The sequence below is a fragment of the Stegodyphus dumicola genome, chromosome 1 (assembly GCF_044657685.1).
Source record: "Stegodyphus dumicola isolate Sdum_Otavi_A_Nest chromosome 1, ASM4465768v1".
In the NCBI taxonomy this organism is placed as follows: Eukaryota; Metazoa; Arthropoda; class Arachnida; order Araneae; family Eresidae; genus Stegodyphus; species Stegodyphus dumicola.
Window position 1 is genome coordinate 288,617,466 of NC_140768.1, and position 243,793 is coordinate 288,861,258.

At 32.8% G+C, this 243,793-nt stretch overlaps 4 protein-coding genes and 1 long non-coding RNA gene across 9 annotated transcripts; 3 read left to right on the forward strand and 2 right to left on the reverse strand.

Moving 5' to 3' along the window:
- The first annotated feature begins 40,330 nt into the window (after positions 1–40,330).
- Positions 40,331–148,371, forward strand: Acn (apoptotic chromatin condensation inducer acinus). Of its 3 annotated transcripts, none has more exons than XR_004757459.2 (18): positions 40,331–40,572; positions 54,736–54,781; positions 58,182–58,201; positions 58,312–58,417; positions 64,246–64,705; positions 97,155–97,221; positions 101,115–102,025; positions 102,937–102,994; positions 103,144–103,198; positions 118,075–118,208; positions 119,031–119,169; positions 124,554–124,777; positions 127,066–127,173; positions 134,889–135,165; positions 136,651–136,760; positions 143,278–143,406; positions 147,119–147,260; positions 147,729–148,371. XR_004757459.2 is itself a non-coding variant. In XM_035354321.2 (17 exons), exons 1-17 carry the CDS (start codon positions 40,339–40,341, stop codon positions 147,170–147,172), a joined length of 3,132 nt encoding a protein of 1,043 aa, XP_035210212.1. In that variant the 5' UTR covers positions 40,331–40,338; the 3' UTR covers positions 147,173–148,371. The 3 variants fall into 3 exon arrangements, 1 of the variants encoding a protein (XP_035210212.1); XR_004757460.2 differs by having other exon boundaries at positions 147,798–148,371; XM_035354321.2 differs by having other exon boundaries at positions 147,119–148,371.
- LOC146999581 (uncharacterized) lies at positions 88,576–90,010 on the reverse strand. The gene is made up of 2 exons (XR_015038737.1): positions 89,484–90,010; positions 88,576–88,742 (listed from the first exon to the last, which is right to left on the reverse strand). It is a non-coding gene; the product is annotated as an uncharacterized LOC146999581 (long non-coding RNA).
- Positions 148,372–151,856: 3,485 nt separating the features above from the next.
- LOC118184612 (uncharacterized) lies at positions 151,857–211,476 on the reverse strand. Of its 3 annotated transcripts, XM_035354318.2 has the most exons (14): positions 211,234–211,476; positions 200,522–200,667; positions 200,203–200,416; positions 192,586–192,759; positions 189,839–189,936; positions 179,908–179,978; positions 179,619–179,799; positions 178,017–178,080; positions 163,162–163,365; positions 156,055–156,096; positions 155,880–155,969; positions 152,550–152,596; positions 152,347–152,460; positions 151,857–152,245 (listed from the first exon to the last, which is right to left on the reverse strand). In XM_035354318.2, exons 1-14 carry the CDS (start codon positions 211,306–211,308, stop codon positions 152,143–152,145), a joined length of 1,623 nt encoding a protein of 540 aa, XP_035210209.1. In that variant the 5' UTR covers positions 211,309–211,476; the 3' UTR covers positions 151,857–152,142. The 3 variants fall into 3 exon arrangements, with proteins under 3 accessions (XP_035210209.1, XP_035210211.1, XP_035210210.1); XM_035354320.2 differs by lacking the exon at positions 192,586–192,759; XM_035354319.2 differs by lacking the exon at positions 156,055–156,096.
- Positions 211,477–211,715: 239 nt separating this feature from the next.
- Cyt-b5 (Cytochrome b5) lies at positions 211,716–236,075 on the forward strand. The gene is made up of 6 exons (XM_035354317.2): positions 211,716–211,923; positions 212,012–212,048; positions 224,603–224,694; positions 228,407–228,436; positions 228,537–228,574; positions 235,364–236,075. Exons 1-6 carry the CDS (start codon positions 211,807–211,809, stop codon positions 235,446–235,448), a joined length of 399 nt encoding a protein of 132 aa, XP_035210208.1. The 5' UTR covers positions 211,716–211,806; the 3' UTR covers positions 235,449–236,075.
- Positions 236,076–236,224: 149 nt separating this feature from the next.
- On the forward strand, positions 236,225–243,550 carry LOC146999582 (uncharacterized). The gene is made up of 2 exons (XM_085808428.1): positions 236,225–242,566; positions 242,671–243,550. The coding sequence occupies exons 1-2, from the start codon at positions 242,408–242,410 to the stop codon at positions 242,986–242,988; spliced, it is 477 nt and encodes a 158-aa protein (XP_085664554.1). The 5' UTR covers positions 236,225–242,407; the 3' UTR covers positions 242,989–243,550.
- Positions 243,551–243,793: the final 243 nt, after the last annotated feature.

Consider the following 243,793-nt stretch of genomic DNA (forward strand, 5'->3'; position numbering starts at 1 on the left):
GCTGTCTTGAAACACTTGGAGTCTCTTTAGGATGAGTGGAGGGATCTAGGATGTCTGGACCCGGCTGCGATTCTACCTCCATGATTTCTGGACCCGTTGGAACTTGTTTACCCGGCTGAAATTCTACCTCTACGATTTCTGGACCCGTTGGAACTTGTGAACCCGGCTGTGATTCTGCCTCCATGATTTCTGGACCTGTTGGAACTTGTGGACCCGGCTGACATTCTACCTCTACGATGTCGGGACTTTTTGAAGCTTGTGGACCCGTCTGACATTCTACCTCTACGATGTCGGGACAGGTTAGAGAAGAAGAAGAAGAGGATACTGGATGAGGTTCTGTCTGTGAGGAGTCCGAAAGAGGTTGCCTGTTTGAACAAGTCGGGGAAGAAGAAGAAGAAGAAGAAGCTTCTGGGTTCTGAAGCGGATCTTGCACGCCAGGTAGGTTCCGGTAAGTCGACCGTTTTTAAGAGGTAATTTTTTTCTTCCTCCTCATCTTCAACTGTGATGACTTCAATTTCATTCCGTTGCCGGGTCGATTTTGTTTCGGGCCATGACGACGGTTTGGTCCAGCTCCTCTTATCATCTAAGGAAGGGATGGGTAAAGGTGGCGGAGGGTTTTCTTCTTCTTTTTCTTGAAACATCATCGGCGATTGGAAAGAAATCTCCTCTTTCAATTGTTTCCAAAGCGAGTACGAGCACCGATCGACGAGAAAGAGACTCTTCTGGGTCGTGACGATGAGATATTGCGTTTTCGGGGGAACGACATAGTTTTGAAAAGGTCTTAGAATATATTTCTTATATTTCATCCTGTCGCTGACTTTAAAACTTCTTTCCTTCAGATTGGAACGTGTTGATGGCTCGTGACATTCCACCTTTGAATGCACAAATTTTGTTAATGAAACGAGCCAAATATTTTTACACGTCCCACTTTCTAACCGTCTCGCAAATGAATAGGATTATGGATCGTCTTGAGAAGACAAAAGGGATTCTCGTTCGTTTTAGTGAATGGTTGCACAAATGTTTGCACGAACCTCTCTCGATCGAGAAGACTGGGAAGAATACCTATTATATTCTTCTCGAGGACTCTCCTCCTTCGTCTCATCATAGAGAGGCCACGACTTTTGAAAAAATCCTCGAGCAAGAAAAAATAGAATGGTGGAACAACTACCCCATCCCTCTCCCCGAGCATCAAGAGGAGCCTGTTCAGAAGAAAAAGGAAAAAACCTTTCCAAAAGCCTATCCTCATCCTCCTCGATAATGATGGGGATGAGGAGAAGCCTGTTCAGATTCCTCTCCGTTTGTCAAAACCCGTCGAGGATGAAAAACCTCTCCCTTCCTCAAAACCCCTAGAGGAAGAGAGACCCCTCGAGAAGGAGAAATCTCTCCCATTGTCAAACCTCCTCGAAGATGAAAAACCTCTCCCTTTCTCAAGACCACTCGAGAAGCAGGGACCTCTTCCTTTATCAAACCCCCTCGAAGATGAAAAACCTTTCCATTTATCAAGACCCCTCGAAAATGAGGGACCTCTCGATTTGTCAAAACCCCTCGAGGATAAGGGAACCAAAACGTCTCTCTCTTTCGAAGAGGAGGGACCTCTCAATTTGTCAAGACCCCTCAAGAATAAGGGAACCGAAAATCCTCTCCCTTTCTCAAGACTTCTCGAGGAGGAGGAGGAGGAGGAGAGACTGCTTCATGTCTCAAGACAGGACCCCCCTCTATCTCTTGAGGATCCGAGGGAAACGATTCCTATTGAAAAACCATCTATCGACGATCCCCAGAAAAGGTCTTCGGAGGAGATTAGACTTCCATGTAGAAAACGAATCTGCCAAAATCATAATAATAATAATAATAATAATAATAATAATAATAATAATATACCCCCTTCTCAACAACAGAATCCTACAACATTTGCAGATAAATGCATTCAAACCAATCCCTTTATAGTAACCCTTTTGATTGGAGAACCCGTGCATTAGCCTCGAAAAAAAAATGAGATTGTAGACTGTTTCTATGACCAGAATGTTAAGCCAATAGATAGGTCTAGCTCAGAATTTTTCTTTTTAAAAGAAAATAAATAAATAATCCAAAGACTATTCGTAAATATAAATGGTAAAGTCTCGAGTCGGCTGGAAAAAAAATTTCAGAAAAAAAAAAAAAAAATTTTTGTTAATTTTTATCATGTCTTAGACATGATAAAAATTAACGACCCCCTTCCCTTTTCGTCTGGGAATGTTGTCTTACTCTTTTGAAAAACAAATCGTGATTCATTCATGGAATGATTGCCATTAGAGAAAGGATGAGTCATGGTCTATTTTTAGAAAGGGTGAGACATCCTTTCCAGACAAAAAGGGAGGGTCATTAATTTTTATCATGTCTAAGACATGATAAAAATTAACCAAAAGTTTTTTTTTTTTTTTTTTCATTAGAGAATTTTATCTCAGCTCTGAGAAATTTTTTTTTCTCAGCCGATTCGAGACTTTACCATTTTATTAAGAATGATTTCTCCCTGATCTATTATTTCAAAATTCCAAGTGTCGCTTCAGAACCATCTGTGCTGTTGAAGAAGTAACGTGATATATGTATTTTTTTAATGAGTTCTGTCAAGATTGAATTGTGCAGGATCGACCTTGCGAATTTCTTCTCTGTGTCTTTAAATAATAATGATACCGAACCGCTTTTTGTAGAGCGCAATGGAAAAAACCTTTTGTATGGTTAGGACAATTCATGTGTTCGATCCCATTGTATTTGAGAATCTCTTGCGTCGATCCCGAAATGCAATAAATGGATCTTTGCAACCATTTCTCTAAAAACCGCCGTTTCATTTCTCCTCGCACCCAAATCATGGAAAAAGGTTCCGTCAACATCGTTAACACCCATGGAAAATAACTGTACGGAATTTCTCCTTCGTACCACGACAAGCCGTGATAATAATCACTCGCACACACAGCGGTTCGTTTTTCTTTCTCTGTGAGCATTTGCCATGGAAACGGGAGTTTAAAAACAAATACCCCTCGAGAAGTACCGTCCAATGTGACGTAAGCCAATTCTTTCACAATAAAGGCTCCTTGAGAATCGTAGAAACCTTCAAAGTCGAGCACGAGTTCCATGTTTTTTATTTCTTTTTCTTTCCAAGGTGACCTTTATTATTATTATGATGGATGTGTATTGAGATACGCACGATATTATTCAAAAAACAAATATATATACGAATGTGACCTTTCCCAGAATTCATACGACCTGTCACGTGCAACCTTTTCTCTCTCTATATATATAAAAGAGGAGACGGCGAGAGAACGCTATCCATTTTTTCCTTCAGGACACACAGCGAGAGAGAGAGAGAATTTTGTTTTCTTCTTTTCCTCAATTGAAGAAGATGGACATTTTGAGTGCCAAACCTCTCAAAGATTCCTACATTGTTCTGGACATGGAATACTTTCACTGTTATGATCCAAAGACGGGAGATATATGTTTCATCTTGAAAGAACTGGGCTACATCACTTGCGATTTAACCTTATGCGGATCCATGATTTTTCTCCCTCCTGTCCATTACGATGACTTATCGTCCCGCAATCAAGCTGTGGTCAACCAGACTACAAATAACCGACATGGCCTGCAATGGACCGAGGGTCGTCTTTCCTACGAGCATCTTCCTACGATCCTGAAAATGCTGACTGAAAATGTGGAGGTGATCTACGTCAATGGATACGATAAAGCCGAATTTTTCAGCAAGCTCTGCCAGCGATCCGTTTACGAGTTTTACATCCCAGGGAAAACCGAGTGGCGGAACAAGTCGAAATGCACGCGACACCAATATTTCCAAAGGATGATTCATTGTGCCGAGAACAAGGTGAGAAATTTTCGATACCATTTGATGGAGGGTAGTTACGTTTTCCGGAAATTACATTGTTACCCCTCCGAAAGCAAAGCTGTCGAAGACGAAGAGGAGGCGGAAGAATCTCCCCAGGAGAACTCGTGCGACGATGAGGAGGAGGATGAACTTTCTAATAATAATAATAATAATAATAAATGTCTAAGTTGGGATGCTTTACAGACCCAAGAATATTGGTCTCAACCCTTATCTCACCTAGACCTGAAAGAGGATCCTCAAGTGTACTCTTTGTGGTCCTCTTCTAAAATTTGGTCTTGGAGAGAACCCTTGAATGTTCATGAATGAAATGGTATGTAAATCCCTAGAGAAAAAAATAGAAAAAAAAAGTTCCTTTTTTTTGTAATGTGTTGATTTCTTTCCAATCCCATTTCTTTTCCATAACTCCAGCCCAATCGACGAGAAGAAGAAGAATTTTCCAAGTTACACAAGACGAATCTTCCAAGTTACACAAGACGTAGAAAGATTTCACAAGGATTTATAAATCACACGCTCCCACATGATATATGTATAGAGAGAAAAAGACCCTCTGTTCTCTAGCCAATACGTCAAGACTTCCCTAAACTAAGAGAGATCATGAGTACCGAGGAAACCTTAGCAGAGCAAGTGGAAAGACTTTCAAAGAGATTAGAAGAGTTAAGACGGGATAGATTTACAGTTCCGCCGACTAAAGAGGAAATTATCATCGATTTCAACAAACCGCTGTACTTTCATCCCCTACCCCAAAGAATGAGACGAGTGGACTCGCCGTTGAACAGTTCCAATGAGAAACAAAATGTCACTTATTTCAATAGCCAATTTCAACACATGAATATTTCATAAGTATTTTTTTGTTTTTTTCCCTAAAGCGTAGGGAGATCGGATCAGTAGTTTTTCCCTTTTCATCGTCGAAAAAGATTGGGAGGAAAAATCTTTCTGATCTCATTCAGAAAAATTTTTAAGCCTTTAAAAAAAAAAAAAAAAAAAAAAAAAAAAAAAAAAAAAAAAAAAAACTTTTTGTTAATTTTTATCATGTCTTAGACATGATAAAAATTAACTCTACCCCCCTTTTGTCTGGGAATGTTGTCTCACAGTTTTTAAAAATAGATCATCACTCCTCCTTCCCTAAAGAATAGAATTCCAAGAATGGGATCTGGTCTATTTTTAGAAACGGTGAGACCCTATTCCCAGACAAAAGGCGGGTAGAGTTAATTTTTATCATGTCTAAAGTTCAGGGTCCATCCATCTTCTTATGTGAAACGGTGACCCTGACGAGATCGAGATAAACAAGTCCTGTGAGTTGTTTTGTAATCTTGACGCGATCCAAGAAAGACTTTGTATTATTTTTTTTAAATAGGCGGGGTTGGGGGAGAGAAAATGTTCTCACGACCCTCAGATATCTTTTCATAAATATATTTTTTATCAAAGTGTTTCTTTCATTCCGATCCTTTTAAGAGGTTGGAATGACCCTGACATTTAGATGGGGTCGCGATCCCGACAGATGTCGCGCAAGTATAAAAGTGTGTATCCTCCGCGAGATTTCTTCAGAGAACAGAAGAAGACGTGAACTGAGCTGGTAAGTCCCTTTGGTCCTATGAATATGGTTTAATCATAACTTCATTTAAAAAGACCTTTGAAACTTTGAAACTTCTTAACCCTTTGAAAAGAAAAATGTCTCTTTCAAGACGACGACTCTAAAACGTTTTATTGTTTCCCCCCCTTTCTAGATCTTCCCTGTTATACATATATACCTTTTCGATTCTCTTTTTTGCTCCTGTTTGTGGAAGACATCACCGTATTCATCGCCATGGCGTGTTCAGAAAACTTTATCGTGCTCGATCTAGAGGGTTTCCAGTCCTACAACCACAAGAAGGGTGAATTTACCTACGTTTTAAAAGAATTGGGCTATGCGACAAAAGATTTTTTGTTCGTGGGATCGTTGACGTTTGCTCCTCCTCACCCCTTCCACCAACTGAATGAAAAAAACCAAAAGACGAATGCCTGGCTGACGAGAAACCGGCACGGACTTCGTTGGAACGAGGGTCATATTCCCTACAACCATTTAGGACGCATTCTCCAATCGCTCACTCACAGCTTCTCCACGATTTATGTGGTGGGATGCCAGAAAGCTAAATTCTTTGCTAAAGTCTTGGATTATCAAAAACCCGTGACAGAAATTTATGTGCCACATGGAATCATTTGGAAGTATCGGGAAAAATGTGCCCGACATCATCAAAGAAGGAAATATTTCCATTGTGCCGAAAACAAAGTGCGCAACTATCGATGGCATATTACGGAAGGAGATTTTCATATCAATCACGTCTATCCAGACGGAACGGAGAAAGAGGAGAGGATCCAGGAGGAAGCAGACAATCCTCTGCAAGCTTTTGATAAGGCCTACGATCAGTTAGAGAAGGATCCGTCCCCAAAAGCGTACGATAACCTCATCCAGAAATGGGATAATCTGTCCTGTTTCCAAGTGATGGAACATCCGGATGAGCATACGCCTTTAAACTTGATGGGCTCTTCTACTTCTTCTTTGTCGTCAACTTCCTCCAATAACTCGAGGAAGACGGAGGGTTGGGGAGACATACCTGAAAATATTCCCCATTACGATCCAGCAGCCTGTTGGGACGAAACTTCCAAAGAATCCCATGAGACCCCCAAAATATCTTCAGAGGATCCAAAGACAAAATCCACTGAGTGTTGGGACAATGAACGGACGACTCATGCTCCAAAATCCACTGAGACTATATCCACTGAGTGTTGGGACAATGAACGGACGACTCATGCTCCAAAATCTACTGAGACTATGTCCACTGAATGTTGGGACAATGAACGGACGACCCATGCTCCAAAATCGACTGAGACTATGTCCACTGAGTGTTGGGACGATGAAACCGAAAAGACGACAGAGAATTGGGATGACCGTTCTCAAAAGTATTTGAATTGATATATACATAAACTCAGGAGAAAAAAAATAAAGAAAAGATTTTTTAGAAATAAGTAGGGAAAGGTTCTCCGCTTTCCCTATATTTATGGAAATGGACTGAGAAGAGAGAGAGACGAATCAGGAGACCAAAAAAAATGGGTCTTGGAAGGAATGAGTGCAAATGCATTCGATTCCTTCCGAGAGCCATTTTGTTGGGTCCCTCTCTCATCCAATCTTGGAAAAGAACTTTGTCCTATTTTTCTAGGTCCATTCAAAAAGAAATGAATCTATCCATAAATTTTCTTAAAAGAAAAAAAAAAACAAAAAGATCCATTACCTCTTGACGGTCCAAAGTCGAGAATCTTGGAAAAAGTTATCCACTCTCCATCCAGTCAAGCTTCTCTGTAGAAAATCTAGTAGGTGCATCTGCATTCTTGAACACCCGGCAGTTATTATTGGACGCGAAACGTCAAATGCTGAAATAGTTAACAGTGATCCCATTCTTAAAGAAACGGGGATGTTTCATTCATCCAGTCGAGTGCGGAAAAATTTCTGAGAGCCGGAGAAAAATTACTCTAGCTGAAAAAAAAAAAAAAAAAAAAAAAAAAAAATACCCCCCTTTTAGTCTGAAATTGATGTCTTCAATTTTTCGAAAATTGAAGACATCAATTTTCAAATTTTCAGACTAAAAAGGGGGGTAATTTATTTTTCAGAAACTTTTCCCAGCCGACTCGATGTGAATAAAACTTTACTTTTTTTTTAAGAATGTTATTTAATGGATCGATTTCAACCTATCGACTTTCGCTTGAGTTCCGGCCGTGCTGTGGGGCCACCTGGATACAAGTTTTCCCCTTTTGGAATAGAATTTCCGTCAAGGTAGGCTACTTTTCCTCTTTTTGCATTTTTCATGTCATTTCATTTGTATTACAATATACTAAAAACGGGCGTTCGAACTGATTTCTAGGCTATTTCTAAACAAATGGAGCTCGATCCAAGAAAGAAATGATGTCTTTTTTTTATTTTGTGGACTGCCAATTTGTATTGGAATATACTGAAAACGGGTGTTTGAGTCGGTTTTCAGTATATTTCAATACAAATAGAGCTCGACCCAAGAAAGAAATGATGTCTTTTTTTTTATTTTGTGGACTGCCAATTTGTATTGGAATATACTGAAAACGGGTGTTTGAGTCGGTTTTCACTATATTTCAATACAAATGGAGCTCGATCCAAGAAAGAAATGATGTCTTTTTTTTTTATTTTGTGGACTGCCAATTTGTCTTGGAATATACTGAAAACGGGCGTTCACGTCGGTTTTCAGTATATTTCAATACAAATAGAGCTCGATCCAAGAAAGAAATGATGTCTTTTTTTTATTTTGTGGACTGCCAATTTGTATTGGAATATACTGAAAACGGGCGTTCACGTCGGTTTTCAGTATATTTCAATACAAATAGAGCTCGATCCAAGAAAGAAATGATGTCTTTGTTTTTTTATTTTGTGGACTGCCCTATTTGTATTGGAATATACTGAAAACGGGTGTTTGAGTCGGTTTTCAGTATATTCCAATACAAGTGGAGCTCGATCTAAGAAAAAAATGATGTCTTTTTTTTTTATTTTGTGGATTGCCAATTTTGTATTGGAATATTCTGAAAACGGGTGTTCACGTCGGTTTTCAGTATATTCCAATACAAATGGAGCTCGATCTAAGAAAAAAAATGATGTCTTTTTTTTTATTTTGTGGACTGCCAATTTGTATTGGAATATACTGAAAACGGGCGTTCACGTTGGTTTTCAGTATATTTCAATACAAATAGAGCTCGATCCAAGAAAGAAATGATGTCTTTTTTTTATTTTGTGGACTGCCAATTTGTATTGGAATATACTGAAAACGGGCGTTCACGTCGGTTTTCAGTATATTTCAATACAAATACAGCTCGATCCAAGAAAGAAATTATGTCTTTTTTTTTTATTTTGTGGACTGCCATATTTGTATTGGAATATACTGAAAACGGGTGTTTGAGTCGGTTTTCAGTATATTCCAATACAAGTGGAGCTCGATCTAAGAAAAAAATGATGTCTTTTTTTTTATTTTGTGGACTGCCAATTTGTATTGGAATATACTGAAAACGGGTGTTTGAGTCGGTTTTCACTATATTTCAATACAAATGGAGCTCGATCCAAGAAAGAAATGATGTCTTTTTTTTATTTTGTGGACAGCCAATTTGTATTGGAATATACTGAAAACGGGCGTTCACGTTGGTTTACAGTATATTTCAATACAAATAGAGCTCGATCCAAGAAAAAAATGATGTCTTTTTTTTATGTTGTGGACAGCCAATTTTGTATTGGAGTATACTGAAAACGGGCGTTCGAGTCGGTTTTCAGTATATTCTAATACAAATGGAGCTCGATCCAAGAAAGAAATGATGTCTTTTTTTTATTTTGTGGACTGCCAATTTGTATTGGAATATACTGAAAACGGGTGTTTGAGTCGGTTTTCAGTATATTTCAATAAAAATAGAGCTCGATCCAAGAAAGAGATGATGTCTTTTTTTTATTTTGTGGACTGCCAATTTGTATTGGAATATACTGAAAACGGGCGTTCACGTCGGTTTTCAGTATATTTCAATACAAATAGAGCTCGATCCAAGAAAGAAATGATGTCTTTTTTTTTTTTATTTTGTGGACTGCCGTGTTTGTATTGGAATATACTGAAAACGGGTGTTTGAGTCGGTTTTCAGTATATTCCAATACAAGTGGATCTCGATCTAAGAAAAAAATGATGTCTTTTTTTTTTATTTTGTGGATTGCCAATTTTGTATTGGAATATTCTGAAAACGGGTGTTCACGTCGGTTTTCAGTATATTCCAATACAAATGGAGCTCGATCTAAGAAAAAAAATGATGTCTTTTTTTTTATTTTGTGGACAGCCAATTTTGTATTGGAATATACTGAAAACGGGCGTTCGAGTCGGTTTTCAGTATATTCTAATACAAATGGAGCTCGATCCAAGAAAGAAATGATGTCTTTTTTTTATTTTGTGGACAGCCAATTTTGTATTGGAATATACTGAAAACGGGTGTTCACGTCGGTTTTCAGTATATTCCAATACAAATGGAGCTCCATCCAAGAAAAAAATGATGTCTTTTTTTTATTTTGTGGACAGCCAGTTTTGTATTGGAATATACTGAAAACGGGCGTTCGAGTCGGTTTTCAGTATATTTCAATACAAATGGAGCTCCATCCAAGAAAAAAATGATGTCTTTTTTTTATGTTGTGGACTGCCCTATTTTGTATTGGAATATACTGAAAACGGGCGTTCGAGTCCGTTTTCAGTATTTTCCAATACAAATGGAGCTCTATCCAAGAAAAAATGATGTCTTTTTTTATGTTGTGGACAATCAATTTTGTATTGGAATATACTGAAAACGGGCGTTCACGTCGGTTTTCAGTATATTTCAATACAAATAGAGCTCGATCCAAGAAAGAAATGATGTCTTTGTTTTTTTATTTTGTGGACTGCCCTATTTGTATTGGAATATACTGAAAACGGGTGTTTGAGTCGGTTTTCAGTATATTCCAATACAAGTGGAGCTCGATCTAAGAAAAAAATGATGTCTTTTTTTTTTTATTTTGTGGATTGCCAATTTTGTATTGGAATATTCTGAAAACGGGTGTTCACGTCGGTTTTCAGTATATTCCAATACAAATGGAGCTCGATCTAAGAAAAAAAATGATGTCTTTTTTTTTATTTTGTGGACTGCCAATTTGTATTGGAATATACTGAAAACGGGCGTTCACGTTGGTTTTCAGTATATTTCAATACAAATAGAGCTCGATCCAAGAAAGAAATGATGTCTTTTTTTTATTTTGTGGACTGCCAATTTGTATTGGAATATACTGAAAACGGGCGTTCACGTCGGTTTTCAGTATATTTCAATACAAATACAGCTCGATCCAAGAAAGAAATGATGTCTTTTTTTTTTATTTTGTGGACTGCCATATTTGTATTGGAATATACTGAAAACGGGTGTTTGAGTCGGTTTTCAGTATATTCCAATACAAGTGGAGCTCGATCTAAGAAAAAAATGATGTCTTTTTTTTTATTTTGTGGACTGCCAATTTGTATTGGAATATACTGAAAACGGGTGTTTGAGTCGGTTTTCACTATATTTCAATACAAATGGAGCTCGATCCAAGAAAGAAATGATGTCTTTTTTTTATTTTGTGGACAGCCAATTTGTATTGGAATATACTGAAAACGGGCGTTCACGTTGGTTTACAGTATATTTCAATACAAATAGAGCTCGATCCAAGAAAAAAATGATGTCTTTTTTTTATGTTGTGGACAGCCAATTTTGTATTGGAGTATACTGAAAACGGGCGTTCGAGTCGGTTTTCAGTATATTCTAATACAAATGGAGCTCGATCCAAGAAAGAAATGATGTCTTTTTTTTATTTTGTGGACTGCCAATTTGTATTGGAATATACTGAAAACGGGTGTTTGAGTCGGTTTTCAGTATATTTCAATAAAAATAGAGCTCGATCCAAGAAAGAGATGATGTCTTTTTTTTATTTTGTGGACTGCCAATTTGTATTGGAATATACTGAAAACGGGCGTTCACGTCGGTTTTCAGTATATTTCAATACAAATAGAGCCCGATCCAAGAAAGAAATGATGTCTTTTTTTTTATTTTGTGGACTGCCGTGTTTGTATTGGAATATACTGAAAACGGGTGTTTGAGTCGGTTTTCAGTATATTCCAATACAAGTGGAGCTCGATCTAAGAAAAAAATGATGTCTTTTTTTTTTATTTTGTGGATTGCCAATTTTGTATTGGAATATTCTGAAAACGGGTGTTCGCGTCGGTTTTCAGTATATTCCAATACAAATGGAGCTCGATCTAAGAAAAAAAATGATGTCTTTTTTTTTATTTTGTGGACTGCCAATTTGTATTGGAATATACTGAAAACGGGCGTTCACGTTGGTTTTCAGTATATTTCAATACAAATAGAGCTCGATCCAAGAAAGAAATGATGTCTTTTTTTTATTTTGTGGACTGCCAATTTGTATTGGAATATACTGAAAACGGGCGTTCACGTCGGTTTTCAGTATATTTCAATACAAATACAGCTCGATCCAAGAAAGAAATGATGTCTTTTTTTTTATTTTGTGGACTGCCATATTTGTATTGGAATATACTGAAAACGGGTGTTTGAGTCGGTTTTCAGTATATTCCAATACAAGTGGAGCTCGATCTAAGAAAAAAATGATGTCTTTTTTTTTATTTTGTGGACTGCCAATTTGTATTGGAATATACTGAAAACGGGTGTTTGAGTCGGTTTTCACTATATTTCAATACAAATGGAGCTCGATCCAAGAAAGAAATGATGTCTTTTTTTTATTTTGTGGACAGCCAATTTGTATTGGAATATACTGAAAACGGGCGTTCACGTTGGTTTACAGTATATTTCAATACAAATAGAGCTCGATCCAAGAAAAAAATGATGTCTTTTTTTTATGTTGTGGACAGCCAATTTTGTATTGGAGTATACTGAAAACGGGCGTTCGAGTCGGTTTTCAGTATATTCTAATACAAATGGAGCTCGATCCAAGAAAGAAATGATGTCTTTTTTTTATTTTGTGGACTGCCAATTTGTATTGGAATATACTGAAAACGGGTGTTTGAGTCGGTTTTCAGTATATTTCAATAAAAATAGAGCTCGATCCAAGAAAGAGATGATGTCTTTTTTTTATTTTGTGGACTGCCAATTTGTATTGGAATATACTGAAAACGGGCGTTCACGTCGGTTTTCAGTATATTTCAATACAAATAGAGCCCGATCCAAGAAAGAAATGATGTCTTTTTTTTTTATTTTGTGGACTGCCGTGTTTGTATTGGAATATACTGAAAACGGGTGTTTGAGTCGGTTTTCAGTATATTCCAATACAAGTGGAGCTCGATCTAAGAAAAAAATGATGTCTTTTTTTTTTATTTTGTGGATTGCCAATTTTGTATTGGAATATTCTGAAAACGGGTGTTCGCGTCGGTTTTCAGTATATTCCAATACAAATGGAGCTCGATCTAAGAAAAAAAATGATGTCTTTTTTTTATTTTGTGGACAGCCAATTTTGTATTGGAATATACTGAAAACGGGCGTTCGAGTCGGTTTTCAGTATATTCTAATACAAATGGAGCTCGATCCAAGAAAGAAATGATGTCTTTTTTTTATTTTGTGGACAGCCAATTTTGTATTGGAATATACTGAAAACGGGTGTTCACGTCGGTTTTCAGTATATTCCAATACAAATGGAGCTCCATCCAAGAAAAAAATGATGTCTTTTTTTTATTTTGTGGACAGCCAGTTTTGTATTGGAATATACTGAAAACGGGCGTTCGAGTCGGTTTTCAGTATATTTCAATACAAATGGAGCTCCATCCAAGAAAAAAATTATGTCTTTTTTTTATGTTGTGGACTGCCCTATTTTGTATTGGAATATACTGAAAACGGGCGTTCGAGTCCGTTTTCAGTATTTTCCAATACAAATGGAGCTCTATCCAAGAAAAAATGATGTCTTTTTTTATGTTGTGGACAATCAATTTTGTATTGGAATATACTGAAAACGGGCGTTCGAGTCCTTTTTCGGACTATTTCTACACACATTCCACTATATTAAAATGACGTTATGGTTGAGTCCAAACAGAGTCGTCTCCGGACAAAGTCGTCCCCTCTTTTCTTTGAATTCTATTCTTTAAAAGGATGAGTCATGGTCTATTTTTAGAAAGTGGGAGACAACATTCCCAGACAAAAGGGGGGGGTAAGTTAATTTTTATCATGTCTAGAAGACATGATAAAAATTACCAAAAAGTTTTTTTTTTTTTTTTTCTTTTTTAACATCTCATAATTTTTTTTCTGAGCTCTGAGAAATTTTTCCTAGCCGATCCCATTTCGTTTTTCGACTTTCACTTTCAACTCTTCACTTTTCCTATCCACTGTCGTTGGAATTGTGTTCACTGGAGGCTATTTCTTTTTTTGCAATCTCGCTTTTAGTTTTCTCTAAGATTCTTTAGAAATGGCTATACAAATTTCACCATCTATATAGAGATGATGTCCAAACAAAGTCGTCCCCGGACCATCTTGATGACCGAATATGTATAGAAATAGTCTGAAAATGGGCTTGAGGGCCGGTTTCTGGACGATTCCTCTACAAATTCGGCCGCATCCAGAAAAACAAAAATACATAGTTTCTTTTTGGGTGGACAGGAGATGATAAATTTCTTTTCTCTCTCTCTCCCTCCCAATATTGGAGGAGAGAGTGGCCCAAAAAAATGGGTCTCGGAAGGAATCGAATGCATTTTGAAATGCACTCATTTCTTCCAAGACCCATTTTTTTGGTCTCCTGATTCAACTCTCCAGTCTATGGTATAGGGAAAGCGGAGAACGTTTTCCCTTCCTTAAGCGACTGGAGACCATATCGCATCATCATCATCATCATCACCATCATCCTCTTTCTGATACTTTTCAACGAAGGCTTGATGTCTCTGGATGATTTTGGGGAGATGATGGATCCCGAATTGAGTGATGAAAAAGAGAGGACTCTTTTTCCTTTCTTGTTCGTCTTGCACAGTCTCTCGGAGGGTGATATACGTTTCCCCGTCCTCCTCAATTTTCGTCAGAGGTCTCATGAATGTTTTACACATCCAAGGGAAAAGCGACTTGTTATGCAGGGATTTCGAAGCGACGAAGGCCGCTTCATTCGAAGTGAGGACAATCTGGTTCGGTTGACCCCATTCTTTGGAGTAGTTGTCCAAATCGCCTAGTCGAAGAAAATGGTGTCGATTAGGGAAAAAGACTTGGAGAACACTCGTCGTATGCGAGACGTTCGTAGGCAAGAGAGTCAAGATATCTTTGGCATTCCAGTACATGAATCCTAGATCCACATACGCGTGCACGTAATAGTCATCGTTATATTCCAGTTTGAGCAGCATGGCTTTTGTATTTTTTTTTTCGTTCTCAAGGCGAAACACTCGTCTGATATGAACAAGAGCTCGCTGGCGATCCGTTTATATAGACTCCTCAGAGAGAGAGAGAGGGAGAGGGGAGGAGGAACAAGGTTGATGAATTCTAAAATAAAAAAAAATGATAACGAAATGAGATCGGCTGGCAAAATATTTTCAGAGCTCAGAAAAAAATTCTGAGATGTAAAAAAAAAAAAAAAAAAACTTTTTGTTAATTTTTATCATGTCTTCTAGACATGATAAAAATTAACTAATCCCCCTTTTGTCTGGGAATGTTGTCTCACCGTTTCTAAAAATAGACCAGAACCCAGTCTTTTCTTTGAATTCTATTCTTTAAAAGGATGAGTCATGGTCTATTTTTAGAAAGTGGGAGACAACATTCCCAGACAAAAGGGGGGGTGAGTTAATTTTTATCATGTCTAGAAGACATGATAAAAATTAACAAAAAGTTTTTTTTTTTTTTTTTTTTTTTTTTTTTTTTTTTTTTTTTACATCTCAAAATTTTTTTCTGAGCTCTGAGAAATTTTTCCTAGCCGATCCCATTTCGTTTTTCGACTTTCACTTTCAACTCTTCACTTTTCTATAAAAGCATTCCACGTTTCTGTTCAGAACAGTGTCTCTCTCTACCCAAATCTGAAACCCTAGTCACGAGAGAATATGAGACTAGAAAAATAGTTTAGCTTATTGATCTAAAAAATGTCCCATGCTAGAACTCAGAATTATAATCAGAGCGGGGCTTTCCAGTATCCACCAATAAGATTTTAGATTTGCCATGGGTGACATGTTCCCAAATTCATAAATTCTTCAATTATAGTCCCCTTCTTTGACAAATGGCTAAGAAATTCTTAAAGAATATCATGATAAAGATTTAGCTATCTATATATAACATTATGTTTTCTTTTCAAAAAAAAAAATCCAGTCTTGATCGAAATGGACTTTACACACAATTTATTGTATCCCCACCTTTCCAAGATTGGCTTGAAGAAGTGATCAAAAAAAATGGGTCTGGAAGGAAAAGAGTGCATTTCGAGAAAAGAAAAGAGGACCCTCTTTTTCTCGCAATGCACCCGTTTCCTTCCAGACCCATTTCTTTTGCCTCCTCAGAACTCTCTTTCTTTTCTCCTCCCTCTCTCTCTCTTAAGAGGGATTGAAAGAAAGAGGCTAGATGGAAAAGTTTCTTTTTTTTTCTTTCGAAAAGATAAAAAAAAATTTGGAGGAGGAGCAAATTTTTTTTTGGGTGGTGGTGGTTGTTTTTTTAGAAGGTGATGACTTTAGTGACATTTAAAGAGACCACCAGAGGATCCGTTTGAGTCTCGACGACCTTTTCTTGACGGGGGTCTGTCTGGCAATAAGCGCTGGCATATTGTTTAGGGTAAGTAGAAGAGTCCGTCATGCCTGGATGAGGCGGTATGTAGCGCACTCCCAGATTAAAGAGGGTGATGAAGGGAAATCTCTCCCCCGGATAGAGCAGTCGGTAAACGGGTTGATTGGGTACAACTCGAACCAGCGGCTGAGTTAAAATGCTATACACCCAGGCCAGAAGCTGATTATTTTTAGGATTATTTTCGGCCAGATGTAACATTTCTTCGCTGGAGAGGACATATCCCTCTTGAGAACTGCCGAGACTCTCAAGATCTTTTATTTTCCTGAAGACGTGGTGTTCGTCGAAAAACACGGAGAGAATGCCCCAGGTTCTTTTACTGGAAGTATGAATCAGAGGCAAAATGTCCGTAGCGTTCCAAAACAATCTTCCGTCATCCACATAACAGCGAATGCTCACAAACTCATTATATAAGACGCGGATCATCATCTTGAGTAGAAATATGGATACGCACAGCAGTCTCTCTCTCTGGGAAATAGAGTCTGTCTTCCACTCGCCTCTCTATATATACGAGAAGACCACGTGATAGGTGACGTGAAGGTTGACTTCTAGAAAAAAAAATCAACTTTGTCTACCTCTCTCTCTATGACCTTCTATATTTTTTCCTAAAGGACACCCCGTCACCTTTTCAAAGGTCATGGGATTGAGAGGAACGAAAGAAAAAAACAACCATCCTTTGTATACTACCTATGACCTTCTCCTAGAGACCCCTGTCATTTTCTTCTCGAAAGCTACGTGATGAAAGCTTTTTTTTATTCTAGAGTTTATCAACTTTGTAGACACATGACCCCGTCACCTTCTCAAAGGCCATGTCGTATGGAATGGGACCCTTTTGGTTTTTCCTTTTGAGAAAATAAAAAATAAAACAACTTTATAATCATCTCTCTATGACCTTCACAAACACTCATTTCGTTATCATTTTTTTTTATTTTAGAATTCATCAACCTTGTTCCTCCTCCCCTCTCTCTCTGAGGAGTCTATATAAACGGATCGCCAGCGAGCTCTTGTTCATATCAGACGAGTGTTTCGCCTTGAGAACGGAAAAAAAAATACAAAAGCCATGCTGCTCAAACTGGAATATAACGATGACTATTACGTGCACGCGTATGTGGATCTAGGATTCCTGTACTGGAATGCCAAAGATATCTTGACTCTCTTGCCTACGAACGTCTCGCATACGACGAGTGTTCTCCAAGTCTTTTTCCCTAATCGACACCATTTTCTTCGACTAGGCGATTTGGACAACTACTCCAAAGAATGGGGTCAACCGAACCAGATTGTCCTCACTTCGAATGAAGCGGCCTTCGTCGCTTCGAAATCCCTGCATAACAAGTCGCTTTTCCCTTGGATGTGTAAAATATTCATGAGACCTCTGACGAAAATTGAGGAGGACGGGGAAACGTATATCACCCTCCGAGAGACTGTGCAAGACGAACAAGAAAGGAAAAAGAGTCCTCTCTTTTTCATCACTCAATTCGGGATCCATCATCTCCCCAAAATCATCCAGAGACATCAAGCCTTCGTTGAAAAGTATCAGAAAGAGGATGATGGTGATGATGATGATGATGATGCGATATGGTCTCCAGTCGCTTAAGGAAGGGGAAACGTTCTCCGCTTTCCCTATACCATAGACTGGAGAGTTGAATCAGGAGACCAAAAAAATGGGTCTTGGAAGGAATGAGTGCATTTCAAAATGCATTCGATTCCTTCCGAGACCCATTTTTTTTGGGCCACTCTCTCCTCCAATATTGGGAGGGAGAGAGAGAGAAAAGAAATTTATCATCTCCTGTCCACCCAAAAAGAAACTATGTATTTTTGTTTTTCTGGATGCGGCCGAATTTGTAGAGGAATCGTCCAGAAACCGGCCCTCAAGCCCATTTTCAGACTATTTCTATACATATTCGGTCATCAAGATGGTCCGGGGACGACTTTGTTTGGACATCATCTCTATATAGATGGTGAAATTTGTATAGCCATTTCTAAAGAATCTTAGAGAAAACTAAAAGCGAGATTGCAAAAAAAGAAATAGCCTCCAGTGAACACAATTCCAACGACAGTGGATAGGAAAAGTGAAGAGCTGAAAGTGAAAGAAGAAAAACGAAATGGGATCGGCTAGGAAAAATTTCTCAGAGCTCAGAAAAAAAATTATGAGATGTTAAAAAAAAAAAAAAAAAACTTTTTGTTAATTTTTATCATGTCTTCTAGACATGATAAAAATTAACTCACCCCCCCTTTTGTCTGGGAATGTTGTCTCCCACTTTCTAAAAATAGACCATGACTCATCCTTTTAAAGAATAGAATTCAAAGAAAAGAGGGGACGACTTTGTCCGGAGACGACTCTGTCCGAGGACGACTCTGTTTGGACTCAACCATAACGTCATTTTAATATAGTGGAATGTGTGTAGAAATAGTCGGAAAAAGGACTCGAACGCCCGTTTTCAGTATATTCCAATACAAAATTGATTGTCCACAACATAAAAAAAGACATCGTTTTTTTCTTGGATAGAGCTCCATTTGTATTGGAATATACTGAAAACCGACTCGAACGCCCGTTTTCAGTATATTCCAATACAAAATAGGGCAGTCCACAACATAAAAAAAAGACATCATTTTTTTCTTGGATGGAGCTCCATTTGTATTAGAATATACTGAAAACCGACTCGAACGCCCGTTTTCAGTATACTCCAATACAAAATTGGCTGTCCACAACATAAAAAAAAGACATCATTTTTTTCTTGGATGGAGCTCCATTTGTATTGAAATATACTGAAAACCGACTCGAACGCCCGTTTTCAGTATATTCCAATACAAAATTGGCTGTCCACAAAATAAAAAAAAAGACATCATTTTTTTCTTGGATGGAGCTCCATTTGTATTGGAATATACTGAAAACCGACTCGAACGCCCGTTTTCAGTATATTCCAATACAAAATTGGCTGTCCAGAAAATAAAAAAAAAGACATCATTTTTTTCTTAGATCGAGTTCCATTTGTATTGGAATATACTGAAAACCGACGTGAACACCCGTTTTCAGAATATTCCAATACAAAATTGGCAATCCACAAAATAAAAAAAAAGACATCATTTTTTTCTTAGATCGAGCTCCACTTGTATTGGAATATACTGAAAACCGACTCAAACACCCGATTTCAGTATATTCCAATACAAATAGGGCAGTCCACAAAATAAAAAAAAAGACATCATTTCTTTCTTGGATCGAGCTCTATTTGTATTGAAATATACTGAAAACCGACGTGAACGCCCGTTTTCAGTATATTCCAATACAAATTGGCAGTCCACAAAATAAAAAAAAGACATCATTTCTTTCTTGGATCGAGCTCTATTTGTATTGAAATATACTGAAAACCAACGTGAACGCCCGTTTTCAGTATATTCCAATACAAATTGGCTGTCCACAAAATATAAAAAAGACATCATTTCTTTCTTGGATCGAGCTCCATTTGTATTGAAATATAGTGAAAACCGACTCAAACACCCGTTTTCAGTATATTCCAATACAAATTGGCAGTCCACAAAATAAAAAAAAGACATCATTTCTTTCTTGGATCGAGCTCCATTTGTATAGAAATAGCCTAGAAATCAGTTCGAACGCCCGTTTTTAGTATATTGTAATACAAATGAAATGAAATGAAAAATGCAAAAAGAGGAAAAGTAGCCTACCTTGACGGAAATTCTATTCCAAAAGGGGAAAACTTGTATCCAGGTGGGCCCACAGCACGGCCGGAACTCAAGCGAAACTCGATAGGTTGAAATCGATCCATTAAATAACATTCTTAAAAAACAGTAAAGTTTTATTCTATTCCAAAAGGGGAAAACTTGTATCCAGGTGGGCCCACAGCACGGCCGGAACTCAAGCGAAACTCGATAGGTTGAAATCGATCCAATAAATAACATTCTTAAAAAAAAAGTAAAGTTTTATTCACATCGAGTCGGCTGGGAAAAGTTTCTGAAAAATAAATTACCCCCCTTTTTAGTCTGAAAATTTGAAAATTGATGTCTTCAATTTTTGAAAAATTGAAGACATCAATTTTCAGACTAAAAGGGGGGTATTTTTTTTTTTTTTTTTTTTTTTTTTTCAGCTAGAGTAATTTTTCTCCGGCTCTCAGAAATTTTTCCGCACTCGACTGGATGAATAAAACATCCCCGTTTCTTTAAGAATGGGATCACTTGTTAACTATTTCAGCATTCGACGTTTCGCGTCCAATAATAACTGCCGGGTGTTCAAGAATGCAGATGCACCTACTAGATTTTCTACAGAGAAGCTTGACTGGATGGAGAGTGGATAACTTTTTCCAAGATTCTCGACTTTGGACTGTCAAGAGGTAATGGATCTTTTTGTTTTTTTTTTCTTTTAAGAAAATTTATGGATAGATTCATTTCTTTTTGAATGGACCTAGAAAAATAGGACAAAGTTCTTTTCCAAGATTGGATGAGAGAGGGATCCAACAAAATGGCTCTCGGAAGGAATCGAATGCATTTGCACTCATTCCTTCCAAGACCCATTTTTTTTGTTCTCCTGATTCGTCTCTCTCTCTTCTCAGTCCATTTCAATAAATATAGGGAAAGCGGAGAACCTTTCCCTACTTATTTCTAAAAAATCTTTTCTTTATTTTTTTTCTCCTGAGTTTATGTATATATCAATTCAAATACTTTTGAGAACGGTCATCCCAATTCTCTGTCGTCTTTTCGGTTTCAACGTCCCAACACTCAGTGGACATAGTCTCAGTCGATTTTGGAGCATGGGTCGTCCGTTCATTGTCCCAACATTCAGTGGACATAGTCTCAGTAGATTTTGGAGCATGAGTCGTCCGTTCATTGTCCCAACACTCAGTGGATATAGTCTCAGTGGATTTTGGAGCATGAGTCGTCCGTTCATTGTCCCAACACTCAGTGGATTTTGTCTTTGGATCCTCTGAAGATATTTTGGGGGTCTCATGAGATTCTTTGGAAGGTTCGTCCCAACAGGCTGCTGGATCGTAATGGGGAATATTTTCAGGTATGTCTCCCCAACCCTCCGTCTTCCTCGAGTTATTGGAGGAAGTTGACGACAAAGAAGAAGTAGAAGAGCCCATCAAGTTTAAAGGCGTATGCTCATCCGGATGTTCCATCACTTGGAAACAGGACAGATTATCCCATTTCTGGATGAGGTTATCGTACGCTTTTGGGGACGGATCCTTCTCTAACTGATCGTAGGCCTTATCAAAAGCTTGCAGAGGATTGTCTGCTTCCTCCTGGATCCTCTCCTCTTTCTCCGTTCCGTCTGGATAGACGTGATTGATATGAAAATCTCCTTCCGTAATATGCCATCGATAGTTGCGCACTTTGTTTTCGGCACAATGGAAATATTTCCTTCTTTGATGATGTCGGGCACATTTTTCCCGATACTTCCAAATGATTCCATGTGGCACATAAATTTCTGTCACGGGTTTTTGATAATCCAAGACTTTAGCAAAGAATTTAGCTTTCTGGCATCCCACCACATAAATCGTGGAGAAGCTGTGAGTGAGCGATTGGAGAATGCGTCCTAAATGGTTGTAGGGAATATGACCCTCGTTCCAACGAAGTCCGTGCCGGTTTCTCGTCAGCCAGGCATTCGTCTTTTGGTTTTTTTCATTCAGTTGGTGGAAGGGGTGAGGAGGAGCAAACGTCAACGATCCCACGAACAAAAAATCTTTTGTCGCATAGCCCAATTCTTTTAAAACGTAGGTAAATTCACCCTTCTTGTGGTTGTAGGACTGGAAACCCTCTAGATCGAGCACGATAAAGTTTTCTGAACACGCCATGGCGATGAATACGGTGATGTCTTCCACAAACAGGAGCAAAAAAGAGAATCGAAAAGGTATATATGTATAACAGGGAAGATCTAGAAAGGGGCGGAAAAACAATAAAACGTTTTAGAGTCGTCGTCTTGAAAGAGACATTTTTCTTTTCAAAGGGTTAAGAAGTTTCAAAGTTTCAAAGGTCTTTTTAAATGAAGTTATGATTAAACCATATTCATAGGACCAAAGGGACTTACCAGCTCAGTTCACGTCTTCTTCTGTTCTCTGAAGAAATCTCGCGGAGGATACACACTTTTATACTCGCGCGACATCTGTCGGGATCGCGACCCCATCTAAATGTCAGGGTCATTCCAACCTCTTAAAAGGATCGGAATGAAAGAAACACTTTGATAAAAAATATATTTATGAAAAGATATCTGAGGGTCGTGAGAACATTTTCTCTCCCCCACCCCCGCCTATTTCAAAAAAAAAATAATAAAAAGTCTTTCTTGGATCACGTCAAGATTACAAAACAACTCACAGGACTTGTTTATCTCGATCTCGTCAGGGTCACCGTTTCACATAAGAAGATGGATGGACCCTGAACTTTAGACATGATAAAAATTAACTCTACCCGCCTTTTGTCTGGGAATAGGGTCTCACCGTTTCTAAAAATAGACCAGATTCCATTCTTGGAATTCTATTCTTTAGGAAAGGAGGAGTGATGATCTATTTTTAAAAAGTGTGAGACAACATTCCCAGACAAAAGGGGGGTAGAGTTAATTTTTATCATGTCTAAGACATGATAAAAATTAACAAAAAGTTTTTTTTTTTTTTTTTTTTTTAAGGCTTAAAAATTTTTCTGAAAGAGATCAGAAAGATTTTTCCTCCCAATCTTTTTCGACGATGAAAAGGGAAAAACTACTGATCCGATCTCCCTACGCTTTAGGGAAAAAAAACAAAAAAATACTTATGAAATATTCATGTGTTGAAATTGGCTATTGAAATAAGTGACATTTTGTTTCTCATTGGAACTGTTCAACGGCGAGTCCACTCGTCTCATTCTTTGGGGTAGGGGATGAAAGTACAGCGGTTTGTTGAAATCGATGATAATTTCCTCTTTAGTCGGCGGAACTGTAAATCTATCCCGTCTTAACTCTTCTAATCTCTTTGAAAGTCTTTCCACTTGCTCTGCTAAGGTTTCCTCGGTACTCATGATCTCTCTTAGTTTAGGGAAGTCTTGACGTATTGGCTAGAGAACAGAGGGTCTTTTTCTCTCTATACATATATCATGTGGGAGCGTGTGATTTATAAATCCTTGTGAAATCTTTCTACGTCTTGTGTAACTTGGAAGATTCGTCTTGTGTAACTTGGAAAATTCTTCTTCTTCTCGTCGATTGGGCTGGAGTTATGGAAAAGAAATGGGATTGGAAAGAAATCAACACATTACAAAAAAAAGGAACTTTTTTTTTCTATTTTTTTCTCTAGGGATTTACTTACCATTTCATTCATGAACATTCAAGGGTTCTCTCCAAGACCAAATTTTAGAAGAGGACCACAAAGAGTACACTTGAGGATCCTCTTTCAGGTCTAGGTGAGATAAGGGTTGAGACCAATATTCTTGGGTCTGTAAAGCATCCCAACTTAGACATTTATTATTATTATTATTATTATTAGAAAGTTCATCCTCCTCCTCATCGTCGCACGAGTTCTCCTGGGGAGATTCTTCCGCCTCCTCTTCGTCTTCGACAGCTTTGCTTTCGGAGGGGTAACAATGTAATTTCCGGAAAACGTAACTACCCTCCATCAAATGGTATCGAAAATTTCTCACCTTGTTCTCGGCACAATGAATCATCTTTTGGAAATATTGGTGTCGCGTGCATTTCGACTTGTTCCGCCACTCGGTTTTCCCTGGGATGTAAAACTCGTAAACGGATCGCTGGCAGAGCTTGCTGAAAAATTCGGCTTTATCGTATCCATTGACGTAGATCACCTCCACATTTTCGGTCAGCATTTTCAGGATCGTAGGAAGATGCTCGTAGGAAAGACGACCCTCGGTCCATTGCAGGCCATGTCGGTTATTTGTAGTCTGGTTGACCACAGCTTGATTGCGGGACGATAAGTCATCGTAATGGACAGGAGGGAGAAAAATCATGGATCCGCATAAGGTTAAATCGCAAGTGATGTAGCCCAGTTCTTTCAAGATGAAACATATATCTCCCGTCTTTGGATCATAACAGTGAAAGTATTCCATGTCCAGAACAATGTAGGAATCTTTGAGAGGTTTGGCACTCAAAATGTCCATCTTCTTCAATTGAGGAAAAAAAGAAAACAAAATTCTCTCTCTCTCTTGCTGTGTGTCCTGAAGGAAAAAATGGATAGCGTTCTCTCGCCGTCTCCTCTTTTATATATATAGAGAGAGAAAAGGTTGCACGTGACAGGTCGTATGAATTCTGGGAAAGGTCACATTCGTATATATATTTGTTTTTTGAATAATATCGTGCGTATCTCAATACACATCCATCATAATAATAATAAAGGTCACCTTGGAAAGAAAAAGAAATAAAAAACATGGAACTCGTGCTCGACTTTGAAGGTTTCTACGATTCTCAAGGAGCCTTTATTGTGAAAGAATTGGCTTACGTCACATTGGACGGTACTTCTCGAGGGGTATTTGTTTTTAAACTCCCGTTTCCATGGCAAATGCTCACAGAGAAAGAAAAACGAACCGCTGTGTGTGCGAGTGATTATTATCACGGCTTGTCGTGGTACGAAGGAGAAATTCCGTACAGTTATTTTCCATGGGTGTTAACGATGTTGACGGAACCTTTTTCCATGATTTGGGTGCGAGGAGAAATGAAACGGCGGTTTTTAGAGAAATGGTTGCAAAGATCCATTTATTGCATTTCGGGATCGACGCAAGAGATTCTCAAATACAATGGGATCGAACACATGAATTGTCCTAACCATACAAAAGGTTTTTTCCATTGCGCTCTACAAAAAGCGGTTCGGTATCATTATTATTTAAAGACACAGAGAAGAAATTCGCAAGGTCGATCCTGCACAATTCAATCTTGACAGAACTCATTAAAAAAAATACATATATCACGTTACTTCTTCAACAGCACAGATGGTTCTGAAGCGAAACTTGGAATTTTGAAATAATAGATCAGGGAGAAATCATTCTTAATAAAATGGTAAAGTCTCGAATCGGCTGAGAAAAAAAAATTTCTCAGAGCTGAGATAAAATTCTCTAATGAAAAAAAAAAAAAAAAAAAAAAAAAAAAAAAAAAACTTTTGGTTAATTTTTATCATGTCTTAGACATGTCTTAGACATGATAAAAATTAATGACCCTCCCTTTTTGTCTGGGAAGGATGTCTCACCCTTTCTAAAAATAGACCATGACTCATCCTTTCTCTAATGGCAATCATTCCATGAATGAATCACGATTTGTTTTTCAAAAGAGTAAGACAACATTCCCAGACGAAAAGGGAAGGGGGTCGTTAATTTTTATCATGTCTAAGACATGATAAAAATTAACAAAAAGTTTTTTTTTTTTTTTTTTTTTTTTTTTTTTTTTGAGTTGGAAAATTTTTCTCAGCTCTGAAATTTTTTTTCCAGCCGACTCGAGACTTCACCATTTATATTTACGAATAGTCTTTGGATTATTTATTTATTTTCTTTTAAAAAGAAAAATTCTGAGCTAGACCTATCTATTGGCTTAACATTCTGGTCATAGAAACAGTCTACAATCTCATTTTTTTTTCGAGGCTAATGCACGGGTTCTCCAATCAAAAGGGTTACTATAAAGGGATTGGTTTGAATGCATTTATCTGCAAATGTTGTAGGATTCTGTTGTTGAGAAGGGGGTATATTATTATTATTATTATTATTATTATTATTATTATTATTATGATTTTGGCAGATTCGTTTTCTACATGGAAGTCTAATCTCCTCCGAAGACCTTTTCTGGGGATCGTCGATAGATGGTTTTTCAATAGGAATCGTTTCCCTCGGATCCTCAAGAGATAGAGGGGGGTCCTGTCTTGAGACATGAAGCAGTCTCTCCTCCTCCTCCTCCTCCTCGAGAAGTCTTGAGAAAGGGAGAGGATTTTCGGTTCCCTTATTCTTGAGGGGTCTTGACAAATTGAGAGGTCCCTCCTCTTCGAAAGAGAGAGACGTTTTGGTTCCCTTATCCTCGAGGGGTTTTGACAAATCGAGAGGTCCCTCATTTTCGAGGGGTCTTGATAAATGGAAAGGTTTTTCATCTTCGAGGGGGTTTGATAAAGGAAGAGGTCCCTGCTTCTCGAGTGGTCTTGAGAAAGGGAGAGGTTTTTCATCTTCGAGGAGGTTTGACAATGGGAGAGATTTCTCCTTCTCGAGGGGTCTCTCTTCCTCTAGGGGTTTTGAGGAAGGGAGAGGTTTTTCATCCTCGACGGGTTTTGACAAACGGAGAGGAATCTGAACAGGCTTCTCCTCATCCCCATCATTATCGAGGAGGATGAGGATAGGCTTTTGGAAAGGTTTTTTCCTTTTTCTTCTGAACAGGCTCCTCTTGATGCTCGGGGAGAGGGATGGGGTAGTTGTTCCACCATTCTATTTTTTCTTGCTCGAGGATTTTTTCAAAAGTCGTGGCCTCTCTATGATGAGACGAAGGAGGAGAGTCCTCGAGAAGAATATAATAGGTATTCTTCCCAGTCTTCTCGATCGAGAGAGTTTCGTGCAAACATTTGTGCAACCATTCACTAAAATGAACGAGAATCCCTTTTGTCTTCTCAAGACGATCCATAATCCTATTCATTTGCGAGACGGTTAGAAAGTGGGACGTGTAAAAATATTTGGCTCGTTTCATTAACAAAATTTGTGCATCCAAAGGTGGAATGTCACGAGCCATCAACACGTTTTCGTCATACAAAAATTCGTCCCGCATCTTTTGATAACTCCCCACGGTATAATAACCCGCACATTTTGAAAAATCGAAGGCTTTCAGGTAAACGACTCCTTGGATGATATAAAAGGAAAGATCAACATATTTATATTTGAAAGGAATACACGTAGTGAGCCGGGGATGCCTCCTCATGATCCACTTGGACAAAAATACGACTTTGGGGCTCTCCCCTTTTATTTATAGAGAGAAAGAGAGTGTGACCTTCCCTTCCCTCCTCCTCCTCTCTCCCTGCTTCCTCTATCTCTGGACGTCCTTGGATTGGAAAGGGTGACTTTGAAAAAAAAAGAAGGTCATGGTTGGATAATTTTTTTGTTTATTAAATTATTACTTTCACTTCCTCATTCCCACACACATTCATCTTTTAAGAAAAGAAAAAGAGGTCATGGAGATAAGATTTCTTGGAAAGAAGAGAGAGAGAGAAACAAAAAAAAACAAAAAAAACGGACGTCATAGAGCCTCTATGTGTGTCTGTGTTTGTCTATATATATAAAAAGGCGAGAGTACTGGGCGAGATCATTTCTTTTCCATTGGGAGCCATGTCGCTATTAGACGTTTTTCCAACTCAACGGATTTCGAACGGGGAGGATTTGAAGACGCTAAAGCAAATCTCCAACTTGAAAATTTTTTTAGCGTGTCGACATTTATTCCGCATTTACCACCTCATCAAGCGATCGTTTCTTTCAACCAAGATGTCGAATCCTCCAACCTACTCGTTCAGAATATATACAGAAATTTATTCGAATCGCAACAAACGAAAGAGGAATCTCCCTTCTCTTGGAATCGGATGGATCGAGCTTTGAGACGGCCCATTCAAACAGACCGGCGATATACGGATCCGCGCACGAGTTTTCGGTGGAAGAATATTTTTCTCACGAAACGATATTTTACGTTTGGAGTGAGAACGACGGCTGAGGACGAAGTTCATATTGTTGAAACCACAGCCGCTCCTCTCGCCTATTACGAATCATCGTCCCCCAATCTGAAGGAAAGAAGTTTTAAAGTCAGCGACAGGATGAAATATAAGAAATATATTCTAAGACCTTTTCAAAACTATGTCGTTCCCCCGAAAACGCAATATCTCATCGTCACGACCCAGAAGAGTCTCTTTCTCGTCGATCGGTGCTCGTACTCGCTTTGGAAACAATTGAAAGAGGAGATTTCTTTCCAATCGCCGATGATGTTTCAAGAAAAAGAAGAAGAAAACCCTCCGCCACCTTTACCCATCCCTTCCTTAGATGATAAGAGGAGCTGGACCAAACCGTCGTCATGGCCCGAAACAAAATCGACCCGGCAACGGAATGAAATTGAAGTCATCACAGTTGAAGATGAGGAGGAAGAAAAAAATTACCTCTTAAAAACGGTCGACTTACCGGAACCTACCTGGCGTGCAAGATCCGCTTCAGAACCCAGAAGCTTCTTCTTCTTCTTCTTCTTCCCCGACTTGTTCAAACAGGCAACCTCTTTCGGACTCCTCACAGACAGAACCTCTTCCAGTATCCTCTTCTTCTTCTTCTCTAACCTGTCCCGACATCGTAGAGGTAGAATGTCAGACGGGTCCACAAGCTTCAAAAAGTCCCGACATCGTAGAGGTAGAATGTCAGCCGGGTCCACAAGTTCCAACAGGTCCAGAAATCATGGAGGCAGAATCACAGCCGGGTTCACAAGTTCCAACGGGTCCAGAAATCGTAGAGGTAGAATTTCAGCCGGGTAAACAAGTTCCAACGGGTCCAGAAATCATGGAGGTAGAATCGCAGCCGGGTCCAGACATCCTAGATCCCTCCACTCATCCCAAAGAGACTCCAAGTGTTTCAAGACAGCCTTGTGAGGATCCAGCCCTTCCTGTATGGAATGATTATATGGACTTACAAAATTTGGTGCAACAGGAAGGAGAAGAAAATAATCATACGGATGGGTGGGTCAAAGACTGTTTAGATCATTTAACCTCGAATGAAATTGAACTGTTATGGAATTGCATTTCTGAAATCACATCGGAAATGGGATAAAAACCAAAACAAAAAAAAATTTTTTAATAACAAATTGGAGGAGGGTCATGATGTCAATTAAAAAAAATATTATATAGAGTCCAATCTTGGTGGTTCACTTCAGTTTTCCAGCATGAGGTGATCCACGTTTCCCGAAATATGGATCCCATTCCAAGAGAGATTGTGTAGAGCCTTCACTTCAGTTCTTTTTTTTCCTACCAAGAGGAGAGGGTCGCCAAAGGTCTACCCATGTCCAAAGAGAGAAAGTGTAGAGCATTCATTTCAGTTTTTTTTTCAAGTTTAGGGGAGGGAGGTCTCAAAATGACACCCCCCATTTTCAAAGAGAGATGGTGTAGAGCGTTCATTTCTGTTTTTTTCAAAGTTAGGGAGTTTTCAAATGACTACCCATTTCAGAGAGAGAGAGAGAGAAGGTGTAGAGCGTTCATTTCAGTTTTCCAAGGTTAGGATGGTGGTGGAGAATCCTCCAAAATGGCTACTCATCTCAAAGAGAGAGAGAGAGAGAGAGAAAGCGTAGAGCGTCCATTTCAGTTTTCCAACATTAGAAGGTTCCAAAATACCTTCTGAATTCAAAGAGAGATCGTGTAGAGCGTTCATTTCCAGTTCTCCAAGATCAGAAGAAGAGGGTCCGCTTTTCCCAAAATGGCTTTCCGCATTCAGAGACAGCGAAGTGCAGACTTCAGTTTTCTCCCTCCCCAAGAATAGAGGGTCCCAAAATGGCTTTCCATTTCAAAGAGAGAGGGAGAGGCGTTCATTTCCATTCTCCAAGATAGGGTCGTCTGCTTTTTCCCAAAATGGCTTCCCAATTCAGAGAGAGAGAGAGTGAAAGGGTGTGTAGAGCGGTCATGTTCATTCTCCAAGATAGGGTCGTCAGCTTTTTCTCAAAATGGCATCTCCCCATTCAAAAAGAGATCGTGACCAATTTTTTCCAGTTTTTTTCCAAGATAGGGGGGAGAAGAAAACCTAGGATGGAATAACACGACACACAGAGAGAAAGAAAGAAAAACGCCATCTTGTCATTTTCTGATAGGGTACCGGTGTTCGAATACTTTTGTGACCGACTGTACGGCCCAATATGAAGCATATTAAATATTGGGTATCAGCAAAAGGTAAAGGTTGGGTGTAAAGCATATCAAATATTGGGTGAAATCCCGTAAATCTTGCGTAAAATCGAAAACACTCAAACACACTAAAGCAAAACTGGGTACATTCTGTCTTCCTCATGCTCTTTTTTCAGAAATCCACATGGATATTGTTTGCCTGTTACTGCCATCAGAAGTAACATGTACCTTTTGCTAACAGATGGATTCTCCAGTATAAGCCATTCATATATCCGATATGAAAACGGAACTATTTGCAGAGTAATTTTGAACACATGGATATTTCGGTTGGCTGCTCATCGGTCAAAACAACAGACCAGAACAATACGGCCTATTATGCAGTGTCAAATGCTATTATTGAACACTTTTTCGTCAACATTTAAAATCCTCTCTCACGAGACTTGATAACTGGACTGAAATATTCCCAATTCTTTTACTCGGTATTCAGACAGCCATTAAGGAGGATTTGCTGACCTCTTGCACAGACGTTGTGTACGTACCAGCTCTCAGGTTTCCTAATGATATGATAATGACATTTAAGATAGCTCCGTTTGACACTCAATTCATCACTAGTCTTCGGCATAGAATGCAACAACTAAACGCAATAGCGACATCTGCACATTCTCATGATAAGTATTACGCACGTTCTACTTTAAAATCTTGTATACATATGTATCAACCGAGTAAAGCCACCGTTGTACAGCCATATTCAGGTCACCACAAAGTCCAACTCTCCTAGGCACTCCCACAGGTGAATATATGGGAGCGAGCCGTACGGCCAAACAGCATTTGTGAAAGGCTTCCCTATTTCCTTTCGCGAGTGGTTCCTTTCTCGTGTTGTTAACACCACAAGATCATTGATCAAGGAAATATCGAATCTTTTCAAAATTCATGATGTAACCCTTCAAAATTGATTCTGGCCTTTTATTAGATCTCAAAATTACTTTTTTTTTCTCACTGTGGAAGGCAGTTTACTTTTTGTTATTTTAACAATTCGACACTAAATTTCACCTCTTTGCCGAACCCTCTTTCTGATGATAACTATTTAATCTTTGATGACGTGGGGATAAAGGCATTAAGCCTAGGAGCTTCGTAATTGAACCCTTCCTTGATCCTTGGCTTCCCTATTGAAGGGTGTTAAAGCTTACAAGAAAAAAGTATCACCGACTTTTCCTGCTTTCAGTACGTAAAGTTATAAATCACACTTCATCACGAAGTAGCCTTCGCATCATAGATTTAAAAATAGTCTCTATCATTAAACCACTATAATTGCGGTTATTATTTACACAATAGAATCAGCTTCAACGAAAACAAACTTTATTATCGCGAAAGAAACAAAGACGCTCCTCACGTTGTTACATCGTTCTCAAACTTGAATATCTAGTAGCGTTGCCATACACAAATTGCTAAATTCTATTACCAAAATAAGTAATGCATTATTAACAGAAGGGAGCCTTATCTTTCAACAGGGGCGTAGCTAGAGTGTCCAACGCCCGGAGACAACTGAAGAATTTGAGCCCCTTTCTGTGTGCCAAGAATGGAAAACATTTCATTAAAAAATTTCGTAGCATCAATTTGACGCCTCTTTGATGCTGCGCCCGGAGACAGATGTCCCCCCTTGCCCCACCCTAGCTACGCCATTGCCTTTCAATCTATCTCTTTTACAAAAATAATTACTATACGCTATGTAAGGGACCCGAAAATTTTGGTAAAGTACTACTGCATAAATCTGTCACTAAGCTGTCTTTTGAATATGTCATGCTCTTTTTCATTCAAATTAAAAAACAAAGAAGGAGATTTTTTTGCAATTTATTTTTAATTTGCAAGACATTTCATTCATATCCTGCACATTTTTATTATTCGAAATACTTTTGATTGATCATCATGTAGGACAGCTTCATTACATATTGTAGCTTTATTTTCTTCTGTTCTTTCAGAAATTAGTTTTCTTTGTCATTTTAAAACAGACAGACAAAGTAGACAGATGTCTTGTTTTGCACCCGCTAAGTCTTTCTGCACCGATGGGCGAAAAATCAAGCATAGGTGCTAAGGAAAGGTATATAGAAAGGGGGGCAATTTCTTATTTGAGGAGAGCAAAAAGGAACTTCGTACATTTTGCACGAGTTCAAAAGGCCAGAAAGAAAAGATAGGACAAAATAAAATTTAAAATAAATGGCCCAAAAATAATAGAGTGGGGGTAAGGCCCTATATAGAAAGAAAAGGAAAAGAAGTAGAAATTATCCTAAAATACGATTGTGTCCATGAGTGTAGTTAAAAGGAGTTCATTTGCAAAAATTAGTGTCTTTAAGAAGCAAATTTTAGCTAAGTTAAGAAAATAATAATAAAAAAAGAATTCCTACATGCTAATGAGTTATCTTGAGACCTAACAAGAAAAGACATAAATCATCACAGAGATGTACATAATATTGTTACGAATTTGGTATTTAAAAAGCTAATATTAGTTCAATTATAAATTAATTGGTTTTATTTCTCGCGCAGTGCAGCGCGTGACGAATATTAAAAGAAAGCTAAGCCGGAAAATTGAAAATAAAAGAGCGCGTGCATTAAATAAATAAATATCTCTTTTTGATTTCGAGAAAGTACTGGAAAATTCTAGCGCGTGATTTTAAAATCTTATAAAAGGAGGAAAACATCTCAGTTTGTAGTAGTTGCTTAGTTTGTTGTTGTTTAAAAAAAACTACTGTTGTTGATTGTAGCGAATTCGTGGATTAGCGTTCTTTAGCTGTTTTGAATTACGTTCTATTGGACATTTGAGTAGTTAAAAGAAAACTACTGTGAGATATTGTAATACTGCGTGATAATTTGAGAAAATTTAAGCCTTTTTGTTGTGATAATAATAAATTTTTGTTCATTTTTTTTCATCGGACTTGTGCATTCATTTCATAACGAACCCGTACGCACGCAACAATTTTTGGTGTCAGAAGTGGGATTTGAATGCCAATAACAAGAGCGATGGAAGAACAATTCAGGCAAATGATGACTGCATTTGCTGCTTTCCAAGAAAAGATGGAAGGGGCCGTCAAATCCGTTAAGGAAGAAATGAAATTGGGCCAGGAATCCGTTAAGGAAGAAATGAAATTGGGCCAGGAATCCGTTAAGGACGAAATGAAAGCCGTTCAAGCTGGTCAAGAAAAGATTGAAGCATGTCAAGAAGAAATGAAAAGAGAAATTACCTGCATAATAGAAAATAAATTTGAAGCTATGGAAGGCAGAATTGACACAGTTGAAAATAAAGTTGGACAAATTGAAGAAAAAGTTTCTTTCGTAAAAGATCAAATTGAAGAAAGAGTTTCTTCGGTGAAAGAAGAAATAGAAAAAAAAGTTTCTTCTGTAAAAGAACATATAGAAGGGAGAGTTTCGGCTGTGGAGGAACGAATTGAAGGAAGAGTTTGTGCCGTCCAACACCAAGTCGAACAACAAATTGATGAGAGAGTTTCTGCAGTTGCCAAAGAAATGGAAACGTTAAAGAAATTCGTAGCAACGGCAGGGAGCAAGAATGATGATTTTAAATTCTTACCGATGCCTGCTCGTCCATTTCTGAAGCTATCCACATATGATGGGAAGACATCCTGGCAAGTGTACAAGACCCAGTTTTCTATCGTTGCGGATGCGAATGGATGGGATTCCCAAGCTAAGGCCTGTCATCTCGCCGCTTCTTTAAGAGCCGACGCAGCGGATATCCTTCAGACTCTTCCCGAAAACAAAAGGTTAGATTTCGAAGCTCTGTCCGGCGCTTTGGAGCTGCGCTTTGGCGAGAAATGTTTAAAAGACTACAGCAGGCTTCAATTAAAATCCCGTCAACAGAAGCCCACTGAATCACTTCAGGAGCTCGCCACGGATGTTGAAAGGCTGTCACATCACGCCTTTTCGGAGTGCCCGTAGAAACAAGGGAAATCCTGTCCCTGCAATATTTCATCGATGGCATCCGGGATACTGAAATACAAAAAGCTCTACAAATGGCAGATGTAAAAGATTTAAAAAGCGCTCTAGTGTACGCCATGAAATTCGAGGCAGCCCAGCAAGCCACTCGTCGAGACCGCCACCCAGTCAGAGCTGCTCAAGTCCAGGAGCCAGGGGATCAAGTCTAGGCTCGTCTAGACGATTTAACTAGACAACTGAACGCCTTGAGACGGAATATTGGTGAGAAGAAACCGACCGTTAAGTGCTGGAACTGCGGTGCTGAAGGACACATACGACGAAACTGCAGAATACCCCAGGGTACGGATGTTAAGACCGCTTCTAACAAGCAGCAGGGAAACTAATTAGTGGCCATCTCGCGGGGCGGAGGTTGCCAGATAATGAAAAGCCCCAGTTTAAAGCGCTTCAGATTTCTGCAGTGAGAGGCGGCAGTAATGGACTTTTCATAATAGGACATATTAACGGAGTCCCCTGCAATATGACGATAGACACAGGAGCCAACGTTACCATCATCCGAAAAGATTTGGCTCAACAACTGGAAAGCAAACTTATCTGGACGCCGCCCTGCGTTACCCTACAGACTGTGTCCGGTGAGAAGATCGACATCAATGGGAAAGTAAATGTTAACATCACGTTTGGAAGTGCCGCTTACCATCACACGGCATATGTAGCAGAGATCACTGATTCTTGCATACTCGGATTGGACTTTCTAAGGAAATACAATTTTTCCTTGGACTTTAAAAATAACGAATTGCATTCTGCGTCTGAGGACATAACGTTATTTGGAATTAATAATGAAGAAGTTAAATCTGTCCACAGAATCATAGCACAAGACAATATCACAATACCGGCAAGAACAGAAATTTTACTCCCTGGATCTATAGCCGAAAACAGAGATTTCCGCTACGGCATCATACAATATCCCAATAACTGTAATAGCCTGAAAGGAGTACTAGTAGCCTCAACACTCGTCGACCTATCGAGAATGGTTATCCCAGTGAGAGTTGCCAATGTAACTGAGAAGGCGAGAGTTATTAAGAAAGGCGACGTGGTTGCAGCATGTACTCCAGTAACCAGCGTTGAAAGAAAGAGCAATATCCAAGAATCCGTGTCCTCATCAGAGAGCATTATATCGGAGTTATTGCAGAATGCGCAATTGAACGATGAAGAGAAGAATGCTGCCGATCGCGTCATCAAAGATCTTCAAGTTGTTTTCTCCTGCTCGTCTTCTGACGTGGGTCGAACTAGTTTGACACAACATAGAATAGATACCGGCGATCATCCCCCGATCAAGCAACATCCAAGACGTCTACCGTTTGCTAAACAGGAAGAGGTGCGAACACTGTTAAAAGATATGGAAGAAGGCGATGTCATCGAGCCTTCAGCGATGACATCGCCTTCTTCTATATCTTTTAACAGTGTTCGAGCCTTCATGGGCATCTCCCATTGTTCTCGTCAGAAAGAAAGACGGCTCAACAAGATTTTGCGTTGACTATCGCCGGTTGAATGAGGTTACGAAGAAAGACAGTTACCCTCTTCCTAGAATTGACGACATTCTAGACACTCTTTCTGGAAGCAAGTGGTTCTCAGCACTTGATTTAAAGAGTGTATTGGCAGGTAGAAATACAGCCTGAAGACCGAGAAAAGACGGCATTTACTACGGGACAAGGGCTTTGGCAATTCAAGGTGATGCCGTTTGGACTGTGTAATGCGCCGGCAACATTCGAACGTCTTATGGAGACTGTTTTGAAAGGTCTTTCCTACGAAGCCTGCCTGATATACCTGGACGACATCATCATCGTCGGAAAGAGTTTTGAAGAACATTTAGAAAATCTTAGGAAGGTGCTTCAGAAACTGAAAGAAGCCAATCTGAAGCTGAGTCCCGCTAAATGCAAATTGTTCCGAAAGGAAGTGACTTACCTGGGACATGTCATCTCTGCAGAAGGTGTGCGCGCGGATCCTGAAAAGGTATCAGCGGTTAAATCCTGGAAACGTCCTGAAAATGTCCATCAGCTGAGAAGCTTCCTAGGGCTTTGCACCTACTATAGGAGATTCGTGAAGGACTTTTCTTCCATCGCAAGACCCCTTCACAAGCTGACAGAGAGCAAGCAAAGATTCTTGTGGACAAAAGAATGCGAGGATGCATTTAACAACTTAAAGGAGGCTTTAACATCTGCTCCAATCCTGACGTATCCTCAGCTCGACCGACCATTTATTCTTGACACCGACGCGAGCAATGAAAGTGTCGGTGCTGTTTTGTCCCAAGAAATAGACGGCCAAGAACGTGTAGTGGCCTACTGGAGCAAGTGCCTGTCTAAACCGGAGAGGAATTATTGTGTCACCAGGAAAGAGTTGCTCGCCATAGTCAAAGCCGTAGAACAGTTCCATCACTATCTATATGGCAGAAAATTCCTGCTCCGCACCGATCATGCATCATTGACCTGGCTTTTAAATTTCAAGAATCCTGAGGGTCAAATAGCCAGGTGGATACAGAGACTCCAAGAATATAACATCACTATCCGTCATCGTAAGGGATCATCACACGGAAACGCCGACGCCCTGTCTAGAAGATCTTGCCAAGAAAGCTGCCGATATTGTTCCAGGGTGGAAGCGAAATACGAGCTGCTGACTCCGGTCGCAAGACAAATTACAACATCAACATCGGCTGATCGAGAACCGTGGAGTGATGATGAAGTCAGGAAAGACCAGCTGGAAGACCGCGACATTAAACCGATAATTGATTTAATGGAGTCATCAACCAGAAAACCTACCTGGCAGGACATTTCTATCTGTAGTCCTACAACCAAACAGTATTGGGCACTCTGGGATTCACTTCACATTCGAAACGGCGTCTTATACCGGAAATTTGAATCGGATGATGGGAAGACGTTCCGATGGCAGCTGATACTTCCAAGATCCCGCATTCCTGATGTCCTTAAAGAACTACATAACAGCCCTACGGGAGGTCACTTTGGAATAATGAAGACCTTACAGAGAGTTCGTGAGCGCTTTTACTGGAATAATGCAAAGGATGACGTGCAAAAGTGGTGCCGATCCTGCGATGCCTGTGCAGGTCGGAAAGGACCGAAGAGACGCAGCCGAGGCAAGCTGCAACGTTACAACGTAGGGGCGCCTTTGAACGTATCGCCTTTGACATCTTAGGACCTCTGCCACGAACTGCTGATGGCAACAAATACATACTCGTTGTCATTGATTACTTCACCAAGTGGCCTGAAGCGTACCCTGTTCCTGATCAAGATGCTGTCACAGTAGCTGAGGTAATGATACAGCACTGGATTTCCAGGTTCGGAGTGCCTCTTCAGTTACATTCCGATCAGGGAAGGAATTTTACCTCGGCAGTAATCAAAGAACTATGCAAACTACTCGGCATTGACAAAACTCAAACGACGCCATTGCATCCCCAGTCGGACGGCATGGTAGAGAGGTTCAATCGAACCATCCTTAATAACCTCTCATTAGTGGTTTCCAGAAACCAACAGGACTGGGACAAGAAATTACGACTCTTTTTACTGGCTTACCGCAGTGCTGTCCACGAGACTACCGGCTATTCTCCATCACAAATGCTCTTCGGTCGTGATCTTCGTCTGCCTTGTGATCTATTGTTTGGCCGCCCTCCGGATGCTCCTTCATCGTCTGAGGAATATATTCAAGATCTCCAGGCCCGGTTTGAAGTGATGCACAACTTTGCACGAGAGCGAGTCAACTTGGCGACGGAGAAGATGAAGACCCGATACGACACAAGAGCTACTGAACATCAATTCCACGAAGGAGACAAGGTGTGGTTGTGGAATCCGACTCGACGGAAAGGACTTTGTCCGAAATTACAGTCACCTTGGGATGGCCCGTACACAGTCCTAAACAGGCTGAATGACGTCGTGGTTCGGATTCGTAAGTCTTCGAACTCTAAACCTAAAGTCGTTCATTACGACAGGTTAGCACATTACTATGGCCATAGTACATAATGTAAATAATTGTAAATAGTATAAGACCATGGTCCTTTTTGTTTATAAATGTGTATTTGATTTGATTTGTATTTAGTATTTGATTTGCATTTAGTATTTGATTTGTATTTAGTATTTGATTTGTATTTAGTATTTGATTTGTATTTAGTATTTGTTTTGTATTTAGTATTTGATAACATTTGATTTGTTCAAGTTAGTTATTGCATTTATTGTTTATATTGTTTGATATTGTAATGTAATGTTTATGCCTCAGTTGCATTTATGCCACAGTTGTAAATTTAGCTTCCTGTCCAGGGATTGTACTGCCCGGGACGTGCAGTCCTTGGGAAGGGGGCAGTGTTACGAATTTGGTATTTAAAAAGCTAATATTAGTTCAATTATAAATTAATTGGTTTTATTTCTCGCGCAGTGCAGCGCGTGACGAATATTAAAAGAAAGCTAAGCCGGAAAATTGAAAATACAAGAGCGCGTGCATTAAATAAATAAATATCTCTTTTTGATTTCGAGAAAGTACTGGAAAATTCTAGCGCGTGATTTTAAAATCTTATAAAAGGAGGAAAACATCTCAGTTTGTAGTAGTTGCTTAGTTTGTTGTTGTTTAAAAAAACTACTGTTGTTGATTGTAGCGAATTCGTGGATTAGCGTTCTTTAGCTGTTTTGAATTACGTTCTATTGGACATTTGAGTAGTTAAAAGAAAACTACTGTGAGATATTGTAATACTGCGTGATAATTTGAGAAAATTTAAGCATTTTTGTGATAATAATAATAAAAAAAGAATTCCTACATGGTAATGAGTTATCTTGAGACCTAACAAGAAAAGACATAAATCATCACAGAGATGTACATAATATTTTAACTAAAGTAACATTAACTATTACCGTTCCCAAAAAATTCATGTATATTTCAGAAAAACAGTAATTGACAAAATCATAAATCCATACACAGTGTGAGAGCATTTCAGCAAAAATAAATTATACAGTTTTTTTTTCTTAAATATTAGTTAAATATTTAATTAATTTCTTAATTTAACCGTTGTAATTTATTATAGTACAATTTTAACAAATTCCGTCACACTGTATTTATATTTGCTTATAATTCTAAGTTTGAGACCTGTAAAAAGAAAGTAGGAGATCTTAGTTACAAAAATCACAATCTATTGGCGATTGTAATGACCGATAGAGGGCGTTTCAAATTCGTCTGCAACTGCTAATAGACCTGAAGTCTGAGTTGTTTTTTATTGAGTTAGCTGCTGTAGAAGCTCTAGTATTACGATGAATAAAAAACTGCAGATTTCAACAATTTTGGAATTTATACAAGGTACCAGTTCGAGTAATTGTATAAAAGAAGGGGAAGCAATTTTGGCTTCGAAACGACTGATAATGTGCGGTATTAAGGCCCGAAAAGATGAAAAAATCGCGATACAAGCATTATGTCTTCAATCAAGTTCGACTTCTTCACCGCCGCTTGTGGTTAATGGAGTATTCATTGAAAATGAAAGAATATGGAAAATTAAGTCCTTTCATTGCAGCTGCAAAGCTGGAGCAGGAGAATCTTGCAAACATTGTGTTTCTGTTATGTTATTCTGCCATGAAGAATAACATAACAGAAACACAATGTTTGAAATGAAAGTAAGATTTAATAATTTTGAATTAGTCAAATGTGTTATGTTTTTCACTCAGCTATTGCTTTTCGATGGTCAAGAGATCCCCATTTTTCCCTCTCAAGAAATTCCTAAGCACGAAAAGGGGGACCTCCGAAGGGTGTGAATTGCTGATAAGAACGGACTACTGATAAGGAATGTGGCGTCTCTACGGAATAGTTACGAAGAAAAGAACCACATGACTTGCTACTATTACTAACTATTGTATAATGCTAGAATCTTATGAAAATAATAAATAAAGAAATTTAATGGCACTTTAGTGATAGAGAATAAGATGTTGTATAGAGAACAGAATGTTACTTATCTGAATATTCTGTGTCAGGGTTTCTTTTGGATCTCTCGTGTAGTTAGTGAACAGCGAACAAATTTGAAGTTTCGAAGAAGCGAAGTTTCCTTTTTCAATTTGATGAATGAGACATTGCATAGGAAAGGTGCATTAAACTTTTTTAGAGAGTTGAAAACATTTACTGAAACACTTATTTAAAAATTTCGGAGCTATGTTTAGACACTGCCTCCAGCTTTCGCGATCGCAGCGCCGAGCTCGAGATGCGATCTGTTTATCTTTGTCATTTTTAATTAAACACTGCGAAATGCTTGCGAGTGCTGGTGCAGATAAAATACGTATTTGCATTAAAGTTTATTTTATTGGGAGAAAAGTTTAGTAGAATTTACAACAACAAATGGCAACTGTAAACCAACCAATTAAAAACGTCCAAAGTGGGTAACTTATGGTAACGGAAAGCTACATCTTACGTAATATTTGTTTTCATTTTGTTTATTTACATCAAGGTTTTGTTAAGCCTAAATTTGAAGTTTTTATTGCTATGGAAGATGAAGTTTCGGTTTCGTTAGATGGTAAAACTCTTGGTAACCTGCGAGTGGTTGATTTAAAACAAGAATTAGATAAACGGGGTTTATCGAAAAGTGGAAGTAAAAAAGATTTGGTTAAACGTTTAAAACAGGTAAGCCTAAATTTTATGTGTAATTAATGGAATATTAAAAAAAAAATAAAAAGTAATTTATTTATGTAAATAGTGCGCAAGTATGTCATTGAATGTAGTTAAGTACATACTGTTTTAGTAACTTTTTTTAAAAAATTTAATCTTAACTAACTTATTCAAAGTAAAGTTACTTTCACCGTAATGTGATTTAGGGACCGCTGACGTAAATTGTAAGTAAATTTGAAATTCTGTCAAATAAAACCATCTTGACAACAATATTAAATTTATGTATAACCTAACTATTTTACCTTGACTATTCTAAGAAAATAGTAATAGAAATATATATTTAAGGTAAATTTTAAGTAAGCGTAAGCCCAGTTCCCGTTAAGGGAATTGAATTTATTACTATTTTTTGTAATTACGTCCGCGTAGACTCTTTCGAGCATACGACGCTTAGCAGTAATTTGAATTCATAAATATCACGTCCTCCTCCTTCTAATTAAAAGTCTTATCTCTTATCGTACAAAACATGTATAGAGTAAAATGTTAAGCAGCAGTGAATTTATATCAAGAAACGTTTCAGGAGCTTTCAGTGAAAACCTTGAAGGCATTTTGGCATAAGACATTAATGATCTTATTTTAAGTATTTGATTGATATGAGGAATATCTTTTATGTGTATAATTTTTTTTATATATTTGATTATAGAAATCGAAATGTTTTGCAATTAGAATTTTTCAAACACTAGTAAATTTTAATATTTATGTTTAATTTTTTTAATATGTATTGGTAATCATTTCATTCTTATATATGCTTTAAAGCAGTCGATTTAAAATCGGAATCAGCATAATGTTCCTTTTTTTTTTTTTTAAGGATATAGATCTTTCTTTTGACCTGTTTTCTACTGAATTTCATCTTCTTTTGATAGATTTTGAATATTTTGTTTCGCAGATGATATGATAAAAGACTTTACAGAAAACATAATAAAGCCTCATTTGACATGAATGCAGTTGGTAGGCCATCTAATGCAAAATTTATCAAGTTCTCATAACAGGAACAAAATGAAGGAAAAAGTTCAGTTGTATTACATTCTTTTAAAGAAAATGTTAAATTAAATAGTTTAATCCTTTAAATTTTCAGTTTTTATTGTTAAACAGAATAGATTGATGGATAGCATTATATATATATATTATCATTTTAATAATGAAGGGTGTAATGATTTGATTGGTTACCTGTAGTTAGAATTGTCAGTTTAATCCTAGTTTACTGGCGACTTTATGATGAGCACTAAAAGTGACATATACGGTGAGTAGTAAACGGGTCATTTTGGTGTTGGCGATAATTTTAAAAATCGCGCCACGGTTGCACCGTATGCTAGGATTTTACCGAATTGTCTTCCAGCTGAAGATAATTATCAAAGGCTGTGATTCATAATCTTCTTTTTTAATTTTTTTGTGATGTACAATGGCTTCCCAGCTCTGATATTTTCTCAATTTTTCTCTGTTGACTTGTTGACTATGGTGAAATATCTCCCTCCATGTTTCCAAGTTAAAACTAAGCATGTAATAATTTAATAACTTCTCACAGATGCAAAAATGTTCTTGTTAGATTTAAAAAAATATTTTTTAAGTTTTAACACATTGATTTTATCTGTGATATTGATTTGACTGATTAACAAAGTGTAACATGACACTCAACAAATCGACTTCTTATTGATAAAATCAGACTGAACTTCTTATTATTAAGCAGAATGACACCTCAACTTCTTATTGATAAAATCAGAAACTATAAGAAGCAGAAAATGAAAAAAAAATTCCTATACTTCCATAAATGTTGACATTGGTAAAAGGGGAGGGCTTTCCTGTGTCATTTGATTTTCTCCGTCTGGTAATTTTTCTCCTTGTTGTTCTAAAAAGAAAATTTACTTTTGAAAATTTACTCTCAAAAACTGAAAAGTATACTAAAGCACTTTTTTGTGGGATATTTTAAAGAGAATTATGATATGTTCGTGATGAAATAACAGAAGTGCCTTTCATTTTTTTTTTTTTCCAAATTTTCTCAGTATTTTTAAATATTTATTTTCCATAGAGTCTTAAAAGTAATTAGGGCAAATAAAATTGCCCTAATTACTTTTAAGACTAGTCAGTGTATTAGCAAATATATAAAATGTGTTTATTTGTGCCAATAGTATAATTTTTATTTGGAATATTCAGTCCCGGATCTAGCGGGGGGGGGGCAAGCTGTGGTTCTTGCCCCTGGCAGCAACTCTCGTGGGCGGCAAATTCAAATATAACGCTAGATCGTATTTGATGTGTTGTTCACTAAAACAGCTCTTTAATTTTAGTACAATGTAATTAAATACTAAGAACTAATTAAATCCTAAGGAACATGAGTTAAAATAAAGTTAAGTACAGCCAATTACAACTATAAATATAAGATCAGAAAGACGCAAATAGAGGAACTGCAGGTGTCACTGATAGAATCAGACTGACCCTATCAGTAACGTCTGAAGTCCCTCTATCGTTTCCTGTCTGGCCGGGGTGTATTCAAACGAGAAATAGGACAATAGCTTATTGAAGGAGTTGCCTGGTTTCCATAGCAATGTCTGCTGGGGAATGAAGAAGCATTATAACTATTTTCTAAGATCTAATCCCAAAAGACTAAGCTTGGGCCATCTCGGACAAATGAAATAATTCAAATTAATATTCGTCGAGTATAAACAAGACACCATCATTATGTCTTCAAGATGAAGAATGAAGAAAGGCATTTAGATTTCTTTGCAGCCAGTCGGCAACATAGGCTCACCTTTGGTTTGACTCGGAACAGTGGAGCGTGTTTGGGATTTTAAAGCTAGATTTATTATTTTTATGGTTATTTTTTAGTTTTCAGGTCTCTTCTGTTTTTTTTTTTTTTTTTTTAAATATGCTTGCTTTTAATAGCCCGCACTATAATTAGCGAGACGCGACCATTTATTTAGGACTGTTCAGTGTAATTACATGAATTCTTAGTTATTCTTATTCAAGCAATTCATAGTGAATTTCATTTAGATTGAAAGAAACCATTTGCACGCTGAGGGGGAGAAAATTGGAATATAGAAAACAAGCGAAAGATAAGGACAAACAGAGAAAACAAATTTCAGCTAAGATGAAAAAATAACTTTACCGAAGAAGTAAACCATCAGACTCTGCCTCAATTCCAATTATCCTGAGATTCTTCTTATCTATTCTCCTATAGATCTAGAGGGTTATTAATATTTCTTGCAATTTGCACGACCAAACATGACTGCCTATATCATCCCCAAACAATCTACAAGTCAGCATTTGAAAGAACAACCTTCTTCATCGACATCAAACGAATAGCTGGAGAATATGGAACCAAGATTTATAAAGATCTTTTCAATTAGATGGGGGCAGGGAGCAGAAAGACGAAAAACTAAAAATTTTGATTTGTTGGACCCCTGCAGTTAGCTGGTCATAGAAAAAAATAAAAGATCACCAACAATCTTTCTTAAGCAATCAATCAGTATTATTAGCCAGTAAACATTCAGAAAACGTAAACCTCAGTCCCACTGAACGTGATGGCAGACATTTGACATTAGTAAATAATGAAAAGCTTAGGAGATATTGGTTTACATATTCAAAAAACAAGAATGCAATTTTTTGTCCGCTCTGCAAGATTTATCAGAAATATGGTGTTGCCGCTACGCCATACTACAGGATTCATTAATTGGAAAAAATTTTTAGGAAAATTAACTGAGCACGAAGCATCTGAATCTACAGAGATGCATCATTAAGTGGAAAATTCGAGTACAACAAATGAAATCGTGCCAAGGCATCGATCATGACACTGAGCGACTCATTCACACAGAGAAAGAAAAATGGAGATAAATTCTATATATAATCATGGATGCGGTACTGGATCTTTCAACAAACTGTCGTTCTTTTCTTCAGTCTGATAAAATCCCAAGTAGCCTGTTCACAAAGTGTCTTCGACCTAATGAAGGAAATTTTCTGAATTTAAAATCTCTCCGCTTGCCAAATATAATTCAACTCCTAAGTACCAGTCAAAGCACCTAACAAAGGGAAAGGAATCATATTTGTCAAAGGTAATTCAAAATGAAGTTATTAACTTAAAGGCAAAACAGTTTGAAGTAGCATTTTAAACGATATTAAAGAAGCCAAATACTACACAATAATGCTCGATTGCACTCCATATGTTCTCATACAGAAAAAAATGAACCAGGTGATTCACTGCGTAAAAACGTGTGGGATAAAGAAAATGTAGCATGTGAGATAAAGGAAAATTTAATTGATTTCATAGATGTTGTTGGAAAGATAGGAGAATGTATTTCTCAGTGCATTGTAGAAAATTAGTGTCTTAATTGGCACTTGATGGTTTAGATATTGGCCAATGTCGGTGTCAGTCTTAGGACAACGGGTATAATACGTCTGGCATTTCTAAAACAGTACAAGATAGGATTACAGAAATGAATAAGCTGGAGGAATTTGTGGCATGTATGGATCACTCCTTGTATCTTGTCGGTGTGCATTCTGCTTCTTTGTGCCCGGAAGCAGTTAATCTATTTGAAATTACTCAGAAAATACTTCGCTTTTTGGTCGGATGCACTACTCGATGGTATATTATGAAAAAATGTACAAAATACAACTTAAAAGGAAGCAGCCAGAAAAGATGGTCGGCAAAACATGTGGCTGTGAAAGTCTTTCTAATGAATTTACCTGAAATATTAAAATATTTAAAAGAAATTAAAAAAATATTTCTCTTGATGTGGAATCAAAGCACAAGGTAGGACATCTGGTACATGCTGTGAAAAATTTAATTTACTATCAACCTGAAAATTTGAGCTAATATTTTTCCAGAATTCAATCGAGTAAATATAGAAATTCAAAAGGAATTCGTCTTCCACATTCTGTGTAGTTAACGAAAGAACTGACCAAAACTGAGGAATTATAAAAAATGAGAGAAAAATCCTATGGAATATTGGATACAAGAGTCTAAAACAGTAGCCGAAAAAATTGCAGTTGAGTCTATTCTAACGAACAAAAAATTCCACAGCACAAAAAGCAATCTGATGAACTGTTTGAGGACAAATCACGAACACTTCAACCTGTTCAGATCGAAGTTAAAGCAAACTAAAACATATTAAAAAATATCTACGATCATCAGTGAGCCAGGAGCGTTTATCAAGTCTCTCGATTCTGGCAACTGAAAATCAAACCGCAGATCAAATTATTACGATTCCATGCACTTATTTGCAGAACAAAAGGCTTACAGAGTAAAATTTTAGTTTTCGTTACTAATTCCATGATATTTTAATAGCGTTAAGGTAGGTAAGAACTTAAAATTACTTATGAAATAAGTAATTTTAAGTATGAAAAACATATGACAGGAAGCACGAATACTCTGAGTGATAGCCCATATTCTGTATAATCTTTTCAGAATTTTTCCTTTCCGCAATAGCCCACATTTTGTATGCAATTAGTGGCTGAGAAATAAAAGCCGCTGAGCACTAGTAGTTCGGTCCGAGGGTCAAGCATATGTGAATGTGCTGGCTACATGAGCATTTCCGTGATTTTCCCTGTGTGTAACATAGTACATAAGAGCTAGTTTCCCTTACAAATTTTTTTCCATGGGGCATTCCTCCTTTTACATGCAGTGCCTAATGGCGAAACACATAGTAAATAATTAGACAAATGTCCTCAGCAGTGGCCGAGTCATTAACACTGAATACTGGTAGTTCGACCTTGCCTGGGTTCAAACCCAGGCGAACGGGATGGCTGCATGGTTTGTTTTCATGGATTTCCTCATGTGTAACGTGAATACGAGCCAGTTTCCTTTAAAATGTTCCTCCACGAAAGCACCTCTCCTCTAAGCAGATAGCCCAATTGTTTTTGCCATATTCATATAATCTAACCTAACGTAATTTAACCAGTATGCAATAACATGGAATAGTGAGAAGCTTAGGAGATACTCCTTTCCCCCTAGAGCGGAAAAACGAATGGTTTAGAAGACTGGAGGGTTAGAAGCACTTCAGGATTAGAGTTAGGATTAGGATTAAATCCGAAAGTAAGCTCACCAGAAAGGCGGTTCTCCTAGGAGGGGACGATTTTCTAATTATGTAACTTTGGTACGCATTTTTCCTTTATAACAAAACAAAACAAAAGGCACCTAAGGAATTTAGTATAAAATGGAGCTTAGGTTTTTACTTGAAACCCTACCTATTTCTGTATTTATTAAACAAATTAAAACTTGTTAGAGAAACCTAAAGGATGATGGGTGAGAGCAGCAGTTTTAGCTTTTGCCCCACATCAGAAAAATCAAAAATCCGGCACTGGGAATATTAAGTCATTAATATGAAGGGTATTGTAGAAGAAAGCACACTTATCTAACAATATATTAATATTTTGTTATCATTTCAAGAAAAATATGAAATTAAACCATTTATTTGAATCAAAATATATTTTATTCCCTTTGACACAAATGTAAATAATTAAAATGGCAAAAAATAATGGTACTTCAATATTGAATTGGCACCAAATATGTTTTGGCACATTTAAAATTAATATCCCACAATAAGGGAATGTAATAAATGATATTTATTCAACAGTAAGTAACATTTATCTGAAATAATATTTATTTACCTTTGAAGAAATAATATTTATTTAAGTTCAGGAAGGCCATAGTTCGGCAGTTGATGTCATAAAGGAATAAAATATTTTATCTCTTCTTTCATACTGCTCTGGCATAAAATCTCCTAACTGTGAATCCAATTCTTGGTGAGCCATTCCTCTTTGTCTTTTGTTTCGTCATTTTGCCACAGCTTCCATGTAAATAATTTCATTTGGTGACCATTTTGACTTTTTTTTTTAACTGCACAAAATTCCATACTGTACTAAGAAAACCATTACTTCTTATTCAGTTGATCGCAAGTTAAATATGGTTGACATTTTAGAGGAAAATTAACCATGCAGAATTCGAAAAAATGAACACTAACACAAAAAACAGTCAACTGCATAACACAATGAATTTGAAAAGAGAAAAATTGGATTGTAGCACAAACCCTAGGGCATTTTTGTTTTGTGTGATATTAGTATCTAAATTTAATTATAAATGATGCATAAAATGTTAAAGACACTAATATTCATTGAAAACTTCTTTTGAGGTCTATATCCAATATAATTTCCTCCTTTAAGCGTAATTTCATTTAAAAATTCATTTAAAATCTTGGTACTTTTATATTATTCTGTTGACTGTGAAAGTTAGCTGCCATCAAACAGTAAAAGCTGGCAGACATACCATTAACACGTTGAGCACCACGCGTATGTTTTAGGCAATCCTGTTCAGGCCACGTGCTTCGCTTGTAGGGCCAGAGATTCATATCGCGGTAGAAGATAGCAACAAGTTGTGAAAAAGAAGACATTCCATTGAACAAAAATGCTAGAATATATAGAAAACGACAACATAAACTTCCAAGAAAACCGGGAAAAGCCTCTGAAGTGTGAAAATATTGTAAATTATGTTATTATAAAAATGCAACAGAAGCTGGTAGAGTAATGGCTAGAAAAAAGACTAAAAGAGTGTTGTCACATTTTGTAATAGCTGTAATGGAGAACCATTTTTATATTTACCATGTTTCAATGAAATCCAATGAATCAAAATCAAATCATGAATCAAAATTAAGTAAATTTTAAATAAATTTTGTGTAATTTCATAAAACAGTGTAAATGTTATAGTTATATATCATGTTACACGCTGTCAGCCAGCGGCGGTCGACGCGGCCTAAACGAAAAGGTCTAGTTGACGCGACCTAAACGGAAAGTTTAATGCAGCCACAGATGGCTGACGCGGCCTAAATGGAAAATCTAGTGTCAGCCAAGGATAGCTGACGCGGCCTAAACAGAAAATCTAGTGTCAGCCACAGATGTCTGACGCGGCCTAAACTGAAATTCTAGTGTCGGCCACAGATGGCTCACGCGGAAAATCTAGTATCAGCCACAAATGGCTCATGCGGCCTAAATGGAAAATCTAGTGTCAGCCACAGATGGCTGACGCGGCCTAAACGGAAAATCTAGTGTCAGCCACAGATGGCTGACGTGGTGCTCAATGTGTTAAAGTTGCACCAGTTGTTCCTTTGGAATTCTAAAGGAACTGATTCTCCTTTATTTAATAAACAACAGTATTCAACCCCTTTCGTTTTTGCAATTTGTAAAAAAGCTTTTGTTGATTTTTACTATTTTGTTAGGCCCTATGACTTTACAGAAAGCTGTCTTTAGAAAGTAAGATTTTAGTAAAATTTTAGCTGTCTTTATGAATAAACATTTCCCACAGATAATTGTTCCAATCTATTACTGTTTTGTCAGCCATACTCACCTGAACATATTGGGTCCATTATATTCACTTTTTTTTAATCGTGAGATCCTATAACTTTAAAATTAATCCACTGCTTGCTGTTAGGTCTCAAATTTTAATCTCTGCTCCCCCCAGAATGCAAGAAGAAATACAGCAATAACAGTTATTACAGAATTAGTCAGGGTTACATCAAAAGAAAATTCAGATGTTATGTGTATGTTGTTTATATCAATCTTATTGGTGCTAAATTTAAATTGCACTGCTTGGTGACAGTTTTACAGTCAACAGGGTAATACGTAAGTACCAAAATCATTACTGAAATTAAATATAGTGAAATTTATAATTCATTATCGTTGATAGTATCTGAATATACTGTAATAAAATTATCATGTACTTTATTTGAAAAAATAGTCATATTATACACTGTCGGAAAAAGTGGACATTTTAAAAATTTGAACAAATCACTAGCAAAACTATGTGCCATGTCCAAACAAATTTCATAAATATAACAAAACAAATAATTGACATTTTTAAAAACTGACTTGTCCGTTTTTTTGACAGTGTATATGAATGACAAAAGTTTCATAAACTTGCATATTAGTATTCAAAATATTAGAAAATTGAATATTACAAAATATAAGGTAAATGTAAGAAAATTACTAAATAATATTAAAAAATTTTGAAGCTTATGGTGAATTTCAAGACATTGTTCGGAGCAAAACCCTGTGCTGCCAATTTTTCATTCATGATAAGTTAACTTGCATTTTTTCCTTTTAAGGAATGTTTTTTTTGCATACTAAATTATGGCTTCTTGACTCTGTCTCAATATATAAACAAAAACCGAGCATGCAATGAAATACAGCCCTTCGTGCATTTGCTTACATGTTCAAATTACCCTGATAAAAAAAAAAAAAAAAAAAAAAAAGAACTGAAAAGGTATATTGAAAGTCAAAGCTCTAAGGAACATTATTTTAAAATGTAACAGATTTCAGTTGCCATCTAGTGTCGTTAAAAAACTTAAATAAGACATTCCAATTTTAATGCCACTGTGATCAAAGGCCTCAAAACTCAGAAGGGCTGGTCACATATATTATAACGTGAGCCATGAAGAGAGAATTGTGTCATCACGAATATGTGATCATAAAGAAGGTTGTTTCTGAGTATAAACAAGGTTTCTCATTTTCTCAGATATATTGTACTGTCAAATTTTGAGTCTGACATTATCCTTTTAGCTAAATTTATAAACTTATTGACTTCAAAATTATTGAAACTAGTTGTATAGTTTTTGATGTAAATTGATTCTCTCAACTTTTTGACTGTTTTTTTAACTTTCTGTTATTGTGTGGATTCAAACTTACTTAATTTACTAGTCTCCATATCCTACAAAGAAATGTTATGTGGCTACAGAAAGCGAAAGCCTAGCAATTTTATTAGTGGTTAAAAAATTTCAAGTGTATTTTGGGAAAACTGCTGTTAGCATATACACATTTAAATCATGCGACTGTGAGTCATGTGTAATCTGAGAAGAATTTATCGGAAAAACTTATTACATGAACTGTTAAACTTCAAGAATTCAACCTATTCATTAAACATATGCAAAGAAAATGTAATGGCTGATGTGTTATCAAGAATAAAATTAGATGGGGAGAGGAACATACTAAAATGAGCTACGCTTACTGCAGAAATTCTTGATTCTTGTAAACTATCATAGCTGAATTACAAATGGACCTTGAGTTTAAAAGTACAGTACAAAGTCCATAATCTGGACTCCTCGGGACTTTGGCGATTCCGGATTAGGGGTTTTTCCGGATTATAGATCATCAATTTAAATCTGATAAGATGGCTTGCAGAAATTTTACAATTAAAAATATGAAATCGTAATTTATGAAATAAAGAACAAATATGATCTAAAGGGTATCAAATCAAAATTTACAAAAAAAAAAAAAAAAAAAAAAAAAAAAAAAAAAAAAGCTTAATATGTATTTGTTTGCTTTATTAAACATTTCTTTCAATGTAAGTTGTTTAAGATGCTTCCACAAAAAATTCAAAAAGTTCCTTTTTCTTATGTCATATATAGTGGACTTTCCAGTGCCATACTTCTCGCATAATTTTGAGACGGATAGGCCTTTATCCATTTTTTGCAGCAATTCCACTTTTTGTTTAATGGACATCGAAGCATGCTTTCACTTTGTAGATTCTTTGGCAGCTCCAGAATTGGAAACATAATTGAAAGTTCAAGCTTAATTTTTATAAAATTGTTCTAACAGTCTGCAAAAAATAATAAGCCGGATCCAGTTAGAAGATTAAGGAAAGTGCAATCTGCAACATTAACTAAAATGCCTTAAATAATTTTAGACTAGCTTATACCATCCGTTATACATTAAACGTGCATGCGTAAACACATGATGCATTTACGCATGCGCATAAAGTTTGTAGCTCTGAGGTCCGGATTATGGACGTCTGGATTACAGACTTTGTACTGTATTTATGCTTATCTAAAAGAGCTTCAACATTTTAAGAATGAGGACATTACGGCTATTAAGAAGAGCTGCGAATTATGATTTGATAACCTCTTATTTTATGCAATAGCAATTAATGAAAATAACGAATTTGCAAAAAAAAAAAGCTTGATATATATCAGCTATTATTATGCAGTCAAAAGTCTTTAATCCGGACTAGTCGGGACTTCGGCGATTCCGGATTATCGATTTTTCCGGATTATAGATCATCAGTTTAAATCTGGTAAGATGGCATGTAGAAATTATAAAATTAAAAATATGAAATCGTAATTTATGAAATAAAGAGCAATTATGATCTAAAGGGTATCAAAATTTACAAAAAAAAAAGCTTAATATTTATTTGTTTACTTTATTAAACATTTCTTTCAACGCGCACATGCGTAAAGCATACATTACGCACAGTCGAAATTAGAAAATTGCAACCAGAAAACTATTTGATGTGTACTCGTAATATTTATAATGACGAGGAATTTGATTTAAATCATATCAAAGACAGAATACATGGAGATTAAATACTACATTTAGTAAGGAATTATAAGCTGAATAAAATAAAAACATCTGCCCTGAAGATACGGATAGTGCTGACAGATCAAATTCCAGTTCATTGCGCGCCGGGACGTACCCCGCCCCTGCAGAGCAGCATGAAATTGATAAACAGATTTCGGAATGGTTAGAGAAACAAAGGATATGCCTTTATCCATTTTTTGCAGCAATTCCACTTTTTGTTTGATGGACATTGAAACGTACTTTCGCTTTGTAGATCCTTTACATGTTAGTAAATATATATCGGAAATTCTATTTGACATAATTGAAAGTTCAAGCTTAATTTTATAAAATTGCTTTAACAGTCTGCAAAAAATAATAAGCTGGATCCAATTCGAAGATTAAGGAACAATGCAATCATCAACATTAACTGAAGTAGATAATTAGATAATTTTAGCTTATACCGTCCGTTATACATTAAACGCGCATGCGAAAACGTATTCTGCGCTTGCGCACATGCATATGCGCAGTCGTAAAGGTCTTGCGCGCACGCGTAAACGGTGGCGCATGCGCAGAAAGATTCTAGCTTTGAGGTCCGGATTATAGATCATTCCGGATTATGGGTGTCCGAATTAACGACTTTTGACTGTATAACTTTTCCAATGAAATTGTAAAAATATAGAAGGAACTGAATTAAAAGAAACAAAATTCTTTTCATGTGCTGAAGCATCGAACACTGGTTTAATTTTTAGAAGAATCCTTTATTACTGGATGATGCAGTAAATATTGATCAAATTCATGGGAACTTCTATAATAGCTTGTAGAATTGGTAAAAGTATGTTTACGGGAACCCCTTGGCGAAAATTGGTGGTACATGGATACCAAGTTTATGCAATTCTTTGACTTGTTATTTTGGTTTTGTGCAGCATCAATATTAGCACCAAAAATCTCCGCTACACGAAGACAAAATAACTAGTCAAAGAATTACACAAACTCGGTATCCATGTACACATTGACCTATTTTCACTTAAAAAATCACAAGAGTTTCACAAACAGGGCATTGCACACTCCCTTGACTTTATCGATGTATACGTCGACTTATTTTCACTAAAAAAAACATCAGAGAATTGCAAAACTTGGCATTGAGCACTCCCTTTGTCCAGGTACACGTCGCTATATTTTCATTTAAAATGTCAAAGGAGTACCCAGTTCTACAGTAGAGGCAAACAAAAAATAAATTTTAAACCAAACAATAAAATAGCATAAAAAAGGAAAAACCTCTTATAGATCTTAGATCTTTTATATCTATCTTAGATGCATAAGAGGATATTCTCCACCTTATTTAGAAGAACCACCTTCACCTCTCATTTAGAAGAAATTTCTAAATAAGGTTAAAAGCAAATAGCCACTTACCTTATTTAGAAATTTCTTCATCTTCAGTCTGTGGCACACAAAATTTCTTAACAGCATCCAAAAACTTCTTAAAATTATATGAACTCGAATCTGTATATTGGCATCGCCACATAAATTCACAAAAATAAGAGTAAGAAATATCCTCACTTCCGGACTGTCCGGAAAATGGCTACTAAGTAAACCTTCATTCACACACTAGTCAATTAATGCTTTTTTTTTCTCCTTTCATTCCAAATCGTACAGAAACTTCAAATTAATCTTACTACATTCAGCCATTCTATCATCTAAACAACAAAACAAGCAATGTACTTCCTAACCAACAAACACCACACGCCCTTACAAAACATCCCATAATTCAAAATTTACCTGAATCATGGAACTGATTACATCATAATAGGGTTTCCTTAACATTCAACTACTCAGGTTACCATACATAAAACAACAACTTGGCAATAAATGAAAGAACTTCGCGATAATACAAAGGGTACCCTTCAGTTTATTCTAACTGTAAAATCCATTCCTTAAAAACTTGATAATCACTCAAGTAGGTGTTAAAAAGTTTATGAGCAATAATTTATTAACTTGAATACATTAAGTAGCTGTTCAGACAGAAAAATTTGTATTTTCTTGTTACGCATAAATATATATACATCGTAACATTTGTTACAGTTCTTCGCTTGATTACATAGTTCATTTTGTGTTGCTACCTAGTTCTAAACTCAAAACAGAATATCTGTATCAATCATGCACTGTTATTCATCACCCTTTATCTAATCAATTAACAATTTCGTAACAATCAAAATCAAAACATTTTAAAATCAAATTCATTGCAGGTTAAAATCTGGTTTAATATTTAAAAAGCTTTTTTTTTTATAACCTTTCGAGTTTTGCAATTGACCAAGGGGCCTGCCACTGAAGTCCTAAATTAGCTTCTTCTGTAGAAATCCATTCGAACATAAGAGCATTACTTCATGTTTGGAAATGGCTATGTCACTACTAGGAGAGACTTTACTGTGTTTACCTAAGAGAAGATATGTTTTTATAGAGCACCTTTAAATATAAACCGGGCTCACCCTATGTCACATAAAATCTCAGAAACTCTGTTCAGCCAGCCATCTTAGTCACGGTGATAAAACTTTGAATAAATTACTAGTTTTACTTAGTTTTAGCTATTAATAAATTGCTTGACTAAGAACTTTTTATGCTATTACATTAATTCAAAAGGCATTAAATGTTTTTTCCTTCCCTAAACTGGTACACTTTTATGCCTGTTTCCTATGAAATTTTAAATCTCAGGCTATCATTTATTCAAAAACTGTATAATAATTCTACCTTTTGTTCTTCTTAAATCATTATTGTATAAATGTTCAAGCAGTGATTCTTCTCCTCTCTTTCTTTGATTAGCAACTTGAATTTGAGAAGCTGTGTGAAGAAAGAAAGTCAACTAGAGGTAAGATTTCATTTTTATAACTAGAGTAATTGTTAAAAAAGTTCAGTAACACTACAATGTTTGCTCTGCGCTGTCAAGTTTCAGGTAGGCCGCATTCACTATAGCCCTTACCTGATGTTTATTTTTGCAGCCATTGGTTGAAGACATATACTGCCAGTTACAAAAATGTTCCAAATGATGCAAATATTCATCTTTTTATATTTTTTAATTGTGCTAAATATGAAATCTAATTTTTTACACTCCATTACACATTCCTTCACTCATAATTTAGGAAACATTTATACATACTAGTTTTAAAAAATAAAATGCTGTAGATCTGACTCCTGTATGAAAAAAACTGACTGAGGTATTTTATTTAAAAATTTGCAATATTTAATGTCATTTTGAATTTGCTTCAAGGGATCAGTTAATAAATAAGTTGATTTTTACCCCTTAAATGCTATTCAGTGATATTCTTTTATGATTTACTAGTGCCTTTATTTTTTAATTTGATTGTAACTGGTGTTCCAAAAGAATTTTCATGCAAGTAATTTATAAGCTTTTAGTCTAAAAATATATTATTAACACTGTGATGAAGTTTAATTACTTTAAGTTCATAATCTGGTTAATGAATAAAAATGAACTTAATGGATGGTTAATGAATAAAAAGTGTACTTAATGAATAAAAAATTCATTTAAGTACAAATTTTTTAAAATTTTAATTAATGCAGATAAAACTATGAGTTTATTAAGTGACTGTATTGAAGCCTATTAGTGTTTTCTAGCACACAAATTCTATAAGATTCTGGGAAAAATTGTATTCATCAATATTTTTCAAAATAATCTGCAAAGAAATGCAGATTAAGATTTGTGCATATCTGTTAAGAGATTAGGTGAAATTTTTTTAAATAATCTGCATAGAAATGCTCATCACCTAATTTCAGTTCAGACTAAGTGAAAATATTCATATGCAAATTGAAAGCTTCCTAGTTTTGTTTTTCATTAAGCAAAATTGGATTGAAGTTATCGTTAAGAATTCAACAATTGTGTTCAAGGCTGAGATATACTATTTTATCTCGTGTTATGAGAGAAAAATATAATGGTAATAATACCTTTTAAGTATGAAGATAATAAAGTGGTGAGAAAGCTTGTTTTCTATGATTCACATATTAGAATATTTCATAAACTATGAAGTCATATACTTAATTGTTACTTATTATTACAGCCTCCATTTTTTGAAGTGCCGATTTGGTCCCAAGGATTATCACCAATTTCATGTTTACTTTTCACATATACTTTTTGCCCACCATATTTCATATCTGCTTTTAATATGGCATCAGAAGCATTTTTGTGTTCCAAGGACTTTTGTCACATGAATTCTGCAGTGTAAGACTTGTGATGATAGCAAACTCTGCCTTGTTGATTTTTATTCTGCTTAGAACTTATCGAGCACTATAGTCGTTCATAATTTTGTGTATGAGCTGTTATTGTTGGATCGACAAAATCAAATGTATAGCTCATAGTAAAATATCTCTTAACCTGCTTTTTCCAGTTCTTCTATTTTATATGCTTGCCAGCAGTCTGAATAAATCATTGATCCGTCTCATATATGGTCAACAATTTTTGCCAGGGGTGTCCAAATCCCGAGAGAGAAAGAATCCATCATCATTTTCATCATGTAGCATAACCCACCATATATCCAGTATTGTACTAGAATGTTGCTGTCTTTGTTTTTTTCTTTGATGGACAAATCCCATATAAACAGGACTCGTACAAAACAGAGTATCATATGAACAGATTTATGTTCTTAATTTGTTTAGGGCCTCATATTTGCTAATTTAGTTGTCAGTTTAGAAGTAGAGCATACACATCTCTCATAAACTGTTCCAGTTCATAGTTGTATTATCATAAAGGCAGATTTGCTTCTTCATCATTTACTTAAGTGAAATCAATTTCGCTGACTAAGAGTAAATAAATTGCTGTTGCAAACAGTATTCTGAAAGTGCCAGTTGTCAAAACATTTCCTTCTTTTACTTGAAACTCTTCTTCACATTGCACCTTCAAGTACTTTCATTGATGTGTAATTTTATTCAAGTGCCATTTTGGCATATTCAAATGTGAGGTAAAATACATCTTTCTTGAAAGAAAGATATTGCATAATCTTCATTTCTCAATAAACCAAAAAAATTTTAAACACTTTTTTTTTTTGAAAAATGAAAATATGTTAACTATGATTATTCTGAGTTGTTCTTATGGTAAGAGAATTGTGATTTTATATATATATATATAAATGCTAACGTTTATATATATATTTTATCATTTAACGTTTATATTTATATTTTCTCAAATTCAATTGCAAATATATAAAAGTACAATAACACGTGATTTATTATGTTTTGTTTGGTTTATTTGATTATGGCAAAGTACTCAAGGGCTATCTGCCTGAAGGAAGAGATGCCTTCGTGAAGGACTTTTTAAAGGAAACTGACTCATATACACGTTACATATGGGGAAAACACGGAAACTCCCATGTGACCAACCTGTTCGTGGGATTTAAACCTCGGATTGAACTACTAGTATTCAGCGGCGTTATAGGAGTTCTTCTTATTAAGAGCAGTTTATAAATGATTGGCTAAAGTTGTTGACCATTTGATGACTTTTTGCACTGCTGATTTACCAATAATCTTGGCATCATTTACAAAATTATGTTCTTAATAAGAAGTAAACACCATTTAGTCTGTGATCGGAGTAAAATTTTTTATGATTCAGAGAAAATATTATGAATATACACAGACACAAAAAGTTCCATTTATGTTTTCTCTCTATCCTTAAAAAGCCACCATTTATTTTCCATCACAGAATTATGTATCATTTTAAAAGGAAGCATTAAAAATCTAAGTTTAACATATCAGGCATGATGCATTTTGTAGAAGTGGGCAAATCTTATATTTTCTCAAATTCAATTGCAAATCATAAAAGGTTCTGAAGTGTTTCAAACCTTGAATTCTTTGAATAAAAACAGTAATAAAAAGAAGGGGGGAAGAATGTGTTTAAACATTTTTAATTAAAACAAAATTTAAAATATGCATTTAATAGAAAATTAGTTCATAGTTTTAAAAAATGTACTTACATTTCTTAAGCAGATACAAATGAAGTACATAAGGTACTTTCTGATTGCGCACTCTTTCACCATAAAATCACGAAAAGTATTCATGAAACGGATAATTATGTCAAACCTGGCAACCTAGTTATGTACATAGCACATGCCTGTTTTGGGCAGTGCGTGATGGCAAAGTTTTATGTAGATTTCTGAGAAACACTGTATCATCTTATGGAATGCATGAAATTCATATTTATTTATAATGTTAAACTTATGACGCTGTTATTAAGAGGTCTTCTTAAGATTTTTGTTTCTTTACAGATTGTGATCTGAACTTACAAGTATGTATAAAATGCATGTTATGATTGTTATCTCTATTTTTTACAAAATTTTATTATTTATTAAAGAGAAAATATGGAATGGCTGATACTTTTATATATTATTCTTTCAGCTTGATGCTGCTACTGAGCAAAATGAGTTTGTGCAGCAGTATTTAGCTCAACAGCAAAAAATATATGCTGAACAAAAGGAAGTAAAACGCCTTGTTGAACTTGAAGGTATATTTTGCTTATAATAAATTTTAGAATCTCAAAATAACTTTTCTCCCCCTGTTGCAATAATAATGTGAATTTCTGAGTAAAATTAATACAAAATAAGTGCAATTTCATTAGCTGTTAATTTAGTTGCTCAAAAGTGGAAACTGTGTTTCAATATGCTTTATAAAGGGAAATTTTTTTGGGGGAGGCATGTTTTATGTGTGTGGAACACATAACATATGTTTAGAGATGAAAGATGTCTCTAAACATATTAACATATGTTTAGAGATGTATCTGCATACCATCTGTGAAAATTCCTTTTGTTTTTAGCATTAGAATTAAATTTAATTTTCTGCAAATTTTTAATGAATATTAACATATTGCTGTGTAGTGTAGTGGCCGAAACTGCGACGTAAACCCTGGGTTGTAACACAGGGTTGGAATGAACTTCAAACTCACGTTTTAACAATAACATGAATTTTAATAAGATAAAAACCTTAACAGTTGCATATCTTTACAGTATGGGACTTGGATATATTTAGTCCCGTAATTTCAGAATTTTGTTGCAGGACAAATGCTCTTAATGCATTTATACATGAGGAATGATCGATCTTAGGAGGCCAACATACCCATAGCTCTAAACAGGAAAGTTTTCCTCTTCTTAGGAAACCACCTAATATATCTCCTTGTGCTTACTTGCACTGAACTCGGGGGGGGGGGGGGGAGATGATTCTTTCACTCATACATAACAAAGTGTTTATCTCGTCACCCTGATGAAAAGACTTCTTTTATCTTTTTCCACTGGAGCAACCTTCGAGGCTGCAACTGGAATCATTAACAAAGGCACAGGATTTTACCTCCGATATGAAAATTATTGCACTCTGAAATAACTCATCTTAGACAAAGAACCTTTATGCCCCTTATCACAGCTGTTAAACATTGATAATATTTCAGATTTCCTAATAGTTTGTTCTTTTTCCAAAAAATAGAAAGTGTCATCTTCATCTTTAAAAATGTAAATACAGTACAAAGTCCGTAATCCGGACTCGTCGGGTCTTCGGAGATTCTGGATTAGGGTTTTTTTCTGGATTATAGATCATCAATTTAAATCTAGTAAGATGGCATGCAGAAATTATACAATTAAAAATATTAAATCGTACTTTATAAAATAAAGAACAATTATGATCTAAAGGGTATCAAAATTAACCAAAAAAAAGCTTAATATTTATTTGTTGACCTTATTCAACATTTCTTTCAATGTTAGTTGTTTAAAATGCTTCCACAAAAAATTCAAAAAGTTCCTTTTTCTTGTGTAGTGGACTTTCCGATGCCACACTTCTCGCATAATTTTGAGACGGATAGGCCTTTATCCATTTTTTGCAGCAATTCCACTTTTTATTTAATGGACATCAAAACATGCTTTCGCTTTGTAGATCCTTTGAAAGCTCCAGAATTGGAAACTCTGTTTGACATAGTCGAAAGTTCGTTCAAGCTTAATTTTTATAAAATTGTTCTAACAGTCTGCAAAAAATAATAAGCCGGATCCAATTAGAAGTTTAAGGAACAGCGCAATCTGCAACATTAATTGAACGCGCATGCGTAAATGCATTTTGCGCATGCCCCTAAAGTTTGTAGCTTTGAGGCCGGATTACAGACTTTGTACTGTATTTAATTGGAGTTCTTCAATGCATTATGATAATCTACATATATACATTTTCGAGTGCATGTGCTCTAAGTTGTTTTTATTGAAGAAAAGTTATAATTTAAACATAAATGGCATTTAAAGAAAAATTTTCACCTTTCCATTTTATGATACCTTTTCCAATTAATAAAACTTTTTCCTATGATAGAAATAGTATTTTATTACTTTATGATTTAAATAATTTTAAATATTTACATAATGAATTCTCAGTGTTGAAATTGTAGAATCAATAAAATGCTATAGAAATAAATTCTTCAGGGGGAGAAAATATTGCTGTCTGTTACAGTTTTGAAATTTCTTATAAATATGTTTAAAATGCCATGTAGTTTTAAGATGTTTAATATATGAGTTGTAAAAAATGAAAAGATTATAAATACTTATTTTCTATATGAGGATAATTTGAATAATGTACTCTTTTGGTTTTGTTAAATGAGATTTTTTGATAATTGAAGTTCATTAACTCGATCAGTTGTTTTTTACCTGTTGTGGTGAAAAGTATGAATGTAAATGTTATGGTTGGATGATACAGATCCATTAATAAGATTATGCTTTTGCTGACCATTTTCATATCTATAATTAATTAGTTATGGTTCAGTTTTAAGATGAAATATGCTTAGTATTTTCACTAAAAGTTGTATGAAATTACCAAGATATATATTATATTCTTTGGATAAACAAACGAACAAGTATATCATTATATAAAATGTTATGCTTCGATTCTTTGAATACATGCTACAGCAGTTAAATTTTAACTGATTTTTTCCCATGATAACATGATTTTGTTTCATATTTTTCAGCATAAAACAAAAATTTATGTAGTAACAATGTTTTTAGTAAGATAATTATAATTTCTTTAGTAAGATAACTGTTCCAAATTTTTTTAAAACCTTCTTTTCTCTCTTTTAAATTTTTTGAATTAACACATTAAGCACCATTTGTATACAGCTAAAAACTAATTATGGTGTAAAAAACAGGCACAAGCTGGTGGGACACCACAATTTCACTATTGATCATATTGGTATAGTACTGCCACTCTAACTGCACAGTTTGGCCCCAATTTTGAGGGAGAACATCCAGAGGGAGATATGTCTGAGGATCTCCCACTCCTCTTTCCCTACAGTCAACTTCTTAAGTAGACTGGAATTAAACAAATATAAATATAGTATTACATTTTACAAATATATTACATAACGATTGGGAACATTTATAATATGTTAATAAAAAATAATAGAGGTCAAAAAAGTTTTTTTAATGGTTTTGCTTAATGTGTTAGTACTAAGTTATATGTATTGTTGATTGAAAAACTTTATGGGTAATTTGAATTTTCTGTTAGATGCTTATACAGCATTTACTGTTGTAATTAATTAATGAGATAAAATAATGATGGTATCTGAATGATATAGTTTAAATAACTTAATCGATGCCTTAAATGAAAATAATCATTCTTAATTTAACAAAGTATTACATTTTCTCAGTAATGATAATGTATTAGCAGTTTCATCTACATTAAGCATTAGCAGTTTCATCTACAGTAATTTTTGAGACAATTTCATCAGTTTAATCTACCCAGATGCATGAGTAATTCGTTCTAGGACATACTGTGGTTATGTGAAATTTTAGATAATGGTAAACACTATGTAGAATGTGACATCATGTAACATATGTAAATTTGAGGAAGTTTAACTGGTAAACTTGGTACAGTAAGACATTATAAATATTCACTAAGGACAAATTATAGTGTATCACTTTATATATTGTATTGTTAATACAATAATGTAAAATTTACTCTCCAAACTTATTACTTTTTATTTAATGGATGATGCCTTTTCTTAAGTTTAGAGGTGCTGGTAGCATCACTATTCTTAAGCTGTGAAGCTGTAAAGCAAATAAAAAACATACCTGAGTACAAAAGCTACTGTGAAATGTCAGTAATGAGAAAGGCTGATTGTTAAAAGCGGAGCTTACAGAAATGTAATGGGAAAAATATCTTTAAACGTGGGTAAAATAGAGGAGTCTGATGTTTTTATCACTGATAGCCATAGTTATCTGCTGATGTTTTTATAACCTTCATGGTGAGGAGGATTAATTAAGAAAAATTCTGTGGAACCATCTAAACTGAAAACATACATGAGGTTCCAAAGGTGACTATTTTCAATTCCCCCTGTCATTTAGTTATGCATGTTAGGAAAATGTATGCATGAGAAAATACTGTGGGAATATAGCATTACTTTAATAGCTGTGTTTCAAATTTAACTTTAGGTTTTTTTATTACCTGATATACATTCTGAAACTTTAAAGAATCTTCTTCCTCCATTGTGAACAGCAGATATGGGGCTATGACTATGAAATAAATTTTTGTTGTAAAATCTGTTCTTTTGATAGTAATATTTTTAATTTTGTGTAGTCCTGCATTCTCTGATATGTATAACTTCTGTGAAATTTAAGATTTTATATGAATTACTTTTATTTATCTAGGAATTAAATAATAAAAAAATTACATTTAAATAAAAATGAAAAGAAATCATAGCCTTCTGTATATATTATGTGAAACAAAATACCATGTCAGTATTTTTTATATATAAGTAGGGCATTGTCATTGGTATACGAATTATTTTTATCATAAAAGCAGTGTTAGTCTTGTTTGCTAGTTCATGTATAAAAAAGCAAGCAAACAAACAAAAGAGTTATTTCAGGAGAACATAATTTGGTAACATCATCTGTTACAATCTTAATGATCTTTTATATTCAACATGCTAAAAATTTTCACCTGTTTTGGACTGGTCAAAGTCAGCAGTAATTGGATAGTTAAAAGCTGAGTTTTCAGTGTTTCACAAATTTTGTAACTAATTTCAGAATTCTGAAATATTATTTGGAGATATAACAAGGAAAATATAAGGCTATATTTGTAGTAGATGGCAAATAAATTTGATTACCTGTTTCAAAAACACATTAATTGCCTTGATTCAGATAAAGTTAATTACTGATAGTAGAGCTTTCTCAAGAATAATTTACTTTTGGAAGAATGCCTCTATGTAAGATATTCTAAAGCAAAACTATTTTGAAATTAAGTCAGGAAGTTAAGTCTTCAATAAACTGTCATATTTTTTAATTGTAGTTAACTGGCCACTAGTGAACCCCTGCATACTGCAGATATATTTCTATTGCAAATGTAAAATAGCTAGTATTAGATTCTGCTATGCTTTGTTGCTCCTGCAGTGTGTTTCAAAGGGACACTAAATAGGAAAATAGTGTCTTGATTAAAGGTGATATCTCAGGTCAGTGTACTTAACTGTTCACACTGTTGAGAGAAAGCTTGAATTGTCTGAAAGAGAAAGATGAAATCTTGATTCTTTGTATTCATCTTTTTGTGTGTATAGATTGATAAGGCAACGTTTCCAATTTTATTTAAAGTCCATATGTCTTAACCTTAGTTTTCTCAACTATGTGTGTGAAACTCCATTAAAAGTGAGATGCTGCTGCCTTTAATCAGCTAAAATCTCTAAATAATTTCAGAGATTGTTGCAATAACAGGGGTGCTTATGATCTGAAATTGTTAGCAGTATCAAACATTAATATTAATATGAGTTTCCTTTGTTGTATAAAGTGTTATCCTTTCTTTTTATAGGCAATTCCTTTGAATACTTGCCCCCTCCTTCCCAAAGATATAATTCATTCAGCAAATTTTAGTGCAAATAGAATGGTTCAAAACACTTTTCAGAATATATGTAACTTAGAATGCAATGAAAATCTTCACCAAATATCAATCTAATTGCGTATGCATTTTATATGACAGTTTTCCTGCTTATTGCTTAGTTTTTTACTAATTTTTCAAAAAGTTTGTTTAAATTCTCTGACTTCAACAAAATTTCTTTAATGTCATTTCCATTCCAAGCACTGAGATGTATGCTTTTTTTTTTTTTTTTTTTTTTTTTTTGAATCAGAATCTATATGCCAATTTAAGTTTGTTTTTCTGCTTAATTTTAAATAATCTTATAATCTTCAAAATCAGTACTGTCAGAGAAATTTGTTGGGGATTTTGGGTAGGGATAAAAACTGCATAAAACAGAAGCTTTTAATTTTAATGTTCTGTAAGTAATATAATAATAATAATTAATATATGTATTTATGTTGTGAAATTTTATTTAAGAAATCCATAAAAGTAGTGATGAGCAAGAGAGTTGTGAATTTACAAAGGTGGATGATAATCAAGAGACTTTTGAAAATCTAACTGAAAATCCAGAATTAGTCAAATTAACTGATAATGTTAACAAAGAGGATGATAATCAAGAGACTTCTGATGATTCAACTGGAAATTTAGAATTAATCAAAATAACTGAAAATGCTAACAAAGAGGATGATAATCAAGAGGCATCTGAAGATCCAACTGAAAATTCAGAATTAGTCAAAATAACTGAAAATGTTAACAAAGAGGATGATAATCGAGAGATTTCTGAAGAGCCAACTGAAAATCCAAAATTAGTTGAAGAAATTAGAACTGTTACCAAAGAGGATGACAATAGTCTTAAAGACAAAGATGTGAAGAGTCCTACATTAGAATTTAAAGATTCCAAGAGTGCTAGTATGACACACTCTTCTAAATTTTCAAGGTATGTGTTTTTATTTCGCATATTTTTTAGTAAATAAATTCAAACACTAAATTTTGTACCTTAAATTCCTGATATATGAGTTGTTTTGTGCAATTACTTTTTAAATTTCTAAAAATTTATTCAGAATTTAAATTTTAGTTTAGGAAAATCTGGGGTTTCACCTAACCCTTTGCCATACAAATGAAATTCAAAGCAGATACACTTAAAAATATAAATTAAATTGCTATTAGGCTGGTGGTTCGCGACTTTTTTCTTTTTCTATGCACTCCATTCACGAATGCTAGATGTTCATTCCTCCCACCTTTCCAAAACTTAAAAAGGTTCGTATAAATTTATTTAAAGTTAATGTATTAATAAATCTGTGTTTTAATGTGTTGTATAAGCAAAACAAGAAAAATATAGAAATTGGTGATAAATGCCAAAACTTGAATAAAGTTTTTTGACCACATTCTTCCTGAAACTGAAATTTTCTCAAGGGATGGGGGGGGGAATTTTCTCTTGGTTGAGAACCTCTGTGTTAGACTAATTTTTGGCTGTTAGAAATTTTTTTGAATGTTTCAAATGTAATAAAAAGAGAGGAAATTTTACGTGAAACTAATAATAACTTCATTAAGTCTGGGAACCATCAAAATGGGTTTTGACATTATTAATAAGTGACATATCCCAGACATTGTATGTCAGAGGGTTAAAAAAAAATTCAAATACATGTAGGAGTTCTGAAAGTGAAATTTACAATTATCAAAGTTATGAATATTAACCGTTTTGAGTCCGGCGAAGCGCTATCGCACTTCACTTGTCGTATGCCAAAAATACGACGCAGCGCGATAGCGCTTCTCTCGTTTTGTATCGAGAATGCGAAGACGCTACTTTTGGTTAGTATACTTGAAAAAAAAATTACTGAAAATTGAAAAAAAAAATTATTGAATTATTCAATTGGTTTCGCATCAGGAGGAGGGGCATGCTTTGGTCCAGGTACTTCAGAAAAAATATTCGATTCGTTCGAAAAAATTGTATCCACGGGTAAAACTCATCAATAATATCGTAATCGGATGTACTTGCAGTTACTTCATCATCATCACTGCTATCACTAATAACTCGTAATCTATTATAACGAATGATGATGTCACTTCCACTATCACTTTCAAGGTCATTACTATACTCTTCATTATCACTTCTCATAACATAGTCACTTTCAAATGAATTAGAACTTGACATAGGTTATTTCGTAATTATCAGTATAACACTTGGTAAAAAAATGAAAACAATTTCCAATTCCTATAAAACAACTGCTACTGATATCACTACAACCACTCTCAATAATTGTGTAAAGTATACTAACCAACAGCAACGTCTTCGCATTCTTGATACAAAATAAGAGAAGTGCTATCGCGCTGCGCCGTATTTTTGACATACGACAAGTGAAGCGCGATAGCGCTTTGCCGTACTCAAACAGTTAAATCTCAAGTGATTATCTCGAGTAATTTAACTTCTTCGCCATTCTTTCTTATTTGAAATTATTACAAATAAAGATAAAAACTTGTGAACTGTAGGGCAACCGCTCATCAAAATGTCACTAAAAGAGTGCCAATATAAATATGAGAAAAATTTTGGCATGTGTAATCCTACAACTACACAATAATTATTGTAAAATAATTTGTGCTGAGCATAGTGCTGAATAAGGCAACAGACAAATAAGACAGACGTGTAGGGGATGTAATTCAGAAGAACCCAGGTAAAAAAAATTAAAACCAAAAAATAAAATTAAATAAAGCTACTAAAATCTAATTATAAATTATAATAAAACATAATAATATAATAAAAACTAATTATAAATTTAAAAAATATATTTTTAATAAATATTTAGAAATATTTCTGCTATTATTTTTAAATAAAACAAGTAAATGTCATAATAATAAAGTCAAGTAATAAAATCATATTCAGTGCTATATACCTGTATGAGTGCATAGTATGCAGGAACTATATATCCGTCATAACTCCAGATATGCATGTTGTGTTTGCTGTTCACTGCTCATGTATTTGCAATTTCATTTGCTATTCTAAGCATTCCCCCCTACAGTCTATGATTTTATTTTTTATCAAAATTCCAATAAAATGTGTACTATGATGCATTTATTCATCTGTTGGATTTTATTATATATAACATTGGATTATTTTAAATAATGCACAAATAAAGGCTGTATTGATGATTATTAATTAAAAAAGAATTCAAGCATGACTTTTAAAGAAAACATTCTAATTGCGCTAACTATTCTGATTCTTAAAAACTATTTTTATATACTGTTTCATGCATACTGACACTCTTTAATCGTATGTTAAATTCAGATTAATAAATTATATTATGGCAGATGATCTCAAGTATTAAATTATATTCACAAATGAATGAAATTGTAAAGGAACTCTTTTCTAAACCTTCAAAATATTTTTTTGACATCTTATCTCTTTTTTAAATATGCAATTAAAATAATTTTAGTATTTTTGAAAATTATAAAAATTTAATGTTTAAAATGCAGAATTAATAAGAATACCAGAAGCTGGAATAAAAATTACTGGTCTTTAAAAAAAAAAAAAAAAAAGTTTATCTATAAAAGCAAAAAATGAAAAAAAAAATAAGCAAGAATGGTTGATGTAATGTAATAACAGCAAATGGTACTTACATATTACTTCATCAACTGTGAAACTGTATTTACAAGTATTTACAAGCTTCACGACCATATCAAGCACTGGTTTCATATTCAATTGCAAATTTACACAGAGCATCTTTATGTTTAACACAATGTAGAAAAACAACATTGTTCCCGGGAAAGTTTTGATTAAAGAGTCCAAGAAAACCAGATTTTTTTTTTCTGTCATTTTTGTGCTCCATTGGTCATAATATTACGTATATTTGTTACAGGCGCTTTCACAGTTAAAAGCTCTTCCTGAAATTCATGGAAACTATCACATCCCATTATAGTTCCCTTTAAAGAAGGCATGCACACCAGTTCCTCGGTAATTTCAAAGTTCTCACAATACGAATCGAGCAGTATCATTTATATCAGTGCTTTCATCCAGAGCTATATAGCAAAATATAAACTGGCTAGTCTTTGACTCTAATTGTGATGTCAAATTTTTATGGATGTCTTCAATTCTAGAAGTCACTGTTTTTCAAGATAAGCTTACAGTCTCAAAATTATTTTTCTTGTCTGAACATAAAACATCACAAACTTGGAGCATGCATTGTTTATCGAACTCCCCATCACTGAGAGCTTCATTGTTTTTAGCAATATTGTATGCTACAATGTAACATGCATGTGTAGCTGCCTCTTGGATACTGTTTACCTTCGTGAAAAAATGGCCGTTAATTATCGTTAATTATCGTTGGCCTGATAATTTTTTACAAAGATCTTCTGCATTTTGTTTCTTTCGTATTCGGATGTTGCTTCTTAATTGGAATTCTTATGCTTAGATTTGAATTGACAGGAAATGTTATATTCTTTGAAGACTGCTACAGCTAAATTGCAGATGAGACAGACTGGTTTATCTTTTACAATGGTTAAAAAATATTTCCAGGCCCATTCATCAGTAAAAGCATGGCACATTGAATCAACTGTATGTTTTTTTAATAGCCATTACGAATTACCCAAACAAGCACTAGCTGCACTATACTTTTAATAATTTCACCACTATTCACAATGATGCTGCGGATTCCTGCTATTCACAATGATCACAAACATTGTGGATATATATCCACAATATATAATAGATATTTCTTTTAATTTGCCTCGGACCAACAAATTAAAATTCTATCCACGGGCTGGATAGGACTTTCCAGCGGGTCATTGTTTACAATCCTTTGAGAAATGTTTTGCATGAATGTCTACCAAAATAAGGTATCATTTGCTCAGTGATAGAAAGTAACTAATATATTCAAAATATATTTAAAATATTCAAATAGGGATGAACCTTAATCAGTTTATTGGTTTTCTCCAATACATTATTATAAGCTAAATGCAAGTTCTGCTTGATATTAGTAATTGCTTGATATTATTGACATTGTTATGCATACTAATTGACAAGCGACCATTAAAGTCTTTCTTGTCCAGCCAGTAGCCTTGGATATACAAGGGGCAGTCAAAAAGTTCCCAGAATTTCATTGTAACTCTTTATTGCCACAATATAGGTACACATTTACTAAATCACCTGTAAAGTAGGCTCCTTCAGAACACACTCATTTGTTCCAATGCTCCTGCTGTTGCTGGAGACAATGATGGAAGTCCTGCTGTGGTATCTTCTGAAGTTCTGCCATCGAATTGGTTTTGATGTCTTCTACAGCATCAAAACATCGTCCTTTGAGGCCCTTTTTTTAATCTTGGGAAAGAGCCAGGAATCCGATGATGCTAAATCTGGTGAACAGGGAGGCTATTGGAGGACTGGAATGTTCTTCTCTCGAAGCCATGTCTGTACAGTAATTGATGTGTGATAGGAAACATTGTTATGATGCAAAAAGATGCATTGACCATCCTCCTTGCCATTTAGCGAGATGTTTTCTTTGGTTTGCCTCCCTTAGTTTTTACAAAACTTGCATGTAAAAAGGGTCATTAACAGTTTTTCTTGTTGGTACAAATTCATGGTGCAACATACCGTTGCTATCGAAAAATGCAGTGAACATCACTTTTGTTTTCGATTTGATATGAAATGATTTCTTTGGTTGAGGAGAAGACATTGTGTGCCATTCTGATGACTGCATCTTTGTCTCCAGGTCATAAGCGTACAGCCAGGTCATGTCAACAGTAGCAATTGTCTCAAGAAATGCTGGATCCTCTGTGCTTTTTTTCAAAACATACAACCACAGTCAACTGTTGAGTTTCCATTTGATGTGGGTTCAGCAGCCGTAGGACAAACCTTGCACTGACATGTTCCATCTTCAAATCCTCTGACAGGATTATGTGAATGGATCCATAAGAGATCCCCACTTCCTCTGCCAACTCTTCAATGGTCATTCTTCAACCTGATCTGATTAATTGTTTTACTTGCTTGACCATTTCTTCATTTCTGTAGATTGAAGGTCTCCCTCTGTAGCTGTCGTCTTTCAGCAATTTCTGTCCACCCCAAAATCTTGAAAAACCACTTGTAAATGGCTGTTTTCTTTAACTTCCAGCACGCACGCTTGGCAATTTTACATGAGCATACGTGCATCATATTTTTTATGACATCCGTTATTTTACCGTTCTGGGCACGAAAAACGACAGAAATGTGTGAATATTGATAATAAATTTGTTAAGAAATAAAATATTAATCTTATTATTGCAAAATATAAATGATATCACATACAAATATAAGTAAATTATGTTCAAGTTCTTATGTTAGTGAGATGGAAATGCAAAAATGTATTTCATTATAGAAAATTTTAAATTTATTATTTAATAATTATATTTTAAAATCGAAGCTAAGCATCAAAGGCAAGTATAGACAATAAAAAAGGAAAACACCTTGGTAGGAAAAAAGTAAGTTTAGCATCACTTACTTTTGCAAGGAAAGTTACTTCTTACCGGTTACAAAAACGCACTTTAAACTAACTTTAATGTTTTTGTTTATTTCTAAAAAATAGAAATAAAAGAAAATAAGAAATAAAAATCGCTATTATTCTCCCATGCAAAGGTTTCCTTGTCTTCCTTTTCTTCATCAGATAATTCTTGAGGAATCTGAGCAAAATCAGCTGGATGCACATATTTTTTTACGATGAAAACCAATATAAAATTTACAGAGCCAAATGTATTCAAATTAAAATAATACATGACAATTAATAACACAAAATTACAAAATATTTGAAAAAAAAATATTTTCCGAATTTTAAAATACGACCATGCGCATGTCATAACTTTATGGAAAAACTCTCAGGTAGCTAATAAGCCCGGGGGGGGGGGGAATGAAACGACTTCCTGTTGGCACATTCCATGATGGGGGGGGGGTAAAAAGGAGAAATAGAAATGACCTTTTTTGCATATCTCAGCTTCGATATGCAAAAAATGTGCGTTAAAAACTTAATTTGTCATAAATTTTGCGCATAAGCGCGTGCTGGAAGGTTAAAGAATCATCACTGTAAACTATTTATAAGGATAATGAAGTCTCTGAAACAGATTTTGACAATCTACACATGAACTTGATGCTCATCCTTTACTCGAACTTCGACATTGTGCCAACTGATCATCACGCTGCCTGTTATGAATTCTGGTAGTAAATAAATGTAGTGGTAGTAAAAAAATTAATTAATTATTTTTGTTGATGAAGTGTTGAAGCGAAATTCTGGGAATGTTTTGACTGCTAATCATTATATAGTCAGCATAGACAGTGTAAAGCACAAAGCCTCTAACCTCATTTAACATAGGAACAGAAAAAACAAATTTTTATCTATTTTTCTGATTTGCTCATATACTCTTGAGTGATACTCTGACATATACTCTGTTGGGTGATATGTTCCAAAAGATTATGATTGTATGATTGTAGAAATACATCTATGGGATCCAGATCATGAAATTTTTCTAAATTTACTTCCTTTTTTTCTTTGTCAGTGAAATCGTTTTTGGTAGGTATCACTGTATATACAGGAGAACTTGTTTTTCCAAGCAATTTCCCTTTCCTTTTCTGTGCAAATTGATTAGCGCATTGAAAAACCATAAATGGCATTTGAACAACATACGAATGATGAAATCACCAATGTAATACATTTGCAAAGAATAGCACTGTAAGGGATCAATGGCAACACAAGAGAGGAGAGGGGAAAAACTTGTTGAAGTTATAAATTTTCAAGTGCCTGGTTTTGCAGCTGATTATGCATCATGTGTGGGAGATTGTTGACAGCAGTGACGAACATAACATTGCAACAGGAATCTGTATAACTTTACGTTTTATGGTATTTTTCAATTCTGACAAATCTAATGGGTTTGATGCATACACTTTAGAATTCAGATAACACCAAAACCAGAAATCCATTGGAGTGAGTTTGGGGATCGTGGTGGCTACAAAACTCCACAATGCAGTCCAAAGTTATGGAAAGATGACTTTATCTTTAAAGTGCTGTTACAGCACTTCCCAAACTCATGTGGCAATATGTGGAGAAGCACCATCTTGCATCCATATAATGTCATTTATGATATTTCGCTATTGCAATTCTGGAATTATGCAATTCTGCAACATTGTTGTATATGAAGCATTTGTGATGGAGCATATTTTCATGCCTGTGGAAGTAATCTCGTCAAAGAAGTATGCAAATTGCATCAATGCACCTTTCTGTGTTGTCATTAGTTTTTTACAATGTTTTTTTGCAAATGTTTCACTTCAGCAACTTTCGTCATATGTGTATCATTCCAGCGTCATAAAAGATTTTTCAATGTGCTGATCAATTAGGGCAGGAAAAAAAAATGGGTTTTGCCATTCGAAAATTTCAAAATTTCACTGTAACCATAATTGTGTCAGCTCTATTGTTTTAAATTATCATAATCTTGAGTATATACTCTGTGAAATTTCATTTCGTTTGGTTGAGCAGATAGGCTTCTATGGCTTCATATATTGGGGAAGTTTTTATATGACCACCCTGTACATGTTTTCAGAATTTGCTAGCTGTTGGTGCTGCCATTTTTTCTACAAGTTCTACAATGCGTGCATACATACTGATTTTTCACTAAGAATAGAGACTCAAAATGCATTGAATTTAGTGGTACCTACATGAAAAACTAAGTCATTTTGATACTTCTCGTGCAAGTATATTAGATTTGTAACATATTTAATGCTTCTTATATCTTTTAGAGCTGAAATAAGTATCTCACATGTTTATTGCATATTCACTTTGTATGAGCAACAAAGAATTAAACTTTAAGTATACAAGTAAAATTTATCTTAAAACTGATAAGAAAATGTATTAATTAGTTTTAGCTGATTTTTTTTTAAGGATAAAGCTATTTTAAGAATAAAATAATGCTTTTTTAGTTAATACAGCTTATTCTTATAGCAAAAGGAGAATGATTCTGAATGTGTTTCTGTGAAGTGAATGCTTTTATTTTGTTCCCATAGATTTCATAACAGAGTTATTATACATAATGCTCAAATATACCCTTTAAGAACTAGTATTTCTTTTCACAATGCAGTATTTATTATGGTAATGTACTTTAGCATTTATATTTGTATGCATTTCATTTTAGTGAAATATTTATTATTATGATGCATTTTAATATGCCTGTTTCTTATTATAATATGCTTTAGTATTATGTTGTTATGAAAGGCAGATTTTATAATTTATATTAATAGCTATGCAATACTTATTTGCACGGAATTTGGAATACTGTTAAAAGAGGCATAGATTTTATAAATTGCCTGAAGTTTTGTGTAGTTAATTTGCAGTATACAGTCAAAAGTCTTTAATCCGGACTCGTCGGGACTTCGGCGATTCCGGATTATCGGTTTTTCCGGATTATAGATCATCAGTTTAAATCTGGTAAGATGGCATGCAGAAATTATAAAATAAAAAATATGAAACCGTAATTTATGAAATAAAGAGCAATTATGATCTAAAGGGTATCAAAATTAAAAAAAAAAAAAAAAAAAGCTTAATATTTATTTGTTTACTTTATTACTTTATTAAACATTTCTTTTAACGCACGCATGCGTAAAGCATACATTACGCATACATTATAGTCGAAATTAGAAAATTGCAACCAGAAAACTATTTGATGTGTATTCCTGATATTTATAATGACGAGGAATTTGATTTTTATCATATCAAAGACGAAGTACATCGAGATGAAATACTACATATAGTAAGGAATTATAAGCCGAATAAAATAAAAACATCAGCCCTGAAAATAAGGATAGTGCTGACAGATGAACTTCCCAGTTCATTGCACGCCGCGACGCCCCCATTCCCTCGCATAGCAGCGTGAAATTGATAAACAGATTTCGGAATAGTTAGAGAAACAAAGGATATGCCTTTATCTATTTTTTGCATAATTCCACTTTTTGTTTGATGTACATCGAAACATGCTTTTGCTTTGTAGATCCTTTGGCAGCTTCAGAATCGGAAATTCTTTTTGACATAATCGAAAGTTCAAGCTTACTTTTATAAAATTGCTCTAACAGGCTGCAAAAAATAATAAGCTGGATCCAATTAGAAGATTAAGGAACAGCGCAATCTGCAACATTAACTGAAATAGATAATTAGATAATTTTAGCTTAGCTTGTACGGTACGTTATACATTAAATGCGCATGCCTAAATGTATTATGCCCATGCGTAAATGCATTATGCATTTACGCATGCGCAGAAAGTTTGTAGTTTTGAGGTCTGGATTATAGATCATTCCGGATTACAGACGTCCGGTTTAAAGACTTTTCACTGTATAATTATTTGGGCATGTTATACCAGTTCTTTATTTTTGATGGATGATGTGCTAAGTAGTATCCCAAGTATGTGTTATTGCTAACAAGGAGGTTAATTCAGGATACTATACTCAGAAAAATTCTCAAGCTATTTTTACTGATGCGTATAAATCTTGTGATACAGTAACATACTGAAACAACTGCTTTTAATTTAAGTGAGGGTTTGCCAGTGGTCAAGTAGCTAAAGGTACAAAATATTCATAATCTGTTGTGGGCTTTGTTTCCCAGTTAAATAGGAATTTTTATGGATATCCATATGCATAACTTAAGTATAAACCAATTAACCTTGAAAAATATTTCATCATGGTATTGCTTCCATGTTGGGTGAAGTAGATAGCTATTGAATCCTTTGTTACAATTAACTAACTTAATCCAATTCATATGAACAAATTCATGACTTTTACATTTGTAAATAATCCTCAAAGATGCGTATGTAACACTCAGCTGATCAAGAAGGTATTTTCAGATGTATGACTATTAAGTGTGTGGGAGCCAAGTATGCACACATCATAATTTATTATCATGGTCCTAGTCTCTATCTTGTCAGCATGCAATATTTCCTTGCTTCTTCGTATGTTTAATTGTCCATCTTTTAAAAACAATGAAAAATGTTTCAAACTAGTTTGTTTTCACTTATCTTGCATTTATTGCAATGTCTACCAGCCCAAATCAGATGTAGTGTCATGTTTTTAGAGCCAGCCTATACTTTGTAGTAATGGAGAACTCGGTAGAAGCAAGAGAAGCCCTACACTTTCTGAATATTGATATTACTTATGGCCTCAGCATTTAATTTGACTGTTATCTTTGACTTGATTGTTATAATGCAAACAAGATGACATCATCTATTAATATTTCTTTGGGCTTCTGGGCTGGATTGAGATTTTTAGAGGTCTGAAGCACTTAGATTTTGGTGCCCCCACAAATGTTTACGCCAGCTTTTTCTTCATTCCTTGTCTTCCTCTCAGATTTTGTTTAGCTATGTCATGCATTCCATGGTAAAACAGTCGATGGGATATTTTTTGGTGGCCCCTTTCCTGAATACTCAAGGACCTTTTTGTGGTGCCCCCTTTCCTTGATGCCCTAAACATGTGCTTATATTGTTTAATCCAGCCTTGATTAGCTACAACAATACTGCATGTTGAATGTCTTTCATACCATTCTGTAATTGTTGTACACCCTTGAAATGTTTTGTAATGTAAACCCAGATCTTATAATATCCTTTTTTATCTATATAATATTTGCTGAAAATGATTTAATATTTTGAAATATTTAATCTTTAATTTCTTTCCTTTATTTATTAATAATGAATATAGCATTTTCTTCAGCATATTACTTAATCAGTTGCTTACAGGCACAGGAAGGTTTGATAAATTTTTAAACGATTCAAAATATTATATACTCATCACTGATTTTGTGGAAACTTCAAATAAAGCAAAACTGAACATAATCAGTCTCTATTCCTGTAAATACTTTATTCAACAATAATTAGCCTAACATTTTTAGAAATTTCAAATATTACTAAGGATGAAAACAAAATTGCTGATAATTTTTAAAATAATTTTCAAAATAATACATTTAAAAAGAAATATATGATAGAGATTTTTATTATTTTCTCATTGTTATGGAAAACACTGTGTTATAACATTTATGGTATTGCTTAGCAGGCCACTAATATTATGCAAGAACTTGATGATAATCTAAAACAGGATCTGAGATTTAAAAAGGAAAAGGAATATCTATGTTTAAATATTACAAATATGAGCAAGGAAAGCATTTTCGTATCTTCCTGCAGATGTTCATCATATTCAGAAGTATGCATATACAACCAAGTTGGCATTCTCTTATCACGAGAAAATAATGGGAAAAGGAAACATTATCATAAAAGTGTGAAAATAATTTCTTTAAAGTAGGATTAAAGTGCGTCAGTATGTGTGATTCTCATGGTGATGTCATGTCCATGGGAGTCCACAATTGATCACAAAGGAAGATGTGCAGACAAAATGCAGATGGCTATATCAGTGATGTTCCCAGAACAGAGCCGTTGAGGATCAAAAAGATATTCCTGAAGATTGGAAGATCTTATAATTGTGAGACAGTCAAAAATGTGGCCAGAACTTAATGCCATCTGCTCACAGCTATTGCAGAGACAGTAGGATACTGTGCCATCTCTTTCTAGCTTCATACTTCAAAAATGGTGTGTTTTGAACTGAATTATAATGTTTGTGATATTTTGATTTGGATTAATTTCATGTAGTTTTTGATGGTATTCGTCCAAGACGATACCTTGTGATGGCATTTGCACTGCCAAAAGTAATTTAATTATTATTATTACCATTATTGAGATCTCTCGCCTCTTTTATGAGCCGTCTGCGATTTTATTTCCAGGAATACCAACATGAGCAGGCATTCATGCAGATTGCATATCTTATTTAGAGTGTAAGTTCCCCTTAGTTGATGCTAAATATCTTGGACAAGTGTTGATTGACCTTTATGTATTGCCTCTAAGGCAGCTCTGGAATCATAGAAGATAGCCAAACCATTTGCTTTTTCCATGATTTCAAGTAGATAATGTTCATGTAAGACTGTTTATTGCACTTAGCTCACTGGTGAAATATGAGGTGAAGGTGCTTGTGCTAATTTTATAGTTCAGGGCTGTACCATTCGATAGCACTGTCTGTATATGGCAGCCCTGCCTGTTTGGTAGGTTCATCAACTGAGCCATCAGTATGTACATGGACGAGTTTCCTCTCTGATATTGTTTCGATAATCTGCATACCCTTTGCAAAGATAGTTGTTAATTCTTCTTCCTTTTTTTTTTTTTTTTTTTTTTTTTTTTGCATGTTTAAAACAAATTAACGTGATTATTATTAGGTTAGAATAAATTATGGTGTTCTTGGAGATAGCTGTTAAGAGTAAAGATTCTTTGAGAATTGAAAGGATACTGATCATTTGTCGTATAAATCGAACTGTAAAGTATATTAACTTTTAAGTCTAGTTTTCCTGGACCAGTTCTCAAAAGTTTTTTTGTTAGATATAATTGGGATCATAGTTTTTAGTTTTGTTAGTGAAGGTGATGGTTCAGCATTTTCTTCTATTATTAAGAGTTTCTTGGCTACGTTGGCAGAGGAAGCCACACAACTAATGATTTTTACCTCTGTGGTCTGGATGCTCTCTAAGTAATTGAGTGCTATAGTTGAAGCTCAAACCCAGATAGGGTGCCTGAGCTTCAACTACATGTGCCACTTTATGTGTGGTCTAAAGTAGAGTTGTGAAGTTTGTTCAAAGAGTTTTGGGGTTTGCTCCCCAGCTAGTGCCACATAGGATTTTTTGTTTCTTTAAAGTTTTATTTCTGGAATCCTTGATTTGTTATGTGAAGCGCAATTCAAAATAAAGTTGCACTCTAAGGTAATTTTGATTATCTGTCTGTGTTAGAGACCTATTATCCTCATGATGGTGGGTTTCATACGATTTCTGTGCTTATTTTCTGTGCTTCTTTCGATCTCTAATGAAAACTATGAAGAGTGATTTTTGTGGATTAAATTTCAGTTTGAGGTTCTGAGACCAAATAAAAATGTTGTTTAGAGATTGTTTTTTAGAATGTAAGCAGATTTATCAATGACATAGCAAATATGTGAAAGAGGTGGTGGTGAATATTGTTGACATAATCTGTAATGGGCTGATAACAGAGATCTGGGGCACACCCGCCGTAGTATTTTCGCTTTTCGAAAGAACTGCACTGAATCTCACTTTAATTTTCCTTTTTCTCAAGAAGTCTGTGATCCAAATAAGTGCATTAGCTTTAATACCATATTTATGAAGATCTCTATGATTTTTTTCATTCATACTGCGATAAAAGCAAATGAAATGTCATGAAAGAAAACAGTGGTTTTCTTAAGAAGTATTTCCTGAAAGCCATCGGTGATGAATTGACAGACGTAGAACAGCTGATAGTTGAATGTTGTTTTCTATAGGCACCTTAGTAGCATTTTAGTTTTCTTTGTTCTATAAGAACTTCCATGATTCTAGAGGGAATGATGTATTCTGTGATTTTGCATAATATAGTTCATGCAATAGACTTATACTTTTTGGACTCTTTGGCAGTTTTTTCCTGATTTCAAGACTGGGATTATTAGCTTTATTCTCATCAGCAAATGTTATGGAACGATTGATTCTGTTTGTTTTGAAGTGAATTCCTTACAGAGTTATACATCAACATATTGCTATTAAATGAATTATAATGGTGAATATTATTTGATCTCAATAAACTTTGAAAAAAAATGCTCTTCTTTTTTAAATCTTTAATAAAATTTTATTGTAAAAATCTCTCATACTAATAATTACTAATAATGTTATTAATGAAACTAAATATATCAGCTGTATGAACATATTTTACAGTGATGTAACTACCATTGTGTGAACACTGTGTGATGTGTCTAAAATGCAACTCAAACTAATGCAGATATTTATTTTTCCTTAATAAAATTTTTGTCAGTTTGAATATTTATTGTACCGAACATATAGTTTATGGAACTCCTCTTCATAGAAGTCTGCAATCTATGATGATATTTGATTTTTTACAGTCGTTTTCACTTCTCTGCCAGTGTTTCAATGTTTGCCACCCAAGAAATTCTTCAAAGCATAGAAAGAAGGCAGTTACTAGAAATAAGATCTAGACTGCATGACAGATGACTGAATACCTCCTAGTCAAAAAAGTTAATTGCTCAACAAAGTTTTCTTGAGATCTCAGAGTGGGAAGTTGAGTTGATGTTGTTCCTTGTAGCAAAAAATCCATCATCTGGGTCCGTCAAAAAAAAAAAAAAAAAAACGTCATTTCTCTCCCAAAATACAATTACCATAACTTTGCATTTTGAGGAAGTCTGTTTTGCTTTTATTCTGACTGACCATGTGATACATTGATTGTTGTTTTCACTCAGGAGTCACAGGGTACAACCATATCTCATTTCCTGTGACAATAAAACATCAGTATTTTTCTCGCTGTAGAGAATAAAAAATGTTAAAACACTTGCTGATCTTTTGTTTTTTGTGTCCCTCATTCAGCAGTTTAGGAACCCACTGATAGAACAATTTCTTAAAATATAACTTCTCAAACATAATTGTAAACAAAAGTGACCTTGAAATTTGCGGCAATTCTGATGACAGTTCAGAAATAGTGAATCTCAGATTTGTGTGAATATAAGTCTCAAATGCCTGCACCAATCATCAATGATTGCAGATGAACAACCAGAGAACAATTCATCATGGAAACTTTCCCTTCTTTCTTTGAACCGTCTCACCCATTATCAAATTTTAATGTCACTTATTACATTGTCACCATATACTTCATATGTTTTATGATGAGTGTCTAGATCTTTCATGTTTTCTTGCTGTAAAAAACGTAATTAGAGATAATTTTTCATGATCGGTAGAGTGTGTGGAGGTCAAGTTTCTTAAATACTTTAACTACGAAGCATGTGGATTGAATGTCACTTAAGCAAATAGTAATGGATTATGTGCAAAGAATGCTGAAAGTTTACTCACAATCTCATGCACATGAAAAATTTCAGGTGGTGGTTTACAAATGATCTTATTTAAAAAAGTAATAAGTAATCCTAAATTTTATCCCTGCCTGATCTTAAATCTTATTTAAAAAAGTAATAAGTAATCCTAAATTTTATCCCTGATCTTATTTAAAAAAGTAATAAGTAATCCTAAATTTTATCCCTGCCTAATCTTAAATCTTATTTAAAAAAGTAATAAGTAATCCTAAATTTTATCCCTGATCTTATTTAAAAAAGTAATAAGTAATCCTAAATTTTATCCCTGCCTAATCTTAAATCTTATTTAAAAAAGTAATAAGTAATCCTAAATTTTATCCCTGATCTTATTTAAAAAAGTAATAAGTAATCCTAAATTTTATCCCTGCCTAATCCTAAGTAAATCCTAAATTTTATCCCTGCCTAATCTACCTATAATTTAATGTTTGATTCATGAGTAGAAATGTGGCATTAAGTATGTTGAAAAAAAGAATTAAATAATAAAAGTGTTCTATTTAATGTTTTTTGGTAAAAAATAATAATTTTAATATTAATTAGAAGAATTAAATTTGATTTTAAAACTGCAAAAGTGATAGGTGTTTTTTCTGTATTTTTTCTATTTTGTTTAACACTTCAAAAAGAAATGACTGCTGTCCATCAAAAGCCTTCTGAACATATAGCTTTTTCATTTTTATACTATTTATTGGCTGTTGGGAGAAAAATTTATTCTGATTTGCAATTCTTAAATAAGTTTTAATGTATGTTTTGGATTTTAAAATTTATGTTAACTTGCAAGCTTGTCTTAAATGAATTTGTTTAATGCCAAGAAAGATTGTCTAAAATAACAGAATAATTACATGGTATATGTAGTGAATTTACGAACCTTGACTTCATTAATGAACAGTTTTGAATTTTATTATATTTGAGTGTTTTTAAATTTCTTCAAATTCAGCAGCTTTATTACTTAGAATTGATAGGAATGCTGTTCATAACTTTGGTGTTATATATTATTATTTTCCAGAAAATCGTATGTTCATAGTATCAATTAAATACCCTTGTAGAAAAACAGTGAGAGAGAGAAAAAAAGCTCCATTCTGGAAAGCTATAATCTGTGCTTTAATCATTTTTTAAAAAAGGCCTACCATGGGCAAATAGTTTAAAACTGCTGGATGCTGGTAGCTTCAAATCCCAGCAAATGAACTTTGAATCTCGACAAATGAGCTGGATGCAAGGGTCTCTCTCTCTTTTTTTTAATGTTTTCCCTTGTTTATGATGTGAATATGAACCAGTCTTCCTTTTCCCCTAGTATGTCAAATCACATAAGAATTATATATATATATATATATATATATATATATATATATATATATACAAACACACACATATTTCATTTATCAGAAGTTGTATGTTATATATTAGTGAATTTTCATGAAAATTCACTTGCAAATTTGAATTTCATTATCTCTAAATTTTTCAGGGAATTTAGCCTATTTTTGTATCAGATTTTCTTGATGTGAACTTCAAAAATTTCATATAAATTGAAAGTTAAAATTTCTTTTCTTTTTTTTTTTCCATCAAAGAAGAGAACTGATTTTTCTGAAATTTAACAAGAACCCAACTTTATTATTTGTTAATTTTTTAAAAGGGAATTTTAAATTTAACCAGTTTTTTTATTTAGCATGTTTTTCATCATATTTCTTCAATTCCCTGGGCTTCAGAAGTGTCATATAAATGAAATTTTAAATTTTCTTTTTATCGTGTTTGTTAAGAAATCTATTCTTTTGAAATTTTTAAAATTTTATTCAGAAAATACTAAATAATTTATTTCAACAGTAAAAAAGCAAAGTAAAAGTTTAACTGCTCTTTTTTACCCTCTCCCTCTCTAAAAAAAGGCAACATATAATAATCTCAAGTTTGTTTCTTTGAGAATTCCTTTAAATAAAGTGATTAGTTTTTATCAGTTACCCATTATAGTCTTTTTTTAACTGTGGATGGTTCAAGAACATTTCTTTTACAAGAATCTTGTCATGGATTTAATATGATACGTTTACAGGAAACAGTTGTATATATTTTGAACCTGAAGATTCAAAATAGTTAGAGACAATCATGAACAGTAATAATAAATGATTCTAAAACTTCCATTACATGTTTTAAACCAGTGATTTTAGAAATAATCTTGGATGTCTGCAGTGTGAAAATTTCTAATTTATAACATTTTTTATAAATTAATATTTTTATAACTAAGGAACTTTCTCAGGTGGTGAAAATAAAGCAAACCAAAAATTGATCATTAACTAGACTTCAGTGTATAAACCTGGTTCAAACTTTTAAGATTTTATAAATTCATAGTCTGAAATTTTTTAACTTGTAATATACATTATATATGTTTATAAGATTCTAGCTAAATTAAAGTTACTTTGTTGGCTAGATCTTTACTTGAACTGTGAAGCAACCATTCATTAAGATCAAACTGTATCAATGACAAGACATGAGAAGGGTGAAAAGACACTTTTCTTCATTTCAAGAAAGAATTTACAGATGGCACTCATGGTGCTTACAACTTAGACAATATTTTTGGCTGCAACTCAAAATAAACATATAAAATTAAAGCTAAGTTAAATAATCACCGAAGCTGCACAGAGATAATTAACATGAGTTGGCTTATATGCCCTACCACTGACACACACAAACAGGCATGTCCATAAAACATGTAGCGTATTCGGAAACTAAGTACCGTTTCATTCTAACGCTGCTGCAAGGCTGTGGTAGGCGTCCCACGCATACGCACTAGTCTTTCTTGTTCACTGACTTTCAATTGTCGTCATTTTGGTTGCTCTATGTTGTGTTTTCAGTTTGCTGTGCACATTCAAAATGTTTAAGACAATTAGTTCTCCTGCTGACTGTGAGATTTGTGCCGTGATTAAATTTTTGAACACGAGGAATGTTAAACCGGCTGAAATTTATCGTCAAGTGACAGAAGTTTATGGTGAATACGCGATAAGTGATGGAATGGTGAGAAAGTGGGTAAGAATGTTTAATGCAGGTTGAACAAATGTCCACGCCGAGGCTCGGAGTGGTCGGCCTTCTGTTGTCACCGATAATTTGGTAAGGAAAGTTGATGAAGCAATTCATGAGAACAGATGCTTCACAATGACAACTCTTTCATTTGTTTTTTTTTTTTTTTTTTTTTTTTTCATTCAGAGGCATTTCCACAAATTTCACATACTATTTTGTTTGAAATTGTGTCTGACTGCTTGAATTATTGCAAACTGTGTTCCCGATGGGTTCCAAAAATGCTCACTGATGTTCACAAAACAAAGCAACTTGGTAGTGCCCTGACATTTCTCACGTGGTACAGTGATCAGGAAGAAAACTTTTTAAACCAAATTGTGACAGGTGATGAAACTTGGGTGTGTCATTTCACACCAGAATCGAAACAACAATCGATGGAGTGGAGACGCACTCATTCTCCGAAAAAACAAAAGTTCAAAGTGACAATGTCATCACAAAAAATCATGTGCACTGTCTTCTGGGGTAGGAAAGGCATTTTGCTTACTGAATTTCTTCCCAGAGGTGAAACCATTAATGCGGCACGATATTGTGAGACTTTAACAAAACTAAGGCGTGCCATTCAAAACAAACGAAGAGGAATGCTCAGTAAAGGAATTGTGTTGCTCCATGGCAATGCTCGGCCCCATACTGCTGGTGTCACTCGATCGTTAATTCGACAGTTTCATTGGGAGCAGTTCGAGGCGTCGTCCGGCTATCACTTGTTCCTGCACATGAAGCGCGAGCTTGGTGGCAAGCGCTTTGGATCTGATGATGACACAAAAAATGCTGTGGAGTCATAGTTATCGAAACAGGTGGGAAGTTTCTTTGACGATGGTATACAAAAACTGGTCACCCGCTATGACAAGTGTTTGATCGTTGGCGGAAACTATGTTGAAAAATAGTTTAAGACATGTATTTTCATGTAAAAATAAAATTGAATTCGAAAAAATTGTTTTACTATTTTTTTTTTTTTTTTTTTTTTCCAAAACGGTACTTAGTTTCCGAATACGCCTCATAGTAGTTTTAGTTCTGTGAAACAATATGGCCAAACGGCAGAATACAGTCTGTCTGAAGCAACTCAAACCCCATCTCAAATAGTGTTTTTCTACTGTACTTTGCATATCACATGAAACTGAAGTATTATTTTGCCAGGAAATGGAAACAGAGAAGACGGAAAAGATATATAGCTGAACAAAACTGGTTAGTTTAAAATAAAATTTTATTAAGGGAAAAGCAATCCTATTTATACCAAAAGTTGGTGCATTTGCCCGACAACTCTTTTTGGAGGAATTATAGTAATGAAAATTTTAATATTGAATAATGAAATAATAACTATAATAATGAAATCCTAAAACTCAAATTGGCTTTATTCAGGCTGCTCAGAGAGAATCTGATGCTTTGGAATTGAGCCGAGGTTATTTAATTTTACCTCTTCCCCATCATCCTTTGGACTGTATGAATTTGAGTGTAAATCTTGATCTTATACAAAGGCTTGTTAAAAACGAAATGAGCAATTCGCAATTAAAATCCATTGCAATGGAAACTACTGGGATTCGCTATCCTCAAAATGAGTTGTTGCATGTCTATACTGACAGCTCTATGTTGGAAAGAGCGTGCACGGTGCTGGAGTAGGTATCCATAGCGAACATTTTAGTTTCTACTTACTAATGGATTCTCTTATTACTGTCTTTAAGGAGGAAATTGAAATCATTGCTGTGGCTATTCAACAACTGTTCAATCCATAGCCACTCTTTTGTAAAGGCAGTTATATTGCCAGATTCCAAAAGTGCGCTTTAAGCCCTTCTGAATAATAATAAAAAAAAGCTGATACATTGGCTAAGAGAGAAACTTTTATAATGCAAACATGTTAATTGAGCACTTTGTTTTCATGCGACTAAATTGTTTCTTTATCTGACTCTTAAGAACATTCTTAAGCAGGATATGATTCAATGTATAAGAGATGAGGATTCTGATGATGAAGATTCAATGTATAAGAGATGAGGATTCTGGAGAAAAAGAACTTTTATTCCCAGTTTGAATATTTCATTTCAGGAAGAGACGACTTTCATTCCTAGTTTTCAAGAAAGACAGCAGTACCTGTGTTTAAACGTCTGACTAGACGTGACTGCGAGACCACCTGTACGGAATTGGAGTGGTGGATTCCACAGACTTTGTTTTGTGTGACTGCAATAAGCCTATGATATTTGAACATTTAAATAATTGTTAAAATACTGGAGAGCCCATGAACTAATGGCTTAAATGCTTTTGTTTGGCATTTGTAAAATAAAATAAATAAAACTAAAATAACATTTCATACATGTTTTAATCTGCTAGAGAGGGGCAAAGGGGTGATCTGTCTGTGGGTACAGCATCTAGGGGAAGCCAAACTGATGTTACAAAATTTTAGAATTAAATATTTTCCATTCTTAGCAAACATGACTGGGCGTGAAATGTTCAGCTGTCTCCGGGTGCTGAAAACCCTAGCTACAACTCTGGTTTTAATTTGCTTATATCCTTTGAAAGAATGGTGTGACAGAAAAGTTATATGAGGATTATAGAAGATCTTCAAAAAGAAGCTTTTTTAAATCTTTTAAAGTGTACATATTAAAAAAAAAAAAAATAAAGGTTTTGTGCAAAATAATATGACTATAGAAACGTATGGAAAAAATAATCAAATAGTATATGTGACATCTAAATATTAAAATGTCAATCTGTTGCTTTTATTTATATCTTGAAGTATACTGTAGGTGTGTTTACTCTAAAATAATCTATAAATTCCATATGCCATTTAGGCCTGCACAAACCCTTTTGGTTGAGGGCGAAGCTAAGGATTTAGAAAAAGGGGGGGGGAAGAATACAAATAGGCCAGTATTTTTTATGTGGATTGTTATTATAAGGGAAAACGAATTTTAACAACTAACAATTTAATAAAATGGAGAGTTTTTATATCAATATTTACCCTCTTTTCAGTTTTAGATATTAATTTTTCATTGGAGATTCTTAAAACTGTTTTAACCATCAGCAATGCCTAATTGTAAAATGCTTTTATTGTGCTTTTTTGTGATATTTCTGTCATATTTGTTAACATGCATAAGTTAATCAAGAATAATCAATGCTCTTTCAGCAAAATCTTTAATTTTGTCAAATTTGTTTAATTTAAAAGTATTTTAAAGTACAAATTTCTTTATAGCTCAGCAATTATTTCAAATCATTATTATTCTGCTGTTCTAGATACTAAAGTTAAGCACATTTGGTACACTATTTGTTTATATTGAAAATGTAACATGGATTGTTGTCAGACTTAATTTGAAGTTTTGAAAATCACCAAATCTTTGTGAAAAGCCATTAATAAATACTTTGATAGTTTCAGTATATTTTGAAATAAAATTTTTTTGCTATCTTTAAAACTTTATAATTGGAAAGTGGTTTATCTTGTTTGTCAATAAATCTGTTTGGAATAACTAGTTTTAAACTTGAATCCATTCAAACTTTGTATCTTATTATGGACACGTTGAATTTTACCTTACAGAGTTTGCCTTAATATTTGAAGTAAAAGCAAAATCCCAAAACCAGTCATTGTCAGTTAATTCAAGAAATTCCACAATTTATTTTATTTTAAAAAATAAAATGGTATCATTTTTTAAATCCCATACTCACTGGAGAACTTTTTCTAAGCTAATACGGGAACTGAGCCATTGGATTATTTAATACTTTTGTACCTGGATTCAGTATCTCAAAGAAAACTATATAGATATTTATTTGTTTCAAACTCTTTAATCATATTAAATTTACAAGCTTAATATAAAATATATGTTCAACTTTAAGCACATTTTTACATAATGCCTGTTCATATATAACACAGTGAATAGCAATTAAATTTTGATTGAGATAATTTTCACAAATTTTATCCTGATTCTTTTAATGTGGCAACATTTTTCCTTGTTGAACCTGGAGTTCTGTGAGTTATCGCATTTACCATTTTGTTCCATGTTAGATTATATCTTCTGAGGCAATTTTGAACTTTTTCAAATATATCAGCACCTGTTATAGTTCAAGTTAATAACAGGTTAACATAAAGTTAAACCCTTTAAAAATTTCATTAAAAGGACCTTTGCAATAATTTTAAATTTAGGGGCAACTCATGCATAAAAAATAATAGTTGTGCGATGCCTATGTGATCATTACTTTTAATGAGAGCTATTGAGTACCATGCTATGGACTGTAACACTGTTAATAACTGGTCATTTAAATTATATCAATACATTATAACATATTTTTTATCTCTTTCCCGCATGCCTTCATCGTGTAACAGGAAGCTTACTTGACATGTATTCAGGAGGTCTGGAGTTCGAATCCCAGCAAGGGCATTGCACATTTTTCACGTCTCCAGCATCCCCAAACACTAATTGCTCTATAAGTGGTGCTCGAAATAAAAGGTAATAGACTGTGATTTGTCACCACGAGGATTTGCTGACTGTGTCCCTTAATCCCCAGTATCCATTTAAAAAGGGGAGTATATAAGGTATTTTCTCCCTCGTTCCTGCATGCCTTGGTGGTGTAATTAGAAGCATATGCGAAACATATTCAGGAGGTCCGGAGTTCGAATCCCGGTGAGGGCATTGCACATTTTTCACATCTCTATAATGACTCTACAACATTCAGTTTTTACATTGATTTTTCAAGACAAACCTGTGTTCTTAAATTTGTGTTTCAGATCAGCATATAGTTCGACAAGCTTCAGTTATACTTTCTCAATATAATCTTTATTAGAGGGCAGTTTGTTTATTTTTGTAAATATATAAAACAGCAAAACTTGCTTCTACACTAGCTTGTGGCTGTGTAGTTTCTAATGTGAATGCATATTGTTATCTAGGCAAATTTTGAATAGATTCATTAGCTATAGTTAGCTGTTGTGAGGGAAGTTATGTTAGCACCATATTCAGAATCTATTGAACTGTGTCAATACTCATATACTCTCCTGGAAAATTAGGCAAATAGCCGGATTATTTGAACGCTGAATACATGATTTTCCTATTCGGTTTTACATTTTTTTTTTTTAAATGAATGTAAAAATTTAAAAAAATTTTAAAACAATGTAAAAGATATTTTTATTGCAGCTGAGTTTGAGATGTTCGAACTCAAACTCCTGGTTAGCTGTACTAGTGTAACGATCACATGGTGCGAGAAACATGATGGCTTCGGGTATGTAGTTGCTTGCTTGTGTCACCATCTATTAGTACCAATGAGAAGTGAGCAGGGCACGAGTTTCACATGCCCTTGAAGATAGTAATGACTTTGGGACTCGATTCTAAGTATGATTAATGTGAATTGAGTTTTCTACCTCTAGCGCAAAAGAGCTCCCGTGCGCTATGTTCAAGAATTCCTACTCTCAAATTTTCGAGTGTTGAGTTGCTCTCGAGATCGCTACACTAATTTGGAATCAGGGTCATTCTATTGTTATTGGACATTTTCACATCTGTGACATCATTTTTAATCACTTTAGTGCTCACTGCCTTGCTGTGATTTTATGTTCGCTTCAAATTCTACCTTATGTACCTTTAGGCGCCACTTTGTAATGGTAGAAACAAGATTTTTCCTTCCAGTTAGGAATCGTGTTTTCTCTTTTGGAGAATTACTGCCATTTTAGACTGGAAGGTTCATCAGCTAGTATCAGAAGTTAAAATAATTTATTCTTGAACATTCCGAGGGATTAAGCATTAAGGGGTGACAATACAAGCAAGGTCCTCTTAAAGGCGGAGTACTTGTTAATGAAGATGGAACGATGGTTTACGTTCTATGAAATTCTATCTTGATTTCAACAAAACTAGAAGTTACAAAATAGTACACAAGTTGAAAAATTCAATTTTTTTAAAATTTATTTACTTGAAGAGCCATGAAAAGAAAAAGAGAGTAGACTATTTTAAAATATGGTGATTCTTGCTTGAGAGTTGTGCAGAATTGCGCAGTGGGATGTTGTTAACCCAGGCTTGATTTAGAAAGATGGTATCAAAGTTTCTTAAGTATCCTGTAAGAAAGTATTTTTACTCATCATGGATGGTATAACATGCATTTCATAATATAGAATTTCTTCTACAACTTTGAAATATGTAAAAATTCTTAATGTTAAATGTATCTGTCAAAGCAGTTTAAATTCTAAATGTGTTTAGGAACAATTTTTAATGTAAATCTTAATTGTAGCCGAAGCACAATGGAGCCCTAAATACGATACGTTTCGGTGCTACTACTTTTCATGAAACTAAGGAAGCCTCAGTTTCAGCAAAAAATTATTTTGATTTTGTAACATTTTATTTTGTATTATAGGTAAATCTTGGAAATTCTTACTAACTTCTGAACATATACTTTATTTTGAATGGAAAAAGAATCCATAAATGAGAACGTTTAAGGGGAAAATAAAAAAAGCAAGCCCCCTTGAAACCTTATCATTTAAGAATGCGATAAATTGAAGAAATCTTGTAAAGGAACGGGTAAACATCTCATGATCATCCTAGTCGTGTTATCATATCGTCAGTCTCAGTTATCCTTAATTTAGAATAGAACGGTTGAGCGGACTCGGCATTTATGTTTCTAAATGTTCTCCAAGCAGAAACGCCTTAACATAGTGAAATAGTAGTATAAATAACTCGCATATCTAATACTAGAGATTTATCTTAGAAAAAAGCACCTGCAGATCTTACGTACAAAGTAACCAACTTTATGGTCTGAAAATGGTTACTTATACACAATTTTATGTTTACTGTCAACTTACAAACCAACCCTCGGACTCTGTGAGTTGCCTCTTCTTCCAGTATTCGCCTTGACAGCTATAATTCGGGGTCGTGGTCGGGCAATGTTTGGTTCCTCCCTATTTTCATACGTACACTTTTAGTTAAAATTTTCTTTCCATACTGTGAGAGCTTATTGTTGCTTTCTATCTATTTTTATTACAAATTCTTTAGCCCTTTTTAGTCCAAAGGGATTTGAATCCCGAAGGACTATTAGTTTCGTTTCGGCATTTTGCGTCGGACTCATAAATGTCGGTTCACTTTTCAAACTGTTGCCACAAAATGTTAAAGTCCTGCATTATATTTGAAGAAATTAAATAATGAAAAATCTGCATAAATGTATGTATATTTCTCGTATTTTGATAAAACAACGGTACATAGAGTCATCGAATTTTGAATAACGTAATCCTCCAACGAATATGAGCATGTGGAAGACCAAATTTGAAATTTGAAATTTGTTTTATGATCGATTTCCTATTTTTTAAAACTTTGACGAATTTTTGATTAACAAACTCAAGGATTTCAAAGCGAGCAATGGCAACGTTGTGCAGAAAAAACATTTTTTATCTCCAGCGCGTGAGTCTGTATCCGAAATTCTAAAGATGCTCGTTTTAAAACTATTTTGCGATATTGCTGTTGCACTGGATTTTATGGTTTAAGTGCGAGGAACATGATATTTAATAAAGAAAGGTAACACACAAAATGTTAAAAAAACGCCCCTTTGGACGTAATTTAAAATCTGAAACATTTCAGATTTTGTTTTCATTTTTTATTTTATTGGTGTGCTAGGAAAAGAAAGCTTTGTATTTCTACCATATCTTGAAATAGTACTCTATATTTTTAGCAGGAATCCACAAAAACCCGGTTCTTCTTAATTTTGGAATTCTTAACTTCGGAACTTCCTAATTTTTCAGTGAAACTCTAATTTCATCCAGAGCCCTAAGCTTCGAACAGAATAGGATCCAGCATTTTATTTTGTGGGGCTTGTGTTATGCTTCATGTAAAGCAATATTACAATGTATCGGAATTCAGTTGGGAGAAAAACGTAGCCTACTAGGACTGCGGACTATCGCACCTTGCATTTGTTTCTTAAGTTCATCCGGTAAATATTATGATAATTTTCAAAGTATGGATCCAGGATGACCTGCCAAAGCGATGTGCGGGATCACAAAGGGTCCCCACGCACAAAGTATTCGCACGTACGATGCGCGAGTGGTCAGCAGCGCTATGGGCGAAAGTCAAGGCGTCAGTAAGGCGCACATGGCTAGCTTCTTTTGACTCTACAGGACAGCGATCAGTGCCTACAGCAGTGAATCGAACAACGCTTTACACGCATCTGTGGTGTAAGTTTAATATTTCCGACAAATAAAGCTTATGCTTACAGCATCATGATGCTCGTATTCGTGTGTGAAGGTGCCAATGAAATTGAGGGTGTAAACTAGCATCCTTAATCGTCATACCGACTCAGTACAGGCTTAGATTGATGCTAGGAGGTGCACCATTGGATAAACATTAATTCCTTACAGAGCACGTATTTGGTATTTTATCCAGTCGCCGTTACATGTATAGGGTTGTGATTCCTGTGGCTGTGGTCTTTGTTGCCACACCTTTCAACAGAGCAGCACGAAACCGCATGATGCATATGCTGTCACAAGGTTTCTAAGATATCGTATTTTACTGATCTTGCTCTGGCTGACGTTTCCTCAATACATAGGGTGTTTAACTGCTGGTTTGGCTGTTGCCGAGAGGCTAGCATGAAAACATTTGCCAATCATTGCAAAGGAAACTGGCATGGAATTGAAGTCACTTGGACTGCAATATTCCAAAATGCTATCCAGAGTCTGTTCTACTTTATCCTAGCTGTACAGCGGATGTATATAATTAGGATATTTATTTCTGTATGTTCTGTTCCTCAAAATTATTTGAAATTTGATTTCCCATCGTATTGTGTTTCTAAACTAAACATGATTTTGCAACTGTTTTTCTTCATTGTGTAGCAATTTTAATAGCCAGCAGTGTAGTACGTAGGCGTGTTTCCATTTTGAAAATAATACATTAATATAACTTTATATTTGTAAGATTCAGAAGAAATGGTTTGTTTTTAGCCTAGGCTCTATCTTTTCTGATCAGGCATTAAGGCAGTATGCCGTTATTTAAAATTTGTGTTACTATAATTTCATGCATTAAATACTGGTGTGCTAAAGTTGGACTTCAGTCAGTTTTGAGTTCCTATAAAATGGCATTACTATCCAGCGCGAAATCTTCCCGGGAACCGGTTTATCATATTTCAATGTTGGCAGCTATGTTGTCTTCAGGAACCCCAGAACGAATATACGGATAAGTTAGAATCAACACTCCAACAGGTGGACGGCCATGTACGATAACAGTCTCCAACAGCCATGTACGGTATGGATGGAGATACTGAGTGTAATGATACTGAAATTCTGTCTAACTAACTGGAGTATGTTTATGTATCTGGCATCGTAGAAAACAGAAATCTGCGAAGATGGAGGTACATCAAAAAGCTCTTGCTTTCGAGGCTTTTTGATGTACCTCCATGCTCGAAAGCAAGAATAGCTGTGAGAGTAGCTTCAGCTTCTTCCTGTTTCATAGGATACTTTTGTTATGGATCCGAAAATAGTAAAAACAGCCCAAATGAAGATGCAGGTCGCCGTTTAATCGCACTTAAAAAGGATATGTTGATTAAATTCAAAACCATTCTACTAGCAACTCGAAGTGGAATCGATATTGATCGAGTTTTATCGCCAGATTATGCATCTGAACAGTGTTGCGACTCAGCGGTTTTAGCGATTTCACTGTTTTATTTGTGTAACATGATCTAGGTAATAACAGAACATCCGGATGAAGGACTTGTAACAGCCAAGCTACTTCTTACCATCTGTGGCCATTAATAATGCAAAAATTTCCAGACCACAGTAAAACGGGTTGCAAACTGAAAACTGCATTTCCGAAGATAATTCTGCCATTTATCATAAGTCAACGGAAATCGTTGACACCAGTTGCAAGCATTACAGGCCGATTTGATCGAAGTAGGATGTACGGTGTACTCAGTAGTCATAATGGGTGAGTTATATTTCCAAGCCCCGATAAGTTGCGCTATAGATATGTAAAATTGAACTAGCTGTCCAACTAGTCTATATTTAAGATACAATAACAAGCCGAACAAATATTAATTTAGAAGTCAAACAGCAAAAATCAGCGTCAAATTTTCACAGGACTAGTTTCGATGGTGTTACGGAACCATCATCCTCCGCTGCAAAAGCGCAAATGAACGAGATAAGATATAATGATCTCGTTCATAGGCATAGATATAATCTTATCTCGTTCATTTGCGCTTTTTGCAGCGGAGGATGATGCTTCGAAAAAAACCATCGAAACTAGTCCTAAATATAACGCTGTTTTTTGTTGTTTGACTTCTAACTAATAGTCTATATTTATTGTCGAATGCCACAAGGCATCGATACTTGAGAGTTTTTCATGGGAACCGAAACACTCTTGGAATCCTTTCTATTATCCTTATGGTATCACAATACTTCACTGCATTTTTGCGAATATTATGTCCCCCCCCCCACAGTATACCCACAACATTGTAAGGATGTAGGATAAAGCCGAAGAGGCTGAGTATAATGATATAGAAATTCTGTCTAGCTAACTGGAGCATGTTTATGTATCTGTCATCTTATATTGTTTCTCAGTCTATTGTACGTCAGTGTCTATTTTGCGCCGGCTAGTCAGTTATATCTGATTCTGCGAGTATGATACAGGACATAATTTTTTCACCTTTTAACTCCTCTAACCGAAATAATTATCTCAGTGCTGTTGAGTCGCAATAATTTTCTTTCTTTCTCATATGCTTCATATATACGTATTTTCATCATAGATAATTTTTGCTCTATATGTCTTATTTTTTTAGAAGAGTATATATGTGTGCCTAAAATGTTAAAAAATAATTTGCCGCTTTAAATGAATTTAAAAATTTAAATTGAAAAAAATGAATAACAGTAATGGAACAAATTTACGACCCCAAACTAAACGAATAATAATAATAAAAAAAAAAAAAAAATTGGTGTTTGATTGGCGTGACTGTAATTATTTGAATTATAAGACGATAAAAAGCACTGTTATATTGCTTATCACTTATACTGGAGAAATTTATTAGACTAATAACGTTTTAAGAGGTTTCTTTCACCCTTCCCCACGTTAAAGTGAAATTCAAGTATAATGTGATGTGTTTATATTTTGTTTTACTTACATCTGTGTGCAGTAGTAGCTGTAACCGTCTGTTTAACTGCAGGTTGGTAGAGTCGCTGGAAATTGCAGTAATTCAGGTAGATTTTATTTTTTTATACCTAATTTAGATGTTATTATTATCTTATTCATATTTTAGCCTCATTTTCGAATAGAAATGTGTTTATGTATTTTTCATAAGAAATTAATAGTGATAAAAGGATGCATGTCCTGCGATTACCCGGTGTGCCTGGTTCTGAAAGTTAGGAATTATGCATTCAAAGTATGAATCGTTTTGGTCTACTTTATTTTAAAGGCATGCTATTATGTGCAGTTCGATCTTTCGCGTATTGTTTTATGCTGCCCAAAATTAGTCAGAAATCCGAAAAATCAGTTTGAATAACAGTTTTTGATGTTACACGCATTTTAGACAATAGTAGATTAAAAAGATTCACCAAGTCTAAATTACTTTAAATTCGCTTTTGCTCTTTACTGCTGTATGTTAATTCGTTGATATTGTACCTCGTAATTCATTTATACGTGACTGTGCTAGTGATGATGAAGAGGAGGCAGTTCTACAAGAGTATTTTATGATTTTTTTAGTAATGAACGAAATTGATACTTGAGAAATGACTGGAATATTGTAATAAAGAAATAAAAATTTACTATGATTTCATAAGGCTTTTACATACGAAAATTGATGCCTGTTTCTGCAAACACTAAGAGACGTGAACTTTTTAAATGTATAAGTTTAAATTTTTTATTAAAATGTCTTATGGCAAAAATTTCTGGTAACCTTGTTTACTGTAGTTTTTAAATATTTATAGAGAAATTAAAGTGTTTATATGGAGAAATTGATAAAATGTCGTGAGATTGCAAATTTAGATTTTGAGTCATTTGACATGATCACAAAAAATAAAAGCAGTAGTAAATTTGTGTTTGCTGTTATTAGATTGGCAGAGTTAACAGTAAACAGTACTTACATCATTGTTCATTTTTAATTTCAGCTGCGTACGCATTTTTACTTTATATACATCTTCAGCAATATTATATATCTTACATAAAGATATTGACATTTATGCAAATTGTAGGTTTTCTTGCATTGGTACCAAATATGTTAAGAAGATAATTGTGTTGGTATATGCTTCAGCAGTATGCTTTCTTTAAAACTTCAATTTAAAATTTGTTGAAATATCAAATCATCTATTGATATAGTTAAGTTATAGTTAAATTGATATAGTTAGCTTTGAAAATTATAATCCCCTCCAGTAAATGATATTATCAACTTGGATCAATGCAATTCGTTTTATTTGCTCATTTCTGTATTTGTTTTGTTTTATTTCTTATTTGCATTTTACGACTATTTTATATACAGTCAAAAGTCGTTAATGCGGACACCCATAATCTGGAATGATCTATAATCCGGACCTCAAAGCTACAAACTTTCTGCGCATGCGTCAACGCATGATACGTTCACGCGTGTGCGCATGCGCATAATATGTTTACGCATGCGTGTTTAATGTATAACGGACAGTATAAGCTAAGCTAAAATTATCTAATTATCTATTTCAGTTAATGTTGCAGATTGTGTTCTTCCTTAATCTTCAAATTGGATCCGGCTTATTATTTTTTGCAGACTGTTAGAGCAATTTTATAAAAGTAAGCGTGAACTTTCGATTATGTCAAAAAGAATTTCTGATTCTGGAGCTGCCAAAGGATCTACAAAGCGAAAGCATGCTTCGATGTCCATCAAACAAAAAGTGGAATTGCTGCAAAAAATGGATAAAGGTATATCCTTTGTTTCTCTAACTATTCCAAAGTCTGTTTATCAATTTCACGCTGCTCTGCCGGGGGGGGGGGACGTTGCGGCGCGCAATGAACTGGAAGTTGATCTGTCAGCACTATCCTTATCTTCAGGGCTGATGTTTTTATTTTATTCAGCTTATAATTCCTTACTCAATGTAGTATTTCATCTCGATGTATTCTGTCTTTGATATGATTTAAATCTAATTCCTCGTCATTATAAATATCACGACGTCAAATAGTTTTCTGGTTGCAATTTTCTAATTTCGACTATGTGTAATGTATGCTTTACGCATGCGTGCGTTGAAAGAAATGTTTAATAAAGTAAGCAAATAAATATAAAGCTTTTTTTTTTTTTTTTTTTGTAAATTTTGATACCCTTTAGATCATAATTGCTCTTTATTTCGTAAATTATGGTTTCATATTTTTAATTTTATAATTTCTGCATGCCATCTTACCAGATTTAAACTGATTATCGATAATCCGGAATCGCCAAAGTCCCGACAAGTCCGGATTAAAGACTTTTGACTGTACTGTAATAATCAGCTTGCTGTAAAGGCACACACATTATTTAAATTAAAAATGAAAAACTTATTTGTTTTCATATGATTTTTTAAATACAGTCAAAAGTCATTAATCCGGGCTCGTTGGGACTTCGGCGATTCTGGATTATAGATCATCAGTTTAAATCTGGTAAGATGGCATGCAGAAATTAAAAATATGAAACCGTAATTTATGAAATAAAGAGCAATTATGATCTAAAGGGTATCAAAATTTACAAAAAAAAAAAAGCTTAATATTTATTTTTTTACTTTATTAAACATTTCTTTCAACGCGCACATGCCTAAAGCATACATTACGCACAGTCGAAATTAGAAAATTGCAACCAGAAAACTATTTGGTGTGTACTCGTGATATTTATAATGACGAGGAATTTGATTTAAATCATATCAAAGACGGAATACATGGAGATTAAATACTACATTTAGTAAGGAATTATAAGCTGAATAAAATAAAAACATCTGCCCTGAAGATACGGATAGTGCTGACAGATCAACTTCCAGTTCATTGCGCGCCGGGACGTCCCCCGCCCCTGCAGAGCAGCATGAAATTGATAAACAGACTTCGGAATGGTTAGAGAAACAAAGGATATGCCTTTATCCATTTTTTGCAGCAATTCCACTTTTTGTTTGATGGACATTGAAACGTACTTTCGCTTTGTAGATCCTTTACATATTAGTAAATATATATCGGAAATTCTATTTGACATAATCGAAAGTTCAAGCGTACTTTTATAAAATTGCTCTAACAGTCTGCAAAAAATAATAAGCTGGATCCAATTCGAAGATTAAGGAACAACACAATCATCAACATTAACTGAAATAGATAATTAGATAATTTTAGCTTATACCGTCCGTTATACATTAAACGCGCACGCAAAAACGTATTCTGCGCTTGCGCACATGCATATGCGCAGTCGTAAAGGTATTGCGCGCATGCGCAGAAAGATTTCAGCTTTGAGGTCCGAATAAACGACTTTTGACTGTATAATGTATTTTATGTGAATTTTTCATAACTAATAAACAGATTATATATTTTTATAGTGATATTCAAATTTCATGCAATCAAGAATCTTCTTCAAATATGGATTCTACTACTCCAGTACAATCTGTGAGTTCTTTTTTCCTGTTTTACTGATGTTTTTGAGCTCGTTTATGTTTTTTATATGAACATTTAAGAAATATGCATTAAAACTCAATTGTCTCAATTTATACATTAAAAAAAATTGTTAAAAATTTTCTGTTATTTTATCTTTGGTGTGGAAGAGTAATTTATGATTTTTCTCAAGCTGTCGGTTTTATAATTGACTGAAATCCTACTTTTTCTAACTTGGTGAATAGGAGCAAGTGCCTTTACAAGATTTTGTTTTTAATAAGTAGCATGTTTAAATTGTGATGCCGCTCAAGTGGGATAATTGGCAATCTTATTATTCCAACCGGGAAATTATTATTTACTGAGATTTTACTGTTAACACTTATACCAACTGGGGTATTATTATTAACACTTATCCCTTAGTAATTCTGACTGCTGCTGTGCTGAAGGGCATGGAGTAAAAGAAGATATTGCGGGCCAGTTTGATGCGTTTTTGAAAAATCTCCAATTCACCAAATGGGTTACTTTGCGAATTTGAATGAATACTGCAAACATACAAAGAATTCATATCTAAAACAGAAGTTCAAGAAAAACAACAAAAAAGTATTGAAAGTTAATAACTATATATTTTTATGAGATCAACAATATTAAGTCTTTTCATAAAACTATATATCATTTTTAAGACAGTAGCAAAAGGGTGTGAAATATTTTATAAAAAAAATTAAGAAACTGTAATAAGCAATAAATAAGGGGAAAAAATTTATTCATATATGAGCAAAAACTTTTAAAAAAATGCTTTAAGCGAAATGAAGATAAATTCAAAATTTCGATTAACTGAAACATCAGCCATAGTATAATAAAAAACAAAATAGTGGTAAAACAATTTTAACTATGAAATTAATATTTTTACAATAAATTTTTATTTTTAATAAACAGTAAAAAACCACATTTGTTTATGTCTATACTAAATATAATACAGTCAAAAGTCTTTAATCCGGACTCGTCGGGACTTCGGCGATTCCGGATTATAGATCATCAGTTTAAATCTGGTAAGATGGCATGCAGAAATTATAAAATTAAAAATATGAAACCATAATTTATAAAATAATGAGCAATTATGATCTAAAGGGTATTAAAATTTACAAAAAAAGAAGCTTAATATTTATTTGTTTACTTTATTAAACATTTCTTTCAACGCGCGCATGTGTAAAGCATACCTTACGCATAGCCGAAATTAGAAAATTGCAGCCAGAAAACTATTTGATTTGTATTCGTGGTATTTATAATGACGAGGAATTTGATTTAAATCATATCAAAGACGGAGTATATCGAGATTAAATACTACGTTTAGTAAGGAGTTATAAGCCGAATAAAATAAAAACATCTGCCCTGAAGATAACGATAGTGCTGACAGATCAACTTCCAGTTCATTGCCGCCACGACGTCCCCCCCCCCCCGCGCAGAAGAGCGTAAAATTGATAAGCAGATTTCGGAACGGTTAGATAAAGAAAGGATATGGCTTTATCCATTTTTTGTAGCAATTCGTTTTTTGTTTGATGGACATCAAAACATACTTTCGTTTTCTAGATCCTTTGGGAGCTTCAACATCGGAAATTCTATTTGACATAATCGAAAGTTTAAGCGTACTTTTATAAAATTGCTCTTACAGTCTGCAAAAAATAATAAGCCGGATCCAATTCGAAGATTAAGGAACAACGCAATCATCAACATTAACTGAAATAGATAATTAGATAATTTTAGCTTATACCATCCGTCATACATTAAACGCGCACGCGAAAACGTATTCTGCGTCTGCGCAAACGCAGATGCGCAGTCGTAAATGTCTTGCGCGCACGCTTAAAACGCCTATGCGCATGCGTCAACGCGTCGCATGCGCAGAAAGATTTTAGCTTTGAGGTCCGGATTATAGATCATTCCGGATTATGGGTGTCCGAATTAACGACTTTTGACTGTAATACAATGAAGATAAAATTTAAATGGCGCGCTCACTTCAACCATGCACTGAATCACATATAATGTACTTGCATCTAATGAAAATTACTTTTATTGTGATTTATATTTAAATCAAAATCTGTATTAATCAGTTCCCATAATTCAATTCAACTGTATTAATCAATCATCCATAATAAACTGATTCATGCATTTCTAACTCTACAGATATGTTAGGTAAAGGATCAGACTGACAGGTATTCCTCGGAAAACCAAGAGCCCTTTCTCACACTCTTTTTGACATTGTGCTTGGAAGGACTGGATACACACCTCCAATCACACAAATCTGTCGTATCTTAACTTTCAACTAATTTCATGTTATTTTTACACTTGGGGGCATTCGTACACATTCGGAATCAAACTATTAATTCATGCACCATTCTATCGCACATTTTCCACCCTTATTGTATTGTGTAACCAAATTAAATAACCAAAATCTACATACTAATTCAGAAGTCAAATAACAAAAATCAGCGTTATATTTTCAAAATTTCACTGGACTGCTTTCGATGGCTTTACCGAACTACCATCATCAGCTGCAAAAGCGCAAAATTCGCTTATTTTACATCAGCCAAGGTTGGAAATATAATGTTTATAGCTTGGCTTTCGCCACTGCATAGAAAAAAATCTTTTAATTATGCGAATTTACAATTACCAATACAGTCAAAAGTCGTTAATTCGGACACCCATAATCCGGAATGATCTATAATCCGGACCTCAAAGCTAAAATCTTTCTGCGCATGCGCCGCGTTGACGCATGCTCATAGGCGTTTTACGCGTCCGCGCAAGACATTTACGACTGCGCATATGTGTCTGCGCAAGTGCAGAATACGTTTTTGCGTCGGACGGCATAAGCTAAAATTATCTAATTATCTATTTCAGTTAATGTTGATGATTGCGTTGTTCCTTAATCTTCGAATTGCATCCGGCTTATTATTTTTTGCAGACTGTAAGAGCAATTTTATAAAAGTACGCTTGAACTTTCGATTATGTCAAATAGAATTTCCGATGCTGGAGCTCCCAAAGGATCTAGAAAACGAAAGTATGATTCGATGTCCATCAAACAAAAAACGAATTGCTACAAAAAATGGCTAAAGGTATATCCTTTGTTTATCTAACCGTTCCGAAATCTGTTTATCAATTTCACGCTGGTCTGCGTGATGGGGGGGGGATGTCGCGGCGCGCAATGAACTGGAAGTTGATCTGTCACCACTATCGTTATCTTCAGGGCAGATGTTTTTATTTTATTCGGCTTATAATTCCTTATTAAATGTAGTATTTAATCTCGATATACTCCGTCTTTGATATGATTTAAATCAAATTCCTCGTCATTATAAATTTCACGAATACAAATCAAATAGTTTTCTGGTTGCAATTTTCTAATTTCGGCTATGCGTAAGGTACGCATGCGCGCGTTGAAAGAAATGTTTAATAAAGTAAACAAATAAATATTAAGCTTCTTTTTTTGTAAATTTTGATACCCTTTAGATCATAATTGCTCATTATTTTATAAATTACGGTTTCATATTTTTAATTTTATAATTTCTGCATGCCATCTTGCCAGATTTAGACTGATGATCTATAATCCGGAAAAATCGATAATCCGGAATCGCCGAAGTCCCGACGAGTCCGGATAAAGACTTTTGACTGTATTTAATGTTTACTGTAGCTTATTTTATGACTTAGTGTATATATTTTGCTCTTAATATTATCATTATTGAATGACTCAAAAATTTTATTTGATAAATCCTTATAAAGTTTAATATGTTTAGAAATATAAGTGAAAACTTTTATAATATTTTTGAAAATTACTTTGTTTTCCAGTGCTTTCAGTAAAGAACTGCTTGTAAAAATCAATATTTTGTGTATGAATACAGAACAGTTATTCTTTTTTATTTCAGGTGCCTTACTCTTTATCTGATATTCAGTTACCAGAAAGTCCTGGAAGTATTTCTAAATCTGTGTCTCAAATATCATCTGATGTTTCAAGTGCATCCCATGTAACCTCAGAAAAGAATGACATTGAATCAACAGAGAAGAATTCGGAAACTCAGTTGCATTCAAATGGTATTACCTCACCCGGTATAGTTGTTTCCAGTAGTAATAAGAATGCATCTAAGAGACGGAACTCTAATTCCGATTCTGAAGATCCTACCGGTGAATCATGCGATACACCAAATTCTGTAAATTCAGTTAACTGTAGTGATGAAAAACAAAAGATTGGAAATTCTCAAAAGAACAGTTTGAGTGATACATCTCAGGCACTAGAACATAAAACTAAAAAAGATAATGCTGTACGTGAAGAGGAAAAGATAATTCCAAAAGCAGATGTAGAGCCTACAAAAGAGCAATCAAGAGAGTCATCAAAAGAAAAAGAGAGTGCAAGAAGATCTAGGTCTTCTTCAGAAGACAGTGATAATGGGCGAAGTCCTGATTCTGGTAAAGCACATGCTCAAAAGGTAAAATCTGTTAGTGATGGTTCAGACGATGAAATTAAGAAAAGCAAACGAAACAAGAGTAGTTCCAGTGATAGTTCACAGAACAGTGAAAGTAGCCAAGATCGCAATTTCAATAAAAGTAAATCAGTTGGTCACAGAGATTCTAGTGTTAATTCTAATTCTAGTTCTGTGCCTGATACAGAAAAAACTAAGAATAATTCTACGAATAATGCTGAACATATGTTGAAGTATGCAAATGCTGCATCATCCAAGCAGAAGCTTAAAATAAAGCGTGACAATATTTTAATTTCAAAAACTAAGGCAGTACCTAAGGAGACTTCTAAAGAAAGTGGAGCTCTAAAAGATACTCAAAGGTATTAAAGATTTCTTTGTTATATTTTTTATATAAACTTAAAAAATTCGTACATTATTTCTCAATTGGCAGTACAGCAATTTTAGTAACTGCTCGCTTAGTAGTGGCTATTTTTAAACAAAAAAAATTGAAATGGCTATAAAACTTAGAATGTAAATCTTTTTAAATAATGTTTGAAATGAACTGCCCAGATGGGAAAATAGTTAGTGATTCTGCTATACCGAAGGGCTCGGATTTCAATCTCGAAGAAGGCATGGATGTAAATTGTCTGTTTCTTCATCGGAGGCAACGATGGCTGCCTATTAACCCATTTTGTGTGGTCTATCTAACATACGCAACTATGTTGCTTAGCAGTAATATGAATAATAGTAATAACGATTTAATATAAAAACTTCATAAATGCAGTGTTGTCAACTAATGTGTTGAGGGATATGTAGATGTCTTAGCACATAAGAGATATTTATACAAGTTGATTGCAAATAAGTTGACTAAGTTAAAAATCTGTTCTAATAAAAATATACCAATCCATACATTATATGAAAAATTTTTTTCCTTTGTGTCACTTAAAAGTGGTGATTGTAAACGGGTACTAATACCTGCCCCGCTTTTAAATGGCAATCTGTGAAACGGGTACAAATACCCGCTCTCGCTCATAATGTGTTAAGTGCCTTCATAATAAAATGACCACCGCTTCTGGTCTTAGTAGTGGCTAGTGCCTGCCATTTAAAAAAAAAGTTTGAAATGAAATAAAACAGAAAAACAATCCTTGTAGTTAAAGAAAGTAAATAATTAAACTTAACATTTTGTGTTTAAATTTATAACATAAATGAAACTCAGAAATTCATTTATAATGTTTGTAACTTCGATCATTTATAATTTTTTAAAAATTATTTTCAATTATTTCCTTTTTAGTTCAAATGTTCCTGCATCACCATCATCTAATTCTTCAGTTAAAGATGATGTGCCAAAAGTAAGTAATTTTAATTAATAGAATACTTTTCGATAATAAAGCTTTGTCTTCCTTATTTAATTGCAGAAGGGGAAGATGATTTGTAATTAGACATGGCAGCTTACTTTCTTCGCATTGAAATTTAAAAGCAATATTTTATTCATTTCTAGGTTGCCGATGATATACTAAAAGCAACTTATTCTTCTAGGAAAGTCTGCTTATCAGGTAAGCGAATTAAATGTAGTTTCTTGCAGAAAATAAAAGATCATTTAAAATTTGTTTCACCATTCTGTTAAAATGCTGTATTCATTCTGGAAAATACTGCCCTCTTCCCCGCCCCCAGATTTCCTCTGTGTTTGTCATTTTAAAAGATAAAAACTAAAATTATATGATGTATGTGGTTTTTATGGTACATTCTGATTATCCACACCCCTACTAAAAAGGTTATAAACTTTATCTGATACTTAGCCTTAGAGAGCATTTACACATTCATTAGCGAATCCAAGAGAAAATTTGTTGAAAATATAAAGATTTGTCCTGAGAAAACATAACATTATTATTTCAGTATTGTCAAATGTAACAACTATCTTGAGTTAAGTAAGTTCACTTAAAATTAAACTGTGGTGTCACATGGGTTTCGTGGATGAATTCTCACCATTAAAATTTCTAACTTTTAAAACAGACAGACATAGTTTGTTCTATCTTATCACTTGTGAGGGGTTAATAAAATCATTCGCCAGTCGCCTGAATCTGGCTAAAACGTAAGCTTCCTTCAAACTGTTATAAATTCAAACAATTTAACTTATCCTAAGAGGCTATGAGATTGTGAGTGAGATGGAATCTTCTAACCTACCAAATTAACACTATTTTTGTGCTAATGTATTGAGTTTGAGACCTGTATTATGTGTCCTAACAGAAACTTTCCATGGCAGTGCAGTGTTGGCAGGATTACTGAAAACCTCATGTACAACTATGCATGATTCTTCTGACTTCTAAGTAAAACTGCATATTGCTCAAATTTTTCTGACATGAAGGAACATCATGGTAAACTGAGGCAAATAGAAAAGATGTAAATTAAGTAATATTTGCTTAATAAAACTTGAATGCCGCAGCATTTGGGTTTACATCTGTTTCAAGAATGCATCTAGTGCTGTGTATTTTTTTACATTCTTTTTCTGTATGAAATGTGTATTTTAAAGTTTTTAATTGTATTTCTCCCCATGTATGGAGTGATCTGTTTTCACTTAACATCAGTAAATTGCAAACTGTGTTTCTTTTTATGTGCACACAACCTCAGCTCCTAAGTCTTGAAATGAAAAGGAGGCATGGGCAAAAATAGCGTTAAACGGCTTTAAGTGAGCCATATTATGTGCATAGAAAGTTAAGCCCAAGATTTCAATGAACACTGCAGTATGCAGTTCACTGCTATGTTAAAATGCTGAAATTCCCATAGAAGGGTTCATAATCTACATTCATGTCTGCAAAAGTGTCCGTCAATCATGGGTTACCATATAAATTTTTTGGTGTCATCAGGTGGCCACATGAATGTTTTAGCAACATGGCACAGTGCCTCATTAATACATAATGTTCCTGCCGAAGATAGCTCAAACTTATTTAGTGAAACTTAAATTCAGTAAGTGGACTGTAATATTAACAATAACAAATTTATTGTAACAAAAACAACATTATTGAATACTAGCACATGCGTGTGCTTATAGTTACCTATGTAACCTAGCTAAAAGCGAGCAACCATATGCTCTTACATCAAGTCAAAAATCATACATACTAATTAGGCAAAAACGAAATAACTTTAGGGTTACACTAAAGCCAAACTCTGCTTGGCATAAAACTATGCTGCCAAGTAATACTCTTTCAGACACTGAACATCCCACCCGGTGTTGAAATATTAATTTCAATACAATAAGTAAAATTCAAGAAAGTAATAAATGTTCATACAATACAAAATGATATAATGTAAATTAATGCACAAATTATAATACGTGTAATTACAATGTCAAAAGCACAAATATGATAGATTTCAATTCAAACCTTCAAATAAACATAAAAAATTCGTACATTATTTCTCAATTGGCAGTACAGCAATTTTAGTAACTGCTCGTTTATAAATACCATTTTTGGTTTTGACGGAGACAACTCGCACAAGGTTTTCCTTCCCATAAAACACATTCACAAGTCTCCCTAACAACCATTTGCAGGTAGGAAGATTTTCTTCCTTGATCACTACCATATCCCCTATTTTAATATTTTGTTTAGCAATCATCCATTTATTTCTTTGAATCAAAGTGCTCAAGTAATTATTAGTCCAGTTCTTCCATATATTTTGTACCATTTTTGTAGTTTTTTTGCCATAAACTAAGTCTGTTATTATCTACTTCTGTTAAACTGGGTTCAGTTATTGAATTGATCGGTCGATCTATAATGAAATGATCAGGGGTCAAAACATTTAAATCATCAATATTAGAAGTTAACGGTGTAAGAGGGCGAGAATTTAAGATTCCCTCTACTTGAACTGTTACTGTCAAAAATTCTTCGTAGGTTAATACTGAATCGCCTGCTGTTCGTTTAAAATGAAATTAAAAAGATTTTACTCTTGCTTCAGATAGGCCATTAAAATTTGGTGCTCTTGGGGGTATAAACTTCCATAGTACGCCTTCCTCGGCTAGAAAATTAGCTGAAGTTCCATTCTGCTTTAGAAAAATACTCATTAATTTTTTAATTTCTGTATTTCCACTGACAAAGTTTTTTTGCATTGTCACTAAATATTTTTTCTGGTTTACGTCGTTGGGCAAAGAACCTCTTCAGACAAGCAATGAATGCTTCTGCGGTTAAGTCATTGACAATCTCTAGACGGATTGCCTTTGTCACCATACAAACAAAAATACAAACATATACCTTATGATAGTTACTCTTGCGTTGCCCTTTGTACTTTATCAAAAATGGGCTGTAATAATCAATATCACAACAATTAAATGTAAAGTTAATATTAATTCTGTCTTTAGGTAATTCTCCCATTAGTTGTTGAGAAATTATAGGTTTTTCCTTAAAGCAAATTATGCAGTTTTGGACTATCTTTCTAGCTATATTCCTGCCATTAATGGGCCAATAAATTTGCCTAATAGAATTTAGTAATGATTGTGGAATTTAGTAATGATTGTATATTGCAATGTATCTTCTGTGGAACAATAAGAAGGATTTCTTATTGTTCCACAACATACCTAACGTCTTCACAGTTGTATTACTATTACGATCAAATGAAAAATTCTGTAAATCAGAGTTCTGCGAATCAAAACTAGTACACCACTTGTGTAGCTTCATTCCTCCTCTTTGGAGCAATTCTATCAAATCTTTCTGGAGCTTAATGCATTCCTTCAAATTCGAAGATCCAGTAAGATAGTCGTCTACATAGAAATCTTCCAAGACCACTTTCGATGCTATAGGAAACTCCTTTTCTTCATCCTTTGCTAACTGTTGAAGAGTCCTTTGTGCCAAATATGGAGCATATGCTGTGCCATAAATTACTGTTTTGAGTTTGTATATTTCTATAGGCTTATCTTCATCTTCCTTCCAAAGTATTTTTTGATATTTGGTCTGCGATGGCAATATTTCAATTTGTCGACACATCTTCTCAATATCTGCAGTAAATGCATAAATGTGTTTTCTAAACCGTATCATGATGGAAAAAAGTTCCTCTTGAATCATTCCACCTTTACATAATATGTCGTTCAATGAACAACCGTTAGTAGTTTTGGCACTCGTGTCGAACATGACGCGTAACTTTGTTGTTTTACTATCAGGTTTCAGCACACCATGATGAGGAAGAAAATATCCTCCTTCAGTTTCGGAATAGTCTTCCATCTTTTCCAAATGATTTAACGATTCATGTTCCCTTAAAAATGAAACGTAAAGTTCTTTCATTACAAAATCACTTGACAAACATTTCCACAATTGATTCAGTCTTTTTTCAGCGATTTCTTTTGAATCCCCTAATTGTATGTTTTCACCAATATCTGGCTTGAACGGCATTTTAACCACATATCTTCCATCCACATGTCGGTAAAATGAGTTTTCAAAAAGTTCATTGCAGTAATTTAATTCAGAATTAACAGTAGGTTTAGTTTCATTTACTTCTTCAACTTCCCAGAATGATTTTACTAAGTTATTTAACGAATTAATCTCTGTTGACACAAAACAATAATTTAAGTCATAATTTTTTACATGTGGAATTCTAATGCTTTCAGAAACTAAAAAGCCGAAGCAGCTGTTTTGAAGAAGTAACTCATTATCTTCTAAACGTATTTTATCTGTTTTTAAAAATTCAAAAAATAATTCTGCTCCTAATAATAAATCTACCTTTTTTGCCTTGAAAAATTCGTTATCAGCTAACTTTATTCCTTTAGGAATATTTAATTTCGAAATATCAATAGATTTTGATGGTGTCATGTCAGTTATTTTGGGAACAACTAACAACTCTATTTCCCATTCATTTTCCTTTTCTAAGTTCGATAAACGCATCTTTATTTGTGATTTAACATTCAAAGTAGTGTTGCCTTTTCCACTAACTGGAATAAATGCTCGTTCTTTTTTTATTCCTAATGAGTTCATAACACCTACAGTACAAAAATTAGAAGTCGAAGCTGAATCAAGCAGGGCTCTAAAAGAAATTCGTTCATCATAAACATCGGGAAGATAAACAATCGCTGTATTTATTAACACAAATTTAGATTTATTTGCAGCTGCTGTCAAAGTTGTGTGGGGGGAAGAGGTGCAGTCCTCTTTCCCATTCACTGACAAAAGGTTCAAGGTCAATTCATTGTGTTTTTCCTCAGTTTTATGCAAAAGCGTATGATGTGTGTCTTTCTTACAGACATAACAACTGAATTTAGCTTTACACTGTGGTGATAATACCTGTGATGGAGAAAGGCATTTAATGCATAATTTATATTCCTTAACAAAATCATACAGCTCAGAAACAGAAATGCTCTTAAATTTCGAACAATGATAAATTGGGTGCGGTTCTTTACACATAATACACTTTCAAAAAGGGTTTGTTTTAGTTACCAAGGATTTTGAATTTCTAGAATGACTTAATTGATTTGATACTTTAGTACCATAGCTCTGCTTAGGAAAACTAACTTTGTTTATTTCTTCAGGAACGCGAATTCTGTCTTCGAGAAATTCCAAAAATTATCAAGTTTAAGAATTTCATTTGATTTTACATTTAGTTCAAATGCTTTTCAAGATTCTCTATCTAATTTATGCAATAAAATATTTAATATCAAAACATCAGATAAATTATTTCTATCAAATTCTAATACACTTAAAGATCTCAAACATCTTTTAACATTATCTACTAGTGATCTCAACTGAGAAGGTGAGTCATTTATTTTTTTCAAAGTTCAACAAATTATTAATAAAGGTATCAACTACTGCTCTTTTGTTTTCATATCTGCTTTCAAGTGCTGAAAATAGCGACTCAAATGTATCCTGACATGATTCTAACATTTTTGCTTCACCCTTAAGTGATGCTTTCAAATAAAACAGTTTCTCAGTATCATTTAAATCATTATAATTATTAATCATAGACATAAATTGCATTTTAAAATTTTTAAAATCTTCATATTTACCATAAAATTGAGGAAGAGGTAAATCAGGCAGTTTAAAATTTGATTTAGAAACAGTTTTGGTTTCAAATTTATCTTTATTATTTGTTTCACAATTAGAAAGAAAAATTCTAAATCTTACTTTGAACTCTTCGATTCTTTCTTCCAATTCTTGTGTAATGCTTAGATTATCTTCCAAGTCAATTTCCTATGGTAAATTGGTGTACTGTGTCATAGTGGCTATGAGTTGTTTAACCCGAGATTTTAATTCCAACAAAGAATCCAATTTAGTCTTCATAATAACATCATGGTTGAGTTTATTCTCCTCCATTTTATACTCATCAAGGAATTTTATCAAAGCTTCGAGTTTCGTTTTCTCTACACCGCATTGGCAATTCAATGAAACAATATTAGTAGCCATATTCTTCTCCGACTAACTTGACCAAACTGTTCCTGCCGAAGATAGCTCGAACTTATTTAATGAAACTTAACTTCAGTAAGTGGACTGTAATATTAACAATAACAAATTTATTTTAACAAAAACAACATTATTGAATACTAGCACACACATGTGCTTATAGTTACCTATGTAACCTAGCTAAAAGCGAGCAACCATATGCTCTTACATCAAGTCAAAAATCATACATACTAATTAGGCAAAAACGAAATAACTTTAGGGTTACACTAAAGCCAAACTCTGCTTGGCATAAAACTATGCTGCCAAGCAATACTCTTTCAGACACCGAACACGTATGTGCCTTTTTTCACTGTGGAGGGTGGATAATGAAAAAGTGTTGTTTTAATATATCCTGCGAACTTATATACATAAGTAAGGGTGGTAATATTTTCAGTTCAAAAATTTGGTAGTGAGTTTTCAATGAATAAGCATGAATTAGTGTCCCCACAACATATTTTTAGAACAATAACTCTTGGATGAAACTTAAAAAAAGTCCATTTTCCGTGTTCAAACTTTTTACATTCTTATAAAGAGCTGATTAGATTTTGGGTAAAATTGGGCAACTGGAAGCCTGTAAAAGTCATTAATGGATAACCAGATGGGATACTTGAAGCCCATAACTGTTTTTAATGAAAAACTATATTACAAAATAACCCAAACTTTTCAATTATAGTCCTTAAGCTTTTTATATGAATGAGAACAGCATATAAATTTTGGCTAAAATTAATGAAGTAATACTTAACTTGAGGCTTTGAACGGATGCTTTTATTATTAAAAAGAAAAGAAAAGAAACGTCTTAAGTTCTTTATTTAAAATTGGTATGTGATTGAGAACAACATACAGTAATCCGGACTTGTCGGGACTTCGGCGATTCCGGATTAGGGGTTTTTTCAGATTATAGATCATCAATTTAAATCTGGTAAGACGGCGTGCAAAAATTATACAATTAAAAATATGAAACCGTAATTTATGAAATAAAGAGTAATTATGATCTAAGGGGGATCAAATTTTACAAAAACAAAAACAAAAAAAAAAAAAAGGTTAATATTTATTTCTTTACTTTATTAAACATTTCTTTCAATGCGCGCATGCATAAAGTTTGTGTCTTTGAGGTCCGGATTATAGATCATTCCGGACTGTTCTGCCCAGTCTGTTGACGTCTGGATTATGGACTTAGTACTGTATTATGTTTATAAACATTGAATATAGTCTTAAAATTATGTTAAATGCAACAAAAATAAGCTTATCGTGAAGATGAGCTGTGATTACCAAGCAGTTAAATGTATTAGCATCAGTCCTCAATTTTGTGTTCATTTCATATTTGTGCTGATTTTTATAAAAGAAAACTGTTAAATACACTTCCAATTTTTATTTAAAAAGTAATTTTAAATTATTGATACCATGAAAATAGTTTATTTTTCATCAAAAAAAGTAATACAGTACAAAGTCCGCAATCCAAACGTCCATTATCCGAAATGATCTATAATCCGGACCTCAAAGCCACAAACTTTACGCATGTGTGTAAAGAATGCGCGTACATTACATTTGTTGAAAGAAATGTTTAATAAAGTAAACAAATAAATATTAAGCTTTTTGTAAAATTTGATACCCCTTAGATCATAATTGCTCTTTATTTCATAAATTACGATTTCATATTTTTAATTGTATAATTTCTGCATGCCATCTTGCCAGATTTAAATTGATGATCTATAATCTGGAATCGCCGAAGTCCCGACTTGTCCAGATTACAGACCTTGTACTGTAATATAGAAAATATTAATTTCTAATTTAATAAATATGGTAACTCTTAACATTCTGTTTAGAATTCCAAAGATATGCTGCTTTTAAAAATTTTACGAATGTTTAGTCATGGATTTGTGAATCCAAAACATAAACAGAGGATGTACTACAATTTATTCACTATTTTGAAATCAAAGCATCAGAAGGGTTGTGTGAATGAGCACGTATAGTTATCATTGTCCATTGCATGGGAGAATAGAATAATAAAAAATAAGTAGTACATGTGTATATGAAACCATATATATGTATATGAAAGTGCATGTTATCATTAGAACATTAAAGAATAGTTTAAAAAATGTAAATAAAATATTAATAGTATAAATAACATACATAAAATAATACGTAAGTCATGGCAACTATTTTTTTTTCTTGAAGATACCAGTCTGGTTGGAAAATGTGTCATATACAGGCAAAAGAACAAGGGCTTAACTACATGTGTGGACAATGAATAGCACTGAAATATCGTAACACACGAATTTATTACAGTAGTATACAGGGCAGTATGGCCTTTACCGTGCAAAAGAATAATAACACAATACACATAAAGTTGACATGACAAATCTGGGCTTGAAGACCCTCAATGCAGTTCCCTGCTATTGTCACCACACACTGCCAACAATGTGGTAGGCACTGAATACCATCAGCCTCAGCATTTGGCGCACCATGTGTGAATCGGGTCATCTGTTGGCGCACAGCATTATCAATGTCCTCTGATGTTGCAAGCCGCCTACTACGTATTGGATCCTTAATCTTGGGAATGAGATCAAAGTCACAGGGCAAAAGGTCAGGTAAGTACGGTGGGTGCTCCAATTCTTCTCATCCCCAGCGTCAGAGTAGCTGCCGTACATACTCTGCATTATGTGGTCTTGCATTGTTGTGTAAAATTATTGCACTGTCCGCAAAATCCGGACGTTTAACCCGAACACCACGTCGTACCTGTCGCAGCAGGAAGTCCCTGTCGTACTGTGCGGTCACTGTTCTGCCATGAGGAACAAAGTGGCAAACAATGACACCCCTGACATCATACGCGATAATCACCATCAAACCATCAAGGATTCTAACGGACCTTCTGCTGCCTTGGTGATCCAAGGTGTCGTCACTTTGCGGACTGACGTTTCAGTTCTGGTTCGTATGCCCCGGCCCAAAGTTCATCGATGGTGATTATTCGTGACAAGAATTGATCGCTGTCCTGTTGCCAGCGTGCAAAGTGGTCGGAGCATATTGCATAGCCCACTTTTGAACTTCCGTCAGTGCATGCGGTACCCACTGCGAAGTGATTTTGCGTAGCTGTAGCTCATTACGCAATATCCTGTGGACAGTGCATTTCTCGATGCCACTTGCCCTCTCTAACTCCAGTAATGTCCATCGTCTGTCTTCATCCATAAGGTGCTCGATGATGGTACATGCCAAGTTGGTGCGCTCACTCACTGGTTGTCCCCGAACGTTGCTCATCACAGGTTGACACGTCCTTGCTGAAACTTTCCTACCCACCGTGCTACTGTATGATATGGTAGGGCATTATTCCCAAGGGCTTCTACTAATTCACTGTGACATTCTATCGCATTTCTCCCTCGGAGAATGGCTATTTTGATGTAAGCACGCTGCTAAACACGGGTTACTTCCATCTCGCACGACACTCATCAACTGATTGATTTCAGAGCCCTTGCTACCACAGAGCAATCTGTTGTTCTGCATACACACTATGCGTGCAGAACTTCCACACGACGCATATACGTTTTCTGATCCGTTCACATATCTACTAGAAAAAAATAGTTGCCATGACTTTTGCTCCAACCCTCGTATAAATATATGTGATGTGTGTAAGATACGTAGATGTAACTAAAGTGTACATACTGTAAATATGTAACTCTTTTATTCTTATAACAACTTTTCTTTTATAACAAGGTATGTAACTCACCTCTGACAATAGCTTCTCTTTACTTAATCTTTATAAATGTTGATGAACACCTGTGCAGTTGGATGGAGGTGAAGAAGATGAGGATCATTTACTGCACAAGTTCAATAAGAGCTTTACTGCTTCTCAGATGACGCCTCATCGTCAGGTGCTAGGGGCACTAGATTGTCACAGGCAGCTTCAGATAGAGCTGGGGTAGCTGCAGGAGGGGGCGTAGAGGCAACATGAGGAGCTTCTGTAGAACGTTTTCGGCGCACAATGAACATTGTGATGGGGAGTTGTTTCAGAGGGGAGTTGTGATGAGAACACTGTGATGGGGAGTTGTTTTTTCTTCTGAGCAAAGATGCCCTTGTACAGTGCCATTACACTGTCAATATGGTTACCGAATTCCATGACTGACCATGAATTCTTCGTCAGTTAGGGGATTTGAGTGGCACTCGATCAGTGTGTTCACTGTTCCATCATCATGTCGGAGAACCCTTCAGCGGCTACCAGCCGATCCAGCCTCACAGCGTTATCAATGGCGGAGTGGTGAACTTCGTCAGGCATAAATCCCTCATAGTCATGGGTGATATTTTTTGGCCACAATGTCATCTAACTTTCAATCAGTGTCTGCTCTTTCATCTCATTAAGAGGATTCTGAATGTTGACCAGGCACATTGCAATGTTGTATCCCCGGCAATAGTTCTTCAGGCTGAAGGCCACGTTGTCTTCATCGATGAGTCCCTCCATCGTGCACCTCGTGTAGAGGGCCTTGAAGGCTCGAATGACCCCCCCCCCCCGATCCATGGGTTGCATAAGGGAAGTGGTGTTGGGGGCAGGAACTCCACTTGAACCCTGTCATAATGGAGACTGTTTGCATGTCCACCTGCACAGTCTATGAAGAGGCAACTTCTTTTCAGTGAGGTACAGCTTCACCTGCGGTATAAAGCAGTTTACGAACCAGTCGAGTGAGAGGGCTTTTGTTATCCATGCCTTTTTGTTGTGCATCCAGTAGATGAGCAGCAAGGCTTTGTTTTTGTTTTTCAAAGCCGGAGGATTCAGGGACTTGTAAATTATGCTGGGCTTGAGCATGGAGCCTGCAGCATTCCCACACATGAGGAGAGCTACTCGATCTTTGTGGGCCTTGCGCCCTGGCCTCTTCAATTCATCCTTATAAAGGAATGTCCGCCCCTTCCAGAAGAAGCCAGTCTCATCCATGTCAAAGACTTGTTCTGGGATATAACCACCCTCATCAAATTATCTTTGGAAACTCTTCCTTGACATAACGAAGAGCTGCCTAACCACCCTCATCAAATTATCTTCGGAAACTCTTCCTCGACGTAACGAAGAGCTGCCTCTTGATCTGCTGAAGAGGCCTCCCCATACAAAGGGAAGTTGCGAAGGCCAAATCTCCTCTTGACTTTCTCGAACCAGCCCTTGCTTGCAGCATAACCATGTTTTTCTCATGGAGTAGGATCACTCAAGGCACTGGTACTAGACTAAGGTACATTTTCATCGTCGTCATCTTTGTTTGACTCTCCTTCAGGAACGAGGCTATTATACCAGGCTTTGGCTTTAGTCCGAATCATACTGGTATCGAGACTAACCTTTTCCTGACAGTCCAATATCCACACTGATAAGGTATTCTCCATTTTCAAACTTTGCTTATTACGAAAAGTTTCAACTCGCCTAGTGTCCTCAGAAAACAATATTGAGGCAGTTTTATGGATATTCACTTCATCTCTTTTTATATAGTGAAACGTCGATTCTTTTAATCCGCAATGGCATGCAACAGACGCATAGCTATGGCCTGCCTTAAGCATGTCCAATAAATTAACTTTCTCATTCACTGTCATCATTTTTCTCTTCTTCTTGGGTTTACTAGAGGATTTAGAGGGTGGCAGACATTTAAGCTGCGTTCAGATGTGGGCGTAAGGCACATAGAGGCATAGTCATAAGGGCATAAACTACAGGACATCCGTTCACACCTGCGAGACAGGGGTCTAAGCTGTGGCCAATGAGAGAAGCTAAATTTGCGCATGCGTGGATGTGTCTACACCTTTCGCGCGCTGTTTTCTAGCTCAATTGATTTCTCGCGCTTGCTCTGCTCGTTTTCGTTATTTTGTGTCATATCTTTTTCAGCTCACCACAAAGTTTTACTGGTTCAACAGAATGCTCTTTTATCTTCCCTTCTTATAAGCCAAGAGGCAACGGAAGAAGGTAAAAAAAAAAAAGAAAGAAAAATAACGAAATGGTCTAGAGATATTTTTTTGAAAGACCAGTACTTGGTTGGCACATATATTTCTGTGCAAAGCAGTATGGAATATTTCTGCATTGTACTGTAGTACTCTCTATACTATAAACATGCACATGCATATATATATATATATATATATAAAACCTTCTTCAATTTTTATATATAATTTCTCCTAGGAAACATACGATATTCTAAATATGCCTAATGAAAAAAAATCTTGCGGATAACTAACAGATAGCTTGTATATAATATTTTTCCATTTTGCAGGTGTGAAAGCAGTTAAGATAAAAACAGTACTTACCATACATTATTATTTTTTACAATTTTGAATCAAAAGGAACATGTTTCTGTGACAGTGAAACGTGTTCTTAGCACTCCTTATTCACTGTCCCTGTTGATCACTATAGTAGTTTGCTGCGCTACCAGTATCAATTATCACTATTACTAGTATCCCACAACTAGTCACAATGACCAGCAACCACAACTAGTACAATACTAGGAAACATTCACACAACAATGTATTTTATGCCCAATCATTACATACATTTTGCTGTGTTGCCAGCTGTTTGTATACATCTATTTCTAATAATTTGCATGTAAAAGCCGCACCCCTGAATTTAATTTCAACATATGCTGTCATTTCTATTTACGACCAAATCTCAAAAGTAATTTCACATTGACAAATTTTAGATACCCAAGTCTATACATCAAAATTATAAACATTCGTACCTTATCCAGGAATTTGTACCAGAGAAATAGCATGAATTTAATGATCAAAATTCCATTCAAATGATAGTAATAAAGAGTGGATAATAATAACAAATACTATTCATTAAATTATAGTCCATGTTATGAATTATGTGTGCTATTCAGTTTCATTAAAAGTAAATTCCTTTCATGGAGAACATAATTAAAAAACACAACAAAACTTCAACAGGAGACAAAACTATCTAGACTGTTGTTTTAAGGACATTTCACTACATTTTTTCCTTCTTGGAATTCATAAGAGCATTTTCTCAAAAGATGAATCTTTTATTACTTATACAAAGCTTACACTGTTGAATTGACTATTGTGACTATTCTTAAATAAGTGAAAATAATTTTTTCTTTTTTTTAAAAGTAATATTTTTACTGTTTAAAACAAAAATAACAATTCTTGGTGTTGATTTGATGTTTTAGTAAAATTAATTCATGAAGTTTGTTTGGAAAGAAAATCAGCATTTGAAGCAAATAGCAATACAATATTTCCAGCTTTTTCAATAAATTTATTCTTAAATTCAAAAATAATTAAACAGAAAAATATATAGTAATAATTATAATTATAAAAAGATTATAGTAATAATTTTTTAAAAAATTATAGACAGAAAGAAAGTAATAATAATAATTTACACAGAAAAAATAAAATTTTTGCAAGCATGCATTTTTTAAAGAATTTTCATAATAAAATGAAAAATACTGGATGGGATCAATCATCTACAGCAGTGCTCCGCAACCGGTGTGCCATGAGTAGGATATAGGTGTGCCGCAATCAAATACATGTATTTGACATTTTGCAATTTTTTATCATGTATTTAATACACAATGACATTTTTTTCCCCTTAATAATGTCTATTTTAAATGTTTTTATATATTTCACTGTTGTGTGGTTGTGTGTGTGATTGTAAGTGTGTCAGCATTTGAATTTTTTCGGCACTTCCTTGATAACTCGGAACTCTTTGGTGTGCCACGAAATTCCAGAAAGATTTTTTGTGCGTCGCAGGTGAGAAAAGGTTGCGGAGCACTGATCTAAAGGATCATACACAGCGTGCATAATCCTGAGCTTAATTTTCGCTTTACGAGTTTCATCCATATTTTTCAATATAAATTGAAAAAATCATTAAAAAATGCATTAAAAACTCATTAAAAAATGCATGTCATCATCGTAGATTTCTTACGAGATCAACTCTTTATTTCGTTCGGATACGATTACAACTCATTTCGTTCGGATACGATTACAACTCATTCGGATACGATGTGTTCCATATTAAAAAAAAAATGTTGCCTTCGATGTCACAGCGAAATCGTCTAAAGAAAGCCGCTTAGTTTTAGCTTCGCTCTGATTGGTCGATGCTTATCCCAAACTCGGTGTAAAGTTTAAAACTTGGAACCCTATGCCACGAGCCCTAAACCAGATATTCTGTGACGTAGCAGTGACTGGTTGCCTTGGCAACAGAGCTCGGCTTTAACCACTTATGACCTTTACGCCCTCGTCTGAACGGGGCCTTAGGAGCCATTTTCTCAAGGGTGTCACAAGCACTATTTTGCCCAAAAAGACACAAGAGAGCAGCAAAAATTAGCACACCTCGAGAGTAAGTATTACTCAAACGTTGATTTGAATGAGCAGGGTCATCTTCGTTGGGTATGTGAGTTAAGGTGGGGGAAACGCCTAGGCCAATCAGCTTGTGAGATTCCCAAGTCGGGAGGGATTTCGAGTGGCAGGATGCTAGCCAGCCAATCAGAGACATGGATTTTGAATTGTGTGGGCACTCCCTCCCTGCTTTCTGCTGGCGTGCAGGCAACTTTCTCGCCATAATTCCCCAATTTTGAATTTTTTATGAATATTTTTGTACAATCTGCAATGTACTGAGGCTGCAATAAATGAACCGTGAAGTAGCGAGGGATAACTGTATTTATAATTAACCCATTAAAGACTGCACTACCTTTTCGAGCGTGTGTTTAAAAGACATATCTTTATGTTGCATTTGTACATTGCTAAGCAGTAAACATAAGTAATGAACATTGTATGTCTTGCAATTTGTTCATTATACCAGCAAAATTTACTTGCTAATTATGCTGTTATTTTTCTACATTCCCTTTTTTGTTTTTATACAATATTTCCGTTTGACAGAGAAAGAAATTCATAAGAAATTTTCTCATTTTCTCCCGAAATGTTTTTCCAGGACTGTGACATATTTTTAAAAATTATTGAGTAGAGCAATTGATTATAAGTTTGATGTATTTGCCAGCAGAATTATTTTTAATTTGGATATAAATTTAAAACTTTGTTTATTAATTGTAATAATATTGTAGGTCGTAAAATAAATAGAAAATCAACTGAAGAAATCCAATCCGATGCACCTAAAGTTAAAAAGAGTAAATGGAGTAGTTTTGCTACAACTCAGAAAAAATCTCAGTCTATTAACATATCTATGGATTCACTTAAAGTAAGTTAGTGAATTTTATATTTATGTATATGTTTTCATATTAAAAGATTTCCAAGTGTATGTTTCAAAGTAAAATAGAACTCTTTATTCAGGTCACTTGTTCTCCTTTCAATGCCAGTTTATCTTTATCAATTTATTCTTGCATTTTTAATGATTTTGTTGGTATAAATAACACAAAAAATAAAACAGGATGAATATCATGCAAATGTAAGTATTCTTCTTAATCTGAATTGTAACACATTTTTCTGTAGAAAGTTAACTTTATGTTGCCTGATTTTCCCATATGTGCAGTGTATCGGGGACATAACTTCCATACTCGGCAAGAGTTTACTGTATTACAAGTTCATGCATGTGACATGACATTTCCATACTCCTTTGACTAGATGAGTGTAATTTGAAGTTATGAATGGCATTTGAACATATAGATCAGGAGTTCTTAACCCCGTGCCCGCAAAGCTATTTTTGTGCACCTACGACTGTCCACTATATACTATATTAGCAACTATTTTGAACTTTTTGTTCCCTTTTTACTGTAAGATTTTGTTTATAATGTTATGATTGCAATAAAAAAAAGAAATATTAAAAATCGTTATACTCCTTTTTTTTTTTTTTTTTTTTTTTTTTTTTTTACTGCGCCCGCCAGCATTTCCTGTTTGTCAGATGTGCTCAGATATAAGGTTAAGAACCCCTGATATAGACGATAATTTTTGAAATTTTGTTTTATTATTTTTATGCATCTGTATGTCTAAATTTTACTTTCCCCCCCCCCTCTCTCTCTCTCTCTGATTACTTTGACTAAAAGCAAATTTTATTCTTCCTCAGAATTGGTTTCCTGATTTTAAGCTTATTAATGAGCCTGTTCCTGTAAATGAATTGGTTTCTGGTGAAAATTCTCCATCTATTAAAGAAGAAAAAGTTTCAAATCTTTTCCATACAGATTCAACCAGTATGGATGAGCCTAGTAAGCATTAATTTTATTTAGTTTTCTGTACTATATTAAAGCAAAAATTAGAAAAACTAATACTGAAATAAATATAGAAACTTTTAATCAAATAATTACATACTTGATAATTATACATTAGATTCAAGAGCTGAATTGATCAAAATAATTGACATATTTAAATTTTGATAGCTGTGGCTATTATCATGATTATAAGGTATTCACACCTGTGGAACTGGGACCCCAGTAATCAGTTAGGGAAAGTGAAATTGCATGTGTATGAATGTGCAGCTGGCTAAAAAAAATCATTGACCAAATGCCAGTTCGTGTTTGCTTCAATGTGATTGGTTAGTTCCGATGTAAGATTGCCCTACCAGCGGCCTAATATTTAAGACAGCTCGGTATTGGGACTAGACTAGAGTGTTTTGTAGTTTTTCCTATTTATAGTGTGAATACAAGCTAGTTTCCCGTAGAAAGTCCTTTACAAAGGCATATCACATTAAGTAGATAATTCTTGCATGCTTTACCATGTTCAATTAACCTAATCTATCTTATACAGATTGGCAAATAAGTTTTTTTTTTTTTTTTAAACACAGTATGTATAATTGAAAATATCAGTAATTTGAAAGTTAATGGTCTTTAAATCTGCCATTTACAATATTCATCATATTTTAACATGCATCATTTGCTGTTTTCTAAATTTTACTTTTATGAAGTTGGATAAATTTTGAGAAAATAATATGTGCATGCTTTTAGACATTTTGTTTGTGCTGTTTTATTTTTAGCCATTGTAACTTTTTATTGTATATTTTATTTTTAGCCGTTTACTGCTTTCTGGATTTTATTATTTTGAAGTTGGATAAATTCTTTTAGACGTGTTGTTTTATTTTTAGCAATTGTATATTTTCATTTGGGGGGGGGGTATTCCTGAAAACTAATTTGAACGAAAGTTCTGTATTATTAAGATATAATTTGCAATGCTATATTGTTCGATTCCGGATTAGGGTTTTTTCCGGAATATAGATCATCAATTTAAATCTGGTAGGGATGACATGCAGAAATTATACAATTAAAAATATGAAGCCGTAATTTATGAAATAAAGAGCAATTATGATCTAAAGGGTATCAAAATTTACAAAAAAAGCTTGATATTTATTTCTTTATTAAACATTTCTTTCAGTGTACGTTGTTTAAGTTGCTTCGTTTTTTGTGCTAATACTTTCTCTTTAACTCTATAAACAGACATAATTTCTTCTTCAGTTACAAAGTTCCACTGTTCGAGTCCTGTAATTGCTGTGTCGGATATGCCTTTATCCATTTTTTGCAGCAATTCCACTTTTTGTTTGTTGGACGTTGAAACATGCTTTCGCTTTGTAGATCCTTTGGCAGCTCCAGAATTGGAAACTCTTTTTGACATAATCAAAAGTTCAAGCTTAATTTTTAAAAATTGCTGTAACAGTCTGCAAAAAATAATAAGCCGGATATAATTAGAAGATTAAGGAACAGCGCGATCTGCAACATTAACTGAAATGCCTTAGAATCAATAAAGATAATTTTAGCCTAGCTTATACTGTCTGTCTACGAGAATAACAGCTCCCGCCGCAGAGTCTGGCGGGTGGTGGTCTCTATAGCACCAGGCCTAGTATATTTCAAATAGGGGCAAACCAAGGGTTGCTTTAATGTTATTTTGTTTTTGGCGACTGTTTGCTGAGGGGAAATGAGTTTATCATTCGTCATCAAGGCATCCCTACTGAAAATGGGTCAAAACTTGTTTCTACGGCAACAGACAGCTGCAGACTAACTGGTGAGAGCTTTTCGTATGATAGACATGCTGTACCGTCTGTTATACATTAAATGTACATGCCTAAACACATTACATACATGCGTAAAGCATGCAAAAAGAAAGTTTGTGGCTTTGAGGTCTGGATTATAGATTATTCCGGATGATGGACGTCCGGATTACGGACATTGTATTGTAATTAGTTATAAAAAGTGTAAATGTGATATAGTAATTTGTATGTTGAAGACATTTAGATGATGCATATAGTAATAATTTCAACCATGTTCAGTTTTACATTTTTATTTCTTTCTAAGAACATTAGTTTTAGTAAATGAATATTTTTAATGTATCATATATAAATTGCTGCTAAGTGCACCTGTTGTTTAATGAATTTTTACACTTTTAACTATCTGAAGAAGGTTCAGCAGGAAGCAAGTCGACAGCAGAGAAGTGAGAGAGAAAATACAGTGTGTTTAGGATAAAAGTTCAGTTCAGAGTAAATCAGTTTCAGATGAGCATTATTTTAACTGGCTGTTAAGTTTTGGTTCCCCAAATTTAAGTTATTATTGGCTAAAGTGTTATGTAAGAATTGTATGAGAATAATTAATTTTGAAATGATGCAGTTTACAGTGATTAATGTAAGCAGTTACTGTTTTTAGGACGTAAAGGGAATATAACCAAATTTAAAAAGTTATGCGACTATTGGTAATTAATTTTAGTTTTGATTTATATATTTTTTCTTACGCATATATATGAGGCTAAGATGAAAAGTTCTGGACCTGAGCCAAAGATGGTGCTCCAGTCAGCAAAAATTTGTTTTTCCTGCCTGGGTGCAGGTGTCATTAGCTCATATGGCAAGTTTCAGTATTTTCTCTCAAGTAGTTTGTTTACACAAATTTAAGGGGAGTTGGAACCCCCAAATCTTCAAAAAATTATGATTTCGGATTTTTGCATTTTCAAATTCTCTACACTTTTACCTTTCTAAAAATACCGTTCTTTAATCTCTATGAAAATTAGAACTGTAAAAAAATCTAGTTTTAATTTGACATCTACTGCTTTGATTAATGAGGATTTTTACATAAAAATGCGTTTTTCTCCAAACGTGATTTTTTTATACGCGATGTACCTTTTCTCAGGAACTACTGCTAACAGGTATCTAAACTTTTTATGGCATATTTATTAGGTTCCCTAATATTTACTGAAATGAGCTTTTTGTAATAAACTTAGAAAAAAAAAAATTTAATTTTTGTGTGTGAGAAAAGTGCTAAATTTTACTATGCCTAACAAAATATCCTGTAATTTATTCTAAAATTCAAAATGTTTCAAAAGCTCATTTCAGTATAATCAGATAGGTATACTTTAATTACAGAAAAAATTTCAAGCTTGTATCTACAGCAGATTTTGAGAAAAGGTACATCGAAAATGGCCAATTTAACATTGTCGGTATAGGGGTTTCTGATACCCCTTAAGTCGTCTTGCGCGTTATTCGTTAAAATGGATACTCTTGAATATTGTGGGGCCATAAAATTCTTTATTGTGGATGGATTAAGCCTTAAGGAAATTCATCCGAAGTTGAGAAAAGTTTATGGGAGATTCTGCTCTTTCCATGTCAGCTGTTCAAAAGTGGGCAGCTGAATTTAAACGTGGTCTCACATCCCTCGAAGATGACTCACGTAAAGGATGACCCAAAACTACAACCACGCTAGAAACCATTGAAAAAGTGTATGATATCATGTTGGACGATAGGCAAGTGAAGGTGTAATGAGATAGCTGAAGCTGTGGGGGGGATATCAGAAGAAAACATGCAAAACATCTTGCATAAAGAATTAAAGATGCAAAAGCTCTGTGCAAGAGAGGTGCCGCATTTGCTGAATGCCGATCAAAAGCAAATGCTCAAACGATTTTCGCAGCAGTATTTGGATCAATTCAACAGGGATCATACCAATTTTGTGTAGCAATTTGTCACAGTGGATGAGACATGGGTAACTACACGCCAGAGATAAAACAACAGTTCAAGCAGTGGGTGGGAGCCAGTGGTTCAGCACCAAAGAAAGCAAAGTCAAATGCATCTGCCGTGAAGGTCATGCCCAGTGCGCTTTGGGATGTGAAAGGGATCCTGTTAATTGATTACCTTGCAAAAGGGAGGACAATTACAGACGACTATTACTCCAACCTTCTTGACCAGCTAGATACCAAAATTCGTTTGAAAAGATCTGGCTTGAAGAAGGAAAAAATCATCTTTCACAAGGACAATGCACTTGTGCACAAGGGTGTGTTGGCAATGGGAAAACTGCGGGATTTGGAGTACGATTTGCTCAGCCATCTCCCCGTTCTCCTGATTTGGCACCTTCAGACTTTCATGTGTTCCCAAACTTCAAGAAATTTATTTCTGGGAAGCGCTTCATGTCCAGTGAAGAAGTCTTAGAGGGTTGTAGATGTTTATTTTCACAACTTTTCAGACTCTCACTTCCAGGAAGGCATACTGATGTTGGAGAAACTCTGGAACAAGTGTATTGAACTCAAGGGAGATTTTGTAGAAAAATAAAATCGTTTTTTAATAGTAAGTCGCAGTATTTCATTGTCAAGCCAAGAACTTTTCACTTTATACCCTTGTGTGTATATATAGAGAGATAAAAAACATGTAATGAAAATAAAATATGTAAATATATATATATATATATATATATGGTTCTTCAGTTTTTTGTGCTTATATTTATGAAAATTTTATACTTATAAAAAACCAAATATATATATATATATATTTATGAGTAAAACTAATTGATTCAGATGTTTAATTTCAAAATTTGGGATCACTGAGGTCACTTTCATCTTGCCTTGAGGGGCTAGTTAATAAACAGAATAGTTCAGAGTTGATTAATGCTCTTCAATGATATTTGGTGATTAACATTGGTGATTAACATTATTGGTATGCTAGAGGAGTTTCCACGCAAGTAATTTAAAAGTTTTCAAATGCTAAATATCTATTATTAATATTCTCATGAATTTTATTTTAGAATTTTTTAATCTAGTAATCATACAAAAAATTCATTAAATTAAAAATAATTTTAAAATTTATAATTTATGTAAATAATATTGAGGATTAACTATTTGCAAGTTTTGAAGCCTGTCAATGTGTCCAAGGGGACAAATTCTGTGAGATTACTCAAATAAGATCTCCTTTTTAAAAAAAATCTAATTTGATCAATTCTTTTTATGATAATCTGAATAAAATGCTTGTTACTTAATTATTAATACTAGAAAACCTTTTCTAAATAAATATTTTTAACTATGTCGGAAAACAAACATTTCACTTTCTTATTTATGTATGGTCCCTAAATATGATTTTCAACTTTAAAATAAAAGATAAATTTAATTTGTAAATTAAAATTGTGATCTTTATAAAAGGTGTTTTTTTTTTTTTTTTTTTTTTTTCCCTGCTATGTAAATCATCTAAAAAAGTGTTGAATCATCTTACATGAGAAGATGTCTTTTATTATTGTCATTATGGAATGCTAGCATACTGTGATTCTTATTTATTTTATCATGTAATTTTGTTTTTACTTTTATATATTTTCTTCCTTTAAATCATGATTATACCTGCAATTTTTAATTTCCCCCCCCCAAGGCATTAAGCCAAATACAAGTTCTAGAAAACAAGCTGAGCCTGATATGAAATCCGAGTCCATGGATGATAGTCATGAAGTAGAAAATGCATCCAGGATTATTTTTATTCAGAATTTAGTGCGACCATTCACACTACATCAGTTAAAAGAACTGTTGAAACAAAGTGGAAATATAATTGAAGAACATTTTTGGATTGACAAAATAAAATCCAAGTGCTTTGTTATGGTAGGTATTCCATTTTATTTTATTTGTAAAAGTTATAATTGCAGTGGAAAAAAATTTAATGCTCAACCACTTAATATGATATACCCAATTTTTGAGCTTGAATCATATTTTTAAAAGTTTGAAATTTTTATAAATTAACAGAGTAAAATTAATGTCAATCAAAGTTAAATTTTGTCTGCTTTCATGTATTCATTGTTGAGTTCATAGGTGAATTTCCATGACTTGACTGTACCTATAATGTTGTATTGGCAGTTCTGACCAATTAAAACATTAATTTCAGCTCATTGTCCCAATTAGTTAAAGCTTGATTTTAAAAATTTAAAAGCATGTTAACAATCAGTTAGACACTTTTCATGTTAATATTTTCTACTTTCCTTTTATAATAATAGATATATTTAATAATGTTTTCTCAAATAGGCTGTAAATTCTTAGTGCAAGGCAGGGAAAATATCTGGATTTTAAATATAATTGTATTTTATGTAACAAAAGTGTGCATACTAATACCATTCTTAAAAATTATTGCTGAAAGATTGTGCAGAATTACATTTTTAATTATGAATGAGCAGAAGCGGCATCTAATGTAAAAAAAAAAAAAAAATCTCTCATCAGTCCTTTCACACTGTCCCTAGCTTGGTTTGAACTGATTCTTAAAGCTAAAAATGAGCGTCATATTTCATTTACATCCTTTCAAGCATAAATCTCTCATCATCTGATGATGATGAAATGTAGTGAAGAAAAAACTGTGGAAAATTTTTGAACTCATTGCCAAGCCATGTTAGTATCCATATTACCTGGTATAATAAATAGCCTTGCAGTCTCTGGATAAACACATCTGAATGTATGCTAGATATATACAAAAACTAAAAATTAATCTTCCGTGCACGACAAGAGGGGAGGAAAATTCTATATTTCCTTTTTAATTGAATGATTGATGAATTTCAGTTTGTATTTTTCATGTTTTGGAATTTATGATATATTAGATTTTTATGTAGCATTGTTCTAAGATACATATTTTTACAAAAAAATGAAATTTTTCAGACATGATATGCCAGTTTTTCCCCTCCTAGTATGTGTAGTTTTTTTACAGTGGTTACCATGTTATATGTCTGTTTTGAAATATGTCCAACTTGGTATGCATTCTGTTTGGACATGAAAAATTTTATTTGGAATATGACTTAAAGTTCAGTAAGTCATGACTGTGTGCATTACGTTTGTTTATCTCTTTTAAGGCAGTGCTATCATCAGGACTAGGGCTTGAGATAGTGCTACATGTGCGATTGCACTGTGTGCCTGGATTTATAGGTGGCAAAATTTTTAGAATTAAGGCAAGGATTGGGTGACATAATTTGCAAGCCACAGATATTACACTGGACTGTAACATGCCTAGTGCCACCCGAACTACAAGTGCCCATGAGCATCAGTATGCCTGTTGCTACTATACACTAAACTGTTGTTTCTATACAGTAACTGTGCTATAAATTTTCACCCTTTTTTGGGGGGGGGTTATATGTTTCTTGTGAATACATTAATAGTGAGTTTTAAAAAAAGTTAATGGGAAGAGTCGAGCAATAAAGAAAATTGGTGGATCGCCATGGAGGTGAACAAAAAGAGATTGTTAAGAAGTATGAAGATAATATAGTATTTACATGACTTGGCCATAATTGTATGCCAAGAATATAGGTATCTATGGTTGAGAAAAACAAGGACACTTTCAAATTGGCTAACATTTTGTAGGGGAGAAATCGATTTACGAGCAATGATCAGAGACATTGAAGCATGTTGAGAAATTGATTTTGATCTGGTTAACAACAACAACAACAAAAAAAAAAAAGAATATATATATATATATATATACAGTATTTAATTTATGTATGATATATATTTCACTCAGTGCATTTGTATTTTCATATTAAAGAGTTCTAATAATAACGGTAGAATTTTTTAATACAAATCAATTAATTATTTTTGCTATTTGGTACACATCCAAAGATCTGGAGTAAATTAATGACGTATACCAAATTATCTTCTTCTCTCTCTCTCTCTCTCTCTCTCTCTCTTTTTTTTTTTTTTTTTATTTATAAGATTGTGGTTAATTTTCAACTTTGTGCTAAAAATGCTTTTACATGTCAAACTAATTTACTTGAAACTGGGTACTTTTTTCCCTTTCGGTTTACGCACTGTGACTTTTAATAATGATGTACTCAAAGAGTTATGTTTTTGTGCATGTATTTTATGCATTATATGTAAAAAATCAAATTAATTAAATATTCTTCTTTGTATTTATTTAGTATGAAACTAAAGAAGAAGCTATCAAAGCTAGAAATGCTCTAAATGGTACAAGATGGCCAGTGTCAAATCCAAAGATATTATCAGTAGACTTTGCCACTGAAGATGATGTAAGTTAATTTTATATGTGATAGGAAGGTTTCTGGAATAAATGAAAATAAGTGTCTTTGATAACTGTGAAATTTGAAATACAGTGAAAGGCTGGACTGTCTGAAAAGCTTAGGAAATGCCGCATGCTGGATAGGACAAAATTTTAAATATTTGAGTGTACAAAAAAGTCAGATCATGGTAGAAAAGCTAATTAAATGGAAGAACTTTCCAGTTTAAATTTATAAAAACAGCCACTTTATTTTTTTACCAAAAACCTACATTTAAAAGTTTGTAAGATTTAAAGAAAATAAATTTCAGATGTAAAAGCCAGCATATTTTTGTATATCTTAAATGTATAAAAATAAAATATCTTAACCGTTTATGAAAAACTTGCACCTGCCATATTGTTAGAAGTTTGAAGGAATAGACTGCTTTTTACTTGATTGATAAAAGTTACGGATGTAGCAGACAGAAAATTTAAATCACTTATCATAAATTTTCACATAACATTGCCATTGTTTATTCATTTTCAAAAGTCTCATGTCATGCCCATAAACACAATTTTTAGGTACTTTTCCGTTTCGCCGGCGCAAATCTCGCCAAGCAGACTTTATTGGCAACAACATACATTATACACATAAAAAATATTTTAAAAAATGTTAGTTCTAAGAATTTTTTTTGAAGGCATAAACATTTTAATATCCTTTAAAATTTTATAAAAAGCCAATAAATAAAGACAATAAATTTGTAAAAAGACATTAATTTAAGAATTTACTATGGTTCAACATCCTGATTCGCCGGTTCATATCAAGTGACTCCAAGCGATCTCATCTCATGTAATCTACTCTACAAAAATCTAATGCTCTCAGTAATTATCTACATTAATTTCAAGTTAAATCTTAATTTGGAACACAAGTTTAAATGCAAGAAATATTTCAGTTCGTACGAATAGCTTACTCAGAAATTATGCAAACCTGCAGTGCTTTACTTCGCTAATGCATTCTCATTAGAAGCGATGAATTTAACCCTTGACTTTACCTTTTCTATATTTTCGGCTTCGGGTAAGCGCTGTGATTGCATCCTAATTGACTTAATTACCGAAAATGGCCTTAGACATAAAACTGAACTATCTGATAAAAATTCTATGTAATTACAGTCAAAAGTCGTTAATCCGGACTCATCGGGACTTCGGCGATTCCATATTATCGATTTTTCCGGATTATAGATCATCAGTTTAAATCTCATAAGATGGCATGCAGAAATTCTAAAATTAAAAATATGAAACCGTAATTTATGAAATAAAGAACAATTACTATCTAAAGGGTATCAAAATTTAAAAAAAAAAAAAAAAAAAAAAAAAAAAACTTAATATTTATTTGTTTACTTTATTAAACATTTCTTTCAATGTAAGTTGTTTAAGTTGCTTCATTTTATGTGATAATACTTTCTATTTAATTCTATAAAAAGACATAATTTCTTGTTCAGTTACGAAGTTCCGCTGTTCAAGTCTCGTTAATTGCTGTGCTGAGAATACCGACTAACTTGTCAATCAAAATTTTTTCGTTTTCACTAACCTCTCTGTCACATTCTTCATGTCTTTATCCATTTTTTGCAGTAATTCCACTTTTTGTTTGTTGGACATCGAAACATACTTTCGTTTTGTAGATCCTTTGGAAGTTCCAGCATCGGAAATTCTATTTGACATAATCGAAAGTTCAAGTTTACTTTTATAAAATTGCTCTTACAGTCTGCAAAAAATAATAAGCGGGATCCAATTCGAAGATTAAGGAACAATGCAATCATTAACATTAACTGAAATAGATAATTAGATCATTTTAGCTTACGCATTTATACATTAAACGCGCAGGCGAAAACGTATTCTGCACTTGCGCACACGCATATGCGCAGTAGTCAAGGTCTTACGCGCACGCGTAAAACGCCTGTGCGCATGTGCCAATGCGGCACATGCGCAGAAAGTTTTTAGCTTTGAGGTCCGGATTATAGATCATTCCGGATTATGGGTGTCCGAATTAACGACTTTTGACTGTATATGCCAGTGTTGAAAGAAACAATCAATCTGATAAGAAAAAGCAGCGCCTTGTTTTGAAAATGATGCGTAAAAGGTTACCAGCGAGAATATTCCGTTTGGCATCGGTTGTACCATTATTGGCGATTTTATCGCTTGCGCCGGTAAAACGGAAAAGTACCAATTTTTATTACAGCCAGAATCTCACAACTTTGAAAACATTTTTCTGCATGCTGTTCCATAGAAGGCAGTTCTCAAAGTTCAATAATTTTTTCAAAATGCAAGTGAAATACAAATAGTGGTTAACTTACATCCTACAAGCCTTCCTTAAAAATTAAATTCGCTTATCAAGAATTGATCAGTTTTACATAAAACCATTGCAAAAATCTAGCTTGTGATGTATTTTTGCTTACCCAATCCAATATTGCTGCTAAATTACTCTAGCTAGCAACCATTTTTATTTGTCGAAAAGGGAAATACAGTGGTTATAGTTTCATTCTTGTTTATTTTTCATTTTCAGTTTCAGATTTTATACAAACTGAAGTCTCCACTATCTCTAAAAGACAAGTGTTTCCATATCAATACTGGGCATATCCTCTTAACTGACTGGTGTGTAGTTGCTTGAAAAGGCTTTTGTTCTTTGCATAATGTGAACCCCGTTGAGAACTGCATTAAAACCTTCCATAATAATAATAATAAATATCTTTGTTTTTTGTAAATGGTAGCTCTTAGCATTTCATGTCTAAGAGGGTATGAGAGAATTAACTCAAGATAATTTCAAATTTATACTCACCATAATTTCAAATTTATTTTTTTTATACTTTTTATTTATGTAGCCCATAATCAATTTTATAATTATTAAATTTCACAAATCATTAATATTTTATTGGGTGTACAAATTCTTAGCTTTTTTTTTTTTTTTTTTTTTTTTTTTGTGTGTGTGTGGGGGGGGGGTGAAGCTTTATTCAAAGAAATTGGGAACATATATTTTATTCAAAGTATTGTCCATCGTTAGCTATGACTTTTCCACATCAAGTAGCATATGGATTTCACGTTTAAAAATTTCCTCATCTTTTTAGCCTATCCAAGAACTGACCCAATTTTTGGCTTCTTCATATGAAGTCATCGATTAGAACAAGTGGAAGTCGGAAGGAGCAATGTCTGATGAATATGGCGGGCTGGGTAGGACATCTCACTGAAGCGCCTCCAAAGTTTCTTTGATGACTTTTGCAGCATGGGGGCGAGTGTTATGTCTTTTGGCATATTGGAAGCATTTGAACTTCAATGCTCAGCTAAGCTGCATCAACTGTTATTTGTAACATTCTCCCCAGTGATGGTTTTGTAAGGCTGAAGGAGCTCATGCTAGATCACTCCGAGCTGATCCCACGAGATGCACAGCATTAGCTTCTTGCCATGAATATTCGTTTTGGCCAATGGAAGTTTTATGCACGCCGGGCTTACCTCACAATTTTCTGCGCTTTGGGTTGCCGTAGTAGATCCATTTTTCATCTCCCGTCACAATTCAATGCAAAATCCCTTTCAGACTTTTCCTTTGGAGCAGTTGCTCACACATGAAAAAACGGTGTTCGATGTCTCTTGGCTTGCGTTCATATGGAACACAATTTCCTTATTTTTGTACCATATCCATGGCCTTGAGATGCTTTGAAATCGCTTTTTGAAGTCACTCTCAAGGTTTTGGTGAGCTCCTCTTGAGTTTGGCATGAATCTTAGTCCAATAACCTCTCCAACACAGCATTGTCAAACTTTACTGACCGCCCTTTGCGTTCTTTGTCGGTGTCAAAATTATCACTTTTAAACCGCGAGAACCTACTCTCATGTTTTTATTGATGGAGCATGTTCTTCATATGCTTCACACACCAATCGATGTCCATCAGCTTCAATTTTCTTCAAATTAAAACAAAAAAGAAGTGTTTTATGCAAATTTTTTGTTGGTACGAAGGTTGACATGGGTTGAGTACAAAGAAAGTTTGTTTTTTACACTTCAGCAAATGAAACAGACTAATTTTTAGATGGGAATGTTGGTGCTTTAACATAAATATAGTCACAAGACTGTCAAATAGTATTTAACCCCTTGAGGACCAGTGCGGCGGAAATAAAACTCAGTCACGGGACCGAACGCTCTGAAACGGAGCGTCACTACCGGCCCGCGCATTTTAAGCAGTTAAGTCTAAGTTTACAAAAAAATTCGTATAAAATCAGCATTTTAATAAAAAGACTCCAAATTTATAAATTATATATATACTATACTTCTATTTAATATGTATTAAAATAAAAAATATAACGTTAATACAAATGAATGAAATATGCAAAAAACTAAAATTATTACTATGCACATGAAAACAAATACTATACACAATAAAACAAAGCTGCAAATATTACAAACACAAAATAAAAAAAGAGGAAATTAATAATAATAATATATTCTGAATAAAATCGAAATTTAAAAATTCTGCTGTGTGTGATATAGTTCAAAACAAGGATCCACACAGAGTCCAACATTGCATATTTTGCACTCATAATATGATGTTTGTTTTCGATTTTTTTTAGCACATACGACACATCTTCTTCTACTTTTATTTCCTTTCCCATCAATATAAATTTTTGGAAAATGTCTACCAGTTAGACAAAATGGTTAAATGCCCGGTAATTTTTGAGCTCCTTGGTTTAGCAAATTTTTCTATTATTTGATGAATAACTCTGGATCTGAATTCCAAAGCAGATATTTTCTCGCCTTTTACCTTCGAATATATTACATTTGCATTTAGAAGTGCCATATCTAACAAACCAAAAAAAAAAAAAAAAAAAAAAAAAAAAAAACGGCGCCAAAACCGAACATAAATATTTTACTCTTACCCGTTGCTAATTCGCTGAATGTACTCCCCCATATTCTCCTAATGAAAAAAAACAAAGCAATAAACAAGTCACTTGAACTCACACGTGCCCTTTCAAACACCTGTGTTTCCCAGTTTGTTTATATTAACTAGAAGAAATTCTTTCTTCCATTTCACTATTTGATTAATTCATCTATTTCGAAATCTCGCTCTGTCAAACCTCAAAAGACAAACGCAATTCTACTCCAACATTTCAACTAATAAACGTTCCATAAATTTCCGCAATCTGTCAAAATATAAACACAGCGAGCAATAAATCCCAGCCCTTTAAAGAGCTGTGATTCTCACTTTGTTTACATCAATAAATATATCAAATACAGAAGCATAGAACAGAAACCAATGCCCGTTCATGAAGGTCAAATACCATATGAGTCGACCGTTGTGAAAACCGTTGCCGTTTAACGCTATCTAGTAGCATTTAAAAATTCAAATAAAACGTTCCGATTACGCATACGCGACGCTGGTCTCTCCATATCAATCGGAGCTCTTCGCGTGGAAGCGACGCTGGCCTGATAAGAGTGGAATCGCTGCGTTGCGTCCTCGCGACCTTGGTCACGAACGGGTTAATACTATTAATGCCATCTTATGTAAATCCCTCAAAACTTGTTTGTTCACCCAATATATTCATTATAGTAACATTTAATATTTTCTGTGTTAATACACATCTCAGTTTTTATATCTTTTTCTATGCTAATATTCAAATTGATTTCATTCAGTTTAATTCATGATATTTACCTCATTTAAAAATAGTGCAAAATTATAATTGTTCTTCTTCTATGGCCAGACAGCCCAGGATGGGCCCTGGCCTTCCTCAGAATCGAATTCCAAACTCTTCTGTCCCTGGTCATGGACATCCACTTGGTTATTTTTAAAATTCTTAAGTCTGTTTCCAAACAGTTGAGCCACCTAAATTTAGGTCTCCCCCTTTTTCCGGTGCCGAATTGTCTGGCTGAGAAGATCTCTTTAGTTATTCGATTTTCATCCATTCTGCACAGTTGTCTTGCCCATTTAATTTTTTTTAGTCCATTTAGTACTTTTAGCTTTTTCTGTCATTGCCCAGGTCTCAGCAGAGTATGTAAGAATGGGTCTGATTAAGCTTTTTAAATTAAAATATTCATTTTTCTTCTAGTGAAGTTAGACTTCAAGTATTTTTTTAGAACGAAAACACATTGGTTACTATCTGTGACTCTACTACGGATCTCAGGCATTAAATCATTGAGAGTATTAACTTCTGATCCTAAATATTTAAATTTGCTAACAGTTTCAAATTTTTAATCACAATTATAATTAACACATTAAATTTTTATAGCCTCCTTAACTGAAATGTTTGAAAATTTTAAAATTTGTTACTGAATTTATTGAATATAAATATTGATATTTCTAATACCATAAATTTTAATGTGATATTTTCTTAAAAAAACAGTACATATTCAAAGTAATTGTATCAATTAAGTGATTATGTAAAATATTTCTAGCTATTCTAATTAATAAATTACTTCATAGTTATGAAAAATGTTACATTTGCGCTTTTCAGTAAGACTATAAAATTTAATTAATGCCAGAACCCTTAAATGAAAACACAGAATAATTAAATTTTCATTCTTTGAACAATATTTTTTATGTTTTCTGAAAACAAATTGCAAAACTTTTTAAATTTAAATTAATTGCTTTGATTTTTAAATTTTAAGTCCCTAGCGTATTTATTCCTTCTGTATCACTGAAAACTTAAAAGAGAATAAGTTTTGAATTTTCTTTTAATGCCGAACATTGATTATGCATAATTCACCTTAGGGAAAGTGAAAGCAGATGAATAAATCTCAGAATCAATCATGTCTGTTCTTGTAAACACTCTGCTAGGTGCCTTTCATATTTCATATTTGTAGTTTAATGACACACTAGCTTTAAAGCACTTTTAGTAAAATGGTGTTTGATAGATTTTTTTCTTTTCTCCTCGCCTCTTGGACCAATTACATTACAAAACAGCTATAATTACAGTTTTGTAGACAGCTTTCTTGTTGAGGAACAAATCATAAAAATATCTTGTTTTTGTTATAGAAGTGTATGTATGCGTGTATACAGAATTATAGAAGTGTATGTATGTGTGTATACAGAATTATATACCTCTGTAGACAATGAAACTTTTGTATACCCCATCATTGTATTCTTCAATAATAATAAAAAGAAATAATTTAACTAACATCAGTGTACTGCTAATATAACCCAAAAAAATCGAGTATTATATCAAAAATATTATTTAGTTGGAAAGATCTGAAGGAAAGAAATAATATTTCATTCTCTGTATTTAATTGTTAAGCAGTAAGATGCTGTTATGCACTGAAAAATAAAATAGCATATCTAAAATAATGTTAGTAAATTATTACAAATAAATAAAAGTATTTAAGAGGAAATCTATTTTGCTTGTGAAAATCTGCAAAACAAACTTCTTTTAAAACCTTTTTTTTCCCCATCTTGCAGTCTTCAGATTAAATTTTTTCATGTTAAGGTCATAAAAGAAGCATGTACAACACATGCACCAATTTCTTGAAACATTTTAAATATGAAATTTTTTTAATTTACACAAAATATAAAATAAAGAAAATTAAAAATCCAGGTTTCAAAAAGTGAATATGTTCAGGTTTCCACAGTACGACAAACTTGCATATTGAGAGATTTCTTTTTTTAATGATAGGGATGATTCCTATATTTAAAGATCTGTGTATTTTGATATATGTTTAGCTTTTTTCGTGTTGTTTAACTTAGTTAAGATTAATTATTAATGTAATTTCGTTTCTGCCAGATTGAGTCTCACAAAAGAGGAAGTGAGCCTCCTAAAACTGTACCCGAGCCCACAAATCAGAATATTGAGACTTACGAAGTTAGAAATGTGCATCCAGCAGAAGAGCATCGGAAAAAGGAGAGGGATCGAAAGAAAGAAAGAGAGAGATCGAAAACTAGAATGCCTGTGCGGGAGTGGGATAAAGATAAAATTTCACAGGACTCACCAGAGAAAGACACTACTGTTAACAGAGAATCTGATTCAAAAGCCAAAAGTTCAGAGAAAAGAGAGAAGAAAGGTATTCTTTTTTAACTTTAGGGGTTATTAGAATGTAAGTAAATATAGAATGGAATTCTAGGACTAAATTTATAAAAAATGTGAGATTTGAAGAAAATCACTTTTTTATAGCTGCTTTCTGCACAAATTCATTTAAACGCTGTATACATTTCTTCGCATGTTGGCAAAACTTATGGAAGTCTTCTTTTGAAATGTAAAATTATTCCTTTCAAAAAGCCCTAAAAAATGGAGACCCACCAGTGGCCGAGCAGTAAAGCCGCTAAATATTCCAAGTTCGAATCCCACGAATGAGCTGGCTGCATGGGCATTTTTGTGGATTTTGCCATATGTAATGTGTATACAAGCCAGTTTCCCTTAGAAATTCCTCCACAGAGGCAGCCCTCTCCTATATGTGAGATGAAAAGTAGAAGTTTGAAGTTCTAAATTCTGATTCGTCTTATATATAATTTTGGATCAAGTTATTAGTGAATATAATATATATATCATAGCTGCCTACTCTCCCGGTTTTTTAATTTTGAGCTTTTACTAATGATTTTTTTTTTTTCCAGCAATAAAATTAAATTGTGAAAATTTCATTCCCCCATCCTTAGTGACATTCAGCATAATTTTTCTTATTAAATTTTATTTGATGCAAGTTGTTTTAATTATTACATTGGCATTTGTGATACTTAATATGAAGACTCATATTAAGTATCACTAATATGTTTTATCAGTAAATATTTGTATTTGTTTAAATATTTATTGATAAAAATAAAAAAAATTGCTTCCTAAAAACTGCTTAATATTTGTATTTGTTGTTACATTAATATGTAAATTCATTAGGCCCATTTCAGAACAGGAAGCATGAAAAATATGCAATGGAAGTAATTTTATTTTCGTCACATTTAAAAGTACTTTGATAAATTAAAACTTTCCTTTCTTGATAATAATTTTCTTAGTATAAAAGCATGAGAAAAGACAATGAAGTTAGCTAAAGAACATAAAATGTATATGTCATTAAATATTACTGTTTTACACCAGAATCATATTATATAAAAAGTAAAATAACTTGAATCATGTTCTGAAGCAAAAATAAATTAATTTTCAGTTCATTAAAATGGTACTGCCACGTAGTACCACAATCGTCTAGAAACTCCCAGTTTTGGGTGGCTGAACATGGTGGTTTTTTGTATGTCAATGTTGACAGCTGTGAGATATATATATATAGAGAGAGAGAGAGAGAGAACTACAGTAGCATTGATGTTATAGATTTTAAAAGATGATTAGATAAGATTAAAACCTTTATATTTATATAATTTTTAATTTCATTAAAGCATTATTAAAGTCACTTAACACATTACACATCAAAGAGACAATGCTACTAAAGAAAATCAGATGCTATACTAGAAAGCCAAAGGTTGAATCTTTTTAAAAATTGGTTAATTTTTTCCATTTCTTTTTTTGTATTTAAAATGCTGAAATACCTTTTTCCCTCGTTCCTCTGTAGATTCTAAACGAAGGCCAAATGAAGATACTCCAGCAAAGCTACTAGATGATCTGTTTCAGAAAACCAAAGCTTCACCTTGCATTTATTGGTTACCATTGACAGATGAACAGGTAAAAAAGGAATTCGGTATTTAATTTACTACAAATTAACAAGACTTGAATCATATGCTGTAATATGCAAAGTTAATTGTATTTATATCTGATAATATTTTTTGCTTTCTGGAACAAAGGAAGAGGCATATAAAGTGAACACTACGAACCATTTGTGAAAATTAATGCCCAGTTTTGTTATTTTTGGTTTAAAAAACAAGAATGTATAACTGTTGTAAGCAGACTATTTCATGTTAAGTCTAGAACAGTCGTATGATCCATGGAATCTGAAAGTAAAGTAGAAATTAAAAGATTTTACAGTTTAAAAAAAAAAAAAAAATTAAAGAGGATTTATAAAGTTATTTATAATCACTGGCTCATTTTTTGTTTGAAAGTTGTAGTAAATTTACATTCTCCCTGCTAGAGGGAAAAAACAAACTTAATGATGAATTGGTACTGGTAGAGGTATTGAACAACTTGTAATTTTTTTTAATGAATTTCAAATGTGTAATTCTTCTATTGTCAAGTGTGTATTAACTGGATAGCTTCTGTGCTTTTATTAGCTGTGTTTTATTAATAGTTGATAGTAAGAAATATCAAAATGGAGAAAAATAAGCCATAAATATATCTGTGGAAGAAGTTTTTAAAATTCATAATTCTGAAATCTCAATATTGACATTTATTTATTTATTTATTTTTTACCTAAATATTATCTTCCCTAATGATTTTGCCATTTGTTTATGAGTCAGAAAACATCAAACAAAAGTATATCGATATATATGTAAAGAATTTCCATTCATCTGAAAAGTCAAAGAAAATATATATATATATATATATATATATATTGTCAGATAGTCATTTGAAAAAGTACAGATTAGTCCTCTCAAATAATGACATAACTGATGAATAAAATTTCCTGCTTTTCAAATGAAAATCTCCTCCCTTTTTGCAAAAATAGAGCTGCATCCATTTCCCGGTTTTTCGACACATCTCCCAGTTTTGTGTAAATTACGTTATCCTAACCCTAATGATTTTTAGTAAAATGTTTCTAATTAAATTTTATTTTATTTGAATCATCTTAATTTACTGTAGACATTTGCAGAACTTTATATGGAGATATAACCTCAATCAGTAATTATTTGCATATAATATTTTTAAATCAACATATGGTACATTATTAAGTTTATCTACATGAAAGTACATACATTAATTATTTAATTTTAATGATGTTTGAAAGTACAAATTACAGCTTTTCTTCCCTATTCGAGATTTTCTCAATATAAAATTATAAGCAAATTACAAAATGAAATTAACTGAAGAAAATAAAATGTGAAATATCTTTCAATATTCATATATTCTACATCAAAATCATATTATAAATCATTGAATAATCTGCTGCCATGCAACCTGAAAACCATCGTGAAATTAGCAGTTTTTGAAATGATATACATTTTCATATTTTTCAAGGTTGGGAGCTATGAGAAAATAGTTCACTTGCCTGATATCATCTAATATTTTGTTCTTGAATGCTGTTATTTATATAAAATTGAGTAATCTGTTTCTGAACCATAGATGATTGTTTGTTGAAACTTGTACACCAATCCTTTATGCTCACTTTTACTCTAAAATCTGAGAAAATGAAAGTTTAATTTTACCGTAACTGTACAAAAGAGAGTAGACAGCACTAATGGAAAGTGGTGAGGAAGAGAAAGAGAAAATGGTATTGTTTCGACGAGGAGTATGTTTCCATTATAGAAGGGGGAAAAAAACAGGAGCTTCCCTTTGTTTCCCCCTTTGTCTATTGTGCCTTGGCACCCACCAGCAGGCAAGCAGTGAAGTCATTGAACATTGGTAATTAAATCTGGGTTTGATTCCAGGCAAATGGACTGGCTGCATGGGTATTTTCTTGGTTATCCCCATATGTAATATGGATATAAGCCAGTTCTCTCAACTTCCCTTAGGCGAGTAGCCCTCGTGTGCTTTGCTGTAACCAAATAAATCAAACTTTACTGCCTTTCATGTTCTATTATATTTTTACTATTGTTTTTAAATTTGTAGATGTAAATATGTTTACAAAAACAAAATCACAGATTGCACAAAACTTTGATTTTAGTTAATGTGATGGCTGCCTTTGATGCATTGGGGCAAATTTTTTAACATTTGACAGAAAATTGCTTAATCACCTTGTTCAAAAATATTCAACCTGTTTTTTGTGTGCCTTGACTAAAGCCTATTTCTGTTAGGCAAGGTATTTTGGGATATTTCTCTCAGATGACTTTTAAATTCCAAAAGCTTAGTGTACCTATGCATTTTGAATAAGACTTGTTCTTAACCCCTTCGCGCTGGGTAGCACAAACGCGCATTTATCGCGGAGGCCGGCAGTGTCTTACGCAAGCGTCTGTCCAGGGCGGGGGGCTTTTTTGCTGTTAAGCCTAAATCCATGAAATTTCCGAAGTATCAACGCATTGTTTAATAATGCTCTATAGAGTATTTAAACGGCTTATGCTTTATAGATATTTTTATACTATATACTTTAATTACCTTATTTCTTGTTTAAATGCATATTTTACACATTTTATTTTCATTACTCACCATTTTACGACTTTTAACATCTGAAAACTAAATATATTACTTAAAATTCTCTTTTCATATGAAAAATTTGAAAACAGGGATCTACACACAGTCCTGCGTTACATTCCTTGCACTCGTAATAACTCATTTGCCGTTTTGGAGGATTTTTCCGGGAATGTGAACAAACAAAGCATCGTCGTCTGATTTTCTTATCAGTCTCTTCTGAACAAAGTTTTGGAAAATGTCTTTCAGTTAATCTGAGTGGATTTAATGATTCTGCTGATCTTGGTGTGATTGCAACGGTAAAAATAGAAAGAATTCACGTCTAACAAGATCTAATTATTTTCTAAAACAGAAAGAATTCACGTCTAATAAATTTTCTATTAAAAAATATTTATTTGATTTGTCTCTATTAAAAACAGAAACAATTCACAACTAACAAGATCTAATTTAAACCGAAATACCCAACGCTTTAGCGAAAATAAAACTTCTCTACTTACAATAAACAACTACCACGTGCGAATTTAAAGAGACGTCATAAATCACGCCATTCGGAAACATTTATTTCCCCTTTTGTTTATATAATCAAAAACACGTGTATGTGAGTCATGCTCTCATTTCGAGTAGAAGGTATAATGTACATGTATCTGAAACCATATGGACATACAGTGCCATCTTGTGGCAGAAATTATAGTTTTTAAAACGTTCCAGGGCACTGGCACAAATACGTGACAGTCAGGGCTGAATGGGAAAATACTCTGGCACACCTGCGTGTCGGCCAGGAAGTGAGTGTGTTTGTTGCTGGCACGTAGACGTGACAGTCGGTGCGAAGGGGTTAAACCATTAGCCGCTGGTGTTGCGTTGACGCAATGGTCAAAATAAATGCATATATAAATAACCTAAGATATTTTATACCAGCAGATGATTTTGTGTAGGGAATATTATGAAGATTATTTCTGTAAAAAAATATTTGCCTTCAACAATCATTTTGTTTATAATAATTAATCTCATACTTTAAGCAAAATTTTCGACCGGGTATTTTTGCTGAGAATTGCCGTCTTTATAAATGATCTATTTTTAGTCAAGGACACAGTTTATCAGAATATTACATCAGTTGTTTATATTTGTGTTGGGAAGGAATGGAAAACAGGTGTTGAATTGACGCAATGTCAGCAGGAAATGGGTAGTCAATCTCCTTTTTCACTCATTCCTTTCGATGTTCTGGTTGTTTAAAAATGCCTAGAATGAGGTATCTTACATTAGAAGAAGCCCTTCAAAGATTTTTTGATGAAGAAACAGATGATAATAATGTTAATAATGACGAGAATGAAACTGATATTGTTGTTGTTCCCCCAGAAATTGCAAAGGCTAGTTACGAAGAAGAAAGGAATGGCAATGTTTTAAATAATGAAAATGATATTTTACCAAATGATACTGCTGGGTAAGTTTAAATTCACGTAATAAGTTTCAGCCTTCTAAAAGCAGTTATAGTCATACTAAAAAGTTTAAAAAGCAGAAGACTGACATCTTGAAGTGGATAAAAAAGGAACTGTTAGTTATGTCTCAGGAAGAACATGAAGGAAGAGAAATTATAAAAGACAAAACACAAGATAAAACTAGTGCACAGATTTTCTTTTTGGTTTAGACATGTACTCTCTTCTGACACATTACAATTTTCAATGTCTTGGAAACGAACAATAAAATCCTTTCAAATTTTGCAAGCAGTTTATATAACAATTTGCTTTCTTTATATAATTATATATATATTGGTTATGTTGTCTTGTGTTCTTGCATTTTATTTTTTACATTACATTTTTGAATAAAAAATTATATATTTTTATGAAAGTATAAATGGTAGGATCATAATTATGATCAGACTGTCGACTCCATGATCATTGCTGACCCCTTTTGAAATATCATTGACCTTCAAGGGATACTGATCCTGTAGGGGAACCTCTGATCTAGAGCATTTCTTTGGAGGAAAAAATTATCAGTCAAGTAGAAAACAAAAGATAAAAAGAATGATGATAGTGGTTAGCTGTTAAGGCAGAGTGCAAGAGTTTTTAGCAAGGTGTATATTGTATATATCAGCCAACTTTCATGGATTTTTCACAGTTTTTACAAAATTGCTTCGATTTCAAGGTCGTATGCACATATTATTGTACAAATTTTGCAATAGTTTGCAAAGGCATTAAAATTGTGTAAGATACCCATTACAAAATGAAAAATGTGTTAATGCAGAATAGACTTGTTTTTATGTGAGATTATGATGAGTTGCATATATTGTTTGGAGAATTTTTGGAAAAAGAAGTAAAAACAAAAGTTATCCCTAAATTCCCTACAATACTTCCTTATTCTTAAGACTGTTATTTAATTGATACCAAGAGCCCTTATATTAATGGATTATGTCAAATAGCAACATTATTCAATGCTGTTCTCCTGATAGGCAGACCATGGTTAGGATTGCCGGTTCATAATTTGGAAAGAGCTCTAAGTAGGTTTGCTGCTTTAGCATAGTTCATTAACTAAAAGGTAGTTATTTAAGTAAGAGCCCATCTTATTAAAAAAAAAGTACTTGTACTAATTTTGATACTTAAATGATTATCTTAATGCATTTCTGTTTATTTTCTTGTTTCTTTCTTTATTGTTTTGTGGTTTTTAATGTTTAAAAGTACGAGAAATTGCAAAAATGGTTATCTTGTCACATAGACATATATCTATAGAAAAGAATTTCTCTCTATTGGATATTGAAAATTCACAATTTCGAAAAGATTCATTTTTCATATTTAACATATGATATTGTTTCATAAAATTTTTGTGATGCTATTCTCAATATTGAAATTATTAATGAAATAGCATTAATACTTTCTTCTATATTGTTCATTAGAACAATAAAAAATTTTAATTAAATTTGAAAATTCAAAGATGAAAAAATATTTAGATATCGATGGCATATGAGAAAGCTTACAATCCTTTCAATGAATTATGGACATTCATTAAACATATCATTTGATTTATTGCTTTATATAGTTAAACAAGTAAAACATTTTTTCATGGTTATTCTTACTAAAAAATGTTAAAATGGCAGAAAGGTATAAGTTTTTTACTTCAACTGCTAGGGAGGGGGAACCAGCACTACTACATCAACTAATGGCTTTATAAAAAGTATTTTAATATAGAAACTGAGGGACGGGGCTGCAGGTAATTAGAAAATACCAATTTTTTTTAACAGTAGCCATGCAAGTTTTTAAATATAGATTGGATTTTTTACAATAATGCAAAGTACTCAAGGGCTAGATTTCTTTATAATAGAGTGCCTTTTTAAGAAAAATTGTTTTTGATTTGTGCTTCACCTTTGGAAAATAACAAACTCTCATGCAACCAGCCTATTTGTTGGGATTCGATTCTAGAGTTGAACTAACTTTGTTTAGCTGTTTTACCACATGGTTGCTTGTGGTTGTCTTTAAATATGTGTGACTGTTATGAGTGTTTCGAGAAATTTTATTTTTGAATGTTAACTATGAAAATTTTTAGGGAATTGGTTTTATTCAAGCTTCTTTTTTAAATAAACTTGTTTTATGTAAATTATTACATTATTTTAAATAATAATATCCCTGTTTTACTTGTAGAATAGCATCACAAAAGTGAATACAGTTGCACAAATATTTGTTTTAATTTATTCAGTTCTATTTGTTGATCTGTCTTTAATTTCTTTTCTTTGGTGGGCTATAAAAGTGAAGTGCTTAATTTCCATTTAAAGAAATGGGTATAAAAACATGATGATAAATATTAAAATATTCATGTTTTCAGAAATCTCAGAGTGTTAATTGTGTGTCAGCATATCCTTATAGTTACTTTTCATCATTATACTCTGTATCAATTGAAAATCTAATGTTTTTGAAATTTTTATAAGAAAATGTTATTTTTTATCAGGTTTGCTTATTCTTTTTCACCTTTTGTAATTTAGGTTAATGAAAGAGAAGAAGCAAAACGCCTAAGAAGAATTGAGCGTGAAAAGAGAAATCAACAAGCAAGAGAACAGGAAGAGTCTGAGCGCAAAAGCAAGAGAGCACGGTCTGGTCACAGAAGTCGTGAGGTAGGTTTTTTTTTTTTAATAATAATATGGATGGGCATTATACAAAATTAAATAAGATTTTCTAAATTGGGAGCAGTCCTTTTTCAATAATTTTAAGCGTACTTTTCATACACATATGTAATAAAATTTTTGATAATTGTGTCAGTGCGATGCAGGATAATTGTAATAACAAAAAAGCTGAAGTAGATGAATACTGTTGTCTTGTTCTCCTTCCAATAAGTACCCAACTGTGGATCTTCATATAATTTACATATTGAAGCACACTGAGAAGTTCAACAGTTTTTTAGCAAATATTTCATATTTTTATAGTATTTAAGTTCTGATGTGAAATGGAATGTACAGACAACATGTTAACAAAGCAGATGAGAGAAGAGCAAGCAAAGCAGAAGTGAGAAAGAATGAGCATAGATTGAAAGAAATGCTAGATTAAGAATAGTGGTTATTGTTCCAGTTTATTTCTTTTGGTTAATTAAGACTTTAATTTGCAAATTTTATTATGAGCTGACTCTTTACAGTACGTAAATACATCCTTTATGTATCATATAAAAATTATATGACTGAAATCAATTTTGAAATGATGCAGTTCAAATAGATTTATCAAAAGCATTTTTCTGTTTTTAGAATAGAAACAAAAAATAAACTAAAAAGGAGATATATTACAGTTAAAGCTAGAATTGTATTTTATGTATTCTTATATATATGTGTGTATGTGTAAAATATAAAAGAGTCATTAATAAATTTACTAAATTTGTATATAGACGTTTCTTCCTAATTTCAGTCTAAACTTTTTCGCATCTTGCAGTATTCCACATTGCGAAAACTCTTACCCAGTCATCATTCAGGATTAAAACAATGGAGTCAAGCTTATAAATAGTGCTACAACTAACTACGCATTCTCTTTTGCTGCTTGCTATATCCTGAATAACCCATGTATCATCGCGTATTGCATTCATTGTTCTGGGAAAAGTATAGCATTTTGTTCTGTTCAGAATGAAATGTTTTAAAAATTTATTATTTCACATACTTTGAAATATTGTAAAAATATATATATATATATATTCATTTATACTTTACAATGTAATTACAGAATCATTACATCCAATTTTATCAAAACTGATTGATTTTAATGTAATGGTAAGTCTCTTAATGTCTTGGTCACTAAGAGGGATGTGTTACTGCTTCGAGGAAGTGTATAGGAAAAACAAGAAAAGTAGCAGTAATTGATGACCAATATATAACACTGCATGCAAAAAGTGTTTGAAACCAGATAGCGGGCAACATTGCTCAGCAGTGCGCATGATAATCAGACGACAGGTTTAATGCAGCCAGACTTCATAAAGGTGTCTCGTTTGCCCACCACCCTGAATGTTGCATACCATTGACAGCAGCCCATTTACAGTAGTGTACAGAACACGAAAACTAGACACCTCATCAAAGGAGACACGTCCTCTTTAATGATGAGTAGTTTCAGTCTGATAAAATGGTTCCTGGTGCCAGTCAATATGGTGAGGTAGGGACATACTTTCATCCCACTAACATCAGGAAAACAAAGAGACCATTGCAGTCCTGGGGTATGCTTGTATGGGAAACATTATGATGAGTGGACGAACAGAGATCCACATTTTTGACAGAGGTTCACTTACAGGAGATCATTTCTGTGATGAAGTTATCTTCCCACGTCTTTTCGGGATGCCATTGGTCCCGACTTTGTTTTTATGGATGACAGTACATGGCCACACAGGACTCGTGATGTAGAGGAGCTTCTGAAAAGTGAAAATATCCAGAATGCATCGACCAGCATGTTATCCTGATTTAAATCACATTGAACATTCGTAATGTATATAGGAGATGCCTGGCAGTACGATCTTACCCTTCAAAGAACAAAAGTTAGTTGAAGCTCCTTTGAGGGTGAATAAGAAATTCCTATTAAAGGAAGGAGGAAACCTGCTTCAATAGGAATTATTGCCCAAAGAACTGTTAGATAATCTGGTATTGAGTGTTAACAGACAGTATAAAGCAACCACTGCAATTAAGGGAGGTCATATCCCTTCCTCTTGACCTGGAAATTATTTGTACCAACGCTATTATGTTAGACTTATTTTTATTTGTTTCAAATACTGTATGCATAAATTTTTTTTTTTTCCTACTGTACTTCCCTTATCCTTTAAGTACCACATTTTGCCTTTGTGGTACAAATTTCATGTCTCCCAGTTGATTTTTTGTGGAATTGTGGCTATATATATATGTGTATGTAATTACACTGGGAAAGGATAATATACATTTTCCTGTAATTCTGCTTTTTTAAGTCTTAACAAAATTTTATTCACAAAAAAATAAAATACCATATGAAGGATACACATATTTTTGTGACCTATTAAAGGGTGTGAGGGAAAATTTTTATGTGAAAGTGTGTACTAGGGAAGTGAGGATTCAGTTATATTAATAATGTCAAATAAAAAATTTTTTGTCATCTTAGCCTTTAAAACACAGTTTTTCAATTATCTGAATAGTTAAGTAACATTAGAAAATATATTAGTTTTTATGCCTGAATATTTGGATATCTTGTAAGAGGCAGTGGTAACTTGTAATGCCTAAAATTGCTTTTGATCTCTAATGTCTTTGCTAATCACTGAAACATTCATAATGTATTGCATAATTAAGCAGTATTTATACATATAATGAAACCTTGGTTCACAAATGTAATTCATTCTTTGCCATTCATGATTCAAAATGTTCGTAAACAGAATTTATTTTCTTGGGATAGGAGTTGATATAAAATGGGTCAATGCTTTCCTGGACCCCAGGTTATATTACCTTTTAAACTTCACATTATTGCTTCAAGCACAAATTCATAACACGTATGGAATTCCATTAAATCTAAGACGAAAAAGAGGTAAACACAATATTAAAGAGATAAAATAGATGAAAATTTAATTTTACTACGTGTGGAAGGAGAATGGGTAGTAAAAGTAGAAAGTGATGAGGAAGTGCAATGTTATTGTTTGGATAAGCAGTTCTCTTCCTTTAAAAAAAGTAACTGTTTTTGTGGCATTCTTTTCTGTCTCTTGGCACAGCTTGACTTTCATTGAGATTCACTGCTCATCCGTTTCACTCAAAATTTCTGTTTGTTTGCTTTTAAATGAGACAAGGTATTTTCAATGACTTCATTGTTAATTTTCAACCCATCATTTTACCTAGGGATGCAATAGCTTCAGTAACAAGAAATTCTTCAATATTTAAATTTAATTAAGCAACAAAAAATATTAAAATGCTTCCAAAAGTCAGTGTTAATTTTGTGTCAGAGATTACATCAAATTTAAAAATCATTTATTGATCAGAGCATTTATAGCTCAAGATACTGCTTGTTATCCAAGATTTTTTAATTAATTAAATCATTAATTTATTCATGAAAACCGTTCCATGATCTGAGGTTCCATAAATTTCATTATGTTTGTATTGAAATTTCATTAATTCATTAAATCATTAATTTATTCATGAAGACCGTTCCATGATCTGAGGTTCCATAAATTTCATTATGTTTGTATTGAAATTTCATTAAAAGGTATATCACTTTTTTTAACTGTTTTTGTTTGAATTCTCAGTTTATTTCATAAATGTGATGCAGTAAAAGGAGAAAGAATATTAATTAGCATTATGTGTTTGCAGGATCTGTATTACGATTTTATTTACATATATTGTCTTTTATTTGCAGGAATCAAGAAGGAGCTCAACAAGAAGTCGTAGTCCGATTTCGAGGCACCGATGAGTTAAATTGGGTTAAATTTTTATAAATGTAAAAATCCCTGGCCTCCTATACATTGCATCTATGAAAAATCCTACAGCTTCTTAACCAGGTATAGAATATAAAATGGTACCTACAACTTAAATTATTTGTCCCACATTGCATGAAAGGGTACAATGGCTAAGGTAGAAGGGGTCAGTTCTGCATTTATATGTGTGAAACCTTAATTTAAAGAATACTTAAAATATATTAATTTTTAAATGTATATCCCTCATTTTTGTATATGCAAACTATTAATTATTTACATATTCCTTTAGTGCTTCTGTTTGATGTTTGATTGTTCTTAATGGTAATGAAAGGCTATTAGTTATCTCAAATTAATAAAATAATGCAGAACTATTCCTTTTCTATGTTAATGAGCTATGTGAAAATGGGTTTTAAAATTTAGCTAAAATATTTCAAAACAGGAAGGTAAGTACTTCATAAATTTGGCAGAAGTTAATGTATGTGTGGTGATTTTGAATGAGTGTTTTTTTTTTTTTTTTTCCTTCCTTTTATTTAATGTTTTCCCTTTTGCTAGCCACAAATTATAAGGGGGCCAGTGGAAATAACTTTATTTAGTTCGTCATCTACCATAATCCTTTTGCAGATGAAAGCAGCCAATCGAAAATGATTCACCTTTAACGGTGGTCTCCCCCATCTTTCGACCCAGGATATCACACAGGGATAGAAGTTTTAAGGGTGTGCAGTGTAGGAATTGTTTCACAATGAAAAGATGCCTGATTGGAACAAAATGTTTATAGCTACATTTTTAAAACAGCAAAGCAGAGTTTGTAAAATGGACAATTGTTCCATAAATTTTGTCGCGAGTTCTTGGATATGATCTCGGTTCTTCAAAAGTATAAAAATTCATTTCAGAACTGAATTTACTTTTTTATATTTATGAATGGCACCTAGTATATTGAATGACATCACATGGACATAATCACTCATCCTAATTACACTTGTGTAAATCTTTAAGTATGTCATTCATGTTCCATACATTTGGCATGTTATGTTCATTAGGTCTTGTTTATTGAACTTGTATGTTGTAAAGCAAAATAAAATCATTTCATTTGTTGCTTTTATTGATGGTATTAAGACCATGTTTTGCAGTTGTATACCAGCATTACTGTATATGTAGCTGTTGTAAAAGGTGTTTATTAAAATTAAGTTTGATTCCATATTTTGTACTTATTTAACATACAACATCTGCTGCTTATTCTAACTTTCACAGCTCATTTGGGAGTGAGAGATATTAGAAAGAGATCCTAAAGATGGACCTATGTTTGATCACCTTTACAATCAACAGAGTTTAAGCAAATTTTCCACTGCCTGGGTTAAGAATCCTGATTGGGTAGAGGCAATGTGAATGAGTGAGGATTCTTTCACAAATACCAGCTGATAGAAAGTGGAAGTGCAACTTCTGCATTCAAAATTTTCCCTTTGGGTTAGACACATATTTACAGAGTTCTTAAAAAAAAAAAAAAAAAAAAAAAAAAAAAAAAAAAAAAAAAAAATTCATGAAATCCTTTCTAGCATCTGATGAACCTAACCAGCACTTGTTATTTATGAAGTACAAAATTTCAGTTTGGGAACTGAGGCTATTTAGATCGTTATTCAGTTTCAGATGAAAATATTCAAAATTGCTTACCCTGTCTTTTCCTGCCCTAAATGATGGATCATCTCTTTTGGTTCTGCTGTCTTCTTAAGTAAGGATGACTTACGCAGTATTTCCAAGAAATTTATTCACACTAAATATAAGATTAACGTATATCTTCTAGAGCAGCAGTTCCTAACCTTTTTTGCCCCTTTTACCATTGACATATCTTCTTCCTTTCCAAAACTTGAAATGCATTACATCTAATTGGAGGGTTTTTTTTTTTTTTTTTTTTTTTTTTTTTTTTTTTTTTTTTTTTTAATGTGTGTTAAAAAAATTATAGCAAATGTTGAAGCTTGAATAAAAGTGATTTTTTATATCCATAAGCTTAAAAAGTAAATAAAGGGCTGAGTACATTCATTGCCTGGGTTAAGAATCCTGATTGGGTAGAGGCATTGTAAATGAGTGAAGATTCTTTAACAAATAACAGCTGATAGGAAGTGGAAGTGCATTCAGAATTTTCCCTTTGGGTTAGACACATATTTACAGAGAGTTCTAAAAAAAAATTCATGAAATCCTTCCTAGCATCTGATGAACCTTTTTTATATCAAGTCTTTGAATGGAAAGGGAGTGGTAACTGCAAGCTAATGAAAAAGTAAATAAAGCTTTGGTCATACCTATAATCATAAAAGAAGTAGAGAAACTGCATTTCAACTCAAGCATTGCAGTTTACTTAAATAATTGTAATTGCTGAAGAAACAATAAAAAACAGAAATATCTCAAGAAAGCACAAACAAGGATAATTGAGCAACACTGAAACTGCTGCCCTATAACTGGTTTCAAGTTACAAAACTAAAAAATGTTCCTATTTCTAAAGCTGTTTTCACGATAAAAGCTGAGGGATTCACTAATTGTAAGATAGAATTTTGTATCAACTGGCAGATGGCTCATAAGTTGGAAAGAAATAACATTATGCATCAGAAACTGTATGGTGAAAAGGAAGTGGCAAATTGTCATGTCACAGGTAATTGATAACTGTCACAGATGCTTTACCTGAGCCACTAAATGAATACAAGCACAACAGATTTATAATACAGATGAAACAGGAGTGTTTTGTAGAATATATATCAAAACCTCAATCATACCTCAATATATTGAAAGGAGCCAAAAATTTACCTCTAACATAGCAACTTGAGGATAACGGTGTAGTAGTATTTTTACTAAATTTTCTTCTGAATTGGGATATTGAACTGAAAAAATGGCTTTACTAATTAGGCAGCTGTGCAACATACTTACATCTGATCTCTTTTAGGAAAACAGTGACTTTTCCTGAAAACACAACTTTTAAGATTTCAGCAATCAGATCAAGATATTTTTCAACTTACAGAAAAGATGTTTAGATAATGATAAACAGAACTGAATATTGTAAAAATGCAAGCACTTTGGAGGGGATAAGTTAATATTTCTGCTAGAGGTGATGTGTATTATAGTTGACAGGAGGTCAATCTCTTAAAAACTGTTTTAAAAAATGTGACTTTTACAAACGAGATTAAAAGGGTAGCCAATATTTTAAATATCAGGTGAAGGAAGTTATGAACATTCATAGTTAGAATTTGTAAATTGACAATGTTGAGAAAATGTGTAAAAACTGATTATTTAAGAAATGTTAAAAAGGACTGCAGAAATGGGTAGCAAAAGTGATAACTTGCCAACGTCAATTGAATCTAGAAAAATATTGCAAGTTCTAAGAACCTAACCAGCACTTGAACTCTTAAGCTGAAAGGTGCTGATAAAAAAAAAAAAAAAAAAAAAAAAAAAAAACCGACCAGCAGGTTTATGAAATTGAGAATACAGTTGCTGAGTTGTGTTTTCAGGAGCTGGACAGTTGATTGCACTGTATTGATGAACTATACAAAACAAACACAGATAGAAAGAACAATTTTTTAAAAGGAAACTTTCATCAAGTATGTATAATATATAATGTGTAAAACTTTTATTAAAATCAAAAAATAAATTTCAGATTTGCATAAACAGTTTAATTATAGCATTAATTTTAATAACTATTTTTGAATTTGTTATTAGTTCCTATTTTATTAGATAATATAAAACTAATATTGCAATTTACAATACACAGATAAACTCAACTTTTGAATGGAAGTGATTTTAATAAATGGTGGGTACTGCATATTGATAACAAATATGGATAAATTTGGCAGAACATTACAAAAAAATTTAAGCTTTAAATATATCTTTCCCTGTATTTAGGATAAATACAAAGTTGACCAAAAAATTGTATACCTATTTTATCAAATGAAAACTTTGCAATGCATGAAAATACTGAATTTATTCATATATGATGAGATGAACCCAATTTAATTTTAACCTCTGCAATTACAAAAGCTGCTCTGCATGATGAACATAATGTTGCTTTTTGCTGTATTCAGTATACCCTTGCAATTTCTCATACAGGTATGATACAGGATGATTTGTATTGCTAACTTTTGTTTTGTGCATATCGTGGCAGTTTCGTGTGGCATGGAAATTTTACCAACACCATAGCTGACTAAGCATGACAAATTGCTGTGCAAAGTCTGCTGATCTTCTCTGGTACTCATCTCAAACTTATTACAAAAATATGCAGTTTTCAGTTGCACTGCAAGTAGTGTTATAAACTTAACACCTCCATTAACACTGTGTACTCATATTTGAAATATCATTTTAAAATGCTCTTCAAATAACAGAAGTACCAGCAATTTTGATTTGGCTTTATGTCGTGTTTATTTTAGAATCACAGATGAAACAACTTCTGCTGGGACAAAAATACTTTACACACTGCTATCATCAATCAATCCAATTTTTAAAATTTCACAGTTATCATCTCTGAAAAAGTATATATATAGTTTTTTTAGCAGTGTGTATTATATAAGTAACTGCAGTTTGAAGGTAGTTTGAGATACCCTTGATATAATTTTAAATTAATTAGATTACAAACAGCTTTTTATAAACTTATTAAACTTAAAAAAAAAGAAAGGACTTTTGGGAGGGGAATTAATTTTTCAGATTTTCAAATACTGTTATACTATTTTATTAATAAATTTTCAAACTATTTTTACAATAAAAATATAATTTTTACATTATCATACATTTTGATTCAGTTTTAAGTTGCATACAAATAACTGAACATTTTATAATGGAATTTATATATACATTATAATTTTTAATAGAATTTACAAGAATAATGTTAAATGTATAAAAATATTCCAAAAAATATATAGATAAAAATTACAAATAGGAACAAAAGTGTGCATTTGCAGAAGCTTAATTTCTGTCTTTTAGGTATAGAATCTTGAATCTGTTAATATTTTGTAATTGGAAAATGGTTATTTACTTGCTGCAGTGGTTTTAAATTGCTGCCACAAGTGGCTTGCCATACACTTTCAAGCTGAAGTTCTAACTTGCTGAAAAACAAAAGTACGACAAGTATTACATAATTCTCATGTAAATACTTAATAATATACATGTAATATAAATTGTGATCACAATTTATTAAAAAACTTGCCTCTTTTCATTCTGTAGCACACTTATGGTATTATTTTGATTAATTATTTTCTCTCTCAAAGTATCAAACTGTTTCCCATAAACTTGCTTTAAAGTTTCATCATACTGGGCTTGGCTAAAAGTGAAATAAAAAATGATAGATAAATTCTTTCTGCATAAAGCTATTTATTCATCAGCATTTTATATTTCTTTCAAATTACTAACCTAATTTTAAGATTGAACAGTTCTTCCAATTTCTCTTTACTTAGATTCTATAGAAAAGAAAAAGAATGATTAATGCAAATTAAGAAGTAGTAATTTTGTCACAGCTGGAAAAAGGGAGATAGCAATTAGAAAGATAATCATTAAAATGTATGTGCAAACAATTAACAAGTTGACTGCCCCAGCAAAACTGAGTGATATACTCTGTCAGGCCATTTTTTTAATTCTAGCATTTTCTTGTCTTAGTTATCCTAAAAACCAGTTCAGTACCCAATTTTTGTATGAACTTGTTGTTTTGCTTATTTTCATTTTTAGTTGCATGATTCTATATTTTTTGTATTTGTAAACAGATTACAACTTAATTCATCATAATGTAACAAAAGAGTTCACTGTCTTGATAGTAAAATTAGATAAAAATTATGTTACAATACAAATAGTAAAATAGCATATAGAACCAAAAGTAAATAAATTAGTGAATGTATAAACATCTTAAAATGCAACACTAGTCTTTTAATAAACAATAAAATCACATAAATAATAGTTACTTAAAAGTTACTGCAACAACATCTATATTAAAATCATTACAATTTATGGAAAAAAAGCTTCCAGCATTTGATGCACATGCTTCTGACAAGTAAAGCTGCTGTGAATCAGCGATAGTGCACAAAGCAATCAAGGTACAAGTATGGCAATGTAGAAATTTTAAGCGCTTGATATATCAAAAGAATTTAAAATACCATTAAAATTTAAAATCTCATCATAATTATAATTATTAAATCAATATAACAGAAATTTATATATAAAAAAGTATTTGAGACTGTTTAGACATGCTAACTCGCTGATAAAACCCTACTTCATGTCACAACGATTAGGCCCCACATTAAAGCAACCTTCATTTCTCACACAATAAATGTTCTCTTATTCAAATCTTGTTATATTATTTTCATTAGTGTTAAAATTATTAAGATTGACAATGAGGTCATTTTAATACATAAATTCTTGCACAGAGGAAATAATAATATAGAATAAATTTTAAAAATGAATGCATTACTGAACCTATTCAATATTATTTTTTTATCCTTTGAGTTAGATCACAATGATTACATGATACTATATGGATTCTACGAAATGCTAGTACTGCAAGAGATGCTTGTTGAAAGTTTGACATTTATTTCTAGGAATCACGGCTTAAACTACATCCGAGATATATTGTGTCTTCAGAAATCCAAAGTGATGAACTTCCTATGAGCTGTTGTTATTTCATGTCTATGCACTTTAGTGCAAAATATATATTTAGAACTATTATACATGAGGTCCAACACTACTTATAATCGTTATGGCATACTTACATCTACAATTATCTCAGCGACTTATATTGGCCAAAATTCTTTCATTTATAAAACATTCTTAAAAGTTCCAAAATCTACAATATTTCAAGACTTTATTTTTCCACTGTACACTATGGATTTACTCGCTTTCAGATTCAGATAATTTGCTTATTCCATTAGTTATAAATTACACTAAAAGGTGTTTATTATTGTTTCCATCTCCTAAATCCACAGATAGTTCTAATGCAATGCGAATAACAACAGCATTCACAAATGGGCAGCTGGTGTCCATTTATTTATATAACTTTTTGGTTTTAAGTGAAACTGAAATTGTATGAATATAATAAAAATAATAAATTTACTTTGCCTTTTTTGACTGTTTTATACTAAGACAGAAAAGGAGAGAAACATGCGAAAATGAAACATAAAATTAGCAAAGCAACAACCTTGTGTTTGGTCTTAAACTAATCTGCTTCATGCTTTCTTATGTAATATTGCAATGCAGACAGCTCTTGCCTGATATGTTTGGTCTAAAATCTGCACCAAAAACAAGGTTAATTTTACACTAATTGCAGCTAATTAGGTAATTGCACTGATTAAATAACATGAAAGCTTTAAATGAGGAAATTATAGAGTATGCAATATTTTAGACAGTAATTATGAGTAAACTAATAAGCTGCTAAGTAATAAACATAATTTAGTCCTTGCTTGAAAAAAGACGAAGCACTATCACTTAATTTTTTTTATTGATGGTAGATTGGTTTGTTCCCCTTAACAAGTGAATTAATCTGCCATCAGTAGCATTAACTGCTTCAGTACTTAAAATTTTTACTTTTGAAATTGGTAATTTGTGCAACTCAAGATTTTTCTTTACAGATTTTAAATGTTTTTACTGCAATAGAGAACCAGATTATACTGATTTAAAATTCTAATTAAATTACTGAGTAAACTTTTTTTTTCTTATAATAATTCATGGCTTTCATTGAATTTCTGTTCCTTGGAGATAATATATGAAAAACTTTCCCTAATAATAAATTACATATAGTACAAAGTCCGTAATCCAGACTTGTCGGGACTTCGGCAATTCCGGATTATAGATCAATTAAAAATATTAAACTGTAATTTATGAAATAAAGAGCAATTATGACCTAAAGGGTATCAAAATTTACCAAAAAAAAAGCGTAATATTTATTTGTTTACTTTATTAAACATTTCTTTCAATGTAAGTTGTTCGCTTCGTTTTTTTGTGCTAAACACGCATGCGTAAACGCATTACGTGCATGAAGAGAAATTATGATCTAAAAGGTATCAAAATTTACAAAAAAAAAAAAAAGTTTGTGGCTTTGAGGTCAGGATTATAGATCATTCCAGATAATGGATGTCCAGATTACAGACTTTGTTTAGACACACACATACACTCATTCTAACTGAATGCAGTGTATAATTTACTACAACTTGCAAGTTCGCATATTATCATGGATGTAATATGCCCCCAATCTTCATAACATTCCTACAAATTTACATCTTAAGATAATTAACAAAGCACAGAAGTGAGCAATGCATGTTGGCAAAATGGAAAAGTAAGTGCACATTCAGTGTGATCAGGCAAGAGCCGTCTGTATTGCAATATTACATAAGAAAGCATGAAGCAGACTACTTTCGAAAAAGCACAGTCCAGAAAAAATTATTATAAATAATTGATACTTTTAGAAGAGAAAAGGGAGATATACAAATAAAATGAAGAATTATGTGGCTATTTCTAATTTTGATATACGTATTTTTTATCTTACATACACATTAAATCATACAATGCAGTTATTAACAAGATATTTCATTTTATCTATTTCATAGACTTAATGTTACTTAGTATTATCTTTCTTTTGAAAATATTTAAAAGTTTCAACGATAAACAAAGATTATTTAAATAAGGTAAAATGTACAAAGGCTATCTGCCTATTACTTTGGCACTAATGTATCATAATTATATAATGCTAAGAAGACTTACTGAAATGTGTTCTTGAAGTCTTCCAATATTCAGACTGTAATTGACTAAAGTACTTTGGACTTGTTTTTGACGAAAATCTTCAAAAGTAACCTGTTACAAATAAAAATGGGAAGAATGATATACATTGGATTTTAACAAAGATAATGTATGCAATTAGCCATCTTAATTTACAAACCTTGCTCAACAGAATATCACGCTCCAAAGCTATGCTTTCTGTCTGTCAATAAATAAAAGAAACACGGATATTAGCAGTTTTTATTATGAGGATATAGAATTTTGGTATTTACAATGTTTTTCCATCTACAATGTTTAACAAGAACAATTGCCAAACAGTGCAATTTAGCACTCATAAAAATTTGGTTTTATGTAACCCCAGTTATAGAGAAGCCAGTTTACTTTTGCACAGGACGTAATAAACTATTACACCATCATTTAGTATATATTGTTACAATTTTTGTATTTATTTAGCTATTTTTAGTAGAATTTGTAATTAAAATTGTTTTATATTCCCGTGCAATGCAGCACGAGACTTATTTGAAGAGAAAGCTACGCCGGAAAAATTAAAATACAGGAGCATGCACATTTAACATTTTAATAAATAGTTATCTCGTAATTGTACTCTTTTGTTATCCAGAAAAATCGAGAAAATACAGAATATTCTCGCGCGGGATTAAAAAGCTTATAAAAGCTGGAGGAAAACATCTCAATCCAGTTGTTTACTTATTTCTTGTTGTTGATTGTAGCAAATTCGCGGTGAGATCGGATTAGCTTTCTCTGTTTTGAATTGTGTCCTGTAAAATGTTTTAGTAGTTTAAAATATAACTATTGTGATATTGTACAAATATCTCTGAAGAAATTTCAACATTTTGTTTTATTTGTTGTGATAAGAATAAATTTTAATCACTTTTCATCGGACTTGTGCACTCAATTTATTACAAACCCGTACGCACGCAACAGTACAAAAAATTAAACAGACATCTTTGTATACTAACAAAATAAAAACAGACAACATTCTTCTGTACCAAAACTTTTTATTACATACATATTTCAAAATTCCTATAATCAATTCTTTTAAAATTTAATCACTCATACATGAGTGCGCATGCATACACAAAAATAACATAAATAAGAATGTATGTGTAAAAAAATAACATCTTCCAGCTGATATTTTTAAAATATTAAAACCATGAACTGCTATTTCTCTTTTTTTTTTTTTTTTTTTTTCCCCTAGTATTTTGGAAAAGCAATTAAAATTAAGGACCAGCCTTGGAAAGGAATATTATCATCAAAGTTACAAAATCTTTTTATCAAAAAATATGTTGATTGTTGTCTAAAAAACTGTGCATTAATTAATATGACATGGAATTTTGTTGGAAAACAAAAGCGGCAATGCAACGTGCAAGGAGTTCACAAAGATGATTTTTTTATTACTATTATTATTTATGAATTAACATTAGGGATTTGTGGCACAAGTTTTAATTTTTTGTCAGATAATCTTAAGGTTTTGAGCTTATATTTATTAAAGTTATTTTTATATGCTATATGAGTAACTTATATCTATTGACTAACTAACTAAAGAGTGATCTGTAATTATCTATTTAAAACTCATCTGTTCCTTCAAACTCTCACTGTAATAATTGGCAAGATCTTCATTAGCTTTCACAGTTGATGGAAAAATATGCTAGTACCTAAACTTTTATCTCAAATCATACAATCCAGAACAAAAACATAAAATAAAATTGTTTCATGATTAGTAATCTAAAAGAATTGATAAAATTATGGCCTTGATAATGCACTATGTATGAAAATTTATTAAGATAGAATACTGATAATCACGAAACTTTGGATAAAGGGTGTTACAAATTAGTGAATTTCATGGGTTTTGCCTTCCTGATTTGTGTTAACAGTTTTTCCTTTCTAAAATTTGAGTTGTTTGCACGTTATGGTCGATTGCAAAACTGATGGTATTTGTTTCTAAAATAATTTAGTTTCCAGTATTTGGCAATACTGATTTTATTTAGTTGTAAAAGATTAATGCAGTTTCTTGGATCTAGTATTAGTTGAGAAAATTTTTGTTTGGAACATGTTTTGGCTATTTTGAATGGTTTCTAATTAACTTGTTTTCGTGTTTTTATATACCGGGTGGCCATATTTAAACTGACAATGCTCACAGTGTTCTGTAGTGCGATCTATTTGTGAGAATGACACTACATTTTGTAGGAAAATTAAACAAAACGGGGGATGAAGGATTCCATGAAAAAACAAATTACAGTCAAAAGTCGTTAATCCGGACTCGTCAGGACTTCGGCGATTCCGGATTATAGATCATCAGTTTAAATCTCGTAAGATGGCATGCAGAAATTCTAAAATTAAAAATATGAAACCGTAATTTATGAAATAAAGAACAATTATGATCTAAAGGGTATCAAAATTTACAAAAAAAAAAAAAAAAAAAAAAAAAAAAAGCTTAATATTTATTTGTTTACTTTATTAAATATTTCTTTCAATGTAAGTTGTTTAAGTTGCTTTGTTTTATGTGATAATACTTTCTCTTTAATTCTATAAAAAGACATAATTTCTTGTTCAGTTACAAAGTTCCGCTGTTCAAGTCCCGTAATTGCTGTGCAGAGAATACCGACTAACTTGTCAATCGAAATTTTTTTCTTTTCACTAACCTCTCTGTCACCTTCTTCATGTCTTTGCAGCAATTCCACTTTTTGTTCGATGGACATCGAAACATACTTTCGTTTTGTAGATCCTTTGGGAGCTCCAGCATCGGAAATTCTATTTGACATAATCGAAAGTTCAAGTTTACTTTTATAAAATTGCTCTTACAGTCTGCAAAAAATAATAAGACAGATCCAATTCGAAGATTAAGGAACAACGCAATTATCAACATTAACTGAAATAGATAATTAGATAATTTTAGCTTATACCGTCCGTTATACATAAAACGCGCACGTGAAAACGTATTCTGCTCTTGTGCACATGCATATGCGCAGTCGTAACGATCTTACGCACACGTAAACGCCTATGCGCATGTGTCAATGCGGCACATGTGCAGAAAGTTTTTACCTTTTATTTTGCATTCAAATGAGGTTCAATGTGGCTGCCGTTGTTGTGGACCACATATTGCATTTTGTGCATAGTATGCACAACAGCATAAAGTAACATGTCTGCAGGAATCTCCGTACAGTCCGTGATATGTTATCCTTCAACGTTGCCAGGTCCTGGACTACTCCTTGATAGACCTTGGACTTAAGGTAACCCCATAGCCAGAAGTCGCATGGCGTAAGATCAGGCGACCGAGGTGTCCATGCAGTTGGAAAGTAGCGGCTAATGACTCTTTCTGTTGTGAATTTCTGTCGTAGCATCTGTTGCACCCGTACAGCAACGTGCCGATGGGCTCCATCTCGCATGAAAATGATTTCCCCCAGGCACTGTCTTTGCTTAAGTGCCGGAATGACAAAGCTGTTCAACATGTGGCGATATTTCTCTCTGGTAACAGAACAGGTTTCCGGTCCTGTCGGGGTAATGTTCTCATAGAAGAATGGACCTACGATAAATTCCGCTGTAAACCCACACCAAACAGTTACCTTTGGTGAATGTAAGGGAATTGCTGTGACTGCATGTGGTGATTTGTCATCCCAAATTCGGCAGTTCTGGGTATTCACAGTTCTATTCAGGTAAAAGTGGGCCTCGTCTCCCCATAAGATTTTCCATGGCCTGCATCATCCACCTCCATTCTCTCCATTCTGGCAAGAAAGGTGAGAGCAAAGTCAATCGTTTATCATGGTCGGGGTACAGTAACTCCTGTACATGGCTGATTTTGTACAGATAGAAGTTGATAATCTTTCGTAAGATTTTTCATACCGTACTGTAAGGCATATCCATATTCCGAGCTACTCCACGAGCGCTAGAGGTGGCAGCAATATTGTCTGGTCCTCTGTCGACAATGCCGTGGCAACTGCTTCAAGTGTATCCTGTGGTATAGGTTTTCGTCTTCTGCCTGACTGAACCTTCAGAGAACCTGTTTTCTCAAACATCGCAACCATTGCTTTTATCCCATTAACTGACACAAGACCGTTACCTTTATGCATTTTTTTGTGCATTCTAAAAGCACGAAGAGCAGCTGATGCATTGCACTGGTTGAGGTAAAAGAATTTGACCAGTAACACACACTCGATTAAAGAAGAAGACATAGTACATAAACTTTCAATCCGATTGATTCGAAACGTAACACATTGCCTTTTAAAACCAAGCAAGTGGCACTGTGCGAATGGATGTAACATGAAATTTGAATAAAGAACTTCTTCTTCTGCTCAGCGTACGTGATATTGCAGATCACGAGACTTTATCGGTGTTTATGTAGATTTTACGCTTTTTTTAAAAGTGTTGCCATATTGCACTTGAACTAAATCAGAAAATGTGCATAATAAAAGGTAATTTTATTCCGTATTAATTTGCATTTGTTAACACTATTTTCTACTACACAGCGCCAAATATTCCCCTAGCGGTGACTTTTGGAACTAATTTGTTTTTTTAGCGGAATCCTTTGTCCCCCGTCTTGTTTAATCTTCCTACAAAATGTGGCGTTATTCTCGCAAATAGATCGCGCTACAGAACACTGTGAGCACTTTCAGTTTAATTATGGCCACCCGGTATATAGAAACTGTACAAGTAACTGATTGTCAACTAATGTCTTACAAAAATTCTTCTAGAAGTCAAAATTAGGAAATTTATGCTTCACCATGATAATGCATCATCTTATTCAGCATGATTGACAGTTGAATTTCTTGAATAAAAAATTAACGTGAGAGAACATTCATCCTATCCTCTTGATCTTGCTATGTGTGATTTTTGGCCCTTCTTTTATTTAAAACAAAATTTATATGGCCAGTGCTTTCATTCCAGAGATGAGGCTTTTTCACCAATTCCAAGTAGATGGCTTGAAGCAGTTAGTCTTTCAAAAATTTGCCTTAAAAATGTATTGATGTTACAGGGGACTACTTCGAACAATCCTAAGATTTGGTATGTTTAACTTGTACATTTAGCTGTATCTAAAATTTCAGACTGATCTTCATGTGGAGGATGTATAAAAGATTTGGATGTGAAGCTTATGGTTATATGAGATGAGAAAAATGGATCTAAAATCATAAAAGGAAAATATGATAAAACATAGATACAACTAAAACTAAACATAGAACTAAAAATACAAAACTTTACTTTTCTGAAATAAAAGAAAATCAAGAAGTTAGAGATACAAAATTTAATAAGCAGAAACTTGGATTAAATGAAGAGAAATGAATTACAGTTCAATAAAAATCAAATATTAGACGAATGTTATTTTTTACAATAAACAAACTAACGATAATGATGAAAATGAAAATTTAGGAATAGCAAATAACGATAAGAGAAAGGAAAGTGAATCCTAATGAAAAATCTGAAGAAATTTTATCGTCAAATCCAAATGATAAACAAAACTAAAACAGTTCATAGGAAATAACATTATCTGAGCCCTTCAAGTAATTGGAAGTACCTGGAAATGATATTCATGAAAAACCTGTAAAAAATAAAAGACCAACCACCACAAAAATTAAAAGATTATGTTGAATACAATATAAATGAAAAATTATTTAAGACATATGAAGCTGTGAAATCTGCTGAAAGTCATTTTTGCTACATGCAATGATAGAAGAATTAAGGAAGCTATGCGGGCGAAAAAAAAAGATCATTAAACAATTATTGCAATTATTTTAAACAAAGGAAGGCCAGCTGCAACCAGATTTAACCAAAGATAAAGAATAGATTATAAAGATAGATTTAGTCCAATAATGAAATTTGCAATTTTTAGAACAGTGTTATTGATTACAGTTTATAAAAGCTACAAAATAAGATTTTTTGAATGAATGAAATTACATCCAAAGTAATTTTTATACCTTTAATAACAGACTAAAAAATAAACTGTTTAGAAAAACTATAGCAGTTATATTTTCCCTAAATTGAATTGTAATGTTAATTCTACCATTACATTTTATATGCATGTAGTAGAATTGAAATTTTGGATTTATTAAACAAAAAGTTCTACATTATTTAGCCTATTTTCTTCACCATGTTTCCCATTTTAAATGCCAGAAAAATCTGTATAAATATTGTTTTCAAGAATTTATCCTCATTCATCAGGACCAGAATAAGATTTTTAGAGGCACTTAAAAAAAGATTTTGGTGCCCCCTCATAACCATAACATATTTACCTGCTTTCTCCTAATTTCTTTTCTTATAGTCTTGGTTTAGCTGCCCCATACATTCTATCGTAAAAACAAAACAGCAGTGTGAATTTTTTGTGGTGCCCCCTTCCATGAATTACAAGAACCTTTTCGCAGTGCCCCCTACACTTAATGCCCTAAGCACGTGCTTATTTTGCTTAATGGTTAATCCAGCTCTGTCATTCACTGCCAACATAATTATACTTGCTTGTTGTGCAAAATGTAAACAAACCAGCTATGGGGTCCACCAGCGGCCTAGCGGTAATGTCGCTGAATACTGGCAGTTCGGTCCGAGGTTCGAATCCCGCGAACGGGCTGGCTGCATGGGTGTTTTCGTGGTTTTCCCCATGTGTAATGTGTATATGAGCCAGTTTTCCTTAAAAAGTCCTCCACGAAGGCATCCCTCCCTTAAGGCAGATAGCCCTCGAATGCTTTGCCGTAATCTAATAAACCAAACCAAACCAGCTATGAGACGCATATAAGTAGAAACAAATGCTTCAAAATTTGTGACCAAATAAATTTTTTAAACATGTTAAAAGCAAAACATTTACAGATTCAGGATCCAAAATTACTGTAAAAAAATGCTGAGACAAGTACAGAAAACAGCAAGTTCTATAATAACATTAATTTGCTTTTTCAGCCAAAGTATGTTATCAATACGTTTTTTTTTTTTTTTTTTTTTTTTTTTTTTTTAAAAAAAAACACTTATTTGTAAATACATGTAAGTAAGAACTGGCACTAAAGTTTACATTCAGAATTTTCTGAAAATAAAAATTCTGCTTTACATCCAAAACTGAGCATAATAGGCATTGATGGATTGATGGTTTAAGCAGTTGCAGATTATCCAAATTCAGTTTTCTGTAAAAAAATTAGTTCAGAGTATGTTCATTGCGCTAGATTAAATTTTTCTTCAATGAAATTTAACCCACGCTCAAACAGCTAACATTCAATGAATTAAATAATTTCTAACTTCAAGTGTCTGAATTTTTTTTAAAAATACTATACAAATAGCTTACCACTTCCAGAAGTGAATGTAGAATACTTTTAGCACCATGTTCACTGTCTTTTATATCTTCTAATTGTTGAAGTAACTGATTTTTTTCTAAAAGAAATTTCTCATTTGACTTCTCAAGATCCTCATTTTTTGATTCCAACATAGTCAATTTATCTTGCATGTCTTCAATTTGTATCGCAAGAAAATTTTTTGTTTCATTCAGTGCCTGTAAAAAATAATTTTACTACATTTAATTTTAAAACAATTTCCAGTAGCTTCAGATTTATTTTAATACCATCAAGACCTGAAATAAAAATGCACATCGAATATTCATATGGTCTGTAATTTTTTTATCTTTAAGATAAAAATATTTTATCAGTTTTAATATGCACAAAGTATAGTTATGATGTATGAATAAATATTTTTATTCTAAATAAATGAGGAAACTTTCATTAGTTTTTAAATAATATTAATGTTATTTCAAATAACACCCTGGTATTTTTAATTGAAACTGTTTCTTTCTGTAGCTCTTAAACATTGCTTTGGACTGGATTATTTTGGTTGCGGCAAAGCATGCGAAGGCTGTTTGCCTAAAGAAAGAAATGCCATTCTGAGAGGCTTTTTAAATGGAACTAGGTCGTATCCACATTACGCATGGGAAAATCATGGAAACTCCCATGCAGGAACTTTGAGGATTTGAACAAAGGTCGATCTAGCAATTTTCAGCTATTTTGCCGTTTGGCCACTAATGAGTCTTACGAATAATTTTAATTATCAAACAAATGCCAAGCCACTGATCATCAGATTATTAGATGACGATCTCTCTAATACTTTTAAGAATGCATTAAAAATTATTTAGTGCAGAACACTCGTTCAGATGAACATCAGTCATCCCTTGTCTGGAGTCATGCATCACATATTCAGGTGAATTATTCAGTTAAAAATGAAACAAATAGGTACTAAGACAATGATATCAAGTCAAAAGTCTAAAGTGGGCCACAGTGGCAGATCCGGAACACTGTAAGTACACAAAGCACACTCCAGGGCCACCAGCAGTGATCGGTGTTGCGATCCTATAATGATGCGAGTACAAAAAGTGGAAAATGGAGTTCAGAGCTCAAATCCTAGGTTATTTTCATTCTGTATGCTCTACAAAGGATGGCAATGGATGAATACCTGTCTATGCATGTTAGCCACCAGGTGTGCTGGGCCTTAGCTACTTGTCACTTATATACTCTGTATATTCTAAATTTAATTGAAAGTTAAATTTAACCATACAACCATGTTACACAAAAAAGGGTGGAAAGAAGGAAGGAAAAAAGTGGAGATAAATTGCAAACCTTGAATAAATAGCAAATGAAAATTATCTACCAGTAGTCAAACTACCAGTGTCCCATGATTTTAGCTACTCTGCCAATCATGGTTTATAGATTTAAATTTATTAACAGTTTTGAAGATAAGGCATCATTACCATACCCAGGCGAAGATATCCAGGAAATGAGGTGCACTTTGAAGTCAAATATAAATCTTTCTAAATGAGCTTTCTATTAACAGTAACTGATGCAAGGAGTAACTGAGTGCTAAAACAAAGTGGATGCACTAGATAATGCTGTTTCATTTGATAGACACTGGTATAAAATTTTAAATAATTATTCCTAATAGTTGAAATATAGCTTAAAGAGCTTAATAGGTCTGTAAATTTAAGCTGAAAAACTGTTTTTGAAATATGTTTTAAGTTCTTTATGGTATCAAAATGATTGTGGTGAAAGATAGAAAGAGATTTATAAGTTGGTCGAGAATTCTTTAATAAGTAATTATCTTTAATGAGGTCACTTTGAGTCAGGCAAATAAAGAACAATACAATTCTGAATTAAAGTATTTAATTAATTTAAGAAGAAAAATAGATTTTTCTGTAGATCAGGTACCCAAAGAAATTACCATGAGATTTCAACAGTTACACACTCTTATACCATTTTTATTTCTTCAAACCTTGGAAATTGCGAATATCAACTAAATTGTGATCTCGGTGCTCTAAACCTTTGGGAGTTGTAAGGTTAAGCAATTCTTTCTTTCCAAATATGTGCAATATCTGTGAGACATAAATTTGTAATATGAGCTGTGTTTGTTTGTGCCCACTGCTGTGCCTAACTGGAATATGAACTTAGCTTCTTGAGGACATTCAAAAGGTTAATAATGAAGAATTCCTCAGTTAGAGAGATGTGTTTCAAAGTTTTATTTCTATTATTATCGCTAAAGAAAACGAAACAGGAATGTGGAAGGTGGGTCCTGTTGACGTTTTGCTATTTGTTCTAAAATACAGTTCTTCGGACAATGTACTACTGCTGAGAAATTTTTTAATAATTACTGTAAGTCTTTCTCATGGTGATAAGAGTTTTTGAAATAAAAATCATTTTAGAACTACAAATGTTTAATTTTTTATTTAAGAAATAGTTCTGTACTATCATCATTGCACTCTGTAATAGGTGGTTTTGCAAACAAATATAATAATAATACAGTCAAAAGACGTTAAATCGGACACCCATAATCCGGACCTCAAAGCTACAAACTTTCTGCGCATGCGTCGCGTTGACGTATGCACATAGGCATTTACGCATGCGCGTAAGACATTTATGGCTGCGAATATGCGTGTGCGCATGCGCATAATACATTTAAGCATGCGTGTTTAATGTATAACGGACGGTATAAGCTAAAATTATCTATTTCAGTTAATGTTGTAGATTGCGTTGTTCCTTAATCTTCGAATTGATCCAACTTATTATTTTTTGCAGATTGTTAGAGCAATTTTATAAAAGTAAGCTTGAACTTTCGATTATGTCAAATAGAATTTCCGATGCTGGATCTACAAAGCGAAAATGTGTTTCGATGTCCATCAAACAAAAAGTGGAATTGCTGCAAAAAATGGATAAAGGCATATCCTTTGTTTCTCTAACCATTCCGAAATCTGTTTATCAATTTCACATTGCTCTGTGGCAGGGGGGGGGGATGGCCGCGGAGCACTATGAATTGGAAGTTGATCTGTCAGCACTATCCTTATCTTCAGGGCAGATGTTTTTATTTTATTTGGCTATTCCTTACTAAATGTAGTATTTCATCTCGATGTACTCCGTCTTTGATATGTTTTATATCAAATTCCTTGTCATTATAATTCGCTTCTGATAGTAAAGAAATTGAAAAAAGTGACACAGAGGTTATTGAAAACGAAAAAATTTCAATTGACAAATTAATCGGCATTCTCGACACAGCAATTATAGGGCTCGAACAGCGGAACTTTGTAACTGAACAAGAAATTATGTCTGTTTATAGAATTAAAGAGAAAGTATTATCACATAAAACGAAGCAACTTAAACAACTTACATTGAAAGAAATGTTTAATAAAGTAAACAAATAAATATTAAGCTTTTTTTGTAAATTTTGATACTCTTTAGATCATAATTGTTCTTGATTTCATAAATTACGGTTTCATATTTTTAATTTTATAATTTCTGTATGCCATCCAGATTTAAACCAGATTTGATGATCTATAATCCAGAATCGCCGAAGTCCCGACGAGTCCGGATTATCGACTTTTGACTGTAATAATAATTTTTACAATTTTAAAATGATGGAATCCAAATTTTTCTTTAGAAGTTATAGTAAACTTTTAATTCATTTTCCTCTATGTCATTTTTACATTCAGTCATTTGCTTATACCAAGAGGAGAGACAAATTCAAAGACTGCTCCAGGCAGACTCACTCAGGCTCTGCCCCGGGTAGCAAATGTTCTAGCTATGCTACTGGTGAGACATGACTTGTATGTGTTACCAGAAAAGTATGAAATCTGGCATTCTATAGAATGGCAAAATCTGGCTGGCAATATATGAAATAATTAAATATTTCACACATTGCGTAGGCGTTTTATAGAATGCAGAATGACAAACCAGCAAAGTATGAAATACATCTGCGATTCTTTTTGAATAACCGGAACTACCATATTTGCCGGCATATAAGACGCACTCTTTTTCCTTTGAAAATAGGTCTGAAAAATGGGGTGCATCTTATACACCGATAATGCGCCTTATACATCGATACGTGGTTTGTGAATGGGTCAAAGCTTCATGGGATGCTGTGAAAACAGAGACAATGGTTAAATCATTTAAGAAGTGTGGCATTAGTAATGCACTGGATGGTATAGAGGACAATCTGTTGTATAAGGTCTCAGATGCTAATTTAGAAGAGGTTTCAAATGACTCTTCATTTAGCTCCGGAGATGAATGTCTGAGTTTTGACGAAAAAGATTAAGAGGTGTTCTTTCCCAGATAGATTGGGTATTTGCAGAAAGTATTACTTTGTATTTGTATTACTTTATATTTAAAATACTGTAAATTCATTATAATGATCAGTAAGTAATACAGTTTTATCCTTCAAAAATGTGTACAAAAAAAGAAGTGCGTCTTATACACCAGCAAATACGGTACTTACCTGTCATATCCTTCTTTTTCTTGGGCGTGTAGCTTCTGGATATGTACTTACTTCCTACTGTAGACGTATCGCGTTGTGTGCGTTACATAAAACAGCCATTTTAACGGCACAAAACTTTATTACCACACAAATAAAAATAATAAGTACAAACGATTAACACACAAGTATAACTTCGTACTGACATACAACACGTTTTCTTCGTTACTTCGCTACTACCTACTAACTACTCTTCTCTAGTCAGTTTCATGAGAGAGAGGCATTGCAGGCCGTTCGGCTAAACTGCGCATGCGTGGTCATCACGTCATGACACCTCCCCTCGAAAAGATTTGATTGCGTCTTTCAATGACCTGTCAAATCCACATATATAAACATTTCTTGAAACAAAATAAAATAACATTCATGAAATTTTTGAACTTAATTAACCAATTCTTACCATTTTAAATTAAAATTTTTTCAACATAAATTCAGTAATCCTATTCATTTAAAAGGATGTAACATTCAATTAACTTTTCAAACTTAAATCCTTCACATAATCATAATCATATAAGCAGTTATCATATAAACGAGACAATACAAATCAATCATTAACATTAAACATAATACTTTAGCAAACCCTAGCTAAATCTTTAAACACATTACCTAACGTTAGAAAAAAAATTCAGCATGTTAGCTAAAAAAAAATCAAACTAAACAGTCAAAATGTCTTATAGTTCATAGTTCATAACGTCAGTTATGCTTCACTCACTGGGAAATATAATCATGTCATTTTAAGTCATATCATCAATAAACTCAGCATGGTCTTTTTGTCTACACATAATGTTACTGTTCCATTTTGTTAACGCATAAATTACTGGATGCACATATTCACTTTCTGATTCAGAACTTCAGGTATTCGATACGGTTTCTGCTTTCCTGGCATACTTCCAGGTTTCAGTTTGATGCTGTGTTCTCTCACATTGGCGATTTTCGGAATACCAGTTCTTAGGTTCTTATGCCTTCTTAAAATCTCCATAAGTTCTTTCTTCTTATGCGGTTCAAGGTGTGTAAAATCACATTCCTCATTAGAATAGTGTTCTTTTGCTTTTCGTGGAACAATTCTTGGAACGTTTTCAACTTCGCCGAAATCAATATCTGTATCATATATCACACCGACATTATTCACAGCGGTATTGAACTCTCGTATCTTGTTTGTGTGAACGTGCTTCGATGAATTGTCAGGCATTTGTACTATGTAACTATAATCAGTATGCCTTTTGATGATCGTAGCAGGTCCCGTCCATCTGGCATAAACTTTGTTTTGGCTATCAGGGATTAAAACTATAACCCTGTCACCTTCCTTGAATTCTTTATGACGAGTCTTTCAGTTACGGTAGAATGCATAAGCTTGTTGCTTTCCAACATCTGTATGTCCTGCGTATTCAGCAGCTTTTTCCAATTTCGTCTTCAAATCATTCAGATAATCGGTAACTGAACTTAACTGTCCATGAGGAACAGGAGTTTCATTAGTCCATGACGATTTCAAAATAGACAACGGGCCATTAGGATGTCTTCCATAAAGCATTTGGAACGGACTAACACCAGTCGTAGCATTAGGAACTTCTCGGTAAGCCCAAAGTAAATACGGTAGATGTTTCTCCCAATCTTTCGAATGTTCTCTAACGGTATGATGTATCATTCCCTTTAAAACAGCATTAAATCTTTCTACCAGGCCATTTGAACTTGGATGATAAGGAGTCGAGATCCTTGGGGACGATCCGATCCTTTTCAAAAACTCTTGGGTCAACGAAGCAGTAAAATTAGTTCCTTGATCTGAAGCAACAATTTGAGGAATTCCTGTACGTGAAAAGATTTGCAACAATGCATCGCATGTTGCTTTGGCATTCAAATTCTTCAATGGCACCGCTTCGGGCCATCTTGTACATTGATCAACAGCACACAGAACATATTTGTAACCTCTACAGCTTGGCTCTACAGGTCCTAGGATATCCACATTAATTACCTGGAATGGTTCTTCAGGACGTGTTACTGGCGTAATCGGAACTTCATCAAAGGGACGCTTTTTCGCTTGAAGTTGACAAGAAGTACAAGCACTGCAGTATTCATTTACATCTTTCTTGATTTCCGGCCAATAGAACGAATATCTCAAACGTTCGGCTGTCTTCTTGGTTCGCAGGTGGCTTCCCCATAAGCTAGAATGAGCTAAGTCCAAAATCTGTTTTCTTCTTTCTTTGGGTACGACCAACTGGTAAACTCTTTTTCCTAGAACTTTATCTTTATGATACAAAAAGTTGTCAATAACAGTTATTACTTCCGTTAATATAAAAGTTATTACTTCCGTTCTTAACATTTTGCCAGCATGTTTCTAAAGATGGGTCATTCATTTGTTGCACTCGAAACAGTTCTGAATCCGAAACACATTGATCGTGTCCCGTGCTACCTTTGGAATCATCCGTACCTGTATCTTCATATACAAGAGCACAACATTCTATTATCTTCTTAACAGTTTCATTACATTTTTCATTAATTAGGTTTTCCCTATCATGGTTAAGTATTTCGTCAAAATTTTCAGTTTCATGAAAAGGCATTTCACTGAAACTATCAGTAGCAATGTTCACATTTTTACATTCAAAATTAAAATTAAACTTTCTTTTATCATCTCCCCTTAACTCATTAAAAGCACTTAACGACAAGAGTAAATCATTACATAACTTATCCACCATTGCACATGTTATAAAAATAGGTGACATAAATTCATCATTTTCAGAATATATTACTAAAGGTAGGTTAATGAGCGGAGCTTTTAAAGCTTGTCCGAAAGCTGACGTGAGGATAACACTTCCATGTGGCGTACGGTATTTTTCTGGTACGATGTCGGTCTTGACAATGGTTAGTTGAGTGCCTGTATCTGCTACTGCATTAATTAATTTACCATCACATATAAGTTTAACGGTTAGCAAGTCATCTATTAATTCTTTAACCTCTTGATTCGCAGTAAAATATTTAGAAGAAATCTTTGCAGTTATGGCGTTAGAATTATTCTTAATTTCTTCTTTAGCAACCCTTTCCTTATCTTCATGCAACAATATATTATGATACTTAGAATTACATTTTGAACATTTTAATTGAGAAGGGCAAATTTTTATTCTACAATTCCTTTCGAAACAAAGAAAGCACCGATTAGAAGCCCTTAAACTCTCTTTCCTTTCTTCCGGAGACATAACGCATTTTTCCGAAGCATGATTTTCACTTTCGCAAAATAAGCAAGGCAAAGTTCGAACAACTGCAATTTTGCTTACATTAGGGGAATAGCTGGCGCCAAATTTGTTGGCGTTGAATGAATTCCGAGTGTGGAAGTTGTTTCGCTTTTCATTTGGTTGTGAATGCCTTCCAAGAGAATTAGCGTGACTCTTAGAATAAAATAGATTTAATGAAGTTCGTTCACGACTTTCAATTTCCCGTTTTAGAAATTTCATGAGGTTATCAACATTAAAAGTTTCCTCATCTGCGTTTTGACGAGCAAAATCAAGCGTTATATCCTGAGGTATGCATTTCATTAACAAAGGGTATAGTAACTTTCCATACGATTCGGTCTTGACCCCTATCGAATTTAGTGACCTTACTTGTACGTTGCATTTATGCATGTAAGAATTAATAAGGAGATCTTTTCGACCATACCTCTCTTTGAGAATTTTAAAAGCTTCGTCGTAGTTTTCTGGAGATAAAGAAAAGCCTTCTATTGTTTTTAAAGCTGCACCGCCTAACAGGCTAAGCAAGTAATTAAACTTATCTACTTTAGATAGTTTTACGTTTTGATTTATTGCCGTATCAAAAGAATTGTAAAATGTCTGCCACATTTCAGCATTCCCATAAAATTTATCAATTATAATCTTCAGCAATTTAACATTATAATCAGAACTTTTATCGACACCAGAAATAGATAAATTGTTACTATCATTAGAACCATTAGAAACTAGCGAACTATTGCTATTTCTTTTTTCTTTCAATAATTTTGTGCCTCTAAAGCTCCATTTCGAAATTTTTTCTTCGTATTCCAAGGCACTTTCGATTTCGGTTTCAATGTCATTAACATCAGTCAAAGTTTTAATTTTTTCGTCTAACGCTTTCAAAGAAATAGCTTTTACTTTTAAACTTTCCAGTGATTCTTCAAGGTCTTCAAGGTTACCGGCTCCAATTAATGATTCAATAGCATTTGTTACTTTAGTAATGGCTGAACGCATAACTTTCCGTTCTTTCTTAGATTTCGTTAGCTCTTCAGCCATTTTTGTAACCTTGAATTCCACTTTACCACAAAATAAATTCAACAAATTTCTTACCTTTCTGAAGACTCACTTACGCATTTATCCGTGAACTTTGCAGAATGACATATCATCCCACTTCTGACACCACTGTCATATCCTTCTTTTTCTTGGGCGTGTAGCTTCTGGATATGTACTTACTTCCTACCGTAGACGTATCGTGTTGTGTGAGTTGCATAAAACAGCCATTTTAACGGCACAAAACTTTATTACCACACAAATAAAAATAATAAGTACAAACGATTAACACACAAGTATAACTTCGTACTGACATACAACACGTTTTCTTCGTTACTTCGCTACTACCTACTAACTACTCTTCTCTAGTCAGTTTCATGAGAGAGAGGCGTTGCAGGCCGTTTGGCTAAACTGCGCATGCATGGTCATCACGTCATGACACTTACCAGAAGTTAATAAATAATGTAAAAAAAAAAAAAAAAAAAAACAATATCACTGCTAAGAAGGAACCATCAGAATATTGGTTGCTGAATCACTATGATGTGATGTTTGTGGAAAACAAAAGTAAACTCACTTGTGCTGTTAAAGAAGGCATTAGTTATTTTACATACTTCATGAAATTCATTTGGCTGTTAGGCACAGAAGCCGTGACAGAATATGGAATGAACTTTAAACCAAATACAAAAATGTTACGTGGAATGATATTGAACTGTACACCCATCTTTGTGAGCCCTGCCAGAACAACAACAAAAAAAAAAAAAAAGTACTTAAAAAGGGCATTATTGTGAAACCTATGATTTTTCTGAATTTAATTCCCTTTGTCAGGTAAATTTTATTGATTTCTAGTTAGATAAAGAATAAAAATTTATTATGGTGTTCCAAGATCATCTCACTAATTTTTCTCTTAATGTATTTAGAATAACTTTTTTAATGGCAGTCTTTCATAATTTTTTTTTTATTATTATTATTTTTTCAAAATAGCATTTTTGTTTTTCGGGAATGAATGTCTTTTAAATAATAGCTTATCATGACCTTTTTTTCATACTTTGCCAAGCGCATTTGTCATTCTACAGAATGCCTAGGTATTATATACGATGCCTAAGTAAAGTATATAATAATTCTCATATTTCATGCTTTGCCTAAAACCGCCAGGCATTCTATAAAATGCCGGCATTTCATACACTGATGGCAACATATACTATATATCACCTTCAATCTCTGATTTATCATTTAAATTGAAGAAATTTACAGAATATAATATAACCTTTCTAAGACAATGTTCAACATTTCCAAAAAATTTGGTTTTCTATGAAGACAATTGTTTAAAAGAAATGATATTCAAAGTAATGTTTTATGTGTATTTTCAGAAAGACTGGTCATTTTCAAAGGTGCTCATCTTAAGCTATCAAACAAAAAAAAATTGATTATAATATGATTGAGCTACATTCCTACTACATTTAATGTGGTAAAAATTTTATAATGTCCGATTCTGAACAGGCAAATCAAAATTTCTAAATTAGACAAAAATAAAAATAGTATTACTAATGCAAGACAGGGATTGGAAAAAAGAAAGATATCTTTGATTATTAATAATTGTTATCCTAGACTTTATAATCCTATCGAATAGCGAATCAGAGTTTTTAAATATTGCAAATGAAATTTACTAAATCTACAAATGGCAATAAACAAATAGAAAGTATTAATTCATTCCAACACAATCATTGAATGCATTTTCGTTCAGCTTTGAGAAAAGCCTATAGACCCACCATGAAGTCCTTTTTCATTCTTCAGTATTCCAGATGGTGTTCATAGCTTAAGGCATCCTATTATTTAAATCCTAATGCGGTGCTGCTATGGTTACCCGGGTCATTAGCTTCAACTATCTTTGGCAAAAAAATTCTATTTTGACCTCCATAAGAATCCTGCCAAAGGTAGCAACCCGTAATTCTGATGTCAGAAATCCAGTGCAACAGTCAGCGCCATCTATTGACAAAAGGCTGCATTCGTGTTTCTCAAAACTTACTCTTAATAAGTTTTTGCCCACATAAACTATGGTCAAAAATATGCACAGAATTCTCTTTCAATATGTATCATGATAATGGAAAATTCTACATTATTTTTGCATTCAGACAAAAATTAAATACTACCAAATTTTAATTTAATTTAATACACTCCAAATAATACATAAAACTTCAAATTGCAGATTTTTTATTTTAGCAAGCTACAGGGCAAGGATCCTCAGCCCTATGCCTGCAGGCATCAGTTGTGTAACTACGAGGGCCATCCAGGAAGTAGATTACATTTCCGTCTGTGTCCGCTAGGGGCGGGGCTAGCGCGGCCATCTTGGGGTCAGAGCGTTGCGCAGCTCAGTCTGCATCTAGCCGTGCTAGTGAGAGGTTCGTGCTGTGCTCCGTTCAGATACTGTGACGGTTTGAAATGTCTGCGTTAATTGAAAATCCCGCGAGCTGCGAGGTGCGCTCAGTAATAAGGTTTCTGACTGCAAAAAACTGTAAACCGATAGAAATCTATCGGCAGCTTCGTGAAGTGTATGGGGACAACATTATCACTGAAGGTGGAGTGCGTCAGTGGGTCATAAGATTTCAAAATGGCCAAACCAATGTTCACGACGAAGATCGAAGTGGGAGACCCAGCATAGTGACCGCCGAACTTCTCGAAAAAGTCGATGCTAAAGTCCGTGAAAATCGAAATTTCACAATAACGGAACTTTCTTTGAGTTTTCCACAAATTTCGCGAAGTTTGTTGCACGAAATCATCAGCGAAAAGCTTGGTTACCACAAGTTTTGTGCAAGATGAATTCCAAAAATCTTGACAGAGGACCACAAAAATCAGCGAATGGCTGCAGCGTTGAACTTTTTGGACGCTTACCATAAGGATGGTGACTCTTTACTCGATCGCATCGTTACTGGTGACGAAACATGGGTGAAACATGTGAACTGTGAAACGAAATTGCAATCAATGCAGTGGGGGCACACAAGTTCTCCCCAAAAACCCAAGAAATGCATGCAAACAATGTCGGCAAGGAAGATGATGGCGACTGTTTTTTGGGACAGAAAAGGTGTAATTTTGGTGGACTTCCTGGAAAGAGGCACTACAATAAACTCTCAAAGGTATTGCCAAACTCTCCAAAAACTCAGAAGAGCAATTCAAAACAAGAGCAGAGGAATGTTGAGCTCTAAGATCTTGTTGATTCACGACAACGCCCGGCCCCACACGGCAAATGTCACTCGTAAAGTTCTTGAATCTTTTAAGTGGGAGTTGTTTCCTCATCCGCCGTACAGTCCCGACCTGGCACCGAGCGACTTCCACCTATTCCCAGCAATGAAGAAGTGGCTGGCTATGCAGCGTTTTGATGACGACGCACAGCTGCAAGAAGAGGTAACGAAGTGGTTGAAGGCACAGGCGGCCGAATTTTTCGACGAAGGAATTTCCAAGCTCGTACATCGCTACGATAAATGCCTTAATTTGTATGGTGACTATGTAGAAAAGTAGTATTTGAGTGTGGCTTTCATCTGTATATAATAAAATTTGTTTCCTATACTTTGTTTATTTTTTTATTCCAAAACGTAATCTACTTTCTGGATAGCCCTCGTACAATAAAAAAAAATCATTTAAGTTTTTAAAAAATGTTATGTAAATTTTTTTATGGTTAATAGTTAAAGAAATATAAGCATATTTGTTTACAACTGTATGTTTATCATTTTGCAAAAATTATTTGTTAAAAATTAAAATATGTCAAATATATACATATTAAAATATTTTAATGCTTCCATACGCTGATGTACTTGATCCCATTGTTTGTAAACAGCAGCATTACATTTATCGCCCTTATATTTATTGCTAGTCTTCTAATTTATTTGGTAGCATCTTCAACTGCATTTTCTATATATACATATATATATATACATTACTAAATCCAAAATGTGGAATAATCTAAAATCCAGACCACATGCAAACTTTTTTTTTTCTTTTCTTTTACCACATGCAACCCTTTTACTTCCTTGTACGAAGTAAATTGTATTGTAATTGCAAAAAAATTAGGGTATTGTATTTCAACAAAAATATCCATTTTGACCGCCCTTGATTCCATTTGAATGATGTTTTGGCATTACATCTGACAGAATACAGGATTCCTTTTCCCAAAGTGGGTTGTTAAATCAATTTAAAATGAATCCCAAAGAGATTTTTTCATGACATCTGTATGTACATATGCATGTATCTTGCACAATTCAAAAATGAGTAGCCTCAAAACATTAATCTGCATGCAATAGTTGTAAAATTATCAACAATTTAAAAGTTCTTTAAGTTCTGCTAAGCCTACATCGTTTGTTTATATTTGAAATTTAGTAGCACAGTGAATTAAATCAGTTTCAGCACCATCTTTATGTAGCGTATATAAACCAAAGAATTTGTAAACTTTTTCTGCGATATTTAATAATTATTTGTTTGACACAGGAATGCAATCAATAATTTTTATACCTTAAAATTATATTTTTGGAATATATTTATATATTATGTTTGTTATTAACTATATCAATCTATAAATTTACCTTGATTATCTGTAAATAAATATGCCTGCTGCCCCACTAGTATTCTAGAATGGTGCAAAAAAGTGGGTATATCTGCTATAGAGAAACACATAAATTTGACTTATTATATTTAATAAATATTTATTATATGTTAATTAATGTAGAGATTGTTATTTAATAAACATAAATAACGGAAAATTTCTAATAATTACATTTTGCTAACATTCAACCTTTTCAGGCATTTGGGGTCTCTTGATTCATCTGTTTTTTGCCACAAGCTTTCCCTTCCCTTTGAATCTAAAGTTAAATAATAACCTTCCCAAGGCAATGAAATTCCCCACTGACTAAGAACCACTGAAATAGCATGATACAATTCAAACAGAAACTGAAACCATATACAGGGTATCTTATCAAGACGGCCCAAACTCTGCACATGTAGGTTCCTTGCTTGGAATATATAAAAAATGCCCAAAGAAATGTATATGTACATCTCATAGTTTTCAAGATAAATGTAAAAGGAAAGTATGATGTCATATCTGGCTCAAGGAAAAAAAAATATTGGAAACATGAATATTAGAATTTGCACGTTTTTACATAAGAAGTTATTAAAAATGTCCACCGTGAATATGAAGGCAAGACTGTACATGCTGGATCAGCATGGTGGAGATCAAGTTGCATGCAGCATGAAGACGAGTAACTAAGATACTTTCTGTAGTAACTAGGTCTCGATACACCAATTCCTTCAGATGGCCCATAGGAAGGAATCAAAAGGTGTCAGATTTGATAATCTTGGCAGCCATAAAAGTAGAATCCTTAGTCCAATCTAGCAGTCTGGGTATTCCACATCCAGATGTACAAGAGTGCTGAAATGCATCACGCTGAAACTGTAGGTCATGCATTGCCGCTAAGAGTATGTCATCTACGATATGGATTTTTTTTTGACAGGACACGATATATTTTTTTCTTTTTTATATAAAAAATTATATGTTGTGAGGTATAATTCTTTGGGCATTTTTAATGTATTCCAAGCAAGAAGAACTAGTCTTGAACAACCTGTAAAATTTTTAATACTACTACCTATTAATATTATGACTTATTTCACTTGTTTGACTGTAGCATCATAACAAGTGCACAGATTTTATTGTGGCAAGGAGTACATGATTGTGACTGTCATTGGAATGGGCCTGGGGCAGCATAAAAATGACAGTAAAATTTTACCAAATTGCATCCCAGTTTTGAAGAATTACACCGCCCCCATAGGACAAGTTCAAGTGTCCCTCTTCCCTTACCACCAAATCACTCAACATGTATTTCAAGTGCCCCAATCCGCAGAAACACATTTACAAATATCCAAGCATTTTCTGGGGTTCAGGCTCAGGTTTAACTATGCAACAGCTAGCAACACTAACTACTATACTGATCAGGGTGGCCCTATAAATTAATATATTTACTTATAAATCCATCAAAAATTTGTACAAAAATTCAAGAAATGGCAATTTACAGGTACAGCTAAATTTTTACTCATCTTTTTGCTCGAAAAAAGTTAGATATATAAAAAAGCTGAGAGAGATACTTACATCATATTGTTGTTTCAATTTGCTTATTTCTTCTTGATGTTTCTTTTGTTCTTCATTTAATAACCTTTAAATGCATCACAAAATTCAGAAACTTAAATAATGTTAAAATATATGCAAGATTATTTTTTATATCATTATTATATTTTTTCAATCAATCAATCAATTATTTTAACAGTAATTTCATCTTCCCCTTAAATTACATTTTGAGAAAATAATTTTACATTTAAGTCAATTTTCTAAAGTCATTTCCATTAAAAACTGATAGTATATTGATAAATTGATAGTTATATATAACACAATTCTTTTGAATATTTTAACAGGCAGTTTCATATATTTGTGTATATGTGTACAGTGAGTTTAAAAAATTCATGTACAAAATGTATGAAAAATTTATGCACAAAATTTCAACAGAAAATTCTCTTAGTGCAAGACAAAAAAATTAATTTTAAAAAATGCACTATGATGCAGATGAAGTCATATTAAAAATATTTCCCTTTATCATGTTGCAGCTAGAGATATTTTGGATTTATTTTAATCAACTTTTTACTCTATTGCAACAATTATTTGTAACAGCAATTTTAATAGTTATCCATACCATTTTAAAAACATATTTTCATTACTTTTGCGAGATAAGAAACTAAATAATCATAATAATAATATTGTAACCCTAGTTTCGGACAGGCGCCTCAGTCAATGAACTGCTCTCTTGGGATGGCACACTATCTTGTTGGAATGGGCGATTTACACTGCCAAACCTAACTTAAACCGGGAAAAAAAATTTGCATAAACTAAATTTGTGATCCAACTGTCCCAATTTTTGGCACATTATAAAGGAACACCCAGGTAGTTGTCAGAATTAATTTGAAAACTTTATATTTTTCATGCCATTTGAAGTATAAAAAGTGTTTTGCTAAACGATACACAAAATATTCTTCTCAATACTAGCCAAACTCAAAGAGGAATGAATAAAACTTCTAAAACAACAAGACATATATCCACATTTTGCCAAAAATAAAAGTTTTTTTTTTTTTTCCTTTTTCATTTTGTTAATTTATTGCTGTTTTATATAATTCTTAGGCTAGCACCATTTTTTTTTTAAAATGAAAATGTCTGTAGTATTTTGCATCTTATTCTGATGAAAAATTAATTGGCAATGGATGGCAACTTTTAAGAAGGACAGAATAGATAATCAGAAGATGTTTTATTACACGGATTCCATATAATATGCAAATAAATGCAGAACTGGAATTTCAGGGCTTTATCATATTGTCGCGTAGATGACAGGATCGTACAAATGAATAGGCACGTACTCAAGTCTAAACTCAAGACTTTTTATTAACTCAAACTGAATAAAGAACTACTTATATATAGCTGGTGAATATTCCAGACTCGAAATGTTCTGGAAGAGTAAGAAGTAAATTTACATAAACAAGATAACATTAACAAGAAGGAAATTTACTTAAAAACCAATTATCAGGCATCTTGCCGTTGATGGATTTTGAACCTAGGACCTTTGTTTTTCCAATTCTGAGTCTTCTCCACTAAATTATGAGGAGCTCGGCCGAAAAGAGCAATTTTCGCAACAATATCAAGAGAACATACCTTTTATGAGCATCAGAAGTTCTTTTGTACTCCTCAGGTGATATCATAGACTTCGTTCTTTGTAGTAAATTATTATACTCTGTTTGAAGTGTCTTTTTTTCTTCATGAAGACTATGAATTTGCTCTGACATAACTCTCCTCTCTCTAGTCAGAATCTGTATATTGTCTGACAAAGATTTCACTATAAATTAAGGAGAGGGTAAAAGTATTAGAATATTATTTGATTAAAAACAATGCCTAGTTTTGAAAACCATAAAAAGGTCAATATCATCTTAAATAAAAATTTTACCTTCTCTTCTTGTTTCTGCTTCGAGTTCTGTAATTTTTAATTGGAGTTCTGCATGCACTTGACTGTCTTTCCTTGAAAAAGAAAAAAAAAAAAAAAAAAAGCAGTCAGCTTACTAGAATAATAACAGAAATGATGTTTAACAGTTAACTGAAAATCATGTCTAATCTGATGGCAATTAAAAAATATATATATATATATAGAAAAATGCTAATCCATATTACATACTGGCCACACATGCACACACATTTATACACATCCCAAAAGGAATAATAATAAAGTATTAACAATTTATCTGTATTTTCAAGCAGACTAATATATAGAATAAGCAACTTGTATTATGCAACATTAAAAACTAAAAATACAGTTCTCACTGAAATTTAGCTCTTAATTTCCCTAATTTTCCCATTACCAAATAAACAATATTCTCAACCAAATTTAATAAACTAATTATCAAATTAAACATAGTAATAGGATAATTTTATTTATTTATAACAAAATAAAATGCAGTAACTAAAAACGATACAAAACCTTAATTTATTTTACTTATCACCGTGAAGTGAATGATATATATATAAGTCTAATGAAGCAAACACAGACGTTCAATTCAGAACTGATTTGAATGGCATATTTTAATTCACTGATCCTTATTGTACTTTTGCCATGTAATGATTAGTTGTTTGATATTCATACACTAATTTCCAAAAATTAAGAAAAAATCACAGAAACTGCCATTACTCATTAAAAAATAAGCCAAGCCCCATAGAACTTTAATATATTGTCAAATAAGAATTGTTGAATAAAACTGAAATATGCAAATTAATAGCACTGCAATCGAAATACGTCATCTGCGAGGAGCATAAAATTGCATGTTTGAGAGCAAGCCTGCTAATTTCTCTGTAATACTGAGATAAAAAATCTGGGATAGCCAATTTATAACAATGACCTCCAGGCATTATTTGCTCAGAGGACTGCGATAGAGAGACTAGAGGCAGCACAAAGTCAGACAGAAGTGGCCAGATAGCTAAATGTAAATCATTCTGGGGTTCATAGACTTTAGCAACAATTTCTAGCCATAGATTCAACATCCAGGAAGTTCAGCTAAGGATGGACAACCGCTATAATGAGTGCAATGACCGATATTTGTTGTTATGTGCATGAAAGACTAGAACCTCAATTCTGACACTCCCTTGCTTGCAGCCACTGGAAATGTTGGTGTCAACCATGCGTAGAAGGAGCTTCACAAAGGAGGTCTGTAATCGAGGTGACCAGCCATTTACATGCTGCTTTCGTCACATCATAGAAGGGAATGATTGAGGTGGACATGTCAACATATTCACTGGATAGCTGAATAAGAGAGTTGTTTTCTTTGCAGATGAGTCCAGGTTTAGCCTCCAAAGCGATAGTACGTATTATTTGATTTGGGGAGAATATGGAACCTGTTATCATCTAGCAAACATCCATAAACGAGAAGCATGTGGAGGAAGCAGTGTCTGTGTTTGAGATGGTATCTCTTTGGGTGGATGCCCAGACCTTCATGTCTTTCCACGTGGAACCATGAATGCTCAGGGATGACATCCCTATAAAGATGACATCCATGATGCTTATGTCTGCTCTTATGCTGGGGCAATAGGTGATGATTTCCTAATACAGGACAATAACGCTAGACTGCACAGGGTTCGCTCGCATCGTGGATGATTATCTTCAGCAGCAAACAATCCAGCACATGGAGTGACCAACTTGATCACTGGGGGACCTGAATCCTATTGAGTATGTTTGGGATGCTTTAGGAAGATGCACAGTTGCTCTCAATCCTCCTCTTCAGACCCTTGCCATGGTCACACCTGCTTTCGAAGAGCAATGGATCTCACTTCTTATGGAACTGATAAACTGCATGATTGACAGTATCGCACATCTCTGTATGTGTTGTATTGCTTCTAGGGCAGATTATACTACATACTGAAGGTAATTTTGCTATACGAAACTGACACATCCAATCTGTTCATTTTATACAATTTCCTATAACACCATTATTGTCTGGTAATTTCTTTTCATGTTATTTTATAACTTACTATGTGTTGCATACTGTGGGTCAGTTTCATTAAATTCTACATGTAGCGTTATAAGTAATTATCATTTCTTGTGATTTTTCCTAATTAACGATAACCAGTGTGTAGGTATAGATATAGATAGATAGATAAAATAATGAGTAATTTAAAATGCCTTAAAGTTGCGATAAAGCAGCTAAGTAATAAAGCAATAATTTATTATTAGAAAAGGTAATTATATATAATCTCTAAGGAAAATAAATTTAATTAATGCTATGAATTATTAGGAAAAACTTTTAAGTTGCTTTCCAAGTCACTATCCAAAGGTATCTAGATCTACTGTAGTAAAAATTATTTAAAATTTGTAAAGAAAAATCCTTTGACCGTAAAAATTCTAAATATTAAATTCAAAATCCAAAGAACTGAAAAAGTAGCTATTGTTATTGATCGCAGATTAATTGACTTGTCAAGGGAAACAAACCAATCTAGTATCGATTAACAATAACCAAATTAAGTGTTCAGTCTTTTTTCAAATAAGAATCAAATATGTATAGTATATATATATATACATATTTGATTCTTATTAGATGCATATCTTATATATATAATTAGCCTTATTGCTCGAGTAAAGATGAAACACCTTCGTATTTATTTATTAATTATTGTTCATTGAACGGGAGTTGGTTTGTTCCCCTTGAAAAGTCAACCAATTTCCGATCAATGACAATGATTACATGCATTTAATTTAATTCTTGCCTTTTATTTATTCCTTTTACAATTGAAATTTTGTTATTCATGATTTAATTCCAATCCCTGTTAAAACATTTTTAACATTTTACTTTCAAGTTACTTCAAAACATCTTTCACAATATAACTTACTAGTATGGATTCACTCTTTTAAGATAATCCTACTATAATTAAACTTAGGAGATAATACAATCAATTCATCAATATTTTTTAGTAAATAAATTAATATATATATATATATATATAAAATATACATCTAAGCCACAGATACCCAACCCATAGCTCACACTGCATATCTGGTCCCTTCTCAGTTTTGCGTAGTCTAGTACCAAGTGGGAAAATGAAATTCTGAATTCCAATTACTCCACACACTCTTTGAGCATACCCTACTGTACATCAGACATAGTGCAATAACAATGCTCTCAATATTCCACCCATAACTGACGTCATGGTGGATTGCTTTAGACTGAACTGAATGCCCTCTTTTCATTTGCTGATTCTTATAAGTATTTTTGTCATACAAAAAGTAGTTATTTTGCAGCACCACTGTCAATCACTTGATGTAGTCTGCGTGAAACACATAACTAATTTTCGAAGTTGTGCACAAAGTATCTGATTTGCTTCATAGGAGTAGAAAAATACTCACTTCTTCTATGTAATCATTATTTTTTAATAGATATTAATGAGTTTTTATTTACCCTATGTTGTGTAATTTGAAGGAAAAGGCTAGAGGGCGCTGTTGCTCGCATAGTGGAGAATAAAGTTTGTTCATGTTGAAGGCGGCGGCCTAAGAATACGCTCTGTATATAGTAATTAAAATATTGTTAAAAATGTAAAAGTGTTAAAATTAGTGAACTCACTGAACCACCATTATCTGATTTGAAAAATGCACAAAATATTAGATGGTGCATCGGCCGGGAATTAAGGCTTCGTGAAGATTTTAGGTGTTCGATCTAAGTGTTTCGATTTAGGATATTTCATATTCAAGGGACAATGGAATTCCAAATAAAGGTAGGGAAATCTTAAATTAATTATTTAGTGATTATTTGTAGTAAATTAGTAAGTATTTATTATTGCTGTTGTGGGTGTATTTAAATTAAATAAAATGGAAGAGAAGTTAGATAGATTGAAATGTAAACGTTCCACATTGAGATCGTCTGCTACTAGGTTAATTAAAGTGATTGAAGATAAATTAAAAATTGAAGGGGAGGAAAGTTCGATTAAAGAATTACGGGAATTGCTTGAATTATTAACCGAAAAGAAAAATAATTTGAGAACGATTGATGATGAAATACAAGAGTTAATTGATGTTAACTTAATTGAAGAAGATTATCGTATAAACGAAGAATACAGTGACAAATGTATAATTGCTTGCAGTCAAATTAAGCAGTTTCTAGGTGCAGTTACCGCAGTACCGCCAGCGAGGAATGTTTGCTTTGAAATCGTTGAGTTTGTTAATCAAAAATTCATTAGAAGTTTTATGAAATCTCTACATATAATAAAAGAAAGCGTCTGTCTGTGTGTGTGTCTTTCGTTCGCGCTAATAGACCCACGGCTACGAAATTTGGTACATAGGTGCATATAGACAAGAGCCAGTGCACCTTGAAGCGATTTTTTTTAAATTCGAATTCGAATTTTTTTTATCTTATGTTTTGTGATGAAACCGCATCATTTTGAGACATAATCGAAAGCGAGATTTTACTCTACTCACTCCATTTTCACATCGTCATGAAATGTAGGCACTTAGCTATTTTATGAACTTAGAATAAATTTCGTGTTTCAATAAATCGATTAAATACGAATTTATTTAACAAAGTGAGCTTAACACCTTTTCAACTGGATTTTTTCTAAAAAAGTTTATTTTTCTTTGATTTTTGGACACATTAAACTTTCATCCTTGTGACTGCTTTTACAAAAAGAATTTTGGAAAAATGATAATATTTTGTATTTTTTTTTAAATTTTAATGAAGTTTCCGAGTACACTTCTCACATCTTTAAAAATGGGATTTTGGCAACAATTTTTCATAGTATTTCTTATGTCACTGTTTTTAAGAGTTTGCATATTTCATTGTCATATATTTATATATATAATATATTTTTATTAATTTTTTTTTTTTTTTTTTTTTTTTTTTGATAAAGTTGTTCTGCAGAGTAAAATTCTGTGCGGAATTTTTTGTTTTTTGAGTTTCTTTCATGTTATTTTTTGCTTATTTCACTGTTTGTAAGATATTGAAAAGTTTTGCGGAAAGTTGGTTAATTTTTTTATATGTAATATGTTTTTTATAATTTTTTTTTTTTTATAAAGTTTTTTGCAGATTAAAATTCTGTCCAGTTTTTAAATTTAATGTTTGGTGTTCCCTTCAGGCATTTTTGCGATACATTTAAAAGACAGACGAAGGCTGGCAGTGTAGCTGCTAGTAAATAATAAAACAAATTCCAAATTAGGGCTTCCAGATGCCCATATTCGGGATTATGTTATTCAAAATTTGATAGCTCTAGGTACCACTGTTTAATTAAAATGCAATAAACATACATACATTTATGCAGATTCTTCATTATTTAATTTCTTTAAATATAATGCAGTGCTCTAACGTTTGATGGCAACAATTTGAAAAGTGATATGCCGTTTATAGTGATTTGAAGCAAAGTGCCAAAACAAAATTAATAGCCCTTCTGGGCTAACATCCTTTGGGCTGAAAATTACTGTACCTGGGTCCAAAGTATTAAACTCTAGAAATTATTAACATTTTGTAATAATTTTTTTAAAAAAATTGTGGTATCCTTAGAAAGATTGTATAGGGAAATAAAAGTACTACTAAGGAATTCAGGAGTGAGAACATGTTAATATTTGATATTATTATATTATTAAAATGGGAAACTATTTGGCAAATTTGATACTTAAAAGGGAAATGGGAAAAATAATTAAATTATAAAACAAATCTATAGGATTAACCTTTGGAGGCCGGGGCTTTGGTAGCAGTAAAAGCCTTGAAAGGACTGGGAATCTTGAACTGAATGCTTTTCCCCCTTTAAGAAATCACCTGCTATTTGTAAGAAAGATTCTTGTGTGTAGTTAAATGGATTCTCAGAGGAGTGCATCTATGTCGCAAAAGGAAGGGAAGTGTAGGGATTACTGACCAGACTTCAAGATGCTTTTCATTACTGAGGGAAAATTTCATATTACAGTTGTTCTGGATTGAGAATACTAGGAAATGTGTAAACCTCCGTTGAAGAAAATGCCATTTTTTAAATTATAGGACGTTACTTTCATTTTTATAAAATTTTGGTTTGAATTTTAAATTACACTGCAAAACTATGTGTCTTTACTAAGTGCTTACAATAATTATTTCTATCGTATCTTTATATTAATGTTATGTCAAAAAAATATTTCAACTATTTGATTATTTCCTTGGACAATTTAAAATTTAACCAACTATATCTTTGAACTTTCTTCCATACAGGGAATATTTAAAAAATAAATGCTTAAAGCTACAGAAATGATTAAAAATTAAAGTTCAGTGAAACTGTTAAAATTATGCTCTATAGGCGTAATGAAATTTAAATTTTAGATAATTGTTCAAAATCTGCTTGCTAAAATACTATTTAAGGAGGAAACTTTCAGCAAATTAGAATATAACTGGTTTAATTAAAAATAATTTTATTTTATTGTAGACTGTTAGTACTGCAATGTCCAATTATGTAAGTGCTACTAATTAAAATTCAGTTCTTTTCCAAAATTAATGCATAATAAAACAGACACAGAAAAACTAAAAACTGTTTTTTAGAATATTTTAGTTTTAAAAATTTGAAAAAAAAAAAAAAAAAAAAAAAGATTTTTTAATCATGTACTGTTTTATACTGTTTATTCAAAATTAGTAAGTGATACATTTCAAGTATTAACAATAAAATGAATTTAAGTCATTAAAAATGTCAAATCATTTAGTATGCAAACCCATAATTCAAAACGTAAATTCCATTTGTCTTTTTTTTTTTTTATTTATTTGTCTAAAACTAAATTCCCAGCCTCACTAAGGGAACGTGTTCACTCGTATCAAAATTTAGGTAATTTCTTACGGCAAAGAATTTTTCAAATTGAAGGGAAAATTGTTTGTCATGCATTGTGTCTACAAAAACTGTGGGACAAAAGTTACATGATAATTAATTGTTGTCTTCAATAGTGTATTATGTTATTCTATATTATGCTACATAATTTAGCACATTAAGAGAAATTTCCAGATAATTTCAGGTGCCCAGTCAACTAAATTCTCTCCTGTTTGAAATCGTCGTCCCACGTGAATTTTTCTATTTCCTCTATTGTTTAAACCAGTTAGTTTCAACTCCACACTATTGTTGCAGCTTTGATATCAATCATGGCGGCGTATTTTATATGGTGGAATTTAAATTCTATGATATATTAACTTATATATATTATTCTATGATATATTATCTTTACTTGCAGTTACTCAAAAAATCTTCATCAATTTGGCGCCCCTTGGATGGCAAATTGATGAAGATTCTTAGCATCAATTTGGCACCCCTTGGATGCTGCACCCGGGGACAGATGTCCCTTTTTGCCCAACCCTAGCTACGCCACTGTTGTCAGGTCATGCGAAATCTATAGTGACACAGTTGAATTAACTGTTTTTCTCTTTTTCAATGAAAATTTGGCAGTTATTCATTGGTTTCATTAACACCTCAGTCATTATGCTGTGTATCGAAACTATTTCATAACTGAGTGCCCAAGGTATGCCCCCAGGAATTTGTCCTTGAACGTAGTTGCTGAGATATATGTCTAATGAATGACAAAGGCATTCAATCACTTAAAAGGTCAAGGTTCAGAAATTCAGATGGAGAACATGTGCTGTCTTAGAACAATGATTTGTACATTATTTCAGAGCTTTTACATCCTGTTTGTATTCTCAAAGCTCAAGGAACAGTGAAATTTCCCAAATGCTACTCTAATCCATTCTGAACATCTTACTTATTTGACCGTGAAATCAAGACACTGATACGGAGGTATCTTTTAAAATAACAGTATATTAGTACATCTGAAATCTAATGGCTAGAGATGACCTTTTAAACTGATTGACTAGTTTTAGTGTATTTACAATTTCCAGGTTTCAGACTGAAATTGTAAGACTATTGTTGTTTTTTTAACACAAAATTTATATTTATGTTCTTGTGATTTGTCTCAATAACAGTACCATCATAGTAAACTTCTGTGTGTGAAGGTCACTTCAGCATAAACAGATATATATGGAAATAAAGACAGACAGAACTATTAAGAATGAACTGATAAGAATGTAAGAAAAAGTGCTTGTACATGTATACAAGTACATGAGAATTTATATTTGTTTATGGAAATGTATACCTACATATCCATGTAGTATATATGTCTGCACTGAAATAATATGGTATAAGTGCAGATATGCACATAAAGCAGAAAGCATGCGTACCCTTAAATGAGAATAACATATATACAGACACGTACATGTACACACACAGGCACACATATGCATTTATATATATGTGTTTGCATGTGGATTTATGCATATGTGTATAAACATACAGATATATGTATGTGTATATATTTCATCATCAAACTCTTGAAGAAGTTTTCGTATTTGTTCTTCAGTCAGACCTCTTTTCCTTTTTGGCATATTGCTAGAAAAATGTCAAAATAATTCCTAAAAAACTTACAAAAATTTGCAATATCCTAAAGCAATGAAAGGCTCTGTTTACAATTTACAAACATAGTTATTGCGAATTCTGTAGCTATGTAGCTACAAGAACTAAAAGGGGAAAACCGGATTCTTAATACAAAGACCTTTGAAAGAGATAAGTGGTTAAAACCCCAGGGACGTCAAATTTGACATTTCACCCCACTCTTTCAGGCTGTAAAATGGGGTGAAAAAGACATGGCCACTAAAGTGGATAACCTCATCTTTTCAAACAGAGGACTCTATGGCCACTATAATGGCCATCCCATCTTCAAAAGGTTAACAAATGAAAACTATTAATTATTCTTTGCTTTAATAATATAAATAATATCAAATATTAATGTATTCTCACTCCCAAATGCTTAGCAGCACTTTTAATTCCCTATACAAACTTTAATGTAGAATTAAGTTTCTACATAATGGTCTGAGGGGAAAGGAAAAATTCAGATGCTATTTGAGTCGTTTCTTTGAAACTTTCAAGCAAATGCTTATATCTTCAAAACTACAAATGTTATAATCAATTTCATTACATCATTAGACAGATGAAAAAGCACATTAGCAAACACACACAAAAAATTAAATTGGGAAAACGGTATATGCATAATAACGTGTCAAATCTAACAAAATTTTGGTGATGTCAAAGTTCTGTGCACATGCACATACAGTATGAATGAATCCTGTATGAATTTAATGTTAAATTAAATATAAATAATATAGTTTTTAATTAAAATTAAGTTTATATGTATTTAATACTTTTCTAGACAAAAATAAAATTCTTTATACTAACTTTAAATACATTTTATCACCTGAAAGAAAAACTGGATTATAGCATATTTCTCCCATTCTGATAAAAAGAGCATTTTTTTATTCTTAAATAAAAAGCAATACCAAGCTATTTTAAAGAATTTTGATAGCACCATAATAAGAAAAATTTGAAGGGATAGTAATAAGATAAAGAATTATAACAAACTGAATGAAAACACTAATTCTTTAAATTTACCATTGCAAATTTTACAGAATTATGTATTAAGGAAATAATAAACTTATTATTAAATTAATTTAATAGAGCAGTAAACAATACTCTTATTACTAAATAAATTGAATTTTAAAGAATTATACCTTTAGCAAATAGTAATCTTAAAATTCCTTTTCATTTGATGAAACAAAAGCAGATGCCTAAACACTATTATTATCATTTAATTTTTAATATACTTTAAACTACTTAAAAATAACTTAAAACTTTAAAATTAACTTTAATATATTCATAATCCACAAACGAGTGCAAAATTAAAAGTTCAAAGCATGTAAAAGAACTATTAGATATCATTTAAAATCAAATGTGACACACAATAATCTAAAATATTTCTCGTTTTGAAATTTGAAAAAAAAAAAAAAAAAAAAAAAGTACTTTTCTATTACCATTTCTCTTCCATCATCAGATTTTGTACATGTTTTTGAAGTTTTCTGTTATCTTCTGAAAGTTCTTTTAGTCTATGCTGCAAAATTTTCACATCTTCCTAATTTATAAAATTGTACACAATTTATAAAATTATACAGCTCAACTGACAAAATATTTTTAAAATGCATTTTCAAATCTAATGTTCATAATGAGATATGTACCATTATTTATCATTAAATACTATAAAGTTATTAAACAATCTAATAAGAAATGAGAAAATTCTAAATTACTTGATTATACCCAAAATACAAGTAAAAATCATTTCACTTTATGTTTCTTATGACAATTTTTTCATAAGTTTCTAGAACTATATGACAATTTTTGGTACTTGCATATTATTGCAACCATCCAACAATCATATTATTGCATCCATTCTCACTACAACCATCTCATCATCAGGCATAGTTTGGAAAATTTTACTGACGAAAAAGAACAATTACTGTGAAAAATGCTAAATTATTGGGGTTGACTTATACATGGATCTGCCAACACGGTTAAAAAATAAGCATTTTTCTCTGTACGCAAGTCTGGATGTCTAATCCAGACAAAAGTCTTTAATCCGGACTTGTCGGGACTTCGGCGATTTCAGATTATCGGTTTTTCCGGATTATAGATCATTAGTTTAAATCTGGTAAGATGGCATGCAGAAATTATAAAATTAAAAATATGAAACCATAATTTATGAAATAAAGAGCAATTATGATCGAAAGGGTATCAAATTTTACAAAAAAAAAGCTTAATATTTATTTGTTTACTTTATTAAAAATTTCTTTCAACGCGCGCATGTGTAAAGCATACATTACGCATAGTCGAAATTAGAAAATTGCAACCAGAAAACTATTTGATGTGTATTCGTGATATTTATAATGACGAAGAATTTGATTTAAATCATATCAAAGACGGAGTACATCGAGATGAAATACTACATTTAGTAAAGAATTATAAGCCGAATAAAATAAAAACATCTGCCCTGAAGATAAGGATAGTGCTGACAGATCAACTTCCAGTTCATTGCGCACCATGATGTATGATAAACTCTATAAAATATAATATGATTAATACAAAGAATGCTATATAAAAGAAAATGGTTGGCTGGTTAATCCCCCGATGTTACAGAATTTGCACTTAAAAACTGTCAGTTTCTTAAATATTCATGCAAAAGATGTTTTTTCTTGATTATAATTCAAAATGTTGCTACTAATATGTACAGTAAATAGTACCACTTATTAAAATCACTTTTGTTCCAAACATATTCAAGTGTCTGAATTTAATAGACGGCAATTTGTGTACTGCAAACTGTGACATCATTTTTAAACCTTTCAAATAAAATAATAGCTAATAACTAATTCAGTAATTAATTTTAAAATGATAATTAAACAAAAATGCTAAAATTAAACTATTTATGCAATTTTGAAATATATTTTAAAATTTTGATTAAAAATATTTTTATAACTATATTCTTGATAAAATTCTACTTATAAACAACTATTCTAACTTGTTTATTTCATATCATTCAACAACAGATTCCCAGTCGTATATTTAATTTCATTGCAAGCAACTACTTTTGACTAGATCATTTTGTAAACATCTTTTCTGTAATAACATTTAAAAGTTTCTATACTTCCCTAAAATTATATGAATATTAGAAGCTGCATTTACAAGAGAAGATACTAGCATTTTTCAGAAAGACACCAGAGATGTGTGTGCGAATTCTTGACTCTTTTCAGTAATCAATATTTCTGCTTTTGTCAGGAACCAATGCTGTTTTTTTAATTGTTGGGTTCATACTGCACATTAATAACACTTATTCCTTCAGTTTCTTAAACTACTGCTTTTCACTTTTAATGTTGTGTAATACAGTCTAGTTTCATCTGTATTATAAATTTTGTGCGGCTTGCATTCATTTAGCAACCCAAGTAAAACATCTTTAACCAGTTCTTCTGGGAAATTCCCAGCTTAAAAGCAGTTTTTATCTGGCTGCAGTTACCAAGAACATCACAATCGTTTAAAAATGTATTCTTCAATTTTAGGCTTAAGTTAGACATTTTCAGCATGTTACAACATAAGCACAGAAAATATTTTTAAAATGCTTTTGTCTGTTTAGTCAATCTGCCAGTTCATGACTAATGCTTTCCCCTTTTTTTTTTTTTTTTTTTTTTTTTTTCTCTTCAGCTTACAATTACCAACTCCTTTCTATTCAAAGACTCTTAACACATAGTTAATGCCAAAAAGCATTTCCTGAACTTCTTTTACATTTCTCTATGAATATAATTTACCTGTACCAAAAGAAAGATTTTGAATGTGAAACCTTAAAAGATGGGATACAGAAGTTGCACTTCCACATCCAATCAACTGGTATTTGAAAAGGAACACTTTATCATTTACACTACCTATATTCTAGAGTTAAGAATTTTATTAACCTTAAGATAAAGAAATTCTGCCCCTCTGAAATTTGGTATGGAATACTTATCCACTGATAAGTACACCACAGAAAAATGGTTGCAACATATTATATAAAATGTATCTACATACTATTACATTTCATTACAAAAAAATTATAAATTACTCTACTTTTAACTCTAATTTCTACACATTTTGAACAGTAATATTAGTACTGTAAAATATATAAAAATATAACAGGAGAAATAATTAAATAAAAATACCATATATAAACAAAAAAATGAGATATGTTACTTAAGATACTAACATCTGTTTCACTTTCTCCTACTTTCGGTAATGTTAAGCTATGAGATATACAGCTTGAACCCTTGTAATGGTTACTTATTTCTTTCAATGCAGTTTTTTCACCTCCTTCTGAATACTCAGCAATTTGAGATTTATGCATTTCAGAATTTGTTGATTGATCATCTGAACCCTTTTGCTAATAATCAAATAAAATTTTTATCATACTATTTATTTCAAAACTTAAAATAATACCACATAAAGTTTTCAATATTAATAATATTACTATATTAATAATACAAGTCCTTTTTCCTTTGGAGAAAAGACAAAGAAGAATAGTCAAAATAACTGCCTTTTCATCTGCAAATGAATACTGGGTTAGTCTATATTTTAAGGTGTCCCTTGGATTATTGCCAAGTTGTTGTATCATTTATTGCCCAATTGTTGTTTCATTAATGGTAACCTGAGTAGTTGAATATTATGGAAACCCTATTATGACGTGATTGTTTGCGTGATTGCAGTGAATTTGACTGATGGGAAAATATTTGTAAGGGCTTATTTCTGCATTGGATATCAGTCAGAAAGTACATTGCTCATTTTGTGCTATACATTGTAAAATGGCTGTATGTGATGAGATTAATCTGAAGTTTCTGTAGGATTAGGAACGACAGGGGGGAAAACATTAATTGACTGGTTGTAAATGAAGGTTTACTTAATAGCCATTATAAATGTCCTGTTTGTATGAACAAAATGTGTATGGTTAAACACAGAGATAGTTCAGATAGCTTTGAATGGGTTTATCACAAGAAATGCCATCGACAGTCCGGCACTACGGAGGGTATTTTTTACTCTTATTTTTGTGAATTTATGTGGTACATATTCTAGTTCAGATAATTTTAGAAAGTTTTTGGATGCTGTTAAGGAATTTTGTGTGCCACAGACTGAAGACACAAAAATTTCTAAATATGGTAAGTTGATATTTCCTTTTTGTAGTATGTATATGCAATAACATGCATTCCCTTTTTTATGTTATTTCATCATGTGATTTAAAATGCACTTTATTGAGCTTTGATTGGCTACAAATTTTGTTTAATTTTGGTGATGAGTAACTTTATTTTAACATTATATGACCTTATCATTCTCCTGTTTTTACTTCCTTTTACGAAGTAAAAAGGAAGTATTGTAATCGCGAAAAGTTTCAGGCAGCATATTTCAAAGAAAATATCCGTTTTGACCGCTATCGAATGCAATTTAACGATGTTTTTGCGTGATATCTGTACGTAAGGACAGAATAAAAGACTTGTTTCCTCAAAAAAAATTATAAAACTGCTTTAAAATGAATTCTGAAGAGAATTTTTCGTGGCATCTGTGCGAACGTACGTACGCGTACGCACGTGCGTATCTCGCATAACTCGAAAACGAGTAACCTCAGAACATTGAAATTTTGTATATATCACTGCTATAACATGTAGATGTGCACCTTACATTTTTTTTGCAATCGGCCACACCAAACGTATATAAATACTATATTTATATATATATCCCTATTACTTGGCACAGTGATTTCAGTTTCTTTACTCTTATATGTTTGTAAATTGTACATTTTTTGCTTTAAAAATGATTGAATTATGTTGTTCTTATCTTCCGGTTACGGTTTTTATGCCTTTCATAATTCTGGAATAATTCTATTTGTACAATTATCAACAATTTAAAAGCTGTTTAAGTGCGGTTAAGCTTTAAATAACATGGCGGACATATTTGTTTACATTTGAAACAGCAGAATTGTAGATTTGTTGCCAATCTGGAGACAGTAAGCTTCGCAACAACAAAAATAACGCCTTCATTTATTATTGCAAATTAAATCATGCTTAATCCTTGCTGGAATTTTTTCAACGAAATAAGTGTTTAAGATTTACTTCATAATTTTTAATACAGATGTTTTGAGTTTTTATGCATTTTTGCCTTGTCGTGAAGTGAGAACTGAATTAATTGAATGAGAAATACTAAATTGTCTGTGAAAAACTGTTTCTTTTCTGTTTTGTTTGCTTAATTTCTTTCATACATCGTTCTAGCTTTATTATAGTACAGTAAGACCCCACTTAACGCTGTTTCGTTTAGCGCTGTTTCGGTTTAGCGCTCTTTTATTTCAACCCGGGGATTCTCCAAAATTGTGCGCAGCGCTAGGTTTCCAAATAACATATCCGAAACAGTGTAGTTGTGTTTCTTGCTTGGTGGACGCATTTTTATCATTTGAAACATTTGTTGACATTATTGTAAGTTTAAATTTGTATAATACTATAACGATTAATACAGTGACAAATATTATGATCTTTAGTTTTTATCATGGGTGACAATAAAAAACAAGAAAAGAAAGCAACCAGAAAAAGCATTTCACTGGAAACTCAAATGCAAGTGATTAGAAGATTAGATTCTGGTGAACGTCAATCTCAAATTAGTGCTGCATTGATTTTGGCAATTTCAACAATAAGGACAATTCTTAAGAATAAAGAAAAAATACTATCATCGGCAACTGCAACTACGTCAAGCTCTGCAACTAGAATTACCCGTTCTAGAAATAACATTATAGAGGAAATGGAAAAACGACTGTCTATATGGATTGACGATGAAATTGAACGCAATATGCCATTAAGCCAATCTATCATAATGCCTTCTTAACAAAAAGGCAGAAAATTGGAAACCCAGAATAGACTGAATTAGAAAAAACATTATTAAATTTAATGCCTAACCATTTTTTATCCGTCTTCCCCTAACCCCATTATTTACATGTTAAGATAGCCTCGTTTAGCGCTGTTTCGCATTACGCTCTACTTCTATAAAACGTATCCCCCGCGTTAAGCAGGGTCTTACTGTATTTGAATAGAACATGTGGCAATGATAAGATAATTCTTCAAATGATATAAATTTTGTGCATTCAGAGTCTTGTTATAATAAACAAATATAGTGAATTTTAAAGAGTGCATTTATTCTATTGTGGTTTATGTGCTGTTGACGAAGTAGATTTTATTCAATCCAATCAATTTAAACGAAATTCAAGAAAAAAATGCGTATAATTTAATATTCCGTACAAGGAAGTCATGTGGTGTACACATCAGATTTTTTTTAAAATGAAAAATAGATCGATGTGCAATAGAAAAATAGGGCAAAGTCAAGGAAGTGAGCAATGCCAACTTTATGCAATTCTCTGATGTTTTTAAGTGAAAATAGATCGATGTGTACATGGACACCGAGTTTCTGCAATTCTTTGACTTGTTATTTTGGTTTCGTGTAGTGGCCATCTTGAAATTGTGCCTTTGCTGGACAATCGCCAGTTTTCACCAAGGGGCACCGTGAGACCATTTTTACTCAATATTGATTAACATAAGCTTAACAAAAAATTTTACTTACTTTTTTATGAACATGATACAGGCTACTATTTTGGTACGTAACACAAGGCATTCACCCATTGGTATTATACATTATTGCAGGTTAGTGAATTTTCCAAAGGAAAAAGGACTTTTGTTGTAAAAAATCATACATTAACATATTTTTGTTTCCAAAAAACAATCAGCAACTAGTTACAAACACATTTTTGCTTTTGTTGCGGTGGAAATTTCATAGCGATCACTTTGAAAAAGAATTCAAAGCATTGCTTATTTAGTGACTTTGTTGCAAGACCACTCCTGCAGAAATTTCACTTCTGTTTCTTCTGCTTTAGGCAAATCCTACAAGCAAAAATTTTTAAATCAACTACAAGACAAAAACTAATCATAATTTTTCTATAAGCCATTGAAACTTGGGGTAAAGCAAAAAGAACATATAAAAAATGACAATGTTGGAAACTGAGTATTTTGGTTGGCTGTATAGTTGTTATGCACGTCGATACTGTTAATAATGCCTTACTTATTTTGTTAGTATAATTTAACAATTTGTGTATGGCAACAATACGAGATATTTAAGTTTGAGAAAGATGTAACAACGTGAGGAGCGTCATTGATTTCTTTCGTGATAATAAAGTTTGTTTTCGTTGAAACTGATTCTATTGAGTAAATAATCAACACAGTTATAGTGTTTTAATGATAAAGACTATTTTTAAATCTATTATGCGAGTCCTTAATTAAAGGCTACTTCATGCAGAAGAGTGATTTATGATTTAAGTACTGAAAGCTGAAAAAGGTCGGTGATTCTTTTTCTTGTAAGCTTTAACAGATACCACAGTTTCACATATTCTGAAACATTGGTGTTTTCTCCTCGGGTGGTTGTATTAATATGCAAGTAGCCATTTTTTTAATGCAATAAAGAAATCAAACATAATGGTTCTTAAGTATTATCCTGTCGACCATGAAAGTTACCTCCTTTGAACTATGAAAGTTGGCAGAGATCCAGCCAAAGTTGCCTTAATTTTTCATGTGGAAGTGTGTGCCGCATTCTATTCACAGTTCTTACCCCTGAAAAAATATCATCTGTCTCACTGAAAAATCCACCAAACTGAATTCAGAATGAACATGAATTCAGTCACAGATATGATTCTACCACACTCAATTTTTTTAAATAAAAATGCAAAGAGAAAACACAGCAATAGTGGTTAATTTATATCCTTGTTCATAAAAAGCAAAAAAGTCGCTTATCGAGATTGCATCAAATAAAGTGCAGACATTATCCGTGTGTTGCGACATCACGCTTATCAATAATTGTCACAAACTGCCCTGTTTGTTGACAGTTATATGGTCAACAACATAATACTGTGCGAAGTCCGAGATGCAGACGGCCAATACCAGGAATGATCTAAAATACGGACCTTAAAGCCACCAACAAGAATTTTTTTAATGCTTTACGCATGCACATTTAATTTTTCCCCCCCGTAAGAAAATATGCGGAGAATCCATATTCTTAATTTCACTTCAAAACTAAATAAAATACCTCATTATTGAAGAAACAATCGTTATAGCATAAATTTGTGTGATCAATAATTTGGCTTCATATCTCATATATATATACATCTCAAACCGAGACATTCTACATAGAAACATCTTTGATTTTACACTACTAACATTTTATATCTCTGACGCCAACCTGGCGAATTATTATTTATTATGTTTTGCTTTCATCACCACATGTTTATCAACACATGGTAACTTGAGTAATGACTCATGCAGCAATGCCGAAACAATTTTTTTATATTAGTATTTGAATAACAAAGAGTATGGAAATCTTTTATGTTGACATTACAATTGGCGGTGATTACAGATTTAAGTTAAATCCGCTAAATGTTGACAAGGAAAAATTTAACAAAAATTTCTTTCCATATGCTAAAAATGCATTATGTTAATGATGCTCATAAGCCAAAAGATTACATTTAGCATTATTTGAATTAAGAATAACTGAATTTTTATTCACATAAACCCAGAATCAGCCCAGAGCTCGTATGGCCGCACCGGGTGGCAAAATTTAGGGAAGACAAAATTTCTGGCATTAAGAGAAGCACTGAGTAACAAAAATTAAGGGTTGATAACATTTTTAGAATTCTGCAAAAGCACTGGCACCCAAAATTAAGCAGAGGCAAAAATTTAGAGATTAGGATGGTGCTTGGTAGCAAAATTTAGCACCAGACTGCATCAAGCGACAAAATATGTAGCACTGTCCCTCAATATGCTTATGTGGGAATTTATTTATTCAAGAATCAGATGAGCCTCAAGCATGTGCAAGAATTAAACGTAAGTATAATAAATACTTAAATTAATAAAATTCAGGCTTAATTGTCTCAATACGCGATAAAAGCAAGACAAAATTTAATGGGACATTGTGTCTTTCGTCGCCAGTCCCATGCTACATAGCCAAAAATGTAAAGCAGATGCTCTTAAAAGCTAAAGTAAAATTATACTTTCCTGATGGCAAACAATTTCAGTCGATACATCACATTGCACTGTTCCTTAACTTTCTGATTTGAGCTAGCTTATTAATTTTTGCTGGATATTGTAATTACAGCAATTTTATGAAAACTAAAGTTTGAACTTTTGATTATGTCGAAAAGAGTTTCTAGTTCTGGAACTACAACGGGATTTACAAAGTTGGAACTGCAACAGGATTTACAAAGTGAAAACATGTTTCAATGTCCATTAAACAAAAAGTGAAACTGCTGCAAAAAATGGATATAGGTATATTCGTCTCAAAATTATGCGAGGAGTATGGCAATAGAAAGTCAACTGTATATGACATAACAGAAAAAGGAACTTTATGAATTTTTTGTGAATTTTGACACACCATTTACAATGAATAACAGAAAAACTATTTGCTATGCTAAAATTGACAATCGTGACAAAGTGTGGTTGAATGGGTCAGACAGTGTTCAGCGAGAGGTGTGCCATTGATGGGTCTAATGCTAATGGATCAAGTCAAAATATTAAATGAAGAAATGATCTTAAAACCTGAGAACTCATATTCGACAGGTTGTTTAACCAAATTTAAAAATCATTAAGGTATAAACAATTAAAACTTTCAAGTGAAAAAGCTTCAGCTAATACTGAAGCTGCTGAAGTATTTGCAGATGAATTTCCACTATTAAATTCATTAATAGTGGAAAGTTAGCTTAAGAGCAAATTTATTATACTGATGAAACTGGTCTTTCCTGTACCACGAAATACCTTGGAAACCTCTACAGAAAAAACTGCACTTATGCCAAAGATTCGAAAGCAAGACCGACAATTTTAGCATGTGCAAATGTTGCATGAATGCACAAGCATAAACTTTTTGTAATTGGAAAAATAAAAGCATTTAAAGGAGTAATGATTTTCCCGTTATATATTGTGCATATAAAACAGCATGGATGACACAAGCGTTAATGTATGATTAGTTTGAAAATCATTTCATACCCAAGGCTTGGCAAAATTTGAATTCCTTTGGTTTACGCAATGACGCAAAAATTGTCCTGATTGTAGATAAGCAATCGGCTAATATTTCACTTTTTTATGAAGTTTTTATGAACAATAATGTATCCGTGTTATTTTTCCCTCCAAACTGTACGTCCATCATTCAGCCTATGGATATCAGAACAGTGCGCTGGACCTAAAGACGTAATATTAGGTGACAGAAATAAAATTTGTACATCTGAGTGCCCCAAGACAAGAAGGCCTGATGTATTGTCAAGGATCAGAAGAGCTATAAGTTTGAAACCTTTCACATTCATTTAACATCTAACTTCTAGGACAAAACATTTGTGTGTGCGTGTGTGATTCACATCATTCATGTGTGTGTATTGTACCACAAATAAAAAAGGTTTTTCTTAGAATTTAACCAAAAAAAAAATTTCATAGAAACTGGCTTGACCTGTTCATGTTACATCTAAATAACACATGTAAAAAGAGAATGAAATACTTATTTTAAATTCATGTTTAATCAAATTCATGCAAAAAACAGAATAAGGTGTAGTGCATAGAAGGAAAAATAGACACATACCCATTCCTACACACACACATATATAAGGGGCCAAGACTATTTTCAGTTTCTTACACAGTTTATTTTCAGTTTAGATTTAATGTTAAAAAGCTATTCACTGAATTTTGGAACTATTTTCAATTTTCAAATTGTCATGACTTTGGAAAAATTTCAATATTCATAACAGTCAAAATATGAAAAAAAATTACATTACCCTTTTGTCAACAGTGGCATACACTGGTTCGCTTTTAACGCTAATGACTGATTTTTCATGAAGGCCTGGATCGTTTACAGCGGTACTAGTTGATTTCTTTGATACAGATGATGATTTAGTTCGAATACTTGATTCTTCAAATTCTTGAAATTTTTTGTACGTAGAAGTTGATGGCAAATTGAATGAATCACTTGAAATATGAATATCTGAATATCTGCAATTAACAATTCTACATCAGAAATACACTATTATAGTAATTATTTCAAATTTTAAAGATAAAAGTATATATATGTATATATATGACACTTATGTTACTAACATAGGCTCATTTAAATCATCAGATGGCAGAGAAGTTTTATATATCTTCACAGGATGATTTACTTCTTGGGAATCATGGGACTGTTTGAATAATTTTTTCTTTGAGGATTTGGATTTTTTTGATGCGGAAGGGCTCAAAATAGAAACCTGAAACATAAATAATTTATGTAATTTTTTTTTTTTTTTATGGAACAGAAAATTTGGTAATTAAACTGATCATAATACATAGATACTAATCAAAGTATAATGTCAAAATATAATACGTCTCTGAGTACATTATCAAATGAAACTTTTATAAATATGCCAAATGCAACTTCGTAACTGATATTGTGAGTTATTAAGTTTAACATAAAAGTAAGCTATAAAAATCATAAACATTTCAGAATTAAACAATTCTTCCATGGAGTTACTCTCACAAAAACATTGCACATCACAAAGTCATGATAATCACAATGTCATGATATTAGTAAACACAAAAACATCCTGTAATGAAGGTTCTTAACATACGGTATTAAAAAAAATCTTTCATTAATTACACTGAAGGTGCAAATGTTATAAAAATTATTAACTAATTATAAAATATTATAGGAAATATCTGTAAATGATTAAATTAACATTTTGAAACTTGATTTCAAATATTTCATTTTTTATAATGAAAGCAATATACTATTATTATAAATTTAAAGATAAACATACAGTATTAAAAAAATCTTTCATTAATTACACTGAAGGTGCAAATGTTATAAAAATTAAAAACTAATTATAAAATACTATAAGAAATATATGTAAATGATTAAATTAAGTTAACATTTTGAAACTTGATTTCAAATATTTCATTTTTTATAATGAAAGCAGTATATTATTATAAATTTAAAGATAAACATTAAATAAGGGCATATATTATTGAGCAGCAAATGTACTGTTTTTTAAACAGTCTAAAATAAAGCAGTGTTAATAATAATGAAAGATAAATGGAAGTTCTCATGCTGCACGGAATGGCAACAAATTTCAGAATTAGACATTTGCCCAGCCATGTAAATGATTATTGATTGTAATATTATGATACATGGAGAAGCATAGCTGCCAACATTGAAATATAGAAAACCGACAGCTTTTCATGCAAGAAACCAGAAGTTTCTAAGAGGTTTTAGGCTATGTAGCAACACCATTTCAAAAGAATTTAAAATTCATTTTATCATGCATGATTACAGTTATTGAATGATTTTGATATGATTTAAATGATTTTGATATAAAATATATTACTATTTAATCAGACATTTTAAATTTTATGTCCTTTGGCTAGTTTTATTTTGTAATTTTTGCTACACTTTTATATTGAGAAAATTTTGAAGGACAAAATCTTTTTATTTATCAAAGTACATTTGGTAAACATGATGGAAAGAAAATTAATAATTAATGTCCATACTATTGTAAGAATAAATTTAGTAATGTGCCATCATAATGGTAAGGGAAAAAATGAAACACAAATAAATATTAACTGACAAAACATTGGTTGAATAAAAAAAAAAAAAAAAAAAAAAAAATCTAAGCATGTCTACAATATATTATATCAAATAAGTTCAGATCAAATAAAATTTAGCAAGAAAAAATATGCTGAAGAAATGGGTTAGGGGAATGGAATTTCCACAATTTAAGTTTCATTAATTTAATAAATTTCATTTATTGCAAGATAGCATTTTCCTAAGCAAAGTCTTAAAAAAAAAAATGCAAGAAAAGAAGACTGACTTTGAGACTAGGAGATGTGATGAAAAACGAAAGAGTTGGCAAAATGTGGGATAGCAAATCTTTCAGAATTGCTGGTTTGCCAGGTTGCATGAATTATTTGATATTGTAGAAGTATAATGTAACTTGATACAAAACAAATCTGATGTGGATATCACATGACTCACTTGTGTGGCTTATTAAATTAATTATATAAACTTTTTACTGCACTTCATTTAAACTTATTTCCTCAAATTATTCTAACTTAATTAACTAATCCCTCAAGGCAAGTTGAAAGTGACATAAAAAATTGCATGTTTTGAAATTAAATATCATGGTCAATTTTTGTTGTACAGACATCACAAAAAAAAAAAAAAAAAAATCCCTTTTGAAATAAAAGAGTCATTTATTCTGTGCGCACATACAGATGCCACACAAGAAAATCATACAAATGGATTCAGGAAAAGTCAAAATTGATATTTTCATTGAAATATGATATCTGAAATTTTGGTCTACAGTCAGTTTCCTTTACTTCGGTCATACTTATATAATCCAGGTCAATTTCCTTGATTTGATATAAGGAAGTAGAAATTCTGCCTCATAAGCAAAAGAAAGATGATGATTACAATACTGCTATTCTTGAACATTTTCAACTGCACGATTTTGAACAAATAAGTATTTTTAATTTGGATATTTTTCCCCAACACCAAAATAAGACTTTTTGAGGAATCCATTTGCATATTACAAAATAAAACACTATATCCTTATGGACTTAATTCTTATCTATAGAATAATTTAAGAGATAAATTTAGTTTATTGACAGCTTATAATCAATTTGGAAGATTTTGTACAAAAACAGTAAGAGGCACAAGAGCAGGAGATAGAATTAAAACACATTTTCTTGCTTAAATTTTATTACAAAATTTGGTACTATTCAGTTTCAAGGGCCATAAAAAAATCGCCAAACTATTGTTGATGCCAATGCTGTCAAAAATGATTGCGGCAACCCTAATAATTGCGGCAAGAAAGGACGTAAAATAGTAAATAACTATTTAAGATTGATGTTTTAATTTAGATGAAAGGTTAATTTCATATAATACTTTTTTATTATTATAATTTATATGAAAAAGGCTAAACATGACTGAATGGAAGCATAAGAGTAAATAACTATTTCAGATCATTATTATAGTTTATATAAAAATTGCTAAACATAACTGAATGGATGCCTGCATCGCTATTTCGCTACCGACTTATCGCTAAAGCATAATTTCATCTTGTTGGTTGCTCAAACTTAATTTTCTATAATGACTGATACCTTTTCTTTGAAAATATTCTCGGTAAAGTGCAGAATCGCTCACTTATTTATTTGCCGCTTTTTACAAGGGTAAAAACAATTGGATTTTTGTCAATTTTCTTTTACTTTTTAAGTGAAAATAGGTCAATGTGTACATAGATAAAGTCAAGGGTGTGCGCAGTGCCATTTTTGTGCAATTCTAGGATTCTTTTGAAGTGAAAATATGTCAATGTGCACATGGATACCAAGTATGTGCAATTCTTAAAAATGTGTCAAGCAGTGGGCGATTCTGCACTTTACCCAAAATTATATTGCCGAGTTTTCGTCATGGGTAATTCCCAAATTGTTAAATCCATAGGATATCAAAAACGAATTTAAAAATTAAAGTAGTATTTCAATGGCGTCTTAAGAAATATAGAACTATATAAACTTACGCAATCTGAAATCATCATGTACGCTAGATTTGGCACGCTGTTAAATGGGCGCGTTTGCTAGATTTGGCATTTTTGCGCGTACATTTTCGGTGCAATTTTTTTACGGCCCTCAAAACCGAATAGTACCCAAAATTTAATAATTTTTTTCAAACACAATTTTTCACCAAAAGCATTATCAATTTACTCCATACCTTGTAACACTTAATCCTTAAGCAATTGCTATACCACTTTCAATTTAAGTATGAAGGCCTCCAATTATTAAAAGACATTATAATAGACTTTTGTAAATACAAACAAATAGCAACAAATACATAGCAACAAATCTTTTGAAAATATACATTTCTGCACTTCAAGCATCCCATTTATGACCGATTAAAAATTAATATGATCTTTAAACTACACCAGCATCTGTTTCCTGACAAAACACAAAAACACAGACAATACCAAGCTATCAATATGAAAGATCACTAGATAGCTTAATAATTAACCACCATGAGATTGAAGATGCTCCAGATACCTGCAACCGCAAACTCCCAGAATACACAGCCCTTATGTAAATCAACATCACCAACATATTATTACAGGAAATTTACAAATTATAGAAGATAGAAATTTCAGACAATTAATGAATTTTGGCACCAAATTTCAACCCACTTTCAAAGTTAGCAAAAATTCTGCATCCAACAATTCAAAAAAGATCTAGAAACTTTCATAATATACTCCAGCTACAAGACTAGCTTACCCACTAGGGCTTACGAAGAATAGAAAGAAGAAATGTGCAGCGACTTTAAAAGACGTATCAAAGAACACATACTAAAAGGCACACATAATAAGCGAGATTTAAACAAGAACGTTAAAATATTAAAGGTTTTTTTCACTATTACGAAAACAGACAAAACAAGTAACAACTTTAGCATCATTTGAAAGGCTTTCTACTATAATCTTATTAAAAAAGAGCTAAATTTTTTTTTAACTATGGCGAATATCCTGCAAAGACGTTTCACTGCAATTCATCGAAGACTTAAAATAACTATGAATTCATTTTACAATACACTTTCCAACCTTTATGCATTGCCTAAATTTCATAAAACGAAAGTCAAATTCTAATTCATAGCTAACGGGACCACAAATTACATGAAAGAAATAGACTACCGTTTTACTAAAATCCTTAAAAAAGTTCTCTACTTTATTAAATATGCACAGATGCAAGACCACAATTTCAACTGAATAATTAGCAATAACAAACTGATTCTAGAAGAGCTTTGCTCTTTAAAAATTAAAAGTATTTTCTGATACAACTTTGAGAATTTATACATGTCTCTTCTGTTACAAGAAGTCTTTGACTAAACTGACCACATTTTCATTGAGACATGGCAGGACAAATGGAATGAAATGAGAATTATAATTTAGTTATGAAAGCAGACCAATAATTCAGAAAAATATATTTTATTGTATATATTCACATACTGTTAACTATAAAAATATTTGTAAAAAACAATAAATTGAATATTATGTTTTTAATTAATTTAATATTTTATTTAAAAAAAATTACAATTTTCTTTCTAGTTCATATTTTTTATTCAAGTGAATACTTTGCTATAGATTTGTATCATTTATTAAAATGCCGTGACATTTCTCACATGAATTGGTCAAATTATATTTTAGGCTTAATACAAGTTTCAAAGTTTTAATGTTCAACTGCACTTTTTCAATTGTTCACATTTTATTGATACTAGAAAAAACACGTTCTGTTGCTGCATTTGTTCCTGGAAGGGAGACTGCTTGTTCTACAATTTTCAAAATATTTTCATAAGGAATATTATTCTGTTTAAAATGAAGGAATAACTCCGCCCATTTCGTGTGTTTCCACATTTGCAGACAGCCAACATTTAATTTTTTTATCAGTAACGTATCTTTTTACCAATCACACCTCATCAAAAAGATCATTTTCGAAAATTTAATTTTTCGGAAAATGGTTACTAATATATTAAAAAGATTTTTTCACATAGTCCCATAAAATCTTTTTTTTTTTTTTTAATGTCACCCAATGAAAGTTTTTAATATCCTCAAATTGTTTTGCAGTTATTATAAATCGCAGTTATTTTGCATCATGTTTTGCAGTAATTATAAAACTTTCTGACTTCTTTCAGAAAATCAGGTCTTTTAATGGCACCTTGTTCTTCTAACCTAGTGATGTTCTTTCGAATAACTAAAGGAACTTAATCGTTATCAATTCTTTCTCGCAATTTTGTTTTTAAATTATTAATTTCATTTGACACTTCAATATTTGAAATTTTGTCCCTTTCAATAATTTTCACAGCATTGTGAAATAATGTAGTTTGGTTGTGGATGAACTGAAGCCAAATTTGTGATGTGTCATTTTTTAAAAAGAGCTGCAATATTCTTGGACACTTATCTTGTGATAAAAAGTATGATTTTAATGGTTCTTATATTTAGAAATATTTTCTTCAGCTGCCTGCTGGTAAAAGAACTAGTCATCGTGTTTTGCTGTAACCAATAATTCTTTTATATTCAATTTCTGCGCTTTCACAAACTTTCAACATGTATGTGTATGTGTATATATATATATACGAATAAATTTTTGCAATATTATTTTCAACATCCAATGGAAGTAAGTCAGATGCTGTTTGAATAGTATTGTGTAGAATGTGCGGTGCACAACCTTCTCGAATAATTTCTTGGTTCTAACGTTCATCAAGTTTCGTAAAAATGTCATTGATGTCTCTTCTAACTTTTCCACCAAAATTTTTGTTAGTGTTATCCCCACAATGGGCAATAATTTTATTGTCCAAATTATTCTTTTTTAAACTAGTACTTATTGAATCAAAAATTATTTATGAAGTTTCACCCTGCAATGAAACAAATTGAATATTCTAATTTTAATTCCTGTTTCTGGATCAAAAAGGTCTAACAATTGTGGGAAATAATTTTAAACCTTCGTGGTTGGAAGCATCATAATATATGGATATAAATGTGCATTTATCTAATTCTTTCTGCAATTATAAAAACGAATACGGTGAAAAACATTACAAATAATTGCTTCGGTTTTTGTCCTGTACAAGGACAAAAACAAAATGTAAGTGGAACTAAAACTCAAACAGTAAATGGAACTAAAACTCAAGCAGCCAATAATAGTTTTACAGCAGCATTAATTATATAATCAAATGCATTGAGAACTGAAACTAATTCACTCTGTATTAAAATTTCGTCCTGAACACAACTTACTTGATGCCAGACTGTTTGTGACTGCCATATGTTTACTGAAATAGAAATGATGAAATTAATTTGCCTCAACTGTGAAGTTGCTCTTTGTTATGGATCATCCTTCTATGCAATTTTTTGTCTTACAATGTTTTGATTATTTGTGACATACAATCAATTGATCTGAAACTTTGATTGTGGTTTATGGTGTGGAAAGCAAACTGCCTTTCAGCTAATGCTAGCTGTTCCTCTGTTAGCAATACATATGAGACGTAACGAGTATGATCGAACACCACAGAGTAAATTTAACTCGTTGCATCGTCTAATTTAGTTTAATCTGCATGCATTTTATGTGTTTTTTTTATTTCTTTATATTCACTATAATAATTAATAAATAATAGGTAATATATTTTTACAGTACATTTAAATTAAGAAATACAGATGTTTTCTAAAAAGCAGGACATTTTTAAAAATCGACGGGACGCGGAACAGTCCTCCAAAAAGCGGGAATGTCCTGCCAAAATCGGGACGTGTGGTCACTTTATCTTTGAGTCTTCTAACTCTACCAGATTTATTTCCGCAAATTATTACAGCTATTTCCAAAGAAGAAAGGCAGCTATATTTAAAAAATATTCTTTTTAGTAACTACATTGCATTTAATAACACTTTTTTTTTTTTAAATCTACAGTATCCCAATGGGAACTAACACGAGTTCAGCGATTTGTAATTTGTACCTTTTCACCAAGGAATTTCTTTTCAAACAATAGTTATCTCAAGTGCAATGTTCATATTAATCTAATATCTACAGATACAGGGACGATATTATTGCAATAAATAACTTCAATAAAATAGAATGCGATCATATTTATCCTTCATGTTTGAAACTCAATTCACCAAGGAACTTCTTTTCAAACAATAGTTATCTCAGGTGCAATGTTCATATTGCTCTAATATCTACAGATACATGGATGATATGATTGCAATAAATAACTTCAATAAAATAGAATGCGATCATATTTATCCTTCATGTTTGAAACTCAATAAAACTAACGGCTAATCTTTGGAATATGGTAACAGGTAGTTTGGTGACATTTTGGTAAGGCAATAAAGGTTACTAGCTAGGACTTTAGCAGTGCACATGGGTAAAGAGTGTGCGCAATGCCATTTTTGTGCAATTCTGGGATTTTTTTTAAAGTGAAAATAGGTCGACATGTACATAGATGATACCGTCTATGTGCAATTCTTAAAAACGCAGCAAGCAGTGGGCGATTCTGCACTTTCTCCCAATTTCGCACCTAATCTTCGTCATGATTAAGCACTTTTGTTCCATAAAAGTTCTAGTATAAGCGTAATTCGGCTAGCAGATTGTTTGAAAAAAGTGTTGAGTTAAAAAAAAAGCCTTTACTTCGTGAAAACAAAATGGCGTCCAACAAAAACTAGCAGGTTGCTGTAGCAGGGTTGTCGCCAAATTTTTGCCAAAAAATCGCCGAGTTACCATAATCCAAAGATTAACCAAACTAACTTTCAACGAGGAGGTATTAATTAACTAGATATATAAATAATCAATTTTAAAGATATCAGAATTTACGACAAAAGAAGAGATTTTGATTTCAGTACTATAAAGCTCATCCACTGGCACTCCAAAAAGAGTAATACCTAATACCGTACATACTCAACTCCTTAGAATAACAAATATTTGCAACAAAGCTGAATACCTGCAAGAAGAAATCGCTAACTTAGTCAAAATTCTCTTAGAGAATCATACACCTCTATTCAAAATTTATACAGTACAAAGTCTGTAATCCGGACGTCCATTATCCAGAATGATCTATAATCCGGAGTGTTTACGCACACGCGTTTAGCACAAAAAACGAAGCAACTTAAACAACTTGCAGTGAAAGAAATGTTTAATAAAGTAAATAAATAAATATTAAGCTTTTTTTTTTTTTTTTTTTTGTAAATTTTGATAACCTTTAGATCATAATTGCTCTTTATTTCATAAATTACGGTTTCATATTTATAATTGTATAATTTCTGCATGCCATCTTACCAGATTTAAGTTGATGATCTATAATGCGGAAAAACCCTTAATCCGGAATCGCCGAAGTCCCGACGAGTCTTTTTTCCCCCCCTTTTAAATATCACTGCTTACTTAGTATAACTTCTTTTCTTGACCTTTGAATAAAAAGGCATAAAATACAGTATCACTTTGTTCATGAACTGTAAACAGCATGAACATCAGCCTTTTCTTGTCTTTTGGTGGGCAATATGAAAATAAAGCAAGTTCATTACTATGACCTAATACTACTGTATTTTTCTAACTTTTTCATTAGTTGGTAAAACTTTTTGCCCTTGAACAAGATAATGTTCTTCAAAAAATCATTAAATTTTTTTATTCAAGAAATTGATTAATTAGACTTTTTTTTTTTTTTTTTGCTTCCTAAAAGTTTATTTTTAAATGTAATGTTCATTTAAGTTTTAAAAAAGTTGAATGAATCTATATATACATAAAGAGTTTCAATACAATCTGATTATTTGCATCCAGAGTTTGATTATTTGGTACTTTTCCGTTTTGCCGGTGCAAGCGATGAAGTCGCCAATAATGGTACAACTGATGTCAAATGGATTATTCTCTCTGGTAACATTTTATGCCTCATTTTCAAAACAAGTCGCAGCTTTTTCTTATCAGATTGATTGTTTCTTTCAATACTGGCACATAATTACATATAATTTTTATCAGATAGTTCAGTTTTATGTCTAAGGCCATTTTCGGTAATTAAGTCAATTAGGATGCAATCACAGCGCTTACCCGAAGCCAAAAATATAGAAAAGGTAAAGTCAAGGCTTAAATTCATCAATTCTAATGAGAATGCATTAGCAAAGTAAAGCACTGCAGTTTTACATAATTTCTGAGTAAGCTATTCGTATGAATTGAAATATTTCTTGCACTTAAACTTGTGTTCCAAATTAAGATTTAAATCGAAATTAATGTAGATAATTACTGAGAGCATTAGATTTTCGTAGAGTAGTTTATGTGAGATGAGATCGCTTGGGATCACGTGATATGAACCGGCGAATCAGGATGTTGAACCATGAAAGCATAGTAAATTCTTAAATTAATGTCTTTTTACAAATTTATTGTCTTTATTTATTGGCTTTTTATAAAATTTTAAGCGATATTAAAATGTTTATGCCTTCAAAAAAAAAAAAAGAATTCTTAGAACTAACATTTTTTTAATATTTTTTATGTGCATACTGTATGTTGTCGCCAATAAAGTCTGCTTGGCGAGATTTGCGCAGACGAAACGGAAAAGTACCGATTATTTTTAGAATATGTTCAAGAATAAATAACATTCATATGCACATAGACATATTTAACTATACATGAATTTTATATATTTATATTTAATAATTATTTGTCAGTATTTTTAGCCACATAGATTTTTTTGCCCGATAAGTATTTTTGCTTTCTAAACTGCTTCTTATAATAAGTTGGGGACAGTCATGAAAGATGCCTCACAAACTTTTTTTTGCCAGTTTACAAAGATGCCAATGAGTTAGCGACCTTTCATCGGAATGTAGATAATGAGTAAGTACCATAATTTCAAATTCAATAAATAATAAGGGTACTAGTAACCCAGGAGCAAAAACGTACCTCAACATATCAACTAAAAAGAAACCCATTCAGATTGAATAAGATCTTGAAATAAATGGGTTGTGAACTGTAACCAGCTTGTTGCACTATCGAGGAAAAATTTTACTATTTTTTTTTTATTACGAGGGCATAAATTGCAACTCTTTTACAAATAAAAAACGATACTCCTTCTTTCTAATAACAGAAAGACACCGTCTTTTCCCTTTTAAATGCATATGTCGATTTTCTGAGTACAAACAGCCAAAAGCCAGTTTCCCGAAAGCTGCCTTTATTGATATATTATTTACCATCATATTAACATATTTTTTAAATATACATTTATTATCACATTTTTTAAAGTAAGATAATTATAACTTTCTATCACACAATACTGTTAGTGATTTTACCAAAAAATTCTTGCATTTGTTACTTTTAGAGGGAGACTCAACGACCGGTAGTTTTTCGGAGAGTTTAAAAGACATTTTCACACATAAAATGAAAGTACGAAGTCATGAAAATTTCCTTCTTTTAATTGCTCTCAAATAAATAAAAACATTCGCACACATAAAGGGAACATAACACATAGAAAAAGCGAAATTTTTTTTGTTACGTAAAATCGTATAAAATTATCAAATACTAATTGCTCTTGAACTCAGTCCTTTAGCCCTTAGGGCAACAAGGAAGTATTAATATCAAATAAAGAAACAGCGAAGTAAATATAAATGGTCATTTCATTTAAATCGTAAATGTTAATTTCAACTCAATGTCTTTTAATAAATATTATACATTATTGTTAAAGTTTGAATAAAATTATGTTTAATAAATTTTTATTTAAACACTTTAAATTTATTAAATTGTATATGGCAATAGTCTTTATCTGTTGTGAAACTGTAGGCCAAGGCTGTTTATCTTCTCTTTTTCCGATTTCATCGTCACGCTGCGTAACGGGGTGTTGGAAGTAAGCGTGAAATTAATCAAAAATGACGGAGGAAAAGAAAACTTACACATTAGAAGAAATAGCTGAACATAATAATAAAAAATCAGTTTGGATTTTAATTCACAGCAATGTGTATGACGTTACAAAGTTTCTGGAAGAAGTAAGTTACTTTATAATTCATGCTCATTATTAAATCAGTGCGTTTCTTTATTTCGTGGTTGATTGATTGTAATGTTCTATATTAACAGCATCCTGGTGGCGAGGAAGTACTGTTAGAGCAGGCCGGTAAGTCTCTGATTTGCTTTTATCTAATTTTATATGCGTTGCACATTTTTTATTTGTATAATTTAATTTTTATGATGAAGTTCGGACTTTCATCTTACTTTGCAAGAAAGTTCAAGGATAAACAGTCGAAAATCATATATAATATAAAGCTTTATGAGCACTGAATAAAGGAATGAAAATTAGCAGAGATTCTGGTTTGTAATTAATTATCAAATCATTCATTTTTGTTCAAGTAGGTACGAAATATCTGTAAATGAAACCTTTTTCCTTTTTTGGTTCTGTTTAATATATATATTTACATTTAGAGTTTAATTATTATTGCCCAGAAACTGTATTTCAATATATTGTAACTAAAGTAAATTAAAATAATGTGCAACTAAACTAATTTTGATGTTTGAGAAATAAATACCAAATTAGGCTGAAGAGAAACTATTAAAAATGTTGAAGTTTACTTAAACATTTGTATGATACAATATAAAATTATGAAAATGAAACAAATGTTAAAACATTTTTATATTACAGAAGCAAAATGTAAAAATCAAAATTAATTAAATTATTCTTTACCTACCAAAGGAGAATTGACTTTTCAAGGAGAAGTAATTTTCCTTTATTATATGTAAGAGATTGTATATAAAAATTATGTTTTATATGTATTTATATGAGGGAGTATACAGGCTCCCAGAGACTTTTTTTGTGTGTGTATATTTAAGTGTATTGCAGATACTTTTTTTTGCCTAATTTATACAAAAGTAAGAAAAGTTTTTTTATTTATTATTAATTTTTTTTAAAGTTATCTGAGCCATTTTCTTAATTTTTGCATTTTTATGCATTACTTAATTTCTGGTACCCTTTCTTTCTTAAATTTAAAATCAGCAATGACTTATGAAATGTAAAATAAAAATATTAAGTGGAAGGATTTAAATTTCATTGGCGCTGCTTTGAAAAATAATTTACTAGATTCTATTTTTAAAAGACTGTCGCAGATTAACTGAGGCACAATCACTTATGATATTAGCATATATTCTAATTTAAGGCATGATCACTTATGCTATTAGCATATATTCTAATTAATTTTAGTTGTGAATAAGAAATACAGATAAAAATTATAAATTAATATAGGGAGTAAATTATGTACATATTAAGAGGGAAAAGAAAACTGATTTTTCTTGTAAACTTTAGGAAATTTCTCATTACATAACAATTGAATTGCCATTTGTAACAATTCATTTCCTGGTATCCTTTTTCTCATATGAACATTCTTGTAGTTTCTAAACTATAAGGCATAACTGTGCATAAAATTTAAGAAAAAATATTGAGGAAGAGTTTAAAAGCTTTTTTTTTTTTTTTTTTAAATATAAATAGCCTTCTAGAATTTCTATCATTCTTAACTTTTTAATTATAATTAAAAATTTAACCTTCCTCCCTTTTTTTCCCTACTTTTTTCTTGCATCAGCTTTTTTAACTACAATATATAGAAAAGCATAAATACTTTAGTACATTGGGGGGAGTGGAAAGCGGTTTAGTATAATCACTTTTTCCTTGGTGATTTTATTTTTCCCACCTCCTCCGTTTTCTGGTTCCAAATTATTGGGGAGGTTTTTTTAACTATCAAATAAGGGAAATAGCAAAACTGGTGGGGTTTCAAATCTCCCGAAATCTAGTAAAGACTATGTTTTCTGTACTGATTGTTGACTTTTGCTTTTTCATTTTTGTTTCTTTTAACACTCTGCCTTTTAGTCTGAGAGTTATGTAAAGTGATGGGAATTTTTTTTTCCCCTAGTATTTGAGGGTAACTTTATTAATGGAAAGTCAATCTTGGGCATAAATAATGAGTTTATATATATATATAAGCTGCTATTGCTAAGAAAAATTGGTTTGATTAAGTCTGATATATTGAATCTTTTCGTTTAAATGAGCATTTGTTTGAGAAATCATGCAAAGAGAGGGAATGTCTTTAATGCTTTCTGGGATATTGTGATAAGTACATGAAAGAATTTTAAAATTTTGATTAAGGAAAGGTGGTTTTTTTTTTTTTTTTTTTAAGTTAGGGAAATGGCATCAATCACATTTTTATTTTTGAAGTAAAAATAATAAGACTTTAGAAAAAGGATTCGAATAGAAGAATAAGTCTGTGTTTGGTGTTCATTGAGATAACTAATATGTTTTATTTATAACCAAGATGTTTTCATAATTAATTATGAATACTGTTTAATATCTTATTTTTGTGTTTAATGACAAGGATTGCTATGATTAATGTGTACATTGTGAATTAAAAAGTAATGCTCAGTATATTGCAGAAACCCAATTTTCCGGCATGTTAGCTATCTTTGATTATTAAATATGCAGGATTGTTGGTCTAAAACTGTATTCTTGTGCAATGATCTTTTTTTCCATTAGGGAGTTTTTGGAAAAGTAAGAAAAATGTATATAATAAGTTTACAAACATATTTAATAAAAGAAACTGAGTAAGTAAATTTATTCAGTACTTATATATTAACACAATCATTTTGGAGCAAATTGGCGATTTTTTACTGTTAAAGTGGTGAAAGAATCTCCATGCACCCGAAAATTACTTATGAGGCCATGTTGGTAATTTTTATGCCTTTTTTTAAACGATTCCCAAAATAGGTTAGAGTAGAGAGAAAGGCACTCCGTCTATTATTGTGAAGTTGTTTCATTTATTGCCAAGTTGTTGTTTCATTTATGGTAGCCTGAGTAGTTGAATGCTATGGAAACCCTATTATGGTGTAATCGGTTGCATGATTGTGGTAAATTCGTAAGGGCTTGTGGTGTTTGTGTGTTGGTGAGGAAGTATAATTCTCCGTTTTAGCAATATACTTTCTCCGTTTTAGCCTGAACTTCTTCAGCTGGGGTAAAATGGGTTTTCTTTAAGAAAGATTGAACTTTAGGAAATAAAAAAAAAAGTCACATAGAGCCAAATCAGGTGAATAAGGAAGATGACCAATCGCAGTAATATTTTTGCTGGTCAGAAACTGCTTGACAGGTAGAGTCGTGTGCAGAGGCTGACTAAGGCAGGGGCATACGGGGCAGTTGCTCCTAGCCCCCACATTAGAGAGGAGCCCCAAATTGAATAGAAAGTTTATTATTATACAAATTTAAATGTCTCCATAAAATTTGTTTCTTCATTACTGAAGAAGTGAAGCAAAGGGGGCCCCCAAAGAAGTCTTTGCCGTGGGACCCCCAATAAGGCTAAGTCGGGCCCTGGCCGTGTGAGCGGGTGCATTGTCCTGGTGCAACAGCCATCCATCACTCCACAACTGTGGCCTTTTTCTTCCTAATTTTTCATGGAGTCTTTTTAGTACTTCAGTGTAATAGTATTGATTAACAGTCTCACCATGATGAACATACTGGGCGCCCCCACGTTCATCATCTTCCCACTATCCCTTCCCCCTGAAAACTGCTTATGCCATTCAAACACACATGCTTGAGACAAAGTTTATCTCCATAAGCCTCGGTTAACATTTGAAATGTTTCCTCCATGGCTGATTTCTTAAGTTTCACAAGAAACTTGATGTTAATTCACAGTTCGGTTTTTTACATTAGACATTTTTCCGGCAGAATGCAGTTGCACGCGTTCGCTCAATGATGCAGTACTCCCCACTGGCGTGGTCGAAACTGGCCGCATAGATAGAGGAAGTATTGTGGCATGGCGTCACTAAAGCAGTTGTTGCCAACTCCACTCCATTTTCATGCTACACACTTAGTCTCGTTTTCTTTTTTTGTGTGTGTTACACTTCGTATATAATTTTAGTTGTATGTAATTCAGAGTATATAAACATTGTTAAATCATCCTAGTGAAAGTAATTGTTCAGTTATAAAAATGTACTGCTGTTAATCTCCTATTTGACAATGACTTCTTTCAAAATATAAGAGGAATGTAAGCAAATCATTGTTCTTTTTGTTTTGAATACTGATTTATTTTATGTAATCAAATAATCTTATTCTATGGATTAAATACTTTGAATATACAGTTAAAATATTAGAAATCATTTTCTATAACAACATTGGTTATTCAACTTTCCTGTATTTTTGTTAACTGCCCTGGGATTAACCATTGTTTTAGGTTAGCCATGAATATTGTCTTCAATATTATCTTGGACAAATTTCAAAGTGGCATGAGTCTTAGTGACCTTTTCTGTTGTCAGACAAGAAAATTACTGAAAGGGATTGTGCTACATCTGTATTTAAGAATTGCAGCTTTTCGTTGGAATTAAAGTTTTTAAATTTATCTCATGCATTAAAATTATGATTTTGTGGAATAAGGAGGAAGTAGCTGCTTTTTATTTTGTATTCATAAAATATTTTAATAGGTGGTATTTTAATAACATTTAGTATCTGAAATAATAAACATAATGAAAATATGCAAAGACCATCAAAAGAAAGGCCCATTACATAACACAATGCATTATTTGTATGTACTGTAATTTCGGGTAGATAAGCCGCAGCTTATACTTGTTTAAAAGTTGAAAATTTAGATCTGCGGATATCTGAGAGAATTTTATTTTTCTTCTGTCCTTAAAACTTCGCCAGTTCAGATCGTAAGTTACGCACAAGCGAAATGGTAAGAATTCGCTGCAACATTCTAACCTCCGATTGCACTAAATGCAATAAGTTCAAATTCGCCAAACTAAGGTAGGTGATGCTCACTGTAGAGACACTGTAATTCCTGTACTTTCTGCTAACTCCATGGTTTTGCCCACGTCTTCCTGTGACTTATTATATTTTAATGGAAACAGCTACATTTACTTTCCAAGTGCTGTATTCATTCTTACACGTTTTTACTGCTTTGTAGCTTGCTTTTTGCTTGCCTTATCATTCACGATTTAAAATTAATATTATTATTATGGCTTCTCTTTGAAGAAAAAGTTATACACCTGCTTTTAAGCTTTTGGCAGCAAAAAAAGCTATCGAATTGGAAATCTCACTGCGACTAAAGAATTTCAAGCTGATGAGCGATGCATTTGGTAGGGGAAGTCCGAACAAGAAGAATTAGAGAAAATGCCTAAGAATAAAAGATCTTGTCGAACTGATGTCATAGCCTGGCCAATTTAGAGAAATGGACAATAGAACTGAGAGAAAGTGGATTATCACTATTAACAGTTAGAATTTGCCTTAATTTCTTGACAAATGGACATAAAAAATTTTGTTGGAGGATTTAATTGGTGTTTCAGCTTTTGTGGAGTACACATCTAAGAAAATTAAAGAACAAAATTTGAAAAGAGGGCGAATAATTAATATGGACGAAGTGCCTGTTACTTTCGACTGTCCTCCGAGCAGAAATGTTCATTCAGTAAGTGAAAAAAACTATATCAGTGTTAACAACTGGAAATGAAAAGACTTCTTTTGCTTGTGTTTTGGATTGTGCAACCAATGGAGAGAAGTTAACCCCTTTGATAATTTTCAGAAGGAAAACAATTCCAAAAGGAAACTTCCCTAAAAAAGTTATCTTATTTGCTCCAACGAAAAGGATGAATGTGCAAAGAAGTGATGTTTGGCTGATCGAAATTTGTCGAAAAAGGAAAGGGGCTTTTTTCCAACTCCAGAGGACTCATCGTTCTGGATTCATTGCGATCCATTTAGCGGATACAGTAAGATCTGACATAAAAAAATCAGCATTGATGTTTCAGTGATACCAGGTGCACTTACAAAAATTTTACAGTCGCTGGATCTCACTGTCAATAGAATTTTCAAGCATGAACTACAAAAGCAATGGGAGGAATCGATGCAAAGTGGACTCTATTCCTTCACAAATTTCGGACGAATGAGGAAACTTTGCACAAGGAGTATACCTTATGGGTCGATAAAGCATTGCAATCAGTCCGAGTTGATACGATCAGCATTCATTAAATCAGAAATCAAGAAAATGAAAGTGAAGATAGTGACATAGTGAATGTGATAGTGACATAGTGAATGACATAGTGAAAGAAGTGATTAGAATAGAATGATGAAATTGATGTTGATGGTCATTTGTTAAATTTACTTAATTCTGACATCAATGAGTCAGATTTTGAAGATTTTGTATAAATAAATGTAGTTAAATTTAATTAAAAATTTCTGTTTGATAATGTAATTTATGTATTCCTTTTCATAATATGGTAATTTATGGTGATAAGTTTATCAAACCTGAAAAATATTTATTAGAAATCATCAGAGTTCATTTTTAGCAAGTTCAAGGTAAGATGTTTCTTCCTTATTTATTTATATATTACTTATTATATTTATGTTGTAAATATTATAAAATGTTATCGATGATGATTACATCAATATGGCAAGGAATTACGGAATAAATGAATATTAAGTGCCATATTTCAGAATGCTTTGCTGCGGCATATATGGCATGAAATGAAATTTTTTTTAGTCAATTATCGTGTGTGCGGCATATACGCCAGAGCAGCTTATCTACCCGAAATTACGGTAAATGAAAATATCAATCATTGTAACTATATTTCTCTTTGCATAATAAGTAATAATTCAAATGAAATAAAATTGCAGTACTAATGGGATATATAATTTTAATGTATGATATGATAGTTTTATTTATTTTTTAACTTGTGCATTTTGTAATTCCACAAAGCTTAAATTCTAGCTAATTAATTGTAAGCTACAATTTATTTCTTTAATTTTAGCATGAAAGTATTTTATAGGTATTAAAAATGCTTCACTGAAATTGGTTATTTTTGTGATTTGATTAGTTATTAAATCAAACAAAAATATTATTCATTACATATGCACAAAACGGTTTAATGTATTCAATTATGGTTTGTTATCTGTAAGGTTTTATTCAATTTCAGTATTTTTGTTTTTGATTGCAAAAAAAAAAAAAAAATCCCGTCATCAGTTTTGATTAATAATTTAGGATAATAGTAAACAGGAGGGAAAGTGAGTCTTTATATAACTTTTGATTTTCAAATAAAAATATGTTCAGAAAATATGTAACGATATATTCCTATAATCTTTTATTTTAGATTGAATGAATAACTTATTTTAAAAAAATGTTACAATCTCCTATTTTAGAAAATGTTAGTTATCTTCACTGTACATGTGAAAGGAATTTTATTTTGGAGAAAACAGAGAGAATTAAAAAAAATTACGCAATGTTAATGGGAAAAGATTTGAAATTCTGATATTGAGAAGAATAAGATAATGTAGATAAGATAGAAGGTGTCTATGATTAGGTAAAATGATTTAGCATGATTTACTGATAAGATTTTTAATAGAATTGTAGTGATGTGATTTCTTAAACTGAGCATAATATTTGCTAAGTCATGGCTATTGTGTATATGAATAATAAAAATGACTTAGCAGAATTTTTTTTAAATGGTTTTTGTAATTGTTACAGCATAAGATTAGATGGTAACTGTAGGATGCTTGTCACACCTATAGTGATATGTAAAACAGAATATGTGTCAAAAAGTTATTCATCAAAAAACAAAATTATGTGTTGAATCTACAGCTGCATTTGGTCTTTAAATTTCTTTTATCTGTTATGCATTCTATCTATATGGTAGTAACATCTATAACTGTCTTAGCCATGATTAAAAGATAATTAGTGTCATCTGTCCCATGCATCCTAAAATATTTCTATCTTCAAATCACCAACTACAAAATTATCATATATATATAATTTGAATGACTATAATTTTTTAGTGAGCAGAAATTATTCTGCGATTAGCATAGCTCTTAGTCACTACCGTGATAATTATGGATTAGTATCATATTTGTTGTAAATAGAATAAACATGAATTTACTTTTTACTCCAAAATGTTAAAACAATTAAACTGAATCATAGATTTTTTTAAAATTTTATTATAAAGGAAAATAATGCGCATACTAAATTTGGAGCTTAAAAGCAAATTTATTTTATAGGTGTTCACTTATTCCTATTAAAACTTTGTTTTTGCTTCTGTCACTTTACCGTTTCTGCTCTTGAGTCATTAGAAAACATACCCAAAGACTTTTTCCAACATATGTAAGTAATATTTATCGATTCCTCATGCAGTGTGAACTGGATCTACTAATCCAGAAAAAAAATGCTTTGAATGTGTATATATTTCATCTTATATTGCTTAGGCCAGTTACTGGCTCCTGGTTTGAATAATGGTATACAGTGGTGGCCAAAATTGTGGACACTTTTGGAAATTTTTATGTTTTTGAACTTTGTATGCTTATAGAAAACAAAATGCACACACATTTCACAAAATGCAAACTTGTATATATTATTTTAAAGAGAATTTATTACTGAATTCAATACAAAACACAAAATTCAATTATTTGCAATACAAAAAAAGTTAAACGATAATAGTTATCGATATACATTAGATAGTGATGATTGCAGTGAGTTATCAGTACTTAGTAGGGTACCCTTTATTTTTTATTACAGCTTCACATCGACGTTCCATTGAGCTGACAAGAGTTTTAAGCTCTTTTTTCGTTATTACATGATGCCAGGAAACAATTATAGCCTCAATTAGTTCCCTTTTATTTGATGGGTGCCTCATTTGGACAAGAGTTTTCAAATGGTGCCACAAATTTTCGATAGGATTGAGGTCAGGACTGTTTCCTGGCCATTACAACAATTTAATGCTCTTTGTACGAAACCACTCTTTCGATATTTTGGCCGTGAGGCAAGGAGCAGAATCCTGCTGAAAAATAAACGAAGTATTGTTGGGAAAGAGATCTCTGATGGAAGGTAGAAGTTTTGGTTCTAGAATAGTGTCAATGTATTTTCTGGCATTCAGTGTCCCATCGATGACATGAAGGCGACCAATACCATCTGCTAACATGCATGACCAAATCATAACACTAACTGGGTTCTTCACAGTTGCTTGAATGCAGTCAGGATGTAGCTCTTCTCCTATTCTACGTCTTACATATTTTTGCCCATCACTACTGAATAACGATATCTTAGTTTCATCACTCCATATAACTTGTGACCACTTATCATGTGTCTAATTAATTTGTTCCTTTGCCCACTGTAGTCTTTTTTTTCGTTGCTGAAAATTAAGATAAGGCTTTTTTCGTGGAATTCTACCTCTCAGTCCAACATCTGTTAATCTTCTCCTGATTGTTCTTGAACTGACAGAAACACCAGCATCATTCAGATCACTTCTGATGGCCGCTGATGACATTTTTCTATCTTGGAGACATAGTCGTTTTATTCTTCTGTCATCAATAGATGTGGTGCACCTTTTTCGGCCTTCTTTGTTTTTTTATAGAATTTGTCTCCTGATATCGTAAACAAAACTTTCGGACTCCAGATGTAGTTACTGAACCACCCACCTGTCTTGCAATTTCAGCATAGGAAAGACCACTTTCTCGTAACACAATAATATTACATCTCTTTCTAGGTGTCCAATCTACTCTTTTATTTGATGTCATTGCTTCTTGACTAAATATTAAAAATTTTTACAAAACTTCCTACTTGCAATTGCAGTGTATAAGAAACAGGTCCTCCTTCTACAGAACAAAGCAAAATAATGAATTGTTTCAAGTGTAAACATGATGTCAGCTTCTACTGGTAGTTACTAACATTTGATTGGTTCTCAGAACAAGAACAGTGATTGGCCAGGAAAGCTAGACATTACAAACCACTTCATAATTGTGTTTTTTATTTATATTAAAGTACATAAAACTTTTTTTTGTATTGCAAATAATTGAATTTTGTGTTTTGTATTGAATTCAGTAATAAATTCTCTTTAAAATTATATATACAAGTTTGAATTTTGCGAAACGTAACATTTTCTATAAGCATACAAAGTTCAAAAACATAAAAATTTCCAAAAGACATCTGTATAAACATCAGTGCTGTGTTTTTCTGACCTCAATCGAAATAAAAGATATTTTATGATAGTGCACAATATAATAACTAGTACATTTTCTACCTTTTTAACTGTACTTTTATATTTTTGGAATTTCTATTTTATTTTTTACTCATATTTGAGATATTCATTACATTTTCAAAACATCCACTGCTTTGTACTGAATAAATAGCGAGCAAGTATTTAGGGCTAAATCATCTGCATAAATAATATTTGTCTTTCTTCTTTCAGAATTGCATCTGTTTCTTTTTTCCTTCAGACTTCTATAGTACAGTATTTTCTAAAGAAGCTACTTTTGGTAGTATTCAGGAATTGTCCCAACTAATCATTTTATAAGATTTATTCAATCTGCCATAGTATATATTACTAAGATGGCAGGAGCACTGAGGATAAATTTGTATACAACCGTGAGCAGGATATTCTTTAGGAAATTAACCTTATTTATTTATTTTTTTAAATTGCAGAATTATAATTTGTCATTCTTATATAATGCATACCTGCCAACTTTTATGAATTTTTCGTAATTTTTACGGAAATGCATTTGTCTTTACGATTTTACGATCGTAATACATTTTTTACGATTTTTTTCCTTTTTCAAGTGTTGTTAGTGAATTTTGTCGAAATTTTAGAATTTTTCGCCAATTGCATCATGTTTTACGGCCAACTACCGACTACTTCGAATCCGGTAACCTGCGGTTTCTCCCAACTCGCTGCTTAACCAGCCAATCCAATGCGCTGAACTTGTTTCTCCCACTCTTTTCTTTGTGGGCGCCAGATTATTTTTTCGCGTTCGCTTCAGCAGCAAGGGAATTACTCAGCTCGGACTCAGCAAGCGTGAACTGTCACATTCTGATTTTTTCTTTTTCTTTCTTTCTCTTTCTTTCTTTTTTCTTTTTTTTTTTGTTTGTTTGCACGTGCTACGAATTTTCTTATGCGTCTTTGTTACGAAATGAGTTCAAAAAAACCGTATTCTCAATACTTTCGGCCTGCCTATAAAGCCGAATTTCCAACAATTAAAGAATCCTTCAAAGGAAATAACTATGCATTTTGCAACGTGTGCGTGTGTGACTTCACAATAAGTCACGGTGGAAGAAGTGACATTATGAAGCATGTTAAGTCTAAAAAGCATGAAGTTAATGCTTCGGCTTCGACAACATCAAAGAAAGTGGATGATTTTTTTTTCAAATTCGGCTTCGAATTCGGATGCCAATGTCATTGATGAATTGATGGATTTGAACAAAGCACATTATAGTTTTGTGTTAAGTACCATTAAGATTTTTGAAATTGTAAATACCCTTCTACAATCAGCTTCGCCAAAATCTCCCCTGCTTATCCAAATTCTTAATGATCTTTTGAAAAAAAACTAAGTTTGTAAAACCTAATACTAAGTTTGTACTTAGTACTTACTACTAAGTTTGTAAAACCGTCCGTTGTGAAAAACAGTGTGTTGATTCCTGTTGCCTATAATAGTTTGGCTAATCAAATAGGAAATCAAACCAGGGAACTTGTAAATTCTTTGAAAGATCATGAGAAAAAAAAGAGTTTTTTCAGTGTGTTAGAAAGTACTTTTCCTCAGCCTGTGGTTACATTGTAAGGAAGTTTCCTTTGCAAAATGAAGTTCTTTTAAATGCTGATGTGGCAAATATGAAACAAATTGAAAATTCATCTTTTGAAAAGATTCGTTTTTTTATTGATAAATTTCCATTTTTGTTAACAATTAAAGAAAATGAATGCCATAATGATGCTTTAGATGAACTATAGAACCAATTTTCTGCTGCACACTTTGAAGACTTTGCCAGTTCTGGAGAAGATAGACTTGATGTTCTTGGTGGTACCTTAAAAATAATAAAAAGAGCTGATGGAACACCAAAATATGATAGACTAGCAAGAGTTTTATGTGCTATTCTTGTAATTCCACACAGTACTGAGTGCGAGAGAGTCATCAGTGTTGTGAAGAAAAACAAAACTATGTTTCGTTCTTCAATTTCACCAAAAACTCTAGAAAACATTTTAATTGCTAAATGTTATGAGGAAACTAATTGTTATGACAGGAAATTTTCCAAAGAATTTTTGGCTAAAGCCAAAAAAATGCACTCTAAATTCATTGCAATAATTTTTTTGTGTAACATTAAGTTCTTGTTTTATGTTTCCTAATAATAAATTTTTTAGTTACTACTTAATTGAGATATATTAATGTAAGAACAATTTTCTTTTTTCTATTTGTATAAATTGTTATTTTTTTAATATCAAAGCATGATATTAATTCTTCGTGTTCTCCTGAATTTGGGGAAGAAATCTTCTGAATTTTTATCTTTAGAGGTTGGCAGGTATGATAATGTGTGTATGTCTCAATCTTTCTGCTACCATAACTATCAAAGGGTTATGTTAAATATCACAATAATACTGTTTATTGTTATCAAGGACTAAGTACGTTATTAAAAGTTTAGAAATTTGGTTTTCTTACATGTATTTAAAAGAACTATGTTTTTCAAAGGTGTTTTCTTTTTCTCATTACCTTTCTAATTGGAGACATTATATATATTTATATATATATTTTATGTAGTTTTGCTTGTTTGTAGTATTACTGGAGAAAGCTTTTCTGAAATTCAAATAATTGTATATATGTCATCTAACTTAATGTATATTTTAATTTTGAAGGAGTTGACTTACTTTTTCAGTACATTCAATTCTACATTTCAATGCTTCATATTCCAGGAAAACATGCAACAGAAGCATTTGAAGATATTGGTCATTCCACAGATGCAAGGGAACTTATGAAGCAGTATAAAATAGGAGAATTATGTGAAGTATGATTTTTATATTATTCTTTAGTTGAAAGTAATCTGTATAATGTTGCTTTTATCAAACTTATTTTCATTTTCTTCAGTATGCTCTTAAATATGCTAAAAAGGTAATAAAAATAATGTATACATGTTCCAACATAATTAAAGGCACTGCATACGTGCTTGTATTAGATGGAAGGAAAGCTCCCAGCAAAAGCACCCCAGAAGGGATTATTAGAATATCTCATCTGCTGCAATGCCCCTGGGTTCCCAATCTACATGGTGGACATTTTAAATTGAACTTTCTCTATACATCATTACGCTGGCTTTCCAGAGTCATTACTCGCGAAGGCACAGACATCACGATGTGCATAAAGCATATTGAAAGCATTCATAATTAATTAGCCATCACGCTACCCACTCGGACAGCTTATACCACTGCACTCCGGGAGAGCATAGGCTGCCCTTTCGGATAGTGGGATAGTAGAAATGTATATTGTATGTTTTCAGAGCCCAGACTGTTGGAGTATAATACTAGGCCACTATATGCAACCCTGATTACATGGTAAAAATAGTAAAAATATCATGGATTGAAATTGAAAAGGCAATTAGTTAGGTATTGTCATTTTCTACTTGTCTTCTAGAGTTGAAATTTTATAATTTGCATTCTCCTATCATCATGTGGTGCAACAATGATGTTTGCTTCTATCTCTTAAATTCTACAATCAGTCATGCAGTTAGCACTGTGTGTTTTCTCAAATTCAATCTGGGGCTGTTTTTTATAATCCTTATGTATTTATGTTCCTGTCTGCTTTAGATTATATATAATTAAATATTTTATATAATATAAAGCATTCAAGAATATAAGCTAATCTATTTTTAAAATTTTACTATAGGATTGTTCCAAAGAACCCCTCCCCTTAACTTTTATCCGTTAATCTTGTTAAAATGATATGGGTCGAAACATTAATGATTAGGAATGATACCAAATTATGTGGAAAGTAATTAATATGCTAAGAAACTTGAATTTTGTTTTTTACTTTGTTACAACACTTAACAGTATATAATAAAATAACACTGAGCAGTATGTAATAAAAATATGGTTAATCATATATTTGATCTACTGCTTTGAGTTAATTAGTTATTTTTTACATGACACAGCTAAAACAGGGTTTTTAATTAAAACATGTAATATAGGGGGGGGGGCAAAATGACTAGAACAAGTGCCATCCTCTAAAAAAGTAATTTAATTAACTAAAACAAGTAGATCTCATGAACATGATTACCAAACATAAGACCTTATGATTCATTAATAGAAACATAATACTACCAGTAATAACTATTTTTCCTGATTTGTACTAATAATATATATTGTGGTTTTTCCTGATGAAACAGGCCAGTTTGCAGTGATACAATAAAATCATTTCTCACACACAAATGTATTGTATGTCAGCATCTTGTATCCAGTATTTGGTTTATTTGCTATTTTTTAATGAAAAGTACCTTTATTCTGCAAAATTTTATTCTTGTTTGTCATAATGTTGGGATGCTGCATACAAATGCCTCTACAAAAGTGCATCACAAGCCTTCTAATTGAGAATTTATCTTTTTTATGTGTTACGTAAAGGTGTAGAATTCTGCTGTATTTTTCTTTGTTTTTGTGGATGTAAAAACTTCAAATTCATGTTGATTGTCTACATAAGTACTTTTCTTATTCAGAAAATCTACATGTGTTGCTATAAAAACCCCTTTACCTATTTTTTATGAAGAAGGCATAAATAAATAATTTAAATTTGTCACACTAGCACACTTAAAGACATTGATGGCATATGAGTTTTATTTTTACCTAAGATGAAATACTTGTTAAGATCCGGTGGCTCCTGTGGCTAGCACATTTTCACAGCAGCATCCCCACAGGTCTGAGGATCAATCCCCAAGCTGGGCAAGGTAAACTCAGCCTTTCATCTGTTGAGTGAGTCGCTAAAATGAATACCAAATTCGCTTGGGGACTAAACACTGTGTTCCTACGACAAGATGACCACTTGTCCAGGTCATATGCTCAAGCATCCCAGGGCCTATGGTCAGGAAAGCAGATGTTGGGGCACTGCAGACCAGGGGCCACTAGGACTGTTACACCACTGAGTTTAGAAATACTTGTTAAGATTTTTTTACATCTATCTGATTTGCGAAATTAAATATCCAAAGCTGTTTCATTGAACTCTGTAACATTTAAAACTGTTTTTGTATTTAATAGTTTTCATATTTTCTTGCATAGAATTTAATACTTATAATTTTTGTCATAAACATATGTTAAACGTATTTTGAAAATAAAAAAAAAAAATAGATTGCATTTTTTTAGAGAAATAATGCAAATATGGTTGTAATAATTAAAAACTTTTCCAGCGAGAAACCTTTTTGAAGGTAAAAAAAAAATATCATGCTTATTTTTATAAGAAATAACCTATAAAATTATTATGTAAAAATATCCATTTGAAGTTTTTAAAACAACTCAGCTACTGATATTACTTATAAGCATTAATAAAGAAATATATTTAATATCCATCTTAGAAATACATGGTTAACCTTAGAAAATTTAGGATTGAGAGCATTAAGTTATTTATGGCAACTATTCAGAAGTTATTCTGGAAAATTGGCTATACTTGGTTATTCTAGAAGACTGGCTTATATTCATAATATATGCAACAGTAACACAGGCACTTTTTACAGAATGAGTTACATTGTAAAATCTCTAAAACCTCTGTTTTTTGGGGGAGGTACTAAAATTCAGAGTATTGTGAAATGATGTCTTGAAGGTTATTCAGATCACCAACAAGACTATTTTTGTCTTTGGAATTGAAATTAAAATCTCTGATATCAATTTGAATCAATAGCAGGGATTTGATCGATCTGAATAACCTTTTTTCAATCTTTAATTAGTGACTTTAAAATGCTGTGGTAAGTAACTTTTAACTAATCTTTTAGCTAGTGACTTTAAAATGTGCATGGTATCTTACTTTCTTCTATCAAATTTTTTTGGGAGTAATGATTTCTAATTACAGCAAAAAATTTGTGCTTTCTAAATTTTTGTATTGTAGCATCACAGCATATATGCTCTTAAAGACCAGTTAAGTCAACTCTTGTTTTGTGCTATATAGAGAATTTTGGAAATTATGTCTATTCGAATCAGCTAGTGGGTATTAGGACACAAGCATTAAACAGTATAATTTGGTGCCACGACTGCTAGTTGAAGTGCCGCCACACAGAACGGACCGCAAATATCCAAGCCATCGTCAACATGTTAATATTGCTAAATAAGGCTTGTTTCAATATTCCATCATGTGGTGTCATCATTATTCACTCCAAATCCTCACGAACTCCGTATAAACGTGAAGGAAGAAAATAACGTAACAACTGGCGTCCGAAAATAACGCAACAATATGTTAATCAAACGATGACAAGTTTCAACAAGTTCAAAATTGTATTGTTTTAGTAAATGCGTCATAGTGAATTCCACGCATACTCTTAATGAAGTTTATGGACTGACCGATAAATCAGAAGATATTTTATATTTGTTTAGAATGAACTCAGAATTATATCTATTTTTATGTCAATTATTTTTTAATTATCACTAATGATTCCAGTTCATCTAATTTTTTAATTAGACTGCAATTTTTTAACAAGGCAATGCAATTCTCCTATGTGTTAGAAAATTTTAATGTACTCTTTTGTTTTACAGGAGGATCGCCAAAAAATAACCGATATTCAGGTAAATTTATGATAATTTATGTTGATAATATTTTTTTCTTAATGATTTATTTTTTATTCAAATTTTTCAGTTGTTTAATATTTTGTTTTCTTTGTTACAGGAAAAGAACCATTGGCCTGTTTCTGGAACAGATGAGAGGTATGTAATTGGAATTCTATTAGAAACTAGTTGAAAATTTAGGTAAATGAAGTATTTTACTTCAATGAGCTTTGTGAATGATCTACTGCCGTCAGAAAGTTTTCTTTGAAGATAGGCTTTATTCTACTCTAATGAATTCCAAATATGGCTGCAAATACAGAGAACATTTTTACTTCCTGTTAATCTACTCATCCCCCCCCCCAAGATTCTTTATATAAATTGCGCTGCCGCATGCTATTTATTATTAGTTTATTCTTAGTACAGTCAAAAGTCGTTAATTCGGACACCCATAATCCGGACCTCAAAGCTACAAACTTTCTGCGCATGCGTCGCGTTGACGTAAGACCTTTGCGGCTGCGAATACGCATGTGCAAAATACATTTACGAATGTGCATTTAATGTATAACGGACGATATAAGCTAAGCTAAAATTATCTAATTCAGTTAATGTTGCAGATTGCGTTGTTCCTTAATCTTCGAATTGGATTCGGCTTATTATTTTTTGAAGACTGTTAGAGCAATTTTATAAAAGTAAGCTTGAACTTTTGATTATGTCAAATAGAATTTCTGATATATATTTACTAATATGTAAAGGATTTACAAAGCGAAAGTATGTTTCGAAGTCCATGAAACAAAAAGTGGAATTGCTGCAAAAAATGGATAAAGGCATATCCTTTGTTTATCTAAACTTTAATGTTTGTTTATCTTTAACGCGGCGGGGCGCAATGAATTGGAAGTTGATCTGTCAGCACTATTCTTATCTTCAGGGCAGATGTTTTTATTTTATTTGGCTTATAATTCCTTACTAAATGTAGTATTTCCGTCTTTGATTTAAATCAAATTCCTCGTCATTATAATTCGCTTCCGATAGCGAAGAAAGTGACAGAGGTTATTGAAAACGAAAAAATTTCGATTGACAAATTAGTCGGTATTCTCGACATAGCAATTATAGGACTTGAGCAGTGGAAGCAAGAAGAAATTATGTCTGTTTATAGAATTAAAGAGAATGTATTATCACATAAAAAACAAAGCAACTTGAACAACTTACATTGAAAGAAATGTTTAATAAAGTAAACAAATAAATATTAAGCTCTTTTTTTTTTTTTTTTTTTTTTTTTTTTTTTTTTGTAAATTTTGATACCCTTTAGATCATAATTGTTCTTTATAAATTACAGTTTCATATTTTTAATTTTATAATTTCTGCATGCTATCTTACCGGATTTAAACTGATGATCTATAATCCGGAATCGCCGAAGTCCCGACGAGTCCGGATTAACGACTTTTGACTGTACTGAGTTTAAATGTAATTTCATTTAAGTAACATAAATACAGTGATATACTGAAATTACACAAATAGGTGGAATCAACAAAAAGCATGTAAGTTAGGGTCTAACATTGTTTATAATACTTGTGAATTTCGATTAGGTAGGATTAAAGGCTAAAAAAACACTTTTCTAAAAGAAAAGTAGGTAATAAAGAATGTGATTTTTATGCATATCCATGCAGAATGGCATTAAAATAAATGGGCTGCATAAAAGGGAATAATTTAATTGCCAGTGACTTCATAAAATTTAACAACTAACTATTCACTAGCTTTTTTTATAATGTAGAATTTCTTCTTAACTAAATAACTTTTCCATCTTTGTTAAAATATATATTCTTCAATATCTGTATAACTTTTTAATCAAGCCCTTCTGTCAAGCATTAATTCAAGTATTATTGTAGATATAATCAATTAATTAATAATGAACATAATAATTAGTAAGTTAATAGCAACTAAGAATAATATCAAAGATATACTATTAATGAGTAGTGTGATTATTTCAGACCAGAATTTGTCATATTCCTTTTTATAACATTTTGTCTGTTTTATTCTGTGCGCATTTTACTTTTGATTATAAGCCATATAACATTTCAGAAATTTTATTTTTAAGAAAATTTAGTTAAGTATAAAACTTGATCGTAAAAATTGCTGTTAAAATAATTGATATGTGGAATTTCTTGGTGCTGATTTCATTTATTGAAGTGATTCATTTAAATGTATTTTTTTCTTTATCTGCATTCTTTATGTATAATAAGTTGGCAAAAAATATCTGAGATTAAAATAAAAGGTATGTAATATATATAATGAGTATACGTCTTATCTGTACGCATAAAAAATCGTTTGAAACTATGTTGTTAATTCTTATCAGTTTTTAAATTCTTTTTTAAATGTAAGGTGGTGCTTTTATTATTATACATAGCTGCTAACTCTTCTGGTAAATAATCAGATCTCCTGGTTTTTTAGCATTTTCAGTAATAAAATTAAATATTAATAATTATTTTTCATCAATAAAATTTGCACATTTTTTGTTTCACTATTGAATTTATGAAGTTTAAATTTTGTAAATTTCATTCTCACATCCCTAGTGATCTTCAGCATAAAATTTTATTCAATCTGAATTGTCTTAATCTGTTGTAGATACTTGTAGAACTTTATATGAATATGTAGAGTCAGTCTGTCGGTTTCATAACAGGAAAAATATCTAGTGCATTCAGTGGAATTTGAACTTTGTACAGTCCTATTGATAGTTGGATGTGCTTCTAATTACACCATGAAGGCATAGGGGGCTGGATCTAGTTGCCAGATCCTAGTGGTGATGAATTAACATCTCCCACATTTTAGTTTGTGTCACTGTCTGTAATTTTTTTAGGCGCAGGAGATATAAAATATATGCAATGCTCTCACTGAGATTTGAACTTCGACACCCTGACTGGTAGTGAAATGTGCTAATTATTAATTTTATTTTTATCTTATTTAAATGTACTAATAATAAGCTTATATATATAAACTGAAGCTTTCTTACCATACTCAGAATTTTCTTAGTACAAGAAGTGTAAGAAAATCACAAAATGAAATTAGCCGTAACAGTCAGAATATGTTATTATTTGAAATCAGATCATAATGTAAATAGTTGAATAAACTGGATCATGCCATTATACAGAAATTTAAATCAATTTTGAGTTCATTAAAAATGGCGTGGCCCGAAAACCTCCCCAAAACTCTTGGTTTTTGGTTGCTGAACATCCCGGTTTTTCATGTTTCAAGGTTGACAGTTATTGTCTAATTGTTATTATTATTATTGTAATTATTATATTCAGCTAGTGTCTAATTATTTTTATTATTATCATTATTCAGCTAGTGTCTAATTCTTCTTTGTATTATTATTATTATTAAATATGAATGTGTGATAAAATATCCATTGATATTTTGCCTTCTTGTCCTTGTGCAACTTTTCATTTATTAAAAAACAGGAAGTAAAGTGTAGTAATATTAAAACAAATAATGTATCTTTTAAAACTAATCTGCATTCTTGTCCTTTGAGCCTGTCATGGTTTATTTGTAAATTTTGATGTCTATGAAAACTGAGGTTTTGAAACTCAGAAATCTAACACATACGAGGGCTATCCAGAAAGTAGATTACGTTTTGGAATAAAAAAATAAAGTATAGGAAACAAATTTTATTATATACAGATGAAAGCCACACTCAAATACTACTTTTCTACATAGTCACCATACAAATTAAGGCATTTATCGTAGCGATGTACGAGCTTGGAAATTCCTTCGTCGAAAAATTCGGCCGCCTGCGCCTTCAACCACTTCGTTACCTCTTCTTGCCTTCCATCTTGCACAAAACTTGTGGTAACCAAGCTTTTTGCTGATGATTTCGTGCAACAAACTTCGCGAAATTTGTGGAAAACTCAAAGAAAGTTCCGTTATTGTGAAATTTCGATTTTCACGGACTTTAGCATCGACTTTTTCGAGAAGTTCGGTGGTCACTATGCTGGGTCTCCCACTTCGATCTTCGTCGTGAACATTGGTTTGGCCATTTTGAAATCTTATGACCCACTGACGCACTCCACCTTCAGTGATAATGTTGTCCCCATACACTTCACGAAGCTGCCGATAGATTTCTATCGGTTTACAGTTTTTTGCAGTCAGAAACCTTATTACTGAGCGCACCTCGCAGCTCGTGGGATTTTCAATTAACGCAGACATTTCAAACCGTCACAGTATCTGAACGGAGCACAGCACGAACCTCTCACTAGCACGGCTAGATGCAGACTGAGCTGCGCAACGCTCTGACCCCAAGATGGCCGCGCCTAGCCCCGCCCCTAGCGGACACAGACGGAAACGTAATCTACTCTCTGGATGGCCCTCGTACTTTGGCTGCTACATATTTATATTGTCTTTCAAATCTTCATACATGGGAACACTGCTGTTGCAATGAAATCTTTAACATAGCAGTTAAAAATGCAAATAAATATATGCCAAATAGCCAAAATGTAACAGCTAATATATTTCATTGAATATTATAACAAAAACCTAATGTCTGATTTCTAAAAGTAATTATTACAGTATCTTTCAGTGTTCTACAAACTGCTGTGTTGGAAATTATGGATTTTATGTAATAAGCAGTAGTGAGGGTTTAAAGTTGTTCAAAAGAAATGCTATATTTCAAATTATTGCCTTTGTTTTACATACCCCCATTATTAACTTATATGCCCGAGAACACTCTTGTATCTTGGCAATATCCTGTTTATTAATTTAAACCTGGAATAAATTTGTTGTATTGAGACAGTTACAATGTGGCCACAAGATGGCACAAGAAGTTTACTTTGATCAGCTTTGCAACTACTTGAAATGTTCTAAAGAGGTCAAAGTTTGTAATTCTAATAGCCATATGCTGGTGCTGTGTTACATTGTATTCTGGCTCTTTCCCTCGGTGATGGAGAGTTTGATATATAATTTAGTAGATCAGAAACATGTCTGATACTGACAGTGTAAGAAAAGCAACGGCAGATCAAGAAAGTGATTCCAACAATGTTAGTTTTCCAGCATTAGATAATGACTAAAAACAGACTTAACTGCAGGGCAGAATGGAAGTATTATTATTTTAAACAAAATATTTGTTTCAAACCCATTTTATGCTATGTAATGTTACTTTTTAAAAGAGTATACTCTTTTAAAAGAATCCCTTAGGTAAGTAATTTATCAGATTGTTGTTTGCAGTAACCTGTATTAATAACAATTTTCATAACATAATTTCTTGTAAATTTAAAATTCAGCTTGAAAAAAAAAAAGAAAGAAAGAAATTTGGAACTATATTTTACAAAATAATTTTTAAATTAGGAATTAATAAACTTGTGTAATACATGGCATTCATGCACAATAATTGTATCTGTTTAATCTAGTTCTTACTTAATTGTTTTTAAAAGTTTTTTCCTTAAGTAAAGGTATTAAATGATTTTAATCAAATAAATATTCAGTTTGGTGGCCTTAATAGATTTATACTATTAGTAGAACAAATATAACAAAACCATTTTTTACAAAACTTTTCAAAAAATGCAAGAGAAATTTCTCTAATAAGTGTCACATTATAAATGTGAAATTAATAAAAGAAAATTATTTACATCATTTCTTATTTGTGTAGACCAGGCCTTTCTTGATGTAGTTTTAATTAAACATAAAAAAATTATCATGAAATGATATGATCGAGCATTATTATTATTGATATGTGATTTTGTATCAATTGTGATAGTGGTTCAAGTGTATAAAATAATTATTATTCGGTTATATTATAAATTATATCAGTTAGATATATTGTTATAAAAATAAAATAAAGCTATAAATTATTAGCTAGGTTTGTTTTTAAATTGCTCAGTTTGTTAAGGCAAGTATTGATATGGTTTGAAAGCTAATTAAAGATCCTATATCATGCTGACTAGTAGTTAAGAATTAGCTATTTGCTATGCCACATATAAAGATCTCATAGTTGTTGGAATAACAAATATAAAAGCATGAAATTTTGAAATTTCGAGGATTTTTTTCCTTAATTAACAATTTTGTGTAATTGTCAATTTTAAAGCAGTGTAATTGTTATATTTAAAATCCATTATCCATTTTCTGGTAATAAAAATTTAAAGATTCTGGTATTAAAGTAGGAAAGAAAATGTGAAAACAAATTAAGTTTTTGCCTCTCTTCAAAAGGGAATTATTTGGGTAATAAGTAATACTGTGAAGAAAAAAATATAGACTGTTACCTTTGTTTCATTGCTTCCAAAATATTATTAAATTAGAAAATAATTTTGGATGGCAGTGGCTTTCACTTAAATCTATACTGTTATCCAATACAAAATAATATATTTTGTTCATTTATAATTATCACTGAATTTGAAGGTAGTTTTGCTTTAAAAAAATGTAATATCATGAAATTATGTCTTTAAGAACTTTTTTAATTTTTTGCAAATCATGGAATATTAGTAATATTGGCATGATAGTTTGAAGAATGTATAGTATTTTGTGATGAAGCAAATGCCCAGATTAGCAGATATAACTTAGGATGGGAATAAAATAATCTTATAAATAAACAACGTAACAGTAGAAGAAACAAAACCTTTTAAAAACAGGTAAATGACTAAAAAGTTTTAGTGTCTATTCCTTCTGTTACATTTTTATCCATTTTCTCTTACTTATATAAAATATTTCCAGTCCTCCTTCGAACAGTTTTATCAATAATAAAAACAATTTCTGATCAGAATTGTGGGAAATTTTTGAACTTATAGACATTCATTGTTCTTTCCCCATGAGAGTATTTGGTAGTATTTTTCAATTGGAAGTGCAATTGCATTAAATATTCGCTTTAATTTTAGAGTCTTTTGCATGCTATCAAATTCTATAACTGTGATAAATGCTTTTAGAGCAGACATTCTGTTATATAATTTTTTTATTGTTTTTATTTTATTTCAGTTCATGGAAAAACTGGCTGATTCCTATTGTGGTTGCTATATTGGCCTCTATTATATATCGTTTATACCTCAGTTATCATGTCTAAGAATTATTAAATTATTTTTTAAGTATTCTTTATATTGAAACTGTAAAAAAAAGGAAAAAAAAAAAAAAAGATCTTGAAATTAATTAAATGTTACATAAAAATTCATCTTTAACTATAATGTTAAAAGTTTTAAATTTGATTTTAGTTTTTTTAATATTATTTAGTATATCTTCCTTATGCAAGTTATTTTCTCTGCAAATAAGACTTTTTTGGAACTAATTTCTTTTCTTATAATACAATATTATCTACAGTATTTTAATATCTTGTTGCAATTTTAGTCATGTAATTATTTAAAGAAAAATTATTTAAAAAATTAAACTGGTAAATTTATTATTTATAAAAAGAAAATGGGAACAATTTACATAAGAGCACAAGCTATCTTTATATTTTATTATAGAAATGCATTAAATTATTCCATAATATATTCTTGATATGCTGGCTATGTGGCAGTTGTGAGTCTCATTGCAACTAGTATTTTAATGTTATACAATTGCTGCTCTAAAAATTATTTTAAGCTTGTTGCAAATTCTGTGTATTTTGTATTTCTAAGTTAATTGCTGTATTTTGATAAATATTTTGTTAATAATTGTTATTAATTTTTATTAAATTGCAAATTCATATTTTCTATATTATTAGTTTTCTTTACCAAAAAATCATATCATTGTCATGGTGTGTACATGTTTTTTATAAAAATTGGAAGTGATTTAACAGTTTTCTTTTATAAAAATAAGCAAATTTATCTAATATTTAATGTTTGGAAAATAAAGCACAGCACATCAGTGCATTCTACATTCTGAAAAAGGTTCAGATTAAAATTCCCAAAATTCAAAAGAGTATTCAGAGAGGGATTTTCAAGTTTTTTTTAAATTTCTGGAATTGGTTTTTAAACTTCAATTGAGACAAATAAAGATTCGATTGAGAAGCTAAATTTCGATTATTTATTCCTCAACAAACTATACTACGTTTGATAAAATGGATGTGATTTAATTAAACATATCACAAAGATGTAAGCTGAATTATTTCATTATAAAAAACAAAAGTCTGACACCAGCACATGACCTCCCACTAATACTATTAAGACATGGAATTGTTGATTGTAAGTGTAATTTGTTTATTCAATGTTAATTATAAAATCCATTCATTTTTTATTTTTCAGTTCTTCCATACAATGATAATTACACATGCTAATGTATGCTGCAGAAAATGGGACAGTTCTATATCTCTTGTTCTACTAGGCCGATTGACAAAATTCAAATTGTGTTTTTCATATCTCGAAATCGCGACTTAGGATATATATTAGATTTAAATATAGCATTGTTCAAATATAGGTATATTAATACAAAATTGGACACTTTCTGAAATGACATGACAATGTTTTTCCATGTTTCGATTCTATGACTCAAATTATGTCTAAGTATTAGATTTATAAAGTTTGATGCAAAATGTATGGAGAAATTCAAAAATTTATCTTGGCATTTCCCCCCCCCCCAGTTTGCGCTAAGAATAATTCAGCAATCTATTTTCCTTTAATTTTTTCCATTGCACACAAGCGAAAAAAAGGTCATTGTTCATACTTTCAGCCAATTTTAACAAAGTGCATAAACCATATTTGGCATTATTATTGCTTATAACAAATATGCTAAATTTCAAAACGCACAAATATGTAAATTCACTTATATTTTAGGAAATTTTGAATAAAAAATAGTAATTTTTTTGCAGGTGTCCCTAGAAATACATCTACTTTAAGATGATGTTAAAAATTTTGCAGGTTATAATTCAATTTTTTTTCAAAAAATTTATAAAAATGATTTAAAAATACAAACTTTAAAAGTAAGTCATAAAAAATGGGGGAATTTTATTTGAAATGAATCTAAATTTTGAAATGTGAAAGGAGGAAACAAATAAGGTTAATCAAAAAAGAGATATTAATAAATAATACCAAATTCAATTAACATGGAGAAGCTAAAATTTTGAGAGCTGATTTGTTAAAAACTTTCTCGTGTGATTTCTACAAAACGTGGCAGTTTGGCATAATTTGAGTCATAGAATCAAAATATGGAAAAGAATTTGCATGTCATTTCAGAAAAGGTCCGATTTTGTGTCAAAATACCCATATTAGAACAATGCTGTATATAAAACTAATACATATCCTAAGTTGCGCTTTGAAGACATAAAAAATGCGAGTTTCGTAGAATCGCCCAGTAGAACGGGAGATATAGAATAGAACTGTTCCCCCCTTTTTTTTTGTGTAGTGTACATATATGTTCTCATGCTTTGGTTGAAAAATATCACATCTCTCATAGTTATATCCTGTGATCATACAATGTTTTAGATTCACAAATTAATAGCTTAACAATTACAAAATTTTTAAAAGCAGCATATCTGTAGAATTTCAGATGGAATGTTATGAGTTGTCATAGATTTCTTTTTCAAGTACCATATCTTTTTGTACGCTAAAGATTGTCATGGGCTTCCTCTAAGATACCACATCTGGTTGTTCTCTATACTAAAGATTAAAATGGGCTTTCTGTAATATACCACATCTGGTTGTCCAGTTTTACCTAAATTCTGTGTTAACTCTTCATATGAATGTAGAAATTTTATATGTGGCAAATAGAAATTTTGCGAACTTCATATAAGAGTTACCGTGGATGAAAAAATATCATACACACAAACAAAGATCATTGTAAAAATAATAAAAACATGCTGTGGAGACCTTAATTCATACTTATTTACTGAAAATTCTCTATCAAATTTCTGGACAAAAAACACTGCTTCCCTTACATACATAAGTTGGCGGAAGATAAAAAATTATGGTATGTTTGAAATAATGTTTAAAAGTGAATGTTTATGACAGGAAAATGCAACATACATGTTACCCTTACCTGTTTTGCCCGTACAGTGTACGGGCATGGTTTTCGTGCCTGTAATGATTTGCCTGTATGGCGTGCAAGCAATCTGATACCTTTGTCACTTTCACTGTTTTGGCAGCCACAATAATTATTGCAGTACCTACTGGTATTAAGGCTTTTAGATGAATGGTGACTTTAAATGGGCCTTATTTTTTCTATTTTTAATGTCAAATTAGTCATATAGATGATGGTAGTTGTCCACAAAATGTTAGTTTGCGAAGTTTATTCTGTTTGGTCTAAAAACACTGGCTTTTTCATAAGTTTTGCATTACACTGCGAGTTTTTGTCTTTGAGTGTTTACACATTTTACACATTATTTGATAACTTCATTTATATACAAGTAGTGTAAACTATCTTTATTATAAAATAAAGGATGATTCAGAATGGATGGAGCTAATTTCTTGTATTCGGAAGCAGAATCTGAAATATCTGCAAATGAATCTGGAAGTAGTGGAAGTTTTCTAGATGGCTGCGACACTAGAGTAGTACAGATGTTCTTAGCCAAGCAAGGCAATTTTTTTAAATTAATCGTAATAATCCACCCGATCCACTTCCTAGATTTTCTGTCATTGGAAATCCAAAATTGAACTTAAATATTGATATAGCTAATGGTAAACTTCAGTTTTACGAAACTTTCATTGATGATTATTTGCTAGACTTGATTGTTTTGGAAACTAGATATGCTGAGCAGTGCATACAAAATAGCGTATTTAGTATACATTCTAGAAGAAAAAAATGGGAACCGACATCGAAAGATTAAATATAGGTATTTTTTGCTTTGATTATTCTTCAAAGGGTTATAAAAAAGCCAGTAGTTGAGGAGTATTGGAGCAGAAGGCATTCTGCATCTATACCGTTTTTCCCAAAGTAATGTCATTTCCAGTTAATTCATAGTTATTTACATTTTTCAGATAATGAAAAATTCTCATGAATACCGAAAATTAGTTAAAGTTTGTTCTGTGCTAAAGCATTTGAAAACTAGGTTCCAAGAAGTCATTACCCCTGAACGAGATGTCACCCTAGACGAGTCTTATGTTATGCAAATGAAGAGTAAGTTGGAAACAATATATCCCACTAAAACAATCGCCATTTGGAATAAAAACGTACATGCTTTGTGATTCAAAGACTGGATATGTATGGTCTATGTTAATTTACACAGGAAAAGGAACTGTATTTGATGACAGTTACAAACATTTGAGCAAATCGTCGCAGGTTTTAATGACACTAATGCAACCACTTTTACATAAAGGATACTGTCTGACAACAGATAACTTTTATTCATCGCCTGAAATAGCAGATGTCCTGATTAGTTGCTGCACAGATATGTATGGAACATTAAAACTTCAGAGAAAGGAAGTTCCTAAAGCACAGTTGAATGAAAATCTTTAAAAAGTGTAAATGGCCACTTACCAGGGAGGAAAAGTATGCATTATGAAATAAATGGACAAAAAGCCATGTCTCTTATATTTACAGTACCTAATCCAGAAATGGCCCAAGTACCCATGTACAAGAATGATATAAAATGAAAACCGAGGGTAGTTATGGAGTACAACACAATGGGTGGTGTAGATTGAATGGACCAGAACCTAAATACTTATACTGTGATAGAAAAGAGGGGAAGAAATGCTATAAAAATATTTTTTCATCTTCTAGACATCAGTTTATGGAATGCTTATGTGTTGTACAAGAAGCATAGCAGTAAACATACAAATTTACGATTTTGGTTAAATATTATCGACCGACTAATTGAAAGATATGCAACAGTAGAAGAAAAAAAAAAGGTCGCCCTGGAAATTTACCAACTACACTAAAACTGACAGGGCCGTTCGTAGGCCCTTAGCTGCCCGCGTACTTTCCTAAGATTGCCTCGCCCAAATTTAAAAACAAATATTTGCCAATGGTTAGTAAAATGTTTATTTCATACTCACTTAGAACTTACATATGACAAATTGTACAAAAATTACTTACATATGACAAGTACTTACGATGAATTTACTGAATTTAAACTATTTAATCGTGGTATCGCGAGAATCCGACTGCCCACGTACTTTTTTGCGCTGCATCCCCCCTAGGAATAGCCCTGAGAATTGTCCCCACCTCTTTTTTTTTTTTTTTTTTTTTTTTTTTTTTTTTTTTTTTTTTGCAAGATGTACATACATTACAGTAGTACTAACCCAGATTTATTGCTGGTCACTCCTGACCTGAAGGCCATTTATGAGCAACGGATTCTTAAAGATCCATGCTCGGGACATTGCCAAGTTGTCGTAGAATTCGCATTTCAGACTTCCCAAAATAGTAAACCAGTGTCTAGAATTTCCTCGGAAACTAAAGGCTAGGTGGAAAGACTTTGAATCTCTTGTAGACAAGGAATTAGATCCCAGTTCCAAACCAAAACATCAAAAGACTGTATGACATCATTCATGAAAAGATCATCTGCTGTACGAAGAAAACATCTCTAAGAGGCGGAGTATCAAGATACAAATGTTTCTGGTCAGCTAATTTAATTGATCCAAAGATGAAGTGAGATAGATTCAGACGTCATGCAGAATCGAGCAGACATTCAGGCTTGGAGACACCAGGCTGCAGTTTTCAAAAAAACTCTGCAGCTTGAAAACGTTCAACTTTCGGAAAATTCATAACAAACCTTGATTTCGAAAGGGAGAGGAAAAGAGCTCTTAGCTTATTAAAAAGCGAAGATTAGGAATTGCACAATAAGGATCCTAAACGACCTTTTCGTTTTAAGAAAAGAACTTTGGTCTCTGATAAAGAAGTAGCGAACTCTTTTGTACAGTTTTTGTTGACTCACGTAGACAAGAACCCATTGCCAGACGACCTGACCGTCTAGAGTAATTATTCAAAAATTTAAAAATACACCAAAGTTAGGGTTCTCAACAGATTTCGGTGTGTCCATTTTCAATGCTCCCATTAGCTCATCTGAATTGAAACGTTCGTTCAAGAGCCTCAAAATATGCAAGTCCCCGGGTGAGGACAATGTATTCTCTGAATTCCTCGTGCACTTGGCCCTGGAGCTTTTGAATCGATTCTTTTGTTCTTCAACAAATTTTGGACTTCAGGCTGTTTTCCCTGCCTTTGGTGTAAATCTACAATTATTCCGATTTACAATAATAATAATAATAAAGACCCAAGGTATGTCCAGAGCTATAGGCTGATCTTCCTGACAAGTAACTACTGTAAAAAATCATTATTAATAGATTAAATTGGTTTTTCTAGACAAGAAACATTCTCGAAGAAGAGCAAGTTGGATTCAGATTCACCAACCATCAGGCTGCCGTCCATAGTCAGCCTATCAAGGGCGCTATGTACAATAGATGCATGTTATCTACCGTATTCGTCGATTTCAAGTTGGTTTATGATTCGATATGGAGAAAAAATATTCTCTTAAAGCTATCGGATATGGGTGTATATTCAAATATGCTGAACTGGTATTGTGCTTTTCTTAATAATCAGTAGTAAGCCCAGGTACTCAGCCGACGGAAGTGATGTCACAGAAAAGGGGCTTGGTCTCCGCCATCTTGGATCACGTGACAACCTGAAGTGACATAGCTGGATGGGATGACATCATGCATCGTTTTGTTTTTTATTCTGTGGCAACGATTTTGTTTTCAAAGTTTTTATTTTTTGTGGCAACGACCTCTTGAGCCACGTGTTTGGAATGACATCATCCATTTCTTGTTGGGACATGTTGTTTTACAAAATGGCGTCTGCCGTATCACACCTTTGTATGCCTGCGCTGAGGTGTATGGATACTTTTTGTTGAACCAATCAGATTCTTATGACCTCACCGTCTCTTAACCAATCACCGTTCAGATGAAATAAAGAGTTCCTACCCGATATAAGGTTATCCGGAGCAACGTTCCGCATTTCTTTCCTGCCTGTCGCCCTGAGTGTACGTACCTGCTTTTGCTTAGACAACCATTCTTCACTGCTTCGAATGGATCAGGCACGAAACCACAGAGAGATAAGTAACTTTTTGAAAAGTTACTGTTTATAGATTTTTTAATCTTTAAAAATAGTTGAATTTGCAATATGTGCTTAATTTGTCTTTACTTTTTTCAGATGGAAAACCTATTTGAGAAAGAACCTATGCCTTTGAACGATAAAGTGTTGAGACATGATGTTCCAAGAGAATCAGCTAGCTCTTGTGCCAAAAGAAAAGCAGAAGAAACAACCCATTTCGAGAAAAAAGTATGTATTTACGAAAAGCTTATATATTAAAGTTGATATTGTATGTGACGCCCATTTTTATATATGTTATTGGTATACTAACTGATTTTATTTTTTTTTTGCAGCGCAAAGGACTCTTCACTGAAAAGGCTATTCCAGAGGAGCTCACTCACATGGGAAACAATGTCTTTGTGGGACCCAGCATTTACAAGGGAAAAGTGACTGTGCACATCCGAGAGTATGCCAAATATGGTAAAGCTTACTATCCGACAAGACGTGGGGTGAACTTTGAGCCATGGTGTTTGAATATTCTCGGAACCAACATGACAGTGGAGGAACCAGACCTGCTGACACTAAATCTGGAGTTGCCCAAGAACTTTGTGGTCACGTATAAGGATTCCTTCCCACTTCACTCTAAAACAACTTTCTGCTCAAGAAGATGAAAAAAGTAGCCTCAGCATTACAACTACGCAGTGGGAAGAACTGATGACCCACTTTAGCCGTATCAGTGACATTGTCACCAACCTCGTTTATCAAAACATGAACTTTTGTGAAGCCTACGAAAGCATATCCGACGAACCTGTTAAGGAGGAAAATCTGCCCCAATCTTTTGACATTTCTATGGGAAAAGCATGCCTCCAAACCATTCTAAAGATGTCGCTTTAAGAGCTTCTTAACGAACAAGTAGAACTAAAATATTCCAAGCGCATAGACTGTGAAGAACTTGTTCATAAAACAGAAACTGTGAATGCTATTGCTCTGAGATTCAATGCTGTTGACATCGCCAAACAATTTTACGGAAATATTTGGTGTGAAGAATCCTATTTAATGTTACTAAAACCTGCTCACTATTACCAAGGACTTTTTAAAATCTGTTTGTTTAAACCATGTACTCGATGAAGTAAGAAACACATTTTGTACTACCAATGGTGTCTTAGGTATTGAATACTATGAATATTTGTAAATTAATTAAGATATTCAATAAAAAGTTATTTTGTTTTAAAATGGCCTCATGACTGTCTCCAGGTTCAGACCTTATTTAAAAGAATTAATCTGTAATGAACACTTACATAATTTTTTAAATATACCTAATGAGTACAAACATTGATTTTTATAGAGTATAAATATGGTTGTTCTTAAACATATATATCATTACTTGTTCAAACTTTGAGATGTTAAGTAACATTCATTTTCTCTCTTGTACATTTGTTAGTTCTATTTTCTAAAATCTTTATATTGGGAAGTTAT

Bases quoted from the DNA above. Each gene is read 5' to 3' on its own strand.
- LOC118184612 (XM_035354318.2), bottom strand. From the start codon at position 211,308: ATGTCTTTTAAACTCTCCGAAAAACTACCGGTCGTTGAGTCTCCCTCT. The intron at 200,668-211,233 runs GTAAAATCACTA...TTTATGTTTCAG, and splicing joins ACAAATGCAAGAATTTTTTG to GTTTCTATTTTGAGCCCTTC. The intron at 155,970-156,054 runs GTTTGTAAATTA...TATTTGTAACAG, and splicing joins GTGATATTCTGTTGAGCAAG to GTTACTTTTGAAGATTTTCG.
- Cyt-b5 (XM_035354317.2), top strand. From the start codon at position 211,807: ATGACGGAGGAAAAGAAAACTTACACATTAGAAGAAATAGCTGAACAT. The intron at 211,924-212,011 runs GTAAGTTACTTT...CTATATTAACAG, and splicing joins TTACAAAGTTTCTGGAAGAA to CATCCTGGTGGCGAGGAAGT. The intron at 212,049-224,602 runs GTAAGTCTCTGA...TTCATATTCCAG, and splicing joins AGTACTGTTAGAGCAGGCCG to GAAAACATGCAACAGAAGCA.
- Acn (XM_035354321.2), top strand. From the start codon at position 40,339: ATGGTAACGGAAAGCTACATCTTACGTAATATTTGTTTTCATTTTGTT. The intron at 40,573-54,735 runs GTAAGCCTAAAT...TTCTTTGATTAG, and splicing joins TGGTTAAACGTTTAAAACAG to CAACTTGAATTTGAGAAGCT. The intron at 58,418-64,245 runs GTATATTTTGCT...ATTTTATTTAAG, and splicing joins ACGCCTTGTTGAACTTGAAG to AAATCCATAAAAGTAGTGAT.
- LOC146999582 (XM_085808428.1), top strand. From the start codon at position 242,408: ATGTGCTTAATTTGTCTTTACTTTTTTCAGATGGAAAACCTATTTGAG. The intron at 242,567-242,670 runs GTATGTATTTAC...TTTTTTTTGCAG, and splicing joins CAACCCATTTCGAGAAAAAA to CGCAAAGGACTCTTCACTGA.